Below are 281,331 nucleotides of genomic sequence, written 5' to 3'. Positions count from 1 at the left end.
GTAGTGTCAGACACTGGGATTAAAAACATCCCGTTTAATACCTGGAATGTTCTAGGATTTTACTCAGAGATAATGGTAAGTGAAATTCTCCATTTTTATTTCATGTGGCTCTGTATGCTCAGGGCCCTGTGTTCCATTCCCAGAGCCAAAAAAGAAAAGAAAAGAAATAAAAATAAATATTATTTTTTGTTATGGATCTGGAAAGTATTTCTCCAGCATTGGATTTCTTTTTATTTATCTTATTTTTTTTGGATACGACATGTAAATCTGTCCCATAATATCACTGATTTCTCTGATGATTGGGGAAAAAAGTGTCAAAATCAAATTCAAGATATTGGTACCATAGTTTAGTCTTCTTAAAAAATTCTGATAGCTCCAGGAGTTAAAAAGATAAAATTTACACTCTGACATGATAGACTGAGGCCCTTGAAAAGTAGAACATATCATAGAGAGATGCCACTTGAATACATCACCTTTAACAAAATGACATTACTGGTGTTTTTCTTTCTTCTTGTCGAAAACACACTCTTCACCTCAATGAACAGTTTCCATCTCTGTGGAAGAAGAGGCTCGGAACTTGCTCCACTTTCCTCACAAAGCATCTTAAAAGACCAACCCTTGGTGGTCACGGTGAATTTATGAATTGCTCTCACCCACAGTCTTCTGGAAATGAAATAATGAATAAAGGGACAAACACTCTGTCCACACAGTAGACGTGTCTTTCAGCCTCCATCTTGGCTCACAGGGTCATGGCCGAGGACGTGAGGGACCTCCTCTTGCCTGGGGTGGGAGCCACAAACTCGCCAATAAGTCACTGAGCACTTCTCTCTCATATTTTTCTTTTCCTTCTTGAGTGGAATTTCCACATTTTGCAAGGATGAGGCCCTTGGCCAGAAATGCCACAATGAAAGGAGAAACTGCTCCCTAGGCCAATCCTCTTTCACAGGTGGGGGTCCCAAAGCATGAAGAAGACGGAGGGAGACCGGAGGAGGTGATGGATGGTTCCTGGCATTGAATGTGGCCATGTCTTGCTTGTATCTCTGCACTTTTCTGCCAAGGGCTGACTGATACTCCATACTTCCATGATTCTTTCCAAATGTAAGTCAAACATCTACAAGCTCTCTCTCCTGCTAAACACTGCTTTTCTGTGCAGCATGCCATTAATTTTATATTATATATGACAATCCATTTGGATTATGAAATTCTCAGCAGCTAATTACAGTTTCTTCCTGAGCATAGTTATTATCATTAATCTTATAGAGAAACCTCTTAAACATAGTGTGATTTCTCTCTCTCTCTCTCTCTCTCTCTCTCTCTCTCTTATAAAAATTTCTCTCTCTCTCTCTACATATATAGATAGATAAATATCTGGTATGTAAATATAAAAATATATATACACACACACACACATTTGATGTTTAACTTTGAATGATATTTCTTTAGTTTTGGTCTCTTCTCCACCTTTAAATGACAAAATTAATCACTTTCACATTTGAAAGCATTATTTTGTGCTTGTTCAGGAAAAACTCAATTGGTTTATCAGAAAGGTCAGGGTACTTTGAAAGCAATGCAAAGCTCCAGTGGCTTCTTGCCATTCTTTAACAAAATTTCGCAACAGACAATGCAATAGATACTACAGGCAAATTGATTGCTGGTCTGATAAAATCCAATTTTCACATATTCATCAAGACTCGTTCTAGCCAATACAGCTTCACATTCCAAATTCGCATTGGATTTCTGCTCACCATTTACAGTTACACTGTTGTCCTGTTTACAATCCTCATTGCTACTTTCTCTTTTTTTAATATTAATTTTTTAGTTGTAGTTGGACACAATACCTTTATTTTATTTATTTATTTTTATGTGGTGCTGAGGATGGAACCCAGGGCCTTACAGGTGCAAGGTGCGCGCTCTACCGCTGAGCCACAACACCAGTCCCCTCATTGCTACTTTCTATACTTGACTTTTAAGTAACTGATGTTCTTCTGGGGGTTGGCTATCATAGCACACTACAAAAAAATGTAAAACTAAATAAATTGTAAATAGCATTTAAATATACAAAATTCCATAATCAAGGCAAAAGTGTTAGAGAAAAGGAACAACTAGCTGTTAGGGAAAAGAAACAACTTTTAGGAAAACAGTGATTATTAAGTATGCGACTAGATTTTTATAAAATGTAAGTTAATCATAACTTTTTCAGTTTTACAAAAGGAATGTGAACTGGGTCCTAGCTCTTTCCTCCTGTCACCAGCCTTGGAGCACCAATTTTGCATAGTCCACTGGGGGTCAAGTCAGCATCTCCCTGTGGGGTGTGATTTCAGGAAGCTGGAATGGCTGTCTGCCCTATAAGACAGCCCATCGTCCAAAGTCCCCAAGTCACTGTTTCCTTCTCCTGTGCTTGTAGGACAGATGTGGCTTGCGACACCCGAGTTGATGTTTATGAATATGGGGCCCCTGGCATAAAGGGAGGCAGCCTAAAGATAGAGGCCGTATAAAAACCAGACGTAACCCAGCCTTCCCCAAGCCCGATTCAGAGCTGTTACAAACAAACAAAAATAAATTGCAAACTCCCAACTGTGGTAAGAACTGAAGGAAAAGACCGATCAGAGAAAATAATAACGTGTGTGAGGAGTGTCTAATTTAAATTGGCAAATCAGGTGTGCAGTGTGTGAGCTCTGTTCCTGAAGCCCCTCTGGGGTCCTGACTTACCATATGTCCTTTTTCTGAACAACAGTCATCTATCTAGGAACACAGGGGACAATATTCTTTGGTTCTTCCATTCAATTCTTTGTTTTCTTTTACTGCTGCTTACTGTGTTTCAGGCACTGTTCTAGGCTCGGGGAAGGGGGGTGTTCCTGGTGAACAAGGCAGATTTCTGTTCTCATGTAGCTTCTGTTTCAGAGACACGGCGTTCTTCCTTAGGATACAGAAAGAGAAAAAGATGACTAAACCCTGGAGTGAGGAACACGGAGGGGATAAGGAAGGCCACCCACCCTTGCCTACGAGCACTCAACCATAGCCTGACTGGATATTTAGTCATATTTTTCAAAGGTACATGTCATTTGGAGCCGATGGTCAGCAACGTAGAAAATGACCCCTGGTGAGTAGGTGTGACAGATGGATGACATGAGCCATAGGCAGCATCTGACTCCTCTTCTGATGGAAGCTTGGCCTCAAATGGAAATTGGCCTGTGGGGAGAATTACTGGCAAAGATGCACTGTTGTCATTCTGGTCACATACACAGTGTCCATGAGTGTGCCCAACCTGAGACTTACCTGAGAAAGAGTAAAAGGAGTTGAGCCTGTGGGGCAAGAGTAGGGGGCAACTGTCCCCACAAGGTGGCTCCAGTGTCCCTGCAGGTGGCTGGCGGACTTTCCCACAAGACTGATGGCTTTAAGAAAGTTCTTTTTCCAATCAGCCATTTGAATCAATCAATAATCATGAAATACTTGGGAGACATTTCTGTAACTATGTTTAGGAAGATGTATAGCTGAGATGCGATTTAAGATGTCAGATAGGACATGGACATTTTCAAGACTTACAGGAATTAAAAAAAAAAAACAACTGGCTGGCATAGCTGTCAAAATGAACTAGAAAGTGCAGAGGAATTAAACCCTAAGAGAGAGAAAATTTTAACTTTTATTTTTTAGTTTTCGGCGGACACAACGTCTTTGTATGTGGTGCTGAGGATTGAACCTGGGCCACACGCATGCCAGGCGAGCGCCCTACCGCTTAAGCCACATCCCCAGCCCCCCATGACTTTTAATTCTTTTATAAGAGTGGTTGCACACGCTCTTGGTAGGAAGACAGGCTAATACAGCCAATCAATGTTTTTTGGGGTATTTTTTGTTTGATTTTTGTTACCAGGGATTGAATCCAGGGCCGCTTCACCACTGGGCCACATCCCCAGCCCTTTTTATTTTTTATTTTGAGCCCTAAGTCGCTTAGGGCTCACTAAATTGGTGAGGCTGGCTCTGAACTTGCATCCTCCTGCCTCAGTCTCCCAAGTCCCTGGGATTACAGGCTTGTAGTGACACTCAGCCCCATAGGGTCTTTTAAATTAAAGCTATGTGCATTTCTCATTTATTCCAAAAAGCTGAAACAGTGAACTTGGCTATTCAGTCTTATCTCCCTCTTTTGTAAAATTGAAAATAAACCAAATAAGCACATTTGAATTTGGCATAAAGGGGACTAGGAATATTTATCACAGACAGTTAAATATTAGTTATCTGAGAACAAAGCTAGCGACTCTTTCCAAGTTCAGCAAAAATATACAAAGCATTTGATAAATATTGAATTATGCCTCAGGGCCAACTGCCCGTATTTTTAATAGAATCTTTTTAAAAGTTTATTTGCTTCTTTGAAATTGAAGTCCATCACAAAGTACGATTTTAAAAATATACTGTCTTGTTCTTCGTCTCAGCATGGGGAAGAGATTTTGCCTGCTTTTATACCATAACCTTGAGCATTTTTCTGTTGAATGAGAAGGAAAAAAGCTTGAACATTTCCAAAGAAATGTAGTTTAAAACAATAGGCTGTCTATAAAATGGTTCTGCCAGACATATCGTGACATATTACTGTCAAGTAAAGACAACGTGTCAAAGACGTTAAGTGAGATTATGGTAATCATCTTAGAAATTTGTAGTTTTCAGTGTTTGGAGTTTCATGCAAAATGGAGAATATTTAAGCAGTTAAAACTATTGATGGTAGTTTTCTAGATTTGACTGCACGTTAGGATCATGAGAAGGACGGTGAGGTCACTGAAAAAAATCCTGAGTCCTGGGTCCGTGCCTCAGATTCCAGCTCCCTAGTTAATTATAATCTTTGATCAAAATTAAAGCCCATTGTCTTTCAGTAATTATGGAAGTAAAATCATAAAAGTTCTAGAAAATCTCAGCAATTTAGCAAGATCCCAAGCAATTTAGCAAGACCCTGTCTCAAAATTAAAAAAAAAAAAAAAAAATACAAAAAGGGGCTGGGGATGTGGCTCAGTGGTTAAGTACTCCTGGGTTCAAGCCTCAGTAACACCCTCCACCCCCTCCAAAAAAAAATCTAGAAAATCAAAATGCATTTAGGTTTAGATTAGGTTGCTAGATAAAATAGTGGATGCCTCACTAAATTTGAATTTCTGATAAACAACAAATACATTTTTGCTATAAATATGTACCAAATATTCATAGGCACCCTATATTTATTTGCTAATTCTGGCAATGCTAATTTAGTTTTTTTTTAATTTTAAAATTATTATTACCTACTATTGAAAATAAACAGGGCTGGGGCTGTAGCTCAGTGGCAGAGCACTTGCTTAGCATGCGTGAGGCAATAAGTTCAATCCTCAGCACCACATAAAAACAAACAAATAAAATAAAGGCATTCTGTCCATCTACAACCACAAAAAAATAAAAATAAAAATAAAAAAAAAAGAAGAAACACAGACTTCTATGATTTAAAGCAAAACAAATCAAAGCAAACTATGTAAATGTGTTAGCTGTCCTCCAGTCCTGGGGTCCCAGAGCAGCTCACCTGTCCTTCACACTTTTGGAGTTCACCTTGCGTTCTATTTTGCCTCATTTTGTTCAAGTTTTTTTTTGTTGTTAATATTGGTTCTTAGCAGAGAAGTTAGAGAAACTACGCTCTGTCATCTTGCTTGGACTAGAAGCAGATTATGTCTCTGCTATTAATTTTTAATATTTATGTTTTAAATCCATTTTTCCTAAAAATATCTGTTTCTACTTGTTTGTATATAATGTCATAAAAAAGTGTGAAGTTTTTCTTTAACTTGAAAAGTGTGTAGTTTTTCTCCAACTTGGTATAGTGTTTACCAACACATTTTGTTTTGGCACCCCTGAGAAGCCAGAGCTTCATAGGTACATGAATATTTTTTACTTATATACATAGTTATATGATTAGGTATATGCTTTTATGTGTCCCATAAATATATAATTGCATGCACATTTTTAAAAATGTTTATCAAACCAGGCAACTTTTGTGGAGGAAGCCATATGTCTCAGCCTAGCACTGATGATCTTAGAGATGCCTCCTGACTTTGCAATGCCCTTGGTTCAATGTCCCATCATTACTTTTATGATTAATAAAAATAAAATCATGTTCTTTGTATATTTGATTAAAACATAAAACTAGGAGACAGTTATTGCTAGCATTGTATATTCTTCCCAATCTCTAAATAAACAAAGATGGACAGTGATCTAGGAATCACACATTACTGGTAGGTTTGGTGCTAAAGGCAGAACTCTTTCAGATCTGCTGTCTTAGCCAAGCACAGTGGTGCACGCCTGTAATCATGGCTACCAGGGAGACTGAGGCAGGAGGATGGCAAGTTTGCAACTTAGGGAAACCCTGTCTCAAAATAAAATAAAATAAAATAAAAAGGGCAAGGGATATCACTCAGTGGTAGAGCATTTACCTAGCATGCACAGGCCCTGAGTTCAACCTCTGGTAAAACACACACATACACAACCTGCTCTGTTCTGTTCTCAGCCTCGGTACTCAAAGGGAAGTCCAGTGACAATGCCAATTCTCCATGATGCCTTTGCTGCTGCTTCCCCACCTAAAAAAACAATTTTCCTAAACCATTTATTAAATAACACATATTTTCCCATTCATTTGTGATGCCACCTTTCTTATACATAATTTTTGTTGGTATTGTGAACTGGGCTTTTTATTGTGATTTATAACTGGCCTTATAGTTATAGATGTATCAATGTTTACCAACACATTTTGGATTTGGCCTTCTTCACAAACTATTTAAGAAACATGCCAAACCTAGGCACTGTTACCCCATCTTTGGCCGGACCTTATGTTCTAAAACCTGGCCGTAGCCAGGTGGAAGTTGTATGACAGCAGGGAATGGAGCCCAACCCACAGACTTTGGGCTCCTTTTATTTCTTATCAATCTTCTAAGCAGGGTTGAAACATTCCTCGCCTTATTTCCACATCTTGTGTGAAAGAGGTTTCTTCAAATGTCACTTTGAGAACAAGGACCCTACAAAGGGGATTGCTGAGTCTCATTATTACCTACCCCCAATATCCTCCGGGTTGGAAATTTGTGTACCCAAGGTTTCATCCTGTCTCAGTACTCTTCCATTGATACCGTGTTCAGTGATGATTTCCAAAAGCAACTTTTAACCTCATTGGAGCTACCTTCTGAACTATTTCTTTTATGTATTTAAGCAGCAGAAGCATAACTTCTTGATAAATCCAATTACCTAACAACAATTTACCAAACATTAAATGGTCTTTTCATGTTGCATTTGTATTTACTTTATTTTCTGGGAAAGGAGACACAAATCTTGATATGACTTCATTCAGATAATGTCAGTCTATTAACTCCGTTTGTTACCATGAGAAAGGAGAAAACAAAAAAACCAAAGAACACCATGCTGATGCAGAAGGGCATCTGACGGCATCTCTTATTAGTTCTGTTTTAAAATTAATTTTCTTGGGTTACCTATTTAGAAAAGAAATGAAAATAGTTTCGTATTCCTTTTCAACATTTATACCTTATAAATGTAATACATTAAATCAAACAGATTATTGAAGAAACATCACCTGACCCTTTGATTAAATAGAAAGGGTTTGAGGGACTGTGGGTATAGCTAGGAGATACAGAAGGTGCTGGACTTGACCCCCAGCATTGCTCCTACCCCAAAAAAAATTTATAAAATTTACCACTCATTATAAATTTGTTGTTGTTCAAGACAGTCTCAAAATGTTCCTCCAGGCTGGCCTCAAACTCCTAGGATCAGGTGACAACTTGCTCCAGTGGCCTGAAGAGTTGGGAGTTACTCATCACTGTGTCTGGCTACTACCCATTCTTGATTAAATTAAAACATATAGTGAACAAGAAATGAGATGCTATCCTAACATAATGAAGATTATGGATCTTAAACTAATAGTCAACATTAAAATATGTTTGAATTTCTGGACTAAGTCATAAATTTTAGTATTTCACCTATCATTTGTTATTGTGAATTATGTTGATTTTTCTAATTGAAACTGTCACCCATCAGCAGAGGGGTTCTTTGTTCAATTTGGACAGAAATTGTGAAAAGGCAAAGTGCAGCTAATGCTAGAGGGTCCACTTCCAAGGGCTATTGGTTCTCTGCTCTCAGTGTCCCAGCTCTAGGCAGCTGGTGTTAACAGCTCTTGCAGTTGCTCTGGGCAGCTCCTTAGAAGCCAGAGCAGCTCCCAGCAGCTCTCTGCAGCTTTCCAGGTGTAACTGTCTGGAGCTCTTCTGCAGCTTTCTGGCTGCTAAGTATTTTCAGAGCTAGCAGCCCTTGGTGTAAACAGTTCTTAGTGCAACCAGCTCGATCCACTCTGCATAAGATAAAAATCACAAATAAGCAAAAAAACATTCAAACAAGGCTTCACTGAGGCCCATGCTGCAGCACCTGGTAGGAGGAGTGTTTGACAGTGCACAGAACAGAAGTCCCAGGATGGCTCAATGAGAATGAGGTGTGCTGTGCTTTTGTAGACAAAGCAGCTTTGCTGCACAGGTGTAGTCTGTATGGGGGAGGTTCTTCCATGGGAACAAATAAAGACATCCGAAATAGCTGCTTAGATGGGTATTAGCTGGGTAGGGAAGCAGAATCATGTGGGGGCATTCATGGAACACTCAGATCTGCTTCAGCCAAGCAATGTCTATCTCCAGCAAAGGAGGGATCTCAAGGCATCTGTATTGGCTATGGCTATCATAACAGCTCATCAGACCTCCAAAGTGGCCATTTGATGGGAAGCTTCCTGGTTTCCACAGAAGTGGGAGATGTTGGGTTGTGGGCAGGGTTAAAGGGACTGAAGTCAGGTTTGCGCACCCCTCCCACAGGACTTCAGGAGCCCTGGCAGTGTCAATCATAGCATGGCTGGGTTTGGGGCTGCCCAGGGGACAGCAGTAGCCCCCACTCCTACCCAGCCTTGGGGGGTTGTTACTCCAACGGCCAGGTGGCCGCAGCAGTGAGCAAAAAGGTCAGGAGCCAAGGCATGTGGCAGCAACCGCAGACTCCCTGTGGCTGTTTCCTGAACCTTCCAAGGAGGTTGGGGCTGGCGTCTGACACTGGTGCAACCCCAGATCCAATTCCTGCCCTATCTCCACCAGATCATGTAGGTCCAGCTAAGGTGTTTGTACCCCAGGGTGGCAAGAGCTGCAGACAAGCAGTCCGCATCTGAGAGGGACTTGACAGCTGTCAGTGGAATGGCCAAGCCTCTGACTCCTGCTTCTGCCAATTTCTAATAGTTTGGGCTATTAAAAATGAAATGGGAAAGTATCTTTAAAGTATCTTTAAGGCAATGAAAGGAAGTGGAGTTTGTGTTAAGGATGATCCTATTGCAAAGAACTTTGGTTGTTATGTTTGCCCACAGAGAATAAAGACCTTAATTCTTTAGGAAAAAAAACAAGATCCAGTATAAAGTTACCATGCTTCTGCAGCAAACTCAGGCAAGCACTTATTCCCTTGCCAACGCTCTGACAAGAAAAGTGTCTCCCTGGGGAGGGCTGGAAGGTAGCCAAAGTTTGTCTAGTTTAGCAAATGCTCCTAGGGCATTTCCATAGTTTCAGCCTTCTGCTAACATCTCTGGGGGCCTTTCTCCATTTAGATTTCATCCTGGAAATCCCTTACTATCTCATTAGATCTTTACAGCTTTAAAGAATTTGTCAGTATGTGCTACCAATCTTTTTAAAGTCAATTCTTCCCTCCAGCAGAAAGTGTTAGAAAAACCTAGCCTGCCATATTATTGGAAATGGAGGTCTGCTTTTATAATTAAAATATTATATCTAAAGGGTTTTATTTTCTTTCTCATTCCTAAAGTATTAGGTATCTGTATGGGTATGCCTGTGTTTCTTAATTAGAAATTCTCAGGGCAGTCTTGTATTCTCTTTCCTCAAAAATAAACAAACAACAACAACAAAAACAACAACAACAACAAAAAAAACCCCACAATGCTTGGTCTACTTATAACTCGAATGACTTTCATTTCATAATTCTTTAATTTTTACTTTGATATTTCTTATTTCCTTTCTCATGACATTTTTTAGGGAAGGGTTATTTTTCCTATTTTTTATTTTTTATCAAGTTGAATACTTTTTTAATTAAGGCTTTCATTTTTAAACAATGGAGATATTTAAATAATAGATTTGGTTTAAGCTCAATGAGTTTTAATATTTTAAGCCTTTTCCTAAAATATCAATAATTATAACTTTAATTTCCTTTTTGTCCTAAGACTTATTTGGGACAATTCCCCTCCCAAATTTTCAAACCGTTGCCTCTCTCCCCTTGTTTAATCATTTCCTATTAATTTGTATTACATTTTATTATTTTTAGAGAACATGGTTTGTTTTAGGTTATTTTTTTTAAGTGGCTAAGTTTTAAATGCCCAAATACATTATCAATTTTATCACATATTCTATAGATCCTCATCAAATGTAGGGTAGAATCATATGTAGGGTCTAATTTCCAAGGCATACATAAATATAGGTAGGTAGATATTATTAATCTTTTAAATTATTGTTTTAGGAGTTATTCTTGGATTATTTGATTTGTCAGGTCATTAATTCAAATGGCAGTGGTATAAAATAAGAATCTTTCTTAGGAGTAATACATCTAAGCATATTATTTTCTAAATGTAAAGATATTTCCCTTATTTAGAATGCTTAATATTTTTTTTCCCAGTAGCTCTGGAGGCTTAGGCAGGAGGATTGTGAGTTCAAAGCCAACCTCAGCAACTCACCAAGGCCCTAAGCAACTCAGTGAGACCTTTCTCTAAATTAAAAAAAAAAAAAAAAAAAAAAAAAAAAAAAATATATATATATATATATATATATATATATATATATAGAGAGAGAGAGAGAGAGAGAGAGAGAGAGAGAGAGATAGGCTGAGGATGTGGCTCAGTGGTTAAGCACCCCTGAATTCAATCCTGGGTACCAAAAAAAAAAAAGAAAAAAGAAAGAAGAAAAAGCATAATGTTTTACCACCTAATGATACTTGAAAAAGCAAAGCATATGGTTGGTATCTACAAGATTTTCTCTGTCAAATATTTTTCTTCCCCACATCCTTCCAATGCTGCATACACATTAACTATGTCTTTCTGTGCTTTGTTTCTCTAGTACTAATCAGATGGCTGGGCTTTGTTTGTTTTTAAAGCTTTGGTCTGTCACTTGTATCAATTTTTTCCCAACCTTCATATATTTAGAAAAAAATGGGCAAGAATGTAATCTTTAAATAGGACTTTGGAAATTGTCTCTGTTGCTTTAGTACATCAAGAAATAATAAACAAGATAAAAATAAAAGCAGAGGGGAGTGGGATGTAGCTCAATGGTAGAGCGCTTGCCTAGCTTGTATGAGGCACTGGGTTTGATCCTCAGCACCACATACAAGTAAATAAATAAAATAAAGGTATTGTTCCCATTTACAATAAAAAAAAATTTAAAAAAATAAATAAAAGCAGAGATGGTTTTTATGGGTACAGATGGATTTGCAAACCGGGAGACACAGGTTCATTGGAAGCCAGTGTTCCACAAAGGGGAAGGAAGACTGGATTTTTAAACGGAAAAAGGGAGACAATAGGGAGAGGTGAAGTAACTTACTTTGAACCATTTTCTTTTGACCCTGCTAATTTTCAAGTTGTTGGGAACACACACACTGGTGCTGGGGGATGTTTATACATTAAACATGATTGGTTGTTGGGTGAAGTCATTAGTAAGCAATAAATCTTTCCAGATCTCAACAAGTCAGTAGGAGTCCTAGGACTGGAAATGGTTGCAAATCTGTCTTCTTGTAAGCAGTTTTCCTAAAGGGGCTTTTCACTGGGAAGTTAAAGACTGAAGGACTTGTCTCTACCAGGCAAACTGCAGCTTGTCAAATGTGATTTCTAAGAATTAGCTCTGTGCACACTGGCACTCTCAACCAAATTGGAGCCACCTTAATTTTCTATCTTCCTATCCTCATTCTCTTTCTTCTCACTAAGTTATCATGTTGATAAGGCTTTTATAAGAATAAAATGGTTTCTCATAGAAAATTTGAAAACACTATGTGTAAACAAGAGTGTGCGTAGTGGGGGAGATGTGTATAATCTCATCACTCCAAGGCCAATCACTGATAGTCTTGCTTGTTTTCTTTTCATATTTTTCTACAATTGTTTTTACATAAGTGAGGTCAATTTTATATTATAACTTTTGCACTATAATAGCATATGTATTTTCTATTATTAAAAAGTATTAACAGACTTGTGTAAATGCTTGGATAATAATTTTATCACTTAATTTTAGAATGTAATTTTCCATATCCTTATATTATTAATAATGCTTCAATGGATTTTCTTTTTATTTTTTATGGTAACATAGTAGATCTTGAACTTTAGGATGCATCTGACACACCTGGAACCCTGTTCCCTGTTTCTAATTCAGTAAGTCTAGCGTGGAGCCAAAGAATTTACAAGTCTAACAACTTCAGGTGAAGTTGATGCTGCTGGTCCCAGGATCCAACTTTGAGAAATCACTGAAATAAAAGAATGTGTAAAAATTTGCTTCAATAATTTTTGAAAAGTAATGCTTCCTCCCTAGTTATTCGATATTGCAGGGGAAAAGAAATAGTTCTTATTCTAGTTAGAAAAGTGATGATATCTTTTAAAGGGTTCTCCAATCCTTTACTCCCTGGCTTTTGCTTACCCATTTGCACTTAGTGTGGAATCTTACTGGAGCACTTAGCCATTTGACCCTGGAGTTACATCCCTATACAGCTGGTCTCACTTTGTTTTTAAGTCACCTGCTGTCATTTAATTCATTTCCTGTGATGTTTTCCTTCCTGTGGAAAGTCTCTGACATCTGTCCCACATGCTTCTTTATGAATACAAAGGCTCATCTTTTATCTTTTTATTTTTAACTTTTATGAGGCAATTACTCTTGTGGTGATCTTTTGTTTTTGAAAGACAGATTAAAATTCCTTATGACTGCTCTTTTTATGAATTCTGATTTTTTAAACACCTTGAACTACATTCTTTAGACATTTATATTTAGGTCTGAGCCTAATGTCAAATATGCTTAGCACACAGCTTCTCACTTCGTTGGCACCATCGTGTGGTGAAATTGTGTATCACATTGGAAAATTTACCAACACCGTGCCATTATAGTATATGACACTCATAGAAAGATAATATTGAAATTGCAGAGGTCAGATTACATTGGGGGATCCAAAATACTCCTGTTACTTAGTAAATGCACAGAAAAAATGGGAGATAGTAAACATCAGTGATTAAGCATGAGGATCCTGGAGTCAACTGAGCTCAAAGCCAGACTCTCACTAATTACTGCACAATCTTGGATACCCTGGCTAATCTCCTTGAGCCTCAGTTTTCTTGTATGTAAAATGGGGACTCCAGTAGATTCTATTTCACAGGATATTGAGAGAACAAGTAATGTATTTTTGTGAGCACACTGGGCGTCCAATGGTTTAATAATCTCAGCTGTAATTAACTGTTAACAAACTATCACATTTGGTTTTCCTTTTACTTTCAAACCCATATTAAAGTTTCAGAAAAGTCTTCCCCTGAGATTTCAGAAAATCATACCAAAATAATTATTTTCAGAATGTTAAGTAGCATAAAGTTTTAAAACTGAAAAATGTAGAGGCTGAAAAAAATTAATTGATAAAAATTCTTTTTTTGGAAAGAAAGGTCTTTTGAACTCTACTCACAAAGTTAAATTTGAAAATCAGTCTTTTTAAATTAAGTATAACTGACTGTTAAAATACAGGGAAGAGTAACTTAAAAAACTTTTCAAGGGTCAAATTTTTTTTTAACATTAAAAAATGAGTAATAATCCCAATCCTCTCCAAGGTCTATTAAAGAGAACCTTATACTTTTCCTAAATCCTTGGAAAAGATCCACTTGGGACAACTCTGGGTATTGGAAAGTTTTCTATTAAAATGAATTTTTATCATTTTTATTACAATAGGATGAAATATTTCAAATCAACGAGGAAAGCATGGAGCTGTTCCCCCCTCCCTTTGTTTGAAACCATGCATCATCATTAAATAGAATGAGTCATCTTGCCAGAACCAGAATCCTACGTTCAGTTTCCCAACTGTAGTTTCCCCAGTTAGCAGTGTTCAATGAGTTTTTGTATGCCATTATGCAAATGTAGTCTAAGTTCATTATCTTTCTACTTATTAAATTCATCAAAAGCTGTCCAGGAACAGATTTTCTGTTTTGTCAACTACACCCACCATCTTGTTCCCAGACTTTTTTTTTTTTTTTTTTTGTCATCAGTGTTTTCAGTCTGAGGGAAGCAAGAAATGGGAAAAATTTCATGAATTTTAAATATGCGGTAACTGTTTCAGGACAATGTTCAAGGATAGAACAGCCGTCTGCAGTTGCTCCCAGCATATTCCAATCACAGGGCAGTGCCAGGTTAGTGCAGCTGGTCAGAATGTGGCACTAATATTTCCATAATCATTTCCCATGTGTAACAACTGGCTGCACAGAGAGGAAAAAATGCCTTGATGTCACCCTGAGCTTCTGAGGTCAGCAATCTGGAAAATGTGTGCCTTTGATTACTGAGATTTGGGGATTTTCCAGTTCTTATCCTATGACTTCACTAATTTTAATTATTAATTCTTGTGGATTTTCAAGATTTTATACATGAACAATCTACAAAGACAATTTAGTAGTTTTTTCCATAATAGGGATTAATCAGTGAGCCACGTTCCCAGCCCTCTTTTATTTCTTATTTTGAGACAAGGTCTCCCTGAATTGCTTAGGGCCTTACTAAGTTGCTGAGGCTGGCCATTCTCCTGCCTCAGCCTCCCCAGCCACTGGGATTACCGGTGTGCACCACCATGCCTGGCAGTAGGCTTTTAAAACAAACAAACAAAAATTTTTTTCCCTGCAGGGAGTACGGTGAGTACAGTTTTACTCTTTCTAATCTTCACAATTTTTATAAGTGAAAGATTTGTGAGAACCAAGTTAAATAGAAGTGGTGAGGGAAAAGACAGCTTCAGTTTGTTCCCAGTCCTGGGAATAATTCATCAATAAGCATGATAGTAGCTACTGGTCTTTCTCAAATTTTCATTATAAAGTGAAGTTCTCTTTTATTTCCAGTTTTGTTTTGGTTTTATCAAAAGTTGGCAAAAACATGGGCTGGGGTTGACAGAGGTAGAGCACTCGCCTAGCACTTGCAAGGCCCTGGGTTTGATCCTCAGCATTACATAAAAATAAATAAAATAAAGGTATTGCATCCAACTACAGCTAAAAAATAAATATTAAAAAAGTTGGCAAAACATTGTTAAATGCTTATTTTTTGCATTTATTGAGAAGATCATATGATTTTTTTCTCCTTAATGTGGTAAATTACACATTATGGCTTATTAAAGTTGGGAAATCTTGCATTCTGGGATAAACCCCAATTGACTATGTCTCATATTTCTTCTATATTTCAGAATTCAATTTGCTGGTATTTAGCATAGGAATTTTACATCTGTATTCAGGACATATTCCTCTGTGATTTTTTTCTTCTTTTTCTAATGCTTTGTCAGTTTTTCTTTGAGGGTTATACTCTCATTATTCTCTCCTCTATTTCTCAAAGCATTTATATGATTGACATCATATGTTCTTTAAAGGTTTGATATATTTTACCAGTGAAACCATTTGGGCCTAGAGTTTTCTTTGGAAAGCATTTTTCAATTATGACTTCAAATTCTGTTACAGATATGCAAGTACTCAGATTTCAACTTCATCAATCAGTTCTGGTAGTTGGCTTTTCAAATAATTTATTCCTTTGTTATCAGATTTTATTGGTCTAAATTTATTTATTTATAATATTCTTTTATGATTTTGATTAGGATTTTTCAGTCTTAGCATTATTGATATCTGAGACCAGCAAGTTGCTGTGGGGGTCTGTTCTGTGCACTATGGGTTTTTTCCCTGGTTTCACCCACTAGATGCTGATAGCAACCCAACTGTGACAACCAGAGTTCTCTAGGTATTGCCAAAATGTTCCCAGGACAAGACACCACTGTTAAAAACTAGAGGCTCTTCTTTTAATGTCTGTAAACTCTTTAGTGTTCCTCCCTTTCAGATAACTGGAGATTTGTCTCTTAGTTCTGCTAGTTTTATAGACTATATAGAAGCAGGATGTTCACAAACTATGAGTTTGTTGGTCTTTAGATCATCAATTCTTTCTTCTTTCCTAATAAAGGAATGAAAACACTATACATTTTCCTTTGGCTACATTCCATAAATTCTGAAATGTCATGTTGTGGTTATGGAGAATATGTGTTTATCTACAGAGATAATTTGTGAGCATTAAGTATTATTCCAACAAAATGGCTTATAAAGAGACTTTAGATTCTGTGAGTTGAACAATGAACAACATTAACATAATCACAATAAAATGTAGTTAGTTGCATAAATTAAATACACTCTCGCAACTAGTTAATTGATAGATTCCCATAGTCTGACAGCAGTACTTTTTACACTTCTTTCTAAGAAAGCCAATCTGCAGCAGCCAAAACATTTAGCAGGACAAGCAAATTATGATGATTTTACTGTACCTTAGTCAGTATTGATTTGCTGCCACCTGCTGGGAACCAGAAATGGGTTCCCAGCGTCCTTCAAAGGTAAAGAGCGATGACTTAGAAGTTGTAAAACTTTGCCTATCTCATTATACTATAATAGTATGTTTAATACTATATATTACTCTCGGGTCAATCAATAATGTTAGAATAAGTGACCTGCATATAAGAAAATCTGATCAGTCTATAAAAATAAAGAATGCATTTTTTTCCAGCTAGTAGAAATAGATGGCATATTTGCATTTCCCATGAAGTGATTCACAATGAAATTCCTTAAAATAATGTGCCACACAAGTACTGATCAAGTATTTGCTGAAAGATAAGTGAAGGTAATTAACCACTTGACTGGACTCATAGAGAAACTTAGTGCTAAAGAACCACTGTTAAGTGAAGATTAGTATGAAGTAATAATAAATTGAATGAAAGTGATTGTGGTAGACAGAATAATGGCTCCCCCAAAGACCTCCATATTCCCATTCCTGTTGCTCAGAGTAGAACCATGAACCATAGGGATTATTGACATTTAGTGGAGATTGCCTGATTGGACTAGGAGATTGTTTTAAGGCTAGTAATCCCTTTTATTCCATTTGCATGGGAATGGCTATCCCATGCTGTTCAATCACTGTATTTTGAGAGCAGAAAACTCATTTTCTAGTTTCACAATTTCAGATGAAAAGGATTTTACCTCAGAAACATGACCATCCATAACTTTAATTTGGAACTCTTAAGATTTAGATGAGGTGCTGTAATGTATGAGAATTTGGGGGTTTTGGAGGAAATGGATGGATTTTGCATGAGAACAGACATGAATCTTGGTGGACTGGTTGGACTGTGGCAGAAAGAATGCCCCTGCCCCCAAAGATTTCCACACTGTAATCATCAGAACCTGTGAACAGGTCACCTTGCAAGGTAAAGGGGACTTCGTAGGTATGATTAAAATTAAAGAGTTTGAGATGGGAAGATCATCCTGGATTACCTAGGTGGACCCAATTTAATGATACCAACACATAAAAGTGGAGAACCTTTGACTAATGGTACTGGTTTTGAAAATGGAGGAAGAGGGACATGAACCAAGGAATGACTGGCTTCTACAAGTTGCAAAAGGCAAAGAAATATTCCCCCTACAACTCTAGAAAGGAACACCCTTGATTTCAGCCCCCCAAGGCCTGTGTTGGACCTCGGACCTACAGAACTGTTAAATAATACATTGTATTCTTTTAAACCACTGCATTATTCAGCTTTACATCACTGTGACCAAAATACCTCTAAGGGACAACTTAGAGAAGGAAAGTTTATTTTGGCTCATGGTTTCAGAGCTTCAGTTCATGGTGGGCAAACTCCATTTCTCTGGGCTCAAGATGAGATAAAACATCATGGCAAAAAGGTGTGGTGGACCATGACTCCACTCAGGATGGCCAGGAAGCAGAGAGCCAAGGGGAAGGGGCTGCAGGGAAAATGAATCCTTTCAGGGCATGCACCTAGTGACCTTCCTATCCTCCAAGCCCCACCTGCCTACAGTCACCACCCAGTTAGTCCCTAGTCATAGCCCTCAAAATCCAGTCATTTCATCTCTGAACATTTCTGCATTAACACAGGAGCTTTTGGAGGGACACCTCATTTATAAACCATAACAACCACATTTGTGGCAATTTTTTATGGCAGTGATAAAAAACTAATAAAACTAATAATAAGAGTTGTTACCATGTTCTAGCATTGTACCAAGAACTTCCCATATCTTACTTGAGAAAGAAGCTAACACATACATATCTGAGTGCAATACGCAATCCAACTCTAGATTACATCCTGTCCTATCTCCTACCCTCCCCCCCTTGCTTAGAGCACTCACTCTGGTCTCCTTGCTGTCTTTAAACATGCAAAGCTGCTCTTGAACCTCAATATTTGCTGTCCCCTTTTAAAAAATAGCATGTTCTTTCCTCAGTCACAACTCACTATCATCACTTTCTTCAGGTCTCTGCTCCAATATCACTTTCTCAAAGAGGCCTTCTTTGTTCACCCTGTGTATAGTATAGGCCCAAATTTTACCTAGCACTACCCTTCGAACCCTGGCTCATTATTCTACATAGCAGTTATCATTTGATATATATTTGCCTCTTTTTATTATTTCTGTGGTATTAAATCCTGGGATACGCTACAAAGAGCTACATCCCCAGTCCTTTTTTATTTTTTTGAGACAGGGTCACAAAGTTGCCCAGGCTAACCTTGAACTTGTGATTCTCCTGCTTCAGCCTCAGGAGTCACTGGGATTATAGGTATCACCACTATGCAGAGCTTTGCTTATTTATTTGACTCTGCTTTTCTCATATCCCAAATGTAAACTCTGGTGAACCAGGGACTTTGTAACAGAGTCAGTGACAGCTGTATCTCCAGAATAATACAATCAACCCTTTGTATCCAAAAACTGTACCAGTACTTAATGTATACACATGCTTTCCCTTTGTCACTTGTTCCATAAACAATAGTCTTTATATTGTACTATTATAATCTAAATGGGACTTAAAGTACACAGGAGCATGTGTGCATGTTATATGCAAATTCTAGGCCATCTTATATAAGGGACTTGAGCATGTTTGTATTCCGATATCCTCAGGGTGTCCTGCAACCTGTAGAGTACCTGGCACCTCATAACCATTCAATAAGTATTTTAAATGAGTGGACATTTAAAAACTATAATTTGCCAACAGATTACAAGAATTTGTTACGTTAAACTTCTAAGGCAACATTCACTGTACGAAGCAGTGATTATTAAATGGCATACATTAACATTTCTCTAATTGATAAATGCCTTTAAGAATGAGGTAATTTCTCAAGTGGGTTTCTATAGTTCTTGATGTGAAGAATCATTTTTAAGGTCAGATTGAAAGAAAACTATTATACAGATGAAATTTTTACCCTTAACATAATGTTATATTAAATAATTGCTAATACAATTTGTTTCTAGCTTGTTTTTAAAAATTTCAAACTTATAGAACTATGAGTTAAAAGAACACATATTTATTAGTAACTTGAACAACCACTTGTTAACACGATGCTGTATTTTCTCTCCTCACATGCTTTTTTTTAATCTAGATTATCTGAAAGAAATTTGCAGACATTTTGATTTCAGTCCTAAGTACTTGAATGTACATCTCCTGAAAACAAAAGAATTATTTTAAAATCATGACCAGTTTTACTCCTTACAAATTTGTCAATAATATATGATGCTTTATGTTCAAATTTTTAAAATCCTTAACTCTACCTAGGATAGTTTACAGTTGCCTTAAATATAGATTTGTCCCCTTTGCTGCTGTTGTTCCTTGTCTTTCATTATATTGACATTATTGGAAAATCCAAACAGATCCCATTTTAAATTCACTTGAAATGCTTCCTCAGAATGAGAGCTGACTAAACATTCAGGGAAAAATGCTACAAAGATGTACTTCTCAGTCATAAAACACAGGTTCATGTTTTCTCCAATATTGGAGATGCTAGCAGTTTTTTTTTTGTTTTTTTTTTTTTCTGAAGCGTCTACTAACTTTTTGCAAAGGAATAACTTTCCATGGAATAATTTCAGGAACACCTGAATAATTTTAAAAAGCAACATGCACTAGTGTTTCATTAGTCTGTAGAATAAAAAGGAGTTTAGAATTAAAAACTCAGTTTTTAAATTAAAAACTTCCTCATTTATTAAGACAATGCAAATCGATCTTTTATAAAACTTAAGCCTTTATCAAAAAAAAAGAAAGGAAAAAAAAATGATCAAGCTCAAGCTTAAAGAAACAAAACTAAACTGTCCTGTCCTGATTATATTTGTGTTCAGTAGCTGACCCTTGAAGTCTGACCCTTTCCACAATTTCTCCGCTCAATCTCTGCTTCATTTAGATTTGTTTTAATTTTCTGTACCCTGACTACTCTTGGGTGTGCAATTAGTCTTTGGGGTAAAAGCTGGCAATCTTATAGACTAGTAGTAAGACCAATAATGAAGATGAAAGGGAAGACCAATAATCTTTTTTTTTTTTTTTTTTATTGTTCTACATTCATTAAGAAGCATTCTGTATCAAAATATTGAGAAGGCCTAAACCTTTCCAATCACATGCAATTATGCATATCACATGTGAGGATAGAGATCTGGGTTCCAGATACTAATTATAGCATCCATTTGAGAGCATTTCTACTTGTCTATGGTTCATAGATGCTATCTTTACCAGATTACAGCAAACATTCAGGAGAATAAGTTTTCCCTAAAAACCCTAGATTTGTATGCAACAGTTATATTACCTGTTATAGCACTTAATATGCTTTAAAAAACATTAGTTACCATTCCAACCCGCCATGAGATGGCAAATATTAAGCTTGTTCATTTTCATTTTTATTTCAGCCACCCGCCCCCGGACTTCTCAAGAGCACAGTTGTGATAGTGAGTGCAGGTTCTTGCCTTTGGTGCATGTTAAAAAAATTAGTATGAATGGATGATTCTTAAGAAGAAACGTGAGTCCTTCTACTATTTAAAACCACTTAAAAATTTAAACTATATTCTAGCTGGACAATGAGCATTTATTCCAACAGGTTGTCAACTTCTTTGCAGAGTGAGATCTTACTGCACCAGTGTGTCAATCGTTACGCGTCTCGCTCCCGAGCCCACATTACAGCTTACAAGGAAGGAAGATGCAACACGGCCTCCAGGGGCCGCTGGGGGCGGGACGAGACTCGGGACGTGACCCGAGGCCGGGTGAAGGGCCAGCACAGGAGCGGGGACACGTAGTCGTCGAACGCCGGGGGCGGAAGGGGGTCAAACTGGACCCGAAGAAAAGCAAAAGCTAACCTAAAAGACGTTAACACCCCCAGTTTCCCTGGGCTCCCTTCCCAGAGGACACCCCAGCGGCCCCACGAACCCGCCACCACACAACGGAACTCCCCGGCCACGTTGCGAAGACCTGGGTCAGACCCCGCCCCGTGCCTGCAGTTGGCGATGCGCCTGCGCGCCACTGCCCGGCGGAAGGGGCGGGAGGAAGGGGCGGAAGGGGCGGGGCGGCACGTCCGTGGCCTCGGGAGGGTGAGTCGGGGCGCGGGTGCGCGAGTCGTCCTGGAGTCAGGGCTGGAGAGTCCTCAGGCTGCCAGCTTGGGGTCAGTCCCCGGTTGGGGGCGCCCCCTGGAGGATTGGGGGCAGGAGAAGGAGGCTACTGAATGGGATGATGTCGTGGGGCGGGGGACGTGTGGACCAGCAGGGGTCGGCAGATCGATTCAAAGAGAAAGTTCCTTTCTTCCCTGAAAAAGAAAGGCCCCGTAATAACTGTTTTAAAATTCTCGTCATCTTGGGCAGTTTTGTGCCATTAGGAAGATACCTTTGGCAAGGCAGCTTTCCATTGTCACCACCAGATCTGGCTGGGTGGGAGAAAAGCTCAATAGTCCACCGAAGAGTGAGATTAACACATTTTGTGAGGGATAAAGTCTAGGATATAAAAATAGGGTTCAGACTAAAAGTCACAGGCAGTATCTAGGTTCTGTCGAATACTGTGCCCAGGCAGGGCTAGATCTCTTCCAGCAGAGGACATTCTGTCTTCAAATATGTATTTCTCACTGAAAAATGAAAAAGCTGTACTCTGATACATATATTTAAAAAAAAAAAACTAATAAAACTGTTCTAGTGTGTGGAAAATCAAAAGTTTCTGGGAGAACTTAAATCTTTTGGGCCTCTATACAATGTCCAGAATATTATTTTAGATAGTATTCACTAAATACTGTTTTGCATTCAGGAAAATAGGATTTTTAATAAATAACGGCCCTTTTAAGTGCTGTATTCTAATAGGAGAGAGAAAACATGAAAAGTTACATAATTATAAGAAATATAAATCACTGAGGAATTTGAAGATGATGAAATAAAACCTATATATTTGAAATGGAAATTGCTGATGAGCCCTTGAAACTTGCTACTCGTTTGTTGCCTTGTGGAACAGTGGTTTTCTCTTAAAAAGTATTTTCTTCAACACAGGCCCCAAATCTTTATTTTTATGTGCATTTTTTTGCTTTTAAAAATGTAATTGGCCAGGTACATCTTATGATCTGTGCAGATTATCACCTAAATCAATATTCAGAAATAAATGGAATTAAAGGATGGGAAAAAAATTACAAGACTGGGATCATCCAGAAAGAATTAAAAGAAGAGTGAAACTTAAGCAGGGTAGGATAGGTGCTATACACGGGGGAAAAGACAACAGGAGTTGGAAAAGTAAGTGGTAGGTTTGGAAGATAATAAATAAACTCTCCTTAGAGGAGGTTTGGAAAGGTGAGTGCAAGAAAATTGTTTTGGGGAAGCTGTGTAATCCCAGATTAAGAAGGCTGGACTTTGTCCTTTGGGCAGCAATTCTCAAACTAGAGCACACTTCAGAATCTGCTGGAGGGTTTATGAAAACTCAGAATCATCTGGAGGGATTATGAGAACATTATTGGCCCTATTTTCACCCATGGTTTCTGATTCAGGGGTCTGAATTGAGGCCTAAGAATTTCCCTTTCTTAGGTGTTTCTGTTCCATGGATCACACTTGGAGAATTACCCTCCTAAGGTGTGGGGAACTCTGGAAGAATTTGAGAAGGAGAGTAAGGAGATCACATGCATATTTCAGGATAAGTCTTGCTGTGAAGTCTGAGAGGAGAACTGGGGAAGGAGAGAGCTGGAAAAGAAGAGGAAAATTCCTTAGAGTTAGCTAGCATCTGCATGATGCTGGGCCCTGTGCCAGGCTCACTCACACACACACTCTCATTCATCTTTCCCATGACCCTCATGCATAGGTCTGAATGTCTTCATTTTGGACATGAAGAAACTGAAAGAATATGAGAAATTGCTCAGGAAACATACCTGATCTCAGAGCCCCCTAAGACTATGCAGGTTTGAACTAGGTTGGTAGCAGTGGGAATGAATCCAAACATTTAATGGTGATGGAATTTAGGAAAAAAGGAGACTTCCCTTGCTAAATGGGATCTAAAAGTAGAATTGGGAGGTAAAGTGGACACAGAACTTTAGAGAATCTCTGCATGAATTCAGTATGTGTTCTATATTACTCTTACATAATGATGACTGTTTAAAGCCTATTTAAAAGTTTCATATTTAAAAAGACATCCTACTCTACAAAAATTTCCTGAAGTTATTTGAAAAGGAGACAGCAAAGCCTTCTGTAGGAGTGGTGGGAGATGGTGAATAGATTGATGGCTTCTGACAGCTTATCTTCAAATCAAAAGTGATTAGCATTGAGAAATAGAAACACATGGGATAACACTGAATTGCCTGTATGAATTGTGCTGCACTGCAGACACTGACCTAATGTATTGATTTTGGAAATCCTGTATGCTTTTTCTTGCCAGAGTAGTTATTGAAATTGAGAATATTCATTGGATCAATTTCAAGACAAATATCCCAAGTCAGACTGGCTGCTGCTGAGCTAATTTTTAATGAAGAAAAACATCCATATGTTAAAATGAGAATTTAAAAAGAAAGTTCTTACCTCTATACTTACTGCACAATCTAGAAAAAATGTATGTTTTCAAAACATTGAGTAATCAGTGTAATGGCATTATGGATCCACGCAAAATTAGAGCACATATTCATACATTTATTCTGTGAGAAATGAACTTTGCTGTGGAGACAAAACCTTAGAGTCTAGGGAAGACTGCCATCTTAAATGACCACAGCACAGTGTGATGAGCACTGTAAAACAGGACTATGGCCAGCACTGATGGCAAGAGATATGAATGAACTGAAGGTGTGAGGAAAGGAAGCCAGGGAACTCTTCTGTAGGAGACACTTGAGTAGGTTCTTGAAGGCTGAGAAAGAATATGCGATCTGATTAAAGGAGAGAAGGACATTCTGGCCAGACAAAAACATTATAGATGACAGCCACACTGTATGAAAGAGTGTAGCTTTTTCTGGAACCTGTGTGCTGATCATAGTGGTTATAGTAATGTGGTAAAAGTTGAGGAGGAGAAGGAAAGGAATTAAGAGAGGTGGACACAGAAGAACTCAAATAATATGAAATACTTATGTAATGACTAGTGTAATCTCCATTTTAACAGGAGTCATGCCTGGCCCATCTATCATTGCCTAGCACAGTGCCTAGCATATGGTAGGATCTCAATAAATATTTACTGAGTGAATAAATGAATCATATACACAAAATTATTTTTTTTCCTTTTCTATTTCAGATGGGGCAGAGGGAACCATTTTAGTGTTTTAAGCAGAGGATAATATGACCATGAGGTTAAGTGATAGTATGGAAGATAAATTAATAGTGGTCAGAGAGGTGGCTATAGTAGATTGGGTTTTTCAGATTTAAAGTTGTACCCATTGGCACATTGCAATCTATTAAAAAGAAAGAAAAGGCAGTCTTAGAGTGTATCACATATAAATAGGGTAAGTCTTTTTAGTGAAACTTGTTGCAGTTGTGTGTGTGTGTGTGTGTTGACTAATGTAAGAATATTTCTTCCTGTGGAAACTCAGTAGAGACATAGAATGTGGTAGAGAGGAAAGAATGGGTAAAAAAGTATTTTTGAGAAAAACAGATATGAATTTTTACTGTTGCATATTAATTATACATTGAGTTTCATTGTGGCCTATTGGTACAAACCTGCAATATCCTTTGATCAGTTTTACTCCCAGATACATCCCTTCCTCCCAAACCCAGATCCCCTTATATCCTATTGGTCTCCCTCCTACTTTTTTTCTTTTTTTAATATTTATTTTTTAGTTGTAGATGGACATAACACATTTATTTATCTATCTATCTATCTATCTATCTATTTATTTATTTATTTATATTTATTTGGTGCTGAGGATTGAGCCCAGGGCCTCTCATATGCAAGGTGAGTGCTCTACCACTGAGCCACAACCCCAGCCCCTCCCTTCTACTTTCATGATACCCTTTTATTTTATTTTTTAAATTATGTATAAATCTCAATCCTCTTTTTTCCCACTAGCTTCCACATATGGGATAAACATATGGTACTTGTCTTTTTGAATCTGGCTTATTTCGCTTGACATGATCGCTTCAGTTCCATCTACTTAATACAAATGACATAATTTTGTTCATCTTTATGGCAGAATAAAGCTCCATTGTGTATGTATACTACATTTTCTTTATCTGTTCATCTGTTGCTGAATACCTAGATTGATTCCATAGCCTGACTGTAGTGAATTGTGCTTTGATAAACATGGGTATGCATGTATCTCTTAAGTATGCTGATTTTAATTCTTTTGGATAAATACCAAAGAGTAATATAGCTAGATGATACGGTACTTCTATTTTTAGTTTTATGAGATACCTCCATACTGATTTCCATGTGGGCTGTAGTAATTTATATCCCCACCAATGGAGTATAGAGTATAAGAAAGTTCCTTTATCCCAGTGCCCTCTCTAGCACAGATGTGAATGTTAAAATGCTACTGTTCTTGTGAATCTTCTTTCATAGGAGGTGTATTAGTCATATTTCTGTTACCGTAACAAGATACCTGAGATGATAAGAAAGATTTATTTTGGCTTACCGTTTTGGAGGCTTCAGTCCATGACAGATTTGCCCTGTTGCTTTTGTCCTGTGGTAGAGCAGTATATCATGGCAGGAGTGTTGGCAGTGTTTGGCAGCTCATCTCATGATGGCCAAGAATGAAAGAAGGTGCTGGGGATTTTCCAAGGGCATGTCCTCAATGACCTAACTTCCTCCCACTAAACTCTACCTCTTAAAGGTTCTACCACCTTCCAATAGCACATGGCTAGGGACCAAGCCTTTAACACATGAGCCATTGGGGGACATTTAAGGAGGGGATGCCCTTACAAACTCATTTCATTATTTTTGCCTACTTGATGTTTTTCATTATATATTAATAAATTGATATTCTGGTATATTAGCAATGGTGATGCTTTTAGGTATTTTACTGAACATTATAAATGCTACAGAATTTCTCTTGCATGATTATTGGCCAACTTTTCTGATTTCTTTGTATAAGAAAGCAGAAAAAATACTCTTAGTTACATGAGCAGGTAGGAAGCCCTTCTCCCATCCTATAGGAGAAAAACAGATGTGAATTTTTTTGACTGTTGCATGTTAATTATACATTGAGTTTCATTGTGGCTTATTGGTACAAACCTGCAACATCATTTGATCAATTTTACTCCCAGGTACCTCCCTTCCTCCCAAACCTAGATCCCCCTCTATCCTATTGGTCTCCCTCCTACATTTTTTCTTTTTTTAATATTTATTTTTTAGTTGTAGATGGACGTAATACCTATATTTTATTTATTTATTTTTATGTGGTGCTGAGGATCTAGCCCAGGGCCTCTCACATGCAAGGTGAGCACTCTACAAATAACTTACTTGTTATATAAGTTAACAAACTAACTTTTATCTTCTGCCTGTGACATGTATGTATAGGTAGAATGTTGCTCATAAGGCTGAGTTAGATAACTCTTAAAAAATTTGTGGGGTCGTTTAAAATCAGATTAATTGTATAAATTAATGTGGTTTGTTAATAAATTTAGTTATCAGATATGAGTTTCCCATGAAATGAGAAACATTTAAAATGTTTAAAATTCAGTCTGTTCTGTCACCTAACACTTCATTCAGAATTCCTACCAATATGGTTTGCACAGGAAATGTAAACTAATTTTTCATTTTGGCCTAAGCAAAAAAAAGTAAAAAATAAACAACATTCAGGTATAATTATGCCACATTCAAATGTAAAGGATTATTTTATTGTCTCTAGAGTTCATATCATGTAGATAATAGATTTGTGAGATTCAGGTTTTTCCCAAGTTCTTTCACTCATTCTGAGGCCGTGGCCAATCAACCTAACATTGCTGGGCCTTTTCATCTGTAGGTTAGATGAGGAAATGCTTGTCCAGCACTCACACATAGTCCACACCCAGCAGAAAGCAGCAGCTGCTGGCTGCCATTCACATGGTCCAGAGAGAGAGGGGAACTAAGAAACTCAGTCCCCAGGAAGAGTTTAGAAGGTATCAGAACCTAGGATTCTATACATCTGGATAGGTCTTTTGGTTTCATTTCTGTTATTTTAGTTTGGGAAAGAAGGAGGGGAGGGAGTAAATGTTATCATCCTTTTCCTGGTTCTTTCTTTCACTTAAAAGCCTTTTAAGATTTGTACTGACATCAAAGGACAAAGAATTATGCCTGCAGAATAGATGTTAACTTATCAAATAGTTGGCATGGATTTCTTGAGGAAGATTGCAATTAAATTGTTATAAGACACCATTATTTTATTTTAAACAGATTTTTTAAAATTTAGTTGTAGATGAACACACAGTATCTTTATTTATTTGTATGTGGTGCTGAGGATCGAACCTAGTGCCTCAAACATGCAAGGCAAGTGCTTTACCACTGAGCTACAACCCCAGCCCACAACATCATTATTTTAAATGTTAGAGTAATCTATGCTATTTTTTTATAAGACTGGTTTTTTTTTGAGAGAAAGAGAAAAAATTTTTTAATATTTATTTTTTAGTTTTTGGTGGACACAACATCTTCATTTTTATGTGGTGCTGAGGATCGAACCCAGTGCCCGGCACATGCCAGGCGAGTGCACTGCCGCTTCAGCCACATCTCCAACCCCTGTTTTGTTTTGTTTTTTAAAGATTTTTTTAAAGTATTTATTTTTTAGTTGGACTAATTAATTTATTTTTATTTGGTGCTGAGGATTGAACCCAGGGCCTTGCTCATGCTAGGCAAGCACTCTACAGTTGAGCCACATCCCCAGCCCTATAAGACTGTTTTTATTCATCTCATTTAGGAAATGTTATTTGCTTGAGATTTTATAAATGGACATATTTTCATCTACTGATGTTCTTGCTACTAGGTTTTGATTCCTTAAAACATTTTCTATTCTGGCTAGATGATTTGAAACAGGGAACTTAGAAGGCAGAATATTTTAGGTAAAGGTTCTCAGATCACATGGATAAGTATCGTAACCCAAGCTTTTCTTCATCATATGTGAGATCAATGCAAGGTAGATAGAATATCCAATCATGGACCTAAAAAAACAAAATATAGAAAGGCTACTCTGTGTCAGGCACTGTGTTAGATTCTGAGGAAATAAGCAATAATATTTTGTCATTTCTCTGGGAGGTTCTCAGCTAAGGTGAGGGGTGAAAATTGGTGGGGAGAGGTCTCAAAATAGATTACTTTGAAGACAAGAAGACAAGGCCTGTAATCCCAACAATCAAAGGCCACGGCAGGAGGATCTTATGTTCAAGGTGCATACTGGGCAACTGAAACCCTCAGCAACTTAGCAAGAGCCTGGAGATGCAGCTGAATGGTAAAGTGCCCATGGGTTCCATTCCCACTATCAAAAAAAAAAAAAGGAAAAGGAAACGAAAACTACCTGTTATATGAACAAAAGGCAGTGGACCATTGAATAGAACAATTAACTGCCTGGAAGAGTTGGGGGGAAATGTGCCTCAAAGGAGATGTTATTTGAACTAAATAGGTGTTTTTCAGGTTAAAAAAAAAAAAAGTGGATGAGAAGCATTCCAGACTTCTTATTTTTATGATAGTTTGTACATAGTTTAATAAAAGCTACCATGCTCAGAACTGGTGGCTAGACCATGTACGTCATGCTGTTTTGGAGTACTTTTGAACTTCTAATCTTAATGTGATGAATCTGATAAAAGCTTTGTAGTAACATAGCTAAAACATCACTTTTTCACCTTACACATAATTCAGTTTACTGATTTTTCTAGAATATATGCTAATTTTATGTCTAATTTAGAAATTGACATATAAATGTATTGGATGTAATACTGATAGTCACAATAAATGATAAAATTAAGGATTCATCAAGTTTACTTCTCATGTTAGGAAGAAATCCAAATGAAAAAGGAAATAAATTATGACAGATAATTAAATCATGAGTAGTTATTAGATATTTCTCATAAAAATTCTGAATTTTATTTTAAATATTTTTGGTTACCTTAGCAACTGTGTTAGTTTTCTGTTGCTGCTGTTACAAATTACCACAAACTTGGTGGTGTAAAACAACACAAAATTATTATCTTACAGTTATCTTGATCAAGTCTGACATGGGTATCACTGGGCTAAAATCAAGCTACCAATAATACTTCATTCTGTCCTGGAGGATCTCAAGGAAAATCAGCTTCCTGGGTTTTTCTGTCTTCTATAGGTTAGCCCTTTTACTCCCTTAGACCAGTGAAGGTGGGTGGAGTACTCACATGATATTGCACTGCTCTTTTCTGCCTCCTGGCTTCCATTTGTAAGGACCCTGGTGATTGCAGTGATCCTCTGGGATAAACTAGACTAATCTAGGTATCTGAGTCAGCTGATTAGCAATCTGAATTCCATCTGCAGACTTAATTCCCCTTTGCTACGTGATATAACATGTTCATAGGTTCCAGGAATTCAGATATGGGCATCCTTGTGTGGGTGTTCTTCTGTCTACCACCATAATAATAGGCTGCCTTGAAAAAGATCAGAAACAGTATGCCCAAAACAATATGGAAACACCTCATGACTACTTATCTATAGGTGAGTTTACATACACTTCAACACATGTATTCCTCCTGCATGTGTGTGTAAAGTATTATCAAAAAATGGTGTCACACATCCTCTATCCAATCCCTTAGTTGGTGAACTTATTTGGTCAGCTAAACAATAATTCCCAAATTTACGCCACAGCTCTGACCTCTCCCTGGAACCGATAAATGCTGCTGCCCACTCCATATCCCACTTGGATATCTAGTAGGTCTGTTTTGTTTTTGATTAAATTTATTTTTAATGAATACATTAAAATTGTACATATTAGTAGGGGACCATGTGATGTTCGATGCAGGTATACATGGTGTAATGTTTAATAGTGGGCCTCTTAAATTTAATGTGTTGGAAACTAAACTCCTGTTTGCACTTTAAACCTTACTTCTGACAGTATTCCCTAGCTCACTGAAGGACAACTTTGTCTTTCTTTTTTTAAAAAAAATTTATTTTTATTATTTATTTTGGTACCAGGGATTGAACCCAGGGTCACTTAACCATTGAGCCACATCCCCAGATCTGTTTTGTATTATTTTTATTATTATTTAGAGATAAGGTCTTGCTAAGTTGCTTAGAGCCTCTCTGAATTGCTGAGGCTGACTTTGAACTAAGATTTTCCTGCCTCATCCTCCTGAGCCGTAGGGATTACAGGCATGCACCACCACACCCAACCCCATCTTTCTGTCTTTCTATGGCTCAGGTAAGAACCTCTGCCTTGTCTTTGACTGTTCCGGTTCCTACCCACATTAGCAGTTCTTTCAGAATTCATCTGGAGTCTATCTTAACACTACCTCAACCTGGTCCAGGCCATTCCTCTCATCTACCTACTAGTGCAATTCTCCAGCTGGTCTTCCTGTTTCTGGTCTTGTGCCCCATCCCCCTACTCACTTAGGAAAGTGGATAAAGTTAACTGATATCTATTTCCCTTTTAGCCAAAGGATTTCTCTTTTATTCTATCATAATTTATTAAGAAGAAATTCCATAGAGAGTCAAAGGTATGGATTTGAGTCCTGGCCCTGTCTCTGATTGTGACTATAGTTGTTTAACTCATACTTGGTTTCCCTTTCTGTTAAACAAGATTAATAACTGTCACACTGTCCTTATGGGATTGGTGTATAGGGTGAAATAAAGTATTTGAAAGTGGTTTATAAGTTCTAAAGTGGCAGGTTAGTGGGTAATGATATAAACTCTGATCAGATCAGCAAAAGCTTCCCCCCCCCCCCCCCTTAGCAAGTGAAGAGAGCCAGACTTCATGTCAGGCTTTGAGGATTCTAACAGGGACATGAAGGTCTTGAATGTGGCTTATCTTGTACATTACTTAGTGCCTTGCTGAAGTCCAAGTCCTCATCATCTCCTTTGCTCCTGTGCTAGGAGTCCTTGCTAGGGTTTCTAAACTGGACTTTGTGTTACCAGGGTCTCATCACTCTTGACCTTTTACCACTGTTCCTAGACTTATCTCCTAAAAGAGCAAAATCAGTTGTGTCACCTCCATAAAGGTCTCTGTTGTTTGTCCTCTGCCAAGATCCTAAAGCTAGCTTCTTGGCCCCTAAAATTTACATACTGGTCCAGACATATCTCCCATCACTAGTTCCTTATACTGGTATCTTCTGTCATCACTGAATTTTTCAGTCTTCTCTAATATGGCAGGGAAGAGGCCAGGTCCTCATACTAGAAAGCTGTCTTCATCCTTCATCAGCTCTTTTATTCTTTCAGATCCATCCCTGATATATTATAATCTGGAAAGTAGTATGTGCTTGGAAAGTAGGGGTTGAATAAAAATCCAGTTCTTCCCTGTGAGTGTCTAGGCTAGTGGTGTTGTTGGTAGTGAGGATGTAAATTGAGCTGAAAGATGTTGTTTAATGACACCTTCCACAATAGATCCCCTCTTAGATACTGTAAGTGTCTTTTTGTGTGTTTGTATGAAGGCTACTGATGGATAGATGTTTTAAAAACTTTTTTTTTAAGAAATAGTTTTATACATTTTAAGTAAATTATTCTTTTTAAAATAAATTTGTATATTTTTTATGGCACTATGTAAAAACGTGAATGTGTAACCGATATGATTCTGCAATCTGTATACGGGGTAAAAATAGGAGTTCATAACCCACTTGAATCAAATGTATGAAATATGATATGTCAAGAACTATGTAATGTTTTGAACAACTAATAATAAAAATTTAAAAATAAAATAAAATAAAATAAATTTGTATAAATAAATGTTATAATGCCCCCTCAATTAGAAAAAAAAATTGTTGCTTTTGGAAAATTTATGAACAGTTATAGTTTCTACAGGTTAAAAAAAATCTTAAACTACTTCGTTGTCCTGAATAGAATGTTTATTAACCAAAATTAATTTTATATTCATTGGCTTTGAAGTGCTATTTGGAGAAGTACCTTGGATCAATAAAATAATTAATTTCAATGAGCCATGAGACTCAGAAAAACCAAAATTTCCAAATAATTATGAACCCAAATTGCATAGGACATATGTACCTATAAATCTTAGTTTGAGCCAGATGTGGTGGCACACATCTGTAATCCCAGCTGCTCTGGAGGCTGAGACAGGAAGATTGTGAGTTCAAAGCCAGCCTTAGCAACATCGAGGCGCTAAGCAACTCACTAAGACCTTGTGTCTAAATAAGATACAAAATAGGGCTGGGGGTGCTGGGGCTATAGCTCAGGTGGTAGAGTGCTTGTCTTTCATGCACAAGCCCCTGGGTTCTATTCCCAGCACCAAAAAAAAAAAAAAAAAAAAAAAAAAATAGGACTGGGGATGTGGCTTAGTGATTGAGTGCCCCTGAGTTCAATCCCTGCCCCCCCCCCCTAAAATTTTAGTATGTCACTGGAAATTTAGGACTGTGACCTAATTATTACTATTTTTTTTACAAATTCATATACTAACAATAAAAACTAATGTTAATGGAGCTCCTACTCTGTGCTAGGCACGTCTCCAGGCTTTTTACATGAAATAAGTCATTTTGTTCTCTTAACCACCCTGCTCTCTTAACTCCAGAACATTGAAGTGCGGAGTGGTTAAGTAACTAGCCCTAGGTCATGATAGTATAAGTAGCAGCAACTGAATGGCCATGGCTCATAACCCCTACCCTGTCCTGATTCAGTGTACTGTTGCCAGCTTTCATTGCCTAATGTAATATAAAACTATGTTGAGAATATCAGTCAATCTAAGGCTCCTCATCGAATTCCTGAGCGGTTCGAACTTCAGTGTGCTTAGCTACAGAGCTTCTGAGTAGTGGGGCTGGGAATGTGCATTTTTAGAAAGTACCTAGTTGTTCTGACCATACTTTAAGATGCACTCATCTGGTTACTACACAAACCCACACAGTTCACTCGCATTAAGGCTTATTGTTGTTTATTTTGTGCTTAAGCCAGGTTATTCGGGGTGAGTCTATTGAGGATACACATGGGTCTAAACTTGTGCCTCTGGTGCCACACCACTAATCACATTTCTTTTGTAGAGAATGAATAAAAGGCTAGCTTCAGAGGCATTCTTTTTAAAGAATCTTTTGTATGAGCTTCAGAATTGGGTATGTTGACCTGAGGAAAGTGTGAAGACGAATGTGAGAAAAAGTGTGACAGAAAATGTCTGCCCTAATGAGGTTTGGTATATTTGGTTTTTGTTTAAAAGGACATTTTAATGTAAATTCCACCTCACAATATAGTAATAGTTTCATGATTTGAATTACTCTGAATATTAACTGTGACCAAGGGGGAAGTCTTCTCTCTTAAATTTAGTAAGAAAACTCACCCATGTATACAGCCAAGAGTGCTAATTTTGTGTGTTTTAGAATGTGGGAAAAGCACTCTACTTTACTTTTACTACCTCCATATCTTAGTGGTCTGTATAAACTGGCAAAATATTTTTCTCTTTCTTCTAGGGAGGTCACAAATCAATTGAGTCAAAAAGCATCCGGGGTTTTCTTCAGTTACAAACAAAATGAATCTTCCCGCGCTCCTACTGCATCCTCACCAGCATTTCCTAAAAGGCCTGTTAAGGACACCTTTCCCTGGTTACCACTTCACCTTTCACTCAAGTGCTCATCTCCTGTCAGGAATCCCGTGTGCTCAGCCTTTTAAGTCGCTCAGACTCCATTGTACAAAGTGGATGCTGTTGTCAAATGGCTTAAGAAGGAAATTATGTGTACAAGCAACCTTAAAGGACCACATGGAAGGACTTTCTGATAAAGAACAAAGATTTGTGGATAAACTTTATACTGGCTTAATCCAAGGGCAAAGGGCCTGCTTAGCAGAGGCCATAACTCTTGTAGAATCGACTCACAGCAGGAAAAAGGAGTTAGCCCAGGTGCTTCTTCAGAAAGTATTAATCTACAACCGAGAACAAGAACAATTAAATGGAGGAAAACCACTAGCATTTAGAGTGGGTCAGTCTTTTATTTTTTGCTCAGTAAATATTTTCTAAATTCCTTTAAAATGTTTGTAATCTAATGAGATTATTCTTTTTCCTGTTGGATGACTTTTAAATGCCTTGTTTTCTTTTGCAAGTATTAATCTTGATATATTGAAATTTTGCCATGATCCTTTAAACCAAGGGTCTGTATTTTGATATAATAATATAGGATTTCTCTTTGGGCAAGAATTTTTATGTGACATCCAGAAGGTAAACATGTATAGGAAGAACTAGTAACCATTGTACTCTTTGCTTTCAGTAGTCCTTCTTATTTAGTAGTCTAAAGTGGATATTTGTTTTGTGGTGTATCAACTATAATTATCCTCATCACATTTCTGCTTCTATTATTCTATTATTCTTTTTTAAAAAAATATTTATTTTTTAGTTGGACACAATATAATTTTTATTTTATTTATTTATTTTTATGTGGTGCTGAGATTTGAACCCAGGGCCTCATACATGCTAGGCAAGCTCTCTACCACTGAGCCACAGCCCCAGCTCTCTATTACTATTATTTTTTTCTTTTAGTTGTACACAATGCCTTTATTTTTATTTATTTATTTTTATGTGGTGCTGAGAATCGAACCCAAGGCCTTGCACGCACCAGGCAAGCTCTCTACCGCTGAGCCACAATACCAGCCCCCCTCTATTATTCTTTGTTAGTCTTTCTACAGGTAAGTTCCACTGCATCCAATACTTTCTGTTGAGTTTCCCCCGAAACTCACCATCCAGCAATCTCAATATTAAAATGTACTTTAAAGGAGAAACCATATTCACTTGCCTTCTACATTTAAATAATCCTTTGATTATTTTGGGCAATTTAACTTAGTTCTGTAATTGTGAGTCAGCTTCTTATATTTTGGAAATTTAGATATATTTGACTAGCAGGAATTAAGTAAGGCAGTTTGAGTAGAGAGTGTCCCTTGATAGGGAACTCAGTGATTTGAACCAACCTTTCTGCAAAAAACCACTTGAAGTGGTGGCCAAAATATAGAGAATTTGGGAAGAATTAGTAAATACATGTAAAAGTTGACATTACAATAGACGTTTATATCATAACTTATTGGCAATATAGGGACTCAAACTTAGTTTTTATATTAATAGGTATCAAAAAAGATAATTGCAAAAATAGCTCACCAACCAGTATTTGAACCAGCCCACATATTTTACATGGTTATTTCTTTTGCCCTCATCGAGGGACTCTCATTGGGAGAGTACTCCATTGAGTGTTACTAAATTTTTTGTTGTAGACAGGAAAAATAGCAAATTCACCAAGAGAAACTCTAGTTATGATGAAGTACACCTTACTATGTTTTAAAGAATCCTTGCAGAGAAAATGGTTCAGAAATATCTGGAATTAACTTAGCAATTCATATATAACTTTGAAGTGATAGCAATTCATACATAACTTTGAAGTGGTATTCTGATTCTTCTATCCTAATCTTTTTAGGCCAGATAAATGCCTGTCTTTGTTGTAGTCATTTTATCATCATCACAAATAAAAGCAGCAGGTATTTATTCAGCATCTGTAAAGGTTTTGAAGATAGGAGGCTGCCCTGAGAATTGTATTAAGAAGCAAAGCATGTCATACACTATACATAGTTTTGAATACAGTTAAACACCTGGGTTGTATATACTTATTAGACAAAACATGTTTGTCTTGTGTGCCACACACTGTTTCAAACATATTGCAAATGTTAACTGATCTGCTTCTTAAAACAGCCTGAAGAGATAGGTACTATTACACTATCTATTTTATTATTGAAGCACACATAGAGGGAAAGTAACTTGGAGAGCATTGATCTCTGCATCTCCTAAGAGGCACAACTAGAGTGAGAATCTGCTGATTGGCTCTGGGGGTTGCCTTCTTATCCACCATGCTTGACTAGCTCTTGGAGGAGGGAGCTTTTCTCTCTTTCTTAACACAAATTATTTTTTTCAGGACTCTCTTTATGATATTCTTTGAGTTATAAGTGAGATGAAGAATGATCCTTTGTGAATAGAAAATTACTTTCTCAATCACTAGAAATTTCTAGAGTAATGAGTTGTTTTTCCAATGGGCAGAGAAAATAGACAGAATTGGGGCAGGTGGAATAATTGCCAGTCATGATGAGACCTGGGCAGATATAGAAATTCAGCATATTAAAATATAGGCACTGAAGTGTGTCTCAAAAAATCTACATTGTAGTAAAAAGGCAAGAATGTTTTGTATTTTTAAAAAGTGAATATATAAACACATGGAACTCAGAAGTATTCCTATATACCCTCATTATTTGGGGATTAGACAAAAAGATAGATTTTTATTTTCTGCTTTAGGACATGTTTAAAAATATATTAATGATAGTTTTAATAATATAAGATAGTCTAATGTTTTATTCAGTAAACTGAACATGGTGCTGATTTCATTTATCTAGTAAATTAGAAGATCTTTTTCACTATAGGATTGTCTGGACCCCCTGGTGCTGGAAAATCAACATTTATAGAATATTTTGGAAAAATGCTTACTGAACGAGGGCACAGATTATCGGTGCTAGCTGTGGACCCTTCTTCCTGCACTAGTGGTGGTGAGTATAGCTAGTTTTTGGGGGTTGTAGAGCTTTTTTGTGTTTTTTTTTTCCATGATCAAGTGACCTGTACCTGTAGCTGAGTTTGGTCTCACTGAGGAAAGGAGCCTCTGCAGAGTGGGTAGAAGCTGAGGGAAGTGGTTGGGGAGCAGTGGACTTCGCAGAGAAGGTCAACTTGTGGGTAGCACAGTGGCACTTAGAGAACCAGCATTACAGGTGCCAGAAGTTGAAGATGATCAAAAACAAATTTTAGCCCTTGGCAATCAAGCCTAAGGCTAGACCCTTATCTTCTATTGTTTATGCAGACTGCATCAGTGGCTATGTAGAAAATGGTTCTTACCCATCTGTTATTTTCCTATTGTTGTAACTTATCTTAAGCTTAAAAAAAAAGAAAAAGAAATTTACTGCTGTTTATGACTTGTCACCTGTTTATATGTCTAGTTAAACAGAAAGCTCTTAGAGGGATCATGTAATATATTGCTGTTCCCCCTATAGCACTTAGTATTGTATCTTGTGCACGGTACAGGGTTCAGCAATTACTTACTGATTTAAGGTCATACAATCATTCACAGTTTAATTTGCAGATCATCAGAGATAAAATGAATATAAACTTAGTTCTCAAAGGATCAGTTAAAGAAAACATAAAGCATGCCATATAAATACTCAGGAAAGGTCTTTCTTTCCTTACCCCTATTTATGATTTAAGCTTCTCAACCGCAGTTATTCACTTAAGCAGTATTTGAATGCCTACTACAGGCAAGGAATTGTGTAAAGAAAGTACTGTGCAGTGTAATGGTGAATAAGATACCGTGCTCTTGGCCTTGTGAAGCTGTGATTCTTAGGAGGTTTCTGAACAGATGAATCAACACAAGTGTGTGTTGTGAAAGAATGAATATAGGGGGCTTTTGGGAAGTGTTTGGTGTGTATATTGTGGTGTTCTGCAGATGGAATATTATTTCAGTTGCCATAGTCATTAGAGAGTTGGGCAACAATCCCTGTTAGCACTCATTGAGACATCTAGCTCAGAAGTCTTTGATTCACTATAATTAAAGAGGTTAATTGTAGCTAGCCATAGTGTCACACACCTGTAATCCCAGCAGCTCAGGAGGCTGAGGCAGGAGGTTTACAATTTCAAAGCCAGCCTCAGCAAGGTGAGGCACTAAGCAACTCAGTGAGACCCTGTCTGTATATAAAATACAAAATAGGGCTGAGGATGTGGCTCAGTGGTCATTGGTCAAGTACTCCTGAGTACAGTCCTTAGTACCAAAATAAATAAATAAATAATGTAGATAAAATTTATACTTAGAAAGTTAAGATTAAATCTGTCAATGCATTGCCTAATTTATTTATATTTAAACTTTGTTAAAGGTAAGTACCTTGATGATTTTTTTAAATAAGTGTTCCTCATTTTCATATAGGTATGAAGTCCTTTTCCCCTCCACCTTCTTAATATCCTAGACTATTTGCAATTGAAAGAGGAAATAATAGCTTGAGATTGCAATTGATAGCAAAAATATTATAAAGTAGTCTGTGCTGAAGTTGTCTGGATGTGTGTGTGTGAGGCCATCCTCACACATGATTTGAGTTACCTCCCTGGCTGGGTGAGAGGTGTTTAGGCACAGCTGTGTTAGAGCTTTCCCCACCCTTCTCCAAGTCCAAGGGCTTGTCCGTGCAGAGGTATGTCTGACCACTACCCTGAAGACCCAATCATCGCCCCTGACCTTGGGATGCTGCCCCCCTTCATCTTCATTGGATGGGATTTTCCCCAGAATTTTTTGTTCCCCAATAAAAGTCCACTCCCTGGCGTGTTCTCTCTATCTTGCTAGCCTCTTCAGTAAACCTCGCTACCACGGTGGCTTGAGGCTGGAGCTAGGAGGAGCCATCCAAGAGCTGGTTAAAGGTAATTAGAGTCTTGTCTCTTTAATTTAAAACTCCCTAGCGGTTTCTCATGACTCAAACCTTCTTTCATGAAGCCAGCGAGGGTCGTGGGCTAAATGTATGATTCTTCACCTTTCTCAAACCAAAAAGGAGAGCCCCTTTCTCAGATTAAAAAAAAAAATACATAGACTTTGAAAGAAAAAAAATATGAAGATACACAGGACACTAGAACTGTAAATTCCTACCTTGTTATGACAACACATACATTTGAAAAATAGCACTGAAGTTTGAGAAGCATTCAATTTTTGGTCTGTAGTTAGTCTTGGTGCTTTAAACTCACAAACCCCCTGTGATACCTTTGAGACCTCCCTGGGGGTTTACAACTAACAGTTTTGGATTCACTGCAAAAGACAATTACCTGGGAGAATAATTTCATAATGTTTAGTTCAGTGTGATAGGATCTATAGGATAATAATTTAAACTTTGGCAGATTGTTGACTTCCACAGGGATGATTTCATGCAGAAAATTACTTTAGGAAGAAGTTTTATGTGAAGTAAATAAAGTAGTTGAGGCACATGGTAGCTGTGTGCTCTAGAATTCAAACTTATGAGAAGACTCTAAATTGTAGTCATAAGAGAAAAGAGCATATCTTTAATCTTCTTAATCTTTAGTATCAACTTATGTGGAAAAAAATAGCCCTTAGGCAGATTGAAAATAAATATTCAGGTTAAAACAGCGCCACACCTTCACATGTTATATAGCTAAAGCAAAGTAGGAAAAGGTAATAGTAGTTCCAGAGCTTTTATTTTTCTAGAATTTATAGGTATTGATGTTGCCAAAATACTGCAAGAAACTAAAAAACTTTAGTTCCATTCCGCAAGTTTTAAATTGAGAGCCGACTGTTAACACATTGTTTAGCATTCAGTGTTCAATATCTTTAAGACAAGGTTCATAAGCAGGGAATTTTTGCTAAAGCATAATTTCTCAACCTTGGTACTAGTGCCATTTGAGGCCAGGCAATTCTTTGTTGTAGGTGACTGCCCTTTAAACTGAAGGATGCTTATCAACATCCCTGGCCTTTATCCAGTAGATGCCAGTAGCATCCCACCCACACTGTGACAACTGAATATTTCTCTAGACATTGCCAAATGTGCTGGGCAGGGGAGATAAAATTACTCCTGGTGAGAATCACCATATGGAAGAGATAAGACATACAGATATGAAATCCAAAATATTTTGTGTGAATACTTTTCCATCCATTCATTTGACTTACTTTGCATTCAGTCTGGGCTTCAAAATTTCTAACTGGTAAAGAATTAAAACAACACTCATAGGATGAAGGGCAGCATAAAGATTCATTTGCATAGTATTTACATAGAGAAAATGCCATTTACACAAATAAAAGAATGAGGAGTGGTGGGTGCTCTAGGTAATGATGGGAAGGGGAGGGACAGTGAAGTTCTCTGGTGCTCTCCAGGATGCTGGCAGGTTGCAGAGCAGTTGTTGTACTGAGAAATTCACAAGAGGTAAACTTGGGGTGTAAAAGTTCTAGAAAAGCCCAGACCCTGGGCATGACACTTTGTAAGTTAGCACTGAGAAAAAAAAAGAGATGTCTGTGGCATGAGAGCACAGGCAAAGGAGGGGAGGAAGATGTTAAGAAGGCAATAAAGAAACCACCAGCTGGATCAGAGGGAAGTTTGAGACTGGTAGGAGCCAAATTTGGACAGGTAAGGTACGGCTGAGTTCTGAGGACCTTCAGTGCTAGGCCAAAGGATCTGGCTTGGGGCAGTGGGAAGCCCTTTTAGGTTTTAAAGGGATTGGAATGTTTAAAAAAATGAATCCTGCATGATTATATATAGCGAGTTAGAGGAAAGCTCAATAATATGAAATATATCTTAAGATATGACACATCTCCTGGGAACTGGCTGATTGATAATTGGACCTTAGAACTGTTCCATGATTATAAAATGTAATTATGTGTTTTAGGATCGCTCTTAGGGGATAAAACCCGAATGACGGAGTTATCAAGAGATATGAATGCATACATCAGGCCATCTCCTACCAGAGGGACTTTAGGAGGTGTGACAAGAACCACAAATGAAGCTATCCTGTTGTGTGAAGGAGGGGGGTATGACATCATTCTTATTGAAACTGTAGGTGAGTGTGATATGCTTTCAGAAAGATAATATACTCTTATAACCAATGCCATATAAAGATGAATAACAACTAATTATATTTTGTTCATTCAGCAGATACTTACTAAAGCTGTAATTAAGTACAAGATATTACCCCAGACTCTATAGGAAATAGGAATACATAGGCTACACTTCCTAACCTCAAAGAGCTTGCCATTTGGAGGGTGACAGTGAGCCACTGCTAATCACTGTTACCTGAGGCAGCATGTCACGTGTGCCAGAGAAGAGCTGTAGACTTAGGATGAGCTGTGCAAAAGAAGCCCCACGCCTGTTTTGTGTAAGCGCATTTCATCTGTCTGTATTATTAAGAAAAGTAATGCAGTTAGCTATTTTTTGATTTGAGGGTTGTTTTATTTAATTTTATATCTGTAGCACAAAATTATGTGCAGTGAAGACACTGAAATGACAATTAGTCGTGTTCTGGTGGAGAGACAATCTATTATATTACTGCATGCTAAATGTTTGTGATGCAACCTAACTCACTCAGATTTAGGGAACTCGGTGAAGGCTTCCTAAAGGAGGTGACAGCTGGACTCAGTATTGAAGAAAGAATAGGAGTGAAACAAAATGTGTGTGAAGGGCCTTTGCAGACACTGAGGAGGGAGAAAGCTTGACTCATTCGGAGAAGCACAGTTCACTTAGGGTACTGACAGCACAGAGTGTGAAGGGGTGTGTGGGGGTTAGTGCTGGAGCCAGGGTTGACTGTCTGGGCTTTATGTGCCATGTCAAGGAGGTTAGAGTTTGCCCTGCATGTGGCCATGCAGGGTGAGCGGGACGGGGAGAAACCCACATGTGCATTTTGGAAACATTGCTGGCAGCGGAGTGTGGAATGATTAGAAGGGCAGAGGCAGGATGCAGTGAGGAGGCTCTTGTACTCATCAGAGAAAGAGATGGCAGGGCTCTGAACCAAACAGGGGAATGGGAATGGAGAAGAGGAGAGGGATTAAAAAGGCTTTATCCATGATTAGGTATAAGAGATGAGGAAGGAAGAGAAATGAAGATAATCAAGAATGCTGTGAAAAGAGGGATTTGGAGAGGGGAAAATGAGAAGTTCAGTTGTGAGTATATTAAGTATAAGATGCTCATTAGGTGTACAAGTGATTGTGTGTCCTGAGAAAGGACTGAGTAAGAAAGATGGATTTAGCAGTTAGCAGCATAGTTCAGAGTTTCATATTTCAGGCTGTAAACTGGGGAAAATATGGGACAAAAATGGAAGATAACCATATTAGTTTTCTGATGCTGCCATGACAAAATACTGTAGACTGGGTGGCTTAAACAACCAAAATTTATTTCCTTACTGTTTTGGAGGCTGAAAGTCCAGGACCCAGGTACTGGCAGGATTCGTTTTTTCTGCAACTTCTTTTGGTTTGCAGATGGCTGCCTTCTTGCTGTGTCCTCCCATGAGCATTTCTCTTACCCTGATGTTTCTTCCTCTTCTTATGAGACAGTAGTCCTGTTGGATTAGGGGTTCCATTCTTATGACCTCATTTACTTTCTTTTTTTTTTATTTTTAAAAAAAATTTTTTTAAAAAATATTTATTTATTTAGTTTTCGGCGGACACAACATCTTTGTATGTGGTGCTGAGGATCGAACCCGGGCCGCACGCATGTCAGGCAAGCGCGCTACCGCTTGAGCCACATCCCCAGCCCTCATTTACTTTCTTTGCAGGCCCAGTCTTCAAATACAGTCACCTCGAGGGTTGGGGCTTCCACATGAGAACGAGAAGGGTAGAGGCAGACGTAATTCAGTCCCTAGCAGTAGCCAGGACTGGGCTTAAGGAGCTCCACCAGTTGAGATTAGGTGGAAGAAGAGCTGCCTTAGAAGGAGAAGGTAGTATAAAAACCAAGCATGTACCTAAAAGTTGTATTTAACTTCTTGTCCCAGAGACTTTAAATAATTTGTCCCAGTGACTTAAATAAGAGAGTATTTTCTTGTAAACAAAAGAATTCTGGGGATAAGCAGTCCAGAATAGGTGCTTATTCTGAGTGATAGCAAGCCCAGGCTGCTTCAGTCTGTCTGTCCTCCCTTCAGTTCATCTTCATGCTCAAGGTTGCTCATGGTTAAAGGATGTCTGAGGAAGCTCTGACTGTCACATCTATGTTCCAGATAGAAGAAAGGGAAAGGAGGAGTAAGGGGTCAGGGAAGAGTAGGCAGAAGAGGTGCACCTCCTAGGTGGGATTGCCTTCTTTAATGAACGTCCTGGAAACCCTATCTCATGACTTTTGCTTTCTCTCAGCCCCATTCCCGTGAAAGGGGACCTCACGAATGTGGCCTTTCTCCTGATACACTGATGTTCCCAGTAACACTGGGGTGAGGAAACAGGGAAGAATAGGTATCAAATAGGCAACCAGAAAGGAGGGAATTTCCAGAGGAGTTTTAGTGGCCCGGGAGATGTGGAAGCCATATTTCAGTGGGTTGAGTTAATGTGAAGTTGAGCCAGTGAGCATGAATTGCTTTTTTTCCCAGAAACTTGACTACAAAGAGAAAGTAACAACTTTGGTGAGAAGTGGAACAATTTTATGTAGTTTTGCTTGGTTCCAAGGTGAGAAGACCTTGAGTACAGCTCATGTTGTGTGCCAAGGAATTGGAGCCTGTAGACATAGGCGGGGCTCATGGCAAAGAAGAGGAAGGTTCCCTTCAATACTTCTTCCACAGACTGCAGGGCAGGCAGCAGGGCTGTTTGTATCTTATCATTTGTCTGTGGAGGTGGACAGGGAGAAGTGGGGGGAGTTCTTCCTTTATTCCTCTGTGAAGTAGGTCCACAGTGATCGGGTGGAGAGACGGTGGGAGATCACTGTTGTGAGAAATGGGAAAGGAGGCTGACCCAGGGCCTTGACGGGGAGTGCCTTTACTAGGCAGCGAGGGAAGGTGTGGCAGATGCAGGAGACCATGACGCTGTAGTGGCACCCATCCACAGTGCAGTGACTTCTCAAGCATGCCTATAAAGGAAACAGTACACATATTTGTATTGACCTGTGATTGGAGGTTTTCAGGGTAGAAATATGAAGGAAAAGATGGAAGCATCGGCAGGCATGGTTTAAGATTAGAGTCACAGTGCTCCAGCTACTCACTGAAAAAAGAGAAGCCAAGAAGAGCTTTGAGACTAGGAGAGAGTGGAAGTCCCTTGGATCTCCATTCAGTCAAGGAATAGGTCTAATGGGGAAAAGAGAGAGAGAGCTAGGAAGGCTACCAGTTTTCTTAAGAGTGTAAAATAGTGGCATTTAATAAATTCTTCAGAGGTGGGTATTGTGATTTGAATGTGTCCCCCCAAAAGATCATGTGTCAAAAACTTAATCCCCCAATTTTTATGTTAATGGTATTTAGAGGTGGGGCCCCTCATAATGATATTCGTGGCTTTTTAAGAAGAGAGACCTGAGCTACCATGCTTGCTCTGTCTAGCCATGTGATGCCTTCCACCATGTTATGATGCAGCAAGGAGGCCTTCACCATATGTCGAGCAGATGCTGGCTCTGTGCTCTTGGTCTTCTCAGCCTCCAGAACTGTGAGCCAAATAAACTTCAGTCTCAGATAATTTGTTACAGTAACAGAAAATGGACTAAGACAGGTTGTTCAAAGGGGTGAGTGTAAGTGAATAAAGTGGAATGGAAATGATAGTGAGGATGAGAAAATGTAATAACTGTGAATATTTTAGGACATAGTTGTGATTTAAATTCCAGGTGTGGGTCAGTCAGAGTTTGCTGTTGCTGACATGGTTGACATGTTTGTCTTACTACTGCCACCAGCAGGAGGGGATGAATTGCAGGTAATTATTTTGATATTTCCTCTCAAAATACAAAGTATGTATCTCTACGATGTAGTTGTGTTTTTGTAAATTAAGTTGAAAACAGTGTAAAGAAAGAAACATTGTTCACATTGGCTAAAATATCTGACTCAAAGGCAGATTCTCTCTATATATTTTTCCCAACTTATAGTAATAGAATGTATGGCTTTGAGCTACTCATACAACTTAAATTTTTCTATCTATAACATGGAAGTGACTGGAATATATGGATAGCTCTCACTAAAAGAGACCACTGTTGCATGCGTGTTTGTTACTGATGTTATTTTTAACTGGGGTGCCACCATCACAATTTATATTTCATGCAATAGGTGTCTTACTCACCTTCTGCAATGCAGTCCTGGCATTAACTACCTGGAGTTAGTGTGAACTTCACAGGTCTTCCACAAGCTTTCCCTCACTCAGACACCAGCTGTAAGCTCCAGGGTTTCCAGGCCACCCATGCCCCTGACCAGCTGGCTACAAATTTGGGGGATCCCACTACCCCTCGGTTTGATATTCATTAGAATAATTTGCAGAACTTGGGAAGGCACTATATTATAATTGCAGTTTTATCACAAAGCTGAAATTAATGGAATCATTGGCTACATAATTTCACTCAATCTTTCACTTCCCTTCCCCCACAGAGGTTGGGCCAACATGTTTTGATACAAAGTCCCAACCCTCTAATCCTGCAGTTGGTCATTCTAGTGTGATCAGGCCCCCATCCTGAGTGATCTCACTGCATAAACTTGAGTATGGTCCCAGGCACCCACCATGAATAACAAATCATTCAAGAAATACTAAGGATTTAGAAGTCCTTACCAGTAAAATATGGACAAAGACAAGACAAGGCATGTTCTTTGTTATATAGAACTTCCTTTTCAATTACATAATTCTAAAAAAAAAAAAGCAATAGCAGACTATATGCTGTGATGTAGAACATTAACTATTAGAATTTAATAATTAAAAGTAATAAATAAAAGTATTTGAAAGGGGAATTTTTTAATGTTATGTATTTTTATACCTTTATTTATTTATTTAAATTTTTTAAAATTTTTTTAAGAGAGAGGGAGAGAGAGAGAGAATTTTAATGTTTATTTTTTAGTTATCGGCGTTCACAACATCTTTGTTTGTATGTGGTGCTGAGGATCGAACCCGGGCCGCACACATGCCAGGCGAGTGCACTACCGCTTGAGCCACATCCCCAGCCCCCTTTATTTATTTTTACGTGGTGCTGAGGATTCAACCCAGAGCCTTACACATGGTAGGCAAGTGCTCTACCACTGAGCTACAACCACAGCCCCTGAAAAGGAATTTTAATCTTAAATGGAAAGATATATTTCCCAAATGAGATTGGTCCTTGAATTTTGTCCTTTATTTCTGGTATTTTTATGCAACACAATTTAAGTCAAGAGGTAGGACAGTTTTAGCTATCAGGTTATTTTTTTTTATTTGCAAATTTAAAAAAATGCTATAGGCATTTAAAAAACTTTTGAAGATGTTGTTTTGAGAAATGCAGATGTTAGTGAAATGTGTGTTTTCTTTTTAAGCATTCTTAGGATGGATGGTTTTGTATCCTGCTCATGAGAAGCAGAATCCATAATGAGACTGGGTGAATTGTCTCCTGCCACTCAATCATGTTGTGTCTTTGATCTATTCACTCTAATTCTGAATGTATCCTACTAAACTACTCTGAGAGTTGGGAAGAGATGTTACAGATAACTTTTGTAATCCCATGAACTGATGGATATAAGTAATTTTTATCAAGTAATTGTGATTCCTGGCATCCAGGGATTAGAGAAATACAGGAAAAAAGTTAATGAAGCATGTGACTTTCAAAATCACAGTATTAACTGGTTGTCCCATTTTTACACTACTAGTGATTCAATGAACTGTTCTGATAAATCTGATTCTTCTTCCTTTTTTTCACACTAGGGTATCAAAAGGGGTATAATTGAGATGGCAGATCTGGTAGCTATAACTAAATCTGACGGAGACTTGATTGTGCCAGCTCGAAGGATACAAGCAGAGTATGTGAGTGCACTGAAATTGCTCCGCAAGCGCTCAGAAGCTTGGAGACCAAAGGTTAGTTTGCATTTCATTCTACATTTTTCACCCTGAGTGGACTGTGTACATTAGAAGAGAGGACATAAGTCCCAGCTAGACATATAATCAATCTGTGCTTGAATGTGAAGATTACAGTTTTAAAAATATGACAAAGCCGGAGTATGTAGTCATGATTTTAAATATAATCTTTCAACCACTGGATGTCAAAAACTAGAATGGGGGTGATAGATTAGATTGCTTAATGCTTGACTTGAACCACTTGGAAGTGAGAGCAAATCCATCCTGAAAGGAGCCATCCTTTAGATTATGGAACAATTAAGGATTTGATTATATAAATTGGAATTTGAGCACAAGAGAAGAGGCTTGTGATGTGATACTTCCATTCCCATTATGTTTATTGGAGGCTGTTTTTAATAAGTGAAAAAAAAGCAAAGAAAAATTCTGTAGTAAGTAGTGCAATATTATTGATTCCGACAGCTTTATCAGCAGGAGGATGCTGTGTTATTAAAGAATAAGCTGTAGTCCTTCTAATGAGGACGATGACTTATCTTACTGTCAGCTCCCGTTTTCCCTGGTCATATTACGTTGAGTCCAGAGCCACCTTGTACGTGCAGGTGCCAAGTGCTTAGCTCTTAGCCTTGCTGAGTCAGGTGGATTTGACACAGACTGGAACTTGGCTTTATTTCCTGAAACTCAGGCCTCAGGGAAACCTCCCTGGTATTGCCTTTCTCATTTGTAACTCTCTTGTCAGTTCTCCAGGATGCCCCATCTATCTGAACAATCCCAAATTAAAATAAATTTCTGGGCTAAAGAATTTGACCTTTAATTAGTGTCATTTCTACTATGCCCTTAGTAATCCTAGATTCATTACACTAGTATGTATATCAGAATATTTACTTTGACACAACATTCATTTTTGTCACTTTCCTATTTCCATAAACTGAAAAATTAATTGACAAATATCAGAGTCCCAGTGAAAATGTTTTCTGTCATTTTAAGTAAAGCAGTTCTGGTTCTTCCTTTCCAATAGGTGATTCGTATTTCTGCCAGAAGTGGGGAGGGGATCACAGAAATGTGGGATAAAATGAAAGAATTCCGGGACCTGATGCTTGCCAGCGGGGAGCTGACTGCCAAAAGACGGAAGCAGCAGAAAGTTTGGATGTGGAATCTCATTCAGGAAAATGTGTTAGAGCATTTCAGGACCCATCCTACTGTCCAAGAACAGATTCCCCTTCTGGAAAGAAAGGTTCTCAGTGGGGCCTTGTCCCCAGGACTAGCAGCAGACTTGTTGTTGAAAGCTTTCAGAAGCAAAGACTAATGAAATACATCCTATATCATGATACTACATATTGTTTCATAATGTGTTTTAAAATAAAAAAAATCACTTGTATGTTTATACTGTGATTCTTTTGAAGTGACTTGGCTTACTTATTTGTAAACTGTGCTTGAAAACTTGAAGGAAGTTAGATGTGGGTGGCAAGATAGAGCAATTAGGCACCCTGTTGTAGGTTACTGATTTCCATTTCTTTCTATTCTTACACCCTGGCATATAGGCCTGTAGGATTCTTTCTTCTTATCAGTCAGGAGCAGAAAAAGCTGAGGAGGAAAGAAAAGGTCATGCATCTTAAAATGGCTTTGATTCTGTATTTTCTGAGTTTCCAGAGAAAATGTAAGCCAGGGTGACCACACTTTTGAAGTCTTACTTGAGGCCAGAACAATACACAGCAGGTCTCTAAGAGTTGAAAACCATGATTGGCATTTAGTGTTTAATTTCAGAGTATTCTAGAAATTTCTGAAGTGGCTGTGTACACTAGTAACAAAACAGCTGAGATGTTGTAATGAGTTGAACATGATTTTAAAGTCTGCATGTCTGGACTGGCAGACCCCCACCAATGAGGACCAACAGGGACTGGGAATCTCAGTTACAAAAGTGGATAGAGAATGCCCAAGAGCTTGAGCCAAACCAAAGGAATCCAGGTGAGGTCAGAATGTTTCAAGGTGTTTCAGTTTGAAAGTTTTTGATCAAAAACTTTCATTGATCTTCCTTGGCCATTTCACTTCCCTCAGCATTTTAGAGATCTACTTTTTTCTTGATGATAAAGAACAAGTTTTGTCCATGGAAAAAGCATGGCACAGTGATTAAGAGCCTGGGTTCTGGAGCTGGACCACATGAGTTTAAATGAGACCAACTGCTCTCAGGTTGACAAGCAACGTAACATCCCTAGGTTTCAATTTCCTACATGGTAAAATGAGATTGGGTTACAACTCTGTCAAGTTAGGACTTGATGAGATGCCCCAAGAAAATCATTTAGCTATCATGATGATATATAGGAAATACACAAAGGCTGCTTGCTATCATTAAAGTTATGAATAACCAACGGGCTAGAGGAAGGTTGCATTCCTACTTGCTCTGTGGCTTAGGATTCAGGCAGGAGGAGTCCTGTTTCTTTGCAAGGTGGATGGAAGAGAATTTTACTAAAGCTCAATACTGGACAGTCAGAGTATCTTAGAGACTCAGAAATTTGGGCACATTAAACAAAAAAGAAAGACTACATTGCAGTTCAGCTGGTTGTGGCAGTGTCAATAGCATTGCTGGTTCAGCGGAGGGAGGCGGAACATGGAGAAATCAGACAAGATTAGTACAGAAACCTGAGGTAAGAAAAGCAGCCTGCCTTTGGCTGATCCAGAGGCTATACTGAAAAGTGTTCTCTCTTTTGCAACTGGCCACAGAGAACTGAGGTGGAGAACTTGGGGCGGCCATACTACAGCTGCTGCTACAGGAGCCAGGAGATCTGTGACTACACTGTCCTGGAGAACACCTTCCTTGTAGTCCAGGGTGTACCTAGCAGAACATATACCTAGCAAAACAGGCACAGTGAATATCTTACCCAGGCGAATTCAAGTCAGAAAAGCAAAGGGGAGCCCAACTCACTTCCCCTTTTGAGAAAGGTGGCTCATGTGACCCTCTGAAGCGGGTCAGGAGTCTGAACAGGTACTTCGAATACACTCAGGGACTAAGCCTGGGAACTCTAAAAAGGCTGTGTTCATGGGCAGCAGAGGGAGTGAAGGATTGGCTGTCCTGCCCCATAAGTAGAATCCAGGGTGGCAACTGCCAGACCCTAGGGTTATGTTGATCTAATCTTCCTAGAGCAGACACCACCCAACAAAGCTCCTGAGGCCTGATTAAACCTAAGCCCCACCTGCTGGAATTCCACTAATAAACTCTGCAGTGCCCCCACCCTTAGAGTGCATGGATCTGATCTGTGCAGACAAAACTCCAACTGATGGTACTTCCCAGCCCACCCTACCTCATACTGGGAAGAAAAGAAGCTGAGAATTATTTGAGCTGTCTTCAGTCTTAGGCCACTCCTACTGGCAGCTTTGTGAGTAATACAAAATCAGGAAGGGATTAACAACCCTCAACCCTTGCTCTTGCTCTCAGTATATAACCCAAGAAGAAATGGAAAGAAAAACAGTGGGGCATAGACAGTGTCCATCTATTTGTGTTGATTATTTTGACCACCTCAGTGGAAATGATTCTTTAATTTTTCATTAAGAATTTTTTTCCTTTTGTGTGTGTGTGTGTGTGTGTTTGCTGTGTTGATTGGTTCATGGACATATATACATATTTATTCCTTTTTTTCTCATAATAAGCATTTTTTTAAATGCAGTTATCTTTCCTTGCCTTGTCTTTGAGGGTTAGGGTTTTTAATTGGTATGCTTTTGTTTTGTATGGTTTTTCATTGTCTGTTTTTTTCTCTTCTTCTCTTTTCTTCTTCTAACAGCTAAATTCTATTATTTTCTCTTTCACTCTTCCTTTACTTTGCGATTTCTATTTTTCTCTTCCTTCCTTATAACCATCACATGCTACATCTCTTCTGCATTCTTTATGATCATCTCTTGAAATTATGAACTCTTTTCTATCTTCCTATCACATTTTCTTTTCTCTTACTTGACTGTATTCTTACCATCTTTTATCACTAATTAGTTTATATAACTTCTGCTCCCACCATTAATGCTATTGCAATTATTACTGCTGTGGATGACATAGTTGACACCTGTTGTTTGCATTAATGTTAGTTATAGTTCATGGTTACTTATTATTTTGGCTGTTGGCAATTACTGACCCTACATTTTTGTTTTGTGTAGCAATTAACATTGTAAATGTCATATTAAGAATCAAGTGTTTAGTGCTGTATATTCTTTGCATTGGTTGTTGCTATTGTTTGTTTCTCCTTATTCTATGAGGCACTGGGAACCTATAGGGACACTATAGGTTCATACGGTGGAAACTCTCCTGCTGAACTAAACTCAACCAAAAGAGAGCATACTTTGCTCCACACACAAATTAATGACACTCAAAATTCAACTATCCTTTAATACAGAGAACAGAAGAGATGAAAACCCAAACTAATGACTGTTAGAGTCTGTAAAAAAGTCAGGATGGCACCTGGCATTTTGCCAGAGAAATGTTAGACTCTGTAAACAAGTCTGGATGGTGCCTGGCAAAATGCCAGAGGGAGTGGTTTGTGAAGTAACAAAAGCGAGCTATTAAGTGTGGAGATTTCTTATTGGTTGACTGCTGTATCTAGTTTATGTTAATTAGATAAGCTGTGCAAAATGTATAAATACCTCTGTTGTCCTACAATAAATGGCTTCCACTCCTGCTGTATCGGTAAGGGTGGGGGGTGACGAACTACTTGTGTACATTGATACAGCAGGAGTGGAAGCCATTTATTGTAGGACAACAGAGGTATTTATACATTTTGCACAGCTTATCTAATTAACAAAAAACTAGATACAGCAGTCAACCAATAAGAAATCTCCACACTTAATAGCTCGCTTTTGTTACTTCACAAACCACTCCCTCTGGCAGACTCTAACAAATGACCAGGCTCCAAGTAGAAATAGATAGGGTTGGGCCCCCAGGTCTCACTTACAGACATCCATTGCTATAGCAAAAACAGAAAAATAACATAAAGACCACATCTATGAGGGGGTCTCAATCTGAATCACTTAGGACACTTTGACAAGTGAAGACTGTGCCCTACACAAGTCTACACATAAGAGTGGAAGAGAAATCTCTTCAAACAGATGCATAAAACCCAATGCATGAATACAAGAAAAAGCAAGCTAATACAACACCTCCTAAAGTTCATAATTCACCAGCAAATGAACCTAAAAAATATTGAAGTGGGTGAAATATCAGATAAGGAATTCAAAATAATCATCATAAAAATGATCAATGAATTCCAGGAAAAACAACTGAATGAATTAATGAAGTCGATACACAATATGAATGAGAAATTCAATAAGGAGTTAGAGATACTGTAAAGAATCAAACAAATCTTGGAAATAAAAATAAATAAAATGTTCAGTTGAAAGTCTCTCTAATATTGTAGACCGTACTGAAGACAAAATCTTGGAAGACAAAGTGGCCAGCCTTGAATATTTAGGTAGTATTAAAGAAAAAAATATATAACTATGATCAGAATATATAAGAACTCTGGGACAACACAAAGAGACCAAATTAAAGAACCCTTGAAATTGAGAAGGACTGTGAGGTATGAACTAAGGGAATGAATAAACGCTTCAGGAATTAATAACAGAAAATTTTACAAACCTTTAGAATGAGATGAACATTCAGATATAGGATGCATTCAGAACCCCAATTAAATAATATCAAAAAATAACCACTTCATGTCACATTATAATGAAAATACCTGACATACAGAACAGGATAGAATTTTAAAAGCCTCAAGAGAAAAACATCAGGTCATAAAATTGAGAGGCAAGCCAATCAGAATCACTTCTGATTTCTCAGCACAAACTCTAAAGCCAGGAAAGCTTGGAATGATGTATAAAGAAAATAACTGTCAACTAAGACTGCTATATTCAAAAGAGCTATCATTGAAAATTGAAGATGAAGTAAAAACCTTCCAAGATAAGATGAAACTAAAAGAATTCATGACTACTAAACCAGCACTACAGAACTTACTTAAAAGTAATACTTCTCACAGAAGAAATAAAATACAAACCTCAGAATATCACAAAAGAACAAGTCTCATTTAAAAAGTAGCTAAGCAAATAAGAACAAGATCAAATTAAACATGATAAATAAATCAAAAGGCAAGAATTAATAAACATTTCTCTATAATAATATCACATGTAAATGGTCTCAACTCTCCAATTAGAAGACATACTCTGCCAGAATAGATTAAAAACACAAGACCCAAGTATGTGTTGTTTGTACAGGACACATCTTACAGACAAAGACAGCCACAGGCCAAAAGTGAAAGAATGGAAATTGATAGATTATGTGAATGGATCCCCCAAACAAGCAGGAGGCAGGAGTAGCTACTTTCATATTTGACAAAGCAGATTCCACATCAAAATTAATCAGAAGAGACAAAGAAGTTCATTCCATATTAGTAAAGGGAACAATCCAACAAGAAGATATAACAATACCAAATATTTATGCCCTAAACATGGGTGCAACTAATTACATAAAAGAGACACTACTGAAATTGAAGCCCCAGATAGACCCCAGTACAATAATACTGGGTGATTTGAAGACAGATTTGTCACAAATAGATAGTTCATCAAGACATAAACTCAGTAAAGACTTGTTGGACCTGAAAAATATTATAAATTAAATGGACCTAACAGACATCTATAGAATATTTCATCCAACAATAGCTGAATACACTTTTTTTCTCAGTGGTTCATGGTAACTTGTCCAAAATACATCATATTTTAGGTCACAAAACAACTCTTGGAAAATACAAAAGAAAAATTGATATAATTCCTTACAGAATTAATAGAATAACAGAATTAAGGGGGGAAAATCTTTGATCCATTTTGAGTTGATTTTTGTGTAGACTGGGAGATGAGAATCTAGTTTCATTCTTCTATATATGGACAACCAGTTGTCCCAGCACTATTTGTTAAAAAGGTTATCTTTTCTCCAATGTATGTTGTTGGATTAGATGACTATCTGGGTGTATTTGTCTCTGTGTCTTCTCTTCTGGTTTGTATGTCTGTTTTTACACTAGTACCTCAATACCTCTTTAGAAATCTCAGTAGCTATTTAGTAATCTCAATAGATGCACAGAAGGCCTTTGACAAAGTTCAACATTCATTCATGATAAAACCCCTGAAGAAACTACAGATACAAGGAACCTACCTTAACATCATAAAGGCTACATATGAGAAACCCAAAGCTGATCTCAAAGGACATGGGGAAAAATTGAAAGCATTTCCTTTAAAATCTGGGACAAGACAAAGAAGTTCACTCTCACCACTCTTATTTAATATAGTACTAGATTTAATATTTCTAACAGAGGATTAATAGCTACCATACATAAAAAACTAGAAAGTCTAGCGAGAGCACTGAGACAATTAGTTATTGACATATAGAAGAATGAAACTAGATTCTCATCTCTCACATTGCACAAAAATCAACTCAAAATGAATCAAAGACTTTGGAATTAGACTAGAAACTATACAACTCCTTAAAGAAAACATGGGTTCAATGCTCATTTTAGGCATGGGCAACAACAAAAGGGAGGCGCTAAGCAACTCAGGCACAGGCAATAACTTTCTCAATAAGATCCTTAAAGCTCAGGAAATAATGCCAGGAGTTAATAAATGGGACAGTGTCAAATTAAAAACCTTCTGCACAGCAAAGGAAACAATTGGGAATGTGAAGAGAGAACCCACAGAATGGGAGAGAATCTTTGCCAGCTACTTTTCTAACAGAGGATTAATAGCTACCATACATAAAACCCACAGAATGGGAGAGAATCTTTGCCAGCTACTTTTCTAACAGAGGATTAATAGCTACCATACATAAAAAGCTCAAAAAACTCAACACACACACACACACACACACACACACACACACAATCAAATAACCCAATTAATAAATGGGCAAATAAATGAAACAAATACTTCTTGAAAGAAGAAAAACAAATTGCCAACAAATACCTAGAAAAAATGTTCAATATCATTAGTAATTAGGGAAACGAAAATCAAAGCTACACTGAGATTTCATCTCACACCAGTCAGAATGGCAGTCATCAAGAATACAAACAATAATAAATGCTAGAGAGGATATAGAGAAAAAGGGATACTTTCACATTGTTGGTGGGAGTATAAATTAGTAAAACCACAATGAAAATTAGTATGGAGGCTCTTCAATAGATTAGATGTAGAACCATCATATGACTCAGCCATACCATTTTTTGGCATTTAACCTAAAGAATTATAAAGACACCTTACTACAGTGAGACATGTATACCCATATTCATAGCAGCACAATTCACAGTAGCCAAACTATGGAACCAGGCTAAAAGTTCATCAGTGGATGAATGGATAAAGAAAATGTGGCATATATACACAATGGAGTTTTATTTAGCCACAAAGAAAAATGCAATTATGATATTTGCAGGAAAGTGAATGGAACTAGAGACCATCAGGTTAAGCAAAATAAGTCAAAATGAGAAGGTCAGTGTTCTATGTTTTCTCTCATACGTAGAAGTTGGAGAGGAAAAGGAAAGAAAGGTGGGATGGATCTCCTAAAAATCAGTAAAGGAAAAGGACAAGGAGCAGGAGATAGGGAGGTAGGGGAGAAGTGCTGGGGAGTGATATTAGTCAAATTTTATTGTTATATTTTGTGCAGGTATGAATATGTAATAACAAATCTCATTGATATGTACAACTTTAATGCTCCAATAAAAATGTAGAAAAAAGGGCCGGGCATAGTGGCGCACTCCTGTAATCCCAGCCGCTTGGGAGGCTGAGGCAGGAGGATTGCGAGTTCAAAGCCAGCCTCAGCAAAAGTGAGGTGCTAAGCAACTCAGTGAGACCCTGTCTCTAAATAAGATACAGAATAGGGCTGGGGATGTGGCTCAGGGTTTGAGGGCTCCTGAGTTCAATCCCTGGTACCTGCCCTGAAATCTGGGGAAAAAAATGAAAAAAAATAATTATGAATACCTGAAGTTACACGAACCTTATATATAATTTAAGGTTTGTCCCATCTTCTTACTGCTACCATCATGCTCTAATGATATTTATGATTGTGTTTAAAGCACTTGTTCTATTTAATTCTTACATGTCTTATACTGATTTTCGTTTCTTTTTTTGATACTTCAGATTGAACCCAGGGGTACAGCTCCAATCTTTATTTGTTTGATTGTTTGTTTGTTTGTTTATTTTGGGGACAGGGTCTTGCTAAGTTGCTGAGGCTGGGCTCAAACTTACGATCCTCCTGCCTCAGCCTCCTAACTCACTGGGATTACAGGTGTACATCATCACGTCCATCTGTCTTATACAATTTTACGGTAGTTATAACTATGCACATTTGAATAAAATAATTTATAACCATAAAATTTCTCCATTGCATAAAATGTCCTTCCGGGAGTCAAACATATTCTATTCTGAGCCTTTTAGAATATTTTACATAATATGTCAGCTTTTGGTGTTTCTTACTTCTACTGGTTCTTATCTGGAATCAAATCCCTTGAGTATTATTTTGACAAATATTCCTTTCCACTTTTTGAAGGATTTGTTAGGATTGGCATATGTTTGTGGGTTATTGACCAACCCCAAAAGCTCATGGGTTGGTCAATGTAGCAATGTTCAGAGGTGAAAGAATTGGATTATGAGAGCTTCACTTCATCAGGGAATCCATTCATTTGGTGAATCAATAATTGGAAAGGACTGCTGTTCTGGGTCAGACTGTGGCAGGCAGGTGGGCTGAAGGACGTGGGTCACTGGTGGGGGGTGCATGCCTTTGCCAGTTATCTCATGTCCCTGGCTCTTCATGTGGGCTCCCCTGCTTCCCAGCTGACATGGGCCGAGCAGCTTTCCTCCACTGGGCCCTCCGCACCATGATGTTCCGCCTCACCGCAGGCCCAGGGCGGTGCAGCGGGCCCACCATGGACTGAGACCTCTGAAATCACAATGCAAAATAAACTTTGCCTCCTCTAACTTGTTCTTGCTGGATATTTTGGTCACAGTGATGAAAAGCTAACTCACACATCATGCTTACCTGGTGTAGCACAGAGAAAACTGTAAGGTTGTCCAGCAGATTCTCCTGATTTCAGCCAAGACCACGGGGAAGCCAGACTATCAGATGAAAAACTGGTTTAGAAACTCCCAGAAGAAGCCTTCATAATCTCCCCTGGTAAGCTCTTACAGGGAACAGCAAACCTCCTGTCGTCTGTGGAACCCTGTAAGTAGCCGTAGCTCACACACTGCCTTCTAAAGAAGGTGGGAAAGTGGGGGGTGTTTTTTGTTAGCTCTGAATTTTGTTATTCGTTTCTTCTCAATTTGAACTACTTTTTAATGTTCTTGTAGGTAATCATAAAATTCATTAGAAAGCCTCCTGGTCTTTAGGTTGTTATTGTACCATTGGTTGTGACACCATTGGCTACAGAACAAATTCTAAAGTATCACCTTTATTTCTGTTATCTGCTATACTGGAGACCGTGTAATACAGCAAAATATGTGTGTTTCTTGCCCCTCTTCATATCTGTGCTCCCTTTTGTTAGGCTCAAAAGCCCTATCCCTTATTCCCCATTTGTGATACTAGCGTGCTGGGGACTCCTGATCTGGTCCACAGCTACATGTGTGGTCAAATCTCGGCTCTGTCACTAACCAACCATTTGATTCTGAGAGAGTTATTCCTCTGTGTGCACCAATTTCCTTATCTGTCAAATTTGAGTAATGATAGCTTCTTTACAGAGTTATTGAAAGAAATTATATAAAAAATTGTGACATGCCTGGCACTCAATAATTAGTAGGTGTTATTATAAATATGATGCACAAACATTTATAGTAGTTATTTGTTCTTCAAATAGACTAGTATTTCATTTCAGATTGGCCGAACTACTTAATCTCCTGAGTCTCCGTTTCCTCACTATTAAATGGGAATGACATGAATATCTACCCAGAGTTGTTGAAAGGAGTATTTTAGTTTACATTCAGTGCCTCAAAATAGTAATTGATAAATAAATATTGGAGAATAGGAGTTACTTCTTAGGGTGGTTGTGAGGATTAAATGAGTTATAGTCTCTATCTATTTTAAAAAGAAATTTTTTTTTTCTGAAAAAAACTTACAGGTTTGCATTAGTCAAAAAACATAATTACCATTAATTTCTGTAGGTAGGGGAGAGTGTGCTATGTTACAAACTGAGCTCCAAAATTGACAGACATTTTTCTAAGATAATATCCAATCCCATTAAAATGACAGTTACTTCAATAGTACTAGCTATCATGGTACAATCTAACCCGGCATTTTCTCTTCATAATTGCTCATACTGTGGCTACTTTCCTGCTTTCCCTGAGCATTTAGAGCTGCTACAAGTGTACACAGGACACAACGGCTCATCAACAACATACTTATGATACTTAATCTTTAATGCAAAAAAAAAAAATAAAATAAAGTGGAAAAACCAATGGAAGCCATTCAAACATTGCATTGATCCCGTAGACTGCCATTGTGGACATCTTGGTGCTACTGCTAAGAACTACTAAACAACAAGGGCTCGGAGAAAAGAAGTAACTTATATATTTGTACAGATGGCAGAGCACTGATGCTTCTGAAGCCAGAGAAATCTACATGGGGCTTCATCAGTGCAAATGCTCCTAAGCTGGTTTTATGAAATTCCTCTTAAAGTTGAATCCTTATAACCCAAGTAGGTATATAATAATGCTTCTACAATTCAGGTGGAGTGTCAGAACAGTGCGCATGGAGTGTTAGTGTTGTTCCCTTACTGTTGCTATTCTTCAGTGATTAACGTTAGCCATGTTGTTCATCAACAGTTAACATATGTTCACTATTGAAGTCATTGAATAATTGCAGATTGAAGTATTAAGTAATCTTAATACAATCTAAGAAAAAGATGCCCAAGTTGAAATTTTTCTTGTAAAAGAACAATCAGAACATCTCTTTAACCTGTTTGTTTTTCTTTGTACTATAGTATTTGGGTTAGTTAGTAACTAAATTTATGCACTTTTTTATTCCCTGGAAATTAATACTTAGTGATAATTCCGGCCCGTGAAGCTTAAATGTATTTGTTTTATTTTGTCATTCGTGGCATGTTTGATAACAAAAATATTCGAATGGTGCAAAAGCAGTTATATCAGATGCTTCTTTTTTTAAGAAAAAAAAATTAACTTTCATACAAAATGTGGATGATGTGAGCTAACATGCATTAATATTTACCTGAAAAAATTGTCAGTTTAAAGGTAACCTTAGGGCAATTTATTTTGCTTAGCCACCTCAGCTTCTTGGTAGAATGAGATGAGGGCATATGTAAGTCAGTGAGCTACTCTACTCTTAACAAGGTCAAACACTTAATCTAAATTAATTTTGCTTTTAACTAATGCAGAGGAAATCACGGGAATTTATCCTCAAAGCTCTGTAACATCCACCAGGCCCATCTTTAGGTATGGAAAAAATTTGGTAGAAAGTATTTCAGAATAATAGTAAAACCATTTCTCTGGCTCATATGAATATGCCAGGTCTCATTATATATGAAACCCAACTATTTCAAGGATCACTGTTCTCTTACAAATAAAGTCACACGAGCATTTATTCATACACAAAATTTTCTGGCTCAGCATCCCTACATGCCTTATAGGACCTTGATCCACTGCTGTCTGCAGAAAACTGTCCCTGCACAAGCCCACTTTTCAAATATAAGTCAACTTCTGCAAATGAGGCCCAAGACATTCCTTTTCTGGTAGTACACCTTAGGTTGAATTATGATCTCCTAGCTTCATTTGTGTGTGTGTGTGTGTGTGTGTGTGTGTGTATTTTAAATATATATATATCTATATATATCTATATATATCTATATATGATTATTTATGTCTAAAAATAATCACTATAATTATAAATTATATATAATTATACATAAATACATAATGATTATATATAATTATTTATGTATAAATAGCTATAGTGATGTCTATCTATATATTTTGCTATTTTTTTCAACAACCCCTGAAAAATGGCACCATCCCCACCTTATAGAAAAAGAAATTGAGCATTAGAGATATTAAGAAATTAATCTAAGGTCACCACTTGTAAATGTGATACATTATATACACTAGATTTAAGTAATACTATTTTCCAAGTTGCTCAAAACATGGACTTCATTTCACTAACAGATATTATCTTCATTTATAGATTCCTCTGTGGTATAGAGTGAATAAAGGTTTTGTACATAATTTAAATTGCTCAGTATTTTAACTTTTAGTCTTACTTCTGTAATCTGATATCTTAGATTTTGTTCGTTTATTTTTACTTTTTTTTTTTTTAGTTGTAGATGGACACAGTACCTTTAGTTTATTTGTTTATTTTTATGTGGTGCTGAGGATCAAACCCAGTGCCTCACATTGCCCTAACGTTACCTTTATACTGACAATTTTTCAGGTAAATATTAATGCACGTTAGCTCACATCATCCACATTTTGTACGGAAGTTAATTTTTTTTTCCTAAAAAAAAGAAGCATCTGATATAACCGCTTTTGCACCATTCAAATATTTTTGTTATCAAACATGCCACTAATGACAAAATAAAACAAATATATTTAAGCTTCACGGGCCGGAATTATCACTAAGTATTTATTTCCAGGGAATAAAAAAGTGCATAAAAAAGTAGAATCCCCTAGATTCTACTCTTTTGAAGAATGGTGCCCCAAGCTATTTTTTCCAGTTGACTTTTGTTCTTGTGTTTGAAGACAACATTTAGACATTAAAAAACCAATGTAAACCTCAAAACAAAAGCTTGTAATATCGTTTCAGTATTTACTAGAACCCTTGGCTAGAAGTGGCAGAAATCTATTAATTTGGTCAAAAAGAGGAATTTATTCCTCTTTTAAATTAAATTTTGGCTCATTTGATCATACAGGGAAAGGGCAAGGGTGCAGCGAGCTTTATGAACACAAATGACTTGAGGATCCTCCTTATCTCTCCGCTTCTCTGCGTATGGACTTCATTCTCCTAGGTTCCTCCACACAGCTTGACACGTGGCGACCAGTAGTGCTTAGGTTCAGAAGAAGGACTTCCCCTGTATCCATAGACCCAGTTATAAAAGCCTTAGAGAAGCAATCATACTGGCCTGCCTGATAGCCAGAGGTCTTCACTGGCCAAGGCCAGTCTGTGATGGACTGGAAACATTTGGCATTGGGGAAAGACCAGTTTCCCGAAATCAGTGGGTGACAGCCACAGACTAATGTAGGGCTCTGGGCACACAAAACAAAGGCTTAGTACAGATGCTTTAATCTGTTTTGAATAAGGTGAGACAGAAATAGTGTTATTAATTGTATTATGATAAAAGATCAGGGGGCTTGGAGGTGGCTCAGGGGTAGAGTGCCTGCCAAGCATGGACAAGGCCCTGAGTCCAGTTCCATCACAGGAAAAAAAGATGCGATCTTCATGAAGAAGTTTAATTATTGGTGTCACAGCACTGAAACACATACAGAAGAAGTTCATATAGTCAACTGTGACGTATTCAAATTTATATGGCTATAACACTCTCATTTATTGGAAATATGAAATATCCTTCCTTGATTCAATTTTACAAATAGAATACTTTCCTTTTTTTACATTTATTAAAATATGATTTACTCTTCTTTAGAGGGAAAATACATCTGAAAACAAGAAAGGATCAAGAGTCTAAAGAGGAATGGTTTTTAAAAATGGTATCCTTTAGGCATTTTTAAAAACGTCTAACAGATTAATAGGAGATTTTAGAGTTATTTTAGCCTATCCCCTTTTATACAGTAGAAGAAGCTGTGACTCATGGAAAGCAATAAATTTTAGACACAGGTTTTTGATTGCATGGTTGACCTATTCAAGACAACTCAAGAGAGATGGATTTATCTTAAATACAGCAAATCTCATGAAAATCCAAAGGCAAGAATCAAAGTCAACCTTCCAGTATGGAGGCAACAAGGATCTCCATTTTAAACTATGCTGTGAAAAGAATCAGAAAATTATTTCTCCCATTCTTACAACAAAAATTGCTGACTGTTATGGTTTGGATCTTAAATTCCACACCCCTCCCCAATCTATGTGCCGCTTGGTTGCCAGCCTGCTGTGCTATTTTGAGGCTGTGCCCTTGAAGGGGAGGTTGGGCACTAACACCTGCCCCTCTTTCTCTTTGCTTCCTGACTCCAACTTCAATACTTCAGTTTCTTGGTTCCTGATTTCAAATTCCTGATAGACTTCTGAGTGGCATGGTCAACTTTTGGAGGCAAGGATCATTTAGGGAGAATCTGTGGAAGGGTTTTCCAGAATCTGATGCTCACCTCAATCTGAGGTGGGTGGGAGAAAGAACAATAAAGTACAAATACAGTTCCTGCTTATTGAAACAACAGTTTAAAAGGCATTTTTTTTTCATGAGGTTGATAAAGGGGGCACCCCAAAATGAATTATTTGGTAGATAAATGAGTTTCAAAGGAGTGGAGTGTTTTGCTTAAGTTGAGGGTATAAAAATGTCTCTCTTAATTATTTATTCAATGATCTCTGTAATACATGAATTAGAAACAATTTGTTAAGAAAAATGTATTGTCTATGGACCACAATATTTTTTTATTGTGGCAACACACACATACTTACATAACATAAAATTCGCCTTCCTAACAATTTCCAAGAGGACAAGTACAATATTGTACACCATACAGAATTTGTTGTGCAACAGATTCCCCAGAAACGCTTCCACTTTGACTGAAATGCCATGCCCACTGCGATGGTTTGACTGTTTCCTAAACAGCATGTGTTAGGGACTTAGTTGTCATTGCAATAGTACAGATGCTCCTCAACTTACAATAGTTTCAAATCTTTGCAGAAATCTCTAAAACCATTGTCAGTTGAAAACATCATAAGTGTCTTAGCTTCAAATTACTGCAACAAAATTAATTCTGTTAATTCTCGCTGGGATGCACATTGCCTACTAGATATCTACTACACACACTACATCTTTATTTCAGATCAAAAATCTGAGAAATCACACTACCTCTTTTTAAAAACCATAGTGTTCCTGTTTACAAATAAGAGGATACAGAGACCATTTTACTCAATCTCGGAATATTTTATTGCCCATCATATACCATCATTGTCATTATGGATTGAATTATGCTATCAAAAAAAAAATATTGAGCTCCCATCCTACCACCATACCTCAGACTGTGACCGTACTTGAGAATAGGGTAGTTGTGGATATAAGTAGTTAATATGAGGTCATACCAGAGTGAGGGAGCCCTAATCCAATGTGACTTGTGTCCTTATACAAAGACAACCATGTGACAGAAACATACAGAAAAACGTCACGTGATGACAAAGACAGACACTGGAGATGTAGTGGCGAGTCAAGAAATGCCAAAGACCCTGCCGGCAAACACTGAAAAGTAGGAAGAAGCAGAAAAGAATTCTCCCATCAGTTCCCGACAGAGCATGGCCCTGACAATGTGTTCATCTTCAGACTGCTAGCTTCCAGAATGGTGAGACAATACATGTCTGTTGTTCTAAGCCACCTGGTTTGTGATACTTTGATGTGCTAGCCCTAGGAAACTAACCCAATCATCACCCATCTGTCTGAAATTGACTCAAAGAAGGAAACTTCTACAGAGATCCAATCCTCACTCCCCAAATATAAATGTATCCCTCACCTCCTGATTCTCTATCACTCAGCACCTTGAAACCCCGCCTGTATGTGTTATTCAGCTCTTCATTGCTGTGACCAAAATACCTGACAAGAACACCTGAGAGGAAGAGTTTATTTAGAGGTCACGGTTTCAGAGGTTCAGTCTTTGTTGACAACTACCTTGCTCTGGGCCCAAGTGGGGCAGGACATCATTGTGGAAGGGTGTGGCAGAGGAAGGCTGATCAGCTCCTGGCAGCTGGGATGCACAGAGCAAGAGAGGAGGGACCGTCCACAGAGTTCAGTTCGCACCCTCGGTGACCTACTTCCTCTACCACACCTACCCACAGTTACCCTCCAGTGATCCATCCTGGTTTTTCTCTTGTCAATGTGCATTACGTCCTTTGATAGTTCACAGTCTGTACCATACCTTGGCCTTGAACTAAGTTTTGGGCTTCGAATATCCCAAAGGTTCTAAATTTTGCATATCTGGGCAATTGGATTCCTGTGAAAGGGATTCAGAAACTTAGATATTCTAAAATGATTAGCCGTGATCAACCAACAAATCACTGTGAGATGTGTGGCCACTTCAATGTACAGCAAAATATGCTGCTGTCACTATCCCGAGGAGACAATGTCTGGCACACTCCAGAGAGTGGGGAAGGGATAGAGTACATAAAACATTCTGCATATTTAAAATACCTTCCAATACTGTTCAAAGTTTCATAATAGGTGCTAAGCTTTTCTAGCATCAAGACTTGTTGTGTGGTATTTACAATACAAATTTCTAGCTCAAAATAATTTAATGTCCACAATTTACTCATAAATTGAACTAGGTATTTGCATAGTATCTCAAAATAACCAAAAATATTTCACTATGTACTGTTCACCCACTTTCCAAAGTCCAGAAAGTATATCCAATTAAATTTGAAAACTATTGATGTTGCCTTTTTACAAAGTTTCCTAATTAAGTGGCTCTTCATTAGTGAAGTAATGCTAAGCAAGGGGGACAGTAAAAGTATGAAATGTTTTTTATATACGGCATATATCCATTAACTGTATTTGTGGAAAGTAGATCAATGTGGTAGGAAATAATAAATTGTGGTGTTCAGTGGTTCAAAGTAGATGCAAAAAAATATTCAATGAAAGGCTGAATGAACAAATTCTGAGCAAAGCCAATATAGGGACAAAGAGGCAAAGCCACATATTGAGTCCCTTCAAAGACTGACAAATCAAAGGGCAGGAATATATAAATTAATACAGTTCTCCAGAGGTCCCTAAAATCACCCTTGTCAGGATTCCCACATTCGTGTAGGACAAAACACATCTCTTAGCTCAAAGTACCTTTCAGTATTAACTCTGGAAATATAGAAGCAGGTATGTAAACACCTGTGTGCTTAGGAAGCTTCACCAGATAGATTAAGTATCCAAAGGAGATGGAGTGGAGCATTAACTGTGACTGTTCTAGGGTAGTTTGTTCTCAGGTCTGTGTACATTCCTTCCAGTGCACCTCTGAACTCTAGGACCCAAATATGAGATTTATTAACAGAGTCAAGTGGAGTCGAGCCTGGGTATGTATTTGACTAAGCCAACAAAAGCAAGTAAACTGTGAACTGGGAGAGAATGAAGGGTTTTCCTTCAATCCTGAAAGAATTTACCCTCTGGCCTTTGTTCATCACCATACCTACATTAACGGATCATTTTAGCAACTTAACTTCTTTCGCTGACCATGATTTACCAAACTTAAAGCTTGAGAACTTAATCAATCTATTATTTATCTTTAAACATTCAGAAACTGTAACCCAGCTGGATGAGGTGATATATGCCTGCAATCCTAGCTACTCCAGAGGCTGATGCAGGAGGATAGCAAGTTCAAGGCTGGGCAGTGTAGTAAGACCCTGTCCCCAAATAAGATAATACTACTAATATGGGCTGGGTATGTTGCTGAGTGGTATAGCACTTGCCAAGTATGTGCAAAGCTACAGTCTGATTGCCTGTAGTGAAAGAAAGAAAGAGAGAAAGAAAGATGAAGTTATAATACACAGATTAATTTCTTTTTAGCAGAGAATTTCCTGGGATGCCAGTTGGGAAAGATGCCAGGGGTGGTCACTTCCTAGAGTCTCTTCATGGCTTGGATAATTTTGAGGCTGTGAGGATTTTGCATACTAATATTTAATTGTTAATATTTGATATGTGGTTCTTAAACTTGGCTTTTGGATCTTTAAATTATTTAAATAATGCATGTAACAGGAGGTCATATGCTTCTTTCCAATAAATAATTCTACGAAACTCAGCTTGGGAACATAAGACGACAGTATGTTTAAAAAGATAAAAACTGTAATTATTTGGTATTTCTCTGCAGGGCATGCTTACCAGGTCATGAGTAGGAGCTTCTTGGAACATAAAAGTGAGTCATGTGCAGGTTGTTAGGGATGATTCTGGACTGGACTAAGGAGGAGGGATGTAATCAGCAAGAGTAAGACCAGCCTGGGGCGGTGGCATACGCCTGTAATCCCAGCGGCTCTGGAGGCTCAGGCAGGAGGATCATGAGTTCAGAGCCAGCCTCAGCAACTTAGCAAGGCCCTAAGTAATTCAGTGAGACCCTGCCACTAAATAAAATATAAAAAAGGGCTGGGGATGTGGTTCAGTGGTTAAGCGCCCCTGGGTTCAATCCTTGGCACCAAAAAAAAGAAAAGAAAAAAAAAGAGTAAGACTAAAGGGGAAGAAGAAGGCATTGGGCAGCAACAGGCAGAGACTGACGGGTAAGGAGGCGAAGCAAAATTCAGTGGCCCACAGAGTTCAAGCTCTGCAGCCCTTGCTGGAGTTTCAGCTTTAGTTCTACCACTTCCTAGCAGTACGCCACTGCACAGTTTCCTCCCCTGTAAAGTGGGACAACAGTGGTACTTCCTCATGGGGTGCTTGTGAGAATTAAGAGAGTTGAGAATTAAGAGAGTTTGATGCTTAGGAAAGTGCTGGAAACATAGAAACATATAAGTACTTTCTTCTATATTTACCAGTTACTGTTATGACGTATGGTGGGAGTTAAGCAAGGACAGAACTTGTAAAGACCTTTTAAAATATCCTTCCAAATGACTCTTGATTATCTTAACAATGTGTTGTACACAAGACAGATTGTCGTCCAAATGGAACGGAACGGCAATGGCTGGATTTTATAGCAGAGGAGAGAGGAGCCAGCTCTGCTTGTGATCTGCTTCCCTGCTCTCTCCCGGGCTGAGCTGAAGAAGTCAGTCACCGTCACCAGCTGTTTATCCCAGGAGTTGCCACTGTGAAATCCACCAAGCCACAGCCATTATTGTGGGTTGTTCTTTTTTTTTTTTTTAGTTTTGATTATTATAATAAGCCTTTGGGCTCATTTGAGGACGTGGGACGTTATCTGAAGACCACCTCATGTGGGTATCTATGGATAGACAGGGTCTCCTGGAAAGAGACGTTCATTTCCTCCCATTTCCTCCTTTGAGGTCCACATATAAACCTTAACCCTTTTCAATCTCTTTGCCTTCAATGTTTTGATTTTTTTCCTTAAGGCATAGACTTTAGATAGAAGTGAAAAAGTAAATCCAAAAGCACATCCAAGAGAGATTCCCCGCAAGACGGAGTGATTGACGACATGTGGATGCACATAATTTGTTTTAGTTTTTACAAAACAACATTTTGGCTCTGATTATATGCTACATGTGTTCATTGTAAAAAGGTTCAGAAAATAAAGAAAAGAATATAAAATATAAAAATCATGTATATCTTCTTACTCAGCTATAGCATTAGCATTTTATGTCTCGCCTTCCAGGACTTTCCTCCTCAATAGAGATGCACATGCACACACACTTTTTATTAAACCAAATTGGGATCACAATGGATACACTATTTGTAATCAGTTTTGGTTTTCAAATAGTAAGCCAGATCAAAAATAAACTATAGGAAAGCAAATTAAAAATAGTCCTCCTTTGAGACTTCTCACTTATTTAATCAATTTCCTTTCCTGTTCTTCTTTCCTTTCCTTCTTTTATTTCCATCTATCCCTGTTATAAGTGGTTCCTTGTTTCCTGAGACCAGCTTTGATGTGTTACTAAAAATTTCCCAATCTGTTAAGCATGAAGAAATGACACCAAAATCAAGAACTGGGAGTAAATATTATAACTGAAAGATTCCAGCGGTTACCATCACCCATTATGTGTGCTGATGCAGATGTGTGCCAGGCTCATGCAAATAGCAAAATTTGTCACCTTATAGGGAGGAGGCAGATTCAGGCTGAAATGAAAGCTTCATCTTCAAATACCGTCTTTTCTCCCCAGGAATTTAGTCTTCCTTGCTCTTTACCTTGGTTTCTTCCTGGAGTCATCTTTCAGTAACATCAGTTTCTGCTTTCACAGAATATAAACTGACATCTTGTTTATGATGATAGAAATCAAAATAGTGGTTTATAGGTAGCAGGGTGTGTGTGTGTGTATGTGTGTGTGTGTGTATGTATGTGTGTGTGTTGTTTTGCCTGGAAAGGGGCATTCAGAAGAGCCTTCTAGAATTCTGGATATGGGTTTATAATTACCTGGGTGTGTATGTTTATTTTACTGCTTGATGTTATCTCTCATTTTTTTAAACACAATCCTCCTGGATCAACCTTTTGCCGGTTGCCCATGCTTTAGGCTATAGATCTAGTTAAGCTTTAATAAATTTTGGAGACCACGGGCCAGCCGTCATCTCGGTCTTCAGGTCCTGACCATTCCATAGAATAGCAGTCCCTAGAGAGAGTGCCCCCTCCCCACGATTTTTGAGGTCAAACAAGTTTAGGAGATGTGCATCAACTAGGCCCCTTTGCGAGATGCATGATGTCCGTTGACGTACTGAAAGCTCTGGGAAGTCCCACTGCAAAGACACATGCGACTCCCAATTTGATCTAAACTTCCTTGACCAAGAAGCTTAAGGAATGTCTATTAACACCTCATTCGAATCCTCAGCTGTGTTTACAAGCCTGGTCCAGGCCTGCCCGGGGACCGCTCCCTTGCCATCAGCTGGCTTGCGTGCACCTAATTGTTTTCTTTGGTACGAGCTCGGTTACTCAGAAGTCCCTATTTTCGCTCAATTGTACTCACAACCTAGAGTTCATTGGCACAGTGTTCTTGATTGGATTTCTGGTCGCATTGTACATGCTGGGGACTGAGAACACAACTGACCAGGATGCAGTTATGAAAGGCAGTTTAGGGCAGACTCTCCCACATGAAGCCACACCATACACCTCAGTGCTGAAGGTCAGCCTCCATGAAAAGCAACAACCTCATCGTAAAATATGAGAACAAAGAATGCACATGAGGACTCCTTTTTTTTTTGTAACCAAGTCACATCCCCAGCCCTTTTAATATTTTATTAGAGAAAGGTCTCACTGAGTTGCTTAGGGCCTTGCTAAGTTGCTAAGGCTGAGTTTGAACTCGCCATCCTCCTGCCTCAGCCTCCCAAGCGACCAGGATTACAAGCCACCATGCCTGGCTCAGACTTCTCATAAATACTTGTTATAATAAATTGGATTCATCTGTTCTATTCTTCTCTTTCTCTAGCTCTCGCTCTCTCCCTTTCTCTCTGGCAGTGCTCGGGATTAAACCCAGCGCCTTGCTCATCCCCAGCAAGTCCAACTTATTTTTAATGGACGTATTCAACATCTATCAGTCCATAACTCCATATAAGCTCAATAATAGGAGACATATTCACTTAAATGTTATTCCTGCCAGTTCTTGAGGTTATAATTGTTAAAACAATATAATTGATTCTGGGAGAAAGAAACATATATTAGAGGACAGGAAAGTGATAATAAAGTACACTGCGATTTATTTTTTAAAGACCTTCTTTCACTGCACATGGGTTTATAGATCACCATATAATTTGAGAAGAAAATTTTTACCAATAGTCTGTCATGATTTTTCTATTATTTTCCTGTCTCCAAACAATACATATTGCTGGCATTGTTACATATAAAAGTAAAACCACCATTATTTGCTTAAATAGTTAAAGCTTCAAACAATAAACAGCTGTTCCTGGAAACCAGGTGTGTTTTGTTGTTGTTAAGCTCATCTGGATTTCTCTGGAAGACTTCAATGCCATAAGTAAGAGCAGCTGAGCCTTCAGATATCTGTCCAGATCATTTTCCTAGGGCAAAGGTGCTTATGTTCCATATTTTAACATTTTAAGGAAAGAAACCCCTCGTGTAACACACCAATGAGTATTTGCGAATAATTTCATTCTTGGAGAAACGGACCATGTGCTGGGTCAGCCTCACTCTAAGACTTAAAAATCTAACTCCTGGAGCACTGTTGCCCATATTCAAAGATTGAGTGCATCAGAATCAATAACTATAAAGAAGCAGATGCCTGGGCTTTGCCTCAGACGGAACCCATCTCTGAGGTCTTAGGTTGAACAAGCCCCACTAATGCCAATAAAGTCACCGATGGAGATTCTCTCTTCCACACGGATAACAGGTCTACTTGCAGAACCACTGATCAGCCCCCCTGAGGTAAGGCATGGAGTCAGTGTTTATAAAGAATTCCACAGGTCGCAGCCTTGAGGCTTGAGACTGCTGCTCCCGGAGTTAGGACACATGTCAAAAGATCAGTTTCATCTGAAGTTGCCAAAGAATTGTTTGCTAATCTGGAGAATCGAGAAGGGACAAACACACTAACCAGAGTCAGGGTGATTATTAGTATGGGGGGAGCCTGTGAGAGGAAGATAGAATGCTCTCTCTTCTCCACCTTTACAAAGTTCACCATGGCATTTTCATGACCTTAATTCTTTAAAAAAATTTAAAAAAAATTATTTTTAGTTATATACAACCCCAGGATATACCCTGACATAATCAACAACCTCATCATAAAATATGAGAACAAAGAATGCGCATGAGGACTTCTTTAGACTTCTTTTTTTTTTTTTTTTTTTTTGGTACCAAGTCACATCCCCAGCCCTTTTTATTATTTTATTAGAGACAGGTCTCACTGAGTTGCTTAGGGCCTCGCTAAGTTGCTAAGGCTGGGCCATGACTTCAATTCTTAACCCTGGCTGCTCTTTAGAACCTTCCAGAACTAAGCTCTTTAAAAAAAATTACCCATGTCTGGGCCTTCTTCCAGACCAGTTAAGTCAGAATCTGTGGGACTGTGTTCTGGGCTTCTGCTTCTTTTGACTCTAGTGTCAGTACCATTGCTCTGTGACACATGAGAAGCTGTTGAGTCACCTGCTATTGTTGACATCACAAGCAGCTTGTGTTCTCTCCCAGATGCTTGGAGGCTAGGTATGTAGGGGAGACGGAATTGGCCCCATCATTTTAAATATTATTCCTAACTTCTGAAACCATTAACATTAGGATTCACTGCTTTATTCATGAAGCAGAAATAGACAATAATCCTGCCGAGTGCTTCCTTGATGTAATGGTAAAGCAGTATATATTTCGTAGAGCAGGGACTAGCAGTTATATAACTTAAATAAATTTGTTGGCTAAAACTTGTGCGTGAGTGAGGAGTAGGATTTGTGGAATTTTGGGACCCGTTGCTTGGCAACTGTACCTAAGACAGTTACTCTTCCGCACTCTGTGAGCTGTCAGAGTTATGAAGTTTGGGGAGCCTCATGCATTACTTCCTGACCCTAGAAGGGAATTAATTCTTCATTATTCAGAGGGCTTAAGCAGTGGCCATTCCCCGCAGACCATCAACAGCTATGTCACACTTCTTATACTTGACCCCGCAAATTCTTCTGCCCTTCAGCCCTCTCACTTCTCAAGAGTTTGAGGTGATCAGACGCAAGGCCGGAGCATCTTGGCAGAATGAAACACGATGGTCTAATTCCTGCATGACAACTTATGAGGGCAGTTACCGGAAAAAACAACTGGATGAGTTCCCAGGCAGCCGACAGCACGAGCCTCAGCTTACACAGTAAGATTCCTTTGTAATTTACACCTGGATGTGTCGCTATAAATAGACAAGAGTGCTGTTAGAAGAAAGAGAGCATTGTGGATCTTGAGAGTCTTCATAGATGTTAACCCTGTGCCTTTCCCTCAGTAAATGTCAGTGGGAAGAAGAGCTAAATGTCAGTCACCAGCCGAAATGATGATTCCATTCTCTCCTTACTACTCCTAAAATGACAGGTAACCACAACTCCTGAAATGAGATGAAAATAAGTGATTGACTAAATCGTGGATGTTTTGTGTTGTCTTGGCAGCCAAGAGATGTTTCTGAGAATATCGCTTGGGGTTTCTTGTACAGTTTTTCCACTTTCAGGAGTTGGAAAGTTCCCTCAGAGGTGGAAGAAAGTTGTCGATGAGAAGGTGTCAAGGGCCCCAGAGTCAATTTTCTGAGTGTTTCCTGGAAGCCAGGCACTGGGATAGGCCCACAGTGCAAAAATTAATTTCAGTTTGATACAGCAACTGCAACCACAGAAATAAATAATCAGTTCAAAGGAAGCCGATGAGCAGTGTCTAAGGTCCGGGAGGGGTTTGGTATTTCAAGAAAGATCTAGGTAAAGCAGCAGGTTTCCTCCCCGTGGGGAATGGAAAAGCACGTGCCCCTAGGAAAGAGTGAGCACCGTGGCAAAGAAGTACTGTTGGGGAGCTGTCAGGCAGGACTGGGTGAGCACGAGACACTTCCTAGTGTAAGGGGGATGTGGAGAACTTCAAGGGTCTGTCCTTCTCATTGTTAGTTGTAAATATCTTCCCCAGATTCTAGAAACCTATTTGAAAATCAGTGAGATGGCTGGCTCCACCTTCAGATGTAAAGGATAGCCCTCATACTGCCCTGATAAATATTAGTTGCATTTCCTTCCAGGTCTTTCCAAATCATCAAAACAAAGGGCTTGAAGCCAATGCATATGTCAGAAGTACCTCCCATTTGGGCGCCGTGTTTGGTCTATTCCAACAATTTACAGTCTGTCTTTTTCGTAGTTCGCTGACACTTCTATTAACATTGGCAGTCCCTTTGCTAATTCTGTGATACCCAAAGCAGCTCTTGTCCAGATAGAGAAGTCTTCCAATACTTCTGGGCGACTGTCTGAAATCAGATAGTGTTTGAAAGCCAGTATCCAAACAGATCCATCCACCAAGGTAGGAAAAAAAAGATATTTAATAGCCCTGAAAAACAATCCAGACATACGACATCTGGTAAAAATGTACAAGACTTTGAGTGTGTTGCTACTCAGAGTGTGATCATCATATGCATCATTCCAACCAAAGCTCTCTGTGACCTTGCAAACCACAGAAGGCCACAAGCTTTCAAAGTTTATCTGTTTGGAGCCCTCAGACTCATAAATAGATTCTCTGCACACTGCTGCCTGTCCCATTAAAGGGTAAGGAGAAAGCAAGCGTTATAAATGAAGATGAAGGGCAGATTGAGCTCATTTTGAAAGTACTGATTACATTCTATATTTGCTTTTGTTTTTAATCTTTTTTTTTTCTTGGCTAATTTTAGCCCTGAGGACAAATGTCTTTTTAAATTCCAAGCAAAAGCTGTTTGATTAAAATTTTGTAAGGCTGTAGAGAGAGATTTTTTACATGGCTATAAGTCTCCTAGGGGAAAATTCTATAGGTGTGGCTACATGATATAGTTACGGAAGCTGATTAATGGTCCAAGACTCTTATTGGAATAAAAAAGTGAAATGACTGATTGTTTCAAGTGTGTTAAACCAGAAAAATACTAAAGTGTCCAAAGCACAATCCAGTACATGTAAGAATACTTACTATAAACAGAGAAGAAAACATATCATGTGAGGCAGAAGGAACTCGGTGGAAGTCTTGATTATTTGGTTCTAGATCAGTTTTAACCGCAATAGGCAAAATATATAATGTGCATAAAGAAGGATACTGGGATGGGAGAATGGAGATTAGTGAGGTAGAGAACTTGTATTATGGGATCTCAGTGCCAATCCTAGGTCTGTCAAGGTTAAAATAAGAGCTGAATTTTGGAATTCCTAAGGCAGGGATATAGTGCAAATACACACACACACACACACACACAGAGTTTTTTTTTTTTTGTTGTTTATTTGTTTTGTTTTGGTACCAGGGATTTGACCCAAGGGTGCTTTACCACTGAGTCTCACCTCCAGCCCTTTTTATTTTTTGAGACAGAGTCTAAGTTTCCCAGACTTGCCTCAACTTGCAATCCTCCTGCCTCAGCCTCCAGAGTTGCTAGTATTACAGGTGTGCCACCACACCCAGCGTGCATATGTGTATTTTTTTGCCATCCTGGGATGGAACCCCAGGGCTCTTATACTCTACCATTGAGCTACATCCCCAGATCCTCAACTACAAATGTTTAGGTCTTAAAACTTTGTTTATCTGTTCATTCATTAATCAGATATTCTTTAGGGTCCTTCTATGTATACAGTCTGAAGCTGAATGCCAAGGCTACATCAGTGATCAACACATATATGGTCCCTGCCTTCAAAGAGCTTGCAGTCTGATGAGGGAAAGAATTATGGCAGAAAGAGAAACCATTCATGCCTGGAAGGAAACAGAGAGCTTTGTTACAAACAGCAATGTGGTGGTTTCTTACAAAACTAAACAAACCCTTGCCATGTGAATTCATGTTCCTAGGTATTTACCTAATTTGAGAACTTATGTCCTCATGAATGTTTGGCAGTTTTATTCCTAATTGTCATAAGCTAGAAGAAAACAAGAGGTCCTTCTATAGGTGAATTGACACAGGGGAATTGACTAATAAGAGATTATAAGAGAATATAAGGTTAATGTACAAAAGTCAATTGAGGGCTTGGGTTATGGCTCAGTGGTAGAGCGCTTGCCTAGCATGTGTGAGGCACTGGGTTCAATTCTCCACACCACATGTAAATAAATGAAATAAAGGTACATTGACAAATTAAAAATATTTTAAAGTCAATTGATTCCCTATTTATAAGCAATAAGCAAGTGAAATGAAAAATATAATACTGTTTACACTCTCCAAAAGTGAAATAACTAGGTATAAATCTCACAAGACCCATTGAGAAAACCCATAAAACTCTGCTGAAAGAAATCAAAGCAGAACTAAATGAAGAGCAATTCCATGTTCATGGTTAGGAAGACTATGACATTGTCAAAATGTGAATTCTTCCCAAATTTGTCTGTACATTCAGTGTAATCTGATTCAAAATCTTAGCCAGTTATTTTATGGACGTTAAAAAGCTGGTTCTAAAGTTTATATGGGAAGGCGAAAGACCCAGAACAACAGCACAATATTGGAGAAGAATAATGTTGGAAGACCGACAACCACCCAACTTCAAGTCTTACCACTTAGCTCCAGTAATCAAGACAGTGTGGTGTTGGCAAGAGAAGAGACCAATAGATCAATGTGATGGAACAGGAAGCCCAGAAATAGATCCACATAAATACAGCCAACTGATGCGCAATGGCGGGGGGTTGGGGCGGCGGGTAAAGGCCACACAATGGGTAAGATACTCCTTTCAACACACAGTCTCAGAACAACTGAACATCTACCTGCAAAAATGAATCTGGATTCAGACCATGCACTGTTCACAAAAATAAACTCAAAATGGATAATGCACCTAAATGCAAATGCAAAATTATAAAACTTCTAGAAGTTTCCTGCATAGGAGAAAGCCTAGATTGACATGTAATTTTTTTATGGTACTAGGGATTGAACCCAGGGGTGCTTTACCACTGAGCTACATCACCAGTCCTTTTTATTTACTATTTTGAGACAGGGTCTCACCAGGTTGCTGAGGGTCTTGCTACATTGCTGAGGTGGTCCTCTAACTTGTGATCCTCTTTTGCCTCAGCCCCCTGAGTTGTTGGGATTAGGGGCACGGGCCACCACACCCAGCAACTTGTAACTTTTTGGATACAACACCAAATGTAAGGTTCATAAAGGAAATAATTGACTTTGTTAAAATTAAAACTTATCTGAAAAAAAAAAAAATGTCAAGACAATGAGAAGAGAAGCCACAAACTGGGAGAAAATATTTGCCAGGGACATATTTGATTAAGGACTATTATCTAAAATACACAAAGAACTCTTCAAATGCGACAATGTAAAAATAAATATTCTGATTTTAAAATGGCCAAAGACCCTAGTAGATACCTCATCAAAGAAAATGTACAGAAGGCAAACAAGAATTTGAAAAGATGCTCTACATCATATATCATCAGAGAAATGCAAATTAAAACAACAAGAACTCTTCATGCTGCTGGGAACACAAAATGGTACAGCCATACTGGAAGACAGTTTGGTAATTTTTTTACAAAACTAAGAATTAACTGCAACCATAAGATCCAGCAATTGCACTCTTTGGTATTTACCCCACAGAGCTGAAAACTTATATCCTCTACATAGATGTGTGTGGTCATTTTATTCAAAATTTCCTAAACTTGGAAATATAAACTGTATAAATGTAAACTGTGACACATACGTATGATGGAATATTATTCGATGATAAAAAGAAATGAGCCGTCAAGTGATGAAAAGACATGGAGGAAACTTGACGCATATTATTAAAGTAAAAGAAGCCGATATGAAAGCTGTATGCTTCTAATTTAGAAAAGGAAGAACTATTGGGACAGTAAAAATAGCAGTGGTTTTCAGGGGTTGGCAAAGAGGAGGAGGATGTATACACACACACACACACACACACACACACATATATCCTTTGTTAAAGTGTCATATAACATCACATATGTATCAAATGTCACTATACATTTGTCCAAAGCCATGGACTGTTGAACACCAAGAGTGGGACCTCTAATGTAAGCTATGGATTTGGACAATTATGTTTTAATTGTAATAAATGTACCACTCTGATGGGGGATGTGAATAATAGGGAAGCTATGTAGGTGAGTAGGTTATGGGAGACCTCTGTATAATCCTCTAACTTTATCTGTGAACTTACAACTTCTTTTTAAAAACAAAAACAGTCTTAAAATATAGGAAGTGGAGAGGAGGAGGAAAGGGAGAGGAGGACTTCTCTAGGGATGGTCAGAAGGCAAGACGTATATTAAGCTTAAGGAGAGACAGTTGATAATAATAGAAGAATCCATCACATAGGAGGATAAGACAATTCCAAGTTTCTGTGCATCTAATAACATAGTCTCTAAGTTTACTAAGTAATGCTAAAAGAGCTAAAGAGAGAAATAAGCAAACCCACAGTCATAACTGAACACTTTAACCCAGTAACTTGTAGAACAAGCAAAATTTTGGTGAGTTCATACTAAATTTAAACAACACAATCATGATATTTGTTCTGATTGACATACTTACAGGGATGTATTTTTAAAAATACACTTTTTAAAAAGTAAATGGAGGGCTGAGGTTGTGGTTCAGCAGTACCATGCTCACCTAGCACATACAGGGCCCTGGGTTCAATACTCGGCACCACATAAAAATAAATAAATTAATTAAAGGTACTGTGTTCAACTACAGCTAAAAAATATATAAATAGTAAAAAATAATTAATGGAATTTTTTTAAAAAATTGACCATTGAACCATTAAAAAGCATTAGATTTCAAAGAATTCAAATCGTATATAGTATGTTCCTTGACAAGAAATATTAAGCTAGAAACTAAGCTAAAACATTGAACTAGATAATATCCAAATATTTGAAAATTCAACAGTATACTCCTAGGTAACCCATGGGTTAAAATGAATCACAGTAAAATTTTTTAAAAATTTAATTAAATGATAAATAAAACATCATTATAAAAATCTTGTTGAAGGCAACAAAAGGTGGATCAACTTTGATATAGTGATAGTTGGAAAACATTGTGAATGTAATTAATGCCACCAAATTATACACTTAAAAATGGCTAAAATGGAAGATTTTATATTATGTATGTTTTAACTCAATAATTTTAAAGTTTCAAAGGGCAGGGCTTTCAGAATGCAGAGAGGATCACTGTATATTCATTCCTCCATATGTTGCTATATATCCATTCCTTAATATATTCTTGTACACTCCTTGAAAATTTGTCAAAATCAACTTTTTCAAAACTCTGAAAATCAACCAAAGATATGCAATAACCTTAGGAGTGTGTCCTCAAGAAAAACTGCGAGAACTTGATTTAAAAAAGAAATAGTGTCATTTGTGCACTTTAACTTGAACACTCACATCAGCTTGAGAGTCCTTCAGAGAAATGATCATTTCTGCCCTTAGTTGACTGTGACAATGATCAGTTCTTGTTAAATTCAAGTTACTCCCTTGGGAAACTATGATTATGAGGCATTGGTGAATTTGTATATGTGTTGAGTTAAACTCAACATGGTTCTGACAATCAGAAAGCAATGGGAAATGCTGCTTTGGAAGAGGGTGAAAAACATGTTTTAACCCCATAAGTAAACTTGATGTCACTTCAGGGGATTCTCAAAAACTCTTTTAGGAGTCATTGGCTATTGGGGGCATTTTCTCCCTCACACCCTAGAACAAAGCTAACTTCCCCATCTCCACCTTGCTTTCCCCAGTCAGCCAGCCACCTTGTTGCTTACAAGGAATACAAACCCAGAAAAGATGAAAAGCTGTGATGATTATGACTGGGCCTTCAGAATAGTTCCAAATTGTTTGAAAAACAGTGGTTTTTCCTTTCCAAATAAGTACTTATGCAGATAAATTCCTAAGTGAAAAAAAGCAGCAGTATGTCACGTCATGGTTCTCAAATGAAGTGGCACTGATTATTAAAAGTTAAGGACAAATGCCAAACATTAGCTTTTTACAGCAGTAGTAGAAAAGAAATACGTGCAGAGTGGAGAGCTGAAACCATTTTATGATAAAGAAATAAATATAAATTTTTATAATAAAGAAAAATATAGCATGATATAAAACTTTCATGAATGTTTAAATTAAAACAGGAAATAAAAAGTGCTTATAACAGTTTAAAATGAAATTTTAAAAAGTTTTCACATGTAGCATGGTTACAGAAGGTCAAGTCTCTAAAGGAGTAAATGTAAGCAAAATGTACAAGATCTCCACACAGAAAACTATAAAATATTAGTGAAAGAAAATAAAAAAGACCTAAGGAAATGGAGAGATAAACCATGTTCATGAAAACTATAAAATATTAGTGTTTGAAAAATAAAGATGATCAAAGTAAATGGAGAGATAAACTATGTTCATGGATTGGGAGCTTGAATATTGTAAAAGTATCAATTTTCCCCAAATTGATTTTATAGATTTAATACAATTCTTTAATTTTTTTTTTTAGTTGTTGATAGACCTTTATTTTACTTATTTATATGAAGTGCTGAGAAACAAACCCAGTGCCTCACACATGCCAGGCAAGTGCGCTACCACTAAACCATTGCCCCAGCCCAGAATTTAGTGCAATTCTAATAGCTATTTTTGTAGAACTTGACAAGATGATGCTAAAATTTATATGGAAATGAAAACCATGATATAGCCAAGATACAAGATATAGCCAAGAAAAAAGAGCAATGTTTGAGGCTTGTTCTACAGATAACTTGTCATAAAGCCTCAGTAATTAAGTCAGGGTGGTATACAAAGAGACCACAGAAACAGAAGAAAGAGCCACCAACAAACTTGTGCCAATAACTGGCACTTGATGTACTAAAAAGATGGCAAAGCGGCAGAGATGGGCTGTGCTTTCAACCCACTAGATTCATTCTTGGTGAAAGAAGGCCTAACTGTTAAAGGCAAATCACTACATAACAATAAGTGCAGTATGGTGATGACCTTGAGATTGGCAAGGATTGTTTAAAATAGAAAATAAAGAGCACAAACCCCAAGAAATAAGTTAGATAAACTGGACTAAAATTAACTACTTAAAATTAGTTAATTCTGTTCAACCAAATATTCCATCAAGAGTATGAAAAGACAAACCACAGAGAGGAGAAAGACTTTTTTTTGAGGTGGTGGTGGGGGTACCAGAGATTGAACTCAGGAGCGCTCAACCACTGAACCACATCCCCTGCCCTGTTTTGTACTTTATTTAGACACAGAGTCTCACCAAGTTGCTTAGTGCCTCATGGTTGCTGAGGCTAGCTTTGAATTCATGATCCTTCTGCCTCTGCCTCCCAAGCTGCTGGGATTACAGGCATGCTACGCTCCCGACAGAGGAGGAAGATTTTTAACTCAGAGACTGACAGAGGATTTGTGTCTACTTTACATATAAAATGCAAGTTTAAATATTGCTGGGCTTATTCAGTGCAGAACTGTGAAGTCTCTTTTAACAACCAGTGGCAATGTACACTGATATAACTTCTCAGGAAAACAGTTTGGTTTTGGTTTCTATGGTTGAAGCTATGGATACCCTAAGACTTAGCAATTCCACTCCAAGTGTATGCCCATCTGAAATGCATTTTCACACAGGCACCAAAAGACACATAGAAGAGTGTTCTCAGCAGCATTTTTCACACTAGGCAAAAATTCACACAGGCCAAGTGTAGAATAAATACTAACTACAGTCCATCATTCTGGGATTTGTTTCAGGACCCTCAATAGATACCCATATCTGAAGATGCTCAAGTCCCTCCTATTAAATGAGGTAGCGTCTCCATATAACCTATGAACAGCATCCTCCTGGATCCTGGAACCCACCTCTAGATGGCTTTTAATTGCTTATAATACAATATCAATTCTACGCAAATAGTTGTTAAAATGACAAGAAGAAAATATCTTTACATAGTAGAGACACAACTTTTAAAAAATATTTTTAATTGGCAGTTGTTAAATCAGTAGGTGTGGAAACTAGATATGGAGGGCCCATTAATGTAGATGGATATCGACATCTGATGGGTAGACAGTAGGATGCTTGTTGAAATACCATGTAGCAAGAAATATGAAAAACAATGTCACAAATATTCAGCATTCTGAGCCAGACAAAACACACGCTGTATAATTCCATTTATATAAAACTAAAAATTAGCCCAAACCATAATGTCTGGTGGTTACTATATTTTAATATGTATTCAATATAAATATGTTAAATATAATTATTTATACTTAAATATTAAATATATATTTAATGTATTCATAGTCACATAATATAAAGTATATATATATTATATATATATATATATATATATATATATACATATATATAAAGAAAAGGAGATTAAAGAAATATAAAGAGGAGCAAAGAAGTGATTCCCACAGAAATCAGGAAACTGACCCACTGTCTATTAATATTGGAACCTCTGCCCCAAACCTACTGAAAAGTAATTATGAGATATTGGGCTCAGAAACTGCATTTAAAAATGTAATACCTTCATATGAGTCAAATGCTGTTCTAGGTTAGGAGATGAAAGGTACAGGGTGGGTTACCAGCCCCTGTCTCTGGGATGACCAGGGCTGGTCTGAATACTTGTATAGCAGGAGCACTTTAGGATCTTTCAACTGACATTAATTTCTCTTTTCCTCTACTTGCTCCCTGCAGGAACCCAGGCACATAGTTCTAGGTCCCTGCAGTTTGGAGACCCTCCTCCCTCAATTAGAGGTCCTATAGCAACTGCCACTAAGGATTACACTCCAGCAATTGAGTGTTGTGTCCATTCCATACAAAATGACCCGTGCTTTCCAGTAAATCCCTGCTTGCTTAAAAAGAATTTCATATCTGGATTCAGGGAAACTGAGATACAGATGTGTTTCAAAGGATAGACACAGCATCTGGGAGTCCCCAAGCTACCCGGCTTGCCATTAAATTTTAAGTTTTATTTGGAAGCCAGTGTAATTACTGTAATCTCTCCTATTCCACGCACAGCACTTATCTTATTTTGAAAGCAGCTCCCTGGAGAAACACTCATAAATCCTGTTGAAATAATTATGAACTTAATGTTTGAGCTTTTCATGTGCAAGAAGTTGAAAATTTTACCCTTTTACGACAAATCAGAGAACAAGCAAATCCCTAAAGGCAATGGGGAAGTCCAACTTGGGTTGATTTCATGACAGTGTGGGGTTATGGCTGGGAGTATGGAAAAGAGGGAGAGAAGAAGCAAACGTTTAAGAAACCAAATGAAAATGTAGGTGAAAATTCCTCTAGGTCCAGGCTCCATGTGGTTTATAAACCTATAAATTTTTACCTTGTTTCTCCTTCTTGTTTTCTTTAGAATGGTAATGCTAAAAGACACTGCCTACGATCTTCCACCCTGCCAGGCTGGTACCCAGGAGCCTGCAGATGTCGTAGGTAAGGGCAACCTGATCAGCTCCCCTTTCAACAACGTTGCTGTGTCTCTCTTTCTAGGTTCTTTTCCCCTCAGCTTATGAGGTAGAATTGACCAATATAAATTGTATGCATTTAGGTTGTACAGCAGGGTGTTTTGATGTACGTGCACATTGTGAAATGATGACTACAATGAAGCTCATTAATGTGTCAATCATCTCACATAGTTACTCTGTGTGTGTGTGTGGTGAGAAGATTTGAGATCTACTTTCTTTGCAAAGTTGGAGAATACATTTTTATTCACCACAACCACTATGCTGTACGTTAGGTCTCCAGAACTTAGTCATTTTATAATTGAAAGTTTGTACCCTTTGACTAGCATCTCCCCATTTCTCTCACTCCATAGCTCCTGGGACCCATCATTTCTACTCTGTGTTTGCATAAATTTGACTTTTTAAAGACTCCACATGTAAGCAAAATCATGCAGTATCTTTCTTTCTGTCCCTGGATAATTTCCCTTAGCATAATATCCTCCAGACTCATCATGGTATCATGAATGAGTCTGAATAAAGGCTTCTTTTTAAAGGCTGAATAATATTTCATTGGATGTATATACCACATTTACTTTATCCATCCATCTTTGTAGGGTATTTCCTTTGTTTCCATATCTTAACTTATGTTAACTGTTATAAATAATGCTGCTGTGAATGTGGGAACATATGTATTCCCTTAAGATAGTGATTTTATTTCCTGTGTATGTGTATATATATGTATATATGTATGTATGTATACATATATATATGTGTGTGTGTGTGTGTGTGTGTGTGTGTGTGTGTACCTAGATTTGGGATGCTATGTTACATAGTGATTCTCTTTTTATTTTTTTGTGGAAACTTCATATTTTTTTCCCAATGGCTATACCAGTTTGTATTCCTACTAACACCACATAAAGGTCCCTTTTTGCCACATTTTCACAACACTTATTACCCTTGGACTTTCTGACAGTGTCAGTGACATCTCAGTGACATCTCATTGTGGTTTAGTTTGGCCTTTCCCTGATGCTGAGCAATGCTGAGCACCTGTTCATATATGACTTTCGGTCATTTGCATATGTTCTATGGGAAAATGTCTGTTGAAGTCCTTTGCCTATTTTTCAATCAGGGTATTTATTTTATTTTACTTTATTTTAGTTCGTATTTGATTTTGTTATTGATTTGTATGAGTTCTTTGTGCACTTTAGATAGTAACCTCTCATCTCAGATAGGGTTTGCAAATCTTCTCTCCCCTTACATAGATTGCCTTTTCATTTGTTAATTGTTTCCTTTGCTGTGTAGAAACTTTTTAGTTTGATAAGGTTCCACTTGTTTCTTTCCTGTTCAGTTGCCTGTGCCATTGGTATCATCCAACAAATCTTCATCACAGATAAGACCTGTGTTTTCTCCTGCAAGTTTTATAGTTTCATTCAGGTCTTAAGTTTTTAATCTCTTTTGAGTCGATTTTAGCGAATGGTGTCAGATATGGTTCAATGTCTTTCTTTTGTGTATCGATATGAATTTTTCCCAACACTGATTTTTTTTTTGTTTTACATTGAACTTTTTTTCAATAACTAGAAACAATACACTCTAAAATCTTGATAAAATTATAATATAGGGAGAGGTATTGCATGGCAAATGCATAGACCAGAAACATGGTTATTTGAGTATATATGCACTAGACATAGTGGTGTGTGCTATATTTTCATGTAGCTGGCAGTGCAGGAGTTTTTCTTTTATTTTTACTAGAACTTTAGAGTTATACATAGTAGTTGGGCTCACTCCAACAAAATCACATATGCATGGAATTGGATTCCAGTTCATGGCTCCCCACCTTTACACCCTCCCTTTCTCCTTCCTCCTTCCTGTTCTCCTTCCTCTACTCTGCTCGACTTCCTTTCATTCATCGATTTATTTAGATGTGGTTGGTTCTTTTTACTTCCACATAGAGATGAGATATTCCCTGTGGCATATTTAAACCTGCACCTAACAGTGTTATAAGAATTCATTCCACATTTCCTCCCCTCTCCATCACTCCACTCTGCCTCTCCATCTCCTTCCTCCATTCCACTCATCTTCCCTGTGTCTTTATCCTTCCCTCCTCTCTCCTTTTACTCTGTCTTCTACATATGGGAGAAATCATTCAACCTTTGAGTTTGGGAGTCTGGCTTATTTTACTTAACCTGATGTTCTTCATTTCCAGCCACTTACCAGCAAATGCCATAATTTTATTCTTCTTTATAGCTGAGTAGAAATTCCATCGTGTGCATATGCCACAATGTCTTGATCCATTCATCTGTTGACAGGTATCTGGTTGATTCCATAAATGTGCTGCTGTGAGCACTGAGGTGGATGTTTTGCTATAGTATGCTGATTTTAATACTTTGGGGAAAATACCAAGGAGTGGGAGAGCTGGGTCATATAGTGGTTCTGTCCTTGGTTTTTTGAGCAATCTCCACACTGCTTTCCAGAGTAGTTATACTAGTGTGCAGCCCCACCAACATCCATTTTTGAAGAGACTATAACTTCCCTGTTGTTCGTTCTTGGTGCTTTTGTTGACTATCAGTTACTGATATGTTCATGGGTTTACTTCTGGGCTCCTTATTTTGTTGCCTTGGTCTCTATGTCTGTTCATTCCTGTACCATATTGTTTTGACTACTAGAGCTTTGAAATCAAGTTGAGTTTCTCTCTTGCTTTCAAAATTCTCTTTGTGTTTAATTTTTTAGTTTAATTATAATGTGCATTGGTAAATCCTCTTTGGGTTGAATATGTTTGGAAAATATTGAATTTCAGGTACCTGGATGTCCCGATATATCTCCCCAGATTCGGGAAGTTTTCACTCCATATTTCTCTAATCTTTTGTCCCTTTCTCTTTCTCTTTTCCATCCAGTATTGCCATTTTTTTTATTACTTTTCTGTATGGTGTCCCATAAATCCCATAGGCTTTCCTTATTCATTTCTATTATTTTTCTCCATTTCTCCTCTGAATGATTTCAAATGGCTTGCCTTTGACTTCCCAGATGCATGGTCCTGCTTGAAGAAGTCAGCTCCTGACGCTCTCTATTGCATTTTTTCATTCCACTCCTTGTATTCTTCAGCTATAGAATTTCTGTTTGTTAGTTTTAAACTGATTTTATTGAGTATACTTAAGGTTTAGAATATGATGCTAAGGGATACAGAAATAAAGGAAACGATTATTAAGGTGGAGATCATTAATATATCTATTATCTCAACCTAGTTATATTCCCCCTTCTTTTTTGTTTTGTTTAGTTTTGATACAAGAGTGCTAAAATCTACTCATTTAGCTTGAATGCCATATCCAATACAATTTTACCACTCACAGTCCTCAGACCATACCTTAGATCTTCAGACTTGTTCTTCCTGCGTATCATCGGTATTCTATCCTCTCACCTGTATCTTTTGTTTCTTTTGCTTGAACTTCTCATTTGGTCCTTGTGTTGTTTCTCTGATATTTGTTGAGTTTTGTTTGTGTTCCATTGTCTCTTTCTATGCTTCCTAAAAATAATGGCTTTGAATTCTCTGTCAGGGGGATTCATAGAGCTCCCTTTGGGGGGTTGGTAACTGGAAAATTAGCCTTTCCCTGTTTCTTGGGTTGAGGGTCACAGGTTCCCTCCCTCTGGGGTTCCCTCATCCCTGGGACCTTGGTGGTCTTCTGTCTCCACCCGGCAGTTTGTGGGGGAGCAGGGGAGGGAAGGCACACACGTCCATTCACCCCTTCATCCTGGAGATGGCATGCATCTCTTCCGCTTGCATTCCAGTGTGATGCCAGAGAGCCCAGAGATGGATTTCTTGGCTAGGCAGACATCCTAGCAACAACTGCACACTATAGAAGGGAACAGCTGGCCTTTCCGCCACAAACTGATTTTTTGGAGGAAACAAATTATATGGTTTTCCCATATAATTCCCATTTCTCATGGTCAAATCTCTGGAAGTTCAATAAGACTAATGATTATCCTCTCAAATTAAAGTTTTAAGCACCCTGTGAAATATTTTGGTAATGCTTGCCCATTTGCTGTGGTATTTAAAGTTGAATATGCACGGTGTGTACGTAATGAATGGTGGGAAGTTATGCTGTAGCCTTATGGGTACTTCCTAACTAGTGAAGATCCAGCTTCTTTAATGAAATTTGACTTTATGGAATTAGTACATATGAGATGGATTTTGAATGTTCTTCTACCATTAGTTGATGCAAGAGGACAGGACAGGCAACCATTTATGCTATTGTTAAAATCAGGAAAGATTTTCTTTCTCCTCTTTTCAGTCAAGAACAGAAAATTGAAACATGCTACATAGCTTAGAGACAAGTCCGAGCTGGTGTATGGGAAATCAGGCAGGCTGATCACACCGCTCATAGCAAGTCAAGGACACAGTGCATCTGATCTAAGTAGCACCAGGTACGATCCTATTCCATTTATATTGCTGTTTGCATCCTTCAGAATACTGAGTAACCCCAGTAATCACCTCTGGTCTGCCAGAGCTGCTGTGCAGGCCCAACGTTAGAAGGATGGGAGTCTTTGAAGTGTGATAATGTGAGCAGTAAAGCAATAATTTACCACTGTGCAATAGGTAATCCTTTGTTTCCTATCTTCTCTCCAATTTTTATGGTCAGGTGTTCGTAGGAGAACGGGTAAGAATGACATAAGCATACATATTAATAATGGTGATTTATTAATTGACCCTTATTGTCTTTTTCATTCTCCAAATGGTCATTTCAATATAACCAACGGCTACTGTCTTCATTGAGAGATGACAGTACATCAGGTAAAATGGTCTAATTTGGCCACATGATAAAGTCTCTTGTGCTTCATTTCCTTTCCTGGGCCTGATTTTTTAGATTATGAGCTTTAACTATGCTAGAAGTCTGTAAGGAAGGGAGTTAAAACAAAACCAAGCATTACACTGTCAACAGGAGCTGTCTATATAAATGTTAGACCACTAGTGGTACCTGTGGATTCATAAGGTCAGATCGGATGGTCTGCGCTTAAATGTGACTCATGATCATCATAGAAGACAGTTCTCCAAGTCTTTTTCACAACAGCCTTTCAAAGAGGGTCCGCCATATTTATTCTGCCTATATTACCTTGATTTTCCTTTTGCATGAATATCAACTTTTTGATTTGGCTGTGTCTTTTTCTGTTCCAGTTGCCTGAATGGAGCAAATGGTCCATCCCATGCTTATCTCTCATATAACTCATGAAAATAATTAATAAAAATCATGTGTCATAAAACTGCAATGTGACCAGTGAATGGCTAATTCAACTTTCCACTTGTTCTCAGCTGATGGATTCTAGCAAGATTTGTTTAATGGAAAAGCTTCTGTTCATCTTTCTGTCCAAAACAGTCTTCTGGAGAGCGTGGTGGGAAGCACATTGATCCATCAGGGCCAGCTCTCCTGCCTGTCCCTTCCCTTTCTCTTCTTCTCAGCTCCATACCTGTGCCCCACACCTGTACAACTTGGATGGACCCAAATTGTTAGTCTTGTAAGAAAGAAAAACTAGTCTCTTTGATTCTTGCTATTTCAGGTAATGGAGCATGTCCTGGGAGGAGGTTTTGTGTAGTATGAACACGTCAAAGCTCAGGTGGACAACATGTGTAAGATGTCCTTGGGATATTTCCTAACCATGGACACCCAATTCCAAGTCTCTAAAGCCCCTACCTGGAACTGCTTCTAAGTATGTGTGTCCTATTACAAAGATGATAGAATCTAGGAAAATACTGACAAGAACCAAATAGTATCCTAAGCGAGCAAGACGCTTATAATTTGTGATATAGTTCATGGAGTATTTGTGTCCATCTTTGACTTACTTTTCTCTTACTCCTTCAATTCCACTTTTATTCTTCTGTGAAGTCAACTATAAAACTCAAAAGATTCCAAAAAGCACTAAGAACTCACTAGTCACGTCTTGCCAACTCAATCCATTCTGCACACAGGGAGCTCTTAATGTATAAACAAGAAGATGACACAACTCTGTTTTCTGTTGCACTTGCAACATGCTACATAGCTTAGAGACCAAAGCCTGCAGAGTCTAACATGAATATGATCCTGACTGTTTTTCCAGCCTCATTTCATTACTCCTCTTAGTTTTGCTCAGTTTTATTGGCTTCATTTAGTTATTTGAATATACCAAGCAAGCCATCTCCTGCCTCAGGACATTTATACATGCTGTTCTCTTTTCTGGAACACAACTATCCCAGCTCTGCTGAGCCATAGACTTCAGGTCTGAATTTAGGTGTCTCCTGTTCAGAGAGGCCATCCTTGGATATCATGTTTAAACTAAGTTCTTCATACTCTCTCCCTCTCAATTTCTATCTTGGTGGTTATGTTGATTCGTCTGTATTACTGTATTTGTTTAGATTGTCTCTTTCTCCTTCCAGAACATAAGCCTCCCAAGGACAGGAACTTGTCTGTCTTATTTGATTTTGCATCTGCAGCACCAGGCACAGGGTTCAACAGAAGACAGGGCCCCATAATTGCCGTCCAGTGGTTTTTGAGCCTCTATGGCTAGCTTTTCCATTCTCACAACACAATTCCTCACACAGACAGTCCCTTCTTTATCATTTTTCTTCCAAACGGCAATTTATAAATTGCTCTTTAAAATTAGAATGTAGTTTACAGAAGCAACCTTTTACAAACTGGTTCTTTGAGCAGTAGCCTTCAGAATCCTACGTAGCAGCCCCTAAAATTGCAGTACTTTAAAAAAAGAATGAGCAACGGCAGCTGGCACAAGCACAGGATTTGAGTTGCACAAACTCCTCCATTCCCCTCCCGGCTCTGTAATGGGCTTAGGGAGATGCACCAGGCCAGCCCCGAGGAGGAAGCCCATGCATGTGGAGTACATCAGGTGTGACCTGGAAGAGGGAATAGGAAAGAAAGCTGGCACATGGCTGGGGCCGGTCCAAAGGGAGCAGTTGGGGCCCAAGGCCTGGGAGACACCTTCCATTTCTCAGGAAGGGGCGGTGTCTTGTGGTCTTGTGGCTTCCAAGCTGTGTTGCTTTTGTTTTGATCCTGTCTGGGGACAAGTCCCCCTGTGCTATTTTCAGATCATTTCCAGAGCTGCTGCTCCTGGGGGTTGGGGCCCCAGAGAGAAGTGGCCTGAGGAGAGGCTTTTTAGGCAGGTCTTGTAGCCCACGGGAGGCAGGGAGGCTAGGCTGGTCCTGGGTGGACTGTCAAGGGAAGCTGCCCGCCCCCCTTTTTTCCTGGGGAAGGCGCACAGCTCCCCAGTTAGGGCTCCCTCACACCAGCCCAGCTTTTCTCAGGCTGAGGCACCTCAAACACCTTCCTGTCTTCTGAAGTTTGGAAGACTCTCCCTCCCCTCCGCTCTGTGGGGAGCACCTGAGGAGGAACCCCCACCCTCCAGGAGACCTACTTCCTCCTGCTCTGTGTGACTCCACACGGCATCCGCCTGAGCGGTTTCCACCTGGGGCGTCACACTGTCCACGCCACCTTGTAGACAGACATGGGGAACGTTCCCCCTGCCCTTCTTCCACCCATCTTCCCACTCCCATTGCCTGGCTGGGAAATTCCACCACCCCCCCTTCTGGGACAAGCCCTGACCGGTTCATTCCAGAGAATAAGACTCCAAAAGGTCTTGGCAGGAAGGTTTTCACTGTTTTCCCCTGAGGCCACCCTTCCGGCCTGGACAGAGGAGAGCTGCCCTGTGGGACCCTGGGGGTGGTCAGGGCCAGGCGCTCTCCCCTGATCTCCACACTCACTCTCCTACCCCATCCCACTGTGGAACGGGCGGCCACCACTCTCCAGGGTATGCAAATAAGCCAACAGGTGACTTGGTCAACTCCCTCATCAGGGATCCCCACATTCACTCTGCTGTGAGCTGTCACAGTAGGATCCAGTTTGCTTTCTGGCTAATTTGTATACTTTGCTGTGACACAGGCCCACCTTCCTTTTAAACTTCAGAAAGAAAGAAAAAAAAAAATCACTTTGGCCACCAGTCAATCTAGGCAGAGTGGTAAGCACTTTGCCTGGAATTGAGGTCCTTGCCGCACTAAAAATAGCAGCTATGCCGACTATTGATCACCAGCAGCACACTCCAGAGAACCCCAGGATGGGCCTCCGGACTCAGGAAACGCCAGCATCCCTTCCAGGTGCTGGGAATTTTGCTCTGTGTTGTTTTGCTCTACGTTAAATTCGGAAACTGACTAATAAATGGTTAAATGTGTTTGCCAGAAAATATGCAAGTGTAAAGCAACAGTTTCCAAATTCCCCGCAGAGCCTGGACGCAAGGGAACATTGGCAGCCTCGCCTGTTATTAAGAAGGTCACAAGATGCCATCTGTTACCGCGTGCACTTTACTGTTCAAGCATAACATCCACTAGGAGGTGACTGAATTGATTTTGCCTGTGAACCTAGGAGAGGGCACTCTCATGGGTACTGTGGTGATCTGGGTGGGCTGTGTGGACACTCTGGTACCAGTCTAGGAGAGGGGCTGGAGTTACAACGGGGAGGAGATGGGAAGAGGATGAAGCATTGCTTTGAGGTCTTTCTTTAATTATGGCTCAAATGTGATATGGGATGCCACTGCCTGGTTTTCCTAATTTCTTATTGAGCCTAGTCTGAGCCATTTATAAAATATGATAACCCCTAGCAGCTCAGGAAGCTGAGGCACGAGGATCTCGAGTTCAAAGCCAGCCTTAGCAACTTAGCGAGACCCTGTCTCTAAATAAAATACAGAAAAGGGCTGGGGATGTGGCTCAGTGGTTAAGTACCCTTCGGTTCAATTCCCAGTACCAAAAAAGAAAAGAAAAGAAAAATATGATACTAGCCTTCCTAGAAATTTAAGACAGATATATGGATGCATATTCTTTTACTTACAATTTTACAAAATGTAAATCTGTAGAAAAGTTGAAAGAATATACCTCTCTCCTGGATTCACCAGTTGTTCATGTTTTGCTGCATTTGTAACATTTTTGCTCTATTTCAGTTTCTGCATACTGATATTTGCTTCTTTACTGGACTATCTAGAAAAAATTATAAACATCATAACAGCATGTTTTCAAAATACTTCAGCGTGTGTCTTCTAGGAATAGTGTTTTTTTCTCACATAACCACAAAAATTGTATCATACTCAAGAAATTTACTATTGGTACACTAATTGTTATCTAATATTCAGACCACTGAATGCCTTCTTCTTAAAAATATGTCAGAGATTTGCTCTGTAATCTATCCCAATGGTTAACAACTGTCTGTGTAAAGCAGTGATACTTATATTTTTGAGACACTTTAAGAATCTGATAAAAGCTTTGGGTTCTATCTCCAGAAAAATATCCATAAAGACACTTACCCAAGCCAACAGGGCAGGCGTCTTGGATTCTTCCTGGTGTCCACAGACTTCAGGTTAAGCGCTGTTAATGTTTAATCTAAATTCTCCTTCTTTGCTCATATATACTTAAGACCATAGTACCCCAAAACGGATGGAGAACGGTTTGTCTTCTCCTTCCAACATTATGTTTTGTGTTCTGGAAGCTTCCATTTCAAGGAACTCAAAGTTTCCAGGACCTCAGAGATGGGTAATTATCTCCAATCTATTAAAAGAAATTATCTCCTATCTACTAAAAGAAAACTGAATCACAAACAAGGCTGACAGTTGTACTGTGATAGACACCCAGTGGAGGGACTAAATGATTAGAAGACCTAGGAGAATCCTTCCAAATCCGAGCGTCTCTTGAGCCTACACTTGCTTTTCTTGGTAATTTCCTTTTAAAAAACTGTAGCATTTCATCAGGGTGGGCACCACATTTAAGGACCAAATCTTAAGCTAGAATTTGTTGGCAGTTACTAAGATGGTTAGTTTCACCAATGAAATTGCCCAATTTGGGTATGGTTCTAGGACTAGGAAGTGGAAGCAGTGAGCAGGGCACAGGCCAGTAAATCAGGGTAACATTAAATGTCCTTAATTAAAAGGCGAGGTGAAACTGCCAAGGTCAAGTTGGACTGTGAGCTCTGTTTTGTCAACTGTGAACTCATGGAGCAAAAGCACTGGCTAGCCATTTTCCAACGCCTGTAAGTTTACTTCACGAACAGACTACAGAAAGTGAGAGACGTTTCTAGCTCAGTTACAAAAATGACCAAGTTTGGCTAAAAGTTGGATCAGAATATGTAAATACATTATGCAATGTTCTGACATAAATTCTAATGTCTGGATTTTTAAAAGATATTTATCCCATAATGCGATCAAATGCCTCAAAATGGCTCTCTGTAAAACTTTAATATTATGGAGTCATATCAGTTACTAATTAATGATTATCTTGTATAATTCTTGAAGGAAGAATGATAAATAAAAACTAGCTGAGCCTCTGGCAAGCCTATGGGATTTATAAAAGTCTTACAGAGCTTTGAAAGGCTAAGAATTCACAGAGAATAGGGCAATCAGAGCTAATTGTATAGATAAACTTCTTATGCATCTGCTGTGGATAAGTGGTTTTTTTTTTTTTTTTCTTGAATTCAGCTAAATAATTGTCAAGCTCTTTGACTTTGGCTTAAGATACCTTTTTTAAAAAAAGTTTATCAGCACAAAACAACACAACTAAAATTCCTTTCTCTTGAATCATTCGTAATGACCAGACCTTGTGATATTATGCCAAGCAAGGTTATGCTTAATAAAAATGCACTGGAAAACTAAACTTGATTAGTCATTAGAGAAATGTAAATTAAAAACACAATATGATAGTTCTTCACATCCATTATTGTTATGATCACAAAGACAGATAATCAAAATGTTGGTAGAGTTTGGATTGGACAAAGGGGAGGTTGGGGAGGGGTTATGAGGGCGGGAAAGACGGTGGAAATGAGATGGACATCATTATCCTAGGTACATGTATGACTGCATGAAGGGTGTGTCTCTTCACTATACAACCAGAGAATTGAAATGTTGTGCTCCATTTGTGTATGATGAATTGAAATGCATTCTGCTATAATGTATAACTAAGTAGAACAAATTTTTAAAAATTAATAAATTTTTAAAACATGATGGTAGAGGATACAAAGGAACTAGAAGCTTCATTCATTGCTGGAGGGAATGTAAAATAGTACAGCTGCTCTGAAAAACACCTTGGCAGTTTCTTTAAAAGTTAAACAGGGGCTGGGGTTGTGGCTCAGCAGTAGAGCACCAGCCTAGCATCATATGTGAGGCACTGGGTTCGAGCCTCAGCACCGCATAAAAATAAACTAATAAAATAAAGGTATGGTGTCCAACTACACAACATATAGAGTTAAACTTAGGGCTGGGGCTATAGCTCAGTTGGTAGAGTGCTTGCCCTGTATGCACAAGGCCCTGGGTTCAATCCCCAGCAGAAAAGTTAAAAATAAATCTTTACCATAGAATTCAGCAATTCCACGCCTAGGATTTCTCCTGAGAGAAATGAAGATACAATGTCTATACAAGACTTGCACATCGACTGGGATGTAGCTCAGTGGTAGAAGTTGGCTTTGCCTGTGTTAGGTCCTGGATTCCATCCTAGCAACACACACACACACACACACACACACACACACACGCACACGCACACACACAGAGAAAAAGAAAAAGGGACATTTGCTTCTGAATGGTGACCACAGCATTGTCCAAACTAGCCAATATTGAAAAAAAAAATGTTCATCAACGACTGATTAACTAATAAATCTGACTTATTTGTAAATACAATATTATTCAGTAATAAAAAAGAACAGAATATTCAAACAGCCACCAAATAGCTGAACATAAAAAAATATTATGCTAAGGAAAAGAAGCTGGACGTGAGAGGCCACGTAGTGTGGAATTCTATTTATAAGAAATGACCAATAAAGGCAAATCTGCAGAGAAGGAGAGTGGATTTGTGGTTTTCTGGAACTGGTTTGGGGAAGGGGATTAACCGTAAACAGGCATGAGAGATCCCATTGGGATGATGAAAATGCTCTAAAATTGGATTATGGTGATGGTTGCATGACTTGGTAAATTTACTGAAAATCACTGGACTGTATACTTCAAGTGGGTCAATTTTAAGGTGTGTAATAAATACCTCAATAAGATTGGTTAAAAAAAATACATCTGAGCTCCTTGAGACCTTAAAAAAAAGTACAGCATGGTTTTAGTTCCTTCTGATTGTAAGAATACAAACTGTATATCACAGAACAATGCTCCAAGCATAAAAATGTCTGCACGTTCCAAATTCCAGAAGACTAAAGACAAAGATAAGTTTCAGTCCTGGTTTTGTCGTGCCTGACAGAATTACTTTTCTGTTAAATGCCAGAGGAAAACAAAGGACGTGTGTACACTGCTGCCATTAGACTCAATTGGGAATGTAAATTATCCTTTAACCCTGGGTGTAATCCTGATTTCCCCTCTTCATTTGTATGCAGGACTATTCCCTAATATAACCGGGCCCTTGAAAAATTCGCTCAACGTCAAACACAGAGTGGTAAGCCCAACATTCCTCATTGATCTTTTCATGTGGAGAACTTAAGCGATTGCACAATGTCCATCATTCATAAAAAAACAAACTAAAAGGGGGTGGCATTTAAAAATGGATACTCATTCATCAAACATTGATTTCTAAAGTTTATCTCTGAGTGCTTCTTATGTGTGTAGCTTTCTGTGAGACAATGGGGATAGAAAGATGCCATTATGGGTTGGATATGAGGTGTCCCCCAAAAGCTCCTGTTAATGCAGGAATAGTCAGAGGTGAAATGATGGGATTATGAGGGCTATAACATCATCGATCCATGGACCACCATGAGCTGAGCAGCTTTCCTCTGCTGGGCCCTTCCGTCATGATGTTCTGCCTCACCTTGCATATGGAGGTGAGCAGAACACCACTGGACTCAACTCACCCTGAACTGAATCTCTGATCTTGTGAGCCCTAAGAAACTTTTCCTCCTCTTAGTTGGTCTTGTTGGGTATCTTAGTCACAGCAACACAAAGGCTCACTAGCACAGTGGTGAAAAATGATGCTTTCAGTGTCAGTCACCAACTTCCCCCTTTTCCACGCTGGGCATTAACCACAGGCAGTATAGTGGCAGTTCAGACCACAGCAGCTTTTCTCTGGTTCTGAACGTTCAAATAACACAGAGATTATACACAGGAACAAAAGGGAAAATCACCTTTCCTCCTGCAGGGCTGATCACAATTTACACTGGAATGAACTTCCTTACTAGTTTCTCCATAGTTACATACACATAAAGATAGATACACAGTATATCAATGAGGTCATACAAGGCATTGTCCTCTGTGATCTGCTTATATCCCTCAGTATTTTCCTGGACATCTTTCAGTATTAATAAACAGAATTATTTGTCATTGTATATAATAGATGCATGGAATTCCATTGATGGGATATATTATAACGTAAAAATATCCCATGTTACCAGACTTTTCAAATTTAAAATTATTAAAAAGTTATGATGACTAAAATTTGAAAATATATTTTTACAAGTGTAAACGAATACCTTTGGTGTATATTCCCATAAGTGGAATTCTTGGGTCAGAAAATATATATATTTTTTAATATTGGTAACTTGCCTCCCAGTAAATGAGCTTTATGCTCGACAGTGAGTTTGTTTTCTATATTTTAACACTTGCTTTAGAAATTATCTGTTTTCCAGTTTGATAGATGAAGATATTCCCCTTTTCATTCTATTTTATTTGGTGATTGGTGAGGCTAAACATCTTCTGTTTATTTAGTTTCACGTCTTTTTCATGAATTATAGTTGACTTTCACTATTTGTGGTAGCTGTGTGTTCTATACAGTTGTCACAAACACTGAATTAACCAATACCGGCTCACTGCTCCCAGGAGACTAGAAGGTTAGTCACCATGAGCCTCCAGTCAACTGGTTAATACATAGCTTTGTGTTTTTGTGTGTTTCAGTTTAAAGACACTTTACTTCATACTTGTTACTTAACATTGAACTTGTGGCCGAAACACTGTAATAAAGCCAAATTGACACACCTCTTTTCTCTGTGGGCATGACATAGTCTTCTAGAAAACAATCAAATCACCAAAAAAATTTTTTAAAGTGCAGACAATATGGCTGTAAATAGACTGCAGAGAGCAGGCTCGATTACAGTAGGACTGTTCCAACAAGGAGACCTTCCTTGTTCACCTTATTTGACCTCAGCTGGGAAGGTGCATGTCAGGTGACTCAAATTTTTTGGCCACTCTGCCGCATGTCCACAGATGACTGCAAAAGTGCTCAGTATTAACCATGGGGTTCCACATAAATTTTAGCAAGCAGGTGAATTCATAAATATGGAATCTATGAATAATGAAGACAGTATATTTCCTTTGCCCATTTTTCTACTAGTGATTTGTATAAACCATTTACATGTTGAGAAAGTCTTTTGCCTAGCCTAGTTTATGAAGGTTTCCCTCAGTTTTTGTCTTGCCATTTTACTGTTATCATCTGTTATTACGGTGGCTTTGGACAGCGGTTATCAAGGTGCCTTTTGAATGGAGGGGGGTGCAGAGTGGCAGTGAAGAAGAGATTTCATCAGGTTTCTAGCACTGGGAAAGTCGTTGGTATTTAGTCCTAACTCTTTCTTTTTACAGGCACACCAGGTTTGGGGTTTTGGTGATCTTTCTCGGGCACCTCCAAATTCCAGAAAAATATGTAAGTCCCGTTCTAATCTAGCATTTTGTACCTTTTGTCTTGATTTTAATCGTGATCTTCATCTGATATTTTCATGCCTCCCACAGTCTAAGGCCATTCCAGGCCCTTTGCCTGTTGACTTCCTGCCTCTGTCATTCATCCTGTTGGTCCATTGTATGTCTCTTAACAATAAGGAAGACAGAATGAAGAAATGACAGGAGGGAGAGACCCAACACAAACATTTGTCACTCAGCTAGGGGGAAAAAAAAAAGCATAGATCTGCAGAGGATGGGGGCAGAGGAGGGGTGAGAATGTGAGGGTGTGGGATTATTGGTAAGAAAGTATTTGGGGATATCAATTTCATTTATTCCTCCTGCAACCGACCGCTCACCACCCGCTCTAACACTTTGGATGTCTCCTTACCCTAGGCGTGAAACCTAAAAAAGTTTCCTTTGACATCCTGGAGCATTACAATCGTGGAAGGAAAAACTTCCCAAAGACCGTAAGATTCTTTTCTCCTTGTCCTTCAGCAGTGGATCTCTGGGGAAAGTGGGCTTCTGGGTGTCTCCATGTGGCATTGGGAAAGGTGGCACATGCGCCTGAAGCCAGTCTGAATGCAGATCCTCTGGTGTGTAACTAGGGGAGAAGGGAGCTATTCTGATAAATAGGCAGTCTTCCCAAAGGTGCCATCAACAGTTCCTCTCATGGATCTTTCCAGTTGTTTAGGAAATAAGGCTCAAAGAGGCCTTCAGGGATAGGAATTTCCATTGTACTGACCAAATTCTCATCATCAGTATAAGGGAACTGTTGTATTCTGCCTCTTGTGATAAAGGCAGTAAGTTCTCAGATTTTCCTCTCTTGGGGAACCATCATGGGTGCCCAGTGACCTGGGCCTACCCTCCTCAAGTACCTGTCCTCCACTCAGTATCTCCCTGACAGGGTCCTTCCAACAGGGGCTCTGGCTTTCCTGATCACACTTTCTCAAAGAGTGTTAAAACAAGATCCCTTTCGCATCTTAGAGTCCTGGCAGAGTCCTAGGGAATAAGCTGAAAGAAACAATAAAAAGCAGTTTCTACACATGCCCTACTGACTTCATTTATCACAAAAATTAGCACTATTTTTGTTATCTTATGAATTTTGTTAAGATTTCTCTTTAAATTGATTTTTTAAAAACCCTCAGACTCATTTTAATTATGTTTACAATACCATGGGTCTCGTGTACTAATTATGTGTACTAGGGGGAAAAAAAATTCTGACCATGCAAATAAAAAGTATCCAACTACCATCTAACATTATCACAAGAACCAGTAAATATATATATATACACATGTATGTATGTATGTGTGTGTGTGTGTGTGTGTGTGTATATACATATATATATATATATATATATATATGTATATATCTTTGAAACTGCTGGTCTATGAGCACCAGTGAGGAAATCTGATAAATTTGGCTAAAGGGACAGTGTTGGATGGCTCACCTTAGTTCCCAGACAACCAGTTTATTTTAATGGCAGGCTTCTAGAAAAACGAACTTTCTGCTTTAGGACCAGGAAACCTTTCCCAGGGAGCATTTCAAGCATAGAAAGGCAGGACCTGTGCATGCTGTGTGTGTGTGTGTGGGGGGGGGAGTTATTTGGGGTCATTTGAAGCTGGACAATCCATAAAGAGTCACACGGTGTGGGCACTCAGGGGCCACCCCTCACTGTGGGGTTGGTGCCCACTTCTAGGAAGGACAGATGATTTCCTGAATGTATATTTACTGCTAGATGGCCTCCTGGGATTTGCTTGGGACAATCGTTAACGACTGTTAAATAAATAAAACTTCTTGCTACATGGAGTTGTACAATGCCAAGCAATCTCATTGCCAGTCAGTGTCCCCTGCTGTTTTGGTGAACAGTTAGTTGTCTTCCTCTGCAAGGTGCTTCCCTGACCCCTACCCTAAAGTAAATTCCTCATACTTGCAGTATCCTCTTTTAAATCTACCATTCCTGACAAGTGAGTGACATTATACCCTGTTCTTGTTTTTGTGATGCAATAATAAGCTAAAAGGAGACACACACACATAATCTTAATTTGGGGAGCTTACTTAAGGGAAACCTGGGACCTAGAATTTTGACTTTTTATTTATAAGACAGAAAATCTTAATATTTTTAAATAGGTGCTAATATTTTAGGGTAGGGGGAACAAACATGGGATATAAAACTGTACACATTCCTGGGTTAGCAACAAGTAGGGATTGAAGGAAAATTCCAACCATCATTAGCAATATTCTTAACTTTCAAAAGTATCTTCTTAGTGCTTAGCATCTTTGGTAACTGTCCTCTAAATTATTCATATTTCTGGGTCCTGACTTGAAGAAGTTCATTATGTAAAATGGAAGATAGAGCGTTCACACCCAGAAATGTGGGCCTTAAGAAATGGTGGTAGAGACACGGGGTGGGAGGGTGGTTAAGATGTAAAGCCAAAGGATGATGATAGAGCCTTTTCTTTTTTCCTGCTTATTGATCTGGCCTTCCTGATTAGAGACACAGATATTTGAAATGAGAAGGTCAAAAAGGATGGAAGAAAATGCAGGGGTGGGAAACCCAACTCCTGCTCATGAATGATGTCTGACTTGAAAGAAGCAATTTAATTCCCAATTCTGTGGGAAAAGTGACCTTTGCGGATGAGCCAGTGTTGACAATAAGGCCATTTTTCTCCAGCTTTACAAACAATGTGAATCTGAAAGCAAGATTTTTGGCTCCTCCGAAGACTCAGAAGGTGGTCAACACAGAGGTGGTCAACACAGAGGTGGTCAACACAGTGGTTATGGCCGGGGAAGGCTGCTGTCGTTATTTGGCTGACTTGGAAGATGAAGCCACAAAGCTGGAGGCCTGCAGTTTGGGTGATCAACAACTCTGAGGTAAGAGGGGTCCTGCAGCATCTGGACGTTGGCAGGTGGGCTTGCTCAGACTCTTCCCTGGGCTTCCACTGCCCCCACCCCTCCTTGCTGTGGTCGTGTGTGTTTTAATTGGCTGGGGACAAAAGTTATCATTATAAATAAGTGCTAAATTTTCCTTTAAAATAAGTTCCTGGAACCCAGATTCCTCTAGAACAACCATACAAATGGTGATGTGGCCCTGGGGGGTGGGGGCTATAGCGTCAAAGAGCCGGTCCCTGCCACTGCGAGCCCGGGAGGGGCGCAGGGCCAAGAGCAAGGTTGCTTTGTATTCGGAGCATGGCACAGTAGAGTGGGCGCCCGCCACCGCCAGGTCTTCCTCGCGCCAGCCGCCACCAGGAGGCAAATGGACTCCGCCTGGGGCTCGTGAAGGGGCGACCCGGCCGCGATGGACGCGGCTGTCGCCGCCTTTCACGCCTGACTCTCTCGGGAGCCCCAGGCCCGCAGCCCCGCCCACCTCCCGCCCCGTCGCGATCCTCCCCCGGCTGCGTCCGCCCCGGACCCTACGTTCCTCCTCCTCCCTGCAGGGTCCTCCTCCTCGGGCATCCAGCTGCCCCCGCTCCCCGGCCCCGCCCACGTCCCTTCCCCGGCTGCAGCCCCACCCCGCTCCCCGGCCCCGCCTACCGTCCCGGCCCCGCCCACGTCCCTTCCCCGGCTGCAGCCCCACCCCGCTCCCCGGCCCCGCCTACTGTCCCGGCCCCGCCTACCGTCCCGGCCCCGCCCACGTCCCTCCCCCTGCTGCAGCCCCACCCCGCTCCCCGGCCCCGCCCACGGCCCTCCTCCTCCCTGCAGGGTCTTCCTCTTCTGCTGTCCAACTGCTCCAACTCCCCTGAGCCGCCCAGAGCCTCCTCCTTGCTGGATCCTCCTCCTCCTCCCGCAGGTCACCCTCCTCCCTCCGCTGTCCGCACGTGGCCCGCCAGTTTCTCCTGGGCTCTAGGTCCTTCCCCGCCCGGGCCGAGCGCGCTGGAGGGAGGGACTGGGAGTGGCGGAGGCGGTGCTGGGACCCCCGGGCGCGGGAAGGGGCCCGCCGCCGCCGTCCGGGGCAGCTTGGGGCCCCCGCAGCTGCTGCCTTGAGGAGAGGCAGAGCAGGGTCTGGTTTATGAAAGCGGCCACCTCCTCCTTCCCCTTTTTCCTCCACCGCCCTCCCCCGCCGCCTGCTCCCATTCACTCCCATTTACTAAGATTTGCCCTGCAATTTATAATTGCTGTTGAATCGAAAAGATAATTAAAAGTCTCATCACCACCCCTAAACCCCTCTTAGTGATTATTTTTGTCCTTTAGCCCCAGGTTGGGCTAAATAACATTCCCTAGGAGCCATCTGGTCTGAGTCCCGGGAACTTTTCATATGGTTTCCATTAAGCTCGCCAAAACCCTGCATTTGAAAATGCGGCCCTGGAGCCGCTCCGGAACCTCCAGGATTTTTGCTCTGGCCAGTCTGGTTGAGAATCTCAGCAGAGGGAGGCGAAGGCCTCTGCTTAAGTTCCAAGTTTAGTACCTAAGGATCCTGATCTGAGGCTGTAATGACTGTGCCTGCCTCAGGACTCCATGGAAATTTCGTTTCTCTATAGTAATGGTTATCATTCATTTGGCAGCATTTGTTTTCCATTGTATGAAAGACTTAGCTTGTTAGAATTGTTTTAATTCTAAATTTAGTGTTAACAGCTTTACAGATGAATTTGCAGAAATAACCTGACCACAGAAATTCCGTGTGACCAGAAGCGTTGGTATGGCGGGGTCTGTACCTCCTTCCCATGCTTTTGCCCAATTCCTCTAACCCCAATAAGAAAAACAAATGTTATCTTGTGCAAAAATATTCTCTCGCCCATGGACTAGGGTTTGTAGTCCAAGCAAAAGGCTGTAACAGGCAGGTTCATGGAATCAGAGTGCTAATCTCTGGAAAATTCCTTTGAATTTATCAAAGTTAAATCTTCCAGATTATGGAGGAGACTCAGAAAGTGGAGGGGCATAGAGAAGGTTGAATGGCTGTGTCAAGTACTAACTCTGAGTAATGCAGCAGAGTTTAGGAGTGTGGGTAGGGAGGAGACCCTGCCACCAAGTGCTCTCTCAAATACAGAAGAAAGGATTTGGGTCAAGGTGAATTCATTGGTGGCAGGCACTCCTTCACATCCTCTCTCTCTCTCTCTCTTCTGCCTGTTGTCTGCGGTTTCCTCTGTCCTGCTTTGCCTTGCCTGTTTGGGGAGTTCTAGCCCTTTCTCCCCTCTTCCTAACCTAGGTTTCACTCTCTTCTTTTTTTTCCACTTTGCTTTCCTCCCTATTCTCCTAACCATTCCCCTCCCTGCCTTGACCGTGTGATTTTATTTGGGTTTTTAAAATGAAACCGGGTGCTACATAAAACAAAGGCAAAGTAATAACAAGGAAAGACTATCCAACGCCTAAGGAATGTGCTGAGTTTTATGACTCAGGCTGCCCTGGCAAAGAACTGGGACTGACATGGAGAGGTGGGTGGCACAGAGCACAGACCATACATGGCAGCCCTGGTCTCCCCAGATAGGATGGTCAAGGCATCCTGTGACTCACTTCTCGAAAACCAGAGACTCTTGTTCTGTGTGTAACAAGACTTCCTGGAGGCTGGAGCCAAAAGGTCATCAACTTTTCCCTGTGGGGCCAGATCCCTCTGACGGAGCAGGGGCCACTCTAGGGGAAGAGCCAGGCAAAAGGCCATGTCTGGGAAAGAAGCAGGCTTGATGGACTTGGGCAAGGGCTTTGGTGCATTTGGGAGATGAATAATGTGTAAGCTGCAAAGTGACATGAAAATTAGCATGTATTGTATTGGAGACAATGGCTTGGGAGTTCCTGGTGGCAAGAATTGTTGAAGTGCCTGGAGGAGGGGAGTGGAGGAGTGCTCCCTAGCTCTGGGGGACCCAGGGGTGTTTGCTCTATGCAGCAATGCATGAAGCAGAGAAAGAACGTGTCAGAGGCTGGTGGGGCTTCTGGGGTGCCATTCCCAATGCAATAGGAGGAGCACCCGAGAGCTCAGGCTCACATCCTCACATTCTGAGAATTCTTTTCAAATAAGCATAGGAATGGGGTGAGGTGTACATTTTTTTCTGCTACTAAGAGACAGACAAGAGCATTAAGGAGAACGTGTCTCCTAGCAGGGGTGGTGGGAGGGGTCTGAACTGCTCTGGTGACAAGGATCTGTCTGTGCTCCCTTCATTACACAGGACAGGGTGGCACTAAGGGGACTCACAGTCCTCCTTCTGGTGTCCGCCACCTCCGAGAAGGCTGTCACTTTTGGAAGGAGAATGAACCTTGACTGGCATAAATGAGATCTCCTCGTGTGGCAGCCTCATGGAACGGGGACTTGTTTTTCCTTTCCTTCTTTTTTTTCTTTTCCTTTCCATGAAATACCCACCGGAAAGCTATGGTGGCTATTCTATAATTGCAGGAAAAGCTCTGCTTAACTTTTTCATTAAAGTCGGTGTACCTGGAAAAACACAGTCTTTTAGGGCCCATGACTTCATAAATATTTATAGCGTGGACAGGCGTCACTCTGGTTCTGAGGGAGAATGGGCTCATTCAGGTTTATTTATGATGTGACACTTGGGTGAGTGACATCCGTCATCTGGGTCGGCCCTACACTCTGTTCCACTGAAGCATGTTTATGGAGTGATTAGGCCGGCAAATATTTGCTATATTTAGGCTCTCTCCTCTCCTAACCCCCTCTTAAGTCCCCAAACCAGCAAAAAGCCAAGTTTATGGTCTAGGGGAGATTTGAACCCTAATGACAAGGCACAGGGGCTTGAACACATGCTGTGGAAGCACATGACAATCAGAAGGCAATTAGAGTGGGAATGCGGACTTCTTAGGGCACTCTTATGTGAAGATGGTTGTGTTGCCTGTGCTTAGCAGGTGAGGGCGTGAGGGATTTTGACAGGGACGAGCTGGGCCCTGAGTGATGAATGCAGATGGATGCTTATGGAGCTTTTTCCTTTCAGGGAGCTTTCTCTGCACAGTATCTCCCAAGTCTTTTTGTCTGTCACTGAGCACCCCAGGGCAGGACAAGAGCAATGGACTATCTTGGTCGGGGATCTGTGACCTCATTAGGGTCAAGGTCTCTAGTGTCCTGAGGCTTTCCCCTCTCAGCCACACCTGGCCCTGGGCCGGGGGGAGCAGCTGTCCTTCATCAGCTGTGGAGGAGGGAGGGACTCCTCTGGCTTCCTGGTGTCACAGCTGCACATACCCTGGCCTGGGCATGGCAACCTTCTCCAGACCCACTTCAGGACGCAGTCTTTGCCTCTGATGGGCTGGTCCACCTATTGTTTATCCCAGGAAGGGCTAGGTCTTGGCACAGGGGCGTGAAGCGTGGCCAGCGTTTTATTTTTAGAGATAGGAAAATGTCTGCTTTTTGGCAAGTGCTCTTTTTCTGGCACACACCAGGGATGGTGTAAAAAAGCTCAAGTGAGAGATTCCCGGCCTTAAATTCATGGCATATGACATAGGCAACAGCACCACGGGGTTCTCAACAGAAGCCTTTGTGGAGCCTGAAATATTTCATCAGATGACCCCCTGGGCAGAGCAGTGGCCCTCCTGCTACACCCTGGTGGTAAAAGTCCTCAAGCCCCGTATCTTGGGCAGCTTGTGAGTCTCTTTCAAGTGCATCAACTGGTCTGAAATATTGTTCTTACTTCCTTTCACCTCTTCATCTATCAACCCATAATTCCAGTTCAACTTGGAAGGGAGAGCAGAAGACAGTCTTCTCCTAATATCATCATCATCATGACTCAGTTGAAGGCAGCCAGGTTCCACGGCAAGAATCAGTGATTAGACTCAGGAATTGCATTTCCAAGTCATATTGGAATTAATATTTTTCCTACTCCTTTTTAAAGCATGTTTGTAGGTCCTGTAATTCTGGCTAATGAAAACCTATCTCGTCAGCATTTTGTTAACTGTAATGACATGTTATGCAAAGGTAAAATAAAAAGCAGTAGAAGTAGAAAATTAAGTTGTGTTTTCCAACATTCCTCTCTCCCCAACCTTTGAGAAAAATTACTTTCCTATTATAAAAAATAAGCCACAAATGAACACCTTCTCCTTTACTGCTTATAGCCCAAGATTACCTTTTGGGTTCATTTTTCTTCTTGCTGGAGTACATCCTGTAATAGGTTTTCTTTTGTTCTTTCTCCCTTCTCCACCAGAGAGTATGTAATAAATTTTCCTGAGGGCTTGTGTGAGAATTTATTTTGATCTCTTTCTGAGTGTTAGTTGGCCTTGTTATAGAACCCCAAGTTTGAAATGTGAGCATTTCTAAGCTGTTGTTTCATTGTTTTCTTGAAACTGCTGGGGTAGAGGAGCAATCTCCTGTTCTGAACCTCACCACTTTGTAGGGAATCTCTCTGAATCTTATTGTACTTTGCAGGATTATCTTTTTCATCTTGGTGTTCTGGGTTTTATTTTGACATATGTGTGAATTTATTTTTCAAGTTTATTTCCCTTGGAGAACTGATAGGCTCTTTCAACCTGAGAGCTCAGGTCTCTTATTGGTTCAGATGTGGGGTGGAAAGAAGAAACTAGAAAGATTAAAATTGACGTATATAACAAAGGGCTGAGGAAGAGATAGGAGGACTGTGTGCTTGAGTGTAGGGAGGAATTTCAGGGCATTATAGAGAAAGGGAGAAGAGTAAGGCTTCAAGGGATTCTTGCTTAGTTTGGTAAGAAATAAAGTATCTAATGAAGATTTTTAAGATCTCTGGAAGTACATTTAAAATATATTCCCCTCTTTGGTGTTTCATGGAGGAATAAGACTTCAGTTGCTTTTAAATATATTTATTATTTATTTTTTGTGAAATTATTATTTTTCTGTGATTTATGCCAAGACTGAACCCTAAGACTGCCTTGGGTTAATATAAATAATTTATATAAATAATTTATTATTAATGATTAAGCAACTGTCTTTGTCTCTCTTTTCTCTTACCTCCCCTCGCCTTATCCAGGCTGTGATGAAGAAATGGAATCAGATGCATTAAAGTCCCACAGTTTCTGGAACTCTCTCTCTTAGTCATTTGTCACCTACCTACTAAATATTCTCTTAGATGGCTAAGAGTTATAAGAAGCATCAACAAATAATTTGTTCACTCACTCAGTAATCGTATTCGTTACCAGATGAGTTGTCCTAAATCAATGATAGATTTGAACAGAAAAGACCATACAGTGGCCAAGCTTAGGGCAGGCCAGGACTCAGCTTGGGCTCTGGCACCTGAAGGTCCTGCTCCCCTCTCCAGAAGTTTAGTATTCGAGGCTGGGGCTCTAGAATATTAAACACTAGGTTTTCCCTTTGAGGGTGGTGAGTGGCCTCCAGGGGCAGGATTTGAGAAAGGCTCAAACACAAACATGTCAACCAGCAGTAGTGTCTCTGAGCAAACAAAGGCAGAAGATGCAAACAAAAATCCAGTTTGGCTTCTTTTCACTTTGAAGTGTAAATATTGAATTGATTTTTTATCACCTTTTTGAAAAGTACTAGAATTAGGTGTCAAACTTTTCCAAGTGTAAGGAATATGGGAATAATCTTTGAGGGTCCGTATTCTCCTAGGAGATTGTGTTGTTTCTTCTGTTCATAATACACACAGTAAAGGGTTTGATGGGATGAGACAGTAACCATATTGCAGCCTGTGTAATCTGAATTACTCACTCCCCTAACAGGTAATTAGGCACCTAGTGGCTGCAGCCCAAACACCCTTGGCCAATGCTGTGCTCCTATGTGTCAGATGCTGCTGTTTACACTAGAGCTTGAGGCATGGGTAGCCTCTGCCTGGGTAAGTAGGACCCAGTGTATACTGCTCCTACTGTTTGAAGTTTAATGTGGCCTTCTTCACATGACTCCATGCTTAGTGACTGAACTTGAGTGGGCTGATGGTCTTGGGGAGGGCCAAGATGGGAATGAAATCACAAGGGCTAAAAAGACTGTCAGAGAATTTGTTCTCTAGATTCTCTAGGTTCACCCCTTGGAGGTGATGGGTAACAGAGAAAGGGGATTTAGAAAGACTCAACACAGGACTGCTGCATCAGTAGCATCTCTAGGTAAACAAAGGCAGAGCTACAAACAAAATCAAGTTCAGGGTCCACTGACGGTGGAGGGCAGCCGGGCAAAAAGGGTCCAGTTGGATTCTCAGGGGGTCAGGCCATCACTTCAGGTTGCCACAGCATTTCTTCGTTTCATTCTTCAGGAATGCAAAATTTGCTCTGCTTCATACAAAACTGGTGCTCTGTCCATCTCAAGAGGGAAATGTTTTCCAAATTACACTTATCTCTAAATGTGACAGTGTGCAGTGTTTGAAGCTGCATTAAAAAAAAAAAAAAAAGAATCTTGCTTTTACATTGTGATTTTGGGAGACTATAATTCTCGCTTGGGGTCAATCAATAATTAATCATAGCTGCTCACAGATCAGATTTCCCACACTCCCCTTCACCCTGTCTCCATCCTTTATGTTAAACAATTCACAGTTTGTGTGCCAATACCCTTCTGGACTAATGTGCCCAAGGAAAGAATCCATTTATAAAGAGAGGGATTCTGAAATAATATCCACCCCCTTGCTTTGAAAATTAAAATTTTTGCAAAACAGCATTTGTCAAAGCAGGCCCACCTCTAGAGAGCATGTGACAAATATCTAGCAGATGTCACTCCTGCAAAGCACTCCCCTCAAAACCCTTGAATTTTCACTTCTTCTGGATTTGCCTTGTTCATGGAAGAGCCCGCCACGGTGACATCCACGCTCTGCTTCTCAAAGTGTGGTCTGTGAGGCTTCGCCAGATGGTCTCCTGCAGAATAAATGCTTTCAATATGATAATGTTTACATTTGTGTTTCTGGCATGAATTAATAATTTTCTCATGATATTTAATGAAAAACAGACTCTTTAGAGCTTTCTCATTTCTAGCTCACACAACCAACTTCTATTCCTATTAGATAGGGTTCTCTTTTTCCTGTGGGTGAGGTGGCAGCAAGTGGGGGAACGGTGACTGGGATTTGAGATCCATTGTCATGAAAGTTGGGTTTGTAGTGCCTCAGAAAGAGACAGGGTGACATGGTACCCGGAATCCCACATGAGCAACCTCTTATAGGCTTTCAGATTTCTCTCCTGACTCTAATACTCAGGGACTGGAGGCTGAAACTGGGCTCTCTGACCATCATGTGTTTGGAGGACCATCATATTCCCTTCTAAACCTTTGTTTTTTTCTAGACTGGAATCCTTCTGGCCACAGCCAAAGGATAAGGGGGCAGGGTGACTTGCCTTATTTTGTATTTTATTTAGAGACAGGGTCTCACTGACTTGCTTAGCACCTCATCATTGCTGAGGCTGGCTTTGAACTCGTGATCCTCCTGCCTCAGCCTTCCCAGCTGCTGGGATTGCAGGAGTGCACCACAGTCCCACTCTTGCCGGTTTTCCTCTTGTGTTTAGGAGGAGTGGTACTACATTTTACCCACACACCCCTGTTTCCCAAGATGTCTTTGGCTAACAGAAACTGGTCCTTGGAGGCAGTAATATCTCCATAAGTAAGGGTGGTATTAGAATGAACTGCCCAAACTGCAGAGAGACTGATGAAAACCTGGTGTGGAGTGTGGCTGGAGATTCTAATGACAGCAATTTACTTTTCTCCTATTGGAGGAATTTGAAGTAGGAAATGGGAGAAAGTTAGAAGGAAAAGGAAGATTTGGTGTCTTTTGGCTAGAGCTAAGTAAGCATGAATTTATCACTACCTACCTTCATACAAGGGGAGATTTTTCTCCTCACCAGCTTCTTACTGCTGGCCATTCTCTCTTTTTCTTTTTTTGGTACTAGGGATTGAACTCAGGGTGCTTAACCTCTGAGCCACATCCCCACCCTGTTTTCTATTTTATTTGGAGACAGGGTCTTGCTAAGTTACTGAGGCTGGCTTTGAATTTACCATCTTCCTGCCTCAGCCTCCTGAGCTACTAGGATTACAGGTGTGTGCCACTGCACCGGGCTCAGACCATTCTTTAACCTGGTGGCATTTGGTTTTCATTCCCAACCTGTTATTGAAGCGACGTCCTCAGAGGCAAAGGCTGTGAGATTCGTCCTCATCCTACTCAGGCTTGGATGCCATTTCCCAACACAGTCTCTCTCTCTCCCTGGCTTCTGACGGTGTGTGCTGGCCCATGACTCCTCTGATTGCTTCCTCTCTTTCTCCAGCATTGTTGCTCCTCCTTCCCCTTTAAAGTCGGCATCTCCCAAGGTTCTGCCTTTGGTTCCTTGGTTGTTGTCTTTACAGCTGCTGCCACGGTGCTACCATCTCTCCACTGTCTTCAGATGTCCTCTTCACATCTTAAAGTCTGTTCATGACCTGTCTTCTAAACTCTGGGATGAATTTTTTTTTTTTTTTCAGTATTTCCTGCACAAGACTATCCTGTTCAGGCAGGAAACTACTGACACTCCTGGGGAGGATGCTGAAGACCTTCCTTAGGATGTTAAGAGGGGAAAAGACAGGCTAGCCATAAATATTTGGCAGACAGAATAGTCAGGACTCTGTTGGTGAGGTGGCACCTAGTGGTTCACTGTCTAATGAGAGGGAGGAAGAAGAAGAAAGGAACAGAAGGACAAAGATGACCCCAAGTTTCATATCTGGGGGTAACTTAGAGGACAGATGTGCCCTTTTTGGAGCAAAGGAATATGTGGTAAGGGGTTGATTTGAGGGAGACAGTGATGATCTCAGTTTAGGACATGATAGACATCCCAATTTCTCCACTTTTTTTGTTTCGCGTTTTCAATCTTCCTTTCTTACTGCTGCCAGAACGATCTTCTTAAAACAGATCCAATAACGTCATTCTCCTCAACACTTCTCGTTCGCTCTCACGGACTAGAGGAGATACAGGAGAGTTCAGTATCTCTGACAAGGGACTCGAAGCCTGACGCTCGCTGGTTTCATTGGCATCTTCCAGCACAACGGAATCCACTGAGCAATTTCTCACCTTCTTGCCTTTGCGCAAGCTGTTCCCTCAATCTGGAATGCCCTCCCCGCTTCCCTCCTTAAAAACCCTACTTATGCTTTAGACCGCGTTTTGCAAGTTAGAACTACTAGCCATCTATACAATAATTCCACAGCAATTCATGGTGTTTGTCCGGGTATTACAGTGCATCGACTCAAGCATGCATTTCTTCAGTTGACTGGTAGTTTCTCAAAGCCAGGAACTGTATTTTACCTAGTTCCATTTCTTAGCAGTTGCTGGCACATGACTTGACACATATTTGTTGCTCATGAACAATCAATGAAAAGGAGAGGGAGACTGCCGCAGTCTGGCTGGGCACAATTCAGGAGCTACTTGTCAAAAGAAACGAGCTTTATTTTTAGAACACACACCAAACCACACAGCTCCTCAGGAAAAACCTTCAGAGCCCAACTGCCACCACCAGCTTCCCACAAGCCTCTCAACCTCCCCCACTCCTCCTGCTCTTGAGGCTGATTGGCTGGGTCCCCTGGGCAGAGCCAAAAAAAGTCCCCCAATGAGCAGCTCCCTGGTCTGAAAGGGCAGGGAACCAGCCCAATGAGCATCACCGCAGAGGAGCCAATCAGTTGGCAGCTAGAAGTTTGCTGGGGCCGCTGTGAGCCAATCATCAGCTGGCAGCTGGAAGTTTGCTGGGGCCCCTTTCGGCTGTGGCTCTCAACAGGAGACATTGGTACAGGTTAGAGCAGGTGAGGTGTCTGGGGAGAGAGAAGTGGTTGGTGAGTGGGTTTGGACTTGTTTTAGAGTATGTTTGTCTGGGATGGAAACTTTGGGTTGTGAAGAACAGGTATGAGAATACTAATGAGGGAGGCAATGGATTATGGGTAAGTCATGTCTAAGTGCAGAATCCTCCAATCCACAGGCAGACAAGCCAAATTGTAAAGTCCTTCATCAGCAGGAAATTATTATTCTGCTCATTTAAAAAGATACATGGCCTCTTCATGTAACCAAGACTCCAGCGTATTTAGCTATTGCGGCTGCTCTGACTGTTGTCCGATGCCATAAAGAGATGGATCCATGACTGATAGCGTGGTGATGCCCCATGGTCATGCCCATTTATTTAGTTGCAGGAAAGATGAGCAAGGGGGTGCTCTGATTAATGAGATTTCTTTGACCCTTAATTATTCTTTTCATATGTTAGGCTCTTTCATCAGCCTGTTTTTATTTTCAGCAGCACAAGGGAAAAATGAAAAATGTTGTCTTTTAATAGGAATCCTAGAATGATAAAGCCGGTGGCCTTCCTTCTGGATGCACATATACATAAACATTTATTATGTTTATGTCTATGTATCTATGTGTATGTGTTCGTGTGTAGTTCTTTTTTGTTTTTGTTTATTTTGTATCATTTTTTGGTACCAGGGATCGAACCCAAGGACACTTAACCACTGAGCCACATCTCCGTTTATTTTTTATTTTTAGGGTCTCACTAAGTTGCTAAGAGCCTTGCTAAGTTGCTGAGGCTGGCTTTGAACTTGCAATTCTCCTACCTCAGCCTCTGGAGCTGCTAGGACCACAGGTGTATGCCAACAAGCCTGGCTCATGTGTGTGCTCTATGTATCTATGGGACCATCCATCAGTCTACACCATTCCAATCTTTTATTAGTAAAAGGACTACTAGTTTTTTTTTTTTTTTTTTTTTTTGTTATCAGGATTGAACTCAGGGACACTCAGCCACTGAGTCACATCCCCAGCCGTATTTTGTATTCTATTTAGAGACAGAGAGCAACTCACTGAGTTGCTTAGCACCTCACTTTTGCTGATGCTGGCTTTGAACTTGGGATCCTCCTGCCTCAGCCTCTGGAGCAGCTGGGATTACAGGCGTGTGCCACAATGCCCGGCAGGACTACTAGTTTTGTGTGTTAAAAATGGAAAGAACTGCCAGGTTTGGTAATGCACACTTGTAATCCCAGCACCTCGGGAAGCTAAGTCAGGAAGATGACTAGTTCAAAGCCAGTCTTAGCAACTTAGAGAGGCTCTGTCTCAGAATAACAACAACAACAACAAAGGCTGGGGATGTGGCTCAGTGGTTAAGCATCCTTGGTTTCAATCTGTGGTTTTAAAAAAAGAAAGGAACAATAGAGATATCCTGAATATTTAAATTTTTGATTAGCTGTGGCGTGAGGGCAGACACTCCCTGTCCAGCCCAGGGGATTTTTGAGGGAATTCTGTGCACACAGAAAATGCCAGGCAAATGTAACCATTTTATTTCTAGCTCCCAACCCCTTTGTTGGACTCCCATTCATAGTAACTTGGGACCTACAAGAGCCACCTGGGTGCCTATACTTGGGCTTGTGGCTGGTCCCAGTGCCTGGGGATGGCTTCTCCCCCTTGGCTCTGTTTGGGCCCTCCTGGGTCAAGGAAGCTGCAGGAGCCAGCCCATGTCCCTGTCAAGTGCTTTCCCATTGGAGAAATCAACGCAGACCCAGGGCTGGGGGTGGAGCTTGGTGCTAGAACCCTCATCCAGCATGCACAAGACCCTGGGGTCCATCCCACCATCAAAAAACCAACCCCAACCAAATCCCAAACAAACAAAAATCAAAGCCAAACAAACAAACAAACAAACAAACAAACAAAAAACCCAAGGAAGAGAAGGCTGTAGAGACCCTGCCCAATGGATTCTAGGGCTTTAATCTGCTTCTCATGGGCCAGCTCTGTCATTCCCTAGCATCACATTCCTGCACTGTCCTTGATTCTGCCAACTCTACTAGTCCCTCTCAGAAGTAGGAGGACAGGAAAGGAGCTTTGAGCTGATTCAAGGGATTCAGTGGTAGCCCACACTGGCCTAGAGGGAAAAGTAATGGGAACCTTCATGACAAATAGAGCCATTGTATTGGACACTGTTGCTAACTAACCTTGCAACCATCTGTGGTCAGGTATAACTGCAATGCCTCACCTTTACCCAGTGGCCAGCTCTCCCACGTGGTTTCTTGGCCGCCTCTTGGACCTCCTCAACCATTGGTCAAGCAAAGCTAGAAGTGCAAGAGCATGGACGCCCTCTGGGGTTACTCAGATCCCTTCCTTTTCCCACCCTTGGGCTGCCGATTCTGAGATACATCTACTCGGTCCTCATGGGGACCCTCAGAGAGTCTGCATCCAGTTGCCCGTAGCAATGACTAGCTCACTAATGCACCCTGGGACTGTCTTTCCTCTTGTCTTCGCTGTTTCATTCTTTTTAATATCCCACTTTTTTTGTTCTCAAAATTGCTTCCGAAAATAAATGCTTGCACGTAATCTCTATTCTCAGGGCTCTGCGTTTTTTGTTTTTTTTTTTTGCAGGGGTGGAGGGTTGGGGGTCAGGAAACAGATAGATGGTTAAAGATAAATGATTGAGGACAGATGGTAGAGATAGATAAATAGGTAGGTAGATTCACCTAGTAAGGCTAGATTCGATAGAAACAAGTAGGTACACAGACAAAGATAAACAGATAATTTTCCATTCATTTGAAGTGCCTGGAAACTAACTTTCCTGATGTTCTCCGAGTTCTTGGGGTGAGTCTTTCTTTTTAAGCAAGTGGCAGAATAAGAATATTTCACATATTATTTCATGATGTCAAAATGAAAATGATCTCATCAGACCTGCTAAATCATTTACTCTTCTACAGAAGGGTAGACTTAAAGGTGGCAGGCAGAGAACTCAGTGGTCACAATTGTACCAGTCATGTGGAGGAGGCTGGAAGAAGTGGGGTGGTGGGAAATGGAGGGGGCAGAGTTAGAGAGATGAAGTTGGTAGGGCAAGGCATCTCTATTCCCATCTGGCTGGCTCCTAACTCATTAAATTAGATGAAGTACCCACAGGTTGGTAAAATATGTTTAAGCCGCCCTCAAGATGACTCAGGCAATCCAACCATGGTGACTTAGTTTTAATAGGAAGAAAATTTTAGACCTCCCAAACTCTGAAGTGGGCAGGAAAATATTTTTAGTCTTTTTTTTTCTTTTTTCCCTCCTCTGAGCTGGTGGTGGCTTAAACATGTTGAGGTGCCATTTTTGTTCTAATTGTCTTATAAGAATTTTTGCCTTGCAATGACTTCTACTTGCAATGACTTTGAACTTTTTTCTTATTTATTAAGTCATAGAAATGTGGTTTATTATCGGTTGCCGTTAGGGTGGGGCATGGTCTTAGAGATCATCTAGTTCACCCTCTCTTTTTATGAGGTGCTTAAAGATATGTCGTCACCAGGGCTGAGTTTGTGGCTCAGTGTTAGAGTGCTTGCCTAGCACATGTGAGGCACTGGGTTCGATTCTCAGTATCACATAAAGAGAAATAAATAAAATAAAGGTATTGTGTCTGTCTACAACTAAAAATAGTAAAAAACCCCCTCATTTGTGTCTGAGCCATGCTTTACCTCCATGGTATGTCCTTTATGGTTGGAAAACATTATATATAATCAGATATTCTCAGTAAACAGGGTGGACAACCATGGGAATTAATTTTGAAGTAGGGGGAATTAATTTTGAAGTGTGAATCAGAGTGGATGCTCTGCTTCAAGTCTACAATTGTATTGAAAACCCTTATTGATGCTTTACCTTAACCATTTTGAAAAGGAATCTTTTCAACAAAGGGGACAGAGCAATCGTTTTCTTTCTCTTTTATAGCAACTACCAGTGTGAGCAGATTTTTGTATTGTCTTGTTTTGCAGATCCAACTCTAAAGAAAGAATTATGAGAGATCTCCTACCTCATAAAGAAGAAGGGGTCTTGATGAATAACCTGAGACCACCCAGACCTGGGAAAAGGGAAGGTTGGGGTCCTTCAGTCCCCAGGAGTCACCACATTTCACTTACTTGAGGGCCTGCCTGTTTGGTGAATTGGAATTATTCACCAAATAAATCACATTTTGTGTGGGACTCCCGTATTGTGAGGGATGATATAAGAAAAGATGTTGATGGGGTAGCCTGCATGTTTGATTGACCGCCGCTCCTTAGGATGTGGCCTGAGCCTACTCCAGGGACCCTCTGTATCTGGTGATTTTGCTCATTGGTTCTAAGCTGTGGTTGGAAGAGCTTCAGTTTCACAGGCTCTGCCTCCTCCTGGAGGCATGAATAAAATCCCTTCAGGGGCTGACCCCTTCCTTCCCTCCTCACCCTCTTACATGCACAGCTTCTCTGGGTTCTCCTTCCCACCATGGCCTGAAAAGCCCTGGGAGGACCTGGTTTCTGTGTTTCAGCAACTCCCCTTCACACCGTCCACATTGTCCACCAGGCCCCCCATGGTCATTGGCAGAGTTATAATGTGAGGCTTCTGACCTGGGCCGGGAGACAAAAATGTTCACCAGATCTTGATATTTCTCTTCTCCTTATTCCCCAGTGACCAAAGATAGGGCTGTTAAACAATGAGATATGTTTTGTTGGTGGTCACCAAATGAACGATCAGCCACAGACACAGTATAAACATGCCCCGAGTCTTGCTTGACCTTGATTATACTTATGTAGCCTGACAGTACAAAAGGGTATCTAAGATCTGGAATTAGAATTCCAGGGCCAGGTGACTGGCCTAAAGATGCCTGATCCATAACTAAAGAAACACGAGGTCCCTTCTCTCACCAGTGGCTCTGTTTTCTGATTATTCCTCAGGGTCACTGGAAGCCCATTTCAGGGGAAATGGTATCCAAAGTGATGATTATTTTCTTCATGTTGCAGGTTACCTAACCAGAGGGAGCATGTGATGTAGCGATGTGAGTGTAAGAAAAGAAGTGTTTGTTAAAAATGAGAAGCCACTCATGCTTGTATTCATTACCAAAATCAAAGGAGACTGGCTCATATTAATATTTCCCATAAGTACCAGCCACCCCAAAACAAAATTAGCGCTTGAACCTGATAAAAAGAAAAACGTTTCAACCCTCTAAAAAAATAGTTATTGAATGAGAAAAAGAAGGAGAAAATAGCGTCTGATTAGTGACTGGTCATTTGCAAAGTGGTTTCTCCTACATTATCTCATTTTTAAAAAAGTAAATTTGATCACTTTAAATGTTAGAGTGAAGTGGTTCACAATCTCTTGAAATAAGTAAAGGACATTATATTTATAAGCATGCAAGTTGTGAACCAGGCCAAACATTCTCATCTGCTGCTTTATATATTTTTATCAATCATCACAGACTCATGGGGAAGATCTCGAATGGATACAGCTTTAAAATGGATTTTAAGAGATTTTTTTCTTTTAACTTATCAGTGTGCTTTTCATGTCTTTCTCTCCTCCCCCAACACTTCTGAAATTTCTTTTTGGTCTCAGTTTCTCCGGTACCGTCCCTTGAATGGTGAACTATGATTATTTGCATTTGGGGTAGATTATTATTTAGCTTGCAAAACAGCATTTCCCTTCACTAAAATCTCTTACTTCTCAGCTTAAGATAAATGGAATTATTCATCTGTCTCCCCCCGCCCCCCTTTGGCTAGGGGTCAATAAAATAATGTTAAGCAGGAGAGGGTATGGTTGCTGAACGCTTTTAAATGTCACTAAATAATTTCAGGAAGGAGCTGGCTGCCACTGTCCTGAATGATGGATATGCTCCCAACCTTAACAGACATTAATGACTTACACAGTAACAGTTTGCATTATAACCACAGCTGTTCAAAACTTGCATTTTGTAATAGCTATAAACAGGAGGGGGCATTTCCAAAATGTGATAACACACTGAAAAGTGAAAAAACAGAACAAAAGAAGACAAACAAAACCCTGAGATTTCACCAGGAGCCAAGGGTGGCAACCAAGAAAGCAAAAGAAACCAGAGTATAGCCAACCTTTTTTTTTTTTAATTAGAGTATATTATACTTTCAAACTGGATACACTAGAAATTGGCAATGCAACATAAGATGCAAAGGAATATACCAGTTACTGTCAAAATGACCCTGTACAGCCTTGTAATGCAAAAAGCTTTATACAATACAAATTTTCAGTAATGTACACAAACCTTGACAGTATGATCATCCGAACATAATATGAGGAGTTAAAAAAAAAAAAAAAGGATAGAAGAAAGTGCTGAGAACCTAACTGCAATGCTATATGGAAAAATAAGCTTGCTTTCATGGAAGAATGCATAGAGAAAACAGAATTGAAGTTAGTTGGTAGGTGAATTTCTCAAAGATGTTAGTGTTTTACGTGGAAAGGATATCTACAGAATACATCCTTCCCTGAGTATCAAACTGCAAACCAAATTCAGGGGTACATATTATCTAGGTGGAGTCTGAAAAATGCTGTAGATTTTTTCTTTATTAATAACAATAATAATATAAAAAGTCAAACAAACTCCAAACACACCTTTTCTCACTCAGAAAACTTTTTTTTTTTATATAATTTACCAGAAAGATTGATGACTCTTTCCAAAGTGCTAAAAAAGTCGCCCAATTATATTAAGCATTACTAAGTCATTCAAATACAAGTTCAGTGGCAAGCAGTGAAATGCATGGCATTTGAGCAGTAAATGTCCCCTTCCGTCACTCCTCTCCATCTTGAAAGTTTCCGCCCTAGAACCTCTTATTGCACAAGCAGCAAGCTGTACAACCCAGAGTGCTAATCGTCAGGGCCACCCTCTCAGGTTTTGAACCTGCCGGTGCTTAAGTGAGTGTCACCTTTTCTGGCAGCCCCCATGACATCACCGTGGCCTTCTTTGCTGTCATTACTGAACTTGTAGTTTTGAAAACACATTATTAGCCAAGTGGCACACTCTCCATTATATGGGGATAAAGACATGACTTTAAAAAAACAGCCCCCCCACCCCAGCCCAGTATTCTTGGAGTATATTGTCCATAACTGTCTATAGTGTCTTTTACTGAGACATTGAGATGGCGAGTTGAACGTTTCAAACAAGGCCAAGGGCAAAGGTCTCTGCTAGAGAATGACTGAGGGTTTGGGAGCTTCCTGCCCTAGCTGGTCGGGCCTCCCTGCCCCTGTGGACATCTCCGTAGTGTAAACAGGTTTGCCAGGGCACAGAGCAGGCTCCCCATCCAGGGCTGGGTGACTGGCAAAGGGAAGGGTAGTGCACCTGATAGGGCTGGGGGCAGGAGGGTTGGTGCAGAGGGGCGAGGGGGAGGCCGTGGTGTGGACAGACATATAGTCTTCTGGCTTCCTGGAGAACTGCACTAACTTCCAAGGGGCTTTTTAGAGAAGCAACTGACTAGAGGAAGAAAAATCAGGGATGCATTTATTTTGCCCTGGTGAAACAGATGAAAAAAAGAAGAATCCCAACTTTAGGATAACACACATTGGGAAAACAGCAACACAGTAAGAAAGCGTTCCTCCTGTACACCAGCTCTTCCATAGATAAATAATACATAAACTTTTATATTCCAAATTTCCCATTACTATACAAAGCACATTTCTTCCCGCTCTTTTAGCCTATTTTATACTGGAAATTCTGTTGTCTTAAAAACCCAAGCAATGAACATATTCAGCCAAAGATTTTTTTCCATTCTTTTTTTTTTTCTTTTTAAGCCATCCATTATTTTTTAAGATGAGCCAAGGGCTGTGAAACCGATCCACACCTGCTTCCTGCTGCAATAAAGTGCTGCACATAAATTGCCATTTTAATGACCACAAAATAAGAGCTTTAAATAAGTATAAAGTTAGTCTCCTAGCAGGTTACATCTACCAGGCGTTAACAAAATGGAATACAGAGTTATAATCACACGGAGGACATGGCTACAGCCAGAGGATCTGCAGACACAATGGAAACTTCTCAGGGGCATAACTAAACTCAAGGACTCAACAGCACCTTTTTGTTGTGTCATTATGTGTCAAAGAGGTTGTGGCTAAATTTTCAAACATACAGTCTACTCATTCCGTAAAAAAGGTACATTTTCTTCCTTTTATCTTTTTTTTCCCCCATGAGAAACAAAAACTAGTGCAAGGCCAAAAGCACTGTGCAAAACTGCCGCTTCATTTTTTTTTTTTCTTTTTCTTTTTTTTTTTTTTTTTTTTTTTTTAGTCTGAGCATTTATACCCAGAATTTATCCAAACCCCTTTTAATCTCCTTGGCTGGATTTATCAACCATAAAGTTTTCCACTCATACAATTTTTTTTTTCTGCAAACAAATGGTAACCACTGAATTAATACATCATATATATATATATTTAATCTGCCCTTAGAAAAAGGATGCGCTGTGTGCGCGCTCCATGCACACTGCTTCCGCACGGGCGCCAACAACGACACTTAAGTTTTGTGATGCCAGCTGCAGTGCTGCAAGATATTTCTTGCAGACCAGTCGCTTGATGTCTCGCATCTTCATAACCAGAGAAGATCTGAGCTCGAGGTGTCCAGCACTCTGTGGGAAATGTCCAGCAGCACTGCAGATGCCTGCCATCCCTTCATCCACTGAGCACCAGGCCCTACCACTCTGTAGCTGGAAAATAGAGAGGGAAAGGTGATGAAGGAACTCAGGGAGAAACTGTAGTGGATGAACGGCCCGGGGAGGGAGAAGGACGTTCATCCCCGTTCAAGAAGCCAGTACAGAGAATGTGCAACAGAGAAGTCATGGCACGCGACACACGGCTTGCTTTTTGGAATCCACAAACGCCCACACAGCCCATTCACCCAACAGAACACCAAATGCACCGGTACAGAAGCTTACAAGTGCTGATTGCTATTAAGGACACTCTCTTGAGGGTTTAACGAGACAAAATTCCGTTCGGAGAGAAGTACGGAAGGGCTGGAGTGGGGGCAGGTGGCTGGGGAGGCATGCCTCTGAAGGTAGAAGTATGCAGGGGTCACCTAAGCAGCTCGTAGGTAATGCGATAGGTATGCACACACAGCCAGTTCTCTATTCCTTACTAAAGATATACAGTACACGTGGCTCAGACCCCTGGGGCCTGTAGGTTTTGCAGCAACATACACCTGCTGGGGTTGTGTTTAAGTTTTGTGGGTTTTTGTTTGTTTCCTGTCTCTGTCTGTTTTTGGTACAGAGCGCGGCTGCCCTCAGACAGTCTCTGCTCTTTCTCTTAGTCCGAGATAGGCCAGGAAGGAGTGTTTGGGGGAGGGGATGCTGGGAGGCGCAGTCTGAGGTCGGGGAGGGTGGAATGTGAGATCCAAGTGGTTCTTGGGGTACAACATGGTCAAGGGAATGAGATGGGCGAAGTCCGAGTTCCGGTACTTGTCAAAGCGCAGAGGGGAGCCGTTGAAGGCCAGAGCCTTGAGTGCCAGGTTGGGCTCTGAGCTGCTGCCGTGGGCGGCCGTCAGGGCCACGGTCTGCAGAGCCTGGGAGGCCGACATGACCGACAGGGGAGACAGGAGGTTCCGGGGGCTCCCCACGACCAGGAGCGGGGCCCCGGGGCTGGCCGGGTCCTTGGGCGCTGGACTCGGGCCCTTCTTGTCCTCCTCGGGACAGTCCCCGCTCTGGTGCTTCTTGACGTGGCGGCTGAAGACGAAAGGGTGTGTGGTCTTGAAGAGGCACTCTTCGCAGCTGAAGGTCTGGCGAGGGGCGTGCTTCAGCTTCTTGTGCAGGTTGAGATTGTCCTTGCGCTTGCAGCTGTAGCTGCACTGGTCACAGTGGAAGGGCCGCTCCCCGGTGTGGACGCGCACGTGCTCGATGAGCTTGTTGGCGGTCTTGGACAGGTAGCCGCACTGGTCACACTTGTAGTGGTTGCCCAGGCGATGCTCCCGGGTGTGCGTCTCCAGCTCCAGCTGGTTGGCCTTCACCGTCTGGCAGATCCGGCACTTGTACTCCATCTTGTAGTGGGTCTTGAGGTGGCACTCCATGGCAGCGGGGCGGTTGGTGGAATAAATGCAGAATGGGCACCTGCCGGGGGGAAGCAATGCAAGGGAGGGTCAGCCGGAAGGGGCCGATGGCAGCCAGGCTTTTCCCCTCCTCATCAGCCTGCCCTCACCCCAGCCCAGCCCTGCTGCCTCTCAGGGGTGGAGATGGCCCTTTTTGGCTTTCACTGGTGACAGAGCAGTCCCCCCTAGCGGGGAGCTCCGCCGAGGTCCGCTCAGCCTGTTCTGGGTCTCCTGGCTGCAAGGGCCAAGGCCAGCCCTCACAAGGGGACCAGAGAAACTGCCAGGAATACACAAGCTGGCGCTCCCTCCAGCCCCCCACCCGGCCCCTGGGAGCCCTCCCCACTCCCGACCAGACATGGCAGAGGTCTAAACCTCCTGACGGTCCCCCTAGATGGGAGCAACACAAAGAATCGACTTTTCATGCACCACACCAAGCACACGCAGAAAGGCTAAGAGGTTTTAAAGAACAGCTTTAGGGGAGAGCTACTTCCAGCAAAAAGAAAGTCACAGGGGTCAGAGTCGTGCTTATTAAAGGGTTGTTAGGATGAGAAGGCCTGTGTGTGTCCCTGTGTGTGTGTGTGTGTGTGTGTGTATACATATGAAAACATAGAACGTATCTCTTGTAGCTCATCAGAAAGGAAGCAGAGGACTGTGCAGGGCTGCGGGGAGACGGAGACCTCCCAGCAGCCGTCCATTCAGGGGGGTCTGGAGGAAGGAGGGGGGCTGCTCTGGAACTTGAAGACCTCTCAGTACGTTATTATGCCAGATCATCGATTCTCAGAGGGCAGGAGCCGTTCTTACGTCTCTTCTGCATTCTCTATGGTGCTAGGGAGAGCACTCAGCACGGGGAAAGCCCGCGGGACATGCTGAGCCCTTATATGAGTGGTCTCTACAAGTGTCTGCGGTGGAGTCGAGGGGTGGGCTTGAGTCCGGCTCCATCACCTTAGGGGGCTCTAGCTGGACACCCTGGACAAAGCCTGGGCCTCTCTGTGGCTCTGTTCTCCATCATTTGCAGCGGGGACAGGCCGCCGCCAACCTTCCCGGCTGTCCAGAGGGGCTGCGAGGAGTGGTGGGGGCGTGTTTACAAAAATTGTGGGGCCTCTCTTTTGGACACTGCCGGGTTCTGAGTCGGTGGCTGAAATGATAACTGAAGTGTGTTTGCTCTCTTTCCAAAAAGAATGCAGATGCCCAAATGGCTGCCTCAACTCTTGCATAGCTCCTGCAGGGCAGGGCCAGGGAGTGGACTGTCCTCAGAGGGTTTGGAGAGGTGTTCAGCAGAGCCCAACACAACCAGGTGCACCGTGCACTGCCTCCTCAGCGCCAAGCTCGCCGTTAGCCTTGAACCTCAGCTCACAGAAGAGTGCACACGAGAGAAATATAAAGCCCATTCCCAGGTCAGGTGCACACACAACCCCTACGCCAAGCTGGGCCTTACCTAGAGGAGTCTGAAACTCACCACTGTCCTGAGCTACGGCAAAAGAAAAATAATAGTATAATCTTATTTGATCTGCATTATGAACAGGATATAGAGTACAAGCAGTTCCATCACAGAAAAGCAATTTAGACATCGGCGGTCTGTGTCATGTTAAGGACATTTCTGTGACCCACAGCTCAATCTTTCTCTCGCTGCTCAGGCAAAGTGCTAAGGGTTTTCCATGCTCCCAATGTTTATCTTAAAGACACTCTCTCAGGCAAATTAATTCCCTGATATGGCGAAGGAAACAAAACAAAACAAAACAAAGACTCACTGTATAGCCAGAAGGCATTATCAATTTTTTCAAAGTATTCTTCTACTTGGTCATCCTAGAACATAAACTATCACACAGGGGACGGTTAGCACCGCACAGGAAGTGTCTGGCCCAGCAAATGCATCAGGTTCATTGTGCATTCTCCCCCACGGGTTCAGAGGCTCGGGACTGCTTAGGCCCCTGAGGAAAGGCGACTGGCAAAGCCACAACTGGCGAGGCCACAAAGTAATGGGCGTCACTGGGCTACCGGGAAGGCAATGTCACTAGTCCATCCACAGAAAGCTGGGTTCATCTTTCTTTTTATACCAATTATTTATAAAGGGACACTGGGAACAAACCAAATCAAGTCCCCAAATAAGGTCTTGCTAGGCATTTTCCATCTACTGGTTGAGTGAATTATAACCACCCTTCCCCCTTCCCCACCCCCTCCCTCTTCCTCCCACCCGAGTGCCCCCAAGAGTGAACCAAAGTGGAGCCGACAGTAGGTGCTGTCTGCTGCCTCTTCCATTTGGGTAGGTTTGGGAGGAGGGTGCCCCCGATCAGGCAGGAGCTCAGGGGAGTCAACCCTGCACTGCCCTTGGTGCTAGACTACCAGGGCCCTTCTGGGCTCTCCATTCCTTACCCACATAGAGAGGCACGCCACCTCTCTGGAAGTTGAGTCTCAATGATGAAATTTTTTTTTCAAATGAAAGTTTTATTTTTCCCCATTTTTAGTAAAACATATATTTCTATTCTTTTCACTACATGATCGTTTCAGCTAATATTTAATAATTCTGCCTCGACAACTGTCTTTCTGTGCCCAACTATGTGTGCTTCCCTCTTCTCAGTGTACCATAAGGGCCTTGTGGACGGGGACTCTGATCTCAGACTCACTGGGAAGATTAAATTCTGGGAGTGTTAGCACATACACTTCCTGAGGGTGGAAATTATATTTTATTCCTCGTGTGCCCTTTAGCACCTATTATCAAGCCAGACACACAGTATGTTTGGTAATAACTGACTGGTCTCACTTGAGACCGGAGGGCTTCTTGCAAATATTGGATAAAAATGATGCTCCTTGTCTAGATCTTTTGGGGAAGGCACTGGTAGGTTCGTAGGAAGGCGTGAAGCACATGATCTTTGTATGAAAAATGTTATCTCCTGCCTGGTCAAAATGCCAAGGTTCCAATTGTGGGTGGGGTGGAATGGTCATAAGGCTTATTTAAAAGATATATGGCAAGCCGTTTGAAAATCAGAGTTGGTGCATTGTTGTGACAGTGTAATGATTGACACCCAGGGACACTAACCCCTGAATCCATTAAAATCAAGTGTGCACGAAACTCAGACAGTGCAGGATGGGTCTACCCTTGCAGCTGGGCTTGTCCAGCACATCTTCTTCCTTGCCCTGAATCTGGGGATATTTGTGAAATGGATTCTCCTGCTGGCATCTGCTGACCCCCCTGGAGGACAGGTCTAATTCAATCCAGCTAAAGGCAGCAGAGGTTTCTGACTAACTTCCCTCAAACCAAGCTCTCCTACTCCATGACCCCCAAAACCTTCAGGGAAGGGGAAGGGCAAGGGAAAGGGTGTTTGGTAACAACGCAGTAAAAGGTTCTGTACTTGCTTTCCTTACTTGAGCCCACCGGTGGGGACAGTGTGGCATTTCTTATGCTCCAGCAGCTGTTCGGGGGTCTTCATGAACTTGTGGCACACGTCACACTCAAACATCCGGGTGATGAGGTGTATCTGCAAATGGCGCTCAAACATGTTCTTCGTCTTGCAGACAAAGTTGCAAAAAACGCATTCGAACCCTGAAAGGACCGAAGCTGGGTGTAGAGGCGCATGTAGGAGGCAGGAGTGGGGCTGAGGTTCCCCCCATCACCCACCCCGTGCCTCCCCACAGATGCACCTCCCAGGTACCGTTCCCTGCATCTCTATACAAAACACATAGCCTCAGAGTCAATGTCACTCTCTCCGTCTTCCCACCTTGCATTTGGAAACAAACCGAGCCAAAATAAAATGCGATTTTCTGCGTCCTGGTCCTGCTCTCTGCACACTGTACCGCATCCTGGGCCTAATAATTTTTTCCTCTCCAGGGCTCATTCTCAAGACTGGGTCATCCTGGACTGGACAGGGCTTAGCAGGCCACGTTCACCTCCTCCCTCACCTTTCTCTGGCTTTTCCTCGCTGTTCAGCGAGGGTTGGCTCCCAGGCACGACAGAGATGACCAGCAGATTGTTCCCGCCCTTGTTCTTCTGGGAGCCATCTGAGTCGTCTTTGCTGTTGGCTGAGTCACTCAGAGCTGAGAGGGAGGATGAAGAGGGACTATTTGATTCGCTGGGGGTCTTCCTGTCTTCCCCTGAAATATGAAAACAACCCAGATCTGTTAACCTGGGAGACGAAAACCCTTGGAATGACAGCAGCTGAGGGTGGGGGAGTCGGGTCTCATGGATGCACCACGGTTCTGCTGAGGCCTCCAGCTCCCACCAGTGCACTCCCTGGGGCTCCAGTTCCTAGAGCTTCTGTGGCGGTGGCATGCAAGGTTCTCAGAGTCAAGAGCAGGCATTCATGCATCTGAGAAATATTTATTGAGGTCTTACAATAATTAGAATCTAATGATAACAATGGCTAAGATGTACTGAACATGGTACTAAGTTCCAGAAACTGTTACACCTTAAGTGCATTATCTCATTCTATCCTCTCAAAAATCCTAGGAAGCTGGGTGCAATAATGCATGCCTGTAACCCCAGCACCTCAGGAGGCTGAAGCAGGAGGATTGCGAGTTCAAAGCCAGCCTCAGTAACTTAGCAAGGCCCTAAGCAACTCAGCGAGACCCTTTATCTAAATATAAAAACGGGCTGGGGATGGGGCTTAGTAGTTAAGTGTTCCTGAGTTCGTTTAATCCACCCCCCCACCCGTACTCCCCCTCCAAAAAAAAAAAAAAAAAAAAATCCCAAGGCCTGGGAGGATATCTCAGTGGCAGAGCATGCATTTAGCAGGCATGAGGCCCTGGGTTCAAACAAATAAAAGAACAAAAATTCTATCAGCACAACTATTGCCATTTTGCCGATGAGGGGATGGAGGCACACGGGTAAACCTGGCCTAGGTCATGTGGCCACTAAGTGGTGGAGGAGTTTGAGTTGGTCTGCCTCCAGTGTCCATGCTCCTCAGTGCCCTGGGCTCCTCCTCAAAGCCAGGCATAAACAAGTCAAAGAGGCCATTAAAATCTGTGTCAGGAGACTGCAGTTGCTACTCATGTGGAATATCAGGAACTGGACCCAACATTGATGTGAAACAACCAAGAAAAAAGAAAGTGCAGACAAAATACATCAAACAATAGTCTTTACAACACTGGACATGAGGTGATGAAGCATAATGGCCCCTGAGAGACCACGACAGGATGGGTGAGGCCTGGGACTGCTCAGCCTCCTGCCTTGAGCTTTGTCCCAGGCTGCAGTGCATCGGGGAGGAGAAGACAGGTCCCCGATGCAGGAGGCAGAGCTGAGCGACTGGAGAGATCCTCATGAATAGGCATTGCCAGACAGGGCATCAGAGTTCACAGAGGAGGAACCTGAGACCTGCAGAGGGTGCCCTTTGAGTCTTTAGCACAGCATGGGTCGAAGCTGTGTGCAAGGAAGCTCTAGTGAAAACTTGAGCTTAGTGCCTGGCTTTTGCACCCACACAGGGCTGGAAACAGCTGTCTGCATCAGCCAGATCAGAAAAACACATAATTCACAGGGCATTAGGCAGAAAACTGAGCAAGGTCTCTTAGGAGTGGGTAATAATTAGCCCTGGAGAGATCAATGCCTTATGATCCAGGCCTGCTAACAAATCATAAAAGTAAGACTCAAGAGGATCAAAGTTTCCAAGTAATTATCTGTGTCCTAGAACAAAGGTCAATAATACGTATAGGAGTATATAAAATATTGAACACCAATATGTAAAACCATGATGTCTGGTATCTAAACAAAGATTATGAGGCATGTGAAGAAACGAGAAACACAGCCCAAAATGGGGAGAAGAATCAACCAACTAAAACTAACCTAGAAATGGCGCCATTAGAATTTATAGAACATTATGAATAGATTTCATATATTAAAATGTTAAGCAGAGACACGGATGATATGAACAAGATCCAAGTCAAATTCTACAGATGGAAACTCCAAGGTCAGAGGTAGAACCATATATTGATGAGATGATAGCAGATTAAGACATGGCAGAAGAAAAGGTTAGTGAAATAGAAGGCTAACAGCCATAGAAACTCTCTGAAATGAAACAGAAAAAGAATTGCCCAAAATGAAATGAGCACCAGTAAATGATGAGACTTCAGACACCTTAGTGTAAGTCCTGAGGGGCTACTTGAGTAGGGTATAAAAAAATATCTGAAATGAACAAAATTTTTTCCAAATTTGAGGAAAATCACAAACTCCTAGATCCAAGAAGATCAATTAACCTCAAGCCTAAGATACATGAAGAAATCCATACCAAAGAACATTATCATTAAATTGTGAATCCAAGTGATTAAGAAAAAAGTCCTAAGAGTAGCCAGAGGGGGAAAAGAAAAGAATAGAAAAGAAAAACAAAAAAACAAACACAAAACCCCAACATGTTATATTCAGAAGAACAAAGCTGAATGAAAATATGTTTCAAAAGTGATGGCAAAAACACCAAAAAAGGTTGACATTAAAAAAGATGAAAGAGTTCGTCGCCAGCAGACTCGTATTATGAGAAACGTTAAAAGGGGCCCTTGAGGCAGAAGGAAAATGAGACCAAATGCAAAAATTGGTTACATAACAGAATGAAGACTCCTGGAAACGATAAGTACACAGGTAAATTTATGTTTCCTTCTTAGTATTGAGATATTTTCAGAGATAATAAAAGTAATTTTGTTGAAACAAAAATAACAGTGCACTGTCAGGTTTAAAACACATGCAAATAAATATTTGACAATAATAAAGGCTGGGCAGGGAGAAATGGAAGTACACTATTTTAAGTTTCTTATACTATGTAGGAAGTGGTATAATCACTTGAAGTTATACTGTAGTAAATTAACAATGTACTTTATAAGCCCCACGTAACTGGAGAGTTATCCACTGTTTCTGATTCAGGAGAGTTGTTAAGATGTCAATGCTCCCCAAACTGATGAACAGATTGGATGCAACTCCAGAATTTAAATTAGGGTAGAAAACACCGGAAAACTGTTCTTTGGTTTCCTTCAAATTAGTTAGTTAAGCAACTTATTGATTATAAACCCTGAGAACTTCCTTTACTAGGACATTAGAAATAAATAATATACTACATATAGGCATGAAAGTCTAGAAATAATGCTGTCATGATGGGTTAGTGAGTAGGATTTAATATTGTTAACATAATGCTTGTTTTTTTTATTATTTGAACTTCAAAATTTTCTAGCGTGACCATATATTACTTGTTCAGTTGAAGAAAGTTTTTAAAAAGAAAGAAGGGCTGAGGGCACTGTTCCGTGGTAGAGTGTGTGCTCAGCATGCCCAAGGTGCTGGGATCCATCTCCAGCAAAAAATAAAACAAACAAAAATAACAAAACAAAAGTCGAGAGAGAAAGAGAGAGGGGGGTAAAAAGGAAAAAAAAAAAAAATCACTTAGAATGTTTTCAAATCCTACTTCTGTGAGACTGCTCTTCGGTCCAGGGAAGACAATTCTCATTTCAGTTCATAATGTTTAAAATCTTGTTTCTATCAGAACTGAACATGGCTTCTGGACAGAGAGTATGTGACTATGTGAAGAGATAGTATGTGTCTTCAAAATATGCAGTCTTCCTTTGGAACAAGGAAGCTATGTGAAAACTAGCTTAGTGGTAGAGCACGTGCCCAACAGGTGCAAGACCCTGGGTCCAATTCTGGGCATCCCAGAGTATTATAACTAGTGCCATAAATGCCAGTCCTTTATCTGTATGTTTAATCAACTAATTCACATTCTGTAGACAAATAGAACATTTTCAGTGAAGGCCTCAAATCCTTGACATTACTTCTCCAAATCTATGTTCTAAGCCTGGTCTTACTGACAGTCTATTTAATACTTATTAAAAAATGTTTTCAGAATTGAAACATATTAATTTCAATTACTATCTTTAAAATTCAATTAAAATGTTCTGAGGCTTAAGGCACTGGGCAGAACTACATAAATTGGTAAATTTATAAAAAAAAATTTGTGGCATATATATACAAGGTGCTATGTTAGCCACTCTCTGATATAAAACAGGAAAACAGCCCAGATCACTTGATCTCTGGTCCAAACAGCCTCCCCTGCTTTCAATCCTCCTCTCCTATTGCAATGTCTGCAGGGAGAAGGCCAGGGTGCCCTTGCCACCTAAATCCAAAGCTAACTGTGATGGAAGTGGTCATTTACCATTGGCATCATAAAGATTCTTGGTGAAGGACACTTGTGCACTCTCACACATTAGGGTAACCCTCTGTAGGGAATTTTTAAGGAGAAAAAAAAAACACTAAATGTTTCACGATTTAAAACAAAACAAATTTGAGAAATTGTGGCCAAGAAGTTGCCAGTTATTTTACTGCCTCAACATAAGCACTATTGTATTTTGGTGTACTTCTTTTCAGTCTTACAAAGATAAACATCTGTTTTTAAATTTTTGTCATTCATTGTATAGTGGTTAAGGATCTTAAGCCAGGTGCAGTGGTACACGCCTATAATCAATCCCTGGGTAACTTGGTGAGGCCCTAACTCTAAGTAAAAAGGGGTTGGGGATGGAGCTTAGTGGTGCACCACTTACCTAGTACGTGTGAGGTCCTGGGTTCAATTCCCAGTACTGCCTGCCCACCCACCCACTTTCTGCCCAAGAAAGCAATAAGGACTCAGAATTCCTGAGTTTGAATACCACCTGTACCCCTCATCACTTAATAGCTGATGAGTTTGGATAAGATACTTTATTTTATGACTCAATTATTATGTCTGTAAATGGGTTATATAAGCACTTGCCTCCTATGGTTGTTTGAGAATTAAATGATATACATATATATTTCTTCATGGAATATATATATATATATAATTCTTTGGCTAGACATGGTTCTTCATGATATATATATATATATATATATATATATACACACACACACACACACACACACACACACACACATGATTTTCCCTGCTGTTTTACATATTTGGTACATAGTTGGTTTCCAAAAAAATTTTGTGAAAGCATTCATAAATTAATCATTTTAAATGATAGCATTAAATCCTAGACCATGTTCCTAGGCTAGAAGCTATTTTACAGAACCTGGACCTAGAACCCAGATCTAGAATCACACTTGTATTTTCCTCCACAACAAGTAACTTCTGCAAAGATTGCATTTGTAAGTCAACTGAGCTCTAAGGTTTGATCAAGGGCCAAGTCTGAATGTTCTTCCCACTCATGATGCAAGATGCAAGATGTGAACGGAGGAATTTGTGCACATATGTCCATTCATTGAGTGAACAGTTACTCCTCACACTGTGCAGGGATTGTTCTGGGGCAGTGACTTAGACAAGCCCCCTATTCTAAGACTATAGATTATAATAAATGTCATATAGCACAACTATTGCTTTCATAATAACTTCACAATAATACAGCTAATTCATGTACAGATTTAGATGGATAGATTTTGTGTCAAGTTCAGACACCTCAAAACAGCACTAAATATAGGAAATGCTCATTGTGAAATTGTTAGCTTATAGAAGGCATTGGCAAACCATAGCTTCTTGTCTCTAATGGACTTCCTGTTCTTGTAAATACAGTTTTATTGGAACATGGCCATTCATTAGTGTACTGTCTATGATAACTTTCAAGTTCTAGTGGCAGAATTGAATTGTAATGGCAGAAACTGCATGACCTGAGAGCCTAAAATATTTATTATCTGGCCTTGCAAAAGGTTTGCAAAGCACTGGCTTAAAAAATACATTCTAATAAAGAGCTCAAAAAGTTGAATACTAACAAAACAAATAACCCAAACAATAAATGGGCCAAGGACCTGAACAGACACTTCTCAGAAGATGATATATAATCAATCAACAAATATATAAAAAAATGTTCACCATCACTAGCAATTAGAGAAATGCAAATCAAAACCACTCTAAGATTTCAACTCATTCCAGTCAGAATGGGAGCTATTATGAAGACAAACAACAATAAGTGTTGATGAAGATGTGGGGAAAAAGGCACACTCATACATTGCTGGTGGGACTGCAAACTGGTGCAGCCAATATGGAAAGCAGTATGGAGATTTCTTGGAAAATTGGGAATGGAACCACCATTTGACCCAGCTGTCCCTCTCCTAGGTCTATGCCCGAAGGACTGATTTTTTAATCAGTTTTTAACTGATTAAAAACAGCATACTACAGAGACACAGCCACATCAATTTTTATAGCTAAACTGTGGAACCAACCTAGATGTCATTCAATAGATAAATGGATAAAAAAAATGTGGCATATATACACAATGGAATATCACTCAACAATAAACGAGAATAAAATCATGGCATTTGCAGGTAAATGGATGGAGTTAGAGAAGATAATGCTAAGTGAAGTCAGCCAGTCCCCCAAAACCAAATGCTGAATGTTTTCTCTGATATAAGGAGGCTGATTCATAGTGGGGTAGGGAGGGGGAGCATGGGAGGAATAGACGAACTCTAGATAAGGCAGAGGGGTGGGAGGGGAGGGGGGGCATGGGATTAGAAATGATGGTGGAATGTGATGATCATTATTATCCAAAGTGCAGGTATGAAGACATGAATTGGTGTGAATATACGATGTATACAACCAGAGATATGAAAAATTGTGCTCTATATGTGTAATAAGAATTGTAATGCATTCTGCTGTCATATGTAAGTAAAAAAATACATTCTAATCTTATTCTAATAGTAGCAGCATTAAAAGCTTTTGGTAAATAACAAAAGAGACTTCTTTAAGGAATTTTGGTCTTGGCTCTCTGTATTAACAAATAAGAATATTGTCCCCAGCTAGATAGGGAGCTGCGTCACCCCAGAGGGAACAGGATCTCCCTTCTGTGCCCCCTGGTAATTAGGAGGTGAGCATGCTTGCATTTGCATTGGCCAGTCAACAATGTGAGGTTTCCATCAATGATAAGTGATGCTAAGCCCACCTCTTCCAGCCACTAAGTTTCTACAGTTTCTCTGAGGTGGGGTGGGGGGGTGGAGAGGGCTGCAGAGCATTCTGGGATGGAGACCCAGGCATATGTTGGGGTAAACAGGGTTGAAGAAGGAAGGTTTCACAGAAAAAAAGAGTCTCTTTGAAGCCAGTGGAGATGAGAAGGAGGCTGGCCTTTCCCTCCATGAGCCACTCCAGAAACTCTGAATTTAATTTGTCTTCCACGTGGGTTTCCCAGCTCACCTGCTGCCTGTGGTGCTAATGTGGTTATGGTCAGACAGCCGACTGTAAAAATGGCACCTTTTCACTCAGCATAATGACTATCTGCAGACCTCCAAGTCATAGCTGCTCAGTTTACTGACAAAAACAAGCTTTTATTGCTGTTGGCACCACTGAGCCAAAGCAGCCAAAGAAGCACAGAGAACTCCTTATCGGCCATGCTCATCGTCAGCACAACTGTCAGGGAACTTCCCCTTCCGGAATCCTCCAGCAGCCGGTGATGTAAGGGGCTGACCCAACACCCGGGGCTGGCAGTTAGCAGCATCAGCTTTTAATTTCTAAGCACCACAAATGTGGGGTTGCGGGGGGGGGGGGAGGTCTTCCTCATTCTCACTTAATGACTCCACGCTGGTGTCATTTGTAACCATCACTTGTGAGAGTCTAATTGCACGGTGAAGTCAAAATGTTAACATCATTAAATGGAAGAAGTTAACCAGAATGGCAAGAGGCTCCAGTGAGAGGCGAGGGCCGGCCAAGTCTTGTTAGGTTTGTTTCAGGAGAATCTGGTTATCTTTGCCCATGAACAGAGGTGCCATGTGTCACTATGGGGAGTGTCAGGGCTATGAGAGTTCTCTGGAAGGGAACGGAGCCTGCAGAGTTAGGTGCTCAGTGCCCTGGCGCAGAGAAACAGAAAGGTTTAATAAAAGCTCTGCCAGGTGTTTTGTGGGCCAGAGCAGGCTGTGGAAGGAAAACCGTCCTGGGCTGAGTTGCTCAAGTCACGTCCAGGTTGCTGGCCTTGGACGGAATACCGTTAAGCCTCAGTTCTTCCTTCTACATGTGCGGTAACAATAATGTTCACCTCAGAGCATTGCTAAGAGGTTTAAATGGCATCCAGTGTGCAAAGGCACAAGCCTGGGGCAAGGAAAGACCTCAATGACCGCTATGTATAACAATGAGCAAGAAGATGTGGTGCAAGAACTCGGGGCTCACATCTCTCAAAAGCATCCAAACCCGGGCATCTTCCAGATCAGTGAGGCCCAGGTCGAGCCAGGCAATGACATTGTGACTGCGGGACAATGTGGCCCAGATGTTCTGGAAAAGTCCTTCCTTCTATGGAGAGACAGCCTGAAACTCGGGGTTTTGTAGCGACTAACCTTCTATGGAAGGAAATGCCAAGGTCTCAGGGCAGCAAGGATGCTTCTGCCATGTGGCAGGCAGTCTGGGGTGCAAGGGATGCAGAAGGGGGAGAAGGACTGACAGGAGTGGTCACCTGTGTGCTTGGTGCCAATGTGAGCCTTGATCTCCGCTTCCTCCATGGTGACAAAGTCGCAGGCGGTGCAGCAGATGGAAAACATCCACTGCTCCTTGTCCACGTGGAGTGACATGTGACTGACAAACTGGACATTGAGCTCAGTCTCAAATCCACACACGTGGCAGCTACACAAAAGGTCAAAAGGAAAGAGGGAGAGTGAGACACGCTTCCTGTGTGTGCTGCGTGTGTGCATGCAGTGTGTGCATGTATTGCGCGCACAAAAACTAGTTTCACACACATTTTCTCTCCACCAAAAGGTATCATGTTAGAAAATTCTTCTGCTTCCTGGGATGCCTGAAGTGGTCACTGTGCCAAACGGATTAGGTGCCAGCATAATGTAACAATCCCATACACGCTATAATGATGTTAAATAATCATAAAGTTAATTAAAAACTACAGCTTCCAGATGCTGCACATCGCCTAACTGATTCCTTTGGGCACAGAGATGCGGGGCGGTGCAGCCAAGGTATTTAGCGGTGCTGGTCCACCGATAAAATTGGAGTGTGCTGCACATCCCGGAGCCTCTCTCTGGCTCTGGAAACCTCCCTGCGCAGCAAGGAAAGCACACACAGGTTGTCCTGTGGCACGCGAAACCTCGGGCAGTCCTGTCCGTGATTACTCCTGATAGAAGCCACCCCGCCTCAGAGACGCCTTGCCAAAGCAAGTGTCCAACGATATCTCGGGGCAACATTTGGTAGCGAGTCTGATACCTGGACTTTTATGGTGACTGAACCAAATATTGATTCACCTTTGACTATGGAAGCAGAATGACACTGCTGGGACTAAAGGGCACATAACCAAGGGACAATATGTGATGTCTTCTGAGCTATCTCCTCCTCGGGGCTCTCAGATTTCTTAGGCGGCAGCAAGGGGCTCAGTTACAAGTTTGGGACCACGCAGACCCAAGAGCCACTCTCTGGAGCTCCGTTCCACAGAGGTCGTCCAAGACCCTTCTCTTTCAATTAACTCTACGAGGCCAAACTGCAGAGGAGTCCCTGCCACACAGGGTTGGAGCTAAGCAAAGAACGTATTCAAATGAAGATCTGCATGTGATTGAGACAAGGGCCTTGGTGACACAGGCCCCGGGGAAGACTGGCTGAGAGTCTGAAAACAAGGGGTCTGGGAGGCCCCACTAGTGTGCTCGTCCTCGACTCACCTGTAATAATAAGGATGTTTCTTCCCGTCACTGCCTTCAGAGGTGACGGCGCTGACAATGTCCTCGGTGTCTGTACTCACCAGCTTCACAGAATGGACAGTCAAGTGCTGGTTCAGATTCGCACGGCACTTAGCAGCATAGGGGCACAAGTGGCATTTGTATTTTCTTTCCTCTGGGGGGAGAACAAACAGGAATAAACCCGAACTGCTCTCAAAAAATGAAATCTCGACCCCTGGCAAGAGATCACTGAAGTGCACCAAGGAGAGGATGAGTCGAGGCTCATTTCAAACGAGGACAAAGGTCACATCTTGGAATAGCAAGTGTCTCAAGCACCCAGCAGTCTGTGCCTGTATTAATCCTCCCAAAGATAAAAGAGGGGCTCCCAGGGCCATACCTCTGAGCAAGACTTGATGGACAGCCTGAAACTCGGGGTTCTGTAGCGACTAACCAAATACAGATGCAACGCTGAATATGGAAGCCAAACCTAACACTGCAAGGCTGATGGGCCACACAACCTGGGGACAGCACATATGCCTCCTGGGACACTTCCCTGGAGTTCTTCCTAATAAGGTGAGCCCCACAGGGGCTAAAGGGTACCGTGTGTGTGTGTGTGTGTGTGTGTGTGTGTGTGTGCGCGCCCCTATGTGTCAGTGTGGGGTGCTGAGCCCGGCAGCAGAACAAAATCAACATTCACAGCTCTGGAGAGTAAGAGAGGCCCATCATTTTCCCTAAGCTCCTGGCCTGGGTCAAACATGAAATAACAACTAATGAAATTAAAGTTAAAAAAAAAATGACTTGTATAAAATAATTTAATTGGACATTTTCATTTAACATAAATAAAATAAAAAATTTCAATTAATTTCTTAATGGAAATTCTCATAAAACTGACTAACGTTTCAGGATTGTTTCCAGAGTGGCATTCTGAATTCATTTGGTTAATCAAGCAAATTAAAGTACAAGGAGCAGGGCTTTGCTTTCATTGTACAGACAGAGGCAGTGAAGAACCACAGCACAGCCTCCCTTTCCATCCCTAATTTGACTTGGTATTTCTGCACTTGGGTTGAAGAAAATACCTGTCTTGTTTACATCACAGGAAGAACCTGGAAAAGAAGGTGTTTCTACACCACACTAAGCATCACCATTATCACAGGTGGTCCCCAGCATCTGAAGGGTGCTGCAGGGGAGTTGGGGGGGGGAGTCCTACAGCACAGGTTATTACACAGAGTCCTTTAGAATCTTTGCATTTGTGTAAGTCAGTGAGGCTGTTGAGATTTGCTATGTATTAAGGTTACACTTTCTCCCTAAACTGAACTGCGAGCTTTCTCTCTTTTTTCCTGTCACTTGGGGAGGATTTAATAACCTTGGAATTTCTGATTCTCAAAAGATGAGAAAGAACTCATCTGAGAGAATTTTTGGAGCTCTTTCTTTCCTACTTTCGGATACATTTTCTTCCTTTGCTTTTCTTAATGAAACTTAAGTGAAGTTGTCTCTTTCGGGATCATCTCCTTCCTGTTACTGGCCTGTAATCCCAGTGGCTCAGGAGGCTGAGGCAGGAGGACTGCAAGTTCAAAGCCAGCCTCAGCAACTCAGTGAGACCCTGTCACTTTATAAAACATAAAAAGGATTGGGGATGTGGCTCAGCCGCTAAGCACCCCTGGATTCAATCCCTGGTATAAAAACAAAACAAAGGAACTAAAATCAGCACACTACAGTGAGACATGCACACTAATGTTTACAGCAGACCATATACAACAGCCAAGTTATGGAATCAGCCCAGGTGCCTGTCAATGGGTGAATGGATAAAGAGTGAAATTATGTCTTCACTTATTTTTTTACTGTTTTACTCCTTGTGAATTTGGCTCCTTTCCCCCATTCTTAGAATCACCCATTATCTGTCTACTGTTAAATGTCAATGAGGGCTTGTTTTAAGGAACTTGTTTTAAGCAGACTCAGGGATGGCCACCACGTACCGCTCCACCCAAGACTCCGTCATGCAAGAGTGCCCACTATGGTTTCTAGAAGAGTCTCCAATGTTCAGGAAACTGAAAAGACCAAGGTGGCCCCTTCGCCACTGTTCCACCATGAGATGAAACCACTAGGACGGGGTGAGGCCTCTTCCCCTGCACCTTTGGGAGGAGACTGTCCACCTGCTGGTGAGCTCAGCATCTTCCCTAGGCACGTGGAAATGTGTGTGTCTCCTCCTGGGTCCTCCCTGGAGCTCAGTGAACTTCCCAGGACAAACAGAAAAGCCTTCCTGGGTCTTGCTTCAACATGCCAGGTATGAGGCCCCGGAGGTCCACTTCCTGAACCATTTCTCTCAGGGGGAGCTCGACTTCTCTCGGAGGTTGGTGACAGTCAGGAGGACGTGGCAGGGAGGTGTCCGCTCACCTGTGTGCAGCGAGAGGTGTCGGGACAGGGTCTGCTGTCGGCCAAACACTTTCCCACACACGTCGCAGGGGAAAAGCTGGTCGTTGAACTTCCAGGATGGCAATCCGTTTCCCGCCTCCAGGACTATCTTTTCTGTTTCTGGTGAAGAGAACAGAGAGTCATGAGGAGGGGACTGAGCAGCAGGGAGGCACTTCATTTTGGTCAATTCTGAGGGCTAAGGCAGAGGCCTTCTCCCAGAGGATGTGGTTCGTGACTGCAAACAAGACCCACAGCTGGTCCTCACGCTCATTTCCTGTCTCTGAGGAGGCCACTTGAGAAAGGTGAGGTGGCATCCAGTGAATTACAACTGCCAAGTCTTTAGCTGACCCACTCCCCAAGTGATTGACAGCATTGTGCCCAGTATACCATAGGCACTCCATAAATACTTTCTGAATGACTGGCTGAACTGCATGCTAAAATCTTAGAAATGTAAACTGTTGCCTCAAGATACTAAACACAGTCTTCTACATCTCAGATCCCAGTGCAAATATCAAAAGTCCCATCCTTCAAAAGGAAACGCTCTCATCCTGCCCTTTACGGAGAAAGTTTTGTCCTATGTTCTGGGTTGGGCAAAATTCTTAGCCAGGAACTTGTTTTAAACAGATTCAGGGATGGTCACCACGTACTGCTCCACCCAAGACTCCCTCGTGCAAGAGTGCACACTATGGTTTCTAGAATAGTGTCCAGTGTTTAGGAAACTGGTGAGTGACCTGCATGTGACTCACAGCCATGGATAAGTGGACATGAAAACTTCCCATTTTAAAGTTTTTCTTGGGCTGGGGTTGTGGCCCAATGATAGAGTGCTTGCCTCACATATGTGAGGCACTAGGTTCGATCCTCAGCACTACATAAAAATAAAAACAAAATAAAGATATTGTGCCCATGTATAACTAAAAAAAAAACTTAAAAAAAAATGTTTTCCTTTTTTCCTAACCATCTGCAGGATTACCTCCCATTTTCCTGTCCATACTTCTCAATGAACTGATTTACAAACACCCCTTTTGCAGTGATCTAAGGAGACAGGAGGCAGTGCCAACAAGAGGTAAGGGGACATGTCCAAGGGGACACTCATCTGGGCTTCCTCTGAAGACGCTTTGAGTTAGTGTCTTGTCCTTTACCTCCGTTATTGTGAATCTCAAAGTGCAGAACCACATCACAGAACCCAACACCACCACGTGGTGCTAATTAACTGATGGGAAGAACTTTTCATAAGACCCAAGCGACGGAAATGCTTAGACCACTGGTCAGAGGCAACGGCAGGAAAAAGCACTCTACTTCACACAATTTGGCTAAAACTGCTTCCCAAACACACTCTTCCACCTGTATTTGGGTAACTGGATTGATTTTCATTTGAATGAAGATTTGCCAGATGGCGTCACCTAAGGAAAGAAGAAACAAATAGGGACCTGTGTTTGGAGATGGGGGGATGGCGACTCTGCAATTCTGTTTGCTGGGAGCTCCTGCCAGCAAGCCCAACACTGATAACACACACTTGTTGACTGATCTGTGTTTGTTAAAACTCTCTGGGCCTCGGGAGAAGAGCTGGTCCTATTAAGGTAGGATGAGGGACTCAAAACCGCTGAAAGGCAAGGGGTGGGGATGTGGGGAAGGCAGGGTGAAAGGGAGGCGCGGGCCAGGTGAGCTTCTGAAGGCAGGAGCCACTCTCAGACAAGGTCCTTGAGCCCAAGCAGTGGGCCTTCCAGCCACACCGTCACGAGGGGTGTTTCAGGCAGCTCCTTTTAAGTGTGCAATCAAAACAGCACTTCAAAGGAGGACGACAGTCAAAATGATTAGGAGAGGTCAAGAGGGTACAGGGTCTTTGAAAACTTTCCCAGCAAGAAGGAATTAATTGGGTCACAGACCCAACAAGTAGGCGCAATTAAAAATAAAGAAGTCTCTTGATGATTCTTTCAAGTATTAGTCATGTACTTGGAGAAGCTCAAGCATCACAGAAGTCCGTTCCTTCCGTGGCCTAGAAAACGATGACATCTGTGAAGCTCAGGGTGAGGCCAGCAGGTATCCTGGTGAGGGCTCTTAGAATGGGTCACCTCAGCCCTGCACTAGACCCAAGCCTTGTCCGGGGTGGCTCCCATCCTCTCTGATGTCTGCATCAACCATGGCAAATCTGTCTCTATCTCAGGCCATCTGACCCTATCTCAGAAGGGACAGGACCTGAGAAGCCACGGGAAGGCGTTTGGCCTCGGAGAACTTTGGAACCCAGGGCAAGACAGGACCAGACTTGTGCCTCTTCCTCATTTCCACCCAAATGAACGTGAAAACCTCAGAATCATTTTTGATGTCTCCCTTTCCTTCTTTCAGCACATCTAAGCGGTCACCCAAACTGCCCATCTCATCTCAGAGATCTTTCTAGAGAGAACCCTTCTACTTTGAGTCATTATCTCTCACCAAGATTGTTGCAAAACCCTCCCAAACAGCTTCTCGGCTGCCAAGTTTCAGCCTTCCTGCAGCCCCTCCTCCCCCCAGAGGCTCCGAGGAGCTCTCCCTGGGGCACAAGTCTGATCACGTCTTGCCTGTATTCTAAACACCTTCCTGTGGCTTCTGAGGTCCTCCACTGTCCTCCACCAGCCTCCTCCCATCACCCAGTCGCTGGTCGGAGTGGGAACCAAGGATTTCCTTCTAAGCTTTTAAATCAACTCTTCTTCCACCAACAGCTGCTCCCACACCACCACTTCTGCACACCACCCCGACTTGCTCTCAGGCCTCTCTCAGATTCCATCCCCTCGATGCAGCTTCTCCAGTTCCCTAGAATCAACTTCCCCTCCTCATCCCTGAAGCCCTTCTAGAAAGACTTCCATTGTACCACTTTGCCTCGTCTATTATTTGTTCACATAATGCTACAGTTTGGAGACCGAATGCTCCCTAAAGGCCCACGAGTTAAGGGCTTAGTCTCCAGCTCGGGGCACTCTTGAAGGCAATGGAACTTTAGGAGGTGGAGCCTAGCGGGAGGCATTTAGGTCATTGGGGTCATGCCCTCTAAGGGGATACTGGAACCCAGGCCCTCTGCTCCTGACCGCCATGTGTTGAGTAGGGTGCTTCCCTGTGAACTTCCTTCCACATGTGTCCCTCACCACAGTCCCAAGGTAACAGGGCCAACTGACCACGGACTGGAACCTATGGAACTGTGAGCCAAAATAAGCCTTCCCTCTTTTTAAGTTGATCATTACAGGCATTGTGTTATAGTAATGGAAAGTGGACCAACACATCTCGCGTATCATCTACACATGTCTATATCTCTCTCTATCAATATGACGTAAAGCACACAGCACAGCGCAACAAGCAGCAGAGCTTCCTCTGGAGGTTCTCTGGCCTGCCTTCCCTGGTAGACTGTCAAGTCCCTGGGGGATGGGGCTCTGTGATTTATCTGTGGACCCTCGGCATGAGCACAGTACTTGATACACTATCAGTGCTTAGTATATATTTGTTTAATAAATGAATGACTGAATGAAAGGGTCCAAGTGACACAGGCACAACTGGGAACTTCCTACCAGTATTAATCAAGGTCTCTCACCAACTCAGGGGGAAATATAAAGCTACCTGCCTTCCAAACAGGCATTTTAGCGCCACTCCAGAGAGGTGCTTTTATGATTCTATTAGTGGAAAGGTTTGCAGTCCTGTGCCGTACTCCCAAAGATTTTATATCCTTATTTCCTCCCAACAGCATGAAGCCACAAGTTGATTCTCTTTAAGACAGTCTCTCTGGCAGACACGGGTTAACCCAATGGCCATATTCAACTTTCCTTCTCCCTGCCCTCTCCTACTGGGAAGGCAGCTGGGGCAGCTATGTGCTAAAGTGCTGGCCAATGAAAAGGGTAAAGCCTGTGGATTTTCTGATAAAAGGAAAGATATGATGGGATGTGGGTTGTCTTCTTTTTCCTGCCTTGATCACAGAAGAAATGTCTGGGATTGTGGCAGCCATTCTGTGAATATGAAGCATGAGGATAGGATGATAGCCAACTGCCAGGATGGAGTGAAGGAAAGATGAAAGCGCTCAGGGTCCTTGACGGCATCTCTCTGTAGCTGAATGAATGCTAGCGCTCACCCACTTCTGGAAAACACGTCCCTGTTTGTTTCAGCCATGGTTAGCTGGCTCATTTTCTTAACTGAAAACCCTTCCTGTGGCAACTCTTGGCTTAGGACTTTGGATATTCGGTTCTAGCTTTTGACAAGCTTTTCCCCAAACCCCAGCGCTCTTGGAAGACCTCTCCGAATTCACTATCAGCAGCAACGTGTGCAGCCAGCTGAACCCATTTCCACATTTCCATCTTAATTATCTTCTTTTGTTTTGCTTAAGAAAACTGACAACCTTCTTTTAGATTGTCAAGGAATTTGATTCTTGACAATTTTTTACTGACACATAATATATAAAACAGAAAAGTATACATGTCAGTAACTGATTTTGAATCAGTTCCAAAGTCCCCAAACAGAGTAGAATACAGGCATTTAAAAAAAAAAAATGTGGATTTTCTTCATCTGTCATCTCATACCCCTTAGTGTTTGTTTCATTAATTTAAGAAAAAGTAGCAGCAAGTGTATACTTAAGATCTCCATTTCTTTTCGAACAAAATACTTGTCTAATGATGATCTTTCTCTATTCAGAGTCTCAGAGGACTTTGTCTCCTTAATTTTCTTTTCATACACCACTCTGATCCCTGAAATATGCATGAATTACCCATTAACTCCTGGTTACTTGGTGTTTTGCAATCGGATGTCTCTCTATTTTCCCACCTTGAGCATCATTTGGGTCGTTTTTCTTGTTGTTGGTGCCGAGGATTGAAACCAGGGCCTCACACATGCCCAAACACTGAGCTACACCCCCTGCTAAGTTTTTCTGTCCAATGAAGCAAAGGGGTGTGCAGAAGCGAGCCCTTTGATCCCCCAGTACAGCTGGAAAAACAGGAGCAGAGTGTTAGGGGAACCCCTCGACTCTGCACCGGGCATCTCAGTTTATAGTGAACCGAGGCCCCTCATCCACGGTGATGAGGTCTAACTGGCCAAGGTACAGTGTGACGGACAATAGGCCTCAACCTAGGGATCCCAGGGCACATGTCTCAGCTCAGGCACAGGCTGGGAAGATGAACCCCCAGTACGTCTCCAAAAGCTTCCACAGAACACAGTCAGCTGGTAGTATTGGGGAGGCAGCTCTGTCAAACTCTGCTTGACAGGACATCAGATCAAGTAAGGACTAGGATACCTTCCAATCCAACTCCATTTTCATGGGGACAAAATGAAGCAATAATTTCCAAGACCCCTCCCCGTCCAGGGCACCCTACACCCTGCACAGGGTTGGGAATAGTCTCCATGGTAGGTGACTAAGTCTCCAGGCTGTCCCGAACCTTAGTTCCAGAAGGACCTTAAAGACCATCTTGTTCAATGGTCTCTTTTCACATACAAGTGAAAGTGGCTGAAAGGTCTTATGTAACTGCCCCGGGTCACCCGGCTAGTGTCGGGGAGCGCAGAGACTAACCCACAAGTCTCATTTAAGCTCCTCCAAGCCATAAGAAATCAATGCCAACGTCTACAGCAAACAAGGGATTTTTCTTCTGTTCTTGGCTCTGGGTGGAATGTTCTCGGTTACAAGTGCATGTGTGCGGATCTGGCAACGGCTCCCAGAGGCTGGGTTTCTTTCCATTTCTTTTCTTACGAGGGTCAGCCTAAGGTATTCCCCAGCGTAGAGATGTTAGAACGGATGTCAAAATTTAGAGTAAAGACAGACCAAGGGCAAGGTTGGTAGGGTCTTGGTCCGTTATAGACCCCAAAGTCCCACGCGCACAGAGGTGGGGCTTTTAGGCAATGACAGGGTCATGAGGGCCTGACCTCATCAGTGGGTTAATCCAGCCAATGGGTTAATTAGCTGGATTACTCCACTGAGAGCTGAATGGACTGCTGGGAGGTGAGGCCTTGGAGGAAGCAGGTCTCTGGGGACACGCCCAGGAGGGGTTTATCCTTGTCCCTCCCCACTTTCCAGTTCCCCGAGCTGAGCAGCTTTCTTTGGCTAAGCCCTCGGGCCATGATGTTTCTGCCTTGGAGCTGGTGGATCACGGACTGAACCTTCTGAAGCCTCCAGCCAAAGTAAGTTGTTCCTCCTCTGAGCAATTCCTGTCAGGTATTTTGGTCAAAGTAAAGAGCAGCTGACTAACACGAAGATCCAACAGGAACATCCTAAAAACCCAGTCCCTCTGAGTAAACTGGTTGTTAATGAAGAGTGATCCCTTGGGCCTTTCGCTGCCATTTGGGGAGCATTTTGGGTAATAAATCAATGAAGAGGGAAAAAAAAAAAAACACACAAACACACTAACAAACAATAAAAATTCAAAACCCAAATATCAAAAACCAGGGGACAAAGGAAAGGACTTCAGTTTGCTTCCTTTCAATTTGGACACCCCTTTGCCCTGTATCTGGTGCCCGGGGCGCTTTGCTGGGGCATTTTACTGTGTGAGGAGATCGCTGCTTTCCCTGACAAAAATAACCCTCTCCAAGAACCATCTCCCAACCTGGCTTTGGCAAGAGAAATGCTGAGAGAGGAGGCTTTATTTGGGTAAAGCTGTAAGTAAAAGATTGGCCAAAATATGACCTCGACTCATAAATAACTATCTAGATCAACTGGAGCCACGTCAGCTGGTCACGGAAGAAGCGGCTCTGGGGCCGCCTGGGTTTTCCGTTATGAAATATGGATCTTGATCTTTTATTTCTTTCATCATCAAGGCTGGCAAGTTTTGAGGCATAACTTACACTGAAACTGTGCCGCCCTCCATACTCCTGGAGAGACGGACCTGTCAGGTCCTTCCCCAGGCTGGGCATGGGACGCTCTGGTCGGGCCAATTCTGACAGGCCCCATGCTCTGGTCTCACTGCACTCCGCTCTGCCTCTGCCTAAAACAAGCGTCCACCTTGTGGGGGCTGCTAACGGAGTGAAGAGCCAGCTGTGATTTATGCTTCTTATGGGTTTCTCTTCCTTAGTGCTTGCAGTTCTTCTAGATCTCTTTAAAAACAACTTGGAGGGGTCATTTCAACGGAGGGTAACTTGACAACATCCACCCTTTTGGCTCAGAGGATCTTTCTTGCAGCACGAGGACAGAAGCCACATTGCAGATGGCTGGCACCGATGACCTGTCTCACCATTTTACTGATCACTAGGGATCCTGCACAAGGTACCAGCGGTGCTGCTCATGGCAGGTCCTAACAGAACCAGTAGTTTCCTATGATCACCTCTCTGCAGGTCTTGGAGTAACGGAGGAACAATTCAAACACTTTGTCAAAGAACAGGATTTTCTGCTGGTCAAGGTGTCAATCCAACCAACTACTAGAACAACACAATTGAGCAATAGTTCTGTTAATCTGTGGCCAATTAAAAACCACTGGGTGAAGATTCCTACACATAGAAGAGTTCACAGCCTTGAACTTCCTTGTTCTCCTTTCAATCTTTAATGCTGAACTCTATTTTGGCTTTTGCAGGCACACGCACAGGTCTTGGGAAGATGAAATCCATCAAAAACATCTCCAAAAATTTCCATGAAAACAACTCATCTGGTAGAATTTGTGAGGAAGCTCTATCAAACTCTACTGGACAGGACATTAGATCAAGTAGAGGACCTGGAGCTCTTCTAATCCAACCCTTTTATTTTCATGAGAAAAAAATGAAGCATGAACCAAGTCCCTCCCCACCCTAAGGCACCCTTCAATCTGCCTAGGTTGGGAACAGTCTCCATGGTAGGTGAGTCTCCATCCTGCTCCAATCCTTAGTTCAAGGAGGACCTTAAAGATCATCTTGTTGAATCGTCTCTTTTTATAAATAAGGAAAGTGAAGCTGAGAGAACTTAGGTAATTCCCCCAGGTAACCTGGCTAGTGGCTGGGAGAGCAGAAACCAAACCACAGTCACAGTCAAGCTCCCCCAAGCCACGAGAAATCAATGCCTCAGGCTTCCACAAACCTTGTGCAACTGGTTCTTAGCATGTAGCTGCCTGGGAAGGATCCTCCCAGGAAAACTAGATGACATTTTATTGCTTAGTGCTGGGCAACAGTTAGATGCAACAGTTATTGACTGACTTGAAATCTGATAAGATGATGAGGAACTGTGTGTTTTCTACATCTGGTTTTTCACACTGGTCATTAAAAATCAACAGAAGGGAACTTGACCTTGGTGTAGAAAATGACTGGGGCCAGGCACCCCTAATTCCAGCAAGGCTGATCACATAGAACTTCAGCACCACAGAGAACTTCCCTAAGCATCCAAACACAGAGTCACTGCCAGAATCTAGACCTCTACATTAAAAAAAAAATCATGCCTGGGGGCTGGGGTTAGGGCTCAGTGGTAGAGCGCTCACCCCACAACGCGCGAGGCCTGGGTTTGATCCTCAGCACCACATAAAAATGAATAAATAAAATAAAGGTATTGTGCCCAACTACAACTAAAAAATAAATATTTAAAAAAACGCATGAAAAGTTGGGTGTTGCTGCTACCTTTTTCCTTTACTTGTATTTCAAGATCAGTGTTTCCTCCATAAACGCTTCTTGAGTAAATGAGACAGTCACAACTCCACGACCCGTCTGTTGCACCAAGTGGCAAATGGATTTTACGCTGTAACGTGGAGGCAAACTGAAAACGTTGACTCAGGAGTCACATCTGAAGGCCTTTGGCTATTGCCTCTTTAGTTACAAAGACCAGTGACCATGTCTCTAGGACATCTATAAATCTCTGGTAGAAAATCAACAGGCCCTGGGGTTGAGCCGTTTCTTTTTGTGTTTCTGGCAGATACTGATGATTACTTACTTGATATCCAACAAACTACCTTTTGTTTTTTTCTTTTTGAAGGTGACAATGTGCCCAGTTACAAACATACACCTTCCCTGTTGACTCCCACTTCTGTTAGGGGCAGGTCACGAAGCAGTTCTGGACAATGAGATTCAGGTGTCCGTTCCTGCAGAGAGTTTCTCTGACACTCTGACCCCCCAGACCCCAAACCCCAAAGACGGTCTTGTCAGAAAGCTTCTGCCTTGACTCAGCTCTTCCCCTCGGTGCCTGGAGGTGCAGCAGTTTTCAGCCATGAAGTTGAAAGCCATTGATGAGGGCGGAAGAGCAGAAGATTAGAAGCTGGTCCTCGATGTGTTCCGGAGACAGCAGCACCGGCCTTACACCCCCTGATTCTGATTTCCTTGTGATGTGAGAAAAACGGATTCTCATTGGCTACGATTCTAACAGGTAAACTTCCATCTGGGCAGTTTATGATCACTGTGCAAAACAGTCCTGGGGTTTGTAACGGTACATCCAGGAGCCAATGCCCACTGACGACCACGGCTTTCACGCAGGGGGGATTCACCACTGTGCGAGGCACTGCCCGGCATTTTCCACATTAGATTTAACCACACAACAGCCCTGCACCTTAGGTACCATCATTAGCATTCCCATTTTACAAAAATTAAAAAAGCGAGAAAGAATACCAACCTCCGAGTGCTTACTCTTAACCACTCATCACATCACAGTCTAAGACCAAAAAGGAAAATCTAAATCTATCTCACCAGAAAGATCGTCTGTTACAATCAGTGCTTTTCCACTTTAAACTTTCCTGTATGTGCCAACCATGGAGAGGGAGCATCAACGATCACACAGATTCACCAAGGGCTTCACCGGGCAGCCCCTGCGCCTGCTCCAGGAGAAAGCACAGTGTCCCTCAGAGTCTCTGCTCATCTCGGCTACCTGCCCTGTCCCCGCCTCTCCCTGGTTTCCACGTCTGGGTGGGTTGCTGCATGCTACAGCCTGTATGCTCAATGTCCCCAAGGCCCGGGTGTTGAAGGCTTAGTCCCCAGCTTGCTGCTATTGGAAGGTGGAGGAACCCTGAAGAGGCGGGGTCCAGGGGGCCCATCTGTCATTGGATGGGGATGGTGGGACTCCAGCTCCTTGCCTGTCCTCTGTTCCACTTCTTGGCCTTGCAGTGAGGGGCTCTGCTCTGCCCTGTGCCCTGGTCACGATGTGCTTCCCCTACCAGAGGTCGAAAAGCAGTAGGTCTGCCGGGTCATGGACTGGAACCTCAAAATGTGAGCCCAAAGAAACCTTTGCTCTTCATAAATTGGTTCTCTCAGGTATTTGTTATAGGGATGAAAAGTGAACACACTGCATATTAAAAGTCTGAGCACCGTTTATGTAAAGTTTAATTAAAAAAACTTCTTTCAGTTCAGTTTTCACTCGCCCCAGAAAGACTCTATGGTGACTGTTTTCTCAACTCTTTTCTCTCTCTCTCTTTGCTTTTTTTGGTACCAGGCACTGAACACAAGGGTGCTTAACCACTGAGCCACACCCCCAGCCCTTTTTGTTCTATTATGAGAGGCTCTGATTAAGTTGCTGAGGCTGGCTCTGAACTCTCAGTCCTCCTGCCTCAGCCTCCTGAGGCACTGGGATTACAGATGTGCCCCACCATGCCCAGCTTTTCAACTCTTCTTGGAGTAGAAAAAGAATAAGCATTCAAGTGTGGAGCTTCCCCAAGACTGTATGATGGGATACAGAATCTTTAAATCCCCAAGTTTTCTTCTACAATGTGTTATAAAGTACGGGAACATGTGAGGACATTTTGAGGGCAAACATCATTCGATGATAAGAATAGGAGAATTCTTGTTTCTCTTGCTTATTGTTAGATACTCAATATGTACATGTTGACCAAAAGAGGGAATGAATAAAAGAACAAACCACCGTGGTTTAAAAAATTAGCCTTTCTGGGTTGAGGGTGTAGTTCAATGACAGAGCACTTGCCTAGCAGGTCCCAGGTCTTGGGTTCCATCTCCACCACGGCAGCAACAAGAAAAACAAAACAAAACAAAAAATAACGTTCCAAAACATTCTAAAAGGCTAGGGATACAGCTCGGTGGTAGAGTGCCAGCCTGGCATGAGCGAGGCCCTGGGTCTGAGGCCCAGCACCATACCCTACCCAAATTAAATAAAGAAAATACTCTATAATTTGAGAATTCAGATTTTCTATAATAGTTTCTATAATACTAAAATGTTAATGTTCACTTATTCCCCAAATTATGGTAATTGCTGTGCACCACACACCTATAGAGTAGCTTTAAAATATTTAATGTTTCTATTTAAAATTCATGTCACTGTCATTTCCAAATATTATTCAAGTAAGCCCCTGGAGATCCTGTAGTTCTTCTGGCCAAGATTGGAGTCCACTGGCATTCTCAATTATTTGAGTCTTCTTTTCTTATGGACAAGCCTTGATCATATCAACCATTCCTTTAAAGATTTCTAAATTTCCTTAAAGCCCTTATCAGCTCCCAGACACGGCAATATTCTTGTGTGTGACTACATCTAGTTTCAAATTTTCTGTGCTCCTCTTCTCTCTCTGCTCCTAACCTACTGAATTCTATATTAATAGAAAATACAACCACTCTATTTTGCCTTTCTCCTGACCTTGGGTTTTAGCACATTATAAAATTTATGCTAGTTGATGGCAGATTTAACATTTTAAGGTAACACTGACCACATATTTTTCTCCTTGACTCAGAAATGCTGTTTATTTGATTATGCAGAGTCACATGTTTTTATAAGGTGGGGGATTTCTGTTAGTTGGCTTAATTATTTTTTCCCAGGTGGGAATCGAAGAAATAAGATTGAGAAATACTTTGTGCCTTCGTCCCTTTGGGCATAGACCTGGGGCTCCTAGATGACAGAAACACATTTCTCACAGCCCCGCAGGCTGGGAAGTCCAAGATCAAGGTGCTGGCAGATCCAGCCTCTGGTGAGAGCCTGCTCCCTAAGACACAGCCATCTTCTCACACTGACCTCACACGGCAGAGGCAGCCAGGGACCCCTCGGGGCCTCTCTTACAAGGGCATTTATGCTAATCATGAAAGCCCCAAGCCACAGCCCAACCACCTTGCAAAGCCCCTCCCCTAATCCCATCATCTCGGGGGTGAGGATTTCAGCGGATTTATTTTGGAAGAACACAAACATTTAGACCTTGCTAGCTGGGAGAGTAGAGAAGAGACTGTTAGTATTAACCTATGAAAGTGTGACATAATGATTGGCAGCAAACATTGTATTTTTTTACATAAATAAAATAGGCCATCTGTATGACTTAATTACCAGTAATTTAAATATTTATATGTTTTCTTTAATGAGGGAGGAAGCTGTGGCTAAGGATGTAGTTGAAACAGGAATTCTACAGATGAATAGCTAAGATTTACTTAGCACTTATTTTGTTCTGGGCACTATGCTAAGGCTATATAATTTCATTTAATTCTTGTAATAGTACATAAAGGTTGGTCTCATTTTTATCCTCATTTTACAGAGGAGAAAAATCAAATCTCAGAATGATGAAGGAAGTACCCTGCTCTCGGGTGCAGTGTGGAGCTGGGGTCTGAACCCAGCATGCCCAAATGACCCCAACAGCTTCCGCAGGTGTGACATGGGGCATGTCATCCTCTTGTGAAGGACTTTCATCTCTGTATCAAAGTGGGAGAAGACTGGCAGCTGCTGACCTCAGACTCTTATAGGCTGGTGACCTCATTTGAACCTGATACTAAAAAGGCTGATGTCATGTGCTCACTTTTCCTCTTTCCCAGGTGGCATAAATGTCTCCATTGAAGAACGGAATGGAGTTAGAATGTGGAAGATTTGATGTAAATCTAATCTTACTCCAAAAGCATTTCCTCTTAACAAGAAGTCTGAGGAATCACACTTGTAATATGAAAGTTAGGGCATTACCATTATCAACACAAATGAATAAAAAAATCTAAGCTACTTCTATTTAATCATTTCAGGATTGGGAAAGAGTAAGAAATTGGTTTTTGGTTCACTCCACAAATGTAACTATCCAACAGCCTAGGGATATTTTTAAGTCACTTTGTGATACAACTCCAAAGTTGCTGAGCAAAAGCAGGAGAAATAGATATGTTTTAAAAAAGCATTTTCTTTCCATTTCAATTTTCAAATTGAGAATGAAATCAAATAACTTAAATATAAAAATGTCAATGCAATAGTTTGATTACAGATCAAATCACAGAAAGATATAATAATAAATTTAGAAATATGAAGGGACTACCTTTTTCCCAGAATGGGAATACCCTGAGTTACTGTCTAGTGTATGTGTGTGTGTGTGTGTGTTCTTACACACTCTAACTTGGTTCTCTTTAAAGCATGTCTTTTGCTATCTTCTCTCTTTACATAGATCTTAAATAGAAAGGCAATAACTATTTGTTGATTTGGTTAAAATTTAACCAGCGAGAGGCGGAAGAGATGCATGCCTTGTGTAAGTTAACGTGAATCACTTCTGCACAGATAAGGCTTGCAAAGTCCTGGTCTGTGTGCATTGAGCCATCTCCCACCCCAGAGCAGAAATCCACTTCCTCTGACATTGAAGGCAAAGGTTTAACATTCTTTGGAGACGTTCCCTCAGCAGAATCTTTGTCTCATCTTCTGTGAACTAGGGAGCACTGCGAAGAAGAAGGTGCACTGGTTTTCTAGATTGTAGAGAATTTCAGGTAAGCAAATTTTACTGTCTGCCTGAGGTTGTACAGTGAGAACCAGGCTGGGGATGGCTCCCACTTCAGCGCCTCCCCCTGCTCCCCGCACGATGACGTTCAGGTCCTTGATCACTCTACACACGACAAGCTTTGCATAACTCATTGGTCTTCAAACCGTACACCGTATCATGGAGCATGCACTAGAGTGGAGAACAGATGTCACCATGAGAATCTTATTTTCTACTCTTTCCCAGTCTTGGCATACGCACATTTGTAACCTTAATGTTCCATGAACAAAGAATTTTGCATTTAATATTAAAGTGGGAACTCACAAATACCCGTCTCGAGTTGGAACACTGCCACATTCTCATTGCAGCAATGTATGGCTGCTTTTTCAGCATAGGGATTCGCCTCGAGGTCCTGTTGGTGTCTCCTGAGCTGCAAATGTGGTCACAGGCTAACCTTGCAGGAGATAATCAGGTAAAGCTCCTAGAGACCTCTACATGTCCCATTTAAAAAGCATATACAGACTGACTGAAAAGGTTTGTACTTGTCAAGACTCAGTTAGTGGAGCTATTTCTATCGTTGAGGAAACCAGCAGCACCCACAGCAGAACACAACACTGAATAACACCAAATTACCAATACTGCTCTGGCACGGAACCATGGATCCACGGGTTAAACAGTGAGTCTTCAAAGACGTCTCTCATGCACCAGCACGTTGATTTCCTCTTCCACAGTGAAGTTGCCAAATTGGCAAACAATCATACCTAGATTAGGCTATTAACCACACGTGCTACCCAGCAATGTTAAAATCATAGTCAGCTGCCCCTGGAGGGTGACCAAGGCTGCTCCTGCCTGATTGCACTGACTTACAAAGATGTCGCCACATCACTCAGGTACTGGGATAATGATAGATTCATTGGGCCATTTTTTTTTTTTTCTTTCAGCTGTTCTTCCCCCCCCACTCCAAGTGACAGAATGTGAAAAAACTAAATGATGATAAGAACAGGTCACATATGGGGAGTGAAGTTTAAAAGAAAATCCTTATAATTTTTTTTCTGAAATTCATTGCTCTCTCTACTCAGCTAAAGTAGAATACCTTACCTAAGGCTTCTAATTCCCTTTGAGTACGATTTGGAGCCATTTGGTTAATAAATCATATATAAATAAGTAAAAAAGAATTGAGTGCCCCATTCAAACACACTTAACGGAACCACACCCACTGTCCAGAGGTGTGTCCACTAGGATGTCCTCCCCAGGATAGTTCCAAGTCAGAGACAATGAGTTACATTTTATAAAGAATATTGATCTCTTAGGGCCAGTGCTCTGAGTTACACAATTCTGGGACTACCATAATTATTAATCAGTAGAATCGAGTGTAATCTAATATCCCCAAACAAAAACTGGAAGTTCCCACAAAAAACTCATGTCAGGTTCAAACCAGAATCGAGTTGGATAAGAGACTCCACAGAACAAAGTGTAAATGTAGATCTTGCTCTTAGAGGTAAACTCTTTACCTTTAGGTGAAATTATTTTACAAAGCTTCACATTGACCTCTGCAAATGCTCCTTCAATGTGTGATGGCTCATTTGAATTGTCAGCTTGATTAGATTAAGAGATGCAGATGTTTAAGAGGATGTGTCTAGGAATGACAGGCATGTGGGGTGGCCAACTGAAATGGAGACCCTCCCTAAGTGTGGGCAGGTATGGTAATTTGGAAGGTAATTTGGATGGAATAAAATTTGGAAGAACAAGAGAGCAGCAGCAGATGCAAGTCCGATTCTTCTTGATGGGTGCTGTGATCACCTGAGGATATCGGACTCTTGCTTCGTCACTCTTCCAAAGTGGACTCTGCCAGTGATTCTCCAGGGAGTTTCCGGAAGCCTTTGGTCTCGGACTAGGGTGGCATCATTGATCCCTCTTGTTCAGCCTCTTGGCCTGCACAGCTACTGGTTCCTGCAGCTCTCCAGCCTGCAGATGGCCATTGTGGACTATCCAGCTTCCGGTCGTGTAAGCCAACTTGATAAATCCCCTTTTAATAATCGTACGTCTTGTTGATTCTGTCCTGTAGAGAACCCTGACTAATACACGCTGCTCTTATATAGTAACTGCCAGAGGATCATCCTCCTCCTGAATGACAGCTGCTCACCAGCACTTGCCTGAGCCTCAGGTCCAGGTGAAGTCTGTGAGTCTCTGAACTTTGAAGACGAGGCCCAGCACCCCCTACCTGGAGAACCACAGAGCGGCCCCACAGGAAAAGAGCTTTGTCTTTCCTCTCTGCTTTGGAGCTTGTTTGCCAACGTAAGTCCTTGTTCCCACCTGCTTCTTCCGGGGTTTTTATTTCCTATATTCACTGTTTTAAAAAAGAAAGAGGATAAGAGTGGAATTCTTCTTTTGCTTGGAGAAACCCAAACTCTAAAACTTGCTACTTCAAGTCTTTGAATTAATTTTAAGCACTTGACTGTGATAGTTGGCTTCTGTGGTGTAGTGGAAATAATTTATTCTGCAAATTTGCATTGTATTGTTGTTAAACCCACATTCCCTCTGAGCATTTACAATTTTAGCCAGCCTAGCAAAGATTTTTGATGCCAGTCAGTGTAAATAACATTCATTTCCAAATGATTGTGTGGAATGGTTTTCTTTACCATTTTCTGTTGATAATAATATAAACTGCCATCATAAACAGGTCACCATCATTCTCTCCCACTGCATCTATGATTAGATGGATATAGAATCGTTTTACTGAATCTCCTGTTGTAAAGACCAAAAAGACTTCGAGAAACATTTTTTTGGGGGACGGGCTTCTAATACCATTATGATTTTGCTGAAGATGTTTGACAACCACCCTTTGGTAAGTTAGAGAGCACTGTATTAATTTTAAATTTGCCTTGAGAGACATTTTGAGAGGAAAACCAAGACAAAAGTTTGTGTGCAGGAGTCCAGCTCTCCCCACTAACTTCATGTCCACACCAGAGTATGTTATAACCCATAGAAAATATATCCTGCTCCATTCAAATAGACATGACAAGCATTTCTATCACTGAAGAGTAGGTGAGATACTGGCCTGCTTTCATATTTCACTCTAATAAAAAGTATGTAATGACCTAACAGCAAACACATGTGCTGTAGGGGCTCCACTACTCGCCCATCAATGCAGGATGTCCTCTGTGTGTGTGTGTGTGTGTGTGTGTGTGTGTGCACGGATGTTTGCATCTTCACAGATGTTCTGACATTATTTAGTCTTGATGCTTCTTATAGCCGATGAGGCAGAATTTCAGGGAAGGCTATTGGCTATGTGGTGCTGAAGTACTCTAACAGGTAAGACAGCCACTGCCATTTGTAGATCTTTTTTTTTGAGCTGAAATTTTTCCACTATGAGTTTTTAAATGTCTTTATGGAGGAATTTAGGAAGAATTAATTATCATGAGTTTCATGAACTTTTTTGGATCAGACCAGAACTCTCTGGCATTTGTGCAGAAAGGGTCAAATGTGAGGTGATATTACCTATAGTGACAAAGCAGATGCCACATCCCTTGCCTACACCGAGTTCACAGTTGTCCACCCATGCATGTGGCTCTGAGCTCAGAGGCAGGCAACCCAGTGGTCAAAAAGTTGGCATAAGGACTGGGGCTGTAGCTCAGTGGTAGAGCGCTTGCCTAGCGTGTGTGAAGCACTGGGTTCCATCCTCAGCACCACATAAAAATAAAGGAATTGTGTCCATCTACAACGTAAAAAAAAAAAAGTTAGCATATGCCCTTGTCACTCCAACTTAGCATTAGTGTCAATATCAAATCAAATCTCATATTTTGATACTTTATTAAGGACGGGGTAATGGTGGCTATGATACAAAACCAGGTCAGAGTAACCAATATTTATTGATTTAAAGACCAAATGACATTAATGTGCTTAATAAGTTAAGGTTCAAATGGGCTGGCAGCAACCCCTGAGTCAGATGCAGGGAGCCCTGCGGTGATGTGGAGAGGGCTCGGCTGCGCTGGCTGTGCCGACTCCCTGGTTCTGGGGATTTTATGTATATAATACTCCATTATTCCATTAATCCACCCACCCTCAGAGTTACGTATTATTTTTTATTATTATTAGAGATTTACAAATGAGGGAGTCCAGGCACAGAGTCAACTGTTCAGAATTAACATAACAGTGAAATAACAGGCCACTGCTGACGCTGAACTCTATCCTGACCAAAGGCCATCTGGAATTATTAACCAGCCTTCGAGTTCCTGACCTTGAATTAACCTAAACAAGACACCTGAGGCAGAGACAGCTAGCTGTCCTCCCACATCCATGCTTTCTCCTTTCTTTAACAAAGGAACTCCTTTGAGTTTTAGCTGGGCACACAAATGGCCAGCAAAGTACTCCTGGCCAGCATACTATCCCAGACAAGAGCCAGGGGTGGCCAAGTTCCAGACAACAGGATGACCGGAAGTAATGTGGACATCCTCTGGGCTGTAATCCTTCTTGCCTTCCTGCTGTATAGGATGTGAATGTGATGGTGAGAGCCAAAGCAGCCACATCACACCATGAAACACAGGCTGTGTGCAAACACTGGCAGAACAAGGTAGAAGGGGCTTAAACACCCTGCAGGCATGTGGACTTCTAAATAAAAGAGAAACAAACTTCCACATTATTTAAGCCACTGCTATTTGGGATTTTGACAGCCATCAAACCCTTACAATTGACATACATAATAAATTTATCATTTAAAGTATGCTCAGTCAGTGTATAGGGTGTAAAAAGTATCACAATTCCCCGGCTGTTTTGTTGTGGCTTGTTTTTTGTTTGCAGTGCTGGGGATGGAACTCAGGGCCTTGTGCCTGTTAAGAAAGAGCTCAGTGGTAGCACTGAGTTGCACCCCTAGCCCACCCAGATATTCCTCATCAAACAAGAACAAATGTAAATAGAGTGATAAATAACCAAACCATAGGCTAGAAACCTGAGAAATTCCCACAAGTGCATTATTTAATCTGTATATCTGGTTGGGGAGTCCCGTTTCTAATATGTGCCCGTATGTACCTCTGCCAATACTTGACGTGGGATTTCTCAACCTCAGCACTATACACATTTTGGACCAGAAATTCTTTGTTGTAGGGCTGGTCCTGTGGACCAAGGGATGTTGAATGGTATCCCAGCTTCATCTACCAAATACCAGTAGAACCTTCTCCCTAATTAGGCAATTAAAAATAACACCAAGCCCCAGGCCCTGCCCAAATGTCCAAGGGACACAGAGGCTCCCAGTTGGGAAGGATCCATCTAAGGCTGTAAGTTGCAGATTTTGAGAAAGAAAAGACTGCAAGGGATATAGACAGGTAGGTCCTTAATGTACTTGCAATGACAGTGGTGCCCTGGTGATTACCAGGGGCAAAGAGCATGAACTGATTCTTATTTTTTAAATGAAGAAGTTCACTGAGCTTTCAATAAGAAAATTCACAGGACAGTAAAAAAGTCATCGGCATAATTCCAAGCACATTTAACTATCCGTTCGACTTCCTCTCTCTAAGATTAAGATGGAAATAATTGCCTGTGTGAAGTTTAAAAAAAAAAAATCCACTATTTTAGTGTGTGAATAGTGTTCTTTTATAGACATTCATGAGATGAGAGAATCTGGCTCTGTCAGAATTGAGACCACTGCCCTTTTAAATGTCCTTTAGCATTTTTATGTTGCTGGCACCATATCTACAGATGTGTCAATATTATATATTTATAATAAGTGAAAATTATTTGCAGATATTTTCAAGTATACAAGCTGCTTTAGCCCCTCGCGTCTTCTTCTCTGATTTTCTCATAAGACTTAGCAGTGGCTCTTCACATTCCATGAGATCAGCGAATTCAGAGCAAAAATTATTTTGAAAAACCTCTTTCCTATTTTAAAGAGTGTGGGAAAATACACTGTAAAGAGACACAACAGGCCTGTCACCGGTCCTGAGATGGTACTCCAGAGCAAGGTGAGGTGAACGTTGTCAACTTGCATTTCTTCTGAATCACTATACCGATCCCCAGCACCTCTGGCATAATTAATGATTGCCAGGGCGTGGGAAGCCTGTCAATGTGATGCCCATTTGCATCAACATAGCAGAAGTAATGCCCCAAGGGTGGGATGGATATTATATCATGGTTTAATTGAGAGAATTCTCTCTTTGCTGATTTCTGGAGTGGGCGGAATCCAAGACATATCTTCTCTTTTCAATATGTATGCTTTTAAAAGCTTAGCTGGTTGCTGCAATCCGTCACCTCCAGCAACCAAAAAAACTTCCTTATTTCAATCTGACCGTTCTGACCATTCACGGAGGGGGTAGGGGAGTATCTGCTCTCCATAGGAAGGGATCATTTTAAAAGATGGAAGTCACAGGTGACACACTGGGTCATCTGTCCCTTACCTAATACACTGAAAATGAATGAAAGCTGGACATTGTCACAGCTACCTATATCCGTCCAAGAAGGTGCAGAACCAAAGACTAGTTCACCGAGGGCTCTCAGAGCTCAATTAATGGCTAAATGCAGAGTTTTTAAAATGTCCTCTCTCTTTTCTCTCCCACTTAAGTTCACTTTGCTGTTACTTAAGACTATGAAAAGCACCTCTGAGACACAGTTCTTCAGTGAGGTTCACTCAAATATAAAACACCATTACGTTTTCTTTCTCCCAAGATGCAAAGCAGAATATTATCATACTCCACTGGGAAAGGGTTTGGTTCCTTTTGCTTTGTTCATTCTTTGTTTAGTCACAGACTCGATGGTTGGGTTCAGGAGTGATGTGACCACCTTAACAGGACAGGCATTTGGGTCCACCAACCAGCCGCTCAGTGAGAACCAAAGCAGCTGGCACAAAGGCGGTAGTTAGGGCCCCGAGGCAGCTTGGACCAGGGGAGAGTCAAAGGCGGGGGCTCCCGGCTTCCTTACTGGTCAGACCAATATTCCAGTCAGATTTCTGGTTGTGACCCACTGGCAGATGATGAGATGACCTTAGTGAGTCTCAATCAGTATTTTTGCAAAGGATGAATTAAATAGTATAGATCAAAAAATGCTAGGCCTCGTTCATGTATGAAGATTGATTAGTCCTTCGTGTGTCTGTGTTCTTTCTTTCTTCCTTCCCTCCCTCCTCTCCCATTTTCCCCTTATCATCGTCCCTTACCAACTTACCAGAGGACCTATTTCTATCTATTCTGCATCCTCATTAGTACATGCATACAAACAGGTGTATCTGACACTAGATTTTGTCTAAAAAGTGGAAAGCCACCAATTCAACACACTGTTCCACCTACACTGTTCCGACCAAGGGTCTCAAGGGTTCCAGTCTACTGAAACCAAAATCAAATGACAAATTATTCTTCCTAATGCAGATTTAAAAATTTCTCTTTTTTAATTTTTTTTTTCTAATCCCATTAGACTCAGCAACGTGAACAAAACGAGCTCAAGCTGCTGACCACCATCAAGAGGGAAAGAAAATCGTGGCTCTGCTAGCCATCAGTGGATCAGGATCGCTCCTAATTTTTCAGATGCACAAATGAAGGCAGTCATGTTGGAATCCAGCTGTTTGCGAAATGATTTAGAAGGTGTCGGGGACCCAGCGTGGGAGGTACAGAGCTGATGTGGTCATCGTGAGAACGTCCAGCACACAGTCCAACCAGACACCTCTTCTACCTTCCTTCTGAGCAGAGAGGAGGTTTTTCAAATGATCAAAGGATTCCTCACAAATCACTGTATAGGACTCCCCAAGACGCTAGGAACTTAACAGAGCCAGGAATGTCATGTAGCATGAGCCGGCAGTGATTTCCCAAAGGTCTGTCTGCAAGTTTATCCCAGTTCCCCAATCAAATGAAAATGACTTAAATGCATTCACAGCGAGCTGGGCACACATATCCTGGTCGGGTTATTTATGCACAACAAAACAAATTGAGTTTCTTCCAAACAGATGCAGTTTTCTCTAGCTTCATTTCTTTTTGGTCGTAACTTGTTCGACTCTGTGCTTGTGCAACCTTGAAGAGGGGCCACCGCTGCTGGGTAGCAATCTGCTCGTTTCAGCCAACCAAGAGTTTTCTTCTTTTTAAACTCTGATGTCTCTTCATTGGAAATTTCTATTTAAAACAGCAAAATCCTCTGATTCTGAAGGGGGTGTTCCCACCTGCTAAAAGGACACGAGTGGGCACATGTACACATGCGTGTGCACACACAGTAAGTGAAAATGGATGTAACTGGACCACTTTTAAAGGTTGTTCCTCTGTTCACGACCCTCTGCTCTCGACAGGGCATTCTGAGTTTTGAAGCTTGCACCACGTGGGAGGGAACTAACTCAGACTCACTCTCTGGCTCAGCTTCCCAGCGAGGAACACACTTCCCATCTCACTCCCTGTCCCAGCAAACAGCCCCTGCCTGGGGCTGAAGAAGGGCACAGAGACCGGTCTAGACGAGACCATCAGCTCCTCTCTTCCAGGGACTATGACACATTTCCAGCATTGAGCTCCAAGGATTTACGTAAGGCAAGTCTTGAAAAGTCGAAGATGGAGAATCTACATTTCCTCAGATATCAGGGATGACAACTAAAATATTTTTAAGGGTATTCCAGCATCTAAAGATGGTGAGAGGTGGGTGGAAAGGGGGATCTGTGGCGGTGAGGCTGTCTTGAACTGGGCCCTCTGGGGGTGGGGATCATCTCCTTAGTGACCAGGCTTTGCATAGTTTTGTACTTAGGGGCTTTTTCTGAGTAGGGGAGGCAAAGAAGCTCCATATTAGGTCCTACTTCCAGGAGTCTAGAAAAGGCAAAGGCTTCCTTCCAAAATACGTATTTTGTACTAGCGTAAACGGGTCCTTCTGACTGTCAGTACTGGATGCACATAACAAATATTTAAGAATTCCATTGTAAATAATGGATGTTGTTGTCTTCCACAATATAATTTGGTATAACATTTAGAAAACGCCATCATTAGTGGTTTTAGGACTATAAATCCCCTCTTCAGTGGCAGTGCTGGCAAAACCCACATGCACAATAGCCTCTAGGCACGTTTTGTAAGCATCTGTTAGAGTAATTTGCAGTTTTATTGGTGAATTCATGGTTCTCTGACATAGCTCTTTATAAATAATGCTGGAGCGATTCTTGTGTGAAGCTAAATTCATCTTTCTAATGAAGGCATTCCCTTCTCTAGAAGAAATTCTAGATAATGAATTTGTCATTTTGAAAAAACATCCTGATTCCAAGTTCTACAACTTTCGGGGCCTTTTTTTGTTGTTGTTATTAGGATGAGTTTTGTAGTCTTTTTTTTCTACAAGTAAATATCTAGTCATTTTTAACTGATTAAGAAAAAAAATCCAGAATTTCAACCAAACATAATAAAACAGAATCCCTCTTTTATAACTTAACAATAAGGAAAATAAAATGAGAGAAGTATTTGAAGGCTCACCCCACCTCAGGGCCCCTGGGTGACGGGCCACCCTCTTCACCAGAGCACTCTTCCCTGGTCTTGCCCCCACACCAGCTTTCGGCAGCTGCTTGAACTGCACCTTCCTGGGGAGTCTCACTGACCACCCACCTTGGCCCCTTCACAAACCCCCTCTTCTACATTGCTTTTCTTTTTTCTTCCATGATGTTTGCTATGGGATGAATGTGTCCCCTGAAAGTTCATTTGTTGGAAACTTAATCCCCAAATTCATTCATATATGAAGGTAGGGCCTTTGGGAGGTAATTAGAATTAAATGATGTCATGAGGGTGGGCCCCCCCTAATGGCATTAGTGGCTTTAGAAGAAGAGGAAAAGAGAGCCACACTGAAAGCTCCACCCATCTCACCATGTGCTGCCCCCTGGCATGTTGTGATCCATCAAGAAGAACCTTGGCAGATGCCAAGCAGATGCTGGTGCCATGCTCTAGCCTCCAGAACTGTGAGCCAAATAAATTTCTACTCTTTATACATTACCCATTCTCAAGTGTTTTGTTACAGCAACAGAAAATGGACTAAGAACAAGGTCAGTATATCATAGATATATATTTATATAATACCTGTTTACTGTCTGCGCCCCCTCTAGGGTGTAAACCTCATAAAGACAGGGCCTTTTGAATGTTCACTGCTGTTTCTTAGGACCTAAAAAGAACCTGGCATACAAGAGCAGGTCAAGAAGTATGTGTGCAATGAGTGGCCATCTTTTCACTCAGTGGTACATACACCTCACAAGCCTCTCACACCGCTCACCAAATACTTAAAGATACTCAGAGCCTTCCATATTTAATCCCAACTCCATAACATCTCCATATCCTCTGCCACTGATGGAGAAGAACAACAATAATCCCCGGGGAAAGTCAATGAACCCGTCTGCAGCCAGTGTGATGCCTTCACTAAGCGACCTCTCACGCTAGGGAATGAAATAGATGCAACAGAAATCTGAACATTTGCTATGCTTCTTGATGTAACTGTGCAGTTCCTTTATGGTAGCTGGTGCCCTGAGATAAAACTTAATTAATTAATTTTCTGCAGAAGGTTAAAAAGAAGCGACCATCATCAAACATCAATCATTCCTTGCCTGAGTTTAGTAAATCCCCAAACTGAAAGGAGCTATTAAGTGACTTTGGTCATATTTATACTTCATGAGGATTTCAAAGCTCTTTGTTAACAACTTAGATCATGCATAGCCTTAAAATTTTCTGAAATTACTACCAAAATGTGTTCACTGTTACACAAGATGTTCAGAGCCTCCAACAAAGACCCATCCTGTATGTGACCATAATTGTTATGGTATTTATGACCTATAATTCAAAACATCATTAATCTTGTTTGTTCCATTCCCTAACATCTTACTCCCTCTAAAAAAGTTCAATTTTTCTTTATAAAAATTGTTTCATGCTCATTATAGAAGAAAAAAAAGACGAGTGAAGAAAACCAAACCAAACAAAAAACAAAACAAAACAAAAAAACCCACAACCAAAATTCACATCATCACACAAAGACAACTGCTAGGAACATGTTGGTGAACCTTCATTTTTTTTTTTCATGTCTAAATGTCTTTTCTCAAAAAAAAAAAAAAAATTAATTACTATGAAAGGCGTGTAATCCAAAGCAAGTCTTAGTATGACACCAGTGATGGTATTTTTAAAATACCACATTTTCGAGTGATAAAAGTAACAGTTGGGAGATAGACCGAAGTGCTTTAAAAATTAACATTTTTCATAAAAATGAAAAACAATTTGACCAAAAATAGTGTCCAAAATAACTCTCACATACCGAAAGCATGCCTACACGTTAAAAGCATTTGTAAGGGTACACATTTCTTTTTTCTTTTTCTTCTCTTTACTCGTCCCCCCCTCTCCCCAGAAAACTTTTCCTCTGTTTTTTTTTTCCCCTGGCAACTGCCTATATAGTACACGCAGAATTAGTGAGCAAAAAATAATTGGCCTGAGTCATCTTGCCACAAAATGGTTACCTAAAATCCACGTCACCAATCGATTCCTGCCTCCACGCTGTGGAGACCGGCAGCCAGGGTTTGAACTTAAATCTTTTTTTTTTTTTTTTGTAAATCATTCCATCCCAGAGCTCTCCCACTCTCTAATTATCCCGTTTCCTGGCCTCCATCCCATCCCCATCCTACAGCTGACTTCACAGATAACCTCACCGCCTCTTGCCTCTTTGCTGGGACCCACCCATTCATGACTCTTTCAACTGAAAGACCCCCAGCCTAATTCCATTGAAGTTAAAAGACGTGGCTGATGGCAGTGAGTCATCCCTGGATACTCAGGGCGGGAAACCAGACTCGGCAGCTGGATGAGTCATTGTGACTGGAGAGCCCCCGGTGGGAAAAGGTACCAGAGCCTGCACGTCTTAAGAGGAGAAGATCGTGAGCTGGGCAGGCGCCAACCCACAGGCCGTCAGACCAGCACTCCTAAGTCACAAGCACTTTGATATCTTAGGATCCGTTCTACGTTCCAAAGATGATCCCCTTGAGTTTTTATCTCCAACACTGTCATATCTCTCTCTCTCTCTCTCTCTCTCTCTCTCTCTCTACTAGGGATTGAATCCAAGGGTGTTTAATCACTGAGCTACAACCACAGACCTTTTTTATATTTTACTTAGAGACAGGGTCTTGCTAAGTTGCTAAGTTGCTGAGGCTGGCTTTGAACTTGTGATCCGATCCTCCTGCCTCAGCCTTCCAAGCCACTGGAATGTCAGGCATGTGCCATTGCAGCCGGCCCCAACACTGCCATCTCTTCTGGCTCAAAACACCTCCATTCACTTTTGCTGGCATCTAGGTCTACCGTATTTCTTCTGTCATATTTAAATATGGTTCCGCCCAAGTTGACCTTGTCCCAAGCTGCAGGCAGAGTTGGAAGACAGAAATGTCCAGAGGGATTTGGTGTCAGGCATTTAGCATGAGAATATCCAAGACGGTTACTCCTTTGTTCAGAATTGAAGGAACTTATTGACATTTTCTGATTATAAAAGTAACATATGATTATTATAAAATGAAACTCCATAAAATCTAAGTAACAAGCACTTGAAACTAAACTGAGTAAAGTCAACATTTCTACATTTTCTCCCTTCTGATCCTTTTCCCCTTGTGCTCACATTTTTACAAATTCATTGGGATGTGTAACCTGATTTATATTCTCATGAACTCTAAGAAAAACTCATGTAACTTTGGCTTTTAATTAGGGGAGCTCACTGAAGGAAAAAAGCTAAGAATTACTGCCTTCTCTATATTTTTGAGTAGTTCACTTGAGAGATTGTTCACTATGGCTCCAAATTATCTCTCTAAATGCCAGAAATATTCTCAAAAAAAAAAAAAAAAGATTTGAACACGAGAGTTTTCCATTTTACTCTTCTTAACCTTTAAAAATTACAAAAGTAATGTGAATTAAACGGAAAAGCGTAAACTGAAAACAGAAGGACATCTCTCATTTACACCCTTCTGCCTTCTGTTCTTCAGTGGAGCTCACCGTCAGGTTACCGGTCAAGAGATGATCTGTGCATGTACAAGCATGTTGCGTGTGCATAAAAGGTACTGCCTCTTTAAATACAATGGGATCATGTCATCATGTCACACACCTATTGTCTGCAGCCAGTTTTTTCTATGTCTTAGACGTCTTTTCAAATGAGTTCTTGCCTATCCTCTTCCTTCCTTTTTTAGTGGCTATGGGCTTTCCCATGGAATGCTGCATGCTTTATTTCACCAGTCCCTTACCCACTTATTCAGTTTGTCTTCAGGTCTTTATGCTGCAAAGCACCTACTTTAGAAGTATTTGCTCAAGTCAATCAACAGGTTGAACTAACAGCATGGCCCATCAACTAGTTCACAAAGTAACACAGAGCGTTTCACTGCTCTGTAACTTAGAGAATGCGTTCCACTCAGGATTTAACATAAGTTAGAGTATTTAACATAATTCTTCCCTTATGGAAGCCCCAAATGGCTTACAGGGAGGAGAAGATTGGGATAGGAGAGGATGAAGAGGCATTTGAGGGTAGGCAGCCACAGGCAGGAAGGGCTGTGCAGGTGGCCCTGGCCTCCCTAGCCCCCTCTGCACTCATTTCCAGACTAGGGAGGCGGATAGCCTAGCGGCTGGAGAAAACTGTTTCTCTCTTCCTGTGTCAGAGACAACTGGGAAAGTGCCAGAACACAACATGCGGGATGTATTTCCCAAGCAAGAGGAAAGTGTCATGCATACTTTTTTTTTTTTTTTTTTAATAACTTGAAAGAAAAAAAAAAACCATATTCCCATCTCACGGGTGGCTGCAGTATCCCAGACATTCAGATCTCTCTCACATGGTTTCTACTATGTCGATGGGGAGACTCCTATGTGAACTGCTGCACTATTTGGTCAAAATATAAAACTGTCCTTCAATTACATAATTTCCATTAAAAATAGAAGCTTATTTTTCTGGGCGTGGTGGTACACACTCTTGATCCCAGCTGCTGGGTTGTCTGAGGCAGGAGGATCACAAGTTCAAGGCCACCCTGGGTAACTTAGCAAGACCCTGGCTCAAAATAAAAAAATACAAAGGGCTGCAGAGCTTGAGAGCCTCTGGGTCAGTTCCCAGTACCTCAAAAACAAACAAACAAACAAATAAAAAACAACTCCTTTAATAACAGCGTTCTTGAAAAACACCTGTTAGATCAAAGATGGAAAAAAAATTCTACATGATATAATTCTAATTTGGGTCTTGGGCTGGGGCTCATCGGTAGCACACTTGCCTGGCATATGAGAGGCACTGGGTTTGATCCTCAGTACCACATATAAACAAATAAAGATCTATCAACAATTAAAAAAATAAAAAATAATAATTTTAATTAATCCTAAACTTCAACATATAACTCAATGACAGGGAATTTTATGACTGGAAATTTATTACTACCTGATTACCTCAAAATCAGTGCTAGATTTTCATCAGCATTGGGTTTTCACATTAAATTTGGTTTTATTTTGTTTTAAGACAAGGTCTCTCTTTGTTGCCCAGGCTGGCTCTGAATTCCTACGCTCAAGTGATCCTCCTGCCTCAGCCTCCCACGTAGCTGGGGCTGCAGGTTGGTGCCTTGGTTCCACATCACACCCCTAAAGTCTTCTTGTACCTCCTTGCTCCTGCTCCTTTGGGGGATGGCAGAATAGTGCTGAATCTCAGTTGAAAAAGTGGACACACGGTAGCCTGCAGTCTCTCTCCTGCCACAGCAAACCATCTTATGGTAAGAGGGGTCACTTGGTGACAGTGGGAACGTGCCCACTGGTTAGAGGGACCAGCTGTATTTGTAAAGGAATCCCTTTTGGTTTGCAGCAAGAGACAGATGTGTGTTATAATCGAAGTCTCAGGAAATCTCTTAAAAACATTTAGACTACAGTTCTACAAACAACACGTCTTTCAACAACATACTTTCTTTCACCCGAGATCTGTTGAGCAACTATTTGGGGGGCAAGCTTCTGAGATAATGGCCAACAAGAAAGTTTATGCTCAACAAAAGGCTTGTACCTAAGCCAGAAGGCTGACGAGAAAACAAGAAACTGCAAGTGCCACCTGCTACAGCTCTGAGATTCTAGAAAATGGCTTCCAAAGAAAGCAGAGACGACTGATTTTTTTTTAAAAAGTTGCATTTGGGGACAAGGTGCATGTGCATGCAAAGACCAGAGCTTATCGTGGAGACATGGGAAGGCACCAGGGATGACACCATGAGACCTGCCTTCTGGAAAGAAGAGTCTGGTTGCAGGATGGAGAGAAGGGATCAGAGGGGTTGACACTGGGGCAGGGAGAACAGCCAGGGGCAGTTGTTACAGTGAGAACCAGCGATGCAGACTTGAATAAAAGTGTTGGCAGTGGGACTGACTGAAAAGAACACACTCAGAAAGATCTAGGAGACACATCGATGTAGGAGGCCGTGGTCATGGCATGGAAGTGGAGGGCAAAGAAGAGGCAATGACAAAAGATGGTGGCACAATAGCCCTGACAGCCCTCTCCAGTTACTTCCTTGCCTTCATGCTTCCATACCTCACTTCCCACTCCTAGCACCTACATAGACTTTCCAAGGGCTATTGGAGACTTAGCCTGTGTGGCAGAGCAGGCTGTGGGGGAATTCACTCTCTTGGGAGTAGCTTTAACCAGTGACTGTATAAATATCCCAGCCCTCTCATCTGTCAGGTAGGAAACTCCCAAGTGCGCATCCTACATTCCTACCCATAGTTCCCTCGTCAGCTTTCTGTCACTATGACAAAACACTAGAGAAAATCAACTTACAAGGAGAAAAGGTTTATTTCAGTTCACAGTTCAGGAGGTTTCAGTTCATGGTCACTTGGCTCCGCTGCCTCTGAACCTGTGCTAAGGCAGTACTCCATGGTGGGAGTGCGTGGCAGAGGAAGCCATGACATCATGGTGGCCGGAAGCAAAGGGAGAAACACAGGGCCTGTCCCTAATGACCTAAATTTCTCCCACTAAAGGTTCTCCTTATAAAGGTTCACCTCCTAACAGCCCCACAGGCTGGCGACCGAGCCTTCATTCATGGGCCTTTGGGAACATTCAAGATCCAAACTACAGCACGGGGAAATTCACCTCCGGTTGTCATGCTGGTAACCTGTTGCCTAATGTCCACTTGATGGACCGTCTTGTTTCCCTGGCTTGTGTCCCTAGGCCTAGTTAGTGCTTCCTGGTCTCACTTCCTAAGAAACCTAAGTGCACTCAAGCCTTCGTCTCACAATCTGCGTCTGGGGGAACCCAGACAAATGGAGTCTGAACTTAGGGTTCAGCTGTGGTGGGCAACGATGACGTTATCAACTAAGAAAAACGGAAGGGGAAGGTCTGCATTCATTCGTGAGTCCCTTTTGGGGAGGAGGTCTGTGGAGAGTGACAGGTTGGAGAAATGATGAGTTCGGCGGGGGACCTGCTGACTTCAAAGGAGCTCCAGGGACCTCTGTGTGAGGGGTCTCAGCAGAACACCCGGGGACGGCGAGTGGAACCCAATATTACACAAGCACCAAGAATGACCACCCTCTGGCTCTTCTGGTTAAGGTCTTTGATTTCTGAATGATCAACTCAGAAAAGCTAAGTATTGCTAAGCTTTTCTTAGCAACTCACTAAATGAGGGAGCACGAGGACCGTCATTTCATTAGCTCTCTATCCAAAAAAGAACATGGTGTGATGTGGGGGTATCTTTCTTTCTCACACAGGGGCACCTGTCTGGCCTACATATGGGAATACAGAATGGATTTGTCTGAATGAAAACAGATAGACCAGTTTGTGAATGAAATGACTTTTCTGTTTTTTTTTTTTCCCTCTACCCTGGTTACCAGAGGGCAGTCACTACCCTGAGAAGAAATGACACAAGGAAAAAATTGCATGAAATGAGAATATGTATTTTTGATAGCAAAGGAATGGAAGAACATAGTGTATGTAGAGAAAAGGCCTTGTGGATTGAATTAAGCCAGTCCCAAACTGAAGCTGGGGTCAGTCCGTTGCAATTTTCAAACAAATACTCTCCATCACCTGTTACACATACCCAGGAATTTGGCCTTTTATAGCACGACTCATTCTCAAGGTGTCTAAATATTCTTGCAAAAGTAAAAACACAACCATAGGCACTGCTGAGGCCCAATCAACGGCATTTGGAATATATTATGTGAGCATCTATGTATTTGCTCGTTCAGAGGAAGATATGAGATCAAGCCAAGGTGGCCACAGCCGTAGGGGTCACCTGGCCTGGGAAATATAGTCCTCAAACTGGATTTTTAAAAGGGCTTTTGGACCATTTCCTACCAAGTACCTGTACAAGACCACTGAGGCCTGTCTTTGATATCAAGTGACTCAACTCATGTGCCTGATGGGAAGGGGTCAAAGGGCCTCCCAAACAATCACTTCTTTTTCCCCCTCTATCATTTTGGATTTTTCTAGATACCCCAGGTGAGGCATCTAAACTGGATACTAATTTTTATTACAATAACCGGTACAGACCAACAATTTAACTACTTTAATTAGTTAAAGTTTTGAGAAGGGCTAACTCGGACATAAAGGTGACAGTACCTTTTGAAAGACCTTTCTCTACAAACAGAGCTCAATAAAGTCAACTACTTTACTTTGGAAAATATCTACACTAAGACAAAGCCCTTTGGTGAGGCACAGATGGAACTACTTGGAACACATGATTTTTAACCCCAAATAATATTACCTGCATCAGGAGAAGCCATAACTGTAAAACGTTCTCTCTAGCCAACAACTGCACAGACTGTATCTTAAGGAAGCCTACAGGCAGTGTGGAAGAGTTTTCAGATTTGAAACACAACAGAAAGTGGATATACCCACCTGAGTGTCCTCAGTTCAGGGCCACCCACCTGTGCCACAAATAGAAATTCTCCTGCAAACCGCAGGTTGTATAACTGAAATCTGTGGTCGGAAGCTCTTGTGCACCCCATCATGGTCAGGAGGTAATCACCAGGCCATCTAGACACACTTATTTGTAAATAAGCCAAGTGGCCTTGACAAATGCAGAAATAGTGTCATTAAGTACCCAGCTCAATGAATCTCCAAAAAAAATTATCTATACATGTCCTCGGCAGCCAGAAAAAGAAGCAGAACATGTAGCTACCTAGAAGCCATGCCTGTGCTGCTCCCAGCCACTACCCCTGCCCAGCACTGTGTCTCTGGAGGAAGACTTAGGGGGACTTGTCCTTTCCCTAGCTCTCAGAGCAGGCAGCAGAAGGTTAGAAGTGAATCCCCTAAATTAGACTCTGATTTTCCCCTATCGCAAACAGGACCCTAAAAAGACCAAAAGGAAAGTGGAGATGAAGTTATCCTGCCATGGCAGATGGCAGGCTCTTGAAATAGAGGGGATGTGGAAGGAGCTTGGAGACCTAATCCCCTTCTACTGGAAAGTGGGTTAGGACTAAACCCACATTCTCCAAATCCCAGTCTAGAACTTTCTCTTCTGCATTGATGACCAAATCACCAATGAGTTCAGCATGTTGCATTTTATTTATTTAACCAGATATTATAATGCAACTTTGTAAAAACCATTTTTATGAATCAGGTGAAGCATTAAAATCTCTGGAGGTCTTGCCAGGTGCATGGCAGGCACACACCTGTAATCCCATCAACTCAGGAGGCCGAAGTAGGAGGATCATAAACTTGAGGTCAGCCTGAGCAACTTTGTGAAACCCTGTCTCTACATAAAAAAGAAAAAGGGCTGGGGATGTAACTTAGTGGTAAAGTGCCACTGGGTTCAAGCCCCATCACAGAAAAAAAAAAAATCTACTAAAGTTCAAAGTGAGAGAAATATTTCAAGCAATTATGACATTACAAGGCATTAAAGGAAGAGAGAAAAGACAGAAATGGAATCAGAATATAGTAAGAAACAGTAAATACTTATCATGTAAATTCTTCCAAATATCTTACTTAAAGACTACTTTCTCTTCCTAACTTAAGGAAGGCAGGCCATCCCTAGTCATTAAAATGCCAGGTGCTATGGATGCATGTGGGTAAATGCCAGGGTGGGTGCCCTTCTGTTCACTGGCTGGTGACACATCATCTGGCTTAGTAGGCGGCACAGTGGGGCAGAGAGAGAGAGAAAATGCACTGTGCACTCCTGGGCTTGAATTCCTGCGCTGCCACTTGCCAACTCGATGACTTGGAACAAGTTATTAAATCATCCGAGTCTCCATTTAGTCATCTGTAAACTGGATAATTCCCGTGTCTCATTGAGTTGTTTCCAGAAGTAAATGCGATAACAGGGTCCTGAGCCTGACAACTCAGTAGATCCTTGATGACCGACACAGAATGAATCTGTGTCATCCAAAAGGAATGGAAGTGAAAAGATACACACCAGCACCCGATGTTCTATTGTTTACCTACGACTCAGTCTGAATTTAAAAAGAATCTGCTGTATTTGAGAAAGGATTGAAGAGAACACTGTGCTGAAATCTGGGATGGTTTTGTATCTCTGTGTCTGTCTCTGTCTCTTGGTGCTGGGAAGTCTCAATATGCAGGAAAGTGACACATGCACATTAAGCCTTATCATTCAAACCAACTGTCTTAAAAAGGTCTTTTCTATTTGGCCACAGCCGGCTGAGGGTTCTTGCAGGTGGTACTAAAATGCAAAGCATCATTTATTTAGATTTCAGAAAAGTATATGACATGGTGCTACTTGGATTAGATCGATGGGCAGAGCAGAGAGAGGAAAATGGATCATGAATCAGCCTGGGAACAAGGCAGACAATTCTAAACTCGTTTTTTGATTTAACACCAAATCCCGATATGGCAAACCTAATCCTGAAAGGAACCCCTTTCCCCTCTGCCTACCCAAATAAGCTTGTTTTTGAAGGGGTGCTAATGTTCTTATTATTAGTAGTAGGATATAAATAATAACAAAAGGATTTTTTTTAAGGCAAGTTAGAAAAGAATGGGGGTATAGATTTACAAATATAATTGCTGATTTGTTTCCCATCGTCTAAACTTCAGGCTCCATCTGAAATAACAAACAGAAGCACCAGCGGCTCCCAACACCATGAAAGAATCCCATGGAGACCCACTTTTCCCTTCACACCCACTCTGGTTGTATTTTTGTTTTTTGGCTTAATACAGAGCAAACATACTGTGACTTCAAAATCATAATAATGCAGAATTGAAGCTTCAAGAAGCTGTAAGGAAAGTGCTCTTATATGGTTACCTTAATAACCCGTCTTTATTCAAAGGTAATGGCAAAACATACATAGCTGTAGAGGCAACTCTAATGGGTCTATTTTTAATACAGGACAGCCCCAGGTGCCCTGAAAACACCTGACTTCAGAAGCTTTCTTCTATTAAGGTAAATCTTGTACAAGTGAGACCACTATAAATTAAACAAAGTACATTAAATTATACACGGTCACTAATTTCTCTCACTGACAACAGGAAAGCTCTTATTTCCTTTGCAAAATTGCCACCAGCAACACCACCGCCCAGGGTGCACTCAATAATCCATTCATGGGATGAAGGGTGTTTTGCCCCCTCATCTCTCTAGCAGAAGGTGACAGTGGTTGTTACCTTGTCAGTTTAATAAGGATTTGGGGGTTGGTAGTGTAGCCCAGTGGTAGAGCGCTTGCCTGGGATGTGTGAGGCCCTGAGTTCCACAATCCGCAGCAAAACACACACACACACACACACACACACACACACTCCTGATATCACCACTAAGACAAGTGACCATGTTAGGTCTGGCCTCCTGACCATTCTGTGGCTCTTAGGAAAGTCAGTCTAGAAATACTGGCCGCAACCGTGGCCAGGACACCGTGAAGCTCTGTGTTTATTCTGTTTCTCAGCTTCGGTGGCAGCTGTGAGTTTCGGATACCATCTGCCGAAGGCAAATGCCTAGTTAACTGTGCTATTCTGGATTTCTTCGCAGTGCACGGTTCTACCACCCTTATCCTACTCTGCTCTTCCTCTGGCTGCATCCCTCTTTCTCCATCAGGCTGAAACCCGGTCCCAAAACCTGACTCTACCAGGGATCCCTCAGGCTCAGACTTTTTCCACCTGAAATGATTCTCGCCTTTGGTACTTCCCCCGCCTGCCTGCCCCCTGGCTTTACTTGGAAGGTACCTGGAAGAGAATTCCATCCCATGAGCAGGTTAGTCAGCCTTCCATTGCTAGGAAAAGCTCACAGTTTCAGAGGCTTCGGTCCATTTGCTTTGGGCCTGAGAAAGTTTGGTACGTCGTGGCAGAAGGGCCTGTTCACCTCATGGATGCCAGGAAGGAGAGGGAGGGAGGGAGGGAGGGAGAGAGAGAGAGAGAGAGAGAGAGAGAGAGAGAGAGGTGGGGAGAGAGAGAGACAGAGAGAGGGGTCCCAATATTCTCTTTAAGAGCAAGTTCCCAATGATCTAACTTCCTTCCACTAGGCCTCACCTCTTAAAGCGCCCCCCCCCCCCCCCCCCGCCCCAACAGTGCCATGCTGAGGAGCAAGGCTCTAACACATGAGCCTCTGGGGAAGGAGGGTACATTTCAAATCCAGACTACAGCAGTATATACCGCTATCCAAGATACATTGTTGAAATAATGCTGTGTGTTTGCAGCATTTGCCGGGGATTTCTAGGGGATTTCTTAGCCTGGCACAGGCACAGTAAGCCTCATTACTTATGGTCTCTACCAATTGGAAACCTAAGATCATTCTCTGGGCTGACATTTATCTTTGCATTTTCTGTAGAAAGAAGAGGTTTGCTAAGTAAATAAAGAGTAGAAATAATATTTTAATGGCAATGTTTAAACTAGCTGGGAGAAGATTTCTAAGGATCCCATGGCTTTCATTTATATACTAACAACAAATTATCTACCTGGTGGTCTCCTTTCTGGCTTCTTCATTTCTGCACAGCTACTGTCATGCCCTGGTTCACCCCTCTTACGGCAAAGCTGAGCAGTCTCCTAAACCAGGTGACTTGGCCTGTCCACTTCCTGTCCCCCTCCTCCTCCTCTGTAGCCCAGCCCTCACTGATGATGCTACCCTAGGACTAGAAGACTCTCACTGGGCCCCTCTTACCACACCCTCCAACATTCAGCCATCTGCTGCTCCAATGGTCTTCCAAATTTTTCTGTAAGTGTTCCTGACTCTTTTTACCCCAGGACTCTGAGATTCTCAACTCTGTAGCTTCAAGTTCCCTGTTCCCAGCATTGGATTTAGCAGAGTAATGGATAAATGTAGGTCCACAATATCTACCTGAGACCCCTTAGGGCCAGATGTATTTCTGGATTCACAGTTTCTCTGATTTCAGGATGATGATACAGTACATCCAACGTATTTTAGGTTGCATCCAAACAGCACTGGAGCAGCATTCATCAAGGATGTTGATATTTCTCCAACAAAACGTATGAATTTCTCCCTTGTTGCAATATATAAATAGCTTTCCATTCTGTTTGGTCACAGAATAGTTTATTCAAAAAGGTTTTTTTTCTTTTTTTTAAATTTTTTTCACTTCAGAATTGTGTTACAGGATTAAGGAGCTGTAGTAGGTTCACCGTGGTCATTTATACTGTCCAGACTTTAAATAATACGTTTTTCTTTAAAAGTCTCCATATTGCAGATTTTGGTTAATTCACATTGGTCTTCTCCACAGTTAGACCAAATTACTGAGGCTTTCCTTACCAGACTGTGTTCAGATTATGAGAATTTCATGATCATAAGGTTGCCCTAGCATTTACAAATTTTCCAATTCCAGCTCTATTTCTAAAGCATTTTCACCTTGCTATTAGGAAACAAAACTCCCCATTCCGTTGCTTATTTTAGCAAAATGTAGATGTGTAGTAATTTGGGTTGTCTTCTGCCTAAAGAAGGCTTTGCTCGAGAAGGATGGATTATCCTTAGTAGGGTGGATTTACATTTTTAAAAATCCCAGTTATGCTGACCTCCTCCCTTCCCACCCCCAGCCAAATAAGAGTTAAACATTTAAGTGTGAGTTTATCTAATGTGTAACCTAAGTCTATAAAAAAAAACAAAAAAAACAAAACCTCTACACACAGTTGAACATTTACTAGTATCACTCTTCTGAACTTGACCAATAAGCCCTTCTTTAAACACAGCCAAGCCAAACACTACGCAAGCGACGCAGGGCTCGGGCTCGTACATACATCATGGGATGCTGGCCGAATGGGTCACAGCACTCTAACAGGCAATTCCTAGGCAGTTATTTTGACATTAGAAAGTCACAATCCATCAACTTAACAGCAGGGCAATAATTTCGGGACCAGGGAGATAGCTATTCAAAATGACACCGTGGGAAGTAAACAGTAGTTCTAAGAGTCCTGTTTGTGAAGGAAGACATAAACTAAGTGGAATTTCTTTCCACCTCTGGAACTAGCTATTATTATGTAATGTGCTCTTGTGTAAGCATGTTATTTCTGGAGGTTGAATTGAAAAGTTGTGCCTGTCAGGCCTAAAGAACATGCAGGTACCTGGACCTGGCTAGATGCATGCTGATGAGAAGAGATGGATCCCCCATGACAATACCTCAATGTATGTCCAAACATTTCCACTGACCTATGGTACCCCAAGCCTACATTTAGAAGATATAAGTTACCTGACTCTGCACACCTCAAATTAATCAATCCTCCAGTGCCCTATGATATGAGTCTCCTTGGGGAGATGGAAAACACCTGAATTTTATCTTGAGGGATTACTGGAGCCAACAACCCCACGGTGAGCTCTTCCTAACCCATATATCCTTGGTCTCCCACTTTGTTCTCCTGGACAAGGATCCTCTTCCACCCTTCGCCAATGCTTCTGAGATTCTGTCAGCAGCTGGATGGAGTGACAGCTGGGAAGTTCCTGGCTGCTAGGCTGGTGATGGAGACTGGGGTGGGAAGTGGGGAGGGGGTGCAGACTCCAGTGAATGGTTCTCCCATGTTCTCATTTCATAATAACCCTGAGAGCACACACATGAGCCCTAAGGGGTGGCCATGCTGCAGATAAAAGGACAGTGCCACTTTTTTTTTTTTTTTTTTAAACTCTGGAGAGGAGAAATGAAAGAGGAAGAATGGGTAAGAAGTGAATACTGATGGCTGAAAAAGCAAACAAGAGCTTTGGATGGATACATGTAGATACATGTCTTGGAAGAGAGATGCAATCTGGGTGGTGAAGATTTTCTTGATCAGCTATGTTGCTTCTATGGAAACCAAAGTGGTCTCGGTGGAGGCCCACACCCTGCCAGGGTCACAACTAGCCACAGTGGGGACTAATGTTCTTACCATAGTCCTTCCCTATCTTGTTGCTTGCCCGACATGCTGACAGCATGTAAGACAAATTATTTTCAGTTTATACTTTACTATTTTAAAGAAAAAGAAATTCAATGTATGGACAAAATACCAACAAGTAAGAACAATCACTTCTTAAAGCAAAGATGAAGAGGTCATCACCGTCCACATCTTGTTTTTAATAAATATTTGTGGCTGTTTAAATGGTGTTTCATGTTCTTTTCAAAAACTTCCCTTCATGGAAACAACTAGAACACATTAGCTCAAATATCTGAAAATTCACACATTTCAGAAAAGCTGTCCTTAAGCAACCAACAGAAGAACAAAGTCAATTCTGGTTCCATACCTGGAGCGGATATTCTTCCGTGAAGCACAGACTCACTGGGCAGCAGATCTTTTGAATTGGAGGTGAATGGTGATTGTCTAAATGTGTCTTCTGAAAAGAAAGGGCTGGGGGTGGGGGAGGAGGAGTGAGGTTTAGTAAATTAAGGTTATTTCAGTAAATTTAAGTTATTTAAGACACTCAGAGCATCTGGACCCAAATATATATACACACACACAAAATTCTGCACAAGGTATTGTTTTAAATAATGTTCAAATAATGTTCAAATATGATGATATTGTATTTAAGACAGAGAAAGGCAAGTGCCATCTGTCCATTCTGCCTATTGGCTTTATTTAGGATACACAGATTAATCATCACCTTTGAAACACTGTTGCACCCATTGAGGGGGCAACCAAGTGATCATTTTACTCTTGCTCAATGGTTTCTCACATATGGTTTGCCCAAATAAAGACCAACTGCCTGGGTCAGAATCAGAAAGGCCTTATATCTGTTTTTTTTTTTTTTTCCTTCTTTCTTTCTTTCTTTTTCCTCCATTGTGGAGAGGGAATTGCCAGTCCTGGTTCACCCAAAATCTGTCATCTGACCCTGAGGGCCTCTGGTCGCCACAGAAACTGCAACTGCAACCATAACCAGGAACTGGGTTTAGGCTGCAGGAGTGAACCCTGAGAGCAGCGGAGCAACCCTGAGCTCCTGCTGCACCAGCTGGACTCAGAAGCAGAGCACCAGACTCCAGCCAGGGCTTTCCCCCGTACCACAGCCACAGCGAAGGCAAAGGTTTGGATGCTGCTAATGAAGGGGTTCTAACCCAGTCATGGGGTCCACCTTCCATCTCTCTAAAATAAACAGTAAAAAAAAAAAAAAAAAAAAAAAAAAGTATGGCAATCCCAAGTGAGAATATGGCAGCATCCACCAGCGTGCAACCTGGAAAACCGAGAGCCCTTTGTACACCCGAGAAAACTGAACCGGGAGAACCAGGTGTCCAGGCGGTGGAAGGTCCTCAGTCAGGCAGAAACCCATCCCTGGGACGGGAAGAGCAGAAAGCCACCCCACCGTGAGGTTAGGGCGCCAAAAGGAGGGGGTCAACGAAGCCGTGGGACCGGGGTCACCTGGTGAATGGCAGAGGCAGGAGGAACCTGCTCAGGGGAAGGCGGAGCCAGAACTGGAGCCACGGAGAAGCCAGTGCGGCGGGAGGGCCGCGGCTCCTTCTCAAGCCCCACCCGCAAGGTCCACAGGGCGTCTGATTGGCTGAACCTTCCAAGTAGGCGGGGAAACGCCGCATTAAGGATCCGCCCCCTGCAAACCTCAACTTGGAGGAAGAAACGGACGCCAGAGAGCACACGCCTAGGGCTTTTCAAAACGTGGCAGGAGGCTGTGATCACTATTATTGAATGTTAAAAGGGGATTATTAAGATGAAATTGAAAGACTTTTTTTTTTAAAGTAAAACATACATTGATAGATCATAGAGTTTTCACGTGACTGTTAGGCTAGATTTAATGCAACTGTGCCTGGCATGCTTTTGATTTATATCATAAACACACGACAATTTAAATAGACTAGAAAACTGAACCGGCTAGTCGGGCATAGTGGTGCACACCTGTAATCCCAGCTACTCAGAAAGCTGAGGCAGGAGGATGGCAAGACCTCTCTGGGGAACTTAGTGAGACCCTGTCTCAAAAAAAAAAAAAAAAAAAAAAAAGCTGGGGATGTGGTTCAAGGGTACAGTGCACTTGAGTTCAATCCCTGTGCCACAAAAACAAACAAGTGAATGACAAAAACTGGCTATAGGCTAGGGGTGGGGAGAAGGGGAAGGGTAGATTTGTAATTTTATACCAAATACCTTGTAAATTACAAGCTATAGAAACACTTTGAAAGATGAAGCAGCAAACCATGGTGGCTAAGTGCATGCACTGGAGAGTAGGCATGCACTTAGGAGCTGTGTGACATTTGTCAAATTACTTCTCTGAGCCTTCATCTTGTCTACAAAATGGAATGATAATGTATGAGCATCTCACATAGGAACTGGAGGATTAGGGAGGGTACATGGAAGGTACTTTGCATAGTGTCTGGCAAACAGTGAGTGCTCAATAAATGGGGACTATATTGTTTTAACTTGATTCTCTCTATAGCCCAAAGGGGAGCATAAATGAATCAACTTTTCCACAGAAGTTAAGTAAAAGGGTAAAGTTCCCTTTGTATTAAGGCCATTACAAAATTAATGGAGGAAAGGCCACTCTGATTTTGAAGAGTTGGTTAGGTGCTGGGGGATTCGGCTAATTTTCAATCCTTCCATTAAAAATCTTGCTAAGGATCAAGACCTTCTAAGGAGAACGGGAGATTGCCAGTTGAACCTAGTGCAACCCTGCTCAATTCCAACAGGATTCGCTCTGAAGCTCATAAACTAGGTGACAGTGACACCCTGGTGTCTGAGTTTCCAGGCCACATGGGAAACACTGCAGGGGTACAGGGAGAAGGTCAGGCACCAGCCTTTTGCACGATAGTGACTCTGGCTGTAGAAACTGCCTGGAGTCTGCAGGTTCAGGGGAGCTCATGGACCTTTAGTTCTGAAATGCTGACTCCCCTTTGGGAACACCAAGAGGGCCAAGAGCCATCTCCAAAAAGGGTGCCTAGAAATAAGCAGTGCCACTGAGAAACATGGCACCAGCTTCATTTTTACAGTAATGACTACAGTTGTTACAGTGGCTGCCCTCGGTTTTACAGTAACTGCTCAGCGAGTGCCTATGACACTCCAGGCCCTGGGAACAGTAGGGTCAGCAGCTGGCTATGGCTGGGGATCTCAGGGAGCTGGAAGACCAACCCACCCATAAATGGGATGTGCACAGGTGGCCTCAGCTGTGCAGGAGAGGGCACAGTGCACCACAGGGCTAGCCCGGACGGGGAGGCCAGCAAGGGTCTTCTGCAGGAGCCCACTGAGAAAAATAGAGAATAAGGCTGTTGGGCTTTCAAGGAGCTGGGGAACATGCTCAGGCACCACATGAGGTTACAGCCAGTCTGCACGGGTGGGGGGGGGGAAGAAAGCCCAGTGAGGAGCTGAGGCTGGACCCCAGGGCAGGGACTGTGGCTTTGTCCCAACAGTAGAGCAAGAACTGCAGCATCTCAAGTAAGGACTCTGGCTTCAGGATGCTCTGTGTGGCAGTGAGGACTGGGGGACTTGCAGAAGACAAAGCAGCAGTCCACAGGGAACACAGCGATGCTGGTGGCCATTGCTGCAAGCCAGCAGTGGCCCCTGCAGAAGCCGGGGAGAGCTTAGAAGAGAAGGCAGGTAAAGATGACGGGCACGTTGAAAACCAAGTCTAGAAAGAGTGAAGAGGCTGCCATGTTACACACAGGGGACAGCTTTCTGGGTTTCGCTACGCGGTGGCCACAGGTAAGCTCTGCATCTTCCATAGGGTGCATTCACATCCACGTGAGGACCCAATCCTGTTACTGCTGAGCTACTTGGAAGAAACTGAGTTGGGAGGGAGATAGTGACTGAATGAAACAACTTTCCAAATAATTTTCTACCCTGGAGGCCACTTCACCCTGTATGGCAAAGAATTCTTCTCCTGCAGGAGGGAGGGTTCCGAATGCACAAATGCACAGACGCAGCAGCACTCCTTTATGGGGGCTGAGAATGAAGAAGCTTCTAGAAATCAAGGCAGCATAAGGTCTTATATAACAGGTTAACAGAGCATCAGTGTCAGGTCCAACATGCCATGGACATGCTCTGCATTTGTACAGGGAGGTGAGGAGCGCAGTGGGCTAGCAGTTTTGAATCAGAAGGATTTGACTGAGTTTGAGATTCTTATTGGCCACTTAGCTAAATGAACTTTCTCAAGTCAATAACCTTGCCAGTGTCAATTTCATCATTGGAAAAAGAGGTTCAGAAATTATAAGGGCACTGTGAGCATTCAATGAGGTCTTTAGTGTTATAGTTCTTAGTACAATAGCACATGCTCAATCAACAGTAGCAACTAACACTAAGTACGAAGCATTGTTTTTTAAAGTGTTGTGTGTGTGTGTGTTGGACTTAAATTAATCCTCACAAGAACCCAATGGGGGGGGGTGGTAGCTACCATTATTATTACCCCTATTTTACTGATGAAGAGACTTAGGCACAGAGAAATTACGAAGTTGCTCTTGCCCCTGAGCTAAGCCAGGATTTGTATCAGGGTAGGTTGGCTTTCCTGGCCAAGAGGTCTTGTGTGGTCTCTTAGTACCGAGGGAATTCTGGACAATATGGGTCTGTGAATCCTTCTTGGAATGGATAAAGCAAAAGGAAGGAACAGAGGCAGGAGGGATGAGGGATGTAGGAGCCTAGGAAGTTGAAGGCAGTCATTTGCAGTTGAGAAACAGAGCAAGAGAAAACAATTTTAGTCACTAGTTCTCTCTAAAATAATATATGCCCCCATTTTGTAAAACTTCTGCAACCCACGGGCCTGGCCAGTTTGCAATTTTGAACAGTCCCCATGATCTGTGCCCACTGCTTTTGAGGGCAAGCTGAACTCTCCTAACCCTGGTTGAAAAAGGCAGGGTATTGAGGCCATTAGGTATTTATAAACCGCCACTTTAGCACCAATATGAAGTCCGTGGTGGCACTAGGGCCGTGCACACAGCACTATAGTAACCTTTTAGCTGTGCAGACCAGCACTGCTTTGCAGGAGGGCGAAAGGGATGGAGAAGTGAACTGGGAGCCTGCCCTGTAGCATGCGCTTGCTGAATGGATCAGTTCTCCTGTACCGTTGGTCATCTTAACTCTGACCACGTACTGAGAGGACAGGACACTGAGAAGTGCAGCTTGGGACTGAGAAGGTAAGTTGAAGAATATGGAGACACTCTCCCAGGCATGCTTTCTCTTCTGCTGAGCCTCACAGTGTGTGGACAGTGGAGAAGACACTGGCTCTCAGAGGACACCTGGCTTTGCAGTGGACGCAGCACCCAGGAAGGCTGTGCTGAGGCCAGTAACTCGTGCATGCCATTCAGTGACTGTCACTGTTGGGAGAGGGTGGCGGGGACAGAAGTTCCAGGAGGTGCTTGATGCAGGATAAACCAGAGCTGCATCTTCCCCAGAGGGAAATGAAGCAGTTTGCCATGCACACTCGGCACGTCTGCACAGGCCTTCACCTGGGAACCTGTTACAGATGACTCCAGAAAAGGGGCCAGGTGGCCCTGGACCTCTGACTCTCCCTACCCAAACTTTTGTCATTTCATTTGTCTATCAGAAGGTAAGCTAAGGAAGTGAAAAAAAGGCAAAAACTGTGAAAAAGAAAAGAAATTGATTTCTAGTTAATATCTTTGGTAAAAAGGTGGTAGGAGAGAACGCTGAAACTAATAACTCTCGGGAGAGGGGATCGTCACTTATTCTGTTGAATAATCTGCATCTACCAGGACATACTCCCTTGTGGCCAGGGACACAGACAGGCTACCTGGAGGACTGAGCTTCATTTAAATATTCTACAAGTATTCAGCAGTGGTATCTGGGAGTTGTGGGTTTGGACTGGACCAGTCCAAGTGCTCTGCTTCTTTTTCCTGTGTTTCATTACTTAAAAAAGATGTCTTACGAAACTTCCATCTATTTGAGTTTCTTTTCTGGATAAAAGTGAACCAGATGTTGACGGTGATTTTTTCCCCCCAGTGGTTGTTCTTGTTTTCTGTAAAAAATCTAAAGGGCAAGATGCAATGGGGCGATGCTGTCATCGAGACTGGACAATTTCAGGCCTAAGATGGTACAGGCTGTGGGGTCAACAGCTCAGGGCTGCAAAAAGAAAGATTTACAATAAATAATAAAACAGTCCATAAAAGATTATGGCTCTAAATAGTGATACATTTTGCTAAGTGCCGATTGTGGCACAAATATTTCCACCTTTAACATCGAGGGCCAGCAGGGAGCTCCCCTTCACACAGAGCAGAGAGCCTGGCTCCTTAAAGCCACCCTCCCATGCGTCACCACTGAGATCAGAACGTTTCGGGAATTCTCACTCTGACGGCAAGAACCAAAACCAAACAAAAAGAAAAAGAACGAGAAGATTGGGGCAGCGTGTAAGAGAAAGTTTAGAAAATAAAATTAGGCTTAGTGATGACACATAGTTTTAAAGGAGCAACAATAAAAGAATTTTTTTTTTCCTTTTAAAGGATAGCAATACTAATTCTCAGCACCGAACTTGGGAAAGGCAAGGAGAAAAGAAAGTTCAACAAGAAAGACTCTCTAGAATGAGTTTTTTACTCTGAACTCACAAGGAACTAGGGAGATCAGGGTGGAATAAAACTTTATTAAACATAAGAGACAAAACTTTCCCTTAGTGATACCTGACTTCTATCTGCACACAGATTGCTTTAATGAATGGGGGGGAAAGTGTATTTTTGAGTAAAAGTACTTGATCATCTGTTTAGCTATGTTCATATGATATGAAAGGGCTTCCAGATTTCTTCCAAGAGCTGGGTATAAAGTATGTCCAAAAGAATTGCGTTAATTTTCCTTTTGTTTGTTTTATTTCAAGGAAAATTTAAGAACAAGTTCTCTGACTTGGATGTGTCTGAGAGCCTGGAGGAAAGCTTGGTGGGAGCTCAGGTTTGCTGACTCTAGCAGCCCTCGGTCACTGGGCCACACGGCCAGATGGCCGTCTGTGAACAAGACCTCCTCCTCTCCACTAAGCCCTGGTTACCAACTCAAGACACTGTGGTACTAGATTTTGATATTGACATACCCTATTATTTTGTAAGAACTGAAATATCATACATTGAATTGGTATTTTAAAAACAGCTCTGCTGGGTGTGATGGCTCACGCCTGTAATCCCAAGTACTCTGTAGGCTGAGGCAGGAGGATATAACAAGTTGGAAGCCATCCTGGATGATTTAGTGAGACCCTGTCACAAAATAAAATTTTAATAGGGCTGGGGGAAGCCCAATAGTAGGGTGCTTGTCTATCATGTGTGAAGCCCTGAGTTCAATCCTTAACACTGCAAAGCAACAACAGCAACACACACACACACACACACACACAGACACACACACTCAGCTCTGAGTCACTTAGACCTTTCAACACACCCCAAGAGTAGCATCCTGCATTGACATTCTGAAGTGAGCAGGAGGCTATAGCTGAGTCAGTGATCTTCCATGTTCCCAGAAGCCACAAGAAGAAGCAGGCAATGGATCAAAGTTATTCCAAGAATAAATCTTACACTAGTTCAAAGACTTTCTGAATGTGGGGAACACGGATGCGACCAAATTAAAAAGGATACAGGTACCCTCCATATCGCATCTCCACGTCTACATTCTGAAGCTAAAAGAAATGAGAACCGGAAATGTTGTCTTTGAACAAAAACTAGAGCTTACTAACCACAAAAGAACAGAACAGTTGTTTGCTTTTTTTTTTTTTTTTTTTTTTTTAACTTCTTAAACTTATCAAGTGAGCAAGATGAGATTGTTTGAAGATGAGTAGAGGAAGTATTTGGGTTAGTTAGGACTATCTTCTCCACACTTCCAAAAGAAACTCCCCAGGAAGCTGAAGTAGCAAGCCTGGAAACAGGCTCACAATTGAAAGACAAAACCTTGTCACACTGTTGGCTTTTCATTTATAAAATGATCAGATGACATTACAAGCTGACCATCCCCTATCTGAAATCCTTGGGACCAGGAGGCTGTTTTGGAACATCTGTATATACATAAGGAAAGATCCTGGGGACAGAAGCCCAGTCTGAGCAGGACATTTGTTTGACTCATGTCTATGTCAAACACTTGAAGGTAAGGGCACACAATACTTTTTAGTGCTCTTGTGTTTCACTGAGACCTGTCACATGAGTCCCCACGTGAAACTTTCCATTTGGGGCATTGGAAAGTTTTGGACTTGGGAGCATTTCAAATTTCAGATTTTTGGATTAGGGATATTCAATTCATATTTCATTTTCAACATAATTTTCATGACTGATATAATTTTCTTCATTCTTAGTGCTGATTTTATTTTTCTTAAACATTACTCAACTAATGTATTAGTTTAAAAACCTAGAATGTTTTTTCCTTTTTAATATATGTTTAAAAATATGTGTTTAATATTTCTTTTTATCCAGGCGTGTTTCGCCGCATATCGCTGATGATATTCGAAGTTAGAAAGGTGATCTAAAATGAAAGAAAACACAGTTTTGATGGTATTCATGGACCCTGCCCTGCCCTTTTCAATATGCCTCTTCCTGAATGATTTCATTTATTTATTTATTGTAGTAAAAAGAACCCTGGTTGGCAGGTCTGGGAATGCTGGGGAAAAGAGGACGACCCAAGGTTAAAAACGAGTGTGAGCTCTTGCCCTGAAGATAACCCTGGCTATCCGACAGAAAATTCCTTATTCAAACTTAAAAGGAGCATAAGAGAGACCTCCCAGTGGGCGGGGCCTGGAAACCCGGCCATCCATCATGTTGGGCTCCACATTTTCAAAGAAAGAGGTTCTGTAACGAGTCAAACTTGAATTAATCTCATACACTGGCAAGCGTCAGCTGGGACATTCATCTACAAATTGAGGCTGCCACCGCAAATCCAGGGCTTTCTAAACCGGGCCTCTGGGCAGAGGGGAGCCAAGGTCACGCCATCGGTCACTCCCCACAGGCACCAGGGTGGTTTCTTCTTTTTGTTTTTTTGGAGGGACCCACAAGCTCAGAAGTGCTTCCTCCTGTTCCCCTTCGGGCTGGGCACCTCGTGGGCGCAGACCAAACGGAAACTGCCCGATGATTTAAAGCTAAAGGTGGTGTTAATTTTGTAAGGTATAAAATGGTATTGTGGAAAATAGTCTTATTATTTTTTTTTTAAGAGAGACATACCAAAGAACCTGGAGTGAGTATATATATTTGGGAGGTGATTTAGAATGCTGGGGTGGCAGAGCGCTTGCCTGGCATGTGTGAGGCCTGGGGTCCATGCCCAGTACCACAGGCAAAAAAAAAAAAAAAAAAAAAAAATATATATATATATATATATATATTAGTTGCATGACAAATGTTGATAATTATTCAATCAAGGAAATGGAGAGATGGAGGCTTATTATTTTGTTCTTTCACTATGCTTTGAAAATTTTCATAGTAATGAAAGACCAATAGCAAGAACTGAGGAAAACTGATGTAATGAATATTCCTTTCATTATGGTAAGAAAACAATAATGAATGATAGTAAAAGAAAAAACCACAAAGAAACAAATACAAATGAGCAAAATGCTCAACATCCTTAGGATCAATAAAAGGTTTTAGCCATAATATATGATTTTAATCTCCTCATTGGCTAAATTTTTTTTTTTTTTTGGTCAGACTTTTGAAATTCTGCCTTTCCCTCCATCGCTCCCGCTCATTGGTAGAATTTTATACTCAGTCCTTTTGGAAGTCAGTTTGACAATCATAGCAAAAGACTGAAAGGCCGGAATGGTTTTTCTGAGCCACTTTATCCTAGCAACAAGCTGGGGGAGGGGGAGTCCTTGACCCCCAGCAACAGGGGACTCAAAGAGTAAGTGACAGGGTACCCCACATGCAAACACCGATTACCGTGCGAACATCTGAAGAGCACACTGAAATAGAAAGGAACTGAGCAAGGGCACATATCACTGACATTGCTGTGCTCTCTCGGGCTAGTAGGATTATAAGAGATGACTTTTCCTTCTGTAAGAGTCCCTACAATTATTGGAAAGTCAAGATCATTTTGAAAACTTAAAAAAATAGCTATCAAGTTTTACTGTTGAGGATCCTTTACTTATGAAGAGACTTGGTCTTGTACAGAGAGAGCTCGGAGGGACAGTGGCAAAGACGCAGGCAAGAAGAGCTATCTAACCTGGGACCCTCAGCACCAGCAGCTTCAGCTTCATGAGTCTAGAAGCTACGGAAGGAAGAGGCTGCGTAAAATATGGCAGAAGAAAAACAGAGCATCTTAGAAAAGAAATACACACTGGAGATGTTTTGTATTGCCATCTATTTGGGGTTGTCATAAAGGTGGCCAAGGGACAACCCAATACCGAGCGCTCAGGGAACAAGCTCCGGTTGCTGAGGCTCTAGTATTCACCCACGATAGAGCCAGGAAACTTCTGGGGACAATGAGCACAATGCCTGGCCTTGTGAAGTGCCCTGCAGTGGAGACCCAGGGAGCCCCAGCCAACTGCAGGCCAAGGAAGTGAACCCTGCACATCCGGAGCCTGGAAATGTCAGCCGGAGGACCTGATCTCCCTCGGGAATCTGATTTCACACATAAACAAGGACAATGGACACTCTGCTGAGGTAAGCTGTGCACACAGGAACCTGGTCCTCCGCACCATGACGCAGGAGAGTCGTGTGGCTGCTGTATATCACACCCCAAAATGTGAACACCCCTGGCTGCAGCAACATGCAGCAGAGCTGTCTGGCCTCTAAACAGAGGCCTGCCTCGCATACTGAGCTGCATTTCTAGTCACAACCACAGAGACACTTAGAGAAAATCCCAGATAAGATCAGGGTGGAAGCCAGCATCTAAAGCCAGGTACACCTTTGGGTCATGCGGCCCCTGCACCGCCTGCATGGGTAGCCAGAGAACACAGGCTGTGGCTAGCTGCTCACGAGATTGACAGAGCCTTATGAGACTTCACTGCTGATTATCAGGAGTTACACAACCAGGGCAGACGACCATTGCAAGCCAGTAGAAACCGAGTGGGGAGAACCAGTGGGAAGTGGAGGAGAGAAGTCACAGCCCTCGGCAGACCCTGCCAAGGAGATTTAAACGTGCTGCTCTGGAGTGCACAGTTCTAGGTGCCCCATTATTTCAACCAATGTTTCTGTATAGTTGCCACAAATGGGCGGGAAAATGGCAGGTCATACTGGTAGGACCAGGGAGTAGAGGAATAGATGAAAGTACTATGAAAGGCTTTGTGATGAGAAGGGGGAGATAAGATGAACCGGCAATGATATACAAAGTAGCTTCAGGCCAGGTGTGGTATGTGCGTGCCTGCACATGTGAAGACTACTCTACGGTTTTCAAGAATGAGTTTTAATTTCTTTGACAAATGAAAACTTAAAGGTAAGTGAAAAGGGATATAAAAATACTCAAGTCAATATTTGTGTCAGGGCAGTTACAGATAGTGGTGCAGGCTGTGCACTGCACAAAAGCATCAGACGTGGTTAATATCACAGACATCAAAGGTTGAAATATTTATATTGTGAGAGTATTTCAGTAGCCGGCAGTGTAATGAGAAAGAGTGTCTAAAATTTGCGGTGGTACCATGTGACCCTCAAATAGCCTTGTCTTCCAAAAAAAAAAAAGAAAGAAAAATCGTAACTGAAGGGGCTCTATGAAATTAGTAGTAATTTCCATCCTTTAGAACTAAAATTCTCCGAGCATTTAATTTAAAATCACAAAATAGAAGGGTAAAGGGAACATATGGAGAGGTACTGAAAAACCACCAATTTCATTTGCTCTGTTTCCTGTTTCTTTTCTTAATTGGTTCTGCCTAATTCAGTGTTCTCTGAAAGTAATTTTTACTTTTTAAGGTAATACAGCATTATTTTCTTATGCTCTCCAAAGAAATGAAAAGGGGGGAAATTGCCTGAATTGAGGCAGCACATCATGCTTTTACAAATTTGAGCAATTTCTATTACTGAATCATAAATATTTAAGGGCAGAATTGAAACCATCACGCAGGAAAATTCTCTATTGGACACTTCCAAGTGAATATGTCTTTTAGCAAACACTGTTTGTGCCATTATCTAAATCATAGGAAAATAGCCCACATTTCAGATTCTGAAAATTGGGCAAATTAAATATTGGTGTGCACGGCATGAGATGAGTCTATCTTTCTCTGATTTTTCTCCCCCCACTCCCGCCTTTTGTCTAGGCATGCAGAACAGGATGACTCCAGCAAATGCTTCCTTGCTTTTGGGATAAAGCAAGCCAGGTGTGAGAAGTTCTTTCTCATAGGCCTGCAATCATATACCCCGACGGATGCTGAATTATTAACGGGGAAAAGAGAGAACAAATAACCCAGAGAGGGTTCCTGGCAGCCACCGTTTGAGGTTCGGGGTATCGCCCAACACTGAGCATGTCGGAGTCACCTGCCAGGAACTATCTGGTTCCTACTCTAGGGCTCTGTTTCCCTTCTTGGATCTTATCTGGCATCTGTCGGGGCGATGGTCCATGTCGAAAGATATAGATCCTCTTTTTATTCCATTAAACTTCGGGATCTGGTTATGATATCATGCCTCATGTATTTTCATCTACCAAATGATCCTAATAGCTGGTTATCTGCTCCCCGCAGAACCCAGGCTCGTGCTGGGAGAGGAAGGAGGAAAATCAGGATTCTATTAGTCTCATCAGAGCTCGGTCCTGCAGTTCTCCTGGGTCTGGCCGGGACTCTCTCCTCATCTCATCTGTCGGATAGAATGGCACGAAGAACGCTCGATTCACATGCCATCTCTAGACTCAGGTTAAACAGGCAAAAGGACTGCCGCCTTAGCATTTGCAGTGAAGTTCCAGCTACGGGACCTGATCAGCGGAGGTGTCTGTGTGAGGGTGCAAACAAGGGCGGGTGGCGGGGACAGGGCGGAGGACTGGTGAGCAGGACCACCTGATCCAGTCATGTCAGCTGCTAAGTAAATGGATCTTTCTGCCTGGCTACATGGGACACTTTGGTAGATTGCTTTTCTCCTTTACTTTTGGGATGCAGAACAGGATGATTCCAGCAAATTGGGAAGATGATCCTAATTTACACAACTGAGTCTAAGTTCTTAGGATGGAAAAAACAAAACTAAACTAAACTAAATCCAGCATTTTACCAGTTTTGAAGACGGTGTCTGGGATGGGCTTCAAAATCACGTCGGGGGAGGGGGAAGGAGGGAGAAAGATGGGGAAGCAATGTGGCTGGGACCCGAGCATCGTTTCATCGGGGTGAAAGGTACAAGCCCTCCACCTCAGTAAGTGCTCAAGATTTCCCATCGTAAGAGTTAAAACAGAATGAGGCAGAGAATCGGTGGTCCAGAAGCCTGCGAGTTACTGATCTCAACCTTTAGCATCACTGAAACCTCGTTTTAAAAGCTGCTAACGAGGACTGCCGTCTCACATCCGTTTTCTGCTCTCTACCCCTGCCTGGCTTATAAGAGGCCCTAACAGAGTGGTCAGTGGCCAGGGGTGAGGAGGGAGGACGTGAAGAGGAGTCACACCAGCCTGCACGGGATGAAGGAGCTGCTCATACCATGGGCTTCATGTTCTTGGGGCCCAGGATGGAAATCAGCACCCCGCCCCCCCATCACTGGCCAGCATGGATGGGGATGCCAAGCTGTGGTGCACTGGGGTGCTACACTCTTCCTTACCTACTGTGGATGGAATCAATGTCAGAATCAATAGCTATCAACTGGGCAGAGGAGCCGTAGGCTTATCAAGGACAGGAGAAAATCCACTCCTTCAGTATGGTACGCACCCCCCACGTCCCTGGGACTCCAGGAGGGGGAGCCTGCAAGACGGTCGGGCATCCGAGGGCACAAGGAAGGCAAGAAAGGTTCCATCTTAGTCCTGTGAGGCTGGTGTCCTGGAGCCGCCCTTCATGATTAAACTGTCTTCAATACGCCTAGTAACCCTCCACCATGGAAAATTCTGAACTTGATTCCAATCATTGGCCATTGCTTTGAACAGTCAGCTTCTTCTAGGAAATCGGACATAAGAAATAGGATAACTAAATATCCCTCTAAGTACTTAAAAATCTGGAGGTACAGGAATTTGGAGGCTTGATGTAAATCTTTTTTGAACTGCACCATGAATCATACCTTACAACAAAGCATACCCTGATCTTGAGCTTACAAAACAAGTTCCTTCTAAAAACAGGAATCAGAAAAGAGAGGCGGGGTGGGGGGGGCAGGGAGGGGAGAGGGAATTTCTGCTGTCTCTTAAATTAAAGACCATTTCTTGGCATCAAGCAGCCTGATTCTATTGCACTTGAAGCAACGGGGTAAGAGGTAAAAGAGAAACCTATTTGTGGATAGGCTAATTGAGCCAGTGGCCCACTTGAAGGAAACATAAAAGCATACCAAGGATTTGGCAGAATTATAAGCCGAGAGTTTCTGTAACACAGGTTTCTGCTTCCAGGGACTCCTAGGAAGCAGTTCTTCCTTTGCTTTGGGCAAAAGATCTGATTTAAGTTTCTTCTTACTCATAATCTCCCAGCAAGAGGAGAACTTAAGGATTGCTTCATTTTTGCCAAACGGTTAAAAAAAAAGAAAGCTCTTCCACCCTCTAATTACGCTTTAGCCCCAGCCACGGCAGTTGAGCCTGAGGTGCACTTCAGTTCTCTGGGGCTGGTTCAAACCTCCTCCTGCCTCTTCCCAGAAAACCTAAAAAGCCTAAAATAACACGGTGTCCAGGCACCCCTTTCTGTGATGTATTACCGGGTGATCTTAAAAGGCTGGCGGGAACCCCCTTGGGATGTGCCCTTGGGTCCTGCCAGGTCCTCCTTGCTACACTGGGCACCCACAAGAGCTGCTGAGTGCTGACTGCTAACCATGACTGAGAACCCTCCCTGTCCCCAGGGAGGACACCCCCACCCTGGGGGGACCTGAAGCAAGAGAACAATGTGGGGGTGCAGAGCCTTTGGTGCACCTGGGATTGAGCTGAGGCTAAATCCTAGATGGGCTCCGCCCGCTTCCACCTCCTGCCCATCACCTCCCCTCTGAGGGCACTTCCCAAGGAAAGAACCCCCTGGGAATCCCTATCTTCTGCTCTGTTTCTAGAGAACCTGCCTGTGACACTTCAAGAACCCGATGGAAGCCAATTAAAGTCAGTGGGTATTGCGTTTAGGGAGTGGTCTGTAAAGGCCCACCAACCTGGTGCACTCCATCCGTGCTTAGGCCCAGGGACAAAAGCTGCAGCTTTAGGATTACATGAAAGAGAAGGCTGCAGTCTACTGCAGCTCCCATCTGCCTGGGGTCCAACTTAATAGACAAAATAGCCTTTCCGCTCCCAGACTCAGTTCCCAGTACCCTCCGCAGAGCCTCTTCAGGAGACTCGCTTTCCATCTGCGTCACAGACCTGGCTTCCCCAACACTGTCCAGCCCAGGAGGCGGCGGGTGGCTTTGTGGGTTTCTGATTGATATTCCTGGATTCCAACTCATGGAATTTGAAAACACCTTGGGTTTAAGTCCATGTGAGTCCTGTCCACATGCCTGATGAAGGCCTGAGGTCCATTCACCAAAATGAAAAGCATCATTTATCTTGGGTTTCAAGAATGAAAAAGAGAAAACCAGTCGACCGCACCGTCAGGAAGACTGTCTCTGCTCAGGACAGCCAAGTTCCTTGACCTAAAGAGATCTCAGTAGCTTGGGGCTTGTTCTCCTGGTTCCTAGCCGCTATCCTGTACACTTATATCCCTCTTGTCCATCCTCTAAAGCTTCTGTCTTGGCTAACTCACAAAACGGAGCCTGGTTTTAGAGTGGAGGGTGGTCTTTCAGAGGCGGGGGCTGAGTCCTCCCTGATCTCCTTTTCCACAGCCTGTGTTTGTGGCAGGGGACTGGATGGTTGGTTCTTGCCTCTGGCACTTCTGGGTGGCCTTTAAACCCCATCTGTCCATCCACACTGGCTGGCCCTCCTCTTTTCCTCATGGCAGAATGATGGGCAGCCAACACTAGCTACCTCCTTGAACTGCATTTTCCAAATAGAAAACTTCCTTGCCCCTAAGTGTTGATGATACTGATTTTCTTATAGCTCTAATTAATTAATTAATTATTATTATTTTTTGGTACCGGGAATTGAATCCAGGAACACTTAACTACTGAGCCACATCCCCAGTCCTTTCTTATATTTTACTAGAGACAGGGTCTCGCTGAGTGGCTTAGGGCCTTTCTCAGTTGCTGAGGCTGGCTTTGAACTCTGGGATTACAGGTGCGGGCCACCGTACCTGGCCAAATGTGATTCATTTCTGATACAAGCTCTCCCTGTGTTGCCCAGACAGGCCCTGGACTCCTGGTCTCGAGTGGTCCTCCTGTTTCAGCCTCCTAAGCAGTTGGCACCACACTCGGTTCTTGTAATTTTTTAAAGTCTTCTCTTTCTTTTGCTTTAAAAACTCTTGCCCTCCACCCAACGCTATGGAGGTAGAAGTGTGATATCCTTGGTGACAAATCATCAGCTCCCAGCCAAACTGCAAGGAGCAGAGTTGCAATAAGGACCTCAATTTACTGAGAGGGTGTGAGAACTCAGGAGCTACAGACCCTACCGCCAGTCTCAGCCTTGCCACCCATTTAAACTCTCAAGTCAACACACTTCTGTTAGCTGGCAGTGTAGCCCATGTAACATGTGCTTAGGATGCATCATGAGGTCTCGGGTTTAATTGTAGTGCAAAAAAAAAAAAAAAAAAAAGAAGAAGAAAAATTCTGCAATGCTGATAATACTATGTACATCACAAAATTATTGGAAGAAATAATAACATGGAAAATTCCCAGCAAGGTGAGAAGATGTTTCACAAACATTAAGGGTCTTCCCCTTGTTGTCCTTGGTTTCTGTGTTTTCCCACCAACTGAGAGTTTCTGGTGGAACCAGGTGAAGGGGTGTGGCTCCTGGAGCCCTGGAGGAAGCAGTCTGGGCCAAGGTCAAGTGCGGGCCTGGGCCGGCCTGAGGCGCTCTGAGGGGACCCCACACAAAGTGGCCTACCTGGTGGTCGTCCGGATGGTGTTTTCTTTCGTGTGATTGTGCTCTTTGCTCACTTTTTCTGGAAGGAGAAAGAGTGAAACGTGGATCTCTTAGGTTGTGTTCACTGAGCTTTCATCGTTTAGCAGAAAACACCCCAGCTTTGCTTTGTCTCTTGTGGCTTTCTTTGGGTCTCCTCTTTCAACACTCAAACCCTCCCTGTCTTACTGAGCAAGATGCCTCAAAAGTGCACAGACAGAACCCACAGCAAGAATTTTATTGAAAAAACCAATCAAAGGGAACTAGTTAGTAAGTTTCAGGTGTGATGTCTGATTTCCATCGGCCCTGGTGAGCGCGCACACTCCCCTCCCACAGTGATAGGTATGCAGAGACAATGATGTCTACTCTGTATTTCCCCCAGCCGAAAATTTCTGCTTTCCTCTGATTCAGCATGAAAACTGCAATTGTTGCAACTGTTCTGCCCCTGGCTTTGATGACAACCTTTACGCATTCTGTATTGTCAGGCCCCTTTGTGAGAGGGGATATAAAAACAGCTAGAAGACCTCTCGGTGCCGCAGTCATCGACTGCTGATTCTGATAAATGTCACCACGGACAAAAACAGATCATTAGACACGAAGAGGGAAGCCCTCCCTTCCTGGGTCTTGGGGTCTGAATCTCCCAGCTGTCAGAAATTATTTAATTAGCTTCTAAGAACACAAAAAGTTGATCTCTGGCTTTCTCAATCCAGTTCAAATGGGAGGACTCTACCGGGACCATAGCAGCCCTCAATGGCTTCCTTTAAGCAGCTAGAGAAACCATGGCTAACTCTAGGAGGGTCTCAGATTTCAACGGCAGGACCAGGAACAAACCCCCGATCCTGTGGGGTTTCAGAAAAATGTAAACCAAGGTTTACAACATCTGTCCCACACTTTGTAACACTAGTCTGAAGCCACAGTACGTGTGTTTACGTAGACAACTCCTTTCTGTCCATTCAACAACGACAAGGGTGAACTGGGAATGCCAGCCAGTGTTCTTACAGAGAGCAGGAAGTCAGGGCTAAGTGACTTGTCTGAGGTCCGTGACAGCGCCAGGGTGAGAACTCTCAGACACCGAGTTTTGAGCTGATAGGAGACTGTGATAATGTACTGTCAGAGACTTTCTGAAAAGAACCACACAGGTCTCACTTGTGCTAATTTTAACTCTCAAATGATTTTAATCATCGTCAAAGTGATACTGTTTTCAGATATGTCTCAGACTTTAAAATAAAAAAAAAATCACACGGTTTTGGAGCTTGTAAAGACCCGTGTCCTATTAAATTGATCAAACTGGTGATTTCCAATAATGAAGAGAGCTGAGCAAAAACAGCCCTTGTTGGAGAAGCTGGGGGCCACCATTTTCAGCACGATCTGGTAGGAGTTGTCTCCAGGCCAAGGAGAAAGCGAACCATCACGGAGGAACACAGATTCTTTCCTGTGTTTTTTGTAGAGAGGAAAATAAGTGAACACTTAAATAATGAGGAATTTAGGGCTGGGGTTGTGGCTCAGCGGCGAGCACTCGCCTGGCACGTGTGGGGCACTGGGTTTGATCCTTAGCACCACGTAAAAATGAACAAATAAAATAAAAGCATTCTGTCCATCTACCAACTATAAAAAATAATTTTTAAAAATGAAGAATTTAGTGGATGTTTTGTTACCCATAACAAAACAGTTTATCAAACAAGTTCTACTGATGCATAAACTTCAAAGCATAGGCCAGTGCTTGACTATGGACTATGGACTTTTGGGTATTTAGAAGCTAATTAAATAATGTTTCTATCATAATCTGAGTCTTCTCTGTGTACATATCAGTGCCATTCATGTTCAAAGAATAAGTGCATATTAAATTTGTTAGGGACAAATGGTGTGTGGCTTGAAAAGAGCAGCAGAGAGGGACAGCGTAGGTGCTGGGACCCTCAACTACTTCATCCAGACCCTTCACTGGGCTGGCCATTACTGCACTTTGGAATGGAAAGTATTCAAAGTAGGAAAAGTTGGCTTACAGAAAATATTCACTTAGGGCTCTACCTGGAAGTAGTCTTCATCCTTTTGACTTCTGTTTAGCAAGTTACAATATGATCTCATCGAGCCAGACCACACTAACTTGAGTTCATGGCAATTCAGTCCACACTGGAGCAAACGTCAGTGTGTCTTTCGCACAGCAGGAAAAAATAAAATGGCTGTTAATCCGATCAACAAACCAGATCAAAATCAGAGGTAAGTTTTTTTTTAGCCTGGATCGTTTTGCACCAAATTGCAGCGTTCTCATTTCAAAAGATTTTTAACTATTGACTAAAGAAAGTCTGGCAGGAATTCTGATTGGCAATGCTTTGTGAACTGCTCATCTGGGTGGCAGTCTGGGTGTTAAAGTAACAAAATTGACTTCTGTCTAAAACTTCCTATCGTATGTGGGTCGGCTCTTCTTTTTTCCCTATTTATTTATTTATCTATTTCCTTGTTAGAAGGGCCTTCCTCCCAGAGATCTCAGGTTCTGGCCTTTCCCCTGACCCCAACATACCCGACAGCTGGAAGAGAAGCTCAGAGGCCATCTTCACAGAGATGTCCTGGCTGAAGAGGCTCCTCTCTGGGGGTACCCTGCCCTCTGGCACCTTCTGTAAGGGTTCAGTCTTCTCTCGCCCGATTAAAGTGCTGTAGCCAGCATTCCGGCTGGGTGACACGGAGACGGGGGCGTCCTGGACATCAACCTCCATGGGTTCCTCTTTGATCTTCACCGTCCGCGTTTCCTTGTAGCTTTCCGCTGCGAGCAGGTAAACAGAGAGAGACAAAGACACACCACTGTTTCTTAATTCTGAACCGACTCCAGATTCTAATGGCAAAGAAAACTCCGAGGCTGAGTGAAGGAACAGTCCGGAAAGAGTGGGCGCCATGACACTCCAGACCATTGATGGACACCATTGGTCCAACCCATCTGACTTCTATAAAAGTGAGAGATTGAGGCTTCCACTTTGCGGCCCAGAGAAATGAAGTGTCTTGTCCAAAGTCACACGGAGGGCCATGGAGACAGGTCCGGGTGTCTAGGTCTAGAACTCACTAGGTTTCCTGACTGGGTCTCCTTACAGCCCCCAGGCCCCCTTCCTCTCCATTATGCTGCTTCCAGAACCAACCGAGAACATGGTCAATGCCTGTCCTTGTTCTATCTAGAACTGACTCAATTTCAGTGACTCAAATAAGAGCAAGCCTGTTAATACTATAATTTCTTCCCCCTATTTTTAAAGCTGGGATCAATTTTTTCTCTCTCTCTTTGAAGGCACCTAAATTAATAAAGGGTAAATAAGGTCAATTCAATGGAGGGAGATATTTACACCTTGCTGGAAGCTAGTAATCCTCAAGAACACCCAGGAAGTTAATTGCAGCCTAAGGATTAACACCCAGAAGAACAGCACTCTCACAGGTTATAATAACAGTTCAATTTACTGACAGCTCTTCCTTTGGGTGTGCCTACTAGATTTTTCATCTTTAATCTAAAACACACATTTGCTTGGAAAGGTCTGAGAGTCTGTTCACATGTTCCTTAGAAGGGATGGTAGGACATTTTTGAAACAAAGTGGGACAATCAGTGCAGACATTAATTTGGGCCACTTTAAAATCCAATCAACAGTTACCAGTAACTACTGTGTATATAACATTCTAGAAAATTAAAAAAAAAAAAAAAAAAAAAAGGAGACTAAGACAGGCAGGTAAAAGATAGATAGATGACCGACATCTATCTATAGGCATCTATCTATGAATAGTGGCCCTAAAAAGATATGTCTATGTTCAAATCCTAGGAACCTAGGAATGTAATATTATTCGAAAAAAAAAATTTGTAGATGTGACTAAGTTAAGAATTTCAAGATAATATTGTCCAGGAGGACCCTAAATCCAATGACAAGCATCTTACTGGAGACCAGAGGACAAGATACAGATACTGTGGAAAAGCCCAGAGTTACGTAACAACAATCCATGGAGCCTCTGCAGCTCCCAGAGGCTGAAGACATAGGGAGAATCCTTTTGTGTTGGGTATGACCTGCCCAACTGACTCCTGGGCAGGCCTCTGGCTCCCAGAATCATGACCAGCTACCACCCTGTGGACAACTTTGGACAACAAGCCTAGGATGACTGACAGGGCAATAAGACTGTCCGTGGTACAGTCAGGAGAGGCGAAAGGGAGACCTCCCGTTTGGTGAGCCCCATGTCAGAGAAACTGCTTTCCCGCCAAGCATGGCCCTGATGAATACCTGCATAATTTATTGACGGGCAGTGAAGAAGGAGAGCATTTTTAATTAAATGATTAAAATTAATATGGTGCCATCAATGAGGTCTTATTTAAGAAGCCGGCTAACTGACCTTCCCCGCCCCCTCCCGACACGTTCCACATGCTCCTCAGGGAAAACTGCTGGTTTCTTGTCAGCATCTAAACTGCAGGCAACTGGGATGTTCAATTTAGAGCCTCTCCCCTTCCCTAATTCCTGCATGTCTGTGAAGTAGCACATAAAACGCAAGTTCACTGACTGAGTTGTGAGAAGGAGGAGGAGGAAGAGGAGGAGGGGGAGGAGGAGGAAGAGGAGGTGGAGGAAAAAGAGAAGGAAGGAGAGGATGGTGGAGGAGGGGAAGGAGGGGAGGAGGGAGAGGAAGGAGGGAGGGCATTCCAGGTCCCGCGCTCAGCCCCTCTGCCTTCACTTGCAGCCCACCTCTCTCCTAACCGACTGACTTTGGTAATGGCCATCCCACCCACTCAGGAAAGCAATCACAACAAGCCTTTCAAGTTCCCTCAAAGTACTTAAGATTTGTAAAAATAAACAGTGGGGTCAGTGTCACAGGTACATAGTGATGATACCTCGGCACCCTGCACTGGCCAGTCATTCTGAAGCGGAAGGCCAACACAAAGAGACACCAGCCCAAACACAAAGGCACTCATTGAGTTAAAAAATAAAATAAAATAAAACAAAAACTCAACAGCATAAAGCTAGAAAGAAGCTCCATTATTTATCTTCTCCCCCAACCCTGTCTCCTCAGCTTTGACCCTGGATTAAAAACTACCTGGCTATTTGCAGCACTGGTTTTAATAAAATTAGTTGTTAAAATCTACTTGGGATCATTTCAAGTATGATTTGCATGGAAGTGTTTCTGCCCTTTCTTATGACAACTCTTGACCTTTCGAAAAAGCACAAAGCACTGATCACTGATAAAAACCTTTAGCATCCTTAATCTCCCTGATGGATTCCAGACTTGGAGAAGGGTTTTCAAACTAATATCTCAATGGATGAGTAAGACATATTACAATCAATATTTTTGTAGCCCTTTCTGTTCCCTGCACGATTGCCAAGTGCTTCCTTGTCTTTTATGGAAAAAAAAAATCAGGAGTTCTCCATCTTGGCACTATCACCATTTGGGGGCAGGATTTTTGTTGTGTGGGGCTGTGCTGGGTATTTCAGAATGTTTGGCCACATCCCTGGTCTCTACCACCAAATACCAGTAGCACCAGCCTCTGGTATCAACAATCAAAAGTGACTCCAGACATTGCCCAATTTTCTTGGGGAGAGGGAAGGGCAGAATCACTCTGAAAACCACTGCTCTGAGCTTTTGCCACAGTCTATTTTTCCTTCCAAAAAAAAAAAAAGTTAAAATTGCATCCAAGGCAAAAAAGAAAGGTCCCTGGGCAGGTTGACCCAGGAGCACAGGTGACAAGTGATCGCTCCACACCCCATGGGGTCCCCAGGACCCCCTTTATTCATCTTCCCCACTCTCAAGGGACAAGTCTGTACACCAGGGTTCACCTCTTTTCCTGACACACACAATAGGGCTAGTTTTAGACCCTCTTTTAAAAATAATAGGCTGAATATTCATTTTATTCTGAGTGACCTTTACATTACTATTCCAAGAAAGAAATCAGTACATAAAACAGAGATGAGGGATAAAGTGTGAGGAGCAGGTGATGCTTGGGGGGGCTGTGCATGATTATCTATCATGACACTTATTTTGTATTTTTGAATTTCCTAAGATAAATACTGGCACTGTACCGTGTACCTGTTCTGTTGTGTTTTTTTTTTAAGGGAAAATGAATATGTATCCCCATAATAATGTTACCGCTGTTGACCGGTGACGAGTCCTTGCTTCCCAGCTGTTGAAGAATAACACCAGAAAAGCACGCGCCGAGGCAAGGTCAGAGCGGAAATTAGAAGTTTATTAAAGGACAGCAGAAAAGACTTCTCCTGGAGGAAGAAGGGGACCCAAGAGGTGGAATCCGTTTGGCAGGCAAATGTGTTCCCCTTTTTATAGGTTTGGTGATGGAATGCCAGGGGGAAGGGTTAGGACCCAGGTGGGCCAAACGGGCAGGAAGGACTTAATTATCACCTTTTGGGATGGGCTTATCACTTCTCTGGGATGGGCTATCTCCAAATCTGTTGGGGGCTGTTTCCTGGGCTCCATTAACATTTCTTTGGGGTGGACTTTGGCCTAGGGCCTTTTCAGGACTTCATTAACTAACATTCCAGGAGCTGTCCTGTGTTTCCCGGAATCATTCCCAGCATGGCCTCCATTTTAGATTTCACTCGATATTAGACCCGATTTACCTAACTACAGTGACTACCTGATTTTAAATCTGGCTTCAATAAGATGACAAAGTCCGGTCTCTGACACTAGTGTGGGATGATATTTGCTGCAATGTCTAGTAGCATTTTTAGGGTGGGCTTGTCCAATGGATAAATCCTAGTCCAACTCAACTGGGCAGCAGGAAGGGGAAAGGCAGTTAGTTCCACTGTCTTTTTTGCCTTCATAAACCAGCACATAAGAGGCAGCCAGCTATGCCTTATTTCACCCGTCAGCTACTCGGTCATTGGACAGCCTGTCTTTAAGGTGGACCATGTCCTCAGTGTGGCAGACAGTGTGGACTTAAGCAAGACCCAGTTCTTGCCCTCAAGCTGTTGACATCTAGATGTTTGGTGAGGGGAGGATAAACATCCCTTTGATACAAGGAGAGTTATAACACAGGGTGTGTGTGGGACAGCAGCCAGAGCCCACAGAGGGGACTGTCCTCTCCCAGGGCTGTTTGGGAACATCCTGTCGTCTGATTTGCCTGAGGGCCAATGTGCAGAGGGGAGCTGCAGCCTGAGCAGGCAGCACTCTAGAGTAACAGAGCTACTCCATGTCTGTCCTGAGGGCTGGGCTCTTCTCCTGTGGCTGGGCACCATCTCAGGCGGGCCCATAACCTGGCAATTCTTCCTGAACACCAAGACTTAAAGCTCCTTTAGACAGAAAAATGGTTTGATTTGGAAGCCAAAATGCTCAGTCCCGTGTGAAGTGGCACAGTGGGACCTTCCTTGGAAAGCTGGGGGGGGGGGGGGGCGTGGCTGGCCCCTCCTGGTCACGGCACACTGGCTTCTCTCCCACACACCTGTTCTCTTATCAGGGATAGATGAGGCGGGCAGAGAGGGGGGCGTGGGTCTTCTAGCACTGGGGGCCAGCAGCTGTTTCTCTCCTGGGACTTGCCCATGGGGTCTTCTCCCAAGGAGGGCCTTTCACTTAGAGGTGGTCTTTCTGACTTCCGGTCAGCTCTCTCTCTGAGGTTCAACACCCCCCTAGCAGCCCCCTGAGGCCACATGGTTCCTCCACAGCCTTTCCCAGACCTGTTTCCATCTCCCTTTGTGCTCAGCCCCACGGGGCAGCCTTTGAGACAGAACCCACACCAGCCATCCTGTGGGACCCTGGCCTACCACTGGGCTGTGGGAAATGGTTACCTCTTATTTGACCAAAGAGGAAAAGTTGAGGCCTCACCCAGCATCACGGCGCCTCTTGCTGTCCTCTGAACCAGCTGGCCAGCCCACTTCTGCCCTCTAGATTTGCCAGCAGGTGTCAGACATCAGGCCACTGTGCTCCCTGACTGAGGGAAACACAGGATGTACCCCCCAGATGGTGTCCCTGAAGCCATGCTCTTTAATTTTGGGTAGGACTGGGTTCCCCTTCCCCATGTCCTCTGCCCTGTCCAGCTCTCTCCAGAGGAATCTTCAAGATCCCTCTCACTCTGATCTTCAATAACCTCTCATTTTGATATTTTCAATTGGGTCAGGAGGGCCAAGTTCTGTTTTAATCATGGTGAAATACACATAACATAAAATTTGACCATTTTAACTAATTTTAAACATACATTTCTGCCACCTGTAATCCCATCAACTTGGGAAAATGAGGCAGGAGGATCACAAGTTCAAAGCCAGCCTCAGCAATTTAGCAAAGCACTTAGCAACTCAGCAAGACCCTGTCTCTAAATAAAATGCAAAAAAGGGCTGGGGAGGGGCTGGGGATGTGGCTCAAGGGATAGCCCGCTCACCTGGTATGCGTGCCGCCCAGGTTCGATCCTCAGCACCACATACAAAACAAAAGATGTTGTGTCTGCCGATAACTCAAAAATAAATATTTAAAAAAAAAAATTCTCTCTCTCTTAAAAAAAAAAAAGTGGGGGGCTGGAAATGTGGCCCAGTGGCTGAGTGCCCCTGAGTTCAATCCCTGGTACCCTCTTCCCCCAAAAAAACATTCAAGCAAGAAATGAGACTTTTAAAAATTCGACACTGTTTAAGCCTCTAAGATCTGGATGCCAGTATTAATAAGAGTAAGGAAAATAGAAAAGATGTGCTGGGGAGAAATACAGTTCTGCTGTGCCCAGGAAGCGGGGGCTGGGATGGTTTACGGGACAGGTGGAGCAGAGCGTTGGTGACATGGAGATCCAAAGCTGTCTGTGCCCACTGGACCAGGTGAGGTCATCAGGGAGAGGGGGCAGAGGGCAGTAGAGGGAGGAACTGTTACTAACTATCTTCAAGAGGAGGAAAGAAGCCAGGAGAGAGGGCAGGGAGTGGTGAGCACAGTGCAGTAGCCAGGAAGCCCAGAGAGCAGCAGGACTCTGAGGCACCTCCATGGGCCCCTGCTCCCTACTCTCCTGCCCTTGTCCCTGTACCTGAAAAACCAGCCTCTACCTCAGAGCAAAGCCTGTCCAAGGAAGGGACATGACCTTTGTCCTTGGAAAAACCCACAGAGCACTCCTAGGCACATTCCCACCCTGCTCAGTTGTTTATCTACAAATAACAGGAGAGATCTGCTGCGCCAGGTGTCCCTGACTCAGTCAGGCTAGGTGGGGATCCATAGCAACCCCCTAGCAGCCACCAATCAGCTTGAGACAGGGAAATACCTGGGATGCCAGATGACCCTCCCAGTAGTTTATGGTGTTTGATAACATGTTGGGAAACCATGTAGTTCAGCAGGTACACCCCTCTTGGTTTAAACCAATCAGTTCAAATGAATACCCCTTTTGTACTGACCAATCACCTACCCAACTTGTTCCCGCCAGTGAATGTGCTCATCATGTTTTAGAGTTGTTGTTTGATTTTCCCGCGGTGTGTGATGATTTGCTAAAAGAGGCTATGATGTATGTGGGGGTCCCTGCCTTCTCCAAAGAATGTATAAAAATGCTGCAAACCCTGGGTTCGGGGCCTCTCAGCGTCACCAGTTGCTGTGTGTGCGCGTGCAGAGGACCGAGCTAGCTCGCAATAAACACCTCTTTGCTGCTTACATGGATCTTGGGTCTCTGGTGGTCTTTTGGGGGTCCCGAATTCAAGCATAACATACCCACACAGCTGTTCCTGCTGTCCTATCAAAAGCCCAGCCTCCCCTCCTGCATCCTCCGTGCACCTTTCAGCTCCTGCAATCCTGAGATATTCCAGCTGCAGGCTTTCTTTCCTTTATGTGCTCTGGACGTTTTAAACACTCTGATAAAATCCTACTCAGCTTTCAAACTTCGATATAGATGTCCCCTCTGTGAGCGGCCTTCCTGTATCCTCCTCGGGTGGCAGTCTCTCTCTCTCTCTCTCCTCTGTTCCCCATCTAGACCCGCAAATACTGTGCCGCCTACAGTGCGACGACCGTCTTTTGTAGACACAGGTCCCCTCTGGACTGAACACCTTCCACCCTCACGAGTTAGCACAAGGCCATGCACTTGGGCATGCTTCATGTGCGTTTTCTACACATATCACTTAAGGCAGGCACATAGTAGGTGCACAAGATTATTCTCCCTTCCCTGGTTCCGCCATCTGCCATAGACACACATGCTACCAACTTAACACAAATCATCAAAGTGCAGAAACACAGGCAAAGGCACGAAAATCAACAATACAGACTGACCATTCCTTTCCTAGACTGTATATGATCTGATCCCAAAGTGGTATTTAATTTATTTATTGGTACCAGTGATGGAACCCAGGGCTGGTTAACCACCGAGCCACATCCCCAGATATTTTTTATTTTGAGACAGAGTCTCACTAAGTCATTAAATTGCTGAGGCTGGCTTGGAACTTGCGATCCTCCTGCCTCAGCTTCCCAAGCCACTTGGGATTACGGGTACATGCCACCATGCCCAGCTTCCAGAAGTAGTGTTTTAGAAAAAGAAGCTTCAAGGGCCTCTGGAAGCAACACCAACTCTGCCATGCTGAAACTATTCCTTTTCTAGGATGATATCCCTCTCAATCAGATTGATTAAAAGTCTTGAATCTTCAGCTTGTCAGCCTCCAAGACACACAGGACTTGGTTGGGCATAAAACATCTTCCACATGTGAAACTGGGCTCTGGAAGGTTTGGGTTTGATTATTACCTAATGCTCTGTGAACAACCATGCAGGCCAAAAGGACGGAGCAAAGTGAAACAAATGACCAGGAGCCAGAAGTGAGATTACACGGTCACGGTCCCCTTGCGGCGTCGGGCACCCACTGGCATCTGATAATGGTGAGCTGGCTTCACCCTCTGCCGAGCCTGTCTGCCCTTGCCCAAATCAGAATGGAATGAACAGTTGGGCTGGGTTTTCTTGACTGTAAGGAGAACCCTTAAGCCCAGAGCTACGGGAGCAAAGGTCAAGGGTGGAGGTAGAAGTGGCAATGTTACTCCACAGAAGTCTGAGGTTGTCTGGCTTTTCCTTTTAGAGAGAGGTCAGGTGGGAGTGCAGCGAGGGACCTGGCGAGCTGAGAGGCTCATGATGAGAACTGAGAACTGGAGGCTCAAGCACTGAAGGTCATTCTCCCAGTTCCATTCTGTTTGTTTGGAACCTGGCCCCGTGCCTCCTGTGCAGAGGCTACACTATAACAGAAGCACGGGTGTTGGGACCAGTCACAGCTTCTTTCAAGTGTTCCATTAGTCTTGCTTCTCCTCCAGGGGAATCACCTGCTAACTCCCACTTCTCTCTATTCCGAGTCCCTTGGTTTGTTCTCACAAGGGCCAGAGAACAGGGGTCCTCAGTAGGGAAAGTTCCCCATCCTGCTCTGAAGAATGACAGTGAGGTACAGGCCTTGCCAGGAGTGCTGGCCCCCAGACAGGCAGCACAGAGTCTGTTCGGAGCCCCAGTTTCCCTGCTGAGCACACTGGTCACCTGTTCCTGGGGGGAAGAGACCGGAAACTCCACGTAAGGAAACAGTGGACGGGGCAGACTTCTCTCTGGCTCTCCCCAAATACAGGAGGACCTTCTAGAATGGTTGATTCCCACAGAAGATCACAGAATGACCTCTAGTATACACACGCTTCCTACCCATTTCACCCAGGACAGTGCAGGAGTCACTGAGCAAACCATGAGGCCAAGCCAAAGTCTTGAGAAAAGTGATCAAAGATCTGTGTCCAATTAAATCATTAATTAACCCATTAATTAATTGGAAAACTACCCTTTTTCAAGTCGTGACACCATCATCATGGTAACATAAATATTAAGAATTCTATTTAAAATGATAGGACTAGATCTTTCCCCCCCAACAAATACATTTTTTCCCCACATTTTTATTGGTGCATTACAATTGTACATAATGGTGGGAGACATCATTACCCATTTGTACATGCACATAATTTAATATATATAATTTGGCCAATATCATTCCCCAGTATTTTCCTTTTCCCCACACATTTAGTTCCTAAGACCATTTCAAGCATATTTTATCAGAACTGACTTCTGAATTTGATCACCAAAATCGTATATTTGGGTTCCCTCCCCCCAGTATCAATATACAATTAACAAGTGTCTTAAGAATTAGCTACGCCCATTAGAATTCATAGCTAAGTACATGGAGGTGAGGAGGGGATCAAAGTGGAATCAATTTTTAAAAAACACACAAGGTGCACCGGGTGTTCTATTTTATGGATCGTTCTGAATCTGGAAGGAACAACTGTGCCTTAAGAAGCCACGCTCGAACTTTAAAGGTAATACAGCTGATAGCTGTCCTTCAGGTAAAAGAAACATGCCTTCTCCTCCAGATGGAAACACTTGCGATTTTACTCTATGTCAATTTTTAAAGCAGTCTTTGTATCCCTTAACTACACCAACCAGCCACCAGCGCAACAGGTCTAAGGGCCTCGGTGAACTCAGTGGGGTGTTTCCAAATGTTTTCACACTGGCTTCAAAACGGGGGCTGCTGGTGTGGTACGGGTTTTGGACTTTATTCTGGTGATCACAAATCAGAAAGCGTTCATCAAGCCTAACAAATTCTCCATTTGATTTCACTTTTGTCCAGAGAAAAATTAAGAATTAAAATCTTCTACTCCCTGGGGGCTGGGGGAGATGAACTTACCAAGCTAGCAGGTGATGGGGGGTGGCCCACGCGCTCTGAGCTCTCTGTTACACAGAAATTCATCTTGTTTTCCCTGGTTTAACGATTCCACTAGAAATGGGCTAAAGCAGGGTAGTTAAACTCTGCATATGCCATTGGTAACATTCCAAATGATCTCATTTAAAAAAATCAACCTATTTTTCATCTAATATCTAGGATATACTTTTATTGTCTCACATTAAAAGGGGGAAAAAATCCACCCCCTACAAGGAGAAAGGGTCAATTAAAATATTGGCTCTAACCTTAAAGCTATTTAACATTATTATCCTTTGCCATTTAATAAATCTAAGCCCTGTCTACCCTCATCTGTTGTGATTAAAAGACCTTTACATATCCAGGATGCTATTGTGTGCATGCCTCTGTGTGTGTGTGTGTAGGTTTAAACAGAATTCCTCAAGATTCAGCAGAATTCTTGCCACCGTAACAATATCACCAAAACGTGGGCTGCCCACCGCCCCCCCTCTCCCCGCATAGGCATAAATAGTTAAGGGAAGGACAGAGGGATTCGGGATTCTTTAATGCCCACAGAGAGGAAGGAGCAAGTGAAGTTTTATTTCAATGACTGAGAATTTCACCAAACTTTAATGTATTACTGAAAAATTTTAAACAAACTTTCAAGTATTTTCTGCCTCCAAGTAGTTTAAAAGCTTTAGTATACACAAACATTTCAAAACATGCTTTTCTAGCTGGACATGGTGGCACACACCTGTAATCCCAGCAACTTGGGAGGCTGAGGCTGGAGGATAGCAGGTTCAAAGCCAGCCTCAGCAAAAGCGAGGCGCTAAGCAACTCAGCGAGACCCTGTCTCTAAATAAAATACAAAATAGGGCTGGGGATGTGGCTCAGTGGTTGAGGGCCCCTGAGTTCAATCCCCAGTACTCCCCCCAGAAAATGCTTTTCTTGGGTGAAACTAAATATTACTAATACATACTAGTATTCAACATGCTACTGCTACTGAAATACATAAAATGAGTCATGTCACAAGGACACCTCTGCTGAGAGCCCTGCCTGCTCCAGTCCTGTTAGTGTTTGCAGCTGGAGGGGAAGGGCTGGTGGGCAAAGGACAGGGGTCAGCAAAGGACAGGGGTCAGCAAAGACACAAACAACCCTGGAAAATAGTAGGAGTTCAATAAAAAGTTCAGCAAATGAATAAGAGACACACTGCAGTTCCCTCTTCTCTATGGCTTTGCTTTTGCAGGTCTCACTTTTTAAAGTCTCAGTTCCCGTCAGTCTAAAGAAGAAGGGTGAGTACCACACACAAGATATTTTGAGAAAACAATCACATTCACTTAACTTTTATCACAGCGGAATTTTATAGCTGCTCTATCTTGTTATTATTGTCTTTTATCTCTTACTTATGTCTAAATCGTAAGTCTGTATGTATGTGTAGGACAGGAAACATAACATATATAGGTCTTGGTGCTGTCCATGGTTCCGGGCTTCCAGGGGGGGTCCTGTCCTGTAGACAGTGGGGACAACTGTAAAACCCAAAAGGAGGAGGGCCATAAAAAGACTTGGGAAGAGAGGATGGGAGTAGAGCCATGCTAGTGGTCAGGGTTCACTGAAACCCCAATAAAGCCTTACACACTTTTGCCGAAAACTAAAGTACTAACAGCCAACAACAAATAGGCCCTTGTTTTCAATGGAACACCACGTGAGGGCCATAATGGGAAGGGAGTCCCTGAATTGCAGTAGAGTCTCCTGATGGGAGGTGACGTTCCCTCTGGGCTCTCAATTCCCCATGGTTCCTGGAGACAAAGTGCATGGACATCCTCATACTGTATTCTGGCCGTTTCAACCTTCTCTTCTCAAATGCTTCTTAAATCAAAGCTTTGCATAAGTAGTGTACGTGACTCCTTTTGATTTCCCTTCCTCTCTCTGGTTGCCGGGTCCTCTCCCGTGCAGGTGCTGAAGAGCAGGGAACAGTCAACGAGACAGTAGCCGGGGCGCGGAGGTGACGCTTCTCTTGGATAACTTGGCCTGATAATCAAACCCTGGCTGTCACACACAAGACCTGACTTCTTAAAACAGAAATAAGGAAACTATTTTAAACAGGAAGCGATAAACAGGGTGCAAGGGCTGGGCACATAGCTGGGGGTGGGGGGTGCGGGTGGAGCACTTGCCTAGCACCAGTGAAACCCCGGCTTTCAATCCTACTGTTGCAAGATAAAACAAAGGAGACAAAACAAAAACCAAAGTGCAAAACGCAGTGGGGTTAGCGTGAGGGATTGAAGGGAAGCAGCCATCTGTCCTGATGAAGTGGTCCTCCTTGTCCCCTTTTCCTTTATTTCCCATAGTTCTTCAAAACAACAAAATAAGTGCTTAAAAAAAAAAAAAGCCATTATCTACAGACTACCCACGATGTTGGCTAAATCAGCCCTGAAGGCCAAGTAAAGACTTTTTACCAGTCTTTGAAGGCACAGAGAGAGGCAAGATGATTTCACTGTCAGAGAGTCCCATGAATCAGCGCAGCTTCACTTTTAGTCCTCTGCTGAGGGCCTCTCGCCCTCCTGGATAGAGGGCCTGTTGGCTAGCTTCGGCCACATGCATGTGGACCATAGAAACCTCTGTCAGGATGTCCCTGAACGGAGTTTCTGGTAGACAAAAACAGGGCAGGCGTGTGTATAGGGTTAGGGCAGGGGTGGGTCTAAGGGGACAGGATGTAAGGAAACCCATTCCCAACTTCATCTTTAAACAGTGGCCCTCACCACCTGATTCTGTACCTAAGATAAAACACGACAGGCCCTTCATAGACTCCCTCACCTCCCCCACTTCTCCAGCTGTGGAGATAAGCCCTACAAACATATGGCAAGCCACAGGAAACCAGGAAACGCGCCTGGATCCAGCTGCTAGCCCATATTTAGAAACCAGGAAGTAAATCAATTCACAGCACAAAGTCGGGGTGGTTTAAATGTGGGGAAAACATCCACATGTGTGGAGTAACTAGGGGAATTATTAAGAGGGAAGGCAAAATCCCTTCAGAGAGAATATCATAGGTCCTCCCAGTCTGATCAAGAGAAAACATTTTGAAATCATTTGCCTTCCTGTAAGAATAATGGAAGTCATAAGAGAATTCTCCTCAGGTAGGTTTTCCATTCTTGGGTCAATAGGGATGCTCCCTGCCCAATGGAAACGGGTCCCGTCACTCTTCCTCTATGAATGCCTTCCAGCACCTGTTTGCCCCTAGCAGCTCCTACAAGCCACCTGCCCAGGGGATGACTTGGCCTCGTGGCAGCAGACAGGCTACTTAGCCATGAGGATTCCCCTCTCCAGAGATGGGTCTGATACCAGCATGTACCCAGATGGGCACCGCATCCGGGGGTTTGATTATGCATGCTAATGCTCCCCTTCCTAGACAGGAATAAGTTAAAGGTGAAAGGTTAATATGGCAAGGAGAAGAAACACCACTGCAGAAGGAGAATTTTCTAGTTATCTCACTGAGAAAAAGTCCCCCTCTCCCTCACAACGGCATCACTGTGGTAGCATACAGCCAAAAGGCTGGAGGGAGGAGCCATGAAACTAGACTTACCAGAGCAGGATAAGGCCCAAGGCTTCCATCTGGAAGGGAAATTTGTCCTCTGTGAAAAAGTGAACAGAGTGTTCACTGAACACTCAAATATGTGCATCTACGCTGTACCTGGATCTCATGGAAAACATGGAGCTGTCTCTCAGAGTCGTGGTGCTCAGACAGTATTTGCTAAGGGCTTGTGCGTAAACGCTTTGTGCCCCAGTGTGTTGGAGATCAATGGTGTCCAGAGTCATTTATACCAAAGACAGAAAACAATGTCGGAATACAGGAGGAGGGCACCCTGCGCCCAGCCTGCAAACGCAGCTCCTGCGGGTCATGCTCAATATTCCGCAGGAAGATCTGGAGCCCCTCCACCTCACCCCACCCCACATATCCTGCCCTGCAGCCCTGCCCCATCCCTGCTGCATCCAAACCCCACCCTGTCCCAGTCCCGAGGCAGCCAAACAGAAAAGCAATCTAAGATGAAGGCGCAGCCTAGGAAATTCCTTGCAGAGTTCTTGCCTGGTTTCAGGGAATACAAGCCAATACAAATTTTTGTGGCTCTATTAACATATGCAGCTATGCAACAAGGAAATGATAATAAAACAAGAGCTCTTTTGAGTCTGGTCTTTCTGAATCCCAGGCCTCAGTATGGAGAGGCAGAGGAAGCTGATTAAGAAAGCATGACGGGTGGCCAGGGGGGTGAGCGGAGAAAGAGGAAAACGGAGGTGCAGGGGTGCTGGTCCTGGAGTGTGAGCTCCAACAGGAGGCAGGGGGCACGGATGCCATTCAGGTGTACGGGTCCAAGAGCTTGTAACTGTGCAGGGAGTTGCAAAATATCACAGGAGTGCTTACTGACCAGACTGAGGTGAGAAGGCCTGCTAGAAGCAAGTCCCCACTTCAGCCAGGAAAGGACAGCCTCCCAGGCCTGCCTGCAGCCACTTCTTACTCTACTCTGCTTAAATGCAGGGGACAATGGTGCCACCGTGCATCCTCTGAGCTCGACAAGACCCAGACCTTCAAGAAAAGACATCTCGGAGTAGAAAAAGGTCAAATTTTTATCTTATTAAAGTGAGTTATTCCTTATTTGAATAGGTATAATCTTGGCACTCCAAATATCTCCAATTCTCATTGAATTTTCAAGTGCTTAAAAAAAAAAGTCTGATTCCTTTAGATTTTTCTTCTCCCAGTTATGGATTTTATTTATGTGTTTATTCTGTGTGTGTATGTACGTATGTATATACACAAACATATATATGTATATACATACATATACATATATCTACACACACACACACACACACACAGGAGTTGCTCAGGATATATATGGCATTCAGGAAAGTGACCCAGCTACTCATAATAAGCCATTGCTGGTCACATACTATAAATCAATTAAAAAGCTGATATGCAAACATTCATGACCATCAGCTAAAGTATGGAATGCTATAATAAATACAGAAATCTGAGGGGTCAACTCCACCATGAAGATGTTATTCAATAAGTTAGGATTCACAGACTTAATACCTCTGAAAATTAAATAGTGCTGGGCTAATATAAGAAGGCTTTCCTTTTAATATAAAACAAATCTATATTTTTACTTAATTTTAGAATTATGGAAGAATGTGATGTTGCTCATAAGCCACAAAAGAGAAATAAATTGGATTACAACAAAATTTTAAACTTTCCTTCTGGAAAGAACACCATCAAGAAAGTGAAAGAAACAACCAGCAGAATGAGAGAAAATACTTGCAACCTGATAAGGAACTTATGTCCAGAATATAAAAGACAAGCAACTTATGTCAAGAATAAAGAGACAAGCAACCCAATTAAAATGTGAGAAAAGAATTGAATAGACACTTCCTCAAAGAAGATATAAAACACCAAGTGCAAGAAGATACGTTAAATGTCATTAGTCATCAGGGAAACATAAATCACAGGGAAACCCTAAGTCACACGACTTCCATGGTTATAATAAAAAAGACCAACAACAGCAAGGTTTGGTAAGGATATGGAGAAGTCAAACCCTCAGATGTTGCTAGAAGGGTTGTCAAGGGTACAGTTTCTTTGAGAGGACCACTGCCTGTTCCACAAGTTAAGCACAGAGTTTCCACTTGAGCCAGCAAGCCCACAGAATTAAAGACATAACAAAAGCGCAACAGAATTAAAGAGCAAAAGCTTACACGAAAACTCGTACATGACTGTTGATAACAGCAAAGGTTGGAAAACAAACCACACATCTTCATCAACAGTGGAATGAATAAAGAAAACATGGTATGTCCATACAGTGGGATATCATTCAGCCATGAAAAAAAATAAGAATTGATACATGGAACCACAGAGAAGAAACTTGGAAACATGCTAAGTGAGAGAACCGGACGTCAAAGACCACAGAAGTTTTCCTTCATAGGAAATGTCCAGAATCAGCAAATCTACTGAAACAGATGTAGGTGGGTGGTTGCTTGAGTTGGGGTGGAGGTGGGAGAAATGGAGAGGGACACTTAACTGGGATGGGTGGCCAAGAAAAATATTCTGGAATTAGATGTGGTGATGATGATTGCACAACTCTGTGAATATACTAAATATCACCCACCCACCCTGAGATGAGCAAATTTTATGATATACGAATTATATTTCAATACAGGTATCTTTACTTTTTTATTGTATTTTTAAATTAAATTTAATTTTTTTTTTTTTTTTTTAGGGGGAGTACTGGGGATTGAACGCAGGGAACCTTTACCACTGAGCCACACCCCCAACCCTTTTCACCATTTATTCTGAGACAGGGTCTCACTAAGCTTCCTAGGGCCTTGCTAAATTCCTGAGGCTGTCCTCAAACTTGCAATCCCCCCTGCCTCAGTCTCCTGGGATTACAGGTGTGCACCATGCACCACCATGTCCAGCCTCAAGAAAGGTGTTTTTAAAAATGGGATGATGTTAAAAAAAAATCAGTGTAGAAATTGCCTCTAAACTATATAAAACTTTAGTTAATAAATTTCTCCAAGTGCACAAAAAGGCAAAATGAAATAAAAGTACTTTTCAACTTCAAACTGATGAGACTAGGCCATTTTGTCAATTTTTTTTTTTTTTTTTTTTTTTTGCTGTTGAAAAATCCACATATCTGACAATGTGATGAATAGAAGTTATTAATTTAAAAAATGAACAAAATACTTTTCTATGGATGCTTCTAAAAATTACTGTTTTACATAGACTCACTGACATGGCTACTGGGACACTGCAGGTGTCAACTCTGCTTCCAGCCTTAAGTAAACAGAGTCACAAAGAACCAGGTGAAACTCCTCAATGAGGTTTGATGAGGGAAAATTGTGTGATGGCACCAAAATAAAACTGAAGTCACACTGTGCTGTAGTTTGGATCTTAAATATCCCCTAAAGGCCCACATGTTAAAGGCATGTTCCCCAAAGCAGCACTGTGGAGAGGTGGCCTACCTTTAAGAGGCGGGGCTTAGTGGGAGGTCTTCAGGTCATCTGTGCCCTTGAAAGGGATTGTGGGCCTTGGGTTCTTTCTCTTCCTCTCTTTTGCTCCCTGGGCTTGGGGTGAACAGTTTTGCTCTGTCAAATGCTCCTGCCATGAGGCGCTGCCTTGTCACAGGCCCAGAGCAATGAGGCCAACCCATCATGGACTGGAAACTACGAAACTACAAGCCCATATAAGCTTTTTTTCTTTATAAGTTGATTATCTCAGGCATTTGTTATAGTGATGGAAGGCTGACCAACACACATGGCTTAAGATGTTTGTTACATTACAATTTTTCAAAGTAGAATATAGAACAGAATAATGAATAGTTTTTAACCCTAAGAAATAGTTGAGCTAAATTTATCTAAAAAAAAAAAAAAAAAAGAAAAAATTGGGGTGGGGGGAGAGTACCAGGGATTGAACTTGGGACATTTGACCACTGAGTCATATCTCCAGCCCTATTTTGTATTTTATTTAGAGACAGGGTCTCCCTGAGTTGCTTAGTGCCTTGCCATTGCTGAGGCTGGCTTTGAACTCATGATCCTCCCATCTCAGCCTCCTGAAGCTGCTGGGATTACAGGCGAGTGCCACCGCGCCAGGCCTCTAAAAATTCGAGAAAAGAAACGCAGTCTTTGATTATGTTTGGAAATGGAGATGGGGCAGGTTTTTCTCTGAAAGAATCCCACATCACCTAGGAATAACCATGAAATTTAAGCAAAGAAAAAACATGAACCGAGTCGTATGATCGGAGGCTTACAACCAACACTATCTTGATTTATTAGGTACATGTGCCCTTCTCAAAAAAGGTTCCCAGATACCATCACTTCATAATAAATTAAAAAGACTCTCCACTGAAGAAAGACGATTCTTTTTCAAAAGGAAAAGGGTCATTTAACACAGCTTTGTTCTCTGTGGACTTCAACCTAAAGCGTTCTTTTCAGATGGATAAAACTTATTTCCCCAGCCATGTCTCAGCACAGGGGCTTCTAAAACCTTTGCCATCAGAATCACTTGTCGGGCTTGTCAAAGCACAGAATGGGGGGCCTCCATTCACACAACTTCAGCTACGTCCCGAGTAAGGCTCAAGAATGTCCCTACCTCTACCCGACGACGGTTCCATGGGTCTAACACACACTAGCAGCTTAGAGAGTCGGGGCTGGCTAGGCCAGGTCCTGACTGGGTAGGTCGCATGGAGACTCTACCAGAAAGGAAAGCCAAACAGCACCCACAGGCCTAAACAGTTGCGTTCAGCATTGAAATGAGAGCCATTACCACCACCTGATCCTAGAAGTTTTGTGATTCATACATAAAATGGTGACATCTTCCAGTTTCACATCCCTCCCGCTGCTGCTCACCCCAAGATTCATTTACAGGCTTTCCTGTCTCTCTTCCCAATATTACGGGGCCACCACGACCCAGCCGTGCTTACCCAATATGGACCCTATATACTGGACCCCATTGGAGATAGCCAAGGCAATCAGGTATAATTTGGATTTGGGACTTAGAATTTCTGTTCGGCTGCTCTTTGGAGCAAGAGGTAAACTCAGAAGCTGCTGACAATGACTACTTTCACCATATGGAATGGGTAAGAGTAAAAGGCCACCTGTATGACGAGAGAGATGCAAGGAGGAGGTGACAAATGAGGGCTTCCTGAGTTCCATATGGCCTTCCAGTCCCTGGCCTCAGTGGAGGACCAAGGCTGTATCCTAGAGCCCCTGGGATCCATCCATCTCTTAAATTATTCTTTCTTGATTAAACCACCTGAAAAGAATTTCTGATATTTATAACCACAGGGGCCTTAATTAAAACTGTTCATAAAGTCAATTTGGGGGTGTTTCTCCTCTCCACACATCAACATACCTTGAAGGTTAAACTCACCTTAAAGCTTTATCCTACTCAAGTTTACCTGTGTATTAGTCAGCGTTCCATTGCTACAACAAAATACCTGAAGCTGTGGGTACTTTATAAGGAAAAGAGGTTTAGATAGCTAACAATGTGGGAGGTTCAAGGGAACACTGGCTCAGCTCTGGTAAAGACCTCAAGGGAAATAGCATCATGGCAGGAGTGTGTGAGAGAAGGAAAAAAAATTACATGGTGAGGCAGGAAGCCAGAGAGAAACCAGAGAAGGGCCAAGCTTTCTCTTCTATAACAACCTCTCTTGACAACTAACCAGCTTCCCATGAGAACTACGTCACTCCCTTTCAAGAGCATGCCTCCGATGACCCAAATACTTCCCACTGTAAGTTCCCGTGATTTCTTAACATCGCCACACTGAGAACCAAGCTTTCAACACACACGTGTCTCTGGGGGACACTCTCAAACCATCTTCAAGCCATAGCAACTAATGCCTCGTAGTGAAAGCTCTACCTGTGTAGGTGACACCATGAACCCTACATCACTATATATTTTAAACCCAGGGCCTGTTTGGATTCCTATACAGGAGGCAATTATAATTTACATTCCTTTCCAGAATCAGGCAGGGATAAATGAATATAATCTGGAAATGAATAAAAATCCATTTGGTGTGCACAAAAATAAGAACACCAATAAATTTGTCTCAAATTAAGGTCTAACATGAAATTTTATTTACCATGTTAGAGAAAATTAGATGCTTAATTTTTCATTAATGTTTCTGAATAACTCCAGGCTTTCTACCTCTTATCTGTAATGGAATTCTTATTTTTAAATGGCAATCTTATCTGCTACGTGCAGGCTTGCCCAACTATACCTGGTATGTTGTACACATGCATTCCCATGGAAACACGTGACTCCCCAAAGGGGCCATTTCTTTATCTCTTTTCATCTAGCTACTTCTCTTAACGCACAAGAAAGTGGATAAGAGGTTGTGTCTGTTTCAGCATTACATCACAACTGTGATCACACACATGACATAAGTTTGCAATGTGACCAGGTGTTGCAAAATCAGAACTTAAATGTGCCTTGAATAGCTCACACTGTGTAGTGTTCTATATTTCCGGTACTGAACCTTAGAGTTTAAGATCTTGGCCTCCTTAAAGGGAGACTTCTGGGAATTATCTCTGGCAATCACACGCTGATGATTTTGGCTGCCTTGGGTCACATAAAAACAGGTAGTCACAGGCGTCCAGTGGTTTCCTCAGGGTGGGTTGCTTTCTTTATGGTAATCAATTTACTGAGCCCAGCTGTCAGGCACTCAACTTCTCAATTAACAACTGGAAGTAGAACTTGAACCACAGGAAGGAAGAAAACTCAGATTTTCCCAAACACACAGTTAATGAAAAAGTGAGCCTTGTCTCCAACTCATCTGTGTTTTTCCTGTAGAACATAAATGTCAGTTTGGAAAACCATGTACCTACAGAGGTTTCTCCCCATAGAAAGGTTTCCCATGACATTTGACTGGGCCACGTGCCAGGTAACCATCTTTACGGAGTTAACAGAAGTTAATTTAAAACTGGAAATGGAGCAGCCCAAGTTGTTGACTAGTTTCTTCTTGATTCGATGGAGAGACTGAAAGGGTTTAAACCGTAGGGCACAGCTTCTAGTCTAACAGAGAAGAAAAATCCTTTTGTTTCGCTTCTTAGAAATTCCATGGGTCAAAAGTGAAACATGGGAAAGTAGGTCCCATGCGTTACCCTTGCATCCTACGTCCAATGTGTGAGGTGCACTGTGGTCCCCTCTTAGCCACAGTTTTAGTTACCTTTAGGCAACTGTGTTCCAAAAATATTAAATGAACAATTCTAGACACAGGCAATTCATAAGTTTTACATAACTTCTATTATATATTGTTAGAGTTACCCTACTTTATCAGTTATTTCTAATCTCTTATTGTGCCTACTTTACAAATTAAGCTTTATCATTGGTACTTGTCTATATAGAGAGAAAAAGCAGTATTAGGGTAGGGTTTGGTACTAGCTGAAGTTTCGGGTATCCACCAGGGGTCTGGGAACATATCTCCCTGAGGTAAGAAGCGACTGCTGTACTTCTCTGATCCAACTCTTCCTGATCAAACGATTTCCCCCAGGGCGATAGAAGGGAATAAACCAGGGGAGAAGCAATAGAACTGTCATTCACAAGAAAACATACAGCGGGCACTGAGGTCTCAGCCGAGGTGAAGAGGAGCGCTCTGGACTAACAGACAGAGACTCTGGACTGAATGACTACCCCTGTCTATAAAGGGACAGGAATGACTGTGGAAAAGGGGGAGGATCTGAAGACATTGACCAATCCTTTACTTCAGTTTCTTTCAGGACAGGAACAGTGAAATTGTTAAAATTCCAACTTGAAGACAAAGAGCATATGACATATCTTTTTTCCCTAACATCTTCCTTTTTTGCAAGATTGATTGACCTATCAGTGATTAGAAACTTTACTATCCACTTTCAACCTCATAAAGTGTTAGTCTTCTTTACCTTGGGTCTTAGGAATGAAAAGACACTGGTTTCTAAGCCGCACACCTACACCTAGTCTTCTTTGTGGTTTACTATCAGAGTGCTGTAGTCCTAAGCCCCAAGCACAATCGCGCAAATGGATCTCCAATGACCACGGCATCTACAGGGTATGGACTGTGGTGCATTACTTCTTTGACCAATGTGTCTTGTACATAGAATGCTAGAGAATTCTTTCAGGGCAAAAAAAAAAAAAAAAAAAAAAAGTTGTCAGTCTTAAAACGAGTTTTCATTTCTGCATCATGAAGCAGGGGCAGATGCCCTTTAGAACATGATGATGCCATCCACTCCACTATTACCAAGGCCCGTGATAAGTCAGTGTGCACATTTCGAAGGGCCACTGCTGCCCACATATATCATTCAATGTTCATGGCTGCACAACTACATTCTACTTGGGGCATCTCATAATTACCTAGGAGATTATTTCATATTTCAGTATCTCTAACTACATCATTCATAAAGATTAAGATAAAATATTTTCCATAAAGAACATCTTTCCTGAAATCTCATTTTTGCGGATTATCTCATTATTTTGCAGATTATTTTTATTATTAACTGGGTCACCCCAGTCAGCTCACAAAGCCAGCTGCACAGGAGACTCTAAAATAAATATATTATATAGCAGAACATTATCATCAGGAGAGGGAACAGGGTCACTGTGGGGCGAGGCTTCAAGTCACTGTAAGGTGAAAGCTTGTACCATGGGAGAAGCGTAATCAGAGCTGTGTGATCTCTTTGGATTGATCAGAAGAACAGCAGAGGGATTATTCTACGTCACTGAGATATCTTGACACAGGGAGACGGTTGAAATAGACCAAACTGTGTTGGCTTGAACACTGCTGTTTAAAACTTCCAGCTTTGGGAAATCTGCAGACCTTGCTAGACCTCCCATCTATGTGGGAGGAGCTACATTATCATTGTAGAGTTTAGCAGAAGGGGGTTACTACAAGGATGTCACAATTCTATCATGCTTCATCTCTAACAAATCACGTTCCCCTAGAGTTCCGGCGTGCTTTGAATTAACATCAAAGACAAGAATTCTTAACCCCACCAACTGGCAAATATAGGAATTTCAACAGTTCTGTTATAATGACTCTAAGTAAATCACTATTAATTTCTTACTTTCCAACCTACTAGTCAAGCAGAAATGCAGTCAGAATTGCTGATGAAATTACAGATCACAGAGGAGGCTCTCTAATGCATTTCTTGCTTTCATCCTCCAAGCAAGGCAAGTCCCAAACTAAAAACAGCTTGGATTCATATTATTAGCATTTTAAATATAGCCTCTAAAAATTACCTTTAGGAGGCAGTGAGTTAAGGATGGGATATGACTTGACAAGGATTATTATTGATAAAGTTTTTCTTTCTGTGTTCTGAAAGTCACACCTTGGCATTTGAAACACATAAAATATTATTTATTTATTTTTTTTAACCTGTTGTGGGAGAAGATGGGACAGATAGGAGACCGGTTGTCGAGAAATCCAAAATGTATGGGTTTCAAATTAAAATCCATTTATCTTACATGTAGCAGGCTGAGATTACATTTAAATGCTAGTAAAGAATTATTCATTCATCTTAAGAACAGGCTAATTATCGTAATATTCCATTATGAAATTCTCTGTCCATAAAATCTCCTATTGCTACTCTATTGGCAATTACTTCAAGGGCCATCTAGACTGTTTATGAAGTTAAGAAAAATACTTTCAATGATCCTTAAAGAATATGGTGTAAATACATACACACACACACACACACACACACACACGCAAGATCCTCTATTAGGAAAGAAGAGATAGTTTGATCAATTAACAGAAGTGCTCTGAATGTCATTAGAACCCATTTAAAAATCATGGCCTACATCATCTTGGAAACCAGCAGTGGTTTCTGGCCATTTGCAGAAAAATAAGGCTGCATGTATTAAGATAGGTAAAGAAATAATGGAAACAAACACACGCGGACACACAACACAGGAGTTTCAGCCAAGTCACCTGATCACTCCCGAATTCACTGCAATAATGCGATACTGTCACCATCAGGTTAGTTACAAACCATGCAGGAAGCAGTCCAGTCGGATTGCAAGTCAGAGGGTCAGAATGTTGAGCGTTTTAGAATAAATCGGGTACCTGAGAGTTTCATGAGAAGTTCAGACGCGGCTTTGACTGACATATCCCGCCTCAACACATTCCCCTTCCCTTCCTGGGGCTTCAGTGTGTCCTCGGAGATGCTTTGGGCTGCCACTTCGGGTTCTGGGTTGAACACATAGCTGGGCCGAGGCAAAGCCATGCTTAGGGCTTCCTCTTCCTTGGGCTCCTCTTTCACTTTGAAGTTAAGATTCATGGGTTCCTTCTGATTTGCAGCTGTCAAAATAAAGGGGGGGAGGTTATATATGTGTGTGTATATATGTATGTATGAAAGGCCTCCCCCCCAATCCCAAGCTGCCCCGTTAACTTAATGAAGTATGGAAGGTACAATCACCTTGTGCTACGAGCCAGAGGGACCACGATCTGCCCAAAACAGGCTGAGCCCTGAGCTCACGATGATAGATGCACCCCTTGCGCCTGGACTCCTGAAAGGTGCGGGCTTCAGATTCTTTTAAACCAACAGTATTTTAAGAAGTGCCATCTCTACCAAGCATTGGGGCATTTTCTCTTTGGTTTTTCCTAAGTATCAGGAAGATACTGTCTGTGTCATTGCCTTCCTGACCTATTAGCAATCTCCCCCGCCTAATCCTATTACAGAATAAGGCTTTTAGCAATTATTCTGCCATCAAATATTGAATAAAAACATGAGTCAGAGGCAGGACCCAAAGCCAAAACCAGGGGGTGGGGTGGTAAGGTGAGGACGCAGAATTTGCCAATAAGAAAAGCTCAGGCGAGAGAGACACTGCTGACCCCTCCGCGGTGGGGCATGTACTTGGCACTGTGCTTCTGGTCACTGTGAATAAATCTATGTCTTTAGTCCGAGTCATCTTTGCATAACAAATGGACTTTTGGTTTGGTTTTGCTTTTAATTTTGAAATCATTTTAGATTTATAGGGAAGCAGCAAAGACGGTTGGAGAGTGCTCACATGGCCTTTGCCCAACATTCCCTAAGGCTGACCTCTGACCTAACCTCTGTACAGCTGTCAGAACGAAGACATCCACATTACTGTGATCTAAACTCCAGATTTTATTCGGATTTCACCAGTTTTTTTCCACCAGTGTCCTATTCCCACTTTGGGCATGGCTGGTTGGTGTGGAGCACATGGTCAGGCTAACCGGCTTGTTATGGGATGGAGTCTGAGGCTCAGCTCTTCTGTGCCAGGCCTTCCCCACTGCGCTGCACACACGGGAACAACCAGAGGGACGAGGACAGCTCCCTCTTGTACTGCTTTCTGTCGTCACTAGGTTCCCGCAAAGGACCATGTAGTAGGAACTGTGGGTTGCTTATACCAGGTGTGCTTGTCTTTTCAAAGAGAGGGTCTTGTCCTAACACAGAATTCTTAGTAATATCTCTTAGAATGATCCTCAAACCCATTCCATCTTAATAAACCAAAAGATGAAAATGAATCTCCAAAGCAAGCACCTCCCCCGCTGGCCAATGCACAACACATGGTCCTTTCTTCCCGCTTAGGCCCCTCCAGTGTATTTGGAAACTGGACCCCAGAGGTTTAAAGTCACATTCACAAGTTTCACTACTAGAAACAGATGCAGAAGTGAGATCGGAACCTAAGTCCATGAACTGCCCACTCCATGTCCCTTACCTGCCTCCACCACGCGGGTCCTCTACCTGTGGGGGCTGTGCTGTACCCAAAGTCAAAAAAAAATTCACTTTCAAACCTTTGCTCGAGTGCCACCTGTTCAATGAGCTCTACTCTGACCATCCTGCTCAAAACTACAGCCCCCTCCCCACCTTGCACCCAGTCTTTCTTATCCTACAGTAAATATTTTATGCTCCATAATACGGAGCTGCCATGGACTGACCCACTAAATGCACATGTTGAAGCCCTAACCTTGCAGGGTGAACATGCTTTGAGTTACGGCCTTCAGGGAGGTAATTAAAGTTGAATGAGGCTGTAAGGGTGGGGCCCCAATCCAATGTCACTGGTTCCCTGTAAGCAGAGAAAGACAGACACCAGCAAGGTACATGCACAGCAGAAAAGCCCTGTTGGGACATGTGAGAAGGGGGCCATCTGCAAGCCAGGAAGAGAAGGCTCAGAAGAATCCAGACCTCCCAACAACTCCATCTTGGACTTCCAGCCTCCAAAACTCTGAAGAATAAATTTATAAGATATCAGCCTGCAGTGTTTTGTCGTGGCAGCCGGAGCAGAGAATCGCATACTGTATCATTTTTTCAATCTGTTGTCAACTACTTAACGTCTGTTCCCTCAACTCCAAGACAGGCTTCATGACGGTGACAATCATTCTAATGCTGATGTCTGTCAAGTGCCCAGAACAGTGGCTGGCACATCAGAGGGGCGCAGTGAGTACTCTTTGAGTGAATAAAATACTTTGGCACCAAGAAGTGGCCTCTGATGGGCTTCCAGTATTACTTGTGGGAAACGAAAGTTAAGAACTCTAGAATATCCCACCGGAATCAACCGGAAGGGCTTTCCCTGGATCTGCTCACTACCTGGGAATGAGATCTTTGGGATGAAGTTAAAAGCTTTGTTACTGAGACCACATCACATAGCGAGATGTCTCCTATCCAATCCCTTGGCCTCTAGCATTTCTAAAGAGGGAATCTAGAAAATTTCTAGGCAAATGCCTCTCATCCAGCCATTTGGGGGCAAAGCCACTGAAAGCTAAGCCAAAAGGAACAATGAAAGCTAAGCCAAAAAGAACAATTCTCAAATATATACTTCCAACCCCAACCAGGAGGGCTGCTTAAAGACTCCGCTTACTTAGTTTATTTCTTCCCTGTGCACTTTTTAACCACTTCCCCGGGGGGTTTTGCTGATGGCACACCTAGACTTTGCCCTTTCTTCTGCAACCTTGGTAAGATCCTTTTCCAGGAGCATCCTAGTCACGACAGAGTCGTCATCAGTGTGTATTTATTTACTTCTGTGACTTTGGTTCCTTGGGAAGGAATAATTTAAAGTGAATGGTTAACATTAAAAAAAAAAAAAAAAAAAAGCTTCTACGCTGTTATCTTTTATTTAAAAACATTTTAACCTTTCAAGATAAGGCTAGGACAGACAGAAAAAGCGGAGGCCCTTGAAGCAAATCCCAGCTGGCGGAGAAGGCAAACATGAGGTGGATAGTCTCGGAACATATAAATGGCTTCTTGGAGCACTGGTCAGAATACATGCTCCATGAGACTTAAGGGAAAAAGACACTCTGCATGGTGAGCAAGACCTGGAGCTAACAGAACTTCAGTAAGACACTTCAAAAAACAACAGCTCCATGTGGCTGGATTACCAGCTTGCAGAGCACGATACACCTGGTTTTTATGCTGACAACATCAAGAACGGCATAAAAGTGTCAGGTGCTGGGAAAATGTAAATATAGTTAATGATATAACAGAAAAACATGTGGGTCTAAATAGAAAATGGAAAAATAGAAATATGAAGGCCAGCCTGCTTTCTTTCAGTTGCCAAAAATATTGACATTGAGAAGAGCACATATAGCCATTTTTAAAAAAATTAATATGACTGAATAATTGCCATCTTTTAAATTATTCTAGTCTTAACAAAAACCTACATGTGTAGAGCGAGGTGAAATTAAAGATGCTTTCTTTTCCTTGTGGGAAACTGCTAAGAGAAAAGCAACAATTTGTGAATCATTGCGTGGTCCTTACTTCATTCCTACTACTCACACAGAAAGATCTGTGCACATATGGATCGCAGCTCACAAAGGGCCTTCACAGCACCTGCCTCAACTTCTGTTTATGTATCTTAAAGTTGCCAGACGCTCCACTTTTAAGGCAGAGAGGAAGCCCCGCTAATCAAGAGGTCCTGTCTCTCTTTGTTTATTCCAAACATTTTAGGAGCCGAGCCACTCTGATTATAAATTATGTACATCTGTAAGTTCATAGTGCTGGATGGAGCTGGGCTGTCATTTAGGGGAAACAGATTGGCTTCGATGAGGATTTATAAACGATTCAAGATAGAGACAAATGCAGGAAAGGACTGGGAAAACCCCCAGAGAAAATGATTCCAACTGTCCAATTCTAAAAGGTCGGTATGAATGAGTACAAAAGAACTCCCTCCTTACAGAAGGTGCCGTAAGTCCAAGGGGGATCCCTCTAAGCCTCCGCTCCCCCAGAAAACTCTATTAACATCCTTAGAGACCATTTCATAGATTAGGACACTAAGATCCCAAGAGTCTAACAGATGGATAAATGAATCAGAGCTGGTACATGCAGACCCCGGGCTCCAGCGCTTCCAGGTATAAATGCACCCAAGCCCTTTCCTTCCTCTCCAAGATGCCGGAGACCTTTAAGAAGCATGCTCTCTTAAGCAGCTGGAACATGGGATTTGGAAAATAAGTGATATGAAGTGAATGAGGTGACATTATTGAGAAAAGGAAGGTGAGCACAAGGTGTCACCTGAAGGGAAGGGGTGCTTTTAGGTAGGAAGGAATCTTGTGCAGATTTGACTGTGAGGAGGAAGACAAGGAATGCTATATAAAGTTTTCTGACCCATCCTCTTGATTCCCTTTGGTGAAGGAAAATGATACCTTCCCTTGGGATCAAGAAGACAGAGCTCTTGTTCAGTTTATAGTCTGGCACTTAGGAGAATAATGAACTACTCTGTGAAAAAGGAAGGCCGTTGAGAACTACATTCACGACCTCACCCTAAGCCAGAGCCAGGTTCTTGGACCTGGAGGGGTTTGCAGAGCAATGATTTTCAAATGGTGTTCCAAGGAACCCCATGATATGCTACAGGGGTTCCAACAGATGTACATCTCAAATTCACCAGAAGTGCACACCTAAAACGCCAACTCCCTGGAGTCCACCAGCGTGTTAACTTGTGATGATGAATTAATCTGGTTTTGTGCAGCCCTTGTAAAGCAGTTTCTCCTGTCATTTGGGAGTGTTAAATTTCTCTAGTAATTCGTTATTAATAAGGAAGTGGTTGGCTTTCCACTGAGCTTTCGAAAATATCCAGGTCTATGCATGTGGGGCCACGTAACATTGTACAGCTACGGAACTACTAGAACCTATATGCAACCCTGAAGTCCTTTTCTCAACTTTTGGCCACTGACATTCTGGATTGAATAATTGCTTTGGAGGGGGACCGTCCTGCACATAGTAGAATGTTTCCTGGCATCCTTGGCCCCTACCCATTAGAGGCCAGTAGCTCCTACCAGTGGTAAAAACATAAAATGTCCCTAGACGTCACCAACTGTCCCCTAGGCAAACCTGCCTTAAATTAAATACCAGGGTCAATCCAAGAGTATGTGTCCCATTGTGGCTAACAGACAATGAAGACAGACACACATTATGAAGACAGGCAGAGAGAGCTGGATCTGTCATTTACCGAGCACATGGACATGGGCCAGGAAATACCGCATCCTGAGCAATCTATGTGGATTAACTATCTGACCCGCACAAACAGCCCTTGAGGTAGGTCCTAATGTAATCCCTATTCTGCAGACGAGGCATCTAAGACCTAATGTCATTAAAAACATTTTCCAAAGAGCAGTTAACTGAGTAGTCACCACCCAGCTGATATAGGATTTTGAATGGCTGTACTGCAAGTTGTAAGTTTTGGAGGCTTCTTGTCTACCGTTTGTTATAAGGAATGAAGGAAGTTGCTAAATGTTGTCATCTCTGAAACAGAAACTTTATATTATGATACTCTTTTGAGTATCTGAATAGATTGAATTAAAGGGACCTTGAGATTACAAGATGAGTTGATAGAAATCTGTTTCCATTTGCCACAGCTTCCCTGCACTGGAGCAGAGAATCTTGAATCTGCAATTAACAAGGTGAATTTAGAAATATACTAGATGATAACATTACTATAAAGATCATACTCCATAACACCAGAGTAAAATTTTTCTTTAATTTGGGGGTTTTAAATAAATAAGTATAATAAATGTGAACTTAAACAAAAAGTTACATTGACAAGTACCTCTTCCAATGTGAGTTTTACATATTGAGATTCAGTTAAGATTTTGTTTGGAAAAATAAATGGGTTTGGTGTTTAAAAAAAAAAAAATGAAAACCATTACTGTTTTCTATCTCCCTTATTTACAATAAGAAAACACGAGCTAGAGGATGACATGACCTTTTTAAAATCACACAGTCATGAGTGATAAAACCAGAGTCAGAGTTTAGCTTTCCAGACCGTACCCTGCTGCCATCACAGCCATCCAAGGTGCTCTGTGAGTGGCACGGAAGCACTCGTGAGCAAGTTGGGGACCTGGGCTTTGTTTTGCTTTTGTTTGTTTGTTTGCTTTTTTGACAATTTGAAGTGCTCTGAGTGAGAAAAATAAATTGTCTTCTAAAACCAAAAACAGAGGCTATGATTTAATTAAATAATAATTAGTTCAATACTGAATGTTACTTTTAAAGGCTAAGCATACTGTGTGAAAATGGAATGCGTACCACATTTGCTAAATACTTTTAAATCTTGCTGTTTAATTTGCCTTGATTGTTCTACAATTGGTGTTTAGTGCCATTTTAACCATCTTATATTTTTCATTAATACCTGACCACATTTCAGGATCTGAGTACCCAAATCAAGACTGCAAAGGTCCCCAGGACAGTTTTGATGAAGGATACAGAGCCACAGGGGGAGGAGGAAGCCCACCTATGGAGAAGGTCAAGGTTAGTAACAATAGTGAAGGGCGCTTCAAGAACTTTAAAAGGAATAAATAAGTTCTTTCTCTACAAACTAAACTACTAAACCCCACACATAATGAGCAAAAGTAGCCATCTGCAGTAATCCGCTTAACAGACAGGATATCTCCCTTGTCAACAGCAGGAAGGACAAGTCCTGGAAAACCCATCAAGTCTTGAGTAAATGTGAAAGAAAGCTGTCTTTTAAGTGCACACTATTAACACATTCAAAAAGGAAACGGGCGAACAGCAACGGAGTGACCTGCATGAACCAGAAGAAAGGAAACCTAAAGACTGGACAACAGCTTTGTTACACGAGATGACAACATTACTATAAAGGTCATACTCCCGAGTGACCTGCATGAACCAGAAGAAAGGAAACCTAAAGACTTGGACAACGGTTCCCCTTCCGGGGAACGCGGTGACCACCTACCCCAAACGACACCTCCTGGAGACGTTATGCTTGTCATTTTGATCCCTGGTTCACAGATCAGTGTGCAAGTGATTTTTGTCATTGTGGATCCCCCAGAGTCTGATGGGTGGTTTGCTGTGGACTACGAAATGGCCACAGTGATTCCCTCCCAGGAGGCTCACCCCTGTGCAGGGCGACTTTAATGGTGCTCCATAGATCAAATGACCAGAACCCTGGAATAACACTGGAGAAGGCAGAAGAAGGGAAGTGGCGGTGGGTTGGGGGTCTACACCCCAGCAAAGCTAAAGGCTGCCGACTTTTTGTCCAGAGTGGTGGAGAGCTGTTACTCAGCAGAAGGCAGGCAGTCAGGGGCACCCCCAGATGCAGGAGGTATTTGAAGAACAGTCCATCAGAAATGCTTTGGAGGACTGGGGAGCAGGGTGGGGTGATGGGCTGGGGGGGATCTGGAGGGGCAAGCTATCTAGGTGAAGTGAAGGCTGCCCAGGAAAAGATGAATCGTACATGCATTCTGAAGATACAAAGAATTTAACCAGATTAGTGACTAAAAGCACATGCATTAGAAATGATGCCATGATTCGAAGCCAAGGAAAATAAACAGTGAAGCAGACGGAGGTCAAAAGACAGTTTGCTCAACTGAGAAATAAAAATTAGGTAATAGCTAATTAAGTGGTCATGAGCCAAGCCTTTGCAGCTAGGCAGAGCTGAATCTTTGCTCTGTTTCTTGTGGCCGAAACCTTAAAGTCTCAGCTTCCTCATCTATAAAATAGGTTTAATATTTTGACCCTACAGGGCCGTGGTGGGGGTCAAGAGAAAAACTGCATGAAGTGGTTGTGGTTGGCACAGGGCCTGGCTCACTGCAAACACATCTGATGAACGATGGCGCTTATAACAGCAAGTACAAGTGGTGACAATGCCAACAGCAGTAAATAGAAGAAAATCCCTTCTGTAGGGAGGAAGACAATGATTTAGTTTTAATTTTACAGTAACGATGGACCCTGATAAGTTTTCTCAAGGGTCTGTCGGGATAAAACATCATGCTGGTGGCTCTTTTAGAAGGAGGTACAACATTGTCTCTGGCACAGTGAGGAAAGCAAGCTCTGGTTTCCAGTCATGGTGCGTTTCCATGGACTCCGAGTCTTGGATTCCTCATCCACACGCTCATTGGGACACGACGTATTTGCAAATACACTTGTACTGTAACAGTCTCTGCGAAGGTAAGTGGACCTCACTATTAGTACTCTCTGTGTTCTAAAACACTCCCTGTTATGGTTTAGATGTGAGGTGTCCCCCAAAAGCTCGTGTGTGAGACAATGCAAGAAAGTTTAGGGGTGAATGGTTAAGTTATGAGAACCTTAACCTAATGAATGCAGTAGTCCACTTGGACGGATTAACTGGGTGCTAAGTGTAGGCAGTACGGTGTGGCTGGAGAAGTGGGTCCTCGGGGGCGTGCCTCGGTGTCTATGTTTTCCCTGGTGAGGCAGCTTAGCCCTCTCTGCTTCCCAACTGTCAAGTTCTGAGCTGCTTTCCTCTTCCACACCTTTCTGCCTTGATGCTTTGCCTCACCTCAAGCCCAGAGCAATGGAGTCAGTCATCTGTGGACTGAGAATTCTGAAAAGATGAGCCCCAAATAAACTCTTCCTCTTCTAAAACTGTTCTTGTCAGGTCTTTTGGTCACAGCAGCAAAAAAAAAAAAAAAAAAAAAAAAAAGCTGACTAAAACACTCCCTGAGAAGTCAAAACTATTAATACCACTTCCAGGGGCTGGAGAGGAGGCTCTGCGGTAGAGCACTTGCCTAGATATACCCATCACCACACACACACACACACACACACACACACACACATGAAATACAAATGCTGGAAATATCTGCCATATAACAGAGAGAGGATCCATGCAAGAGGTTCTGGCTAACCCCACAACAAACAAGAAGAGCGCAGAGAATAGAGCCAACTTCCTATTTTGCTGCTTCTTTACCTTGTAATTTAAGGTCCAGACAGTTCAGGGAAGGAAATGTTGGAACCATGGCTTCCTGGATTAAAATACCAGTCTGGCCCCTTATTAGCTGTTTGAAATTGGGCGAGACTCAACCTCTGTTTCTTAGTTTCATCATCTGTAAAATGGCAATACTAATGCTATGGGATTGCTGTGAGGCTCCCAGGGGTTAAATGGCACAGAGTAAGCATTACAGAAGGTAAGTATAATAAGCAATGAGTATATATCTCCAAGTCTCCGTCCAGGCAAGTTTTGACACCTGTGTGTCACTCTAGGTCCCCTTATAATCCTGTCTGCCCCCTTCTGTGACTCAAATCGGTCTCATGGACTAGCAAGTCATGAGAAACAGGAGTCACACTCTTCTTCTCTCCTATGAATCACTGAGTTCAATAAAATCCAGGGTTTCACAAAGGGCATTCAGGCTACTTGCCTGTAGAAGGCCCCCCAAGCAGCTGCTCCCACGAGGAATTTGAGTCACATGATTGGCGAGTGCCCATCACGAGGAAAGCAAGACAGGGCTAAAAAGAGGAGCCAAGACCAAGAAGCAAAGGGGGGGGGGTTCAAAAATAGACCCAGTACGGAGTGCACACCCAGGCACTGTGGAGAGCCCGGGGGCACTGGCGCTGGGGTTCTGGCTGTAATTGGCACAAAGATGAAGGCCTGTTTGTTAAGATGCTTCACCGAAAGCCAATCAGAGCCGCCATGCAGAGGGAACCACTGGGTTCAGTGGGCATCTCCCCACCTTCCTTCTGTAGCCAGGGAACTGCCATTTACACATAAGCCACATTGTGACTGCAGACGTATAAAACTGTGTGAAATGATTGGGGGCTGCAGAGCAAAAGCCTATGGGAAACCCCAAGGTATGACCCAAACACTTTTATCATCACCTCTTCACTGACACACGAAAACCTTTGCTATTTCATGGCTGAGTTGCCAATAAATTGGAAACAATTTAGCCTGTACCCATTTACTCGTGAACCACCTCCATGAGGCTAAAACTAAGTTACCATTTTAAAAAGTCCATCTCCCCTAGTTAAAATTATTTTGGTCTCAATTTTACGAAATTAATATGATGTGGGAGACGGTACAAAAATTTTCTCTGGTTTCCAAATTAAAAATAGTTGAAATGACTTATATCTTTTATTTTGGAAAATCAGGGACAAAAAGATACTCCCTGCCAACAAGAGAGGTGCCAAGTTTCTGTCAACTGCTTGGTTATAATTTGGAGAGTTAGAATTAAGTTTTATATCTTGAAAAGTGCCGTTTGCAGAAAGAGAAACGATGTTCGGCGGCTGCAGACAACTTTGAATTGGGCTTCTAATCACGATACTCCCAGCTCCTTGATGTCCCCAGATAGAGACTTGAGATTTTCAAACTGGACAGTCCCCGGTCATGGGGCCTCACCAGGAAAAACATGGGGCTCCATGAATATGACTCAGCCCCAGGTCTCTCCTTCATGCCAACCTTGGCCTCTAAAGAATTGATGCCTCAGGCCTATCTTACATTCCCATGTCCCTCTTCATGGACTGGGATGGATTCAGAAAGTCCGTAGCTGTGCGGAAACATACTGCACCAGGTACCAAGTTTATACTCCCTGTCAGCGGTCCTCACTCCTAGCCGCATGTTAGAATCATTTGAAGATTGTAAAGAAAATGCCAATGTCTAGGGCTTATTTCAGACCAATTAAATCATAATTTCTGGGCCCTGGCATTTTACAAAAACTCCCCAGGTAAGTCTAGCATGCAGCAGAGGTTAAGAACTGCTGCTGGCCATGGGAGACAAGAACAGGCTCAGCAGGAATTAAGCTCCCGATGGTTTGTGAGCATCCCTCCCCTGATCACCTCCAGGCCTGTGGCCCCTGAATCATTTGTTCTGTCACACAGTGATTTGCATGTGTCTTCTGGCTTCCACCAAAGATCTATTTGGACATGTAGGACCTTAACCCTCTAAGGCCTACTGCCCAGTCCCAAACTCCACTGAAGTCTATAAAACACTTTCCACCCACCCAGGAAGCCAGCAGAAGGGGCCACCCCCTACTTTCCGTTAATCAACTGTGATGCTGAGCCCAGGATGCCTGATTCTAGGGAGCAATAGTAACCTCAAAGGGGCAGGGAATGTTCAGTGAGTTCAGAGGGAAGAACAGCCGATGGTTGGGAGAAGGGCTTTTTATTTCACAGTTGAAATCTGCACACAGGGGTGAGGGTAGAAGGATGCAGAACCCGTCTAAAACATCATTCCATCCAGCGACTCTGAATCTCACTGGGCTCCATTCAGACATCTTTGTGGTTATTTTTAATCGAAGGAGCAAGAAAGACTCTCCTTAATAACCAGGCAAGAAAGCATCAAGTGTTTTCTCTCTCTCTTTTGGAAACAAGTAGGTGTCTACACGCTTGAATTTGTCACTGTGCTCCAGTTTTGCAGACAGCGATCTGGCTGGCACAAAGACTCCCAGACTCAGTGCCCACAAACAGCTGCACCCTATGGTATCAGCAGGTGCACGGACAGAGCCCAGCGAGAAAATTCCCTGCAAGAACAATGGCACCGTTATAATGCCAAGGGACAGGGCCTGAGGCTCACTACTTGTTCACTCCATCCGAGGACAGGAAGAGCTAGAAACTCAGCCTCAGCTCCCTGGGATTTTGGTCTTTTGGTCCCTGAATCATATCCAGATAGAGCCAGGTAGAGCCCCTCAGGGGGAGCAGCTATATCAATTCTAGGGTCCAACCAACCAGACAGTGAAATTAAAAAAAAAAAAAAAAATCCCTAAAAGAAAATGTAGTCTTTTCCTTTTAACATATCTTCTCCTCCCATGGGTCGCATTGCCACAGTCACCAAGTTTACATTTACATCCAAATATGCACACACAAAAAATTACTGATGCATCTCACTCCCCGGTGACTTTATAACAGGTTGCTAGGTAACAGTGCATACAAGTCAGGTTTCAGGACCTCTAGTAAGCCACCATAAAATAGCTGCATGGGCCTTTTGCATAAATAGTGTGCATTTGTTATCTGTTTTCTTATGCCAATTGATCAGTAGGTAAATACTCCGACTGCCAAACTGTAAACAACTCCCCATCAATAGCTGGCTGAAATAGCAGATCACAATAGAAGACACAGTGCTTCACCCCAACCTTCCAACTGGCTGCTTCTCCCCTCAGTCTCTGCTCTTTGCAGTGCTGGCTCAGGCAGCCACAACCCTCTCTCAGGCTTCCTGAGACTGGAGCTAATTACACCCCGATGCCTGATGGGGGGCACTGGGAGCTGAGCCCAGCAGGAGTCGCGTTATCATGCACCAGGGTTCCATCCACAGATCAAACCTTCCCGCCTCCCTCCTCATCTTCCTCCAGATTTAAAAAATTCCCTGGAGTCAAGGGGTGAAGGGAATAACACCATACTGAGAGTTATTTGCCCTCTCCCCACCTCCTGTGCCTCTGTCTGTTAAGTACAGAAACGACCACCACCAAGCTATGCTAAATGAATTTGTCCTTGGAGTTGCTTCCCTCAGGACTGTACTTAAAAAAGTTCAGAAAAGGAGGCCCTTCTGCTACCATAGAGGAGACCTTGGAGGAAGAGCCAGGTTTCCTTACAGGTGACAAATGGGGAAACTGGAAACACGTATTTTCTCACATTATCAAGGAATTTTAAACATAAATCTCAAAGTCTAGATAATCACATTTTCCCTGAGATTGGGATGGGAGAGGGAGAGGGCCAGGTGAGAAGAGCGGAGACCCCAAACTGCATCAATGACTCCATTAGATGCAACTAGTTCCTGTAGCTTGGCCCCTCCCCCTCCCCCTCCCTCTTCCCCACCCCACCCACCCCGTTAATTTCTGGGATTCTCATTTTCTATCCCCCACCTCGACTCACTCCTTCCAACTGCTGAGGGGCAAAGATCTGGGGTTAAGGGGACATTCTAAAAGACCTGACTGAAGTGCCACCGAGCAAAGGGACTTTGGAGTGAAGCTGAGCCTCTCATTCACCTGGCAATGACATTTAGTGCAACGCGACTCTCAGTCCACTTAAAGGAAGGCGGTGACCAATTATTCTCCATTTAAAGGGTATTGTCAATCTCCAAAGAGCTGAAATGGCATTTGGAAATCATCCTGGGGACTGCCACCTTCACTGAACGACAGGACCGATTCTCAACCGACCTTTCCCCACCCTCTACAACTCCTTTAAAATTTCAAATTGTGCTTTTTAAAATGTAATGAGGATCAGCAGAGTCCCACAACACGTCTTATCATTCCAAAAAAAGAGTTGGGAGAAAAAAAAAAAAATCTAACATCTCTCCACCCCTGTTCAACTTCGCTGCTAAATCAAACACATGGAGAAAAAATTGACCAAAAAGAGTCATGTGTAATTTGATGGTAATAAAAAGTGATATCAATTGATAAGAATACATTTTCATAATTTTTACATTATCTTCTTTTAAAAAGGGATCACAATGGTAGGAACAGAATGTTGTTTAAAAAAAAAAAAAAAACTTTAAAAAATTCCACTTTATGTGGGGTACCTGAAAGAGTCAAGTTTATAGATTTGAAAGTAAAATTGTGGTCACCAGGGGCTGGAGGGAGGACTTAGGGGGACTTATTGTGTATTGGATATAGAACTTCAGCTTGGGAAGATAAAGTTCTAGAGACCAACAGTGGTGGCAGGTACACCAGAAGGTGAAGGTACTGAACGCCACCTAACCGCACACCTAAAAAATGGTTAAAAAGGTAAATCTTATGTAATTTCACCCCAATAAAATAAAAAAACTTTACACACACACACAAACATAACCCACCCACAAAATCCTGAAGAAAAATCATACAGATGATCTTTCTCATTTGCTCAAATTGCAGAAGTGTAATTCCTCATAGTGGTCTGTCAATGTGTCCTTTCAAATTAAGACGGTAAAGAACTTGAATAATACAAAATGAGGTATTCCACATACAAGTACTTTGAAGAACCCAGGGCAGAAAGAGGTATGTCAAATAGGGGCCCAAGGTGGCACAAAGCAAAGGGCACAAACCTGGCTCACCCTGTGACCTTTCCCCCCACAGTGAGAATCCCCAAAGGGTAAAAACCAGAAGGAAATCAAAGATCCCTGTAGTTCTGAGACCCAAACCAAAGCCACGCCTACTTTTAAAGGATTGCCAAAAAAAAAAAAAAAAAAAGAAGAAAAAAAAAAGGGTTGGTGGGGAGAAAGTTAAGTCAAGGAAAATTTATGAAAGTGCAGACTCTCAGACTTGCGGGGAGCCTTGTGATCCTGCCAGCTTATTTTACAGATGAAAATACCGGTAGAGAAAGAAAGCAAGACAGGGAGACAGAGGGAGAGAGAACACAACCCTAGTCAAGTACCTGACAGCTTCATGAGAAAATCAGACGCCATCTTAACAGAGATGTCCTGGCTGAACAATGCTGCCGCACTGTTGGCCACATACTCGGAGGGGTCTTTCAGCTTTGTGTGGTTGGCGGGCCTGTCGGCGGCACTCAGGGTAAAGGAGGCGGGCAGGCCGTTATCTTCCTTGGGTTCCTCCTTCACCAGCAAAGGCGAGACGCCAGCCCCACCCTGGCTAGTCCTCTCTGGAGTGTTAGACGTCATCACGGTCCCCACTAGCTCTGTCCCTCCTCCTTCCCTTTGCTGCCCCAGGCAGCCACTGTCACTGAGGTGGGGAGATCCCTTGACATCTGGGTCTGAGGTCTCCTCCTTCACCTTGGCTTCTGTCCTCAGGAAGTGCTGGTGGCAGCGCATGTGGAGTTTCAGGCTGAAGTGGCGAGAGGAAGTGAAAGGGCATAGCTGGCACTGAAAGGTCTCTCCCCGGTCCTGGTGTTGGTGAACCTGACGGAGAAGCAAGAAGAGTGAGCTCGGTGCCATGCGTTCAGGGAGGGTGCCCACCGTACACCCACACTCCCCATCCACAACTTCCTCACCCTGCACAGGGCCCCCCAGGGAAGAAGACAACCAGAGGAGCACTTCAGGAGTGCTCCAGGTAATGAGGTCGATCCCCAAACACAAAGCAGGTCCACCAGGTTAAGAGTCCATTATCAGATCTGCCTGCCAATGGACGCAGCGCCGGGCAGAAACCGCCTGATAGTTCAGTCCTCTGATCTCGGTTGCTATCTTCCGAGAAAATATTACAAACCCAGCACAAGGTCAACTTATCTAATTACTAGTTAGGGGTCAAAAGAGGTAACCTGTCAAGTAATTCTTCTCACAATGATACTTTGCATGTACCCAATTATGGTCACCCAGAGAATTAGCTATGTTTTGCAAACATAATCTCAATTTTCAAAACGCTGCTCTTAGGTAATGAAGCATGTAGGAAATTGATACCTCCAGGGTATTCCCATTTCATAGACAGGGAAATTGAGACCCCCCCAGAAGAAGTGGCTTGAGCAAAATTACGTAGGAAGAAAGGAAAGTAGGAGAAAAATCAAGGTCCGACCCTCACCAAACATTCTGAGCAAGAGGAAACTGGTTTTTCCAAACGTGGTTATAATATCACGCTCTAGATTCTGCTGTCGCAGTGAGAGAATGCAGACTTTTAAACGCAGTTCCAGTCTTGCGTGCACGCGATACCTGTAAAACTGGGAGAAACTTTTTCTTCCTTCCTGTCACTACCAAATTTAGTGCTTGAAAAAGTGAGGAAATCATTGCACTGGCCCGAGCCAGGCTTTGAGCTGGCAGGTGCTCATAAGCTTGTAAGTTCCCCATTCTTCTCTGCCAATGCACTTCGGTGCTGACCTGCTACACGCTGCTATTTCAGGACTGGCCCTCCCTGGAGTAGAAACTGCCAATTGTGTAGATTTGGGCCAAATGATTTGGGGAATCGTGGGATCTGGACAAACAAGAATGTCAGTGACTGGAATTCAAAATGCAAACAAAACTGACCCTATGTCGTTCAGGGGTGACCTGAGGGGGACTTGAACCCTGGTCTGCACTGAGGTTAAAAGCACGTTCCTTAACTCACTGCACCACCTGGGCCCTCTGTGTGGGTCTCCTTTCCAAGAGACCAAGTTTTACTACAGCTGTTTATGCCTTCTGAATGCAATCCAAAAGCATTCTTCACCAGCCAAAACATACTTTTAAATAATGTTAAGTGACCAACAAAAGCAAAGAAATTAAAAGTTAATGGCGAGATCCTGTTGCTACAGCACCCCACTGTGGCTTTCCGAAAAAAACAACAGAAGAGATTCTGGGTCCCCCAAAGCCTGAGTTTATCAACAGAAACAACCATAAAAACTTCAGTTGCGGCCAAAAGGCTCCCCTCTGCCCAGGCAGAGGGCAGAGGTGGGGAAACACCCTGACCCACAGCCCTGGCTCTTAACACCGCCGCTTTCTCTTTTTTCCAGACAATGGGATTTCATTCCTCATTTACTCTCTCACAGAATCCAGAAGATTCCCCACCAGTTCTTCCACCAGAGTCCTACAAGGACAGGCATCCTGGGGGCCTTGGGTCACAGCGCCACCCCCGGGGCTCCTGACAGGTGCTGCCAAAGGCATGCCCGGAACCAGGTGATAAAGGTCACCCAGAGGAAGGCTCCCTGTGAGGGCCATGCAGCGGGGCGGATTCCGTTTCAGAGGTGCCCTTATATCTCCTGACTCCAGAGAGCACAGAAGCTAATCCAAGAACAGAAGCTCCGGAAGCAGCTTCTGGAAGAAGGAAAGGGACAGAACCAGAGCCCAGGTTCCAAGACAGAAAGGAAGCCCTGGCTGAAAGGCATCTGGGTGCAGTAGTTCACGTGGCTTTTCCACTAGAGCCTGGCCTTGTGTTTACTGGTGGAAAAATCAGTGCAAGTGGGAAGGAGGAACAGTGTGGGGCTGACGTTTGCACTTATGACTCTATTTGAGCTACACCTTCCCAAAGGGACGAGAGCTCACGTGTGGCCTTTGAGAGAAGCATGTATCCTCCTGTGGCCTTCTCTCCAACAGAAGAGCACTTTTCTATTACCATTTATTCTCTTTAGCCTACAGCTTGCTTGAAAGGCCCTCTTAGTCTGCTAATGTGAAGAAATGCTCATCTAAAGGATGCCATTCTCTCCAGAATCACTCACTCCCTGGTCACTGGCCACCAACAGTTCCTAGACGTCATTAGATCCAGCCCTTGGTAGCAGTGAGATGCCTGGGGGGTGGTATTTCAGAGCTTGCAGAAACTCTGGGAAATGTACAGTCCATCCCCGAGGGGACTGGGCCAGGCAGGCGAGGGTCTTCCTGGGGACTCACAGCAGACCGAGGAGGGGCAGAGGGCAGCGCCCGGCCTCTGGCCCAGCTTCCTGCCATTACTTCATTAGTGTTCTCTATCCTGGCAGCCCTTCTCGCCTTTTCTGCTCAGTTTTAGCTTATGAATTTCACATTGAATTCCTGTATGCTCACTCATCCAGGGAAGTTGTAAAAGACTTAATGGAAATCTAAGATAACCCTGAGGAAGCTGGAGGCATTTACAAGCCCCTGCTGCCGTTGGTCCTAAAAACATTTGCACAATATATCCTGGAAGAAAGGTGGCTTATCAAAAAAAGTGGTACCGAGTAGGCCCACACCCAGTAGTAATTACTGTATCGTCAAACAGAGAAAGCAGAACTCCATTTCTCTTAATTAAATTTGTATAATCAATATAGAAGATTATGCATGGGAATTATAACGGTTATTTCTGGGTGAAGAGATGAATGGCTAATTTCATCTTATTTTTCAGTTTTTCTAAATGCTCGTTACTGAAGACAGGTCACCAAGAGAGAAAAGCAATAGAATTTATTCTAGAGCAATTTCTTATACCATCTCATTCATTATTTCTAAATGTAAACATTAATATGCACACAGGCGGATTTGGGATAATGATTATTAGCTACATTTACTGAAGGTCTCTTCTCCAGGCTGGGTACTGTATTAAGTGCTCTCTGTGTATTATCTCATTTAACTCATAACAACCTCATGGGAGAGGCAGTATGATTATTATCTCCATTAGTGGAAACAGGTTTTAAGAGGTTAAGTGAGTCTTCCAAACTCTTGCAGCTCCTAAGTCATCGAAGCGAGACTTTTTTCTTTCCTGAACCCACAGTGTGAGGTCTTGATCTTTGACTACAGTGTTCCCGCTTTTTAGAGCAAAATTCATTTTAGAAGATACATCATACATCCATATTTATAGTTTCTGAAGAATGCAGCAGAGGCTATCTATGCATCAGACCACAGCCTTTACATTTCTGTGTAGACTAGATTTGTAAAATTAGGCAATGTTAGAGTATGTCTAATCAAAATAAAATCATGATTTCTTTGATTTAAAAAAAGAAAAAAACTAAATAAAGACCCATAAGGAAGGTGGCGAGGCTGGAAAAGAACGTACACCTTTGATGAAATTAAACTTGCATGATCCCTTTCTCACGCTTCCCTTATCAAAAGCTCAAGTCAGAGCTCAACAGGTTAGGACACCAGGAGTTTGAATAAAGTAGTAATTTCACACAACTGCTTTATTGTACTGGTTATTGATTTGTTCTGAAAGCATTCCAAGACCCCACGACCCGCAGAGCCCTGGCGGCTCTCATCTGTAACACTGTCATGGCCATGAGTCTGTGTCATCAAGGCACCCAACTCATCTCCCTGTAGTTTCAGGGTCAGTAGTTCCTGCTATTGAAAACCCAGCTTTTTTTCCCCCTGGGTTTATAAATAGGTTGTTTTAAGTGACCCTGAGCTGAAACCAAGCTTACAAGGTGTCAGGCTAGATGCAAGTTTTCTGCTCACTGAAGCTGTAAATTCGCCGGGCCTGATTTCTAAACACAGCTAAGGAGGCAGGGACGAAAACAAGTTTTCGTTGCATAGGCAGTTCCTTTGAAGTCTCATCTTGCTAATGAAATCCAATTTGGCAGGTTTCAAAGATGGGCTTTTCCTTTGGGGAGAGGTGATCGAGGATGAGGAGGCTTAGAGTCATAACCCAAGTGAACACAGGAAAATCCAACCCACCAGAGCCCCTGGTTAAGTGAATTCTGAAGATGAAGGGCACACTACTCCCAGGAGAAGAAGGCAAATGATAGAAAACAAATCACATCATGGATTTAATTGTTGTTTTTTTTTAATCTTCTAAGCTATTTCCTAAAGTCAACAGAAGTTTTGTTCCATCACACTCTTTTAAGAGCTACAGTTCAGAACGGGGATTACTGATCTATTCCGAAGGCTCAGACTACAAGATTTCGAAATAAGCAAATATCTTAATTATATACATACACTGGGCTTATTTCAGGAAGGGAGACAGCTTGTAAATAATGCCAAAAGTTGAGCCCTACTGAAAATATCAGTGAAATATCACTGTCATTAATAAGATGTTCAGTGGCAGTTATTAAAATTAAGTTACTGCCACTGAGCATTTATTTAATTTTAATAACTGCCACTGACCGTTTCTGTGTCAGACATTTTGCCGCTATCACCTCCTTTAATCCTGATGATAGCTCTTCCAGACAAGCACCATAGCTCCCATTGAACACATGAGAAAATTGAAAGCCTAAGGAATAACTTGCTCAAAGCCACGTGGCAGGGAAGTTGCATAAGAAGACTGAAATTCACATCAATCAAATTCAAAAGCTCTTGCTTGAAGTTGAGTCAAAACGTAGAATCAATGAGGTCTTCTAAGAAGATTTCTCCAGGACCAGGTTTTCCCCCGTGTCGCATAAGAGATTCTAGTCAATTCTCTACTTGCTTATGACAGACTTGAGCTTTCCAGTGGTTTGGGACACCGAAAATAATGTCCTACACCGACAGCCTCACAGAGGCCACTCAGTCTTGTCAGCACTGGTCCCTTAGCAAAATAAGATAAAAAATAAGATAAAAATCCAGGTGCCTTTCAGTGTCCTGACACCTACAAGGGAGCTCTTCTGGGTTTGCACAGGTCTCTCCAGGAGGCGGGCGGGCCCCGGAGCCCTGTCTTTGGTGCTCAGGCCAGAAGCTCTTGGTGGACTCCACCTTTCCTGCTTTTTCCCAACTGCGTCACCATGCAAGGCCCAGGGAAGCTGTTGTTCCTCCATAAGAAAGGACAGCTACCCTACATTCATTATCTGCCCACTGAAGAGTCTGCCTTAAGCTCCTGGCTGTAAAGTGCACTGGCACTGGCGGTTGTAAAGAGACCCTTCGCAAGGTCCTCATTTGTGTTGAACTCTACCTGCCACGTGAGCACCGTCTCCGGCCACAGCAGCCTCCTGCACTAGACTGTGTGCAGGGACCCTGGCGGCACCTGCCTCTCTCTGGGGTCCGACCGCAGGTGGCTTACCTTCATGTGGGATTTGAGATTGTCCTTGCGAGCACACCGGAATGGGCAGAGCGGACACTGATGACTTTTTAAACCTGTGTGGATCACCATGTGCCGCTTCCAGTAGCTCTTCCTTTTTATAACCAGACCACAAATCGGACACTGGAAAGGCTTCCCGCTTTCCTCTTCTGAGGCTTGGAGGAAGGAGAGAAAAGGAACGTCAGGGAAAACAAGTAGGCACACGGAACCTGGCACCCGTGCCCATGTGCTGCTGCATAAAAAGCATGAAAAATGACCTAGGGTTTGTTTGTTTGTCTGTTTTCCTTTGATGATTCCCAGATTTTACCCGTGGGCACGTTTTGTGACTGCTTTGCTTCAGGTAGAAACCCATGTTCACCTAGTCACTTCGGCCTGGGTCCCACTGGCCCAACTCTGACCATCCCGACTGAGGAGTCTCCCGGGCGAGGGCCATCCCTGGCTTAGGAGGGCCCTGCGAGGCCTGTGGCCTGCTGGCTCAGGGCCCTCCATGCCCCCTCTGCCATCACTGAAGGCTGAATTCAGGGCTTTTGTTTCCTGAAGAAAACCAACAAGCCTGAGTCCCCTCCTAGTTCCCCGACATGGGAAAGGGTGAGAACTAAAGACAGACCCAGTGCGACAAGAGAATAAGGCTCTGGTCCTCTGAAAACCAAACAGCTATCATCAACCTCACACGATGAACTCCAATGGAGACAGGTTTTAGGATCCCCACTGCTGACTTGTTTAGCGGTGGCTTGTGCAGATAGATGCTGCTGCCAATTTAGCCATCAGGGGGCCCCGAGGTCAGGGCTTTTCATCCTCTTATTTCTGTCCCTCTGGTGGCTACTGACAATGAGAGCCGTCTTCCTTTGCTCTGGACTGGGCCTCACTGTCTGCTTTGGGAAGAGCCACACTAGGCCACCACAAATGTTTCCATTTCTCAAGAAAGCAAACACACCAGCTCCCCCTCCAAGCAAAGCTCGGATCATCTCTTCCGCCCCAGCCCCACCGGGGGCTCTCTGCTGCGGCTGTATGGCTGAGCTTCTGGTCCATCAGCTCACACTACACAGCACCACACTAACCTCGTGACTGGGGGACTCAGGAATGACACCACGGAGAGCTGAAGGCTCCGGTGTTCCTTTCTAAAATCATGGGAATCCGAAATATTTCCAAACCAGAGAAACATTTTTTTAAAAAAATAAAATAAACTACACGAAGCCATTTAAAATGAACTGATCTACATCTAATGTGGTAACATTTCCGAGATATTAGGGTCAGAGGATAAAGCGAGACACAAAACCACATGTCCAGGGTGAGCCTATATTTATTCTCTAAAAAAAAGAGAAACCAATCACTGCTGGAACCATCGGGTAAAAGATTAATAGGGAACTTATTTATTTATTTATTTATTTTTGGAGCTGGAGGTTGAAGTAGGTGCTTAACCACTGAACCACATCCCCAGACCTTTTTATCTTTTATTTTGAGATGGTAAGTTAATGCTATGTTGCCCGGGCTGGTCTTGAACTTGCGGTCCTCCTGTCTTAGCCTCCTGCTGGGATAGCAGTGTATGCCACCCCACTGGGCTGACAGGGAACATGATAAAGGGTGGATCAAACAACACTCAGCATCACTAGAAATGAGACAGGCACTGTGTGCCTCCTGATAGGCCATCGATGAAATATTCCCATAAAAAAATTAATTAAGCCTCTAATCAGCAGTTTACCAGAAATACATGTTAAAAATAATAATAATAATAAGTTAAACCCACCCAGGGAATCAGCCAAATCCAGAATGTGGGAATTCCTCAGGGGAAATGACCCAATTTCTTCAATATGTAAATGGCATTTTAAAAAGGGAAGGGATTATGGACTTTAAAAAGTCTTAAGGGATAATATGTAAGACAAAGGAAAGGTGGGAGATTTATCTGGATCCCATTTAAACAAAGCAATGGTTAAGAAAAGACATTTTTGAGATTGTGGAGGAAATCTTGATTACTGCCTGGTGTTCCATAATACCATGCAGCCACCGTAGATCCCCTTCGATGTGACAGTGGCAGGGTAGTTATTTTTTCCAAGTCCTTATGTTTTGGAGATATAAAAATACGAAAGTATTTACAAGCAAACGGACATGGTATCTGGGACTTGCTTTGAAATATTTGGGAAAGAAAATAACAAAGAGGGAGTGGAAAAATCGGCATGAATAAATGAAACAAAAAAATGACATCCACGTCTCTGCATGAACATTTTCTGGAAGTGCACCCAAGAAACCCCTTGGCAGTTACTGCGGCAGGATCGTGGATGAAAGGGCAGTTTGGGGTGGAAACCTGCATTTTCTCTTTCTATCCTTCTGTGCTGTTTGAATTTTTAAATGCACACATCACTTTCTAAATTTTAAAAGGAAACATCCCAAGTGTATACTTTAAGATAATCTCACTCTTTACTTATTGAGTCAGTTGACTTTCTACTCTACATGCAAAGGACCACTTGAAGTGGACGGAGCCTGGAAGATTCTGGAATAAAGTTATGGAATTCAAGAAATGCAGTTTTACCGAGATGGGTACAGGCGACACTGGTTAGTTTAACGGAGCAATTTGAAGAATCCTGTGACTAAACCTGTGCCCTTCAGGCCTGTAGGGTCCGGCTCCTTGCAATGTGTCCGTTGTGGGTGCTTCCTTGCTTGAATGGGGTGGGGTGGGGACTGAGGTGCCCTTTCCCTGGGGAAAAACACGCTTGTACGGGCCTGGGGTAAGGATCCTTGCTCTCAGTCGACAGGGCCCATCCCTCTTCTGCCCCGTAGGCTTTTCTTTTTCTTCCCTTCATTTTTATTTCTCGATCCTGACATCTTGGTCGCAAACCTTCTGGCTGAACAACAGATCTGAGAGAAAGGCCCGCATGGGGACCCTAGGTGAGAAAACTGTCCTTCAATAGAGGGAAAAGAATGACCGTGATGCCATTTTGGGGTTGGAAGGACATCAAAGAGAAGGGGATACAAACAGGCTGCTCCTGGTCCCCAACTTCAGGAAGTATTTCCCCCTAACCCTACCCTGCCTAATTTTACAGAAGTACCTAGGAGAGGGGGAAAAAAAACCAAAAAACGAGATGTCCTCCACTAGTCAGAGATTGAATGGCCCACCAGAGGAAGGCCATAAGAAGACATGAACTAGAAGAACAAATACGTCTAGATAGCAGGGTCCCCTACCACCTTGCCTTGCCTAACACGACCAATGTGCTCCCTAGTCTCTCAGCCACCACCCTAATCAACAACTTTATATTTCAAGCGTTATGATAGAGTATTCTACATTAAATCCTGCATATTAGTATTTCATATAAATCCACTTCATTTTGGAGCCATGCTTCCTTAGTCCTAATTAATATCAAAATATGTATGAATTGTGCACAGATTATGGTGTCCTTGGGTTGACAGGGAGAAAAATTAGAATCCTCACAATAAGAATAAATGCAAGAAATGTGGCCAGTTTACACTCCTATAACTGGATGTTTCTAAGTGATCACGGCAGCATAGAAAGAAAATAGAAGCTAAATGGCAAAAGTCAATAGAAGACAAAGACTGATTTTCAAATTTGGCCAGTAATCTCCCCTAGTAACATTTACATTTTTATTTATTCAAGGAGGAAATGTCACATTTTAGTAGGACATCCTCCATGTGTACCTGATGTTAACTACTTCAGAGCAGGAGGAAGCAGGAATGCATTCTACTTCCTAGGCCAAACTATTTTCAGGGAACTGATAGCTATAAATTTTCACTCTGATTTAGAGCTCAGGGAGATTTGGTCACTTCCTCACAATGAACCATGCGTTCTTGGGGCAATGGGACTGAAATGTTCGTAATTTTACCTAGTTGACAACAGCCTGATAAACAGCTTCTCCCAATCTAGTAACCGTGCAAACAAAACTAAATTCCACCAAATGCTAATAGACCCAGTGGGAGTGAGAGCTGCTAATTTGCTCCTTTGGATAAAACCCGTTCTCTTTATAGGCAATAATATTATTGGAATAAAAGAGATAATGAATGTATATAAAACGCCTGTCACATGGTAAATGGAAGCTCTTGGTAGTGGCAATGACTATAAACTCTAGGTGTATCCTCCAAAGCAGAAAACTCATCCTCAGAGCAGATGCAAACTGAAACAACTGACAGCACATAAAAAAATACGCAGCTCCAGGCCCGGCCCACCATGGTAATAAAGGAATAGGAGTCCATTGTGCTGCTAGGAGAGGGTCTCACTCAGCCTAGACAAACTCCTGATGGCCCAATTCAGCTCAGCAGGGATAAAAGAGATGGGGAGAGGTGCAGGAGGTGCCAGGAAGTCCCAGTGGATCAGTGTAGCCCCTGGGCTGATGCCTCTCACACAGCAGGCCAACACCTGGCCTGAATGGATGGACGGGTGAGCAGGGGGGGTCCTGTACTGGCGCCTCAGCCATCTCCAGAAATGAACTCGGAACAGCTGATGTTAATAATGGACAGTGTGGACTATACCTTTAATAGAGGACGTGATACATGCTCAACTATCCGCCATGGACAAGTTCTGCCCAAAGCAGAGGCGACCCTGTGGGAGGTTTGATAGGGAACTTTAAGAAGCCACACATTTCAATTCAAAAATAGGAAAAAAAAAAAAATGTTTGTTTTGAGTTAATAGACAATTAGGTTAGGAAATAAGCAGTAAGTAATTGCAAAGTGTGTTAAAAAAAAAAAAAAAGGAAGAGGAGGAGGAAGAGGAGGAGGAGAGAAATCTTAGACATAATTCCAAACCAGCTCAATTTACAGATGAGGAAACTAAACTGCGGTAGTACGTTTAAAATTTTTCTGCAAGTGACCTAGTGGCATGGCTAGGATTAGAGCCGATCTCTACATTTCAAATTGGGTGTTCTACCCTATTGTCTAAATATAAGTCCACAAAACAACAAAAACAAACTTTGATAGGACTAAAAAAATATTGTTAATCATGGAGAGTTTTAGTCGCTTAGGTATTTTCTAAACAAATGTCATTGTTCTATAGACTTTGAAATCAAACTTTCTCTGGGTAAATGTTATGTGGCAATTTGCAGAAAGTCAAGAGTCTTTGCAAGTGAGTAAATCTGCATACAGACCTGGCCACACACACAGAAGTTCAAGATGCCAGCTGACCTTGTAAGTGCATAATCCATGCATCATTACCATCTCCACTTCAGACTTTCAACACCACTGGTGCACATCTGTGTAGGATAACCTATCTTCCCCTCTAATAATATGCATGGATATTATTAAGGATACAAGTAATATTATTTCTAATAATATACATGGGTATTATAGTGAATAGAAATAATATTATTTCTAATAATATACATCTTCTAGTGGAATTTCTTGGGCGTATATCTCAAATGCTATTTCAGGTCAACAAAAAGCAAAATCGTGTTAGCAAAGGATATCAATGGGTGTACCTGCTGTTATTCAAGCTGCCATTATCAATGCATACTCTAGCAAGTATTCAACAAAACTAAGGTACAAGTCTGATATTGACAATCAGCCTAAGTTTAAATCTTTAGGGGAATATCACTGAGATTAGTGACAGTTCTGAATCTTGGTTAAAAAGTGAATTTGCCTGACGTTCATATATGTGATCAATCACAGATTAAGGCTACAATAAGCGTGGATGAAAATATCAAGAGAGGTCATCTCCTGCTCTGAACTTCCTATGCTCCTGCAATAATTTTAATAACATCCCATAAATATGAAAGGAAACAGAATCCGGAACACTCTTATGCATTGACCCAGGAAACAGTTTCAGCTCTCTACTGTGTGAGACCCTGTTGCGTGTAAGTATATATCAATTTCATTCAGGACCATGGGGTGTTCTGGAGACCCTCTCTCTGAAAATCTCCCTGGTATTTCTTTTAACTAGGAGCTTGGCATCCGGGACTCTAGTTGGCCTTCTACAAGAAACTTTGTCTTGAAAATAAAAACCATTTATTTTATTCTTAGCTGCAACAGAACAGTAGCTTCAAAGAGAATTGAGTCAATGTGTGACATTTATCTTTATAGCAAACAGACATCATTTTCCCTCTATCGTGTCCCCTTTCAGAGAAGCAGTGTAGCATGTGCTGGGGGTGCAGGGTCACATGAAAGAAACCTCCTGCTCCAGTGTCACATCTCTGTGGCGGGGTGGAAAGGCTACCGAGTGGTGGACTCTTAAGGAATTAAATACACCATGACTCGGCAACAACAAAATCCTGTTCAAAAAAGAAGAATAAGGCCAGACCTAAAAGACACTTTTTTTTTTTTTCCATGGTTTGGACTTTCCTCGACCTAAAGAAGGTCAAAGCAATGCTGGTGTCTAAATTACTCAAGATGAGATCATCTTCTCCGGCACACAGCTCTTTGAGCTCTTTGGAACTCTAGAATCAACTTTATACGCTCTTTTTGCAACGTTTTGGGAAACAGCTTTTAAAAAATTTAAAAACTGAAATCAGGAGGGTGTGTAGTTTATTTTTGTGGCTTTGCAGGGAGTAGGGAGGGGTGAGGGTGGAAAGCGTATTATCTGTTTATTTAAGTCATTAGGCAACAGAAACTCTTTCCCTGCTATGAGAAGTCAGCCCACCTATTTTGAATTAAGATTTCTTTCTAAAATGCAGAGAAAAAAATAATAGTAATGAGAAATGTTTAAAAACAGGGCTGTCTGTTTGCTATCAAGATAAATGTCACACATTGACTCAATTCTCTTTGAACCATACTCCCATAATGCTCCTTAGATAAAGTCGGAGTCCTATTGGAATCTAGTTCCCAGGATGTTCTGAAATCAACAGTGTGGAAGCTGGCGGGGTGGAGACTGGGAGCTGGGAGATGTGGAGACGGAGAAAACCATCTACCCCTTTCCCTTCTACTCCTCAGACTGCAAAATCAGTGATCATGAGGATCAAGTCTCTCATGGTGAAATAAATAAAATCAGTCGATGGACTCCCTAACTCACCATCAAGCTGGGCTGCTGAGAAGCAATGACATTCACCTTAACTCAAGAGCTCCCTGTGGCCAATCCATCCAATAAAGAAGCAGAACCTGGGTTGAGGATGTGTCCACATGGACGCAGAACAATTTCAAGGGCCTCGTGTTTTTGAATCTTTCCTCTTGAATGAGTTTTTTAAAAAATGAAAGATTCTTTTTTAAAGCAATTACTCCACTGATGGCATTGTTTCACGGGGTCTTGGAGTGTGCACACAGGCATGGGGAAACAGGGGTGGGGGGGCTGGGCAGGGGTCACTCGGCAGGGGTCATCCAGCCCAAATCTGAGGAGTTCCTTTCCCTCTTCTTTTGACTAGAACATTTTGAACATTCACTGACTAAGATATTAAGTGTTTCAGCAAAAGAATCAATTCAGTAAAAAGAAGAGGGGGAAAAAATGATCTTTCTAAGATCTCCCATGTTAAATTCTGCTGAGAAGACTATGGAGATGTTGGCCTGGGCTAAGTGCATCTAAATTAAAAAGGGAAAACATTTTTTTACCCTCAGGTGCATATCCTACAACAAAACAAACAAACAAAAAGCTTGTGACCCCTTTCTCATCTTTACATGCTTCTAATCATTTGGGTGAAAAAGTTACATTTCACAGCCATTGCTGGCTATTCCAGAGACCACTTTAAAATAACAAAGCCACTACAAGTTGGCCTTCAGGAAACATGGTTTTATTACTTCTTTCCAAGCCTTTAGTCAACTAAGTTTATTATTAAATTTGTATAAGCTTTTCCTCCAAGTAACTAGTGTCCAGACAAAATTGTATTGCAAAGAGCATTCATACATTTATGCAATGAGTGGAATCAGAGAATATACACAGAGCCTTCCTTCTCTCTGCCACTCCAAATAAAATTTCTATAAATCCAGAGTGATGTATTCCACTGCAACATTACCCAGCTCCCTCTCTTCTTGTTTCCTGACTGTATCCATGTTTCTCCTTCTTTCACCAGATGGCAGGTGAGAAGTTACAAGAAATGAAACTCAGAATTGATAAACATTTCGAGGTTTTATGGACACTTCTGAAACTCGGAGGGAATGGTTTGCATCAATAGAGTCATCCAAGTCCCAGATACCCATTGTCTTAGTTCTATTCTGCTGTTTATACAGTTTTAAAGTAATTATAATTAGGCATATAGCTCACTCAGCCATTTAAATGGAAGTCTGTCACGAATACATCAAATTGATGTTAGTTGTGATCATTCGGTCAAGTATGTGCCGTCCCAAGCACTCTACCAATGTTGTCTCAAAGAATTGAAAGTCGGCCAGACACACACAGTGGTGGTGTTTGTACCAATGAGGAGACACACAGCCCACTTCCTGTTCCGGTCTGACAGGATATCCCTTAGGAGACATCCGAAACCCCTATTTCCATCCCCAGAAACGTGTATTTACCATGCACACAACTTTAAAGCATACCAGTACACAAAGTGACATTTCCATTGTGAGAACTCAAGTGACTAAATCTCTCCCTTGGATGATTAATTGTGAATGCCAAGGCTCTATGTGACAGTGACCTCTTCTTCGGAAAGATGGTCTCCCCTAGAAAAACCCACGATTCAGATTTTCCAATGCACATTCCTTCAGATTGGATTTGAACAACATAAAGCATTTGCAAGAAATGCTTGGATCATGTTTCACCATTAATTTTTTAAGAGTTCTTAAATGGCAAGAAATGACAGAATAGGATAAATAAAAGGTTTAAATTCTACCCCCCCGCAAAAAAAGGTAATAATAAAAATGTTAACATAGAAGTGTATATTGTGATAAATTAGGGCAGAGTAGTTAGTGATTATACAAAAATCCATTTGTACAGAGGCAGCAGGGCGCTCCCTTGCCCACTATTTCAAAAGCAGTGGTTTTTTCCCTCTGTGTTCAGTGATGCTTTGCACTCCATGACAAAGATGCTTTGATCTTCCCCATTAAATATATCTGGTGTGGACCTAGCCTGAACTTGGCAAGGAAAAAAAAAAAAAAACTGTATGAAAGGGAGGGAGGACTGTATGTTTCTAAGATTATTCATTACCTTTCAAAAATGAAGCTATTTGTGAAGTCTTTGTGTAACACACACATGAAAGACTTACTACGCTGCTTACTTAAAGTATTTGTTGTGCTCCTGCTTTTTTTTTTTTTTTTTTTATTCCTTCCCCAACTCAGACGGGGACCCAATTGCAAAAGGCGATGAATAAGACCCGCAGCTGAGAGTCAAAGACTTACCCGATGACGGAAAGAAAAGATGCCATACCTGAACTGGAGGGTTTGGAAACTCTTCCCTTGGGAACGGGGAGTAACAATAATTCCAAGGACTGTGGCGGTGGCGGCGGGGGTGGTGGAGGTGGCGGTGGAGGTGGCGGGGTTACTTTCTCCGGCTTCTTCTCCGAAGGCGGTGGCGGTAGAGGGTCCTCGGGCAACAGGGATGACTTTTCAGCCAGGAGGCTGCCGGCAGCCCTTGCTGCCACCTCTTTCAGAAGGGCCGCAGAGGAGGTCATAGAAGCCAGGGACAGGAAAGAGCTGGCCGGAGGTGGGTGCTCCTGACCAGGAGTCAAACTTCTCTCACTGACCTTCTTGGACAAAGCTGCCAAGGTCGAACTGGCAGACTGGGAGCTAAAGGGGGAGGAAAAGGACTCAAATCGCATGGTCTCCTCCGTCCTGGTGAGAGATTTGTCCTGCAGAACAGCATTGGCTGCGGCTTTCAGCTTGAGGATGGCTGAATCCGGGGACAAGCCGCAGGTGGTGGTTGAGTTTGGCAACCACTTACCTTGATTCCATATAAAACGGTTACTTGGAGTGTATTGGTCATTCTGCTCCTGCTTCTCAGCCAGCTTCCTGGCCAGAACGCTGAGCTGCTGGGCATGATGGGACGGTGGGGAAAAGGAGAGGTTCGAGCCAATGTTCACGGGGGACTCCACTCGGCCATTGGCCGTGGCTGTGGCTTCGAGTTTGAGGGAACCAGCCTCCAGCAGCCTCCTTAAGTTGCTGCTCAAGGGTTTATTGGAGCCTGGGGGGTCATCTTCACACAAAGAAGACACTCCGGGGGAGAGGTGGTCTTGGCACTGCAGTGAGTCTCGCAGGACCTCACCATCGAGCGCCACCAGCTCCAGCGTGTGGCTGCTGGGAGTGGCACTTCCCAAGGAGGTGTCGGGGGAAGTGGACTGCTCCTGGATCCGGTCCTCCAGAGACAGCTTATAGTTCTCCTGGACTTCTCCATAGGATGCTTCTGACGGAGTCTCGGAAGAGTTTCCATACCAGTGCTCTCCTTCACTGAGTTCTCCCTCCGCCTCGTCCTGCCTACTAACATCTGGGGGAATTAAGAAGATGGGGTTTACTTCCAAAGTGAGCAGCAAGTTCGTCTCAAGACAGCACATGGAGATGATGACAAGCCTTCCCTTCCCTTCCACCCAAGAACCCAGTGAAAGTCAGCAAGGGCCCGAAGAGCAGTCAGGAGCTGAATGAGGCACAGGCATGATGCTGAACAGGCAGAGGAACACACACCCCACGTACCACCTGTATTCATTTTTCCAGTAATTATTCAGGGTAAGTTGGTTGGGAAAAGCAGAAAAGATTAAAAAAAAAAACAATCTGGTGAAGAAGTGACAGGTGAAACAAAACAAAACAAATGGCTATTTTGAATGAATGGGGAAACAGAAAGAAAGCGGAACCCTTGCAAAAAACGAGCACCCTATCTTCAGTAGAGCGTCAGAATTCAAAAGCAGCCTGGTAGATTGGGGAAACTGTTGGCCATGAGATAAGACAGTGGGAATTTGCTTCCTCACTTTCTAACTCCTGACCTCAGAAGCAGGTCACTTACCTGGTTTTGAGGCTTCATTTCCTCCTTTTTTCAAAAGCTTATCCAAATATGTTAACAATACTTGCCTGACTCCCTTCACTCTATGAAGCTTACATCCTAAAAAGCATGTGACCATGTTTTGCAAACAGTTGAGCACTGTATAAAAACCAGATCTTATTAGCCAACGCCATTCACATTACCGATGCCCTGCCACCACGGCATGCCCACGTTCTGGGGGCTACTTGCTTAAGGTCTGAGATTTCAATCACCAACATGCTTGCCATGTCCTCAAGGCAGTGATCAGCGTGTTCCTTCACCCTACTAAGAATCCCCTTGAGATATTTCCTATTCACTAATTCATTGACCCGCCACCAGCCCTCCCACAGCCCCCATGCACCAGCTAGGTGGACTCTGCCAGTCCAGGAGCTCTTGGGAGCTCAGTTGCATTTCTGTCTTTGCTCATGAAATCCCATCTGGAATGTCCTTCCACACCCAGCTCCAGGGTTTCTTCCTTGCAGTTCTCCCTAGAACTCTCAGAACGGGTCTCTCCTAATCCCTTTGTTCACTCGCTCAACCAATAATGACGGGATACTTGTCGCATGTCAGGCATTGTTCTAGATTGTTCAAGACTGTGTTCTAGATTGAACAGCATTAAACAAAAACTAAGACCCTGATGTCTTGGAACTTACGTATCAGTGGAGGAGGAAGACAGATGTTAAACAGAGTTAATAAATAATAAATCATATAGTAGGCCAGAGGGGGTGATAAGCGCTGAGAAAAACAAAATAGAAAACGTAGAGCAGGATTAAAAAGAATGGACGCAAGTTGTAATTTTAAACAGAGAGGACAGGGTGGGGCTTCACCAAGGCGGTGACATTCGAGCAGCTGTCCACGCACGAGTGTTCCGCGTGGAGAGTCACTGTGAAAGCCCCAAGGACATACCTGACGGGTCCCTGGAACATCAAGGAAGCCAAATGGAGTGAGGGAAGGTCAAAGCAGTGGGAGGGGTGGTCAGAGGGCAGCGTGCGCGGGTATGAGTGTGCAGCTGTGCTGGAGCGAGCGTGTGAGTGACACACTTGCGAGTGTGAGCTGTGAGTCTTCTGCATTTGGCAAAACTGGGAGCCAGAGAGGGTGCTGGGTGGAGAAGCGGGATGAGGGGACTTACGGTGCCAAAGGACAGTCCTGGCTGCTGTGTGGGAACAGGTTGCAGGTACGGGGTGGGGTAGGGAGACCCAGGCAGGAGACTGAACCCAGGTGAGGGAAGGCGGGGCTCAGCTCAGGTGACACTCAGGAAGTGCCCTGAGTGCATATTTGGAATGCACAGCTGACATTCTCTTCTTGTGTTTATAGTTTTTTCATATTTCACATCACTTTAAAGTATCTGTCTCTTGCTGGCTTCCTTCCTACAATGGTGCTCCTTGAGGACAGGGATTGTGCTTTATTTTCTGCTTCTCTGGCAGAGTTCAATGAATGTTTCGGGACTGAGCCAAATTCCTCACTGTGCCAGGTTTTGCCACATCACAGGCTGTTTCTTTTCAGAATAGAAACAGCTAGAGCTAGTAATGCATGAACTACAAGCTAATACATTGATCTTCCCATGCTATTTGTAGAAGAAATGTCACAAATGACAAATTCTCTTTCACTAAGCTAAAGTTCTGCAACTCTTTCCTGAGATTCTTTATTAAGTTATCAAGAAAATGTAAAATATCAAATGGAATTTGCTGGGAAAAAGCAGATAAAATTGAATTTTCTCTGTTAAAACCAGTCTGGTTCCTTGAGATTTGCCACATTTCCCTCTGCCCACTTGATTTCAAGATTTTTCATCTCTCCTGAAATTGGCGGTGACCCCAAACTCCTCGGCTCCCCAATGGCTTCTCCTGGGAGGGATGCTTTTTTACCAAACATCCAGCAGTCAACATCAATTTTAACAATAGGACTAATTTTATGTTTCTTTAGCAAACCACCTTTCTTGATTTCAGACTAAATATCGCATCCTTCCAAAGAATCAAATGGGAATTCTACTATAAATAGCAAAAGAAGTAAAAGATTTAGAAATCACTCCAACAAGAATTAATTGATCATTCTTCTTCTATCTTTATTGATACTCATGAAATAAAAGAACGAAAACATATATGCTTCCAAATTAAATATTTTTATATTATATTTTTGTCAGATCCAGAGAGTTAAGCCTGGCCCGGAACCAGTACAGTAAGTGGCAGCTAACAAGGTCTATAAAATCAGGTTTTGAGAACCATAACGTTACAAGCACACGTCCGATTTTGTCATTTTACTCCGACTGTTAAATACACTAAAGTTTACTGATCAAATCAGAGCCACAGAGCCACTAAGAACTAAGGCCAGAACCAAGAATCCAAAATCTTTGCACTCCTGGCCTAGGAGCTCTCGGCAAAACTTGTCATGCAACCTGCTAGGGGACTTCCGTGTGGCCACTTGCACAGAGGTGTGAGCAGCATCCCTGCCCTCCGACCCCAGCCAGCCTTCCAGACTCTTGAGTCAGAGGTCAGCATGGGGTTCTCCTGGATAAGGGCAGCCTGCAGGCTCCCTCATGAGATAAGCCATGGAGAGATGAGGACCCATCATTCCAGGACCCCAATCTCCCAGTCCCTTTTGGCGGCATCTTCTTTGTTGCTGTGGGCACAAGTTGATTCAACTGCCTAAAGAATTTAGCACATCTACTGGCATAGTCCCAAAGGCAAAGCTTAATTTCCTAACTCCCTCCATACCCTCAGAGAGCCACATGTCCCCCTCCCAACGTGCTGAGGCAGTGAGTGTGCCAAAAGCTGAAGAAGTTGTCAATGCAGATTCTGGGACATCGAATGTTCTAGAATGATACAGACAACTAATATCTATGGTTCAGGCAACTTTCCCAACTTTGCCAATCACAAACTCAAATCCAATAAGCAAGGAACCAAAGCATCTCCTACACAGAATGGTTTATGTCCCCGGAAATACTTGCATTTTTCTCAACCATCTATTCCTCCATTCTTTGAGATGTAATCACTGAGATGCACACTCCTCGGGACTGTCAGAAAACTTGGACACATAGAGAAAAAAAAATGTGTGTGTGTGTGTGTGTGTTTTTAAACTCATAATACTCTACTAGTCATTTTTCCAAAGATGCTTCTTGTAAAATTAAAGCTATCCGAGTAATAAACCATCAAAGAATTTTAGAATGCGGTCTCAAAAAAAAAAACAAGAACAGAAATTTGAGGGGAAACATCTAAAATTATTCAGCATCCCATGAGATCACATGAAAGGTGCAGGAAGCTTAGAGAAAAATGAATGTAAGATAAGTAAGGTTGTGAAGAGGAAAAATCAGAAGAGGTGCAAACAATATGATTTCAGTTCACAAAACTGCAAGGATTTTTCTCCCATAAATAAACAATATAAATATTGTTTATTTATATTGACGAATTTATTTGGTCTGCCAGGCTCCTCTCTCTTTTCATGTTCCGTTTCACAGAGGAGGGGTTCTTGGAGGATGCTCTGATACAGCTGCTGTGAGCACCCCTCAGGGCACCCTGCACCTTTCACGTCACATCATGGGAACAGGTGCTCTGTTTGGGAAGCTCAGCAGGAAGCTCTCCTGCAACCTCCAGGATGAGGCTGCTGGACACAGCAACCCTCAGGACACGCAAGCCTTGCCTTTCGCCTCTCTCTGCCGCCATCTGAGAAATCCCAGCAGTAAGACACCTCCATTTTCCTGTCTGTCAACCAGCACGGAGTCTTCCTGGGAAATCGCAGAGCAGCAAAAGGTCCTGGAAGTGCTTCCTGTGGATTTCACAGCTTTCTTAACTAAGGCATCCCGGGAAGCCTCTAAGTGGCCAATGCAAATAACTTCTAGTAAATACATTATTTTCAACCTTCAGAAAAAGAAGCTATTTCCATTGCTAATCTTACAACAACCTCTGTCTCCAGACTGTTGGGTTCACACTGCTTCTTGTGAGTTTTACACAATAGTCTATCTTCGCATGTATATTTTCCCTTTAAAAATCAGCAACTCGGAGAATTAAGAATAAAAATGGTGCCATCGCAGAATGAAAACACACTGAATAAAATTTTGTTTCCATGTCGTGAATATTTTTTTTCCATGTCGTGAGGTACCGGGGAAAACAAAATTCTACTACCTAGCACATTTATTTATAATTCGGTTCTCAAGCAGCAAGTGGGTACCCAATATCCACAGTTCCCCCCTACATTCTCTGAGAAGAGTTCCTTTGCAATTCACTTCCTTCTTGGTTGACAGTATTAACTGGATGCATTTGACTGGAGCAATACTCAACTCAAAGCATCCTCACTCAGAAGGATAGAGGCAGAGAGAGAAATAAGAATATAGAAAAAAGAGAGAGAGAAATAAGAATATAGAAGAAAGAGACACCCATTAATTTTCATGTCTTTGGGCTTAGGTTGAAGCAAGGGTAGATGGAGACCTAAAAGTGCCTTTTCTAAATCTATCCACACACCCTTGCCACCAGGGTCCACATGAATCTAGCCAGCAGGTTTTAAAGACTACAGGGCTGACTAAACCTCTTAGGACTCATAATCAACAGTCAACGTCTCCAACATCCCCCACCACCACCAGATGTGTTTACCTGGCACCTACCAACAAAACTTCTGGCTCATTTTCATCTAAAAATCTTCCAAGTCTTCCCTTTCTACCTAATACACAACTACAGCTGAATGTCTACACCTAGCTTTCAAGGCCACACACATGGGCCAGTAATAGCAATTATTACCTGTAACATGTGCCGCAAATCATACAACTACACTTTAGGGCAACTTGATTTAAAAAAAAAAAAAAAAAAAAAAGGTGGTTTGTAATATTCAAAGAGCCGTATACAAAAGTTATTGACAAAATCAATGCTAATAATGGATATAATTCAAATACTTACTGAACACTATGTTTGGGGAGATGTTCACAGCAACAGGGAGATTCGGATGCCCAACAGTCTCTGACCTGACAGTTTATAATCCACAGGGAGTCGAGGGTCACAAGAGCATTCTATTCACAAGGGCTTGTACCACCACAAAGGAACAGAGCACAGGTGTGTGAGCACAACAGGATTAATTCCAACGGTGCAGGGGCTTGGGAAGTGCACCTCAAGAGATGAAGATTTAAGTGGGAGATGCTGGGAAATCATTTCTAAACAGGCTCGCTCCTCTGCAAACTATCAGAAAGGATAGGCTCTCCGGTGGTGGAGAATGCCCATATTAGGTGGTGTATTTTTAAAAGGTGAAGAATTAAGAATGCCCAATAAATAACTGACCTTAATGAAAAAATTCTTAGATCCTTAATTCTTTGCATTTTAGAAACACATGACCTATTGATTCCTTAAAGGTAGACTTTACCAATTATCTCACTGTACTTGCTGGACTTGAAATCAAGCCACAGATCATAAACGCCTTGAGGCCGGGCTGTGAGTTAGTCACCTTGTGCTCTGGCTCAAGCCCTGCTTGTAGTAGAGGTGCTAGGGCTTCTGTGATGGCAAATGGCAGTGGACCAGCAGGACTACGCCAAGCAGAAAGGGAATTTTCTCAGTTCTTGTACCAAACAATGGAAGGGGCACAATGGAGCTGGGATCAGATAGGATGTCAAAAGCACCATTTGCCTCTGGTTTCTCCCTCTCAGGCCACTTTTCCCAGGAGACTGAAAGCCTGGCTGCCACAGGCTCCGGGTTGTCACCCTCTAGGACTTTCCACTGGAGAAAGGTCTTTCCCCCTCTGATTGGCGGGCTGGAGGTCACATTGCCCTGCCTGGGCCTATCACTGAAGCCAGAGGGCGGTTCTACAGTGGGCTCAATGTGGGTCAGAGAAGAAAGGCGAGGGGAGAGGTACCAGGAAGACAAAAGCAGTGACCTCCATCATGCTTCATAAAGGTCTCTTCTGCTGCATAGCGGGCCGTTCTGATCCAACTTTATGATGTGAAGCATGAAACACATCTATCCACATTCGGACTGGTTTTACCTGCCAGTTTTTAAACTGTCCCTTTGTTCGCCTTAGCACATTTCCCACACCAGGTCTGCTTGCAACTAAGGGACATTGTGGGGTCTTCAGGACTCCAAGTCCACTGACGGAGGTCAGCGCACAGCCCGCAATCGGCTCTACGGGACACAGACTCGGAGACCACGGTGTGGACACATCGATGCCCGAGGCACCCAACTGCTGTCAGTGTGGCCAGGAAGAAAATCTAAAAACTGCTAGTTATTTAAAACTGCCAGGGTGGAGAAGACACCCGGATTCCTGTCACCAGGCCAGCTGGGGGAAAGGTGCTGGGTGCTGGGAGGGCCCGGGGAAGGGAGAGGAAGTCGGGGAGAAGACACACGCTGAGACAGCAGAGGGGACTCCTGGGTCAGGGTCAGTTTTCCACGCAGAGCTGTGTCTTCCAATTATTATTTTGAACGTCCAGGATTTTTTTTTTTTTTTAAAAGGTAATGAAAATGAACTCATCACTCCGTATCTTCAAAGTGAGTTCCACTGTGTCTAAACTAGATTTGGTATTCTCATGGAAAGGGCCAGATCCTCCATGGCCACGGGACTGGCCATGCTCCTCCATTAAGCTTTTGCTCATCTCCACATAAATGGCAAGTCGTCCCTCCTTCCAACAGCTTGGACCCAAAACCCTGCAGCCACCCTTGACCCCTCTCTTTCTCTTATACTCCCCTCCTAAAAAAATCATTCATGGATTCTGTTGGTTTTCTATCTTGGATATACATCCCAAATCTGGCCACTTTTCTCCATTTCAGTCACTGCCCTCTGGTATACATCTCTGCCATCCCTGGCCTGGACTATAGCAGTAGCCTTCCCACTGGACTCCTTACCTCCCCTTCTTGCCCTGGTGGTCTCAACCAGCAGCCAGAGAGAGCTTTCAAAAGTACTATGTCAGACCCAGCTGTACCACTCTTCAAGATTTATCCTAGAGAACTGAAGTCAGCAGAGAGCCGGGAGACACGCACACCCTTGTTTGTAGCAGCACAATCCACAATAGCCAAACTACGGAACCAGCCCAGGTGTCCATCAACGGACGAATGGATAAAGAAACAGGTACATATACCCAATGAAGTTTTATTCAGCCGTAAGGAAAAAAATGACATTATGTCATTTGCAGCAAAATGGATAGAACTTGAGATCCTTATGTTAAGGGAAATCACCCAAATTCATAAAGTCAAGGGTCATATGTTTTCTCTCCTATATGGAAGCTAGAGAGGAAAAAGGAAAAGAAAGGTGGGGATGGATCTCATGAAATTCAAAGGGAGATGGTAAAAGAAAAGGCTGGGTGGGGTGGGGGAAGGGAAGTGCTGGGAAGGGTACTGGCCAAATTATATTGTTAGATTATGTTCATATATGAATATGTAACAACAAATCCCATCACTATGTACAACTATAATGCATTAATTAAAATTGTGGAATTAAAAAAAAACAAAACACTGCATTTGCCTTGGTCCCTACAACTGAAGGACTCTCCTGAGTCCATTTAAAAGTCATTTTCTAATAAATAAAAATTCTAATCCATTACCAAAAAAAAAAAAAAAATTACATCAGATTACACAAACCCATTCTCAAAGCCTCCTATTTCTCAGAACAAAATCCAAACCCTTACCCCGACCTCAAGGACCTACATAATCTGCAGATCTGCAACCTCATCTCCTACCTCACTGCATTGATAAGGATATGAGCTCCTGCCTCAGGGCCACCGCAATTGCTTTCTGATTCCCTTACTTCCCAGGTCTCTCCTCAAACATTACTGTTAAAGAAAGACTTTGTTTTGCTTGGTGCAGGACGCTCATCTCTTAGGACACTCAGTTATTGAGCTGACACTCAATTATTTTTTGTCAAATGCATGAGTGGAAAGTAAGAATAGGCTTAACAGTCAGAAAGGTAACACCTGTCAGCAACAGAACTGAGAACTACTTCTGAAATTATAAACTATTTCTCTCATGTGTGTCAAACATGGAACAAGGAAAAGAGCCTATTTTGCAAACTTTCCACTGAAATTTCCCTGATGGTCAAGAAGAAAAAGCAGTGTCCTAGGAGATACTGGGACTGAAGTGGAAGCCCCATGTTTCCCTGAGGTTTAGCTTAACATTTCAAATGCATTCTGCGTTCTGCTGTAAACATAGCCATGTGTGTCTTTACTTAATAAGACTGAGGTGCTTCCCACAAACCACCAAGGAAAATGTCTTCTCCAAATGAGGCAGTGTGTTTCTTGGGACACCCACCTGCTTTGCGGAAACAAAAACATACTACAATACCTGGTAGAGCATCAAGAGCTCAAGGTGGGGTGGCTCTTGATGTTTAGGTTCTACTCTTACCAACCAGAAAGCAGACAGTGCTGGTCCTTTAATTCCACTCCCAGAGACAAAACCAAAACACAAAGCAGAAAAAAACTGGTCAGCATTGTTCAACAGATCAGCAGAATATCAAAAACTATTTGTTGAATTTGAATTTTATTGCATGAATTATTTTGGAGATCCGGTCCATCTGGTTAGTCCCTTAGCAGAGGGCTAAAGAGGGCCAGTGATCTGCCCAAGATCTCTCAGCTGATTTACAAAGGCAGGACCGGAGTTCAGATTGCCAACCATCAATATGGGGTTCCCGGATAGGGTTCCACTTCAGTCTCAATATCTCCTAGGGTGTAGTTTTGTCTTCTTGACCAGTAGGGAAACTCTGGTGTAGACGGTGCCTTTCAATCATCTTTAAGTGAAGGAAACAATTCTAGGCAAGCCCTGGCACGTAGCAAGCTTCCAATAAACATTTGTCGATTACACGGACAATTCGTAGAGAGGTGAAGACACACGTGGTACTGTGTTAAACACTTTCATATTCGTCAGCAAATTTCATAGGAAACCAAGGTTTCAAAAAATTAATGACTTACACAATAGGCACACGTATTGAGTGACAAAGCTAAGTCAAAAACCCAAACCTTTAAACACCTATGAACAGCTTGACAAAAAATAAATCTTCCCTAGGTAACCCCAAATTACCCAAATATCATATATTCAACATTTAAAAATTTTATTCTGATGAGATTTTAGAATACATACACACTAAAACATAAGGTGTCCACACTGTGATTGTGTTTGTAATACATAGCTGTGTCTCAAGAACTTGTGGGGCTTTCCAGAAACATATCCCCTTATTAGACAGCTCCATGTACTTGCGTATTTAAGTTACTATTCTTACCTTAATTGTCTTTTTGAATATTTTTTCCTCTATTATGCTGAGATAACCACCACCAAGCTCATTAAAACTGTGTGCAAACTAGGACCAAACTGTCATCCCAATGATGTTCGAATTGTTCTAACTTCCAGCATATGCCAATGTGACCTTATTTAGAAACCGGGCTTTGAAGATGATCAGGCTATGATGAAGTCATTAGGGTGGGTTCCTAATCCAACAAGACTGGTGTCCTCTTAAACAGAGGAAACCTGGACACACAACAGTGACACACACACAGGGAGGAGAACACAGGAGAACTGGAATTATGCCACCAGGGGTCAAGGCACTACCACAACCAGAGAGAGAGCCCTGAAAGAGATCTCTCCTTAGAGGCTTCAGAGTGACCACAGAACTGCAGACACACCTTGATCTGGGACATCCAGCCTCCAGAAACGTGGAGACCATAAATTTCTGTTGTTTAAGACACCAGTTTGTGAAGCTTTGTTATGGTGGCCCCAGAAAACGAAGGCCACATAAATCTGGACGAAGCCCTGAGATGTTTCTCTGGATCCTTTTCACCTCCGGATTCTCAACCGTAGCCTTGGTTAGGAATGCCGTCTTCGCCTAAGCTGGGCATGATGGTACAAAAATGACCAATTTCCCCTCCATCTCAAATCCTGAGGTTGAAGGAACTGTGAGTGGACTAACATGTTTTTCCGCCTATTCTCTAAATTTTAGTTATATTTCTTTCAAATGAAAGATTAAAAAAAAAAAAAAAGACATTAGCAAGAGAGGCCTTCTAGAGCTACTCAGAAATCTCCAAACAAAAAAAATAAATAAACAAACGTATACTCATCCTTACATATGTTGTAGCAAATTAATGACCAGGGGACAGTTCGAATTATAGCTTGAATCCATTTGCCAAAAGGCCAATCTAGAGACCAAAACGATACTGGTTAGTCCACGGATTGATTACTTGCTCCTTCACCCTTTCATGTACCTCCATGCTACAAAAAGCATATAGAATCTGTCCCCTCAAGCAATCAGAAGTAAATTTACCATGGCTACCATGTCGTTATCAGAAAAATTGTCTGCTAAGGCTGATAAATCGGTCGATTATCTGCTTCCTTGACTTTTATTTCCTCTTGTATAAATGTTTTCATCTTAACATTACCAATACCTGTTTCAAGATGAGCGATAAATTACCAAACTACTGAAATTACCAGGAAATCCTTAATAGATCAAAGAAGAACTTAACCAGAAAAGAAAGCCCTAATAATAGCATAATGCTCTCTACAGCCTAACAAACAGCGCTCTATAGATAGATAAATGACCACCTATGGAAATTTTAGATTACACATAAAATGATAAATTTCTTTGTGGGACATATACCAAGAACACTAAAATGGTGCACTTTTGTAACAAAGCTCATGCTCGTAATCCTCTGTCTGCCCAAATTCTTTATTTGTTTAAATTACACATATACATAGGAACAAAAGGGCCAAGCGAAAAAAGACACTTAGCAAGGGAAAAGAAATGGAACTGCTTCGCATTTGGCGCTTAAATACATATTAAGCAGAAGATGCAGGGGAGGCAGCTCCCCCACCCACTCCAGCCCCACGTGGTCACAAAATCGTGGGAGAATATTTTTTTCTCCGTGCACAAGAATCCATGGCACCAAAGGTCAACTGATGACAAGAACAATCCCGTGCGCTGGGAATGTAGCTCAGTTGATAGGGTGCTTGCCGCCTATGTACAAGGCCCTGGGTTCAATCCCCAGCACCACCACACACACACACACACAAAAATCCTAATCAAAGTTAACTTAAGGCACTTATTAAAGTCAACAATTTTAAGCTTTACCCCTCCCAGGCTGAGTGCCAAGGCTACTGTCAAGCAGTCAAATGTATTCTTATTCCTTCTCTCCTTTTATTTTCCCTGCCCACCTTCTGGTACACAAGTAGGAGGTCAAGAACGGGAGACAGAAAGACCATAAAAATCAACAAAGTCAACAATCAACCAACAAACTAACTTAATTCCAGGGGCCAGGATATGCTTCAGTTAAAGGAACACTCCCTTAACAGCTCAGACTCTAGGGGCTTTATCGTCTTCAATCCCTTGGAAGATTCCTGGGGTTGGCTCCTCTTTCTTCTCGGGCATTCCTCAGGCATGTTTGGGGTCTTCACCGTGCTAGATCTTCCACCTGAGTGAAACCTGGCGCTCCTCGGGTTCACTGTCAGCACCAGCGACGCTCCAGAGGGGACATTTCATCTCCCAACAGAGCTCAGATGCTTCTGGAAATGCATCAAGTGGTGAGGCTCAGGTCAAGAAATATGCTCTACTGCTGCTTTAGATAAGCTTCAACCTCAAGGTAGCTGCTCCAAAAAAAGAAAAACACCAAAAAACCCCTCTGGCATGCATATGCATAGCCCCAGAGTGACCACTCGCATCAAGCATACATCAGTTCCTTTTGTTCTTCCTCTCTGAGGAGTCTGTAACCCTGATTTTGTATGTGAATAAGCACACCACTTCTTTTTTAGACCGTCTGCAGTTCCTCAGCTACATCTCCCACGTATTATCAGAATTTAGTCAACCAGCTTATCCTCCGTGAATAACTGGTATTTGAAAAGAAAAAGAAAAATATATTGGGCAACTGAAAGAAGTTCATTTGAGGAACACAAGTTTGGAAGTTTTTTTGATATAAATATACTCAACTAATCAGGTTGTGTTTTAAATCTATGTGTTTTGAAGTTACTTTGAGGAAGCCCCTTTTTAAAAAAATCTTATTTTATTTCCACATTACCATCAGCAGTAGCAAATCTCTGAGTAAACCTCTGCTTTGAGAAGTGCATACAGAGATAGCCCCTTTGTTTTTGTTGTTGTTGCTTATTTCTTTAAACAATCTTTAAAAATGTAAACACCATTCTTAGCTCCAGGGACTGCAGAAAAGAAAAAAAAAACAGTTCAAAGTTTGCAGACCCCTGCTCTAAAGAACAGGTACTTTCCTTTATAATAAAAGTAGAGCAATGCTTTAAAACAGTATGGAAAATTCAGATGTATGGCTATGAGTTCCAGCACCATCCTATTAATGTAGCTACTTGCATGAGTCATTAAACACTTCTGTGCCTCATTTTTTTTTTTCATGTATAACATGAGAAGTAGAATAGATGAGTGGTTTACAAACCACACCTCAAGGAACCCTACGCCTCCTAGGTGTCCAGGGCAGGACGCGGCTCTATGAACCCATCCCCACCCCTCACACCAACACACACCTCCCAACATAGCCTTGCTTTCATCTTTCTTTTTTTTAGTTTTGGAAAAACACAGTATCAGATGATTTTAGGGATCCTCTGAATGGGACTCCTCAGTGAATCCATTATAGGCTCCTCAATCTTTCTCTAGCCATTTGACCTGGGTGTGTCAGGTAAATAGGAAATTATTTTAAAGCCTATCTATCTTGAGTATAAAGGAAAAGAAGCAAAAAAACATTAAAGATCTTATTTAAAGAGACCACCTCTACTTGTTGAGATGTGTAGAAATGCATCTGACAGCCAGATCAGAGGGCTGCCCAGTCCCACACAAACTCATCAGAGGAAGGGCTTACCCCTGTGCCTCTCCACTCAAGGATCTGGGGAAAGCAAGACGGCGCAGCAGCGAAAACCCAGGATAAGACTCTGAGACCTGGTTCTACTCCAACCTGAATTTGGAACTTAACAGCCATAGAACTCCTGATGCTTATCTAACAAAAATTGGAGACCCTACTAAATATTAACCCATAGACAGGGTTTTGGGAACACAGGGTTTGGGGAAACAAACAGATATGGTGGAGTCTGTGTTCACTGGTCAGATCCTCATCCATAAGTAAGATAAAAACACCTGCTCCCTCTCCTATCCATGGTGGGCCTGCAGAGAGGACCAAGGGGTTGTAAACTGCAAAACACAGGTAGCACTAAACCAGGCAACTAGAGGTTCTCCTTTCAAGTAAATAAAATACATGCAACTTCATGAATTTGCCAAATTGGTAAAAATAAGACCACAAGAAGTTTTGTGTAGGAAAATATTATTTATAGAGCATGAAAAAGCAAGGCAAAACAGGGGGACACAAGCCCCAGACCCTCCCACGGAATCCTACGTTTGTGTTCACAGAGGAGGATGCTAATAACCGCAATTTTACAGGGTTATTCTGAAGCTGGATGAGAATTTTGAAAGTGAAGCACCTGGCATCAAGTTGGCACTTAGTGAATAATAGTTTCCCTTCCTCCCAGGAATCCCACCTAGGAATCTCAGAGTAGACCGTGGCTTTACACAGTAGGGCTTACCCCAGGACATGGCTATTGCTCCCCAGCACTATATCACAGTCACCTCAACCAAAGAGACAGGAAACTTCTGGTTGTTATGAACATGGAATCCAGATGCAGAATATGCCCAGTCATCAGGAAAATCTTACAGTCTTGGCACAGTCTGAGGACAGAAAGAGCATAGCGGCCAATAGCAGGGGGAGACTCCACAGCCTGGAATGTGCCAGACTTCCAACCACAAACATTCCCTCTTATACTTAGACTGTGGTGTCCCCTGAGGTGTAGGCCGTGGCCTCTGCTCCTCTGGGCAAGTGGCCTCTGCTCCTCTGGGCAAGTGTCCTCGGAAGCACATTCTCCAGGCATCTCTAGGCTACATCCATGGCACTGTCCTGCACTCCTACCCAGTCCAGACACACAATTTAGGGAAATCATTTTCTCATTTCTGAAAAAGGAAGACAACAGGAGATGGTCTCCAAAGCCCTTTCCACTCCTAAAACCCTTTGAATCTGTGATCCATCCTTAACTTATTTATTCATTCATTCATTCAACAGCATGTATGGCACACCTCCTGTCTTGGATTCTGTGACCCATTCTTGACTTCATTCATTCAACAATATTTATAGAATATCTCCCATCTCTTTGCTTTTGTGACCAGTTCTTAACTCTTCTCTCCGTTCATTTATTCATTAATATTTATTGAGTACCTACTATATATCAAATAGTGTTATGGGCAAGAAGGCACTAAAAAAATAAGTAGCCAATGTCCTTAAAACAGCCCATGGTCAATGAGAACATGGGTAAGTAAGGAATTATGCATATAAGAGATTACGATCATAGATCTGTGGGGACCAGGGAAGGAGTCACCTAGTTCTGCCAGGTGGGACAATGGTAGGGATAGAGGAGAAACAGGAAGGGCTTCTCAGTGTTGGAGGTGAAGTTGGATGTTATAGGGAGATCAGACGCATAGGTTGAAGACATTACAGAAACAGGGAAAAAGTAATAGAAAGGCAAGGGAGTGTAAGTATGATTTGCAGAACAGATAATTCAATATGAATGATCAAGGAGTATCCAGGAGGTGAAAAGAAAGGAGATGCAGTTGATGAAGCATTTTCAAAATCTAGAAATCCAAATTTTATCCTTTTAGGGAATGCGTAAAAAATCTTAAGTAAGGATTATCTGGATCGTGTGAGTTTTAGAAGGTCTACTGTGGTGGCAGTGTGAAGATTGGATTATAGGGGCTGGGGTGGGGGACGGAGAAAGTGAGATTGAAGCAAAACAACAGGGAATTAGGTTGGCAACTGTTTTAATTCTTTATGGGAAGTAGTAAGAGTATCCACTATAGCAGTGGCAAGGGCTGGGCACGATGAATTCTTCAGCTATTTTTGAAATAAAACTTGGTGATCAATTCAATGGTGATGGGGAAGGGAGTAGTGTTTGAATTTCACCCAGGTTCCTGAGTGAGTGGGTTAATGGAAGGTGAGGACAGCAACCCAGGTGTGAAAACCTTAGCCAACTCTTGTCCATGGTGACCAAAGGAGTTCTCCTCCAAACAGGAAGCCATCAGACAAACATGGCACGTCTTCAGAGATCGACACTGTTATACCTACGTATTTACCGAGAAGAAAGGTAATTTAACCAATGAGTTTATTTAAGACACTACTTTTATTTTAAACAGAAGCTGTGAGAGGCAGTTATAAGGTAACTGTTCTTCATCCTCGGGGTTCTCTGCCTTTTGAGTTCTTCAGTGACAATATATTGTGCTGCATGATATCATTACCAAGTAAAGCTAAAGAACCACACACACCAAGACTTGATGTTTCTATTCCTGTGTAGGCACCTAACAGTAGTGGTTCTCAAAGTGTGGTCTACAGATCCCCAGGGGCCTCTGAGGCCCTGAGATCAAAGTTACTTCCATAATAATAGTAAGATATCATTTGCCATTTTACCCTGTTGACATTTATGCCAAAGATACAAAAGCAATGGTAGAAAAAAAAAACTATTCAGCAGATGGGGTAGAGAGGGAAGATGAGAGGGAAGGGGCGGGGGGATAGTAGGGGATAGGAAAGGTAGCAGAATACAATAGTCACTAATATGGCATTATGTAAAAATGTGGATGTGTAACCGATGTGATTCTGCAACTTGTATTTGGGGTAAAAATGGGAGTTCATAACCCACTTGAATCAAATGTATGAAAGATGATATGTCATGAGCTTTGTAATGTTTTGAACAACCAATAAAAAACAAACAAACAAACAAAAAAAACTATTAACACTTTAGCTCATACCAAGGGCAGATAGCACTAAACCGTACTCATAGTCACTGTATTTGTTGCTACTACACATAGCAAAACAACAACAAAAACTAATGCACAAACACAAACAAAAAGCAAACAGAAAAACTCTGCTGGCTTCATTTAAGAATGTCTTTGACAAAGACATTATTAATTTTATTGCAGATTGCTCCTGAGCAAACATCTTTCTGATACATGTAAGGAAACGTGCATAAAGCACTCCTGCCTTTACTGAAGCCTGATGGCTATGGTGAGAAAAGGACATTGGGTCAGGTGCTGAGCACGCCACTCTTCCACGCAGCATCACTTTCAAAATAAAAGAGTGACAAATTTCAAATGTGGAAATTAATATTTCTTGAAAATGGATTAAGTAAAGCTGGTACTTCAAGGAAAAACTGACAGTATTTTTAGCCAATGAGAAGATTCGAACTTTCAAGTAACCATTAAAGTTTTGGAAAAATTTGTATTCTATGCTGTAAATGACAGCTTCCCAATATAATACTTACAGGTTTTTCAGATAATTGTTCTGTTGATATTAACAATTTTTATGCTGTACGATTGAAATGCACCCATATTTGGTAGCTCTGCATAACTCAGGGAACCAGTATTTTCCCAAGTGTCCGATGCGGCTGTTACATGCATGATGAACTACTCAAAGCACAAGACGGTCTAGTAGATTCTAATGTAAGAGAACACACAAAGCTCATTGAACTGTTTTGGTTTTTGGTTTGGGGGTTGTTTGTTTTTGTTTTGTGGTCCTGGGGATTGAACTCAGGGCCTCACACGTGCTAGGCAACTTTGAAGTGTTTGGATGATGCATCGCAACTCACTTTCAAGAAGCTACCTCTTTTTGAGTTTTGATGTAGTTCAAAGAATATCCAGAGTTATCTGAACAGGCTATTACATATCTGTACAAAGCTAGATTTTACTCCACCCCACACCTGTTGGAGTAGATTGTGCAACTGAAGCAAAGAGAATCTAGTTGTCTTCTACTAAGTCAAGCATTACAGGTAATAGCAAAAATATAAAACAATGCCACTCTTCTCACTCTTTTGATTTTTTTTTGGAAAAACACATTTGATTCATTAAAAATATGGATCACTATCATTTTTAATGATGCAAATGCCACATCTCTCATTTTTAATCTCTAAAGTGATAGTGCATATCCACAAAAGCACATCTGAGTTCTCATTAACTTCTAGGGGTCCTGGAAAAGAGATCCTGGGACCAAATTATTTGAGAACCAGCGTCTTAGGGAAATTAGCCCTCCAGCCTGGACAGTGAGATGCACACAGCAGCACTGCTCAGAACAGCCGAAAGAGGAGCCAAGCTCCATGGCAGTGTTTCTATAGTGCAGTGTTAGCGGTGGAAATGGACGCAGCAAGCTCCACACAGCAACGCGGACAAATCCCAGAAAGGCAACTGTTGAACACCAAGCTACAGAAGGCCTGCTGCATGCTACTACTTTAATAAGTTTCCAAGACAGGTGAAGCCAAGCAATGCAGCAAAGCTGTGGAGAAGATGAAAAGAGACAATAAATAGACACATTCGACAACAGGAACTTGTGTTGGGGCAAAAGTGGCAATAGAAGAATACCCTTCGGAGAGGTTCAATAGTGTTGAAATTTGTTAGACGGGGAGGTAGTTTTACTGATGTTGTTTTATCACTATGCTTTATTATATATGTAAGATACACACACATTTTTTTAAGAGGACATGCTTTATGCCCTTCAAAGGGAGGCACTGCATCTTTGCTAATTATTCAATTCAAGAGCCAGGAGGTAAGAAAGGGGTGAGACCCTGGCCATACCTTTTCAGCCCCAGCCCCCAAGAAACCCATCACAGGGCAGGGCTCCCCCACCAGCCCTTCCAGCTGGTCACATCCACTGCCACTCACCCTAGTTTGGTTTTTCAAAAGAGGCCCCTCTACTTGAAAAGGGCATCTCTTTCTTTCGACCATCACCCTCCCTCTCTATTTTTATTAAAGTGCAAGAAGCTACCATACTTTACAGTTTATTTCTTTTTTAAATTTTTTTTTGTAGTTGTAGATGGACAGAATGCCTTTATTTTATTTGTTAATTTTTACGTGGTGCTGAGGTTCAAACCCAGTGCCTCATGCATGCTAGGCAAGCGCTCTACCACTGAGCTACAGCCCCAGCCCCTTTTACAGTTTTATTTCTGAGTTGCGTCCAAACCTCTAAATTTAGCAATCACAATCTCTATCACTTGGGCCAGCACCTGCCATATTTTTCCTGCTTCTTATCCTTATGTCACCAGGTTGGTCCCTGCGGTTCAGGGAAGCCCCTTCTCTTACAGTCTCCCATCTGCTTGGGGTTAATGACATTCCTTGTGCTTGGAATCTTCTCTCCCTTCTCAACATCCGAATCCATCAATTCCTTGAGGGTGCTTGGGATGTCACTCCTCTATGCCCATCGAGGATCTTATGCCCATCCCTCCTACTTGCATTTCTGCAAACATTTATGTATCGAATTCATAGTACATCTCTTGCACTTGTTTGCATATTGATTTGTACTCTGTATAGTTTTGTGTCAACATGTGAAAGCACTGTTGGCAGAGACTGTGTTCCACAGAACTTCTCTGAGCAGGTACATGCTCAGAACTTAATGAATCAGCAGCACATGGGAACCACAGCTCTTGGATGACCAAGATGTCACTGCTCTATCACTCCACCTTATGTGCTGCACCATGTACCCTAACTCCCAAAAGGTGCTCAGTGCGGTATACTGAAAGGGGTGCTTCCCGAGGCAGAAGCATGCATGCAATTTTATAACAGAAACTAAGCAAAGCAGCATTTACGTCACAGAATGCTTTTTCATCCTATTAGATAAATTTAGAGTTTAACACTTCTCCCCACTCTATCCTGAATTACTAGAAGTTCTTTGAAAAATCACCCTGACAGGTGGTTGAGCCAACTTCTTCATAAGCACAAGATCACTGTTCCATTTTTAAAAATTATTCAACAGGTCCTTATCTTATCAAATTTATCTTTGTAACTTCTACCCTATTGGGCCTTGTCTCCGTCTTCCACTCAGCATTTCACAAGTCTGTGAAAATATTTTTCAAGCTGAATCAGACTTCTTTGTTTCCATCTCTTTCTCTGCCCACTTGGCTCTTGAGAGCAGGGACCAGGCTCTACTCAGCTCTACGCACCTCTAATCCCTGACACACACTCAGCTCCCGCTGGTGAAATCAATGAATAAATGTACGAATAACACACCGGTTATCGCATGTGAGCTGACAATTTAGGATGAATGACAATTCGATGTAAGTTCCTCCCTTTTTCACTCAACAGAACTTCATAGATTTGAACGTAGATACCGAGCACAATTCTTATCCGCCCCCACTCTTCTTTTCAAATTAAGCACTCCCACTGCCTCCGTAATGAACTCCTCATAAGATGACTTTAACAGCCTACCAAGTCCTTGCTGCCTCCCTTCTGATGGGTAGTTTATCAATTTCCCCCGTGAAACCAAAGCATCCAACCTGGGATTCAACATCAGAGATGTGATGTCATCAGCTCCCAGAGCAATGTGGCCACCCTTGCACTGAATTCAGGACTTCAACTGCATTAGCCGACTCTGCAGAAATGCACCCATATTTCAAATATTTTTAAATATTGCTAATTAAGAGGTTCTCTCTGGGGGTGGAAGTTGGGATGAGGGGACGTTCACACTTGAGACGTTTACAGGCAATTTTAATTATTTGGACTAACCGTGTACCAGTTTTGTCATTAAACTCAATATTAAAAATAAGTTTATATTTCTTGTTTACACTTCTTCATTTCTGGGTAGTTTTTACATATATATCTATTTAACAGGTCCTTATATTATCAAAGATTTCTGTGATTCCAGCCTCACGGAGACCATCAAGTCCTATTCAAACTACTTGTATTTTCTCTTGTCCTTGTGTTTTCTCATGGATGCAAAAGGCCTCAAGGAGCCTCAAGGAGCAATAGGTGTGTCTGTGGATCTCCACCAAAGGTACTATACCTGTGCAAGTCGGGAAGCAGCGGACTTTCTTTTTTTGTAATAACCTCCCGCGCCCTCCCCACTTCCCCTCCTACCCCTCTGTCCTATCTAGAGTTTGTCTATTCCTCCCATGCTCCTGCTCCCTATCCCACTATGAATCAGCCTCCTTATATCAGAGAAAACATTCAGCATTTGTTTTTTGGGGATTGGCTAACTTCACTTAGCATTATCTTCTCTAACTCCATCCATTTACCTGCAAATCCCATGATTTTGTTCTCTTTTATTGCTGAGTAATATTCCATTGTGTACATATGCCACATTTTTTTTTATCCACTGAAGGGCATCTAGGTTGGTCAGTTTAGCTATTGTGAATTGTGCAGCTATAAACACTGATGTGGCTGTGTCCTGTAGTATGCTGTTTTTAAGACCTTTGGGGAAAGACTAAGGAGAGGGATAGCTGGGTCGAATGGTGGTTCCATTCCCAGTTTTCCAAGAAATCTCCATACAAGCAGCGCACTTTCCTCTGACTGCTCTCTCCTTCAGGTCAGATTAAAACTCTGCAAGTTCTTGTTTGAGGCTGGCTTCCCCCAGAAGGGAGAAATCACACAGCACATTTCAGGAACCTTTCCTGGTGCGTGGGGTCTCCCACACTGTTTCCTCCCAAATACAGCTGTGTTTCACGCTCTGAGGAGGCTCGCTGGGTTAACGAGTGGGCCCAACAAGCACAGATTAGATGCCTAATTCTAGGCCATTCCAGAAGGCAGCGCTCACCATATGAAGCATGTACTCCCGGCCCCAGAAAGTGTCACTGCATGCGACTCTGTTCTATTGCCCTCTGCTCAGTCTAAGGTCAAAAACCCAGCTCTCCAGTCGTATTCTCAGCAGCACACGTTTGCATGAGTCTTGGAGCCAACGTGTTCCATCAGCACCTAAGGGGTGCCAGGGGCTCTGGGAGGCCTGCAGGGGGCCCAGACATCACCTGCAGACTGTGAGATTCCATGAAGATTTCATGCACCTCTGAGCAGTACTGGGCCTCAAGAGAAGTCGGAGGGTCCTGCCCTTGGAAATGCTGAACTGGTGACTCTGAGCTAGTTTCTTGCCCTCTCTGTGGTTCCATTTCCACTGCTGTCCCATAGGCGGGACAGGCAGCCCCCTTCTCCACCTCACAAGCAGACGACATCCATGCAAACGCTTCAGGAACCATAAGGCATAATGTAACTAGAAGGTTTGGGTGACGCACTCTTATCCACTTTACAATCTGGAGCTACTTAAGCACAGAGAGGGTAAGCAACTGGCTGAAGGTCACAAAACCCATGAGAAAGCTTGGCGATCGGACAGAAAACTGTGGTCTCCCCTGGTGGAGGGACTGTGAGGGAGAAGACTGGGGTTTCTGTCGCCTGCCTATTGCAGGTTCCTTCCCCAGCCTCCGGTTTCCTGGAGCTGGAGCCAATTACTCAAGTCCATGAGCTCATTTTAGGATCTAAGAAAGTATGGTCAAGAAACTGCCGGGGCTCAGCATCACATGTCTTTATTCCTGGCTGAAATGACATCATCCCAGAGTGGGCGTTCTGGTTAGTTCAGGGGTCCTCAACCCTTGAATGATTTGATTCATTCAAGTCACCCAGAGGACTTTAAAAAAAGTCTAGTCCCAGGCTCCACCCTGGACCACCGAACTCATGGCTATAGGGGTGTTTGACCTTTTTCAATCTTCCAGGTGATTCCAATCTGCAGCCAGGGGGTGAGAAACACTAGGTTGCTTAATGGTGATCAGAAATTGAAGGGCAGCAAGATTGATTAACTACACAGCGCAGCGAAAGCATTCTAGGGAGATCCTCCGTTGACAAGAAGCCACTTGTCAGGTGTACTACGGTGGCGGGCACTTACTGTGCAGATACTACACGCCAGACACACCACCTCTGAATCTGCACGTATGAGCTCCCTTAGTTCCCGTACAGCGACAATGTCCCCCATTTTACAAATGAGAAGAACAGGCAGAGGATGGCAGTCACTTGCGAATGTCACAGCTAAATGCAGTACAGCCAGGACCGTAATCCCTACCTCATACTGCTTCTCTGTGCCACCCCAGAATGCGGGACACAATACCTTCAACTCAGTAATGAATTAACGTTACAGAATGTAGAACAGGTTCTCATCCAAATGCCTGCAGGGACCAAGAGGAAAGAGACCTGGGGAAGGTGGGCAGGTGTGTGTGCATATGGGGACACGGTGGCCGAGTGGTAGGAACTGTGGCAGACTGACGAGCACATGCCTGGGGAAGGGAGACAGCCACAGCAGATTGCTGCCATGTGGGGAGGTGGGCCCAGTGCTGCTGTCTCTTCCAAGTTTTCAAAAGAAGCTGGAAATTTGGATTTTTATGTGAAACCTCCAATCTCCAAAATGTTACCTCAAGTTTTTAAACATACCCTGTGGGGCAAAACACCTCGGCATGGTACCAGGCTGTGACCTCTGATATGCTCAAACACACACACACACACACACACACACACACACACACACGAGCTTACCTCAGTCCTTTACTTAAGACTCACAGAACACGTTCTCTTGGACTGGATCCCTGTGATTGGAAACAACAGGCCCTGCCTCTCCTCCTTTCTGTGCAAATCTGAACTATGACCCATATAACATATGGAAAACACAATATCAATTTCCCCTCGGTTATTTTAATCAGTGGACAGCCTGTTGAATAAATGAATAAATAAACAAACCTTTATTAAACACCTATTCTCTCATTTCAGTCTCACTATAAATCTCCACAGGAGGATTTACTATTCTCAGTTTATAGTAAAATTAAGCCATAATTCATAGGATTATTACACAACTTAAATGTAATTCAGAGCAAATCGTGTGAGGGGAGGAACAAACTCATTCCTACAGTGAAAGCCCAATGTAATACTGTGGGACTATGAAACAAGTACTGGTCAAGCCCTACAGTAATGGTCTCGTAAAAGAATTGTACCATATCATATTGTTATTCCACATCACACTACTAAGATCCATGGAAAAGAGAATTTAAAAAAACACAGAAACTACCATAAAATTCTAGATCAGAAATGTCTATAATCTAATCACACTCTAAGCAAATAAACATTTCATATACTTAATAACGGGTAATATTTATTGAGCTCTTTCAACAAAGCACACTAATTAAGCATGATTTGACATGGACATGTAACATTTACATTTATATATGTATTCAAATAATCCTTAGAATAACTCTGTGGTATAGGAACTATTATAACTATTTAAAGATGAGGAAACTGGAAAACAGAAAGTTCAGTCTTCTTCCCAAGATCACACAGCTAGCCAGTGACCGGGGTGGGATCTGAAAAGTCAAGCACCAGAGTCTGTGCATTTGACCCCCACCCTGTGAACTTCAAAAGCAAATGAGCTGTCTTTACTTGCACCATATACAGCAGACAGGAAAGGAATCCAAAGTCACATGATATTTTCTCTTTCTCATTACAATACAACAAGAAATTTCTTTTTAAGCACACAGCATCAGACAACCCAAGGTACTAGCACTACCTAACTTGAGAAAATCCACCATCCTCCTCAAGTTCAGTAGCTTGTTTCAAAGGCTCAGATAAGTCGAATGCTGCTAATCAATCATGTAAAAGATCATTTCGCCTGGCCTTCTTCAGTCGCCTTTGAAGGCCAACTCATTCAGAGCACTCAGACAGTTTACCCTGAGATCCACATCTCTCTCTCCCCTCCGTTTCCTCCACACCATGCCTCTAAGGGGGTCTAACCACTCTTGTGACGTATGTAGAAATTATCAGAGATGGAGAGAGGTTATTTTAGGGTTTGTTCTTCTGGCTCTGAGGAGGTCTATGGATTTACTCCTTGGTAGTAGACAAACTTGGCTGAATTTGGATTTTCTTTTTCTTTCTTTCTTTCTTTCTTTTTTTTTTTCTTTTCTTTTTTTCATTGCTGGGGTTGGAACCCAGGACCTCATGCAGGTTAAACATGTGCTCTAACACTGAGTTACTTTCCCAGACCTTGGACTTTGTTAAAAACAAAAGCAAAGAGTACCTGGCGATTTAAGAACTCCAGAGACAGAAATTCAGGGGTGGAGACTGTGTTTTAATAAGAAACTGGACAGTTGGATAATAGACCTTTAAGGCACACAGAGTCTACCACACTGGGTATAACCCCAGTTCAGTCTGTGAAAAGCACAGTTGCTAAAGGCCACATTCTGACCTCACACCATGGCCACCTAGCACTATACATTTTATAAAATCAGGTACAGTATAGCCTCGTGTGTGTGTGTGTGTGTGTGTGTGTGTGTGTGTACACACATACATGGGGTGAAGCTGACTTTTATAAAATCAACAGCAATATGCACCCATGTGGTCTAAGACTAATATAAAGTCAAAGTCTGATTTTAATTTAGAAATCTACCTTATAACTGTAGCAATTCTAGCCAAGGTGAGTCCCTGGGGAATGATGAGAGTCACTGATAGGCCCTTGCTTTAGCACCTAGTCATATACTGTTCTCCAATATCATAAAAATATAATTTACAGGGGACAGAAATACAAAACGTGCTCTCAAGCAGAAGGAAAAAAGTAGAGAGAGACCAGCGTGTCAAGTATCCTCAACTCTTTCTAAGTTCAGTGATTTGCATATTATTTAATATGACAGAAGACATAAAGTGTTCTACACACTAAGACCAAGACGGTAGGAATCCCTGAGCAACACAGTTCAGGGAGAGAGAGAGAAAAACGTCCATCAAAAGGAGGAAAGAATCATCCTTCACACCCTAACATGATCCTAAGAGCACATTAACTAAACCAAAACAGGAATGAAAACTCACACCTCTTACCAGGCCTGGCCTGAATTTCTTTCCAATAAGAGAAAACCCCAAATCTATCCCTTCACCACAAAACCCATGGTCTTGTAAAACCTGATGCTAGAAACCCTTTAACGCACTCAAAAGTCCTATTTTGTAGGTCATACTCTCATTATCTCGTTCTGCGACCGGTCTGATTAAATTATAGAAAATTACTAATACATCACTCAGAATGGAGAGATCAGCGCCAGCCTGGTCTGTTTGTTTTTCCTTCTCCTATTCTAATTCTCCAGCAGATATTTTAAAAAACGAAGACCCAAGGAGGACAGGACAACTTCAAATGAGGGCTAACGGACATATTAACTTAATCCCAGAAATATCATGCCTTTCAGCCCAAACAGAATGACACTGGTGACCAGTCACAGATATCAAGGAAGTTTCATACAGTGTAGCAACGTGGTATCTTTCGGTTCCTTCATACCTTGTGCTGTGGTGGGAAAGTTTATGCTCCCCGAAAGTTCATGAGAGGTGTGGCCTTTGAGAGGTGATTAGGTCATTCGGGAAGAACCTTGATGAAGGAATTAGTGCCTTTCTATAAGAAGCCCAAGAAAGCTTAGCTGCCTCCTCCTCCCTGTGTGGTCAGAAAGCAGAGCCATTGCTGAAGCAGAGATGGAGCCCTCACCAGACACTGAAGCTGTGATTACCTTGATCTTGGACTTCTCAACGTCCAGAACTTTGAGCAATATATTTTTCACTTATAAAGTACCTGACCAAGGCATTTTGTTATAGCAGCCCATATGGACTAGGCCATCTCATCGTTGAGTCCAAAGATGCCAATTTGCATATATGACCAGCATTAATGATGCAGGACAAGAGCTTTTCTCTTTAGTGGAACTAACTCATCCAGACGTGATCTGAATCCATACTACTGGGATTACTAAGTGAACCCAGGCCAGCATCATGTATTCTAACCTGGCCTTTTCCACAAGAACATGTTGATATTGACAGGACTCCTTACACTACTAAACCAACTTTTGACCCCAGAAGAATCCTGCCTGGCTATTCCAGCCACACACACTCGCCCTTGGGTGTGTCCACAACCTCTGTCCATTTAATTTTACAAGCTTCTCCAGGCAGAGATTTTCTACACCTCTCATGGAACTGTCCTAATAGAGGCCATTCAAAGACTCTAAAATACCAAATGCACAGCAAGCTCTAACACTAGCCAAAAGCTGTCCAATTTATCCTTCTCCAGCATGATTTATTAACACTTTGTGCACAGACTTGTCAACTCATACCAGCTGTGTCATCTCCAGAGCGAGATGGCAGCACACAGATAAATTAAAAATCAATTTTTTTATTAGAAACTATTTGAAGCATTAGAAGGAATGTGATTTTGAGCCGTCTTCCCTGTTTTAGCAGGAAACCCCAGTGATACCCTCCTTACTGTATCAGGATTACCTAGATGTTCTTTTTGGAGAACAGCAAGGCATTATTACCTATCATCAACCCAAACTGCTACTTGGTCCCTTAGAATCATTAGCCCTGGCTGACAGGAGTCATGAAATATTGTGCTACTTCAGACTGAAAATTTTCCCCACGTGGTTGCTACCATGGTTAGTCAAGAGGTAGTGCCTGGTCACTGCAAAAATTAATAAGAACAAATGGGGAGGAGTTGGGAATGTGGCTCAATGGTAGAGTGTTTGCCTATAAGGCCCTGGGTTTGATTCCCAGCACCATTAAAAAAAAATAAGAGAAAAGAGTTAAGTTTTTTTTTTAATGCCTCTCCTTCATCAGACCAAAAAAGACTCATAACGCTATTAAAATGTATCTATATACAGGTATATCTAAACACCTGAACATAGGGATAAATATGCATTTATATATGTCCTGTTCCTTTCCAGTCATTCTCATTCCTAATTTTACTAGAAAGAAGGAGAGAATATTTCAAGTTTTGTTAATGGAAAACACAATAACCTATCCTAGTCTTGACCCACAACTAAGTAAACAGTGAAAGTCCTGGAATAATAAAACAATTGTTTTAGTACTTTTCCTTGTACTCCCGATCAAGAACAGGGATCAGAAAAATTTCTAATGATAAGTGTAGTAGGATCTAAACTCATGTGTTTATGGATGAGTTGATGCTAATGAGGAAATCTTATAAGAGCTGATCATCAATAGTAGAAGGATTTACAGATGCAATAAACATAGGAAGAAGCCCTTCCTATATCCTCTCCCTCTTCAGTTTGTTATAAGGTTCATAAAGAGCCTAGCCCCATGCCTAGTGGTTTCCTTCTTCCTCTTGCTAGGCTGATGAACCTTAAGAGATGCAGTTTGGGATTCTGCTAAAAATACGTATGTGTTAAAGCTCAAAGGACCGACCAGGAGGACACACTTCATGGTATTAGACCTTGTTAATGGAAAGAACTTTTGTAAAAGAGCCATCAACAACAGCAATAGGATCACATTTAAGACCCCAAATGATCATTACAGCCTTAAGCCAAGAAACAGAGATTTTATTTTGAATAATAACTTTTAAAATCAACCCTTGAAAATAATACAGATTTAACAGCTTTTGCTGGATGTGGTGGTAGGGGGTGTCTCCAAAAGTTAATACAGAACTTCTTTTTGATTTGTTGAGTAGGATCCCCACTCAACCCTATAGAGCTGGCCATTTTTTCCTGCATACGTATGAGGCCCATGTAACAAAAACACATACACACACACACCTCAGAGGCCCAAGAGGAAATGACTGTAGAATTTTAAATCAGAAACCCAGGGCTTCGGTTAGTAGTGTCAGGTTAAAGGCTCGCCCATCTCCAAAGCTAATTCGGTTCTGAAGAGTCCCAGGGGTGTCTAGCTGAACAGAAGGAGCTAGGAAACCTTAGCAGGCCAGAGCCCAGCCTGGGGAATTGCTGGGACTTGGTGCCAGGGGCTGAGGCTCACCCCAGAGTTGGTATCAGATAATACCAAGTGCTAGTCTGGATTTCCACGACTAATCCACTGGAGAGTAGAACTTCCAGGTTCCCTGGTGTCTGTGCTGTCGAGTGGGAGGACTGTGGGCGTCACAGACCCAGACTATGCCTGGCTAGTAGTATACTTAATAAAAGAGAAATAAATCCAACACAGAATAAGTCTGTAAGTAGCAATGGTTTATGCTTTAGAAATCTTTAGTCATACTATTGTGGGGTGCAGAGGCCAGGAGAGACCTAAGAGGAAGTGGAAAGCATTCCAAATTTACTATAGATTGTTTTCACAAGTTTCCTTTTTACATATTCTAATTTGCACTTCTTAAATGTGTTTACTGGGTTCTACAGATTCTTAAAACAACCTATCAATAGGGGCTTTAATCACTTTTGTATTTACTCAGAAGGGCTCTTTGGCTGCAAAGCAATTTGCCCCAGTTCATTCCCCTATCACCCCTTTCCCCTACCCCCAACATTGCACACATTACTCCTTCCTTTTAGGGTCAACTTTCTAAATCTGCTCCTATATAACTTCTTAAAACCCTGGGATGATTTCTCTCAAGCAACTTTAATCCCCAGACTTAACTACATTTTAACTTCGATAGAACACAGTTCTCCAGGGGAAGAAAAATCCTTCCCTTACACATAAACAAACAAGCATACAAACCAAGAGTTTATCATTACAACTAGGACTTAGGACTGCAATTATACCCTATAATAAATAGAAATTAACACTAATTTTTACCCAAGTCAATATTTATTGCATCTAGATACCACTTGCAAGTGGCTCCAAGCTTCACTCAGCACTTAGCCAGCCTTGGGTTAGTGTGACTGAATTGCAAAATACACCATTTGCCCAGAAATTGCTCTTAGTCCAAATGCAAATTGCTTATAAAACATGTGTAAACCCCGCTTAGAACAGGCAGCACACATCCATAAAAATCCATTCAATGCAAAGGTAAGTGGAAAAGCTTCTCAAATTAAGGCTTCCCTTTTAAAACTGGAGGGACGTTTAAGGTGTTTCCAAAGGTAAATTGCTTCTTACTTTGGTAAAAGCAGCTTTACTCGAGTGAAAGAGGGAGGCGATTTTTAAGTGAGGAGATACCAGTATTCAATTAGAGAACAGGGTGGGAGAGTCCCCACTCTCAAAATATAACTTAATCACCAGGCACCAGCGCGCAGGAGAGGCCCACCAGGCACACGAGCTAAAATGGAGCCTGAATTTCCTCTCAGACGGAGAGGGTAGTCGCACGAGGTCAGGGTCAAGGTCACCGGCAGGGCAGGCTGCAGCTGCCCGACAGCGCTGCACACCACGGGAGGCACGGCCGTTCCATCTCCGTCACAGCCCAAACAGATAAATCCCTTCTCTTCTCCCACCCTCCCTCTAACCCCGCCAACTTTTCTTTATTTCTTTTTCTTTCTTTCTTTCTTTTTTTTTAAAGCAGGGGGAGAAGAAAGGAAAATGACCAAATAACCTCACCGCCCTGGTTTTCGCACACAAGCTCATCAGCTCCCAAAGTTGCCATCTAAGGGCAAGTTCGCAGAGAACACTGAAGCCCATTTTGTCGGAGCAGGGCAAGCCTCCCCCGTGGCCCCCGCGGGGACTCGGGCCTCCGCTCGCTCCCCCACACGCCCCCGAGAAGAGCTGGGCGCAGTGGCCGGCCGGCCATGTGCACGCACTCTCCACCAACTGCTGCGAGTTTTCTGTGAATCGCTGCGCGGAGCCTCCCAACTCGCCCTCCCCGACTCCGCCGCCTTCTCCTCCTCGCACAAAATTTCCCTACACACGCAGCCGCCTGAGAGTGATTTTATGTGCATATATATTACATATGTGATATTATCCTCAGAACCTCTAGCGGGCAGGCGAAGAAAGGACTGCACAGGGGCATTTTTTTTTTTTTTTTAAAGGAAGGGGAAAAAAAGCACAACCCAAGCCCTGTGCGTCGACTCCCTGCGTACCGGGAAGGGGAAAGAAAGAGGAATGTTTGCGGAGCGGACTGCCTGCAAGTGCCCTTGCTCGCCACTTCGGCCGCGGCCCGGGTGACACGGAGCCGCGGGGGCGCCCGGCCCTGGCAGCCCGCGCCCCCCTCGCGGTCCCCCGGGCAGGCACCGCCGCGGATATTTCGCGAGGGGGAGATCGATCGCGCTGCCTGTCTGCAGCGGAAACGCACACGCTCACACACAACCCGAGCCCGAGACACCATAACCTTAACCCTTCCCCCACCCTCCGTGAACTTCAGGTGACCGACCACGTCGGCCTGACACCCGGGCGGGCGGGCGCTCCGGCTCCGCTCCCGCCCCCAGCCCGGGTTTTGCAGGATCGGGCTCCGAGCAGCGCCAAACCGCCGGGAGAGGGGAGCGGAGCGGGGGGGAGAGAAGAGAAATTGACCCTCCGTCTCCCCCGACCCCTCCCTCCGGCGCCTCCCGCGTCCCCTCCTCCCCGTCACCCCGCCCCACGCCTTCTCCCCTGCCCCCTCTTCCCTGCATTCAAGGAGCCGGGCGGCCCCGGGGGATATTTTTAGTTGCTTCTTTCTCCTTCACTTTTAGCTTTAGCAGCATCTCGGAACACTCAAAGCGGAGAAAGATTGGGGGGGCGGGGGGAACTGGAGAGGGAGTGGGGGAAAAGTTAAGAGTCTCGCAAAGAAAAGCCGGAGGGAGGGCGGAGAGGGACCGGGGGCGCGGGTGGAGGAGGGGAAGGGGACCGGGCCGTGCCGGCGGGTGTGTGTCTCCAGTTGGTGTGTGTGGCTGCCGCCGGGGAGGGCTGTGATGCACTTTAGTCCTGGACTCTGCTCAGGCTCGCCGGGGAGGGGGGTCTGGGAGCCCGAGTCTCGCCCGGCTCCGTCTGCTCCCACTGACCCCGCATTTTATTGCGGCCAGGAGCCCTGCTCCTCCCTCCCCTCAGCTCTGCAGGGACCTCGCGCGCCGCGAGCCGCCCTGCCTCCTGCCTCCGCCTCGGCGCAGCTCCCGCACCCCACATCCGCCCGCCGCTGCCCGGCCTCGCCCCCCGCCCGGCCGCCCCGCGCCCCGGCGCGCCCCCTCGCCCCGGCGCCGCGGAGCAGCCGCCCGGCGGCGCGTGTATCCCCGTGTGTTTGTGTGCGGTGCCCCCACACCCTCCCCGGCCGCTCCCGCCTCGCCCGCCCCCGACTCCCCTCCTCCGCCGCCGCCTCCTCCACCTCCGCCTCCTCCTGCTCCAGCCGCCGCCGCTGCCGCCGGCGGCTCCGGGGCCGACCAACCCCGGCGCAACCTTTAGCCGGAGACGGACCTCTCCCTGGATCCCGAGCCCGGCGGGCGGCCGCGCGCCCTCGCCCCGGCACCCCCAAACGCCATGTCACGGCCCCCTGCCCGCCGCGCGCCCCGACCCCCGCACCCCAGGCACCGGGAGCCACCAGGAATTTTTTTTTTTTTTTTTTTTTAAGATTCCAACCTCTCCCACCTCCCCCCAGCCCCCGGTAAAAACCCCGGCATCCACACTACTCCCCTCCTCCCGCTTTCGCCCCCTCCCCCCAGCAACCCGGAGTGAGGAGGGGGAGGGGGAGGCAAAGGGGAAAAAAGCCCGATCTCAAGGAAAAAAAGAGGGGGGGCGAGAGAAAGAAAGAAAAAGAGAGAGAGAATAGAAAGGGCACGGGGCTGATCATCACCAACATGGCTGCCTCAGCATAGACCTAAACGAGGAGTAACCCGGGCTGTGTCTTTGTCAGTTTCACCTCTGTAACCCTAAACTAATGCAGAAAACAACGGAGGAGGCTGCGGAGGGGAAAGAGGAGAGGGAGGGCGAGAAAATGGCACGAGAGGAGGTGGAGAAGGGATGACTTACGTGAGGGAAGGCGCTTGGGCTGCTCCTGCTTCCTCCTGGGCATTTTCCCCCTTTTCTCACATTCTCCTCCTTGGTTAATGTGAGATCAAATAAACCCCCGTGGGGGCAGAGAGGCAGACACTGGCAGGAGCGGGGAGGTAGTTGGGGGGCGGGCGGGCGGGCAGGGGGAAACCCCTTCTCTCCGGTGTGTGCAATGGGTTGAAGCTTGTTTCCTGGAGCCAGAAGAGGGGTTTTCTTCTTTTCTTTCCTTTCTTTTCTTTTTTTTTTTTTCCTCCTCTTTTTTTTTTTTTTTTAATTTTTGGTCGTGCACCTGGCTTGTCCCCGAGCGTAATATTCTTCAATGGAAACGGATCTAATAGGTGTGAGTGTGTGTGTGTCCTGTGCTCGCGTGTGTGATGGGAGGTATAAATAAATGAGTGCCGGTGCGGCGGTGTCTATGGCCGCGCTCTGTGTCTCCGAGCCCCTAACACTAATGTCGGGATCAAAGGGCAGCGGCGGCGGCAGCACAGCTCACAGCTCGCTCTCTTGCTCTCTCTCTCTCTCTCTCTTTCTCGCTCTCTCTCTCCTCTCGCGCTCTCTCTCCCTCTCTCTCTGTCACACACACACTCACACACACACACAGAGGCACAGACTGAGGGAAAGAGCGAGAGCTAGACACACACACACACACACACACACACACACACGCAGAGCAAAGAGGAAAGGTGCCCTAAGGCTCCCAGGGCGGACTCAGCCTCGGATTTACAACCGCTCTGTCTGCAAAGAATGGGGGGCGCGCGTGCGGGGGTGGGATGGAGTTCTTCGAATTTATCCCGCTAGTCGCCAAATCTAGGGGGAAAAAAAGTTTTTCCCACTCTTTCAACAACGATCCGTTCATTATTTTACTGATATTTTTTTTTAAAGGAGATAGATTGCTCTCTTAACTTTCTTTTGTTTATTAAACTGCATTTTGTTCTGTATAAAATTCTTCGGGCTTTTGTCACTAGAAGAATTACTTCCTCACTCCATCACTGTAAGTCTGGAGGTTGCAGACTCCCACACACTCTCCAAAAACATCCCAATAAAAATATTCCAAAAAAAAATTTTTTTAAAGATACCATATGGTAAGATCAATAACCAGTTTGATGGAATGAATGTCCAGCTGTTGGTGCATCTGATAGAGGTAACACTTGAAAAAAAAAAAAAAAAAGCTGCCTAAATGAAAGTTTCAGGTCCTTGACAAAGGGGGGAAAATAAGATTAGGTCACCCCTGATGGTTGATTTAACTGCTACATGATACTCCTACAGTGCACACAGCGATCTTGACTTCTGAAATTTACTTTTTTCCTCTACTATAATGCAGGTATATGAAATTTACCCTGAAGCAATTCCAGTGTGCATTATGTGCCTAATATAGCAGTTTTCATTAACTGATATACTTTCATTACTTTACAAATCATCACACATTTCGCTTCAAAGAGACACATAAAGGGGAAAACCAGAAAAGGACCCGGCTCACTCAGCACAAAAGGTACTTGGTGAAAGAGGACTGTTCTCTTTGTGACTTGCAGTCATTTAGATAGAAGTTCACTCAGGTTGTTAATGATTTAAACTCCAAAACCTGCTACTATAATTGAAGTAAAAAATGGTCTGAAGAAGAGTTGTTTCATAAAACTCTTTGTAACAGGAAACTTTGAACTTAGCGGAATACATTATATGTCATGAGTCAGATGTAGTTAAAAAATAAGAAGGTGCATTATTTAACTACATCTTCCCTTTTGAGCTTTTTAAAAACTCTGACTCATCATCTTATTATGTTAAATATTTTCCTACCAATTTTTAAATAGACTTTTTCATCAAAGAAGGTGGAGGCATACTGAAGATATAGAACATTAAAATGACACTCTATAAGTTGACAGGAATAACTGATGCCTCTTTGAGGTTCTGATTTACTTAGAAATCTTCAGTGATGTTAAAGAGAGCCATGGGGGGTTAAATTCCTATGAACCCCCTTTAAAAATAACAATAAGGCCCTATATTATGTAATTTTAGTAGAGTAGCTCAAAGAGTACCGCATCTCCCCAAAGATGTCTTTCTTTGAGGATGAAATCTCAGGGTGAACCCCTCCCTGCCAATTGCTCCCA

The 281,331-nt window shown here is 42.4% G+C and overlaps 2 protein-coding genes across 7 annotated transcripts; one reads left to right on the top strand and one right to left on the bottom strand.

Annotated features, from left to right (window-relative positions):
• Positions 1-21,357: 21,357 nt before the first annotated feature.
• Mmaa (metabolism of cobalamin associated A) lies at positions 21,358-48,419 on the top strand. The gene is made up of 7 exons (XM_076864610.2): positions 21,358-21,631; positions 34,013-34,516; positions 36,984-37,106; positions 40,972-41,142; positions 44,859-44,944; positions 46,898-47,047; positions 48,060-48,419. The coding sequence occupies exons 2-7, from the start codon at positions 34,072-34,074 to the stop codon at positions 48,345-48,347; spliced, it is 1,263 nt and encodes a 420-aa protein (XP_076720725.1). The 5' UTR covers positions 21,358-21,631; positions 34,013-34,071; the 3' UTR covers positions 48,348-48,419.
• Positions 48,420-116,057: 67,638 nt separating this feature from the next.
• Znf827 (zinc finger protein 827) lies at positions 116,058-279,779 on the bottom strand. Of its 6 annotated transcripts, none has more exons than XM_076864511.2 (14): positions 279,209-279,779; positions 246,323-247,375; positions 237,085-237,257; positions 231,197-231,677; positions 216,781-217,014; positions 193,150-193,389; positions 190,620-190,677; positions 174,007-174,110; positions 135,979-136,116; positions 133,591-133,762; positions 132,393-132,559; positions 123,930-124,121; positions 123,396-123,573; positions 116,058-120,057 (listed from the first exon to the last, which is right to left on the bottom strand). In XM_076864511.2, the coding sequence occupies exons 1-14, from the start codon at positions 279,249-279,251 to the stop codon at positions 119,238-119,240; spliced, it is 4,053 nt and encodes a 1,350-aa protein (XP_076720626.1). In that variant the 5' UTR covers positions 279,252-279,779; the 3' UTR covers positions 116,058-119,237. The 6 variants fall into 6 exon arrangements, with proteins under 6 accessions (XP_076720626.1, XP_076720625.1, XP_076720629.1 ...); XM_076864514.2 differs by lacking the exon at positions 279,209-279,779 and adding an exon at positions 121,784-121,850 and having other exon boundaries at positions 119,971-120,057; positions 246,323-247,725; XM_076864512.2 differs by lacking the exon at positions 279,209-279,779 and adding an exon at positions 121,471-121,498 and having other exon boundaries at positions 119,971-120,057; positions 246,323-247,725.
• Positions 279,780-281,331: the final 1,552 nt, after the last annotated feature.

The sequence above is a fragment of the Callospermophilus lateralis genome, chromosome 8 (assembly GCF_048772815.1).
Source record: "Callospermophilus lateralis isolate mCalLat2 chromosome 8, mCalLat2.hap1, whole genome shotgun sequence".
Taxonomy (NCBI): Eukaryota; Metazoa; Chordata; class Mammalia; order Rodentia; family Sciuridae; genus Callospermophilus; species Callospermophilus lateralis.
The sequence above is the reverse complement of the archived record's forward strand: the minus strand, read 5'-3'. Positions and strand labels throughout refer to the sequence as shown.

What these genes read in the sequence shown, in the direction of transcription:
- Mmaa (XM_076864610.2), top strand. Translation starts at nt 34,072, where the DNA reads ATGAATCTTCCCGCGCTCCTACTGCATCCTCACCAGCATTTCCTAAAA. An exon ending in CATTCTTATTGAAACTGTAG is followed by an intron (nt 41,143 to 44,858) that starts GTGAGTGTGATA and finishes TTTAAATTCCAG; the next exon opens with GTGTGGGTCAGTCAGAGTTT. An exon ending in CAGGAGGGGATGAATTGCAG is followed by an intron (nt 44,945 to 46,897) that starts GTAATTATTTTG and finishes TTTTCACACTAG; the next exon opens with GGTATCAAAAGGGGTATAAT.
- Znf827 (XM_076864510.2), bottom strand. Translation starts at nt 247,442, where the DNA reads ATGTGCTGTCTTGAGACGAACTTGCTGCTCACTTTGGAAGTAAACCCC. An exon ending in AAACATCCTTATTATTACAG is followed by an intron (nt 132,560 to 133,590) that starts GTGAGTCGAGGA and finishes CCTTTTGTGTAG; the next exon opens with CTGCCACGTGTGTGGATTTG. An exon ending in CGAGGAAAAGCCAGAGAAAG is followed by an intron (nt 123,574 to 123,929) that starts GTGAGGGAGGAG and finishes CGGTCCTTTCAG; the next exon opens with GGTTCGAATGCGTTTTTTGC.